This window comes from Lepidochelys olivacea (assembly GCF_965140295.1).
Source record: "Lepidochelys olivacea isolate rLepOli2 genome assembly, chromosome: 20".
NCBI classification, from domain to species: Eukaryota; Metazoa; Chordata; order Testudines; family Cheloniidae; genus Lepidochelys; species Lepidochelys olivacea.
In genome coordinates, this window is record NC_140430.1 from 20,905,939 (window position 1) to 21,181,155 (window position 275,217).

General features: G+C 60.4%; 7 protein-coding genes and 1 long non-coding RNA gene across 22 annotated transcripts; 6 read left to right on the forward strand and 2 right to left on the reverse strand.

Moving 5' to 3' along the window:
- The first annotated feature begins 4,483 nt into the window (after positions 1 to 4,483).
- On the forward strand, positions 4,484 to 13,624 carry KEAP1 (kelch like ECH associated protein 1). The gene is made up of 6 exons (XM_084609827.1): positions 4,484 to 4,571; positions 7,761 to 8,411; positions 10,730 to 11,415; positions 11,864 to 12,069; positions 12,373 to 12,549; positions 12,811 to 13,624. Exons 2-6 carry the CDS (start codon positions 7,869 to 7,871, stop codon positions 13,173 to 13,175), a joined length of 1,977 nt encoding a protein of 658 aa, XP_084465953.1. The 5' UTR covers positions 4,484 to 4,571; positions 7,761 to 7,868; the 3' UTR covers positions 13,176 to 13,624.
- SPC24 (SPC24 component of NDC80 kinetochore complex) lies at positions 13,559 to 19,223 on the reverse strand. 2 transcript variants are annotated; one of them, XM_084609828.1, is made up of 6 exons: positions 19,066 to 19,223; positions 15,434 to 15,633; positions 14,744 to 14,888; positions 14,331 to 14,423; positions 13,955 to 14,031; positions 13,559 to 13,836 (listed from the first exon to the last, which is right to left on the reverse strand). In XM_084609828.1, the coding sequence occupies exons 2-6, from the start codon at positions 15,597 to 15,599 to the stop codon at positions 13,730 to 13,732; spliced, it is 588 nt and encodes a 195-aa protein (XP_084465954.1). In that variant the 5' UTR covers positions 15,600 to 15,633; positions 19,066 to 19,223; the 3' UTR covers positions 13,559 to 13,729. The 2 variants fall into 2 exon arrangements, with proteins under 2 accessions (XP_084465954.1, XP_084465955.1); XM_084609829.1 differs by lacking the exon at positions 13,955 to 14,031.
- A 3,717-nt stretch (positions 19,224 to 22,940) lies between these two features.
- On the reverse strand, positions 22,941 to 176,775 carry PDE4A (phosphodiesterase 4A). 9 transcript variants are annotated; one of them, XM_084609946.1, is made up of 19 exons: positions 175,350 to 176,775; positions 174,587 to 174,705; positions 173,727 to 173,932; positions 151,185 to 151,339; positions 141,063 to 141,295; positions 42,934 to 43,119; positions 42,263 to 42,299; positions 39,984 to 40,057; positions 39,222 to 39,271; positions 38,698 to 38,810; positions 30,596 to 30,689; positions 27,387 to 27,565; positions 27,087 to 27,185; positions 26,540 to 26,704; positions 25,778 to 25,877; positions 24,696 to 24,850; positions 24,248 to 24,370; positions 23,779 to 23,961; positions 22,941 to 23,442 (listed from the first exon to the last, which is right to left on the reverse strand). In XM_084609946.1, the coding sequence occupies exons 4-19, from the start codon at positions 151,224 to 151,226 to the stop codon at positions 23,071 to 23,073; spliced, it is 2,205 nt and encodes a 734-aa protein (XP_084466072.1). In that variant the 5' UTR covers positions 151,227 to 151,339; positions 173,727 to 173,932; positions 174,587 to 174,705; positions 175,350 to 176,775; the 3' UTR covers positions 22,941 to 23,070. The 9 variants fall into 9 exon arrangements, with proteins under 9 accessions (XP_084466072.1, XP_084466075.1, XP_084466076.1 ...); XM_084609949.1 differs by lacking the exons at positions 151,185 to 151,339; positions 173,727 to 173,932; positions 174,587 to 174,705; positions 175,350 to 176,775 and adding an exon at positions 165,084 to 165,150; XM_084609950.1 differs by lacking the exons at positions 141,063 to 141,295; positions 151,185 to 151,339; positions 173,727 to 173,932; positions 174,587 to 174,705; positions 175,350 to 176,775 and adding exons at positions 43,597 to 43,614; positions 54,229 to 54,449.
- On the forward strand, positions 103,273 to 113,654 carry LOC311510351. The gene is made up of 4 exons (XR_014709077.1): positions 103,273 to 103,929; positions 111,159 to 111,290; positions 112,224 to 112,443; positions 113,198 to 113,654. It is a non-coding gene; the product is annotated as an uncharacterized lncRNA (long non-coding RNA).
- Positions 176,776 to 178,010: 1,235 nt separating the features above from the next.
- Positions 178,011 to 187,868, forward strand: CDC37 (cell division cycle 37, HSP90 cochaperone). Its single transcript, XM_084610302.1, has 8 exons — positions 178,011 to 178,179; positions 182,209 to 182,490; positions 182,641 to 182,746; positions 184,229 to 184,344; positions 184,976 to 185,098; positions 186,201 to 186,383; positions 186,943 to 187,014; positions 187,343 to 187,868. The coding sequence occupies exons 1-8, from the start codon at positions 178,078 to 178,080 to the stop codon at positions 187,496 to 187,498; spliced, it is 1,140 nt and encodes a 379-aa protein (XP_084466428.1). The 5' UTR covers positions 178,011 to 178,077; the 3' UTR covers positions 187,499 to 187,868.
- A 5,485-nt stretch (positions 187,869 to 193,353) lies between these two features.
- On the forward strand, positions 193,354 to 221,679 carry TYK2 (tyrosine kinase 2). Of its 3 annotated transcripts, none has more exons than XM_084609954.1 (24): positions 193,354 to 193,449; positions 199,412 to 199,606; positions 201,550 to 201,673; positions 205,644 to 205,788; positions 206,529 to 206,692; positions 207,154 to 207,538; positions 208,588 to 208,782; positions 209,518 to 209,675; positions 209,756 to 209,876; positions 212,328 to 212,520; positions 212,704 to 212,810; positions 213,084 to 213,260; positions 213,649 to 213,736; positions 214,042 to 214,169; positions 214,960 to 215,095; positions 216,234 to 216,385; positions 216,804 to 216,954; positions 217,395 to 217,492; positions 218,095 to 218,287; positions 218,827 to 218,945; positions 219,317 to 219,489; positions 220,205 to 220,322; positions 220,434 to 220,544; positions 221,410 to 221,679. In XM_084609954.1, the coding sequence occupies exons 2-24, from the start codon at positions 199,423 to 199,425 to the stop codon at positions 221,542 to 221,544; spliced, it is 3,555 nt and encodes a 1,184-aa protein (XP_084466080.1). In that variant the 5' UTR covers positions 193,354 to 193,449; positions 199,412 to 199,422; the 3' UTR covers positions 221,545 to 221,679. The 3 variants fall into 3 exon arrangements, 2 of the variants coding, with proteins under 2 accessions (XP_084466080.1, XP_084466081.1); XM_084609955.1 differs by lacking the exon at positions 193,354 to 193,449 and adding an exon at positions 200,496 to 200,558 and having other exon boundaries at positions 199,534 to 199,606; XR_014709078.1 differs by lacking the exons at positions 218,827 to 218,945; positions 220,434 to 220,544; positions 221,410 to 221,679.
- Positions 221,680 to 228,734: 7,055 nt separating this feature from the next.
- RAVER1 (ribonucleoprotein, PTB binding 1) lies at positions 228,735 to 249,391 on the forward strand (the record flags this gene model as incomplete). Of its 3 annotated transcripts, none has more annotated exons than XM_084610229.1 (15): positions 228,735 to 229,049; positions 233,676 to 233,742; positions 234,961 to 235,430; positions 236,734 to 236,925; positions 238,430 to 238,559; positions 239,336 to 239,436; positions 240,290 to 240,373; positions 242,501 to 242,612; positions 243,197 to 243,441; positions 243,693 to 243,786; positions 244,730 to 244,872; positions 245,092 to 245,172; positions 246,517 to 246,645; positions 247,431 to 247,514; positions 247,629 to 249,391. In XM_084610229.1, the coding sequence occupies 15 exons, from the start codon at positions 228,735 to 228,737 to the stop codon at positions 247,773 to 247,775; spliced, it is 2,394 nt and encodes a 797-aa protein (XP_084466355.1). In that variant the 3' UTR covers positions 247,776 to 249,391. The 3 variants fall into 3 exon arrangements, with proteins under 3 accessions (XP_084466355.1, XP_084466357.1, XP_084466356.1); XM_084610230.1 differs by having other exon boundaries at positions 228,818 to 229,049; positions 234,961 to 235,451; XM_084610231.1 differs by lacking the exon at positions 240,290 to 240,373.
- A 3,738-nt stretch (positions 249,392 to 253,129) lies between these two features.
- On the forward strand, positions 253,130 to 257,198 carry FDX2 (ferredoxin 2). 2 transcript variants are annotated; one of them, XM_084610304.1, is made up of 5 exons: positions 253,130 to 253,258; positions 254,250 to 254,301; positions 255,138 to 255,244; positions 255,852 to 255,939; positions 256,422 to 257,198. In XM_084610304.1, the coding sequence occupies exons 1-5, from the start codon at positions 253,156 to 253,158 to the stop codon at positions 256,576 to 256,578; spliced, it is 507 nt and encodes a 168-aa protein (XP_084466430.1). In that variant the 5' UTR covers positions 253,130 to 253,155; the 3' UTR covers positions 256,579 to 257,198. The 2 variants fall into 2 exon arrangements, with proteins under 2 accessions (XP_084466430.1, XP_084466429.1); XM_084610303.1 differs by lacking the exon at positions 253,130 to 253,258 and adding an exon at positions 253,641 to 254,036.
- Positions 257,199 to 275,217: the final 18,019 nt, after the last annotated feature.

Below are 275,217 nucleotides of genomic sequence, written 5' to 3' on the forward strand. Positions count from 1 at the left end.
CACGTTTCCCCACAGTCTGGGGCTTTTTGCCCATCCCATCCCACCCCACCTGCAACAAAGAACATGCTTCCTGCTTCCGCTATTATGGCGGTGCGTCCTTCGGGATCCCAGTCCTGCTGGGGGCTGTGCCCTGGCATTGGCAGAGTTACCAGCAGGCACCCACGGGGCAAGCACGGGCACCTGGGCTGGCGACGGCTGGGTCGCTCCTGAGAGCCGGCAGGGAGGCAGCGGCTGGAACCCCATTATTCCTGGGCCTCCAGGCCCGAGGGGAGCAGCTGCTGTGGCCCAACTGGGGGCCAGGTCAGGTGGTCGCGGAGTGCTGCCACCCTCGGTGTCCCTGGGGATTAGCTGAGGTGGGGTGACCTGGAAGGGGGGGGCTGGGGTGGTTTTGAGGCCCCTGGTGATTTCTAGCACATCACTCAGAACCCCTGCTCTAACCACTAGCCCCCACTCCCCTCCCAGAGCCAGGGTAGAACCCAGGCGTCCTGGCTCCCAGCCCCCCCACTGTAACCATTAGACCCTACTCCCTTCCCAGAGCTGGGAAGAGAACCCAGGAGTCCTGGCTCCCAGCCCCCTGCTCTAACCACTAGCCCCCACTCCCCTCCCAGAGCCAGGGTAGAACCCAGGCGTCCTGGCTCCCAGCCCCCCCCTACCCCCCTCCCCGAGCTCGGATAGAACCCAGGAGTCCCGGCTCCCTTTCTACCCACGAGGCCCCGCTCCCTGGGCAGAGCCAGGGCGCAGCTGGAGTCTGCGGAGCCCAGCCGCGGGTGCTGCCTGCAGTGCAGGCTCCTGGCGCCAGGTGGCGCGCTCCGGCATTGATTCCCGTGTCGACCGCCGGGCCGAGCAGAAGCTAAAATGACATTTTGGGGGGCGAGGGGGGCCCGAGCTCCCTATCGGCTGCGCCAGGAACAACCGGCTGCGGCCTCCAGCCCCGGCCCAGCCCTGAACCTGCCCCCAGCCCTGAGCGCGGCTCCTTAACTTCCAGCCCTTCCAGCACATGGAAGTGGGGGGTAAATCCCGGGGACTCCCCCATCACCCTTCGCTTCCCACATCCTTGCCCAGCTCCCCACTGTGGGATCACAGGGCACTGACCCTGTCCAGACAGGGAGAGAGCGGGGCGGCCTCGCCCACCCTGCTCCAACCACTAGATCCCACTCCTCTCCCAGAGCTGGGGAGAGAACCCAGGAGTCCAGGCCCCCAGCCCCCCCCCCACTCTAACCATTAGACCCTACTCCCTTCCCAGAGCTGGGGAGAGAACCCAGGAGTCCAAGCCCCCAGCCCCCCCCACTCTAACCATTAGACCCTACTCCCTTCCCAGAGCTGGGGAGAGAACCCAGGAGTCCAGGCCCCCAGCCCCCTCCCCCCCACTCTAACCATTAGACCCTACTCCCTTCCCAGAGCTGGGGAGAGAACCCAGGAGTCCAGGCCCCCAGCCCCCTCCCCCCCACTCTAACCATTAGACCCTACTCCCTTCCCAGAGCTGGGGAGAGAACACAGGAGTCCAAGCCCCCAGCCCCCCCCACTCTAACCATTAGACCCTACTCCCTTCCCAGAGCTGGGGAGAGAACCCAGGAGTCCAGGCCCCCAGCCCCCCCCCCACTCTAACCATTAGACCCTACTCCCTTCCCAGAGCTGGGGAGAGAACCCAGGAGTCCAGGCCCCCAGCCCCCCCCCCACTCTAACCATTAGACCCTACTCCCTTCCCAGAGCTGGGGAGAGAACCCAGGAGTCCAGGCCCCCAGCCCCCTCCCCCCCACTCTAACCATTAGACCCTACTCCCTTCCCAGAGCTGGGGAGAGAACCCAGGAGTCCAGGCCCCCAGCCCCCTCCCCCCCACTCTAACCATTAGACCCTACTCCCTTCCCAGAGCTGGGGAGAGAACCCAGGAGTCCAGGCCCCCAGCCCCCCCCCACTCTAACCATTAGACCCTACTCCCTTCCCAGAGCTGGGGAGAGAACCCAGGAGTCCAGGCCCCCAGCCCCCCCCACTCTAACCATTAGACCCTACTCCCTTCCCAGAGCTGGGGAGAGAACCCAGGAGTCCAGGCCCCCAGCCCCCCCCCCACTCTAACCATTAGACCCTACTCCCTTCCCAGAGCTGGGGAGAGAACCCAGGAGTCCAGGCCCCCAGCCCCCTCCCCCCCACTCTAACCATTAGACCCTACTCCCTTCCCAGAGCTGGGGAGAGAACCCAGGAGTCCAGGCCCCCAGCCCCCCCCCACTCTAACCATTAGACCCTACTCCCTTCCCAGAGCTGGGGAGAGAACCCAGGAGTCCAGGCCCCCAGCCCCCCCCCACTCTAACCATTAGACCCTACTCCCTTCCCAGAGCTGGGGAGAGAACCCAGGAGTCCTGGCTCCCAGGCCTCTCCTCCCCCTTTAACCACTAGACCCCATTCCCCTTCCAGAGTTGGGGGGGGGAGTGGGGTCGAATGGGTTAGAACAGGGGGAGGGGGGTTGGAGCCAGGACTCCTGGGTTCTCTCCCCAGCTCTGGGAGGAGAATGGGGTCCAATGGGTTAGAACATGGGGAGGGGGTTGGGAGCCAAGACTCCTGGGTTCTATCCCCAGTGCTGTGACCTCGAAGCATCACGTCCTCTTGAGTGAAAATCCACCTGTTTCAAATGCCCCAGGGTTCAGTCCTGATTCCCAAGTTGCTGCCCCCCAAGTGTGGGGCACTAGGCTTAGCAGGGAAAACGCGGCCCAGAGCAGCGCCTGTCACACGAACTGTGGTAGAGCCCTGCACGGACACAAGATTTGTATCTGCAGCCGATCTGTGATCCGCAAACATGGTCGGAGGAGATTGGCGGCTTGCGGGGCTCTGAACCAGGGCACCAGGTATCTAGGCAGGGAGTGTGGGAAGTGTCTGGCACCAGCAATCCCCTGCTAGCCTCAGCCAATCGTGGCTGGACATGGCTCCTGCTGCCACTGCACCTGGGTCACCAGGAGGGGGTCGCGGTCACACCGGAGCTCTGTCTACACTGCAGCTGCCAGTGAGATGCAGCCACCTCTGGGGTGGGGCGTGGAGACTGTTTATACAGGGATCCCTCGCCGTCGGTGCACTGAGGGCCTGACCTGGGGCCCCGACCTCTCTCCAAAGAGGGCCAGGCGAGCCCAGCAGGAAGCAGGGAAATGAGTCGCGGTGCAGAAGGGGGCTGGTCTTGTCCCAGTGACCCGGGAGTTGCTCCCCTGTAGCACAGGACAGGGCCCAAGGCTGGAAGAAGGGGCCCAGTGGGGTGGGTGGCTCACGGCACCCACAGCCCTGGCACCGCAGGTAACGAGTCAGGCCCGTCTGCACTACAAAGGGCTTTTAGACCCTCCATGGCAGGGTTGGTGCGGGGGGATCCTGGCTGCTCCCCCTTTGCTCCCCCCGACTTTCACGTTCAGAGTCACATGACCACCAGCGCTCGGGGGCAGGGCAGGTTCCATGAAGTCCATCCGCCTCCATTCTGCGGGCCCATTAAAATCCTCCTGCTCTGCACTGAGGGGAGGGGGCTGTAAAACAGACCCTCCATTGCAGGCCGGGGCACCCCCAGATTACCCCCCATGGGATCTCAGGCTCTGTGGCCCATTTGGCCCTCAGCGGAGCGAACTGGTGCCCACTGTGCTGGATGTGCCACGAACAGGACTGAGACCCTGCAAACTCCTTTCACGTGGGCTCCAGACAGGAGCAAAGGCCAGTCGCTGCTCCCCAGGGCAAGAGCTGAACCAGCAACCTAAGGGGAAAGGCCCCATCCTCCCGCCCTGGGGACAGGCCCCATGGCCCATTCCCTGCCCCAGCCAGTCCCTGCTCTGGGGCTGGATGGGAGCCGGCGCCCCCTAGAGGGGACGGGCCCCATGCCCCATTGCCCGTTAATTTGAGCCCCTCCAGTGAAAGGGCCTAGAGGGGGGTAGAGCAGGGGATCTTGGGAGCGCTTGGCTGCAGGGCCACATTCCCTGTCCGGGTACAAAGTCCCCCTTCCAGGTGCATCTCCCCAGGAGGGCAAAGGGCAGCGACATCCGCACCCAGTCGTCTTCCTATTTCATAGCAACCGGAGCTGCGTAGGCCCTGCCCCGGACAGCTCTGGGGGGCCCTGCTAATGGGGATACAAGCGACACCCGCCCCCCAAAACGGAGGGGGGAAGGGACGTGCGGGAAAGGCAGAGAGAGGGGGACCCATACCCCGGCCCTTTACTGCTCCCAACCTCCCCTCCCCAGCCTGCCCCCCGCCCTGTGCTCCTAATCTTCACCTCAGTACCCCCCGCCCCACAGCCCCCCAATTCAGCCCCTCTCTCCGCCCGTGCTCAGCGTCCCCCCGGCCCCCCAGCTCCTGAGCTCAGCGCGCCTCGGAGCGGATGCGCCGCTTCCCCGCCGCGTTCTCGAACCCGAAGGCCGGGGCCGCCGCGTTCCATCCGGCCGGGGGGAAACCGGGGACTCTTATTCTGACAGCGGCCGGGCTCTGCTTAGTCATGGTGACTCCCCCCCCCCCGCCACTCCTCCCCCCCCCAGCCCCAGCCTGCGCCATGGAGGAGCTGAGCCGGGACCGGCCGGGACGAACGGGCGGACCAGGAGGGCAGTGGCCGGGGCCATGGCTGGGTTAGTGGACCCCCCCGCCTGGCGAGAGGGGATCCCCTCTTCCCCGCTCCCCCCGGGCTCATGGGGATCCCCCCAGCCGGGCTCCGGGGCAGGGGATCAGCTTCCCCCCCAGTCTGGAGAGGGGGAATCCCCCCCAGGCTGCACAAGGATCGCCCAGACCTCCCCCCACTAGCCTGGGCTCCCCCCGGAAATCCCAGGGACCCCCGTGAACTGTGGGGAGAAGACCCCTAAATCCTGAGAAGGGGAGCGGGGGCCTGAGGTGCATTTTGGGGGGTCCATTGAGTTGGGAGCGGGGGAAGGAGAAACGTGGGGGGGTCGCGACCGAGCCCCCCCTCCCGGGGGACCAGGTGGCGCTTTGTCTCGGTAGCTTTAACCAGCTGTTTGTCTGGGGGGGGTTGGGGTGTAATGGACCGGCGGGGGAGGGGCTGAATGTGTAGCTCTCACGGGGTGGTGGCGAATGAAGGTCCCTAGATTGGGGGGGTCCCCCAGGCTACGTCGTCCCGTCCCGCCCCCCCCCCCCCCGCACTGCAGCCTTTCTCGTTACCGCTCCACGGGCCCCCAAGAGCCTTCGGGTTCCCAGCGAGGGGGGAGGGTCTGGATGCGGGGGGATTATTCCTGTATTTGGGGTTAACCCCCCCCCAGATCCGGTTGGGGAAGGTGGCCGAAATAGCTGCGTGTGAGCCGAGCTCGGGGAAGGGCCCGATTCGGTGGCTCAGCCCTGCCCCCGGTGCAGGGACCTTGTTTACAGCCCCCATGCCCAGCTCCCTAGGCAGGGACGGGGGGGACGGGGGGGGCTGTCCACGCGGGGAGGGGGGTGGCGCCGTGGCCTGGTTAATATTTTCCATTTCTGGCTGCATCAGTGAAATTGCAACACGTTGCCTTGGTGGCTGGGGCTCCACGCCTCACACGCTGCTCCCCCCCCCCGAATTTCCCAGGCCTTGGTGGGTGCAGGCTGCATAATGCACCGGGGGGGTTGGGGGGTTTGTCCTGGGAGCACGTTGCGGGGCACAGTCTAGCAGGGAGGGGGATAAGGAGTCAGGATTTCTGGGGGATGGGAGCCAGGGCTCCTGGGTTCCAACTATGGCCCTGGCAAGGGGCTGGGGCCTAGTGAGTTAGAGGATGGGGGACTGGGATTCAGGACTCCTGGGAGAGCTGGGGCCTAGTGGGATATGCAGGGGACTGGGATTCAGGACTCCTGGGTTCCAGCCCTGGCCCAGGGAGGGAGCTGGGGCCTAGTGGGTTAGAGCAGGGGGTGCTGGGAGTCAGAACTCTCGAGTTTTATTCCTGGCTCTGCCCCTGACTTGTAACTTTGGGCAAACTCCTGTCTCGCTCTGTGCCTCAGTTTCCCCATCTATAAAATGGGGGTCATGGTACTGTGCGAGTTAGTGTGTGACTGGGGAACAGGGCCCTGCACTGCTGGCATCCGAATGGCTCTGCTGTGTCATGGGCCCCACACTGCTACCACCTAATGGAGATTTATCTTTGCTGAAGCAGGAGAGGCCTGGTCTCTCCCTGCTGCCCCCCAGCTGTGCCAAGCGCCTGTGCTGGATGCTCCCCTGATTTGTGAGCCATGCTGGGCCTCCAGGACAGCAGAGGCTGAGTGGGGTGGACGGGATCCACTTTCCTATCAGAACTCTGACGCGGGTTTTCTTATTGCTCACTTCCCTCCCCCGTGGGGAGCCACACACAAATCAGAATCTAATTGACACCAGGAGCCCGGGGTGACCTAGTGGTTAGGACACTGGACTGGGACTCAGGACACCTGGGTTCCATCCCCAGATCTGCCATTGGCCTGCTGGATGAACTTGGGAAGTCACGTCCCCTCTCTGTGTCTCAGTTTACCCTCTCACCTGGTGTCTGTCAATACTGTGAGCTCTTTGGGGCAGGGACTGTCACTCGCTTGCGGCCTGGGCAGCGCCTGGCACAATGGGGCCCTGGTCTCAGCTGGGGTCTCCAGGTGCTACCATGATGCACAGACTAACAAAGGTTAGCTGAGATGGGGAAATTCTGCCTTCTGGCCTGGGCTCCAAACCCAAGCGCGCTGCCAATGGGCACTGGACAGATCTGGTGCCGGGGGATGCGACAGAGAGAGACCTTGCAAGCAGAAATGATCCTTGTGAGTCAGTGAGGGGGATGCTCAGCCTGTTTGGAGGTGGGCATCATTTATTAGGTGTATTATGGTAGCTCCCAGGTGCCCCCCCAGCCATGGCCCAGGCCCCATGGCATTAGGCGCTGTACGTTATTAGGTGTATTACGGTAGCTCCCAGGCCCCATGGTGCTAGGCGCTGTATGTTATTAGGTGTATTACGGTAGCTCCCAGTCCCTCCCAGGCCCCATGGGGCTAGGCACGGCCCACCCGATCTGAGTCTAAGCCAAGCAATAGGGGGGCTGGCGTGTGAGTGGGGGGGGGGTTGGTCTGTCTGTCTGCAGTTACCTGTATTAACTGCAGCCTCCCCACCTCCGATCCAGCCCCAAACAACCCCCTGTGTTAGCGCTCGGGGCAGGTCCCCTCTAGGCAGTGACTGCTTCAGTGTGAACACACACACCCCTGCTGGGGGGGCCAATCAGCGGGGCTGGCTTTGGGGTCCAGCATCTGTGTTTATAGCCCGGCTAGTGGAGAATGAGCCGGGTTTGCTTCCAGTCAGTTACAGCTGCACAGAGCTGTGGGGGGCGGGGGCGGTGGGGGGGATGCTGCTGCTAACAGTGGGACTGCATGGGGCTGTATGGGGAGGGGGTGGTCTCCAGGGCTGCATGGGGGGCTTGCTGGGGGCAGGGGGGCTGCATAGGGGGCTGCTGGGGGTGAGCTTTGGCCCTGCAGACCCTTTTCTTAACCCTGCTGAATTGTTGCCCGGCTGTGCCAGGCGCCCGTGGCCCAGACCTCGCCCTGCGACTGAGCTGGGCCCTCGTTAGCGGTGATTCCTCCTCGTTCATGCTCAGACCCACCACCACCAAACCAGCTCCCAAGAGGGAGCTTGGGGGCCCCCTCTGGCCTGGCCCGCTGGGGGCTGCGGCTGGCCATGCAGGGGGCTCCCTAGAACCATTGGGGATCAGGCTTCTGCTTGCCGGGGGTGGAGAGAGCCCCTTGGTCCAAGCCGGGGTGGAAGGTGGGGCAAGGCCTGGCTGCAGTCCCTGGGCGGAGGGGTGGGGGCTGGTGGCCCCGTCTAACCCGGTGTCTCCCTTCCCCTGCAGGTGTGGCGTTGCTGTACTGCCCCAGGGCTCAGTAAGGCTCCAGACAGTGTAGCCCCCCCCGCCCCCAGCTCAGTTGCCCCCTGCGATGTGCCCCCGCCGGCCTCGGTGATGTACGCGCCGGAGTGCAAGGCGGAGGTGACGCCGTCTCACCACGGGCATCGCTCGTTCAGCTACACCCTGGAGGAACACACCAAGCAGGCCTTCGGCATCATGAACCAGCTACGGCTGAGCCAGCAGCTGTGTGACGTCACCCTGCGGGTGCGCTACCAGGACGCCCCCCCGGCCGACTTCCAGGCCCACAAGGTGGTGCTGGCCTCCTCCAGCCCCGTCTTCAAGGCCATGTTCACCACGGGGCTGCGGGAGCAGGCCATGGAGGTGGTGCCCATCGAGGGCATCCACCCCAAGGTGATGGAGCGGCTCATCGAGTTCGCCTACACGGCCTCCATCTCGGTGGGCGAGAAGTGCGTGGTGCACGTCATGAACGGCGCCGTCATGTACCAGATCGACAGCGTGGTCAAGGCCTGCTGCGACTTCCTGGTGCAGCAGCTGGACCCCAGCAACGCCATCGGCATCGCCAACTTCGCTGAGCAGATCGGCTGCACCGAGCTGCACCAGCGGGCCCGCGAGTACATCTACATGAACTTTGGGGAGGTGAGCGGGGCGGGGCCACGAGGGGCTGTGGGATGGGGGGCGTCATAGATCGACAGCTCAGAGCTACGCCCCGGCTTCCAGCCGTCCCAGGGGACCCGCTCTTCCTGCAGGCCTGGCCACGCGGCCCCACAGCCTCCGAGGCTGAGCCTCTGGGCCCCAGCCCTCCTGCTGCCCGCCGTGAGCTCTGCCCGGTGGGTCTGGCTGAGCCAGATGCCTGGGCACAGACCTGGCCCCTCTGTCGGGACCAGCGCGGCTCAGCCAGGGCTGGCAGCGAACCCCGGCCGCGGCCCCCAAGCAGCAACGGGCTCGTTAGCCCCCGACCTGGGAAGGCCCCAGGTTGGCGCAGAGCAGCGAAGGATCAGACACATGGTCCGTGCGGCCGAGCCAGGGCTCCGCCCGGCCAAGCCACCGTGGGGTTCGTCTGGGCTGGATCTCCGACTCTGTCAGTCCTGGTGAGAGCTGCTGAGCCCCTCTGCGGCCCGTCCCCACGACACCTCCCGGGCCATCGTCCTGGCTCCGCGGAGCCCGGCCCAGGGATTCAGCCCAGTCCTCCAGACTGGGCGCCTGGAGCGGCGATTTAACCCCTCGGTAACCCGTGTCCCAAGCCGAGTCCCTGCCCGGCCTATCAGAATAGCAGACAATTCCCACTTGGCCTCCTCCTCTCTTCCCCTTGGAGGCAGCACGGAGCCGGGTCCCAACCAGGCAAGTTCTGCATTTCCCATCGCCCGGCCTGCCCCGCCCACCTGGGTCTGTAGCCCCAGCGTCAGGTCCTCTCTGGGGCCTGGGCCCGTAGGTGACACCAGCAGGGTGTGCGGGGAGTTCTCCTGCAGCCTGCTCTTGCCGCCCCAAAACCTTTGGATTTGAAACTGGGCTGGGCTCCTGCCAACCCCCTACCTTCCGTCAGCCCCCTCGGCTGCAGCCCAGGGCCCCTGACCAAGCCTCTCTCGCCGTAAAGCAGCCTCCCAGCTGCTTTACGCTTCCCTTGGCGCCGGGCAGGGCAAAGCTGCCTGGCCTTCCCCCTGCCCTGCTTGGGTCTCGGCCATCCCGGGCTCAGCTCGGCCCCTGCTGGCCCAGGGCGGGCAGGCCGGGTACTGGCTGCCTTGGTCCCAGTACCCAGCATCAGGGAGGGTTCGCCAGAGCGGGCGTGACTCATCTCCCCGCGGAGCTGGGTGGGGGCCACCCCTCATCCCGCCCCACTGCACGTAGCTGCTTGCTGAACGGCCTTTCCCTCGCTCCCCCACCCTGCCAGCCAAGCTATTTGTATTTTGGCTGGCACCTCCCGTCTGAGCTTCTCGCTCCCTGGCAGGGCTTGGCCCGGCCTTCGGCTCTGCCAGGGAGAGCGACTCCGTGGCGCTGAGATGGTGGGGAACCCCCCCACCCAACCCCCCAGCTCTGCCCGGTGTCTGCCCAGCAAGCGGAGCCGGAGCAAATGGCTTCAGGTGCGAATCCTGCCCCGGGTCTCAGCCCTTCGGCCTCCGACGGGCTTTGCAAGGGATCTCTCTGTCCCAGAATCTACCCTCCCCCCACTGCTCCAGAAGAGTCGAGCCCAGGAGCGTTCAGCAAGACTGAGCCCCAGTGCCCAGGCTGGGAGCCCGTCGGCCAGCACCCCTGGTGCCCTGTGGTGCCGGCTGTGTGGCCACTTTGCTCCAAACGCTCGGTTCCTGGGGGTGCCGGACACACCCGTTCTCATGCCTTGGGCCCCCTGCCCACGTACCCTCCATTGTCCTACAAGTGCTGTCCTGTGGGTCAGGGGTGCTGCTCCCCCTGTTGGGTTTATCTGAATCTCACTGCTGGGGCGCTTCCCCTGGCTCAGGCCCCAGGCTTAGGCCAGTGCCCTCGGGGGCTCTTCATCCCTGGACCTACGCCCGCCTCCCCTGTGGAGCTCCGTTGGCAGAGGGTTGGGGGGCACTCGGAATGTCCCCTCGCCCTCAGGATCCGGCCCTAGCTGAGCGAGGGGGGGGGGCTGCAGTGGGGCCTGGGCCTGCCGGGGCGGGGGGTGCAGGGGTGGAGCTGAGTCGGGGCGGGCCTGCCCCCCACCGCTGCCAAGGGGCCCATGTGGAGGCAGAGCAGACGCCCCAGCTGACCCCTTGACTTGGGTCCTTGGCACCAGCTGCCTCCATGAGCCCCCCAGCCCTGTTATTGCAGGGTCCCTCTGAGCTGGGCTCGGTCTTGACCCTGCTCCCGTGCGCGTGACGGCAGCACCCTCGAGTGGCTGCAGCCTGCAATAGCAGTTGTGGCTCACAGCCAACCCCCAGGCTCACCCCGTGCCCCCCCAGATCCCCACACTCACCCCCTCTCACGGCCTCTCCCCCCTGCAGGTGGTCAAGCAGGAGGAGTTCTTCAACCTCTCGCACTGCCAGCTGGTGACGCTGATCAGCCGGGACGAGCTGAACGTGCGCTGTGAGTCCGAGGTCTTCCACGCCTGCATCAACTGGGTGAAGTACGACTGCGCCGGGCGGCGGCTCTACGTGCAGGCCCTGCTGCAGGCCGTGCGGTGCCACTCACTCACCCCCCACTTCCTGCAGACCCAGCTGCAGAAGTGCGAGATCCTGCAGTCGGACGCACGCTGCAAGGACTACCTGGCCCAGATCTTCCAGGAGCTCACCCTGCACAAGCCCACCAAGGGCATGGCCACGCGCGCCCCCAAGGTGGGCCAGCTGATCTACACGGCCGGCGGCTACTTCCGCCAGTCGCTCAGCTACCTGGAGGCCTACAACCCCTGCGACGGCTCCTGGCTCCGGCTGGCGGACCTGCAGGTGCCCCGCAGCGGGCTGGCCGGCTGCGTGGTCGGGGGGCTCCTCTACGCCGTGGGGGGGCGGAACAACTCGCCCGATGGCAACATGGACTCCAACGCCATCGACTGCTACAACCCCATGACCAACCAGTGGTCGCCCTGCGCCCCCATGAGCGTGCCCCGCAACCGCATCGGCGTGGGCGTGATCGACGGCATGATCTACGCTGTGGGCGGCTCTCATGGCTGCATCCACCACAACAGTGTGGAGAGGTGAGGCGGCCCCCGCCTGCCCTGTGGAGACGGAAGCAGGCCCTGGGATGGGCCCCAGCAGTCCCGGGCCCCCCACAAGCCAGTGACACAGCCCAGGATTGGGGCCCAGGAGTGGGACCCAGGAGTCCTGGCTCTGGATTTCACGCTGCTGCAGTTAGAGGGCGGTTGGGCCCAAGGTGCCTCGTGAGAGTTCCTGCCCCGCCACGCTCACAGCCAGCCTAGCCAAAGGCTGGCTGAGGACCAGAGGCACCGAGAGGGGAAGGGACTTGCCCAGGGTTCCCCCACTCCCTGGGTGCCACTCCAGCACCCTGTGCTGCCTCGCCTGTCCCCTTGGCTTGGGCTCGGGAGCAGGGAGCTCTGCCCGGTGCCCCTGGTTCCGTGCCGCTCCCCGTGCACCCCCTCCGGCCGGTTGCCCCCCCGGTGTCCGACGTTGCCCTCTGGCCCCCAGGTATGAGCCGGAACGGGACGAGTGGCAGCTAGTGGCACCCATGCTGACACGGAGGATCGGCGTGGGGGTGGCCGTGCTGAACCGCCTCCTCTACGCCGTGGGCGGCTTTGACGGCACCAGCCGGCTCAGCTCGGCCGAGTGCTACTACCCGGAGCGGGACGAGTGGCGCATGATCGCCCCCATGCAGACCATCCGGAGCGGAGCGGGTAAGCGAGGGGCCAGGGCCTTCCTGCTGGCCGTGTGGGGATGAGCAGGGTGTGCGCTGCCTCTGCCCCAGGCAGGCCTTGGCGCTGGGGGGCTGGGCTGCAGCCAGCTGGGGAAGGGCTCTCCCTGGGCCTGGCAGCCCTGCAGGGGGTGGGGAGGCATCGCAGGGACCCAGAGCCGGGCCTAACTCAGCTGCTGCTGCCCGTGCAGATTAAGGGGGATTGCCGGTCCCTGTGCCCCCCGCCGCGTTGGCTGGGATGGGTGCACGCTCCCCCCGCCCACCCTGCTGCTCCATGTTCCCACAGGTGTCTGTGCTCTCAACAACTGCATCTACGCCATGGGGGGCTATGACGGCACGGACCAGCTCAACAGCGTGGAGCGCTACGATGTGGAGACAGACAGCTGGGCCTTTGCCGCCCCCATGGGGCACCGGCGCAGTGCGCTGGGCGTCACCGTGCACCAGGGCAAGATCTACGTGCTGGGTGAGTGCTGGGGGGCTGGCCAGCTTCCTCCCACTGCAGGGCAGGAGCGGGGCAGAGACCTGGGCTGGTCCTGCCTCCAGCGCCCACAAGCGTGCACGGCCCACGCCGGCTCCTGGCTCCTGCTGGTGCAGTGGCAGGGCTCGGCTCAGCCCACAGACCCAGTTTAAGCTGTTCGTAGCTGACGGGGGGGCAGGGCCCAAGCCCTCCCCAGCGGGGCAGCAGGCAGCCGAGTGCTGGTAACAGCCACTCTCTCCTCTGCAGGCGGCTACGACGGGCACACCTTCCTGGACAGCGTGGAGTGCTACGACCCCACCAGCGACACGTGGACGGAGGTGACGTGCATGACGTCCGGGCGCAGCGGGGTGGGGGTGGCCATCACCATGGAGCCGTGCCGCAAGCAGGTGGACCAGCTTGACTGCTGCTGGGATGGCCCCCCTCCAGCACAGGGGTCAGTGTTAACCAGCTGGGCCAGGGAGCCCCCTGCTGCTGCTGCTCCCATTCTGCAGGGGGGAGTGTTTTTCCAAGTGCCAAGGGGGGTGGGGGCAGGGAAGTCCTGCCCCCCTCCCAGCAACAACCCCTCCCTCCCCACGCAGCCCCGTGGACCTGGCTCCCCACCTGCCCTTTAGTTGGGAGATGGGAACGTGGGGTCTTCCCAGCTGCCTCTCGTCTCCCTGATTCCTTCCCCTCCCTCCTCGGGAGGAGCCTCTGTGCGGGGGGCCAAGACGCAGGAGTTGCCCTCTGCACCGTGCCGGGGATCTGCCTCCTGGGCTCGGCCACTCAGCTCTCCTGGCCACAGCGGCTGTACCAGGCCCAGACGTTTTCTGGTGGCTGGAGAGAAACATTCCCCTGTGGGACATGGGGCAGTTCTTCCCCAGGGCTCTGGGGCAGCCAGGCTGCAGCTGGAGGAAACGGACGAGCAGCCCCAGCTGCAGTTACCGACTAGCCGAGTGACGTTACCATGCCTGACTTGCCTGGTGTCTCGTCTCACCAGTCACGCTCCAGCCCAAGCTGGGAGATTGGTTTTAATAATTTCAAACGCTGATTGTTACATTAATAAAAAATCCCTTTGTGATTCGCCCCTGGGTCCGTCCTTACTCGTGCTGGTCGAGGCACGAGCCAGCTTTTAGTCGCTCCCGCCATCCAGTGTCCATCCGATCAGTGAGGCTGGCCTGGGGCAGGGTCACCAGGCCGTGTCCACCAGGCTCCACAGGTAGTCACTGACGAAGCACTTGGAGTGCTGGCTGCTGTCGATGTTGATGGGCTGAGCAATGGCTGGGCCATGATGGACTGGGGGGAGGCGGTAAAGGAAACTGACACACTGGTGCTAGCCAGGCAGGTGTCCCCTCCCCCCCTGAAAGGACACTGCCTTTGATCTGGGGGTGTCTGTCCCCCCCTGAAAGGATACTGCCTTTGATCTGGGGGTGCTGACACTCGTAGTCCCAGTCCAGCCGGCTGATCTTGTAATAAAGCTGTGCGATGTACCTGGGGGATGCCGCTGTTAGACCTGGCCCTGCCTGCACGACCCCAGCCAGGTCGCGCAGAGCAAACTCACAGGCTGGATCCCCTTTGTTGGGGCTCAGACCCCTCTAGCAACATGGTGGGGGAGCCAGGCCCCTGAAGGGAGGCTCCATGTGGCTTTTAAGGGACCCCGCAGAGCCCGAGCGTGGTGTTCCAGCCCTTTAGCCCCCGTCCCAGCAGCTGGGAGCCAGCAGCGTGGATCAGAGCGCAGGCTGGGCCGGGCGGCACGTGCAGGGCACCAGCATTCCCCTCCCCGCACTCACATTGCAGAATTGACCATGCCAGTGTCGTCCTCCATGTCGTCCTGCAGTCGCCCGAGCTCGGCCCTCAGCTCTTCCAGCTCCCTCCGCAAGGCAGTATGGCAGGTGGTGAAGGAACCGTGGCTCTGACTGGTTCCCTCCCTGCCCTCCAAACCAGCTGGCATTCCACGCACCAGGCTAGTCCCAGCCCCCCACCCCACCCCCCGACGCTGTCCCAGCCCCCCACCCCACCCCCCGACGCTGTCCCAGCCCATGACCTGCTGCTGCCCGCCCACCCACCCTGGGAGATGCACGGGCCTAGGTCTGAGCCTCAGGGTTCACCCAGGGGTGTACTGGACCTGCAAAGCACTGGGCAGTTAGCTACAGGCAACAGCCAAGCGAGCCGGTGCTCTAGGCTCCCGGGCAGGGAAGGATATCTGCTGTCAGCCCTCAGGCTGGTGTCCTCCTCACTGGCTCTCTGCAGCGCCTCTTCCATCGCCAGCACCTTCTGCAGGCTGGTCTGCATCTCCTCTTCCCCCGCCAGGAGTTTCTGAGCCACTTTCTCCTCCGTAGCTAGGAGATCTGCAGTGGGGGAGAGGCAGCCTTTGCCATCAACCCCTAGTCATCTGCTAGGGGCGCTACACACCCTTCTCTGGACCAGCGGGGAGGGGGCCCGACTGGGGGCTGCTGAGCCAGCAGGACCCTTGCACAGAGTGACCCTGATCGACCCCAGCCAATCCACACTGCTCCCTCCACCCGCTGAGGGAGGCGCTTCCATGCAGGTAATGGGTCACAGGGTCCAGCCTGGCGCTACGCTCCCGCATTGGGATTTCTGGTGACCACCCCATGGTTCTTAGCGCTGTAGGGAGCTGAGCCGCTCTCTGATTTGTTCCCACTGAACAGGGAGAGCAAGTCTGTCCCTCTAGGCGTGCAGGCCTCATGGGCTGGGTTTCAGCCCGAGGGATAGCAGCAGCCAAGCTCTAACCGTGCCCCAGGGAGCCGCCTGGCCTGGCAGCACCCCCAACTCAGGTGAGAGGGCTGTGTGTGTGGGGCGAGGGAAGAGCCTGAGTTAACTGCAGTGAGGCCAGACCCTACAAACCACTGGGCTCCCAGGGAACAGCACTTACCTTTAACCAGCTGCGCCGCCGTCAGCTGCGTATCCAGGAGCTTGTCAAACATCTTCTCCTGTTTGTCCAGGCTTCTCTTCAGCAGGTTCCCAGCCCCACCTGCTGCCAGCAACTTCAGCAGCTCCTTGCTCACCTCCTCCATCTCCTGCATTTGTTCATTCATCATGGCTGTCAGCGGCCACTCCCCAGACTCAGAGGCACTGAGGCAAAAGAGCAGGGTATGAGAGAGACACTGTACTTCTTCCAGTACCGTCCCGCCCCTCACACACCTCCTGTTCCTTTACCCACAGTTCCCTCTGGCCCCATCAGGCCTGAGCCACCTCCCCCCATGGTCCTGAACTCATTTAAATGGCTCCTTTTCATGACCCCTGGCCCAACTGTGTCGTTCTGAGGGCTTGTCTCCCCTGGCATTTTACAGCGCTGCAACTTTCTCGCTCAGGTGTGTGAAAAAACACCCCCGAGTGCAGCAAGTTTCAGCGCTGTAAAGCGCCAGTGTAAACAGTGCCCCAGCGCTGGGAGCCATGCCCCACGTGGAAGTCGGTTTTTTTAGAGTGCTGGGAGAGCTCTCTCCCTCCGCTCTGCTGTGACTACACAAGCCACGGTAAAGCGCTGCCGCGGCCAGTGTAGACTAGCCCACCCACTGGCTAGTGCGAGGCAGCTCTGGTTAGGGCCCCACAGAGGGCAGAGGTGGAAAAGGCCTCCCTGGCTTAGTTAAGGTGGGACGCAGCATCTCCCTACCAAGGGTCTCTCTAGCTCCATGGTGAATCACTGCAGAGGGGGCTTCACTCCCCAGTTGTTAACTGTCCACAGCTGCTCGCTGCCCTGCTGTCTCCCAGGGCTTGGCTCCATTGCCATGTCAATGCAAGTTAGCGCTTAAGATCATAAGAACGGCCAGACCAGGTCAGGCTAATAGTCCAGCTAACCCAACATCAGGTCCCAGCTTCTGGCAGGCAGAGGTTTAGGGACACTCAGAGCGTGGAGCTGCGTCCCTGCCCATCCTGGCTAACTGCCACTGAGGGATCCATCCTCCGGGAACTCAGCTAATACTGTCTGGAACCCAGTTATACTTTGGCCTTCACACCATCCCCTGGCAGTGAGTTCCACGGGTTGACTGTGTGTTGTGGGAAGTGGAACTTCCTTATGCTTGCTGCCTATTGGTTCCGCTGGGTGACCCCTAGTTCTTGACGGGGTAAACAACACTTCCTTGCTCACCTTCCCTGCCCCACCTGTGACTTTACAGGCCTCTCGCACCCCCCCAAGCCCTCCCCCCCCCGCTAATCTCGCCTCCCACCCCCCCGCCTTTCTGCTGCTCTTCCCTGCATCTTTTCCAGTGCTAGCTCCTCCTTCTGGAGACGGGGCCGGGCGCGCCCCGCGATTCCTCCAGAGACAAGGGGACAGTTTCCGTCCTAGCCCGGATCCCAACGGCTCCTAACGGCCGGCTCGGTTTTCACTGCTGCGGCTGCGGGGGGGGGCGCGGGGGTGTCGGGGCACGGGGGGGCCCCGGGAGGGTTGGCGGGCCAGAAGGGCGCGGGGGCTGGGCTAGGGGGGTGTCGGGCCACGGGGATGGGGGGTCGCGCGGGGGTGTCGGGCCGGGGGTGGGTCACGGGGGTCGCGCGAGGGGGACGGTAGGGGCGCGGGGGTGTCGGGTCGGGGGGGTTTGGCGGGCCGGGCGCAGGGCGGTTGGTGGGCCTGGGGGGGCGCGGGGGGGCTGGCGGGCTGGGGGGGTTGGCGGGAGTGTCGGGCCGGGGGGGGAAACGGGGGGGTCGGCGGGCCGGGGGGAACGCGAGGGGCCCGGGGGGGGACACAGGGGGGGTTGGCGGGAGTGTCGGGCCGAGGGGGGGACGGGGGGGGTGGCGGGCCGGGGGGGTCACGCGGGAGTGTCGGGCCGGGGGGGGTTGGCGGGATGGGGGGAACACGAGGGGCCCGGGGGGGGGTTGGCGGGCCGGGGGGAACGCGCGGGAGTGTCGGGTCGGGGGGGTTGGCGGGCCGGGGGGAACGCGAGGGGCCCGGGGGGGTTGGCGGGAGTGTCGGGGCGGGGGGGGACACGGGGGGGGGTTGGCGGGAGTGTCGGGCCGGGGGGAACACGAGGGGCCCGGGGGGGTTGGCGGGAGTGTCGGGCCGGGGGGGGGGCCCGGGGGGGTTGGCGGGAGTGTCGGGCCGGGGCCCAGGGGGGTTGGCGGGAGTGTGGGGGCGGGGGGGGACACGGGGGGGGTTGGCGGGAGTGTCGGGCCGGGGGGGGACACGGGGGGGGGTTGGCGGGAGTGTCGGGCCGGGGGGGGACACGGGGGGGGTTGGCGGGCCGGGGGGAACGCGAGGGGCCCGGGGGGGGACACGGGGGGGGTTGGCGGGAGTGTCGGGCCGGGGGGGGGGCCCGGGGGGGGGTTGGCGGGAGTGTCGGGCCGGGGGGGGACACGGGGGGGGGGTTGGCGGGAGTGTCGGGCCGGGGGGGGACACGGGGGGGGGTTGGCGGGAGTGTCGGGCCGGGGGGGGACACGGGGGGGGGGTTGGCGGGCCGGGGGGAACGCGAGGGGCCCGGGGGGGGACACGGGGGGGTTGGCGGGAGTGTCGGGCCGGGGGGGGCCCGGGGGGGGTTGGCGGGAGTGTCGGGCCGGGGGGGGCCCGGGGGGGGGGTTGGCAGGCCGGGGGGAACGCGAGGGGCCCGGGGGGGGACACGGGGGGGTTGGCGGGAGTGTCGGGCGGAGGGGGACACGGGGGGGGGGCGCGCGGGAGTGTCGGGCCCGGGGGGGGGACACGGGGGGGGGGCGCGCGGGAGTGTCGGGCCCGGGGGGGGACACGGGGGGGGGGCGCGCGCGGGAGTGTCGGGCCCGGGGGGGGACACGGGGGGGGGGCGCGCGCGGGAGTGTCGGGCCCGGGGGGGGACACGGGGGGGGGGCGCGCGCGGGAGTGTCGGGCCCGGGGGGGGACACGGGGGGGGGGCGCGCGCGGGAGTGTCGGGCCCGGGGGGGGACACGGGGGGGGGGGCGCGCGCGGGAGTGTCGGGCCCGGGGGGGGACACGGGGGGGGGGCGCGCGCGGGAGTGTCGGGCCCGGGGGGGGACACGGGGGGGGGGCGCGCGCGGGAGTGTCGGGCCCGGGGGGGGACACGGGGGGGGGGCGCGCGCGGGAGTGTCGGGCCCGGGGGGGGGACACGGGGGGGGGGGCGCGCGCGGGAGTGTCGGGCCCGGGGGGGGGGCGCGCGCGGGAGTGTCGGGCCCGGGGGGGGGGCGCGCGCGGGAGTGTCGGGCCCGGGGGGGGGGGCGCGCGCGGGAGTGTCGGGCCCGGGGGGGGACACGGGGGGGGGGGGGCGCGCGCGGGAGTGTCGGGCCCGGGGGGGGACACGGGGGGGGGCGCGCGCGGGAGTGTCGGGCCCGGGGGGGGACACGGGGGGGGGGGCGCGCGCGGGAGTGTCGGGCCCGGGGGGGGACACGGGGGGGGGGGCGCGCGCGGGAGTGTCGGGCCCGGGGGGGCGCGCGGGAGTGTCGGGCCGGGGGGGGGCCCGGGGGGGTTGGCGGGAGTGTCGGGCCGGGGGGGGGCCCGGGGGGGGGCGCGCGGGAGTGTCGGGCCGGGGGGGGCCCGGGGGGGTTGGCGGGAGTGTCGGGCCGGGGGGGGGTGGTGTCAGGGCCCGCCGCTCACCTCAAGCCGCTCGTCCGGGCGCTCTGGTGAGGAGGCGGGACCTAGCCACCTCCGTCCCGCCCCCACCTCCTGGCCATTGGCCTGGGCGGCCGGCGCTCTCGCCACGGATTGGCCGTCCCGCCCCGCCTCGCCCAATCGGACCCCACCCGCCTGGCTCGCGCCGCTTTTGAAAAAAAGACTGGTGGTTGTTGACTTTACGCGCGCGCAGTACAGGGGGGCTCATTCGCCCCGCCCCTGCCCCGTGCGCATGCGCTCCTCCCTGTTTTCCCCGCTCAGACTGGTTCTTAGCCCGAGCTGCCACCAGGGGGCGGCAGAGAACGCGGCCCAGCGCGGGGGCAGGCCCCATGGGAGAGCCACGTGGCCAGGCCCTGCAAGGGGCGGGGCGGGGTCAACACGGGACCACGTGGCTCGCACGGGGCGGCTGGGACTTGGGGGGTCGGGGGGCCCCCCCAAGCCAGGATCCCCCAAGGGCTGGTGTGAGGCCCAGTGAGAGCTGTAACCCCCCCGCCCCAGCCTGGGCCTTGGCCCCTGGGGGGCAGAGTCCTGGGGACCCTCGAAGGGACGTGGCCCCCCAGCCGCCCGTGTGGGCACCGGCGACAGCTGCCCCCCAACCTCCCCGTCCCGGAGCTGCCCCCCGAACCCCTGGCTGGGGCCTGGCGGCTCGTGCGGCCGGGCCTGGGGGGGCACAGCCGGGCTGGTCACGGGGATCTGGGGCGCGGCCCCGTTGGCGACGCGCCGGGCTCTGTCGAGGCCCTCGCGGCTCCTGTCCCTGAAACCCCGGCTCCGGCTGCCCCGCGGGCCCGGGAGGGTTTGGGGCGTCCAGGAACGAGGCCGGCGTGGGCCTCGGGGCTGAGAAGCGTCCGGCTCTGGCCCCAGGGCCCGGAAAGGCTCCAAAAGCCGGCGGCTGATAAGAAGCCCCCCCACAGCCGTTTTACAGAAACTCCCGATTCAATCTCTCGCGTTTGGTGAGCCTGACGCAGGAGTTTTGAACAGTTGGGGTTGGCCATACGGCAAGGCAGACCGGGGGGGGAAGGGTCTGCAGGCCCCCCTCCCACAGAACTGCCCCTACACCTCCCCCAGGCCTGAGCCGGGAGCCCGCAGCCCCCAGGGCGGGGAATGGGGCCACCAGCAGCTAGCCAAGCCGCCGGCTTTGTAACTCCCCAGCCCGTGCCAGGTTTGTGTGGCAGGGTGGGTGCTGCACAGAACCTGGGGGGGGTGCGGGGTTGGGGACTTTGTAAGAAAAGTGACCCCACCCCCCCCATGGATGCACAGGCTGGCCTGGAGACCAACCCCCCCGAGCTGCCCATGGCGCACCCCCCCCTTCACGTACCCAGGTGCACACCCTACCCCAGCCACCTCCCCCTCAGGCAGACGCTCAGCGGTACCCCACCCCCAGACGTGCCCAGACACCCCAACCCCCGTGGGGAAGCCAGAGGCCAGAGGCAAGGTCCCTTCCTCCTGGTTTTATTGTGAGCTCCGCAGCTCCGAGAGGGAGACCGCAAGGAGAAGGGGAAGGAGGAGCTGTTACACCAGATACAGACGCGGGGGGAGAGGGAGCTCAGATCCTGGGGAGGGGGCTCAGCCCCCCCCCCCGGCCCACGCTGGGGGACGGGCTGTCTTGTTTGAGTGGGGGGTCATTTACAGCTGCTATTCACAGTATGTACAGAACAAAACCGACCCGACCGACGCACCGAACCAAACCGCGTACAAAAATAAAGGCTCTACGGGGCGGGTGCCACCCGACCCCCGCTCCGGCCACACCCCGGCTGGCGGAAAATCAAAATCCATCGCTACAGTACAGTGTTCAGACATGGCACCGCTCCCCCCAGTCGGCCACGGGCCCCACCCGGGCACTAGCTGGGGCCGCCCGCATGGCTTGCGCCTGCCCCGGACCCATGCCCAGGGGCACATCGCTTGGGTGGGCCCTGCCCCTGTTCCTCATCCCCCCAGCCCCACTCTTGTCCCAGGCACCCTCACAGGGCAGCCTCCGGCCTGAGGACCCCGAGGTGCTGGCCCCAGGGGACGAGCCCCAGGAGACGCTGCACCCAAGGGCTTTTGTTCGAAAGCTCATGGTAGGGGCACCAGCCCCAGCCTGCTCCCATTCCCCTGCCCTCTCGCCCCCGGAGGACATTTGCCATGCGACTGCCCCCTCCCAACTCAATGGAGAGAAACTCTGATTTCCTGCGGGGCGGGCGGGGGGATCACCCTGACGTAACCCCAGAGATCAGCCCCGCAGAACGAGCCCCGCGTGTCTTGCAGACAGAACCGGGCAGGTGCAGACGTGGCTAGTGGGACTGGGGGGGGAGCTGCTCCCCCCCCATTTAGCACAGGGACACTCTGAGGAAATGGTTCTAAAGCCCCAGCTCCACCTGCCCCCACCAGATGCTGGACATTCGGGGCGGGGGGGGAGCCAGGGAAGGCAGAAGCCAGGGGGCCCAGTTCCCATTTGCCGGGGGTGGTGTCCCGCGTCTGCACTAGCCCAGTTGGCTCCTGCTGAGGCCTGGTTGGTGCAGAGCCCCAGAGAGCCAGGCTGCAGCGCTGCCCGCCAGGGTCTACGAGGCCATGGCCAGAGGGGGGCGCTTGTTCCGCTCTCCCCCCACACCGTCGGCCCCGTGTTCCCACCAGCGCAGGGAGAGGTCCGGGGGCTTCGGAGCTCGAGGGGGTCAGTTAAAGCCCTCGGGAGCCGGGCGCTCTGGCTTCCCGCTGGCCCCGGATCCTCTCGCAGGGCCAGAGTCCCGAGGGTGCACAGGGGTCGGGTGCCTAAGGGCACCAAGCAGGAGCCCCAAAAGACAGTCCGGAGCCCAGCACCCACTGAATCCGGCTTTGGCACCTTCGACTATCCCCGGGGCGCCTCCCTGCAGCGGTGGTACCCGTAGCCCGTCAGCTGCCAGCTGGGGGGGTGGGGGGGGGTTGGCAAGTCAACTCAAAGGGAAGCGAAGCTGCTTCCCAGCTGCTCAGGGGGTGGGGGGGCAGGGGAGCAGGTGGCTGATACATTCAGTCCATGCGGCCGGAGCGCTGTATTTGTGCAAATGGATGAAGAGAGGAAGACTTGGCTGGCTGGGCACTCGAGAGCTTCGAGGGCGGGGGTTGGAGCTTCGCCGTTTAGTTCCCCCTTTTCAAAAGTTAACCCCCCTCTCATCCTCCTGGGAAAGGGGGGGCTATGGCCTCAGTGGGGGAGGGGAAAGAGGGGGACGAAATGAACCCCCGAGCAATGGGAGAAAAAAATCTGATTACAGAAAAATAAAACAACTTTTCTCCCCTCCCCTCCCCAACTTTCCAAAAATAATAATTAATTTACAATAAATTACCAGGTGCGTTAAAAATAACCCAGACCCCACAACCATCCCCTCCCTTCGTAGTAATAAATTAAAATAATAATAGCCACCCTTGTGCGGCCTGGAGCAGCCCGCAGCGTTGGCACAAAGACCCCGGCCAGAACTAGCCTGGCAGAGGGGTCACAGCTAGGACAGTGTGCAGGGCTGGGGGGGGCCGCAGAGTCAGCTGCCCCCCCGTGCGCCGATTCTGCTCTGTGTTCATTCCTGATTGTTTAAAAAAATATATCTCTGAAGGCCGCGGGGTGAGGGGGACCCAAATGGAAAGCGAAAAGCACCCGCTGCCCCGGCCCCCCCGGCTGCTCCAAATCAAAAATCATCCGAACGAATCCGTAAAAAAACCAGCAAACCCCGAAGACAAGAAATGGAAGAGTCCAGAGGGCTTGGAGCTCCGCTGTGGCGGGGCCATGCCCGGGGGCCGACCCACCTCTACAGTAGCTGTGTGTGTTCCCTTTTTTTGTGGTTTGGTTTTTTAGAAGTTTTTCTTTTTTTTTCCTTTTTCTTTTTTTTGTTGTTGTAAAAAATACAATAAAAATCCTCCCAACTAAAACCAAAATTAAATTAAATGGAGTTTTTTTGTTGGTTCCCCCCCCCCAAAAGAGTCCATGGCGGGGGGTGCAGGTGTGTGGCTTTCGTTTCGTTTTCCGCCGGGCGGCTGAGCTGAAGCCCAGAGTCACGGTGCCCCCGGGGCTGTGTCGTGTGTCAGTCCGTTCTGCCCGCCCCGCTCCTCCGGGGACAGGCAGGGGGGCTCCTCCTCCGCAGTGGAGAAGCTGTTGTCCTCGTGGTCCGGGCTGCTCCGGTCCGGGTCCGACTGATCCGACTCCTCGCCCTCCTCCTCCAGCGTCAGTTCGAACTGGAATTTCTCCAGGCAGGCCTCCTCGTCCTTGTCCTGGTCGTCGGGGGGCGGGGAGGGGCTCTGCGGGATCATGCTGTGGTACCAGTCCCGGTTGTCCTCCAGGGTGTCGAGGATTTCCTGGGCGTCGGGGTGCACCAGGTCCGCCCACGTCTCCCACAGCGGGTGAACGATGTAGTCGATGAAGCCCACCTGAAAGGCAGACCCAGGGAGGTGAGAATCAGAGCAGCTGGGATCTGGGCAGCGCCCGGCACAACGGGGCCTGAATCTCAGCCAGGGCCCTGGTCCCAGCTGGGGTCTGGACAGCACCTGGCCCGACAGGGCCCTGATCTTGGCTGGGGTCTGGGCAGCGCCCAGCGCGACGGGGCCCTGATCTCAGGTGGGGTCTGGGCAGGTGCATTCAGGGGCTGGGCACTGGGACCCCCGGCATGCTGCGCCATTGCAGAGCCCTGCCCCGCCACCGGCAGCTAGACGGGCCCGCGGGGCCCTCCCGACAGCCCCTTGCCCCGCACTCAGCTCTCCCCGCACCTGGGACTTCTCCACGGAGGCCGTGTGCTTGTCGCACATGGGGCTGATCTCCATGCCCCGCTCCCGCTCCTTGTCGCCCTGCCGGAAGAACTCCTCCATGATGCGGTCGGTCCACTGGCGGTACAGCTCCAGCGGCTTGGTGGGGTTGCTGAGGTCGGCGCAGTGAACCATGTTACGCAGGACCTGGGATGGGGAGAACGAACACCGTGGGGACTGGGCCAGCCCCCCACGCGCTGCCCCCCCACGCTCTGGGCACACCCCGCCCCTAGTGCAGCGAGCCCAGCCAGCCCCCCGTGCCCTGCCCCCCCCCAGGGGAACCGTCGCCTCTGGTGCAACGAGCCTGGACAGCCCCCCAGCTAACCCGGGTCAGGATGGATGGCTCGTTCACCTGGCTGATCTGGGGGCCTCCATCTCCCTCCCCCAAACCCAGTGTCCCATGGGCTGGGGGCCCTCCCCACCCACCACCCACCTGCATCCGGTCCGTGTAGTTGTCAAGCAGCAGCACCCCGGAGCTCGTCACTTTCTTGGTCTCCACCATGGTCTTGAGGTCGGCCAAGAGGGTCATGTGCTTGGACATGTCGGTGGCCAGGACCTGGGGAGGCCGGGGGGGGGGAAAGACTGTCACGGGAGGGAGGGGAGGAGCCGCCCAGAACCCAGGAGTCCTAGCGCAGCGCCCCTTGCTCCAGCCCCCTTGGCCTGGCCGGCAGTCCAGGAGTCCTGATTGCCAGCTCCCTCCCGGAGTCTGCGACAGCCCAGACCCTGCCCCGGCACGACCCTCCTTCCTCCCTCCTGCCCACTGGCAGGGCTGGGAAAAGGGCACAGGACACCCCCTGGCCCCCGCCACCAGGTGTGGGGATCGGCTCCCGGGGGGCTGGCCAGGGACGGGCGGCAGGGGCTGGGCCGCGGCCCCAGCTCACCATGTCGATGACCATCTTGCGCAGCGTCTGGCGTTGACGCTTGCCGAGGCTCTGGAAAATGTCGCAGTTCTCCTCCTGCAGCAGCTTGAAGCCCACGGCCAGGTGGTGGTTCTCCAGGACCGACTCGTCGTTGTACATCAGGGCCAGCTCCGAGTCTGCGGGGCGAGGTGGGTTAGGGGGCGCCGGCTCCTGCCTCCCTTGCTCCGTGGCGTGTGCTCCCGGGAAGGGGGGTCGCTGCATGGCAGGGAGCAGCGTGCACAGGCCAGGCCCGCCAAGGACCCAGCCAGCTGCACGGGGGGGGACAGAGCAGCTCTGACAGCAAAGGCGCTCTCGGCAGGGCACGGGGTTTGTGCACACGTGTCGGAATGCACATGGGTGTGCCTGTATCCCAGTGCACAGCTGTGCGCACAGGAGGGCTGGCGTGTGCGTCCCGGTGCAGGGCGTGTGTCCATGTCCCGGTGCCGGGCGTGTGTGCAGGAGGGCTGGCGTGTGCGTCCCGGTGCAGGGCGTGTGTGCAGGAGGGCTGGCGTGTGCGTAGAGGTGTGTGTCCATGTCCTGGTGCAGGGCGTGTGTGCAGGAGGGCTGGCGTGTGCGTCCCGGTGCAGGGCGTGTGCGCAGGAGGGCTGGCGTGTGCGTCCCGGTGCCGGGCGTGTGCGCAGGAGGGCTGGCGTGTGCGTCCCGGTGCCGGGCGTGTGCGCAGGAGGGCTGGCGTGTGCGTCCCGGTGCCGGGCGTGTGCGCAGGAGGGCTGGCGTGTGCATCCCGGTGCAGGGCGTGTGCGCAGGAGGGCTGGCGTGTGCGTCCCAGTGCCGGGCGTGTGTGCAGGAGGGCTGGCGTGTGTGTCCCGGTGCCGGGCATGTGCGCAGGAGGGCTGGCGTGTGAGTAGAGGTGTGTGTCCATGTCCCGGTGCCGGGCGTGTGTGCAGGAGGGCTGGCCTGTGTGTCCTGGTGCCGGGCGTGTGTGCCGGAACTGGAGAGATTAGGAAACACACACGTATGCCCCCCCAAGGCTGCTGCGGGTCTCTGGGAAGCGCGCTGGGACCCCCAGGATCTCGCCCCCGGGTGCGGGATCGTGGGGCACTCACTGGTGTTGATCAGGAACTGGTTGGAGACGCCCGGGTGATCCACGTCATGGATGGCGGCTGCGAACAGAGCGGCCAGGATCTCCAGGTCGGTGAAGACAGCCTGCCAAGGGCACATGCAGGGGGCTGAGGCCGGGGCCGACTGGTTAGCAAACGAGGGCAGGGACTGGGACTGTCCCGGCGCGACAGGCGGGGCCCTGCTCCACACATAGGCACGTCATAGTGCTAGGGACCCAGGAGTCCTGGCTGCCCCCCTGGGACCAGTCCCTCAGGCCCGTGCCCAGCCAAGCCATCAGCACAGCCAGGAGTCGCTCTGGCTTGGCTCTTAGGGGAAGCTGCAGAGACTGTGCTGGAATTGCCAAGGGGGGCTTAGACCGAGGACCCATCACCCTGGTATCCTGCCTCAGAGTGGGCCCGATGCCAGCTGCTGCCAAGGAGGCTGTGAACCCCGCAGGAGGCAGCGATGGCAGAGATGGGCCCAGGGCGGGCAGACAGACAGACGGCTGGGGGTGGACGGACAGACGGCTTTCCAGCCCACCCAAATGCGTTTCAGTCCCGTTTCCGTCCCTATTCTGGCCACTCCCCCCCGACAGCCGGCCGGACTGGGCCGTGTCCCGGACGCCGTGCGTTACCCGCCTGCTGTTACAGGGGGTCGAGAGCTGGCCCCGGGGCACCCCACTCTGCTGCCCGCCGGCACCAGGCCCAGCTGGCTGAGAGAGCCCCCGGCGGTGGTTCTGTCCCGGGCACGCTCAGCCCCCCACTCACGTCCAGGGCGGGCGTGGCCAGCAGGATGTGCGTGGACTGCACCACGTCGGCCGCATGCAGGCTGTTGTGGTAGGCCACGTCGGCATGGTAGTGCTCCTCCAGGGTCAGCACGTACGTCAGCAGCATCTCCGCCGGGATCTTGAAGGTTTTCAGCAGCTCTCTCTCCTGCAGGGGGCGAGGGGGGCATTCGCGGCCAGGCAGAGTCACGCCAGAGGGGCCACCGCCAGGCACGCCTGTGGGCTGAGCGCACCCCCCCAGTTCCAGCCCCTGCCAAAGCCCTTGGCAAAAGCCCCCGGGGGAATCGCCCCCATCCCACAGAGCTGGGAAGGGACTCCTGGTACCCAGCCCCCTGCCCCCCGTTCTAACCCCACTAGACCCCACTCCCCTCCCAGAGCCAGGAACAGAACCCAGGAGTCCTGGCTCCCCGGCCAGCGCCGAGGATCCCGGGTCAGGTGGGCATGAGGGATTCCGCGTGCTGCACGGAGGGGCGGGCGCCGGCGGCCCCCATGAGCAGACCCCACCCACCGCGCCAGGCACGGGGCCCTACCTGGAATATCGTGTACATGATGCAGCTGAGCGAGCAGCTGTTGGAATATTCAGAGACGTGGAAAATGTTCAGGCCCCACTTGTTGAGATTCTCCAGCTCCTGGAAGGCAGGACAGGGGGTGGTGAGAAAGGGGGCGGGGGGGAGGACAGGGACCCCGCAGAGAGGCCTGGTAGAGCACGTCTGCAGGAGTCCAGAGGTGGTGGTGCCCAGCTGGTCCCACGGCCCCCACATAGCCCTGCTGGTGCCCCTCACTCCCGACACGCAGCCCCCTGCTAGCCCAGCCCAGCCCTGCCCCCCCACCTTGCTCAGCAGCTCCTCCTGGTCGGTTTTGACCCCGAAGCGGGGGATGCTGGAGTTGGTCAGGCTGGAGGTAGGCATGAGTTTCTTCACCCCGCTGATCTGGCACATGGGCTGCTGCTTCTTCTTCTTCTCCCGCTCCTTCTGCGTGGGGGACGGGATCTCCACCTCGTTCTGCTTGTCTGGGGGGTGGGGGGAAAGCGGTCGGTCAGAGGGGGAGGGGCTGTCCCACTGGGGCACCGAGGGGGGGGAGAGACCCTGACGTGGACGTGCAAGAGGCTGCACGAGCAAGAGTGAGCATGCAGCAGTCAGTGTGAGCGCACGGCTCCGAGTGTGACTGTGCGTAGGCAAGAGACGGGGCCAATGTGCACGGGGGGAGACGCGTGCAAACCACCCCTCCCCCAGCCGCCCTCAGGGGTGTGTCCCCTCCCGACAGTCCTGTCCCAGGGAGGCCTGGTGCCCACGCTTGCGCCGGGGGGGGGGGCGGAATGGGAGCAGAGGAGACCCGGGTCGGGCTGGGCCCAGCAGCGAGACAGGCGCCCCCCCTCAGTGGTGGCAGTGCGGGGCGCGGGGGGGAGCTCACTCCTTCCTTGGGGATGGCGCAGGGGGCAGGAAACGGGGGGCTGCGGGGACCAGGGTGCAACCCGCCCCCCTCAGCACCTGCAGAGAAGAGGGCGGAACGAGGCATCATGGCAGCGTAGAGGGTGGGGGGGGCCCCCCAAGACATGGGCTCCTGGAGGGGACTCAGGCAATGGGGGGGGGCCGAGGGAGAGGGCAGCTTTGTGACATCACAGGGCACCCAGCCAATCCGTACGCAGAGGACTCCACATGATGCATGTGGCAACAGTGACCCAGAGCGGCTCTCATCACTAGACCCCGCTCCCCTCCCAAAGCCAGGGACAGAACCCAGGAGTCCTGGCTCCCAGCCCCCCTGCTCTCATCACTAGACCCCGCTCCCCTCCCAAAGCCAGGGACAGAACCCAGGAGTCCTGGCTCCCAGCCCCCCTGCTCTCATCACTAGACCCCGCTCCCCTCCCAAAGCCAGGGACAGAACCCAGGAGTCCTGGCTCCCAGCCCCCCTGCTCTCATCACTGGGCCCCGCTCCCCTCCCAAAGCCAGGGACAGAACCCAGGAGTCCTGGCTCCCAGCCCCCCTGCTCTCATCACTAGACCCCGCTCCCCTCCCAAAGCCAGGGAGAGAACCCAGGAGTCCTGGCTCCCAGCCCCCCTGCTCTCATCACTAGACTCCGCTCCCCTCCCAAAGCCAGGGACAGAACCCAGGAGTCCTGGCTCCCAGCCCCTCTGCTCTCATCACTGGGCCCTGTTCCCCTCCCAGAGCCAGGGAGAGAACCCAGGAGTCCTGGCTCCCAGCCCCCCTGCTCTCATCACTAGACCCCGCTCCCCTCCCAAAGCCAGGGAGAGAACCCAGGAGTCCTGGCTCCCAGCCCCCCTGCTCTCATCACTAGACCCCACTCCCCTCCCAAAGCCAGGGAGAGAACCCAGGAGTCCTGGCTCCCAGCCCCCCTGCTCTCATCACTGGGCCCTGTTCCCCTCCCAGAGCCAGGAAGAGAACCCAGGAGTCCTGGCTCCCAGCCCCCCTGCTCTCATCACTAGACCCCGCTCCCCTCCCAAAGCCAGGGACAGAACCCAGGAGTCCAGGCTCCCAGCCCCCCCCGCTCTCATCACTGGGCCCTGCTCCCCTCCCAGAGCCAGGGAGAGAACCCAGGAGTCCTGGCTCCCAGCTCCCCTGCTCTCATCACTGGGCCCCACTCCCCTCCCAAAGCCAGGGAGAGAACCCAGGAGTCCTGGCTCCCAGCCCCCCTGCTCTCATCACTAGACCCCGCTCCCCTCCCAAAGCCAGGGAGAGAACCCAGGAGTCCTGGCTCCCCAACACCCACCCCCCTGCTCTTACCACTAGACCCCACTCCCCTCCCAGAGCCAGGGAGAGAACCCAGGAGTCCTGGCTCCCAGCCCCCCTGCTCTTATCACTAGACCCTGCTCCCCTCCCAGAGCCAGGGAGGGAACCCAGGAGTCCTGGCTCCCCAACACCCCCCACTGCTCTAACCACTAGACCCCCTCCCAGAGCTGGGGACAGAACCCAGGAGTCCAGGATCCCAGCCCCCTGTTCTAACCACTAGACCACCCTCTCCTCCCCTTCCCAGAGCCAGGAGAGAACCCAGGAGTCCTGGATCCCAGCCCCGTGCTTGCGCCCAGCACTGGGACACAACACAAACTGCTTTCCTTTCTTGCTTCACTTAACTCCCTCGTAGCCGTGTCACTGATGCCCCCCATTCCTGAACAGCCCCTACCCCCCAGGCGTGAGTCCCCTTGGAGGGGAAAGGAGCTCCCCCGATCTGAACTGCCCCCTGAGCCTGGCCCGGGCAGGGTTAATAGCCCCGGGCTGCAGCGGTGCCCAGGGCAGCAGGGGTGAGGCCTGGCCCTGGCCAGAGCCAGCACAGACCTCCCATTGACGGGCCCTTTGCATCAACATTTGCTTAAGGCCGGAAGTTTGTGTCCTTTGACGTCAATGGGGCTCCGGGGACCAGTCTTCCTCCGGGGGAAGCTGCTCCGGACGCAGCCAGAGAATGGCCTTCCTGGCGCGGGGTGGCGGCGTGTGGGGGGGGGGCAGAGGGGTGTGAGCGTGTTGGTGAGGCAGGGCTGGGCGGGGCTAGGCAGGCCTGTGTCTGCACAGCATCTCCAACCCCAGGAAGTGACTCACCCAGAGTCACACAGGGAGCTGGGGCAGGGAAAGAACCCCGGAGTCCTGGCTCCCAGCCCCCCTGCTCTAACCACTAGCCCCCACTCCCCTCCCAGGGCTGGGATAGAACCCCGGAGTCCTGGCTCCCAGCCCCCCTGCTCTAACCACTAGCCCCCACTCCCCTCCCAGGGCTGGGACCGAACCCCGGAGTCCTGGCTCCCAGCCCCCCTGCTCTAACCACTAGCCCCCACTCCCCTCCCAGGGCTGGGATAGAACCCCGGAGTCCTGGCTCCCAGCCCCCCTGCTCTAACCACTAGCCCCCACTCCCCTCCCAGGGCTGGGATAGAACCCCGGAGTCCTGGCTCCCAGCCCCCCTGCTCTAACCATTGGACCCCCCTGTGGCACACACGGACAGGCAGCTCCATCCCTGGGGCACCTCTCACCACTCTCCAGGTCTGACCCAAAGACTCGGAGTCAGGCCCCAGCAGGGACCCCCGGCCCAGCTTGGTGCTCACCGAGGAACGTGTTGGAAATGTACTCGGAGACCTGGTTTCCGGAGCGGCTCATCTCAGACAGGTGGGTGAGCTCACGGGTCAGCATCCTCTTGAACTGCCAACGAGAAGGAGAAAGGGGCTCAGTAGGGCTGCCTGGGAGCAAGTGTGCATGGGTGTGCAGGTCACCGTGCAAGCTGAGCTGCACACTTCCTCGCACGCGCGTGTGTGCACGCTCCACCATGCAAGCCAGGGGGCAAGCCAGCTCGCACGCTTTCCGCACAAGCTGGCAGGCCCGCCTTGCTGCATGGGCGAGACTCACAGGTGTGCCCGCTTCCCCACGGAAGCGAGTGTGAACTTCACTGTGTCCACGTGTACACCAGGATGCCTTGCTGTGCCTGTACGCTGGCCTGTTGCACGTGTGGGAGCCCAGTGCCGGCATTTGCACACCTGCCCCACTATGCTCGTGAGCCGCTGCTGTGCGAGCACGTGGGCTGCGCTGTGCAATGGCCTCGCCCGTGAGCTCCAGCCACCAGCGCAGACACCCGCGTGGAACTGCAGGTCTAAGGGGCACACGGGTCAGTCCCCAGAGCCCCCCACGATCGGCGCCCCGAGGCCCCAGCCCCGCCTTCCTCCTGGCTACTCTACACAGACAACTGCCCAACTTCCCAGCATGGGGGAGAGGCCAGAGCCCGCCCTGCCCCCGTCTCTTAGCCCCCCACTCAGAGAACAATCTTATTGTTTGAATAAACTCAGGGGATTTTTTGATCTAGGTTTGAATTTGCGGCACAGGGCAGCACTTCCGAGCCCAGCTCTGCCGGTGCCCCTGACCCCCGACCCGCAGCCCCCTGCTAGCCCAGACCTGCCCCCCAGCTCCACCAGTGCCCCTCACTCCTGACCCGCAGCCCCCTGCTAGCCCAGACCTGCCCCCCAGCTCCACCAGTGCCCCTCACTCCTGACCCGCAGCCCCCTGCTAGCCCAGACCTGCCCCCCAGCTCCACCAGTGCCCCTCACTCCCGACCCGCAGCCCCCTGCTAGCCCAGACCTGCCCCCCCAGCTCCGCCAGTGCCCCTCACTCCTGACCCACAGCCCCTGCTACCCCAGCCCTGGGGTCCCCCCAGTCCTGCTGATGTCCCTCAACCCTGACCAGCCGGACTCTGCTCGAGGTGTTAATTCACCCCCCTGCTGATCCCCTCCCGGGCCAAGACCCCCTCTAGAGAGGCAGGTCTTACCTGGACGGGCAGAAGGTGTTTAAGGTCTGGCATGGTGGCCAGCTCCAGTGCTCCCTCCTCCAGCCCTTTGCCCCAGCCCGCAGGACGCTGCCAGGGGCTGGGGACTCCAGCCCAGCCGCTCCAGACACCCCGACCCAAGCGGAGAGCAGCCAGGGATGGCAGCCCTGGCCCGGCATCAGCCACGAGCCGGCTGCTCGGGGCACTGGGAAGCAGCCGCTGGCTCAGGGTTTCCGGGCAGAGTGAGTCCAAGGGAGGGTGGGTCACACTCCTGGCACAGAGCCCTCCCCGGAGAGGCTGTGGCTCAGGACAGGAGCCCCACGGCTGGAACCGGCCAACTAGGAACCAGCAATGCATCCCTCCCTCCAGGGAGCTCCCCTGAGATCAACAGGAGACAGGGATAGAACACAGGAGTCCTGGCCAGTCCCCCTGCCCCCGCCTTGGGCCGCTCTAACCACTAGACCCCACTCTCCTCCCAGAGCCGCGGACAGAACCCAGGAGTCCTGAGGGGCTGACGCTGGCGTTAGGCTCAGAATCAAGCAGGTGGGTCGGGGGCTGGGGGCTGCTTCTGCAGTTTGTCGCCCGCCCCCACTTTAAAGCCCTCTTTGTCCTTCAGCGGCTCTGGGCAGCTGCTCCTGCCTGGAGCTGGCCAGCGGCTGGGGACTCATCCCGGAGCCGGCTGCACTCACAGCCAGAGGCCTCTTCTTGCGGGGGTCTCCCTGGCTTTCCCTGCCCCTGGCCCACCTCTGCCTGCCCCCCAGGCCAGGCAATGGTGGCAGGGGGCCCAGCTGGGGCAGGGCCTGGACAGGGGGAGAGGGGGATCTGCAGGGCCCTCCTCAGGTCCCAGTGGGAAGGGTGGGGGGGCAGCTCTCCCTGCAGTACTGCCTATGGGCTCCCCCAGGCAGGGGGAGGGGTCACTGCACTGCTCCCCACAGTGCAGAACCCGCAGGCCCCATGGGGAGCTGAGGGGAGACACAAAGAGGCCAGCAATGGCAGGACACCCCCCCATCACACAGCGCGGCGGGGGGGGTCCCCATTCCTGAGGCACAGAGTGGGGAAGTGACTTGCCTGAGGTTACACAGGGAGTCTGGGGCAGAGCTGCAGAGAGAACCCAGGAGTCCTGGCTCCCAGCCCCCCTGCACTAAGCCCACGCCACAGGGTGAGCCGGGGGGCAGCGTGCTCCTTACCCCTGCCTGGGGGAGGCCCCCGGCCAGGACACAGGGTCTGGGGGTCACAGGGAGTCTCCCTCGTCTGGGTCTCCCCAAAGTGGGGTCCCAAAGGCCCCTCCCCAGCTTGGGGACACCCCCAAACTCTGCCCCCCCCTGCTCAGGCCACGTGCCCAGGGCATGGTTCATACCCAGCTCCCCTCCCCCATCGCCTCCTCCCCCTGCCCCCCTTCACGTCACACAGAAAAAACCCACAAAGGCAGAAATAAAAGCGGGGCAGTGGGACGTGCGAGCCCCCCCAGCCAATCAGGGCGCCGCAGCCCAGTCTCCATAGCGACAGGAGTCTCCTTAGCAACTGCCCCATCGCCAGCCTGGACACAGACGCTGGGTCTCCCAAGGGGGGGGGGTGTTAACCCCTTCCATCCCAGCCCCCGTCCCGGTGCCCCCGCTAGCCCAGCCCTGGGCTCCCCCGAAGGGTGCTAGGTGATTGGGTGCAGGGGGAGACAGGATGAGGGGGGGTGTTAAGCAGCTGGGGACATCGGCTCCAATCCCCGCCCCCCGCTCAGCAACCCACACGTGAGACGAGTTTGTCGGGTCTCAGCACACCGGCCTCCCCCTCCCAACAGGCCCCACTGCTCTCCTGGAGTGTGTGGCCGGGGCAGAGGACCTGGCTTTAGCCCCCCAGCTCCCCGGCCAGGGCAGGCACGGAAATCTCAACCTACGGGCACGAGCCGCACGCAGCAAATTAGGTCAAAACTGACACCCAAAAGCAGCACTCGTCCTGACCCACAGGGGGGAGGGGCACAGGAGCACAGCTGGGGAGGCCATGGCCTGGGGGCAGCAACAGACGCAGCAGTCGCTGTCCTTGGGGGGACGTGGCTGGGGAATGGGCCGCTTCCCCACAGCTGGGAGAGGAGGACGGAGGGGGCTCAGATGGGAATGCCCCCCCCAGCCCCACATCGGGAAGGAGAACCCCCAGGGGAAGAACCTGGGACCCAGGGCAAGGGGGAGACACAGAAGGAAGGGCCTGGGAGGGGTGGGGGTCAGGGCTGGACCACAGGGGGAGAAGGGTGGGGGAGGGGAGCAGGGCTGGATAACCTGGCGGATGGGGGTGGAGTTTTAAGGGCCAAATATAAAACCAAACTAAAGGCCCGATTCCCCGTCCCCCTCTCCCCATGGGGCCTGGCCTGGCAGGAGTCACTGGAACCAGTGGGTCAGAGCAGGGGGCTGGGAGCTAGGATTCCTGGGTTCTCTCCCTGGCTCTGGGAGGGTGACCGGAGCTGGGTTTAAAGGCTGAGTGGGGGTGGGGGGTGTTGGGAGGCCCCAGGGGTTCAGACCCCTCCCTGGAGCCTCCGGGGCTGCCTGCGGGCTCCAGGGCCGGCCCTGGTTCCCAGCCCGGAGGGCCCTGCCTTCTGAGGTGGGGGACGCACGGTGAGCAGCCATGGAGGTGCAGGGCAGGTGGCCTGCAGCCCCTGGCGCACAGGGGGGCCCAGTTTGGGCAGGTGAGCCCTTCCCCAGCCCTGTGCGGGGCACTGTGCCCAGCAGCTGCAATCAGGAAGGACCAAGCCTAGTGGCTGGGGGGGACTGGCACCCCAACTCTGCAGGCTCCCAGGGTGCAGGGTGTTACCCCCAGACTCCAAGCTGTGTGCAGAACCCCCTGCCCCGAACACGGCTCCAGCACCGGCCTTAGGCGCCCGAGGGGAGAAGGGGCTGTGGGCAGGGGTCTGAGCCTTGTGCTGATGGCTGGAACTGACCCCCCCAGCTGGTGCCTGAAGGGGCCGGGTGGTCTCCGTACGAGAGGGATGGGGTAGGCTACAGGGGCACACAGCTCCACGACACCCCCCAACCCAGCTCACAACACCTGCCCCAACACCCAGACATAACCACACACCCCGTGAGGGGGCATTCAGGACACGCACATGGAGATTTCACACACACACAGACACAGAAGGGGTGTTCAGGACACACGGGGGGGTCTCTCTCTCACGCACACACACCAGGTGTTCAGGACATGGGGTGGGGGGGGTCTCTCTCTCTCTCTCTCTCACACACACGCACACACACACAGGGGTTGTTCAGGACCTGGGGTGGGTTTTTTTCTCTCTCTCACACACGGGGGTGTTCAGGATACACAGAGGGGGGCGTTTCTCTCTCTGACACACACACACACAGGGGGTTGTTCAGGACACGGGGTGGGGGGTGTCTCTCTCTCTCTCTCAGGCGTGCGAGGGGCACCAGGGCCGGGAGACAGTGGTGCTGCCCATGGGGCACTCGTGCGCGGAGCAGTGGCCGCACCAATGTGACATTGTCGATAAGGCAGAAGGGCAAAATCACCCCCTCCCCTGTCACACGTACCCCGGCTCCCTGCTGGCCCAGCCGGCCCCCCCCGGCCATGCCCCACCCCCCCGACGGGTCCATGCAGCCCCCGGAGCTGCACATCTGCTGCCCCGGGAGAGGCCCCCTGCAGCCTGCTCCCCCGAACTGGGAACCCCCTCGATACCAGGCCAGGGGGAGCTGCGGGCCCTGTCCCCCAGCCTCCCGGTGGGCCGGGGCAGAGCCAGGGCGCCCCCACTCCCGCCCCTGTCCCCGTTACCTGGTCCCACCAGCCGACCAGCCATGGCTTCGCGCACGTCTCACAGAAAAAATCCACTAAGGGCATCTTCCAGCCTGCCCGGTGGCAGCCGCGGGCGGCTCCCCGGCTCAGGGGTGCCCGTCCACCCGCTGCCCGTCTCTGCTGCAGACGGGGTGCCGACCGGGGCCCCCTCCCCTGGCAAAGGGGTTAATATCCCGGGGCCCTCTCTGCCCCTGGCATGACGAGAGGGGGAGAGCGCCCCCGGGCTTCCCCTCACATCGCCGCGGGCCCCCCGCCTGGGGTGGGCACGGGGGGCACAGACGGCCCGGGGAGGAGCAGGCCGAGGGCTGAGCCGAGGCACTGCCAGCCGGCGTTGCCCGTACTGCAGAGGAGCAGGGAGCTACCCACAGTGCACCGCTGCCCGGCTCCCCGTGCCCTCCCCGCCAGCCGCGGGGGGGGAGGGGGGGCGGACGCTGGACGCCGCTCACTGGGGGAGGAGGAGGAGCCAGAGTCTCCCGCCAGCAGCAGGCCCGAGCGCGCCGGCCATCCCTGGGTACCAGGGCACTTCACTCCCCCGCCTCCCGTCTCCCGGGGCAGCGGTCACCGGGGCGACGGCACCTCCTCCCGCAGCCGCATCCCTGCCTGGCGTGCGGCTGTCACTGCAGCGCATGGCAGGGCTGAGACGGGGGCGGGGAGACGCCGGGGGGGGGGCAGGGACCCTGCTGCTCGGAGCTAGGGGCCCCACGAGATGGGGGGAGGGGGTTAACCGGCTAACCCAGAGCTCCCAGCCCCACGGCTCTAACCACTGGCACCTGACTCCTCTTCCAGAGCCAAAACAGAACCCAGGAGTCCTGATTTTGGACTATGTTTCTCTCCTTCCAAGATGATGGTCTAGTGGGTTAGAGCAGGGGGGGCTGAGAGCCAGGACACCTGGGTCCTATTCCCAGTTTGGGGAGGGGAAGTGGGGTCTAGTGGCTAGAGGACAGGCCTAGGCCCTAGGGCCCCGTGATGGGACTGGAACCCAGGAGTCCTGAAGACATGGGCAGAAATGCTGCCAAGTAAAGCAGCCCCCTCCCCCTTCCCGTTACCCCTCCCTCTGCCAGCCCCTCCTCGCCCCTGGGCTCCCAGCTCCCCAGCTGGCTCCAACCTCTTTTATCGCAGCTCCCAAAACCAAGCCAACTTTGTGGGACAAGCAGCTGCGCTCCCCAACCCCGTGAGCCAGCCCAGCCCCCTGCCCCCCCACTACCACATGGACCCTTCCACATCCTGGATCCTCCTCTGAAGGGGAGTCCCCGTTTCCATGCCAACGCCACTCCCGGGGTGCACAGTGGGAGGATCCCTGAGGTGAGATTGGAGGGGAGCAGCCAGAGCCGGAGACACGACACGTGTGTCATTGCAACGGGCTCGCACCCCTGCCCAAGGGGCCACACGCCCGCCCGGACACGGGGCCACACGCCCGCCCGGACACGGGGCCACACGCCCGCCCGCACACGGGGCCACACGCCCGCCCGGACACGGGGCCACACGCCCGCCCGCACACGGGGCCACACGCCCGCCCGGACACGGGGCCACACGCCCGCCCGGACACGGGGTCACACGCCCGCCCGGACACGGGGCCACACGCCCGTCCGCACACGGGGTCACACGCCCGCCCGCACACGGGGCCACACACCTGCCTGCACCTGCCCAGACACAGGGCTACACACCCACCCGGACACAGGGTCGCACGCCTACCCGCGCCCACCCAGACACAGGGAGACAGGGCCTTGAACCCACATGCATCCACCTGGACATGGGGCCATGCCCCCACCCACGGCCCACCACACGCACCAGCCCAGAGACGGAGACACTCACACTCAAGCCCGGACACACACAGGCATGCACACTTGTGCCTCTGCATACCAGGACGTGGCGATGTACAAGCAGGGCACACGCCCATACAGATGCCATCTCTGTTCCAGGAACTCACCCATCTCCCTCCCACCCTGCCCAGAGCTCGCCCAGCCCCTGGCATCACCCCCAGGTCCCCCAGTCTTCCACGCCTTGCCACAGCAGGTCCCTCTATTGCTGCGTCTCGACGGGTATCCCACCCTGCATGCCAGCTCTCACTGCCAAAGCAAAATCTACCCAGAAGGCACCTGGCCCACGCTGTACACAGGAGATCCGGCCCCTGGACCCCAGCACAAACGCTGTGACCGCACAACCTCACACAAACTCTCCTGAGCCACTGGGCACAGTCCTGCAGCAGGGAGTCCCACTGCTCCCCAGAACAGGGCTGGTGCCAAGATGACCACCCCACCCACTGAGATCCTGCCAGGCACAAGTCCCGCCTATCCCTGCTCATTTGCATATGACCTTGTGGGAATCCAGAGCCAACCCAGAAACCACCACACACCCGACGCCGGTTCCTAGCCAGGTAGCCACGGTGAGGGGCGTCTTAGAAACGGGGGATGGGCAGGCGTGGGGGGGGGGGTGAATACATATGGGGAAGGACTTGGATAGGTGGGGATGGAGGAGATTGGATGGATGGACAGGCAGACGGGGGGAATGGATGGAGGGATGGACAGGCAGACAGGGGTGTTGGATGGATGGATGGATGGATGGACAGGCTGATGGAGGTTGTGGATGGATGGAGGGATGGACAGACAGGCTGACCGGGGATGGTGGATGGATGGATGATGGACAGGCTGACGGGGGTGGTGGATGGAGGGATGGATGGCCAGGCAGACGGGTTTGCGTGGGGATGGATGGAGGGATGGACGGCCAGGCAGACGGGGGTGGTGGATGGATGGAGGGATGGACAGGGGTGGTGGATGGAGGGATGGACAGGCAGATGGGTTTGCGCAGGGATGACGGAGGATGGACAGGCAGACGGGGGGGTGGATGGACGGATGGACTGACAGACAGGGTGGTGGATGGATGAATGGCCAGGGAGACGGGGAGGGGGATGGATGGACGGATAGGCAGACCCGGGGGGAGGGGGGTGTGTGTGGATGGACGGATAGGCAGACGGGGGTGGGGGATGGATGGACGGCCAGGCAGACAGGTTTTCATGGGGACGATGGACGGCAGGGGCAGGACACACCCAGCGACAGGCACAGGGACCAGCCCCCGCCCTCACCCTGGGGCGCCCGGCCTGGGGCTGGGGGGCAGCCCTACCTTGTTGGAGGCCATCTCGCTGACGGAGCGGTAGGTCTGGATCGTCTCTAGCTGGTCCAGGCACCAGTCCAGCTCCTCCAGGGTCTCCTTGGCCAGCTGCTGGTAGGTCTCCTCTGGGGGCCAGAACGGCTGCCGTGAGCACCGACCCAGTGAGGGCCCCATGGGGTCAGAGGGGGTCTGGGGGAGCTCCCCCAGCTGAGTCCAACAGCGCCCACCTGCATGTGGGAGGAGGCTGGGAGTGGGGTCTAGTGGTTAGAGCAGGGTGGGGGGAGGGGTGGGAGCCAGGACTCCTGGGTTCTCTCCCAGCTCTGATGCTAACTCCTCACACAACCATGGTAGAGCCAGGCCTCCCGCTGCTGCAGTTTCCCCCCTGTAACCAATCCCCCCAACCCCCTAGGTGAGCCACCAGAGTAGGGGTGAGCCACCAGATCCCAAAGACGTGGTGCCCTCCCACATCGGGATTCCCAGGCAGGGCCGGGGGGTCCCCATTCACGGCCCCTCCCCCAGCGCGAGGCAACGCTTACCTGACAGCATGGCCTTGCAGAAGGTCGGCTGGCTGCCCACAGGGGACCTCCTGGGGGGCAAGAATAAACACCCGCTCAGCCACCCCTCCACAGCGCAGGGCGCCCCGGCCACGCCCCCCATCGACACCCTACAGGGTTGGGGGGCAGGAACAGCCCCAGCGCAGGGTGCCCTAGCCACGACCCCCATCCACCCCCTACGGGCCTGGGGGGCAGGAACTGCACAGGGGTGGGCCAGGAGCAGTCAGGTGCAGGGCCTTTGCCAGCCCCACGCTGCCCAGGGAGGCATCCCCCTCCTGCCCCCTTTCTCTGTGGCTGCGAATCAGGCCGCTAGAGGACACTCAGTGGGGCTCACGGTGCCTGGGGGGGATCGGCAAACGGGGCCCCTGGGATCCCCGCAGCAGGGCTGGGTGCAGATGGGGGGGGCTGGGGCCAGCCCCCGAAAAGGGGTGGGGGGGTCCCTGTGCAGCTCACCCCAACCGCATTTCCTGGGGTGGGGCCGTCGCATGGCCCAGGTGTGATCGTGGGGGGCCACATGGGGGGGTGCTGGGCTACAGGCAGCGGGGGAGGGCTCATGAGGGGGGGCTCCCCCCTCCGTCAGTGCTGGCAACCCTGAGGCTATTGGAGCTGTTCCGCCATTTCTGCTGGGGGGGCCGACTCCCTAAATCCCCGGACAACCCCCACTGCCCCCAGCCAGGGTGAGAGAAGGGGAGCTGGGACCCCGGGGGGCAGGGAAGGGGGCTGGGGTCCCGGGGGGTCACTCACTTGTTGGACGCTGGGGTCGGGATGTTGGCCAGGATGGAGAAGTTGTTCCTTACGCTGCGCAGACTGGCCAGCACCTGCAGGGAGAGGAGGGTCAGGGCTGGAGCTAGAAGGCTGGTCGGGGGGCACCCCCTCCTTGCCAGGGGCCCACAAGCAGCCATGGGGCCTGCAACCCTGGGGCCCTTCTGGGCTGGAGCTTCCTGCATTCAGCTCAGCACCAGAGCTGGCTGTATTTTAAAAAATCCTTATTGAGGTCCCAGGGGCAAACCATCCCGATGTGTCGAAAGAACAGTAAATATGGCAGGCGACCAGCTTGGCTTCACGGTGAAATCTTTGCTGATCTTGAACACAAAAAAGAAGCTTACAAGAATAAAAATATGGCTCGGGCTTGCAGGAGTGAAATCAGGAGGGCCAAGTCACACGTGGAGTTGCAGCTAGCCAGAGATGTTACGAGTAACAAGAAGGGTTTCTTCAGGTATGTTGGCAACAAGAAGAAAGCCAAGGAAAGTGCGGGCCCCTTACTGAATGAGGGAGGCAACCTAGTGACAGAGGATGTGGAAAAAGCTAATGTACTCAATGCTTTTTTTGCCTCTGTTTTCACAAACAAGGTCAGCTCCCAGACTGCTGCACTGGGCAGCACAGCCTGGGGAGGAGGTGACCAGCCCTCTGTGGAGAAAGAGGTGGTTTGGGACTATTTAGAAAAGCTGGACGAGCACAAGTCCATGGGGCCGGATGCGCTGCATCCGAGAGAGCTAAAGGAGTTGGTGGATGTGATTGCAGGGCCATTGGCCATTATCTTTGAAAACTCATGGCGATCGGGGGAGGTCCCAGACGACTGGAAAAAGGCTAATGTAGTGCCCATCTTTAAAAAAGGGAAGAAGGAGGATCCTGCGAACTACAGGCCAGTCAGCCTCACCTCAGTCCCTGGAAAAATCATGGAGCAGGTCCTCAAGGAATCAATTTTGAAGCGCTTGGAGGAGAGGAAAGTGATCAGGAACAGTCAGCATGGATTCACCAAGGGCAAGTCAGGCCTGACTAATCTAATTGCCTTCTATGATGAGATAACTGGCTCTGTGGATGAGGGAAAAGCAGTGGGCGTGTTGTTCCTTGACTTTAGCAAAGCTTTTGACACGGTCTCCCACAGTATTCTTGCCAGCAAGTTAAAGAAGTATGGGCTGGATGAATGGACGATAAGGATAATGGACGAAAATTGGCTCAACGGGTAGTGATCAATGGCTCCATGTCTAGTTGGCAGCCGGTGTCAAGTGGAGTGCCCCAGGGGTCGGTCCTGGGGCCGGTTTTGTTCAATGTCTTCATTAATGATCTGGAGGATGGTGTGGATTGCACTCTCAGCAAGTTTGCAGATGACACTAAACTGGGAGGAGAAGTAGATATGCTGGAGGGCAGGGATAGGATACAGAGGGCCCTAGACAAATTGGAGGATTGGGCCAAAAGAAATCTGATGAGGTTCAATAAGGATAAGTGCAGGGTCCTGCACGTAGGACGGAAGAATCCCATGCACCGCAACAGACTAGGGACCGAATGGCTCAGCAGCAGTTCTTCAGAAAAGGACCTGGGGGTTACAGTGGACGAGAAGCTGGATACGAGTCAGCAGTGTGCCCTTGTTGCCAAGAAGGTCAATGGCATTTTGGGATGTATAAGTAGGGGCATTGCCAGCAGATCGAGGGACGTGATTGTTCCCCTCTATTCGACATTGGTGAGGCCTCATCTGGAGTACTGTGTCCAGCTTTGGGCCCCACACTACAAGAAGGATGTAGAAAAATTGGAGAGAGTCCAGCGAAGGGCAACAAAAATGATTAGGGGACTGGAACACATGACTTACGAGGAGAGGCTGAGGGAACTGGGATTGTTTAGTCTGGAGAAGAGAAGAATGAGGGGGGATTTGATAGCTGCTTTCAACTACCTGAAAGGGGGTTCCAAAGAGGATGGATCTAGACTGTTCTCAGTGGTGGCAGATGACAGAACAAGGAGTAATGGTCTCAAGTTGCAGTGGGGGAGGTCTAGGTTGGATATTAGGAAAAACTTTTTCACTAGGAGGGTGGTGAAGCACTAGAATGCGTTTCCTAAAGATGTGGAATCTCCTTCTAGAGGTTTTTGAAGGCCTGGCTTGAAAAAGCCGTGACTGGGATGATTTATTTGGGGATTGGTCCTGCTTTGAGCAGGGGGTTGGACTAGATACCTCCTGAGGTCCCTTCCAACCCTGATATTCTGTGATTCTATGACTAACACCCCCCCACCCCCGTGTGGGGGCCAGCACTCACCTGGGCGAAGGGTGTCACGATCAGGTCCTCCGTGTGGCTGCGGGGCAGAGAAACCAGACAGGGTGAGCGACGAGGCCCCCCGCAAAATCCCCCCCCCGCCAGTCCTGGGGCTAGTTCCAGCAGGGGGGCTGCGCTGTGGGGGAGGGTGCTGCGCCAGGTCTGCACCGGGGTGCTCTATGCCTGGGCGGGGGGGCGGTCTGGGCTGGGCGGGCCCTGCAATGGGGGCTGCACAAGGGATGCTGTGCCCGGGGGGCCCTCTGTGCCATGGGGGCTGTGCCAGGGAGCTCGATGCCGGGGTGGGGCTCTGTGCTGGGGGGGCTTGCCAGGGAGCTCAGTGCTGTGGGGGCCTCTGTGCCAGGATTGTACCAACTGTGCCGGGCTGGGCACCATGTGGCTGTGCTGGGGGCTGGGGACCATCTTTGGGGTCTGTGCTGGGGGTGCACAAGGGTTGTTGCCTCATTCACAAACTGAGGGGGGGCTTCCTGCCACTGCACAGCTGTAGGGGAGGGGAAGAGCTGGGAGGCAGGGCTCCAGTGGGGGCTGTGGGGCAAGGCTCGGGGGGGCAGTAGGGGAGGGCTCGGGGGGCAGGACTCCAGGGTGGCAGGACTCAGGGGGGCAGCGGGGCAGGGCTGGGGGGGCAGGACTCTGAGGGCAGGGCTCGGGGCACTCACGACTCGCTGGCGACAGAGGAGTTGCGGGACATGGTTTTGGGCGACAGGTCGTAGTCACTGTCCGAGCGGTATAGGAAGGACTCGCGCCGCTGGCCCGGTGGGAAGCTGGGGTGCAGGACGAGGCCGGGGCTGGCCTGGGGGTCCAGGGGGCTCCTGGCCGGGGAGGGGCCATTCTCCACCTCGAAGCTGCAGGAGGAGACAGAAGACAGGTGAGCAGGGGGTCCCAGGCCTGCACCCCGGCTCCGGTGCCCCCGTCCCCTGCTATAAACACTCAGTGGTTCCCTCTGGTTCCCACGGCCCCCTGCCGTCTCAGCCCTGCCCCCCGACTCTGCCGGTGCCCCTCACTCCCGACCCGCAGCCCCCTACTGTCCCAGCCCTGCCCCCCCCCACTCTACCGGTGCCCCTCACTCCCGACCTGCAGCCCCCTGCCGTCTCAGCCCTGCCCCCCCCACTCTACCGGTGCCCCTCACTCCCGACCTGCAGCCCCCTGCCGTCCCAGCCCTGCCCCCGTCAGGCTCGTTTCATGGCTACCCAGCTCAGCCCCCTTCCTGCCCCCCAGCCAATCTGGGGGGTTCAGGGTGGGGTCTCTTCCCACCAGCAGATCCTCTCCCGGACTGAGCCCCCAGTCCCGCGGCCCCTCCAGCCCAGCTCAGCCCCACTCACCTACGGGGGTGCAGAGAGCTGCAGGGCAGAGCCATGTTAGAGCGGCATGGTCCGGGGAGCGGCCGGCCTGGGGGCTGCCCCACGGGGTCACTGCTCGCCAGGGCCGTGGGGGCCACAGGGCTCAGAGCTGCCCACCCCAGAGCCCTGCGGGAGCCGGGCCGCCCACCCCCACGCCGCATGGGGCCCGCGCAGGGCGGAAGTTGCCGCAATCGGGTTGGGAAAGGCTGGCTTTGGGGGAGGCCTGGTCCCAGCGGCTCCCCCAGCTGGGGGCTGACTCACAGCCCCGGGGGGGCCCTGCTCCCGCTGAGCCGCACCGGCTTCCTGCCCCCGCGGGAGGAAAGGTGCAGGAGGGGCGGGGGAGAGCCCCAGGCCCTAAGTGCCAGGCCAGGCTGGGGGCCCCCCCGGAAGTACCAGCCTCTGGGCTTCCTCCCTCCCCTTGGTGCCTTTCGCTTTCAGTTATCCCAGCAGGAAGGCGGCTGCCGACCCAGCTCCCCCCCTCCCCGACCCCAGGCCTCCCCCATCACGCCCCACTCCCCTCCCCCACCACGCCCAGTCCCCCTGCCCCTCCCCCACCACGCCCCGCTCCCCTCCCCCACCACGGCCAGTGTCCCCCAGCCCTCCCCGTCACGCCCCGCTCCCCTCCCCCACCACGCCCAGTCCCCTCCCCCTCCCCCACTCCGCCCAGTGCTGCCCTGCCCTCCCCCACCACGCCCTGCTCCCCTCCCCCACCACACCCCGCTTCCCTGCCCCTCCCCCAACATGCCCAGTCCCCTGCCCCTCCCCCACCACGCCCAGCTCCCCCCAGCCCTCCCCGTCACGCCCCGCTCCCCTCCCCCACCACGCCCAGTCCCCTCCCCCACTCCGCCCAGCGCTGCCCCGCCCTCCCCCACCACGCCCTGCTCCCCTCCCCACCACACCCCGCTTCCCTGCCCCTCCCCCATCATGCCCTGCTCCCCTCCCCCAACATGCCCAGTCTCCTGCCCCTCCCCCACCACGCCCAGCGCCCCCTCAGCCCTTCCCCATCACGCCCCGCTCCCCTCCTCACCATGCCCAGTCCCCCTGCCCCTCCCCCACCACGCCCAGCGCCCCAGCCCTCCCCCGTCACGCCCCGCTCCCCTCCCCACCATGCCCAGTCCCCCTGTCCCTCCCCCACCACGCCCAGTGCCCCCAGCCCTCCCCATGACGCGCTGCTCCCCTCCCCACCATGCCCAGTCCCCCTGCCCCTCCCCCACCACGCCCAGCGCCTCCCAGCCCTCCCCCGTCACGCCCCGCTCCCCTCCCCACCATGCCCAGTCCCCCTGCCCCTCCCCCACCACGGCCAGTGTCCCCCAGCCCTCCCCGTCACCCCCGCTCCCCTCCCCCACCACGCCCAGCTCCCCCCAGCCCTCCCCGTCACGCCCCGCTCCCCTCCCCCACCACGCCCAGGCCCCTCCCCCTCCCCCACTCCGCCCAGTGCTGCCCTGCCCTCCCCCACCACGCCCTGCTCCCCTCCCCCACCACACCCCGCTTCCCTGCCCCTCCCCCAACATGCCCAGTCCCCTGCCCCTCCCCCACCACGCCCTGCTCCCCTCCCCCACCACACCCCGCTTCCCTGCCCCTCCCCCATCATGCCCTGCTCCCCTCCCCCAACATGCCCAGTCTCCTGCCCCTCCCCCACCACGCCCAGCGCCCCCTCAGCCCTTCCCCATCACGCCCCGCTCCCCTCCTCACCATGCCCAGTCCCCCCGCCCCTCCCCCACCACGCCCAGCGCCCCAGCCCTCCCCCGTCACGCCCCGCTCCCCTCCCTCACCATGCCCAGTCCCCCTGTCCCTCCCCCACCACGCCCAGTGCCCCCAGCCCTCCCCCGCTCCCCTCCCTCACCATGCCCAGTCCCCCTGTCCCTCCCCCACCACGCCCAGTGCCCCCCAGCCCTCCCCATGACGCGCTGCTCCCCTCCCCACCATGCCCAGTCCCCCTGCCCCTCCCCCACCACGCCCAGCGCTTCCCAGCTCTCCCCCGTCACGCCCCGCTCCCCTCCCCACCATGCCCAGTCCCCCTGCCCCTCCCCCACCACGCCCAGTGCCCCCCAGCCCTCCCCATGACGCGCTGCTCCCCTCCCCACCATGCCCAGTCCCCCTGCCCCTCCCCCACCACGCCCAGCGCTTCCCAGCTCTCCCCCGTCACGCCCCGCTCCCCTCCCCACCATGCCCAGTCCCCCTGCCCCTCCCCCACCACGCCCAGCGCCTCCCAGCCCTCCCCCGTCACGCCCCGCTCCCCTCCCCCACCACGCCCAGCTCCCCCCAGCCCTCCCCGTCACGCCCCGCTCCCCTCCCCACCATGCCATGCAGCCCCCGCTAGCCCAGCCGGAGCTGAAAAGCGATGACCCCCGCTCACTAGTAAATCCCCCTCCTGTGGCCTTTCTCCAGCTCCCCAGAGGAGTCTGCCCAGGGGACATGAGCTGCTGCGACACAGTGTGTCCAGCAGAGGGCAGTGGTGCACGCACCCCCATTGCACACGCATTCCCATGTGAGCTTGCACACTTCGTTTGCCCCCCCCCCGATTTGTGTGTCCCGGGGGGAAGGGGATGGATCTCAGGTCAGGCCCCCTCAGCCCCTGGCCCGATTCCCCCCCAGCTACAGCCCTGCTGCTGCCCGAGGAACCATGGGGGGAGGGGCTGGCTGCTCTCATCTAAGTGCCGCCCCTCCCCTCCCCCGGGTCTCTGGCACCCATGGGGCTTGGGGAGTTTGGCAGCACAGGGATTGGCAGGGGGAGTGGGGGGCCTGGGGGCAGCAGGGCTGCAGGCGTGGGAGGGGGCTTCCCGATGAGCCCAGCCAGGCAAGGAGCTGGGGTACTGGGGGAGGGGAGGGGTTCCAGGTGCAGTGCCCCCAGGGAGGGCCACTCTGTGCCCCAGAGACACGCGTGTGCCCGGGCAAAGGTTCCCCCACTCTCCCTGGGGGCCCAGCCCCCCTCACCACGGGGCTGCTGAACCTGGTGGGCAGGGGCCTGGCCTGGGGATCTCCAGCTGGGCTTCTCCCCCTGGAGGGAGCGGCCCGAGCACGGGCCTGGGGCTCAGGACACCTGGGTTCTGTCCCCAACTCTGACCTGCTGGGTGACCTGGGGCAAGCCCCTCCCACCCTGCGGAGACTCAGCTCTGTGGAGCGCCTGGTGTCTAGCTGCCCCCTAGCAGAGAGCTCACCCCGAATCCCGCCGCAGGTCCCCTTGGCAGAAAGTCTGCCGGGACCCATCCCGCCCCCAGGGGTGGGCAGCTATTAACCTAGCCAGCTGCTACAACGGGCAGCGAGGGGCACCCGCAGAGCTGGGGGGGCAGGGCTGGGCTAGCAGGGGGCTGCGGGTCGGGAGTGAGGGGCACCCGCAGAGCTGGGGGGGCAGGGCTGGGCTAGCAGGGGCCTGCGGGTCGGGAGTGAGGGGCACCCGCAGAGCTGGGGGGGGGCAGGGCTGGGCTAGCAGGGGGCTGCGGGTCGGGAGTGAGGGGCACCCGCAGAGCTGGGGGGGGGCAGGGCTGGGCTAGCAGGGGGCTGCGGGTCAGGAGTGAGGGGCACCCGCAGAGCTGGGGGGGCAGGGCTGGGCTAGCAGGGGCCTGCGGGTCGGGAGTGAGGGGCACCCGCAGAACTGGGGGGGGGCAGGGCTGGGCTAGCAGGGGCCTGCGGGTCGGGAGTGAGGGGCACCCGCAGAGCTGGGGGGGGGCAGGGCTGGGCTAGCAGGGGGCTGCGGGTCGGGAGTGAGGGGCACCCGCAGAGCTGGGGGGGGGGCAGGGCTGGGCTAGCAGGGGGCTGCGGGTCAGGAGTGAGGGGCACCCGCAGAGCTGGGGGGGCAGGGCTGGGCTAGCAGGGGCCTGCGGGTCGGGAGTGAGGGGCACCCGCAGAACTGGGGGGGCAGGGCTGGGCTAGCAGGGGCCTGCGGGTCGGGAGTGAGGGGCACCCGCAGAGCTGGGGGGGCAGGGCTGGGCTAGCAGGGGCCTGCGGGTCGGGAGTGAGGGGCACCCGCAGAGCTGGGGGGGCAGGGCTGGGCTAGCAGGGGGCTGCGGGTCGGGAGTGAGGGGCACCCGCAGAGCTGGGGGGGCAGGGCTGGGCTAGCAGGGGGCTGCGGGTCGGGAGTGAGGGGCACCCGCAGAGCTGGGGGGGCAGGGCTGGGCTAGCAGGGGGCTGCGGGTCAGGAGTGAGGGGCACCGGCAGGGCTAGGGGGTGTCTATCATGGTGCTGAGGGGTGGCAGGGTGGCAAGGGGGGGCCTCTTTTGCCTACCAGCATCCTGGCAATGCTATTTACAAACACACAGAGTGGGGGGAGGGGCCAGCTTTGTGCTCAGACCCCCCCATCCCCCCCTCCGAGCCTGTCTTGCCGGTTCTTCTGTGAGCTGAGGGGGCGGGGGGCGGGGGAGGCCTGCCCCTCTCCCCAGTTGCTGCCAGGGGCAGGGGCGTCCCGGGGCGAGGGGAGCGGTGCCAGGTGATGCCAGCAGCTGCTCCGGGGCTCCAGGTGTTTGTGTGACTCAGCCCCAGAGTTTAGCCCTTTGGCGGCTGCTGATGGCGCTAGGAGGAGGGTGGGAGGCTGGGGGGGCACGAGCACGGCTCTCCCCTCCCCGCCAGCCCCCTCCCCGCCCTGGGAGGGGCAGGTTCCACTGCAGCGTCCCCACAAGCCGCAGTGAGCCCCCGGCTGCCGGGCCGGTGGGGGGCCGTGGTGGGGTGGGGCTGCGGGAGGGGCAGGGAGCGAGCAGCGGAGACACCCCCAAGTGCTCATGCGGCAGAGCGGGGACGGAGCCGCCCGGCCCTGGGGGCCCGAGCTCAGCCGGGGCCGTGTCAGAGCTGGAGTCTGGCTGCTCCCGGGCCTGAGAGCTCAGCCCCGACCGCTGCTGCTGCTGGTCCCGCTGGCACCCCCATGTGTGTGCACAACCGCACCCCCCCGGGCACCACCGCACCCCCGGGCACCCCCGCACCTACCCGCACCCCCCCCCCGGGCACCCCCGCACACACACCCCCGGGCACCCCCGCACCTACCCGCACACACCCCCCCGGGCAGCCCCGCACACACCCCTGGGCACCCCCGCACCTACCCGCACACACCCCCCCGGGCACCCCCGCACACACACCCCCGGGCACCCCCGCACCTACCCGCACACACTCCCCCGGGCAGCCCCGCACACACACCCCCAGGCACCCCCGCACACACCCCCGGGCACCCCCGCACCTACCCGCACACACCCCCCCGGGCACCCCCGCACACACACCCCCGGGCACCCCCGCACCTACCCGCACACACCCCCCCGGGCAGCCCCGCACACACCCCTGGGCACCCCCGCACCTACCCGCACACACCCCCCCAGGCACCCCCGCACCTACCCGCACACACTCCCCCGGGCAGCCCCGCACACACACCCCCAGGCACCCCCGCACACACCCCCGGGCACCCCCGCACCTACCCGCACACACACCCCCGGGCACCCCCATGTGCCCTCACACACACATCTGTGCACACCTGCACACTTTGCAGTCTCACACACCTGTGCACACCCACTGCGGGCACACACAGAATAAGCCCCATGCATCTCCCTGGCCAGCTCTGCTGGGGGGAGTGGGGGAGAGGCCGACACACACAGGACCCCCCCCCACGCCCTCTCTTGACCTGCCTCAGCCTCCCCCGCCCCCCCCACCCCAATCCGGCTACACAAGGGCTTGCACGTGCCTGTCCCAGCTCAGACCCACCCCGCCCCGGCCTTTCCAGCTGTGACGTTGACCCCCCACTTTAGTAACCCACACTCCTTAGCCATCAGCAGCAGCCACCCAGTCCCCTCCCCAGCCCTCTCAGCCTTCCACAGGGCACGGGGAGGCCCAGGCTAGGGGTGGGCCTGAGGCCAGCACTGGAGCTCCCTTTGTCCCCTGTGGGGCAGGGGGTCACGGGGTCAGAGCCCTAAGCCAGCCTTGCCAGGAACACACCCCAATGGGGAGCCTGGGGCAGCCCTGGATCCACCCAACCTGCCCCGTCAGCAACTGAGCTGCCGTGTGCCCAGCCCCCAGTGGGCAGGTGCTGGCAGAAGGGACCCCCGGCCCCGGAGCAGCTCCGTGCTGGGCCCAGCTGGCTATGGAGACGGGGTCAGGGCTGCCCCCGGAGTGATGGAGAGTACAGCTGGGGAAACTGAGGCACAGGAAGAAGATGGGACCTGATCAGGGTCACACAGTAGGAGCGTGGCAGAGCCAGGGAGAGACCCCAGGAGGCCTGGCTCCCTGGGTGAATTGCACACACACATCAGTGCATTGTTCACACGGCACACACATCGCGCTGCGGGCCGGGCGGGCAGGTCACAGCACTGCCTGGGGCTGCCTCCCAGCTGACGCGGGGCAGGAGCTGACGTCATCCCGGGGAGGCCAGCGAGCAGGGGTACACAGGAAGCGATAAGATTACGGAGCCCTGGGGTGACGCAAGGCAAGGCGTTATCAGCCCCAGGAGAAGCAGGGAGGAGCCTGGGGACAAGGGCGCGACTGATCAGGGCCGTAGGCCTCCAGCCGCCCTGCACCCCTGGGCTAGCCAGAGCCAGCTGGGGCCACTGCAACCGAGAGAGGAGAGCCGCCTGGACTAGCGGATGGAGCACAGGGCTGGGGCTCAGGACACATGCTCTGCCGCCTCCTTGCTGGGTGCCTCGGGCAAGTCCCCGCCCTGCTCCACGCCTCAGTTTCCCCATTTGTAAAATGGCTAAATCCCTTGATGACTGGGGGGCCTGGATAGCCCAGTGAGGGGTGCCAGGTAGATATAAATGTGGGGGGGGGGGCGGGTATGGGAAACACTGGCTGACATGGCTCCAGGGGTGGGCTGGCTGGGAAGAAAGGGGGAGGGACCTACCCAACCAGCTGCCCCCCCCCCGGAGTTGGAAGGGAGGGTTCTGGCTGCTCCAGCTGTTTGCAATTAGGGCTGGGTGGGGTTGGGTTTCTTGGAGCGGGAGGGACTCTTCTGCTGGAGTTCATGCCAAGTCAGCGCCTGGGGCCAGCCGCAGCTGTATGGGGGGGAGGGAGGAGGGGCAGCTGTGAGCTCCTGACAGGCAGAGGAAACATAGGGGGGGGCATTCCCCACCCCAATCCCCAGGGCTGACAGGACAGGAGGGAGCCATGGATGGGGCCCTCTGTGCCCACAATCTGCAGAGCCCCATGGCAACCCCCCCGTCTGCCCCCAGTGGACGGATGCTGAGGGGCAGCCAATGCGCAAGGCACCAGCTGGCCCTGAGTGGGCCCCCATAAGGCCCGACGCCCCCTCACTCAGCCCAGCCCAGCTCCCCAGCTCAGAGCAGCTGGCGAGGGGGCGAGGGGGGTACCAGACGGGATGAGCTGGGAGGGCTGCAAAACACAGATAGGAGCTAAAGCAACAGGATACAGAGAAGTAAGCGCTGGTCTTGGGAACAGACCAACGGGTGTCTCTGGGAGCGCAGGGGGGTCTGGTGGTCAGAGCAGGGGTCTAGGAGCCAGGACTCCTGGGTTCTAACCCCACCTCGGGGAGGAGAGGGGAAGGGAGGGGGGCTATAGTGGTGAGAGGAGGGGGGCTGATGGTAAGAGTACCTGGCTCCTTTTCTACTCCACTTACTATCTGTGACCTTGACCAAGTCCCTTCCCCTCCCTGTGCCTCAGTTTCCCCACCCGTGGAACAAGCTTGGCTCCTGTGCAAGCTGCTCTGTGAAGCTGAACAGGTGGATATTTGCACAGGGCTTTGGACTGAGGCTGCTGGAGAAAGGTGAAGCCAGAATAAACAAGGCTTTGGCTCAGCACATTCTGCTCTCCCCCCGCCCCCCACAAGCCAGCCCCACCTGGGCCCTGCCACTGACCCCTGTCCCTGGGGCCTCCGGGGGACAGGTCCGGGTCTGGCTTTGGACTCAGTCCAGGCTCCTGGAAGCTGGCTGCAGGCAGGGCTATGAGAGAGAGACCCGCAGGAACAGTCCAGGCAAAGCCCGTAAGAACCCCGGCGTCCGGGCAGGGCAGACCGGGTCCAGTCAGAGGGGATTTGGCGCAAGCCTACAGAGAGACACCCGCCGAATGGGGGACCAGGCCCCCCAAGGCACAACCAGCACTCGCGAAGGGAGGTGGGGGACCCTGACGGACTATGGGCTTGGAGCTCCCACAGGACGGCTGAGAACTAACTTTATGCGCCCCCTTCCCCAGCCGTGCTTCCAGCTCCCCCCCGACCCCCGGCCGGTCGCACAAACCAAGCGCAGCCCCCCCTGCGTGGACAGCGCCGGGGAGCAGGGTGGGAAACGCAGCCGGCCTTGGCTAGACCAGGAGCCTTCACAGCCACGGCAAACCCCTCGTGCAGACGCTGCCCCAGCTGCACGAGCCGGGGCCCCGGCCGCAGCACGGCAAACGCTCTCCTGCCCTGCTGGAAGCAGGTCTCTGCCCAAGGTCCCAGGGCCGCCGGGCCCAGGCCGAGCTGGCAGGGGCCGAACCCCGGGCACGGCCCCCCTCACGTCAATGCCAGCAACAGCGAGGCCGCTTTGGGGCGGAAAGATGAGAATCCAGCTGGGCCCTCAATGCCGGAGCTGCTTGAGACAGAAACCAGATCATACGACAACGGCTCCTAGAGACCCCTAACACAGACCAGGGGCCAGGCGTTGCCCAGACCCCGGCTGAGACCATGCCCCGTCGGGCCGGGCGTTGCCCAGACCCCGGCCAAGACCAGGCCCCGTCGGGCCGGGCGTTGCCCAGACCCCGGCCGAGACCAGGCCCTGTCGGGCCGGGCGTTGCCCAGACCCCGGCCGAGACCAGGCCCTGTCGGGCCGGGCGTTGCCCAGACCCCAACCGAGATCAGGGCCTGTTGAGCCGAGCATTGTCCAGACATGGAGTGAGAAACAGCTCCTGTCCCATCTAAACAGAGGTGGGAAACTGAGGCACTGAGCAGCGGACTGATTTGTCCAAGATCGGCGGCACAGCTGGGAATAGAACCCAGGCGTCTCGGGGGGCAGCCCAGTGCTTGCCCCCCGCCCCCCCCCGACCACTAACCCCAAGGCCCTGCTTTATGTGAAGCGTCCTGTGAAACGCACCCCTGCTCTCTATGCCAGCCTAGGGCCTGTCCCATCAGCCCCTGCTCCAGGGCTGCAAAGGGGGACTCCCACCTGCCACCAACAGCCAGTGGGGAGGGGGCACACGGCCGCTCCAGGGCACCCTCCCCCGGCTCAGTCACCGGGTGCAATGGGGAGCCGGCGACGAAGGAAGTGCCAGCCCTGAGCACCCAAAAGCCACCCGTCCCCGCTGCTCTGCCCCCAGGGTGGTCGCTGGGACCTAGTGCCCATCGCTGGAGCCTCTGGCCCCTGGAGTGGCACAAGGGGTAAACGAGGCGTTGGAGGAACCCAAGCCCCTGGGGGTGAGGGAAAGTGGAGCCAGGCCAGGTGTAAATATAGCTCCTGGCTCCAGTTTCCTGCTTGACATTTCACTGCCGGCACCAGCTGCCTCCTGGCTCGGGGAAGGGACAAGCCGAGGGCCCTGCTCAAGGATCTAGCCCCTCAGGCCCCCTGTTCCTCACCTGCATTGGGCCATCCCATGGGACGCGGGGGGGCACCGCAGAACCACCCAGCCCAGAGTCAGCGCCAGGGGCTCAGCACACAACACCCACCCCCTGAGCCCCCAGCACCCCCCAGGGAAAGGCCCAGCGGCTCGGCCCGTGCAGACCTCAGCTGTCAATCAAGAGGCTCATTGACTTGCAGCTGAGACCTGGCAAACTCAGGTCACTGAGTGGCCTCGGAAGGCGAAGGACCAAAGCAGATTCAAACTGGCGCCCTAGAGGCTCGGGCTCCGGCCCCTCGGACCCCAGCGGGGGGCGGCTGGAACCGAGGATGAGCTCCAAGGAGCCAGCCAGCCAGAGCCCCCTTCCCGCCCCCCACCCCAAGGTCAGGGTTTAACCAGGCCGCACACCGCCAGGGGCAGGACAGGGTCACGGGTACCGATCTGGGCAGCATTGTCCTAAAGGCCCCCGCCAGGGGCATCAGTGCACACGCACACACTCGCCCCCCGAATGGGCCCCCGAGAGTGCACACACACGCACACACTCGCCCCCCGAATGGGCTCACAAACACACACGCACACTCGCCCCCGAGAGTGCACACCCCCGAATGGTCTCACAAACACACACTCACTCGCCCCTGAGAGTGCACACACACGCACACACTCGCCCCCCGAATGGGCTCACAAACACACACGCACACTCGCCCCCGAGAGTGCACACCCCCGAATGGGCGCACAAACACACACTCACTCGCCCCCGAGAGTGCACACACACACACACACTCGCCCCCCGAATGGGCTCACAAACACACACGCACACTCGCCCCCGAGAGTGCACACCCCCGAATGGTCTCACAAACACACACTCACTCGCCCCCGAGAGTGCACACACACGCACAAACTCGCCCCCCGAATGGGCTCACAAACACACACGCACACTCGCCCCCGAGAGTGCACACCCCCGAATGGGCGCACAAACACACACTCACTCGCCCCCGAGACTCCACAACTCCCCCCCGAATGGGCGCACAAACGCACACACTCACCGGGTGGACACGTGGGGACACGCACGTTCATTATCAATGCACACAAATGCACACTCACCGCCAGCACGGCCCCCGCCGACACACACGCAAATGCCCCCCGGGGACCCCCCCCGCGCTCACCGACCTCCCCGCCTTGCCCAGCCGGTGCCGCCCCACGTCCGCCTCGCTGAAGGAGAAGTGCATGGCCCGGGGGGGACCCAGGAGTCCGGGGGAGCCCCGGGCTGGCATGGGGGGCCGGCGGCTCCGGGCGGGACAGACCCGCAGCCGGTCCCGGTAGCGCTCGGCTCGGCTCGGCTCGGCCCCGGGCGCCCAGCTGGCCGGGGAGGGGCCGCGGTCGGCTGCAAAGCCCGGCGGCGGATTTCGGGGCCAGGGCCCGGGGCTGGGACCCCCGGGGGAGCCGGGGGCTGGGCTCCCAAGGGTGGGCTGAGCTCTCCGGGCGGCCCGAGGGGGTCACGGCTCCGCAGAGCCCCCGCAAAGCCCCCGCCCCGGAGCCAGCCCGGGCCCCCCATGGGCCTTTCCGCCTGGCCTGGCCCCAGGGGGGACACTCGGGGGGCTACAAGCCAAAGACTCCGAGTTCACAGGCGCTCGCTCGCTCGCACAGCCCCCGCTTGTGCCCGAGGGGAGCAAAGTGCCTTAGAGACATCCCGGCTCGCACACGCGTGTGCGCTCACACCAGCACCCCGCAGCCAGGCCAGTCGCCTCCTTTCACGCGGGGCAAAGTGATGGACAAAGCAGGGAAGAGACTTGTGCCAGGGACACGGACTGTCAGAAGTGGAACCCAGGAGTCCGGGCTCCCACCCCGCACCCCCTGCTCTAACCACCAGCTCCCACTCGCCTCCCAAAGCTAGGGATAGACACCAGGAGTCCTGGCTCCCAGCCCCCTGCTCTAACCACCAGCCCCCACTCCCCTTCCAAAGTGCAATGCTGTTCAGCAGCTATGGGTTTATTATTGTCGGGTGGGGGGGGAGCAGTGGATGGGAGGGTTTGTCATTGTAGGGTTGCGGGGGGGGCAGTGGATGATAGGGTTTATTATTGTAGGGTTGGGGGGGCAGTGGGCGGGAGGGTTTGTTATTGTAGGGTTGGGGGGAAGTCGGCAGCAGGGTTTGTTATTGTAGGGTTGGGGGGGCGGTGGGCGGGAGGGTTTGTTATTGTAGGGTTGCGGGGGGGGGGAGTGGATGATAGGGTTTATTATTGTAGGGTTGGGGGGGCAGTCGGCAGCAGGGTTTGTTATTGTAGGGTTGCGGGGGGGCGGTGGGTGGGAGGGTTTGTTATTGTAGGGTTGGGGGGAAGTCGGCAGCAGGGTTTGTTATTGTAGGGTTGCGGGGGGGTGGGTGGGAGGGTTTGTTATTGTAGGGTTGGGGGGGCAGTGGGCGGGAGGGTTTGTTATTGTAGGGTTGAGGGGGGCGGTGGGCGGGAGGGTTTGTTATTGTAGGGTTGCGGGGGGGGCGGTGGGTGGGTTTGTTATTGTAGGGCTGCGGGGGGCAGTGGGCGGGAGGGTTTGTTATTGTAGGGTTGGGGGGGCGGTGGGCGGGAGGGTTTGTTATTGTAGGGTTGGGGGGCAGTCGGCAGGAGGGTTTGTTATTGTAGGGTTGCGGGAGTGTTTGTTATTGTAGGGTTGCGGTGGGGCGGTGGGTGGGAGGGTTTGTTATTGTAGGGTTGGGGGGGCAGTCGGCAGGAGGGTTTGTTATTGTAGGGTTGCGGTGGGTGGGAGGGTTTGTTATTGTAGGGTTGCGGGAGGGTTTGTTATTGTAGGGTTGCGGGGGGCAGTGGGTGGGAGGGTTTGTTATTGTAGGGTTGCGGGGGGCAGTGGGTGGGAGGGTTTGTTATTGTAGGGTTGCGGGGGGCAGTGGGCGGGAGGGTTTGTTATTGTCGGGTCTCACACACGCTGAGCCTTGACTTTAAGAGAATCTCTGGTTTAAAGGGCAGGAATTCTGCGAGCAGGGAAAGGGCGGGCGGGTCCCTCTAGGCCCATGTGCGGGGGCAGCCCAGGAAGAGCCCAGCCACCCCACAGGGTCCCCATGGCCCCCCTGGGTCCCAGCCCTGCCGGCTCCAGATCCCAACGGCCGGCTCCGGCTCTTACCAGCTGCCCTGGTTCTGGGGTGGGAACGGGTCAGCCCCGCCTCCTCATTTACTGACCCCTGAGGACCTGTCCCCACAGCTTGGGGGGAACCAGTCCCTGGGTGGCGCTGTGGGCACCTGGCCTGGCCCCAGGGGGAACCCAGGAGTCCGGGCTCCCAGCCCGCTAACCCCTAGACCCCACCCCCCTCCCAGAGCTGTTCTGGGGGCACCGGGGTGCCCAAGGGGGTGCTGCTCTCTCTGCTGGCTGGTTAAACCCACTCCCTGGGTGGGCAGTCGGGTCCAGGTCTCGCTCAGGTGGGCAGGAAGGGGGGGGGGTGTCGGTCCCAGACTGGGCATAACGCCCCCAGGGGCTGGGGCCCTCCCCACCTCTCTGTCCATGCTCTGGTGCAGGCCTGGAGGGGTCAGACGAGAGGATCATGAAGGGCCCCCCTGGCCCTAGAGCCTGTGGATGTCAGGGCCCGGAGCATTTCCCCCCCCTTCCCTTTGCTAACACACACAACTCCCCCTACACACACACACAGAGCTACACACAGAGCTCTGTACACACACAGCTAATACAAAGAGAGCTACACACATACACACAGAGCTCCCTTTACACATACACACTCACACACACACACCCACACACCTCCCCCCCAGCCACACACCCAGCTACACACACACAGCGCTCCTACAAACACACACCCAGCGCCACCCACCCAGAGCTCACACACACACACACACGCGTCATTAAATTATTACAGCAAGAACTCAGACAAGCCCCACCCAGAGAACACCCCACAGGCTGGGTGCAGGGGTGGGCCGGGCTGTCAGTCCCTCCCTGGGACGATGAGCGTGGCGGGACGGATCCAGGGCACAGCAGAAAGACACACACCCTGCTCTCTGCAGAGATTTATTACACCCCGTGCTCAGTGCCAGGGCCCCGACCTGCCTCCAAAAACACCAACCCCTTCAGCCAGCGGGAGTCAGAGACTAGGTGGGGGATTATATGCGTCCACTCCACCCCCGAAGCTCACACAAAGAGTTGGTGTGACGAAGCGGGACTGTTCTTAATGTTTCCTCTGAATAGTGTGGGGGTGCCTCAGTTTCCCCTAGGCAGTTCTTAAGTCTCTAGGGGGTGGGGTAAGGGTGTATGATCATTGCAGAGCCCTAGAGGGCAGGTGTGTGCAGGGGTCTGGACGCAGACAATGGCCAACACCGTTTCCTGGGAGCTGATGACCTGGGCCCTTCCCCCCTGCAAGGTGAGAGCTAAAGGGTTGGAGAACAAAGAAATCCGGTGACCTCCTGGCCCCGGAAAGGGACAAAGTCCAGGGGAGGAGGGGCTGGAGGGAGTTTCAGTTTGGGGCTGGCTGGAGACACGGAGTGAAGGGAGACCGTGGTTGTCTGGCTCACTGCCCCCCAGAATGGACCCGGCTGAGGGGTCTGGTTCTCTGCACCTACAAGCTCTGTGTTAGACCATGTTCCTGTGGTCTAATAAACCTCTGTGTTACTGGCTGGCTGAGAGTCCCGTTTGACTGCGGAGTTGGGGGGCCAGACCCTCTGGCCCCCCCCAGGACCCCGCCTGGGCGGACTTGCTGGGGGAAGCGCACAGAGGGGCAGAGGAGGCTGAATGCTCCGAGGTCAGACCCAGGAAGGTGGAAGCCGGGTGAGTTGTGTGTCCTGCAGACAGGCTGCTCCCAGAGAGGAGACTTCCCCAGGGTCCTGCCTGGCTTCACGGGGAGCTGTTCCAGAGCATCGCCCAGGGACGCCATGTCAGTTGGGCATAAGCTTTCATGGGTAAAAAACACTACAGTGCAAATAAGCGATGGTCCCATAAACACCACCCTATACCGTAAACCTACTGACCGCTATTCCTACCTACATGCCTCCAGCTTCCATCCAGGACACACCACAGGATCCACTGTCTACAGCCAAGCTCTACGATACAACCGCATTTGCTCCAACCCCTCAGACAGAGACAAACACCGACAAGATCTCTGTCAAGCGTTCTTAAAACTACAATACCCACCTGAGGAAGTGAAGAAACAGATTGACAGAGCGAGATGGGTACCCAGAAGTCACCTAGTACAGGAAAGGCCCAACAAAGAAAATAACAGAATGCCACTAGCCTTCACCTTCAGCTGCCAACTAAAACCTCTCCAGCGCATCATCAAGGATCTACAACCTATCCTGAAGGACGACCCATCACTCTCACACCTTGCGGGACAGGCCAGTCCCTGCTTACAGACAGCCCCCAACCTGAAGCAAATACTCACCAGCAACCACACAACAGAACCACTAACCCAGGAACCAATCCCTGCAACAAACCCCCTTGCCAACTCTGTCCACATGTCTATTCAAGGGACACCTTCATAGGACCCAGCCACACCATCAGAGGCTCGTTCACCTGCACATCTACCAATGTGATATATTCCATCATGTGCCAGCAATGCCCCTCTGCCATGTACCTTGGCCAAACCAGACAGTCTCTAGGTAAAAGGATAAATGGACACAAATTGGATATGAGGAATGGTAACGTACAAAAGCCAGCCGGAGAACACTTCAACCTCCCTGGGCGTTCCACAACAGATTTACAAGTAGCCAGCCTGCCACAGAAAACCTTCAGAAGCAGACTTCAAAGAGAAACTGCAGAGCTGCGATTCATTTGCAAACTTAACACCGTCAATTTGGGCTTGAATAGGGCCTGGGAGTGGCTGGCTCATTACAAAAGCAACTTTCCCTCCCTTAGAGACTAACCAATTTATTTGAGCATAAGCTTTCATGAGCTACAGCTCACTTCATCGGATGCTACTGTATGCATCCGATGGTTAGTCTCTAAGGTGCCACAAGTCCTCCTTTTCTTTTTACTAACCATTGGGAGTGGCCCACGTCCACCCTGACTGAACTGGCCTTGTCAGCCCTGGTTCTCCACGGTAAAGTAACTCCCTCCTCTTCGTGTGTCAGTGTATCGATGCCTGTATCTGTCATTTGCACTCCCTGCGTCTGAAGAAGGGGGTTTTACCCATAAAAGCTTATGCCCAAATAAATCTGTTAGTCTTTAAGGTGGGAATGTTCTTAATGGTTTCTCTGAATACTGTGGGGGTGCCTCAGTTTCCCTTAGGCAGTTCTTAAGTATCTAGGTGGTGGGATAAGGGGGTGTATGATCATTGCAGAGCCCTAGAGGGCAGGGGTCTGCACAGAGAATGGCCAACACCCTGTCTCCTGGCAGCTGATGGCCTGGGCCCTTCCTCTGCAAAGGTGCCAGTTACCTGGGAGATCTAGCAGGCCACTAGGCCAAACTCAGGGAACACCTCGGTGCAGCCGGCTGGACAGAGATCAGCGCCCTGCCTCACCCCCGACCAGCCCCCACCACTTCGTCCACCTAGTGCCAAGGACTCTGATAGAAACAGCCCCAGGGCTCTTCGCCTCGGGCCTGGGGAAGAGTCTGTACTTATCTGGAAGAGAGACAGAGGGGAGCACTGGATCAGTTACAGGCCATGCGGCCCGCAGCCAGGGTGCCTGCCTGCCTCCCTCCCAGGGTCCATCCCCCAGGCCCAAAGCTGGAGCAATCAGCAGCTTTGGCAGGGCAAGACAGGTCCCTCCACACCTCTGAAGCATTGGGACTGACTGGGGAGTGAGGTCTAGTGGTTAGAGCAGGGGCCTGGGAGCCAGACTCCTGGGTTCTCTCCCGGCTTGGCCACTGAGGCCCCGAATGATGCAGGGGGCGGGACACGAGGCTGGCGGTTTGTTGCATACAGAGACGGCCATTTGCTTGCAGCCAAAACAGCTGCCCCTTATAATGACCCTGTAGCAGACTGCGGGGTGGGGTGGGGGGCTGCTCTGAGATCCCCCGCAGAGATGCCAGGGGTGCAAGGGTCACACTGCCCTCTTGTGGGCCAGCTCAGCACTGCAGTGTGTTCGGGTCAGGAAAGGGGACACCGACAGACCCTGGGCAAGGCAGGCGGGCTCGAACCTGGGGCTTCTGGAGCTTCGTGCATGAGCCTCTGTGGCATGAGCTAAAAGCCACGTGGCCCTTAGCTCAGGCTGTAGCAGACTCAGTAATCTCTAAATGGCCTAGATGGGACAGAGCCCCACCCCCCAGAGGTGTGGGGGTTACGCTGGGATCAGGCTCTGCACATCCAGCCTGGGATGCCTTCCAACTCCACCCCCCAGCTTCCCCCTCCCAGAGCTGGGGACAGAACCCAGGAGTCCTGGCTCCCAGCCCCTCCTGCTCTAACCACGAGATCCAACCCCTGCCTCCCTCTACCGCCCCAGCCCACGTTCCTGTCAGTGTGGTGGGGAGAAGTGGGGCTGGAACAACCCCACCCTGCAAACCCCTTTCTCTCCCCCCCAAAACCAGGGGAGCTGCACCAGGAAACCCCAGACTGAGACTATCTCAGCTATTAGAGGGTTAATGCCAAGCCCTTGGGCTGCCTGGCGGGGATTTTTACCTGCTGTCTTGAGTGGAAGGCGTAGCTCCCTCAGCTGCCAGTAGCAGTAAGTTGTTATACGGCTTGGCCCCCACAGGGCTCTCCCCCTTCCCACACTGACTGTGAGAAGAGCCTGGCTGAGCAGCCCAGGGCCTGTGCTCAGCCCTGTCAATGACCCCCCGACGCCCTCCCCCATCTATATAACTGAGACGAATCAGGTCATGATTCGGGTTTTCGGCCCAGGGCCGTGACGGGGTCTCAGGCTGGGTTAACCGAGAGTCCAACCTCCCTGCTCCAACAATGCAATGTAAGCTGTGCCCATGGGGCGACCCCCCAGCAGGGGGTCACTGAAACCGGCTCAAGAAATGGTTGGAAAAATGAAAACCAGGTCTTGCCTCCCTCCTACACCCCGCACTCCCCAGCAGGCCCTGTCCGGAGCCCCCCAGAGAGCACCAGTGCATCAGACCCCACAGCTCTCCTGGCAGCCCTGAGGCTGCAGAAAACCTGGGGCAGGAATTGCCAGCGGCAGGGCAAGGTGGGTTTGCTTCTAACCCTTTCCAGGCCCCGCGGGACACCCAGCCCAGGGGTCTGAGGGCAACCAGGCTTCTTCTGCCCCTGGCAGCTGGCTCTGCGATGCAACCGGGCTGCAGAGCGCCCCCTGCAGGGCTGCCTGGCCCAGCCCAGCTTCCCCCTGCTCCTTATCAGCCTCAATCAGCCTGTGCGAGAGTTTCCTGTGCCTGCCAGTGGCCCAGGACATGGTGTTCCCAGGAGGCAGGGGAGGGGCCTGCGGCAGCCAGGACCCAAAGCCGTGCCCAGCTGGGGGGCTGGGCAGCAGGAGCGGTGCCAGGGCCAAGCCCGGTCCCCAACCCCCTGCAGCAGGGGAGCCGAGCGTGGGAATCCAGCCGGGGCCGATACCGAGAAACCCACAGTGGGTGATTCAGCGCAGCGGCCTCAAACCACAGTCAGAGGGGGCAGAGGGCAGGGGGCGCACAGGCCAGGCCTTGGCACAGGCAGCCCCATGAGAGCTGGGCAGGATCGGGGCCTGCCAGCCTCTCACGAGGAGCCAGCAGCAGTGCTGGGTTCCCAGCAGTGGGAAGCAGGAGCCGTGCTCCGAAGCTGTCACGGCACTCTCAGTTCCCCTGCCTGGGCGGGCGCAGGAAGATATTTATAGAGGGGCCAGACGCAGACACAGCAGGGACTGATCCCACAGAGCCGCCGTCCTGGGATGCAAGGAGCTGGGACTGGGCCAGAGCCGTGGGCCTGGAACCACCCTCGCCCGCCCTGGGCCAGACCAATGGGCTTGGAACCCCGTCTGCCCCAGGCCAGACCAATGGGCCTGGAACCACACACCCCCCCTGCCCGCCCACCCCGGGCCAGACCAATGGGCCTGGAACCACCCTGGGCCAGACCAATGGGCCTGAAACCCCCTCCCCACCCCGGGCCAGACCAATGGGCCTGGAACCGCCCGCCCACCCCGGGCCAGACCAATGGGCTTGGAACCCCGCCTGCCCCAGGCCAGACCAATGGGCCTGGAACCACCACCCCGCCCGCCCAATGGGCCTGGAACCCCCTCCCCATCCCGGGCCAGACCAATGGGCCTGGAACCACCACCCTGCCCGCCCACCCCGGGCCAGACCAGTGGGCCTGAAACCCTGCCCTAGCCGGGCCAGACCAATGGGCCTGGAACCACCGCTCCCGCCCCCCGCCCCGGGCCAGACCAATGGGCCCATCTAACTTGGTATCTAGCCCTTCCCTGCAGAGAATCTCCTCCTGTTTCCGGCGGGGTTGTTCTCGGGCCACCTGACCGTCAGGCTGGGGCTGGAGGATTTAGTGGTTAGTTGTTATCGTTGGAGTCTCATCTTTAGAGAAGCACAAAAGGGGCTTTAGAGCAACTAGCATCCGGAGGCACAACCCTCCCTCTCTCCCCCACACACTGTGGGGTACAATTGGCCCTGTTGCACCAGGTGCTGCGTAGGCCCCGCCCCCTGAGATCAGGGTCCCCCTCGCGCCAGGCGCTGCACATACCCAGGGGCAGCCCCTGCTCCAAAACGCTCACAATCTAAATAAGGAGGGAGGGGAAAGTGAGGCGCACAGCAGACAGGGACAGAACCTAGGAGTCCGAATGGCAGCCCTGGCCCACCCTGTTCATTACGAACGAGAGCTCCCACTGCCCCGGTCTCTCTGTGCTCCCCGGGGCGGGGGGCTGCAGCCAGAATCCCAATTTTTCTCGGCCCATTGTCCCGGGCCCAGCGCAGGGCCTTGGACCCACTCAGCTGGGGGGAGGGTGCTTAGCCCAGCTCAGGACCCGATGGAAGGGGGCCAGGCCTCCCACGGCGCAGCCGCCCCGTTTTCCCTTGTTTACATGTTGCTCAACAGCTCCGAGCTGATGCTGTCTCTCCAGCAGCCCTTTTACGGCGCAAGACCCACCCAACGAGCCCCCGAGTCGTGTTTTCCTCCTCCGCTGCCCCCCACACCCTTGCCCAGACTGGTCGCGGGCGCTGCTGACCTGAGCCGGCGGGTCAGCCCTAGAGCCGGCGGGGCCGTGAGAGGTCCAAGCAGGCCGCTACGGCACAGGAGGGACACCAGCAAGGGCAGTGCCAACTGAGAGCAATGCCAGGGGCTGCACGACGAGGCAGCCCCTACCCCTGAGAGCTCGCTGTCTCAGGCAGGAGGGGAAACTGAGGTGCAGAACAGGGCAGCCCAGCAGGTCGTGGCAGAGAAGGGGGCAGAGTGCCCGTCTCCAGGTTCTCACCAGACCACACTGTCTCTCCAGGTCCCTGGGCTGTTCCTCTGCCCCCAAAGCTCTTCCAGCCGGACCTTCCACCAGCTCCCCCAGCTCCAGGTGCTGGTGATGTTCTGGCCACTGACTCTGTGCCATGAGGGGGCAGGCAAAGGAGCATGAGCAGCTCCCGGGAGCAGCGGAGCGGAGAGAGAGGTCCCAGGCCAGATGCTTCCTGCACGGAGCAGGGCCTGTCTGCACCCAGAGCCACGGGAGCAGGGCTCAGCAGTGCCAGACATGGGGCAAACGCAGTGCCCACACTCAGGCAATGTCTTAGTGGGAGATGAATGGATGCTAGTGGTTAGAGCTGGGGGCAAGGAGGATGCACGCCAGGACTCCTGGGTTCTTTCCCCAGCTCTGGGAGGCAAGTGAGGTCTACTGGGTTATAGCGAGAAGCTGGGAGCCAGGACTCCTGGGTTCTAGCCTGGCTCTGGGAGGGGAGGAGGTCTAGTAGTTAGAATGGGGGCTGGGAGCCTGGACTCCTGGAATTGGCAAGACAAGTGGAGTGGAGTGATTAGAGTGGGGGGACCAGCAGTCAGGATTCCTGGGGTCCATCTCTGTTCTATCACTTACTGTATGATCTGGAGCGAGTGCCTCAGTTTCCCCACAGTCTGGGAATGGGGGATGATGCCCTGCCCCTCTAGACATAGAGGCTTCATGGAAGTTAGCAAAGTGCTGGGAGCGGCTGACAGGGGACGACAAACCCCTAAACCCCGTCCTAGCTGCCCTGCAGACCCACCGGGGGTGCTGCACTCACTCTGCCAGACGCCACAGGGGCCTTCGGCTAATGCCGTCACAGAGCGCTTCCTTGTTATGGCCAGGGCAAGAACCCAGGAGTCCTGGCTCCCAGCCCCTCCATCCCAGCCTAACTACTAGACCGGGGGGGATGCTGCAGCGGTCCAGAGACAGCAGCTCTTGGGGGACCCCCCCAGCCGCTCTGGGTGCAGATCCATGCCCTACAGCAGGGCGGGGGCTGCCGTGCATTCGGTCCAGCCGCACCAACCACCCAGCCTGCCAGCCTTGGCAGAGGGGCACTGGAGACCCAGCCCTAGGTGTCCCTCGCGGGCAGGGCTGGGTGTTGTATGGGGGGCTCTCCCTGCCAGAGCCCAGGATGCCCCACGCTGCTCTCCCGGGCCTGGGAGGCACGCTGGCAGTGCCGCTGGGGGTGTGATGTGCCCAGGCCTGGGGGTGTGAAGGCAGGAGGGCGTGCTGGGACACGGACCCCCGGGCTAGCAGGGGAGGGTTCACAGCCAGGTGCCCGCCGCTTACCAGCCTTTCAACTTGCGGTGATGCTCCTGAATGCTCCTGTTCACCCGCAGCCTCGTCAGGAAGGTGGGCGAGTTGTTGGGGAAGAAGATGGGGGAGTGGGGGGGCCTGAAGGCCGAGCCTGACTTGGGCCGGGACTGGGGGCCGCTGGAGGCACCAGGGGAGCTGGGCAGAAACGTCTCGTCGTCCTGTCTGCTCAGCAGCTCCAGCTCGGGGATCCGGGGCAAGCTTCTCCTCTTCCTCTCCTGCGCCATGGCCGTGGTGCCCAACCCCCGGGGGGACCCCAAGTCACACCCTGCTGTGTCTGCCAAGCTCCGGGTCTCGCAGGGCACAGGCTGGGCAGAGGAGGGCAGCGGTGCCAAAGCGGTTCTGGCAGAGACGCTGGCAGGTCAGAGACACCCGGGCGGCGCAATCGGGCTGGCAACACGGTTCAGCTGTCAGCGTGCCCTTGGCAGTGCCCTCCTGGTGCCACGCTGGCCCGGGGCAGCTACCGCTCTGGGAAGCAAATGGCTGACAAAGTTTCTAGCCACTCGGCTGCTCCTGGGCTCTGGAAGTGTCTTGCAGGGGGGGTCTTGGCGCAGTGGGTGCCCCCGGATCTGGGGTTGTGAGGTGCCCCCGAAAGGCCGCCCCCCGTCAGTCGCCCTTCCTCGCCAGCGGGGAGGGCAGGTTCCTCCAGCCCTGCCCAGCTCGTGGCTTTACCCTCCTTCCGCTCTCTCTGAGTGCAGCAGGAACAGGAAAGCCCGGCCCGGGCTCCGCCAAGCCCCAGTGCTGAGCGCCCGGCCGCCGGCTCCGGACCCTCAGCCGGGGAGAGGGGGCCGGCCCCTGCCCGACTTCCCTCCCCTCCCAGCACAAACGCCCCAGCCACTCAGGGGCAGGCATCCGGGCTGCTTCCCAACCCCCTGCCGGAGGGCTGGGATTGTGGGTAAGGGGCAGGGCTAGGAGCCGAGGGATCCAGCTTCCCTTCCCAGCTCAGCCACTGATTCCCTCCCGCCCTAGGGAGAGCCCTTTGCCGCTCCGTGCCTCAGTTTCCCCAGGGGCGGGGTAAGAGCCCTCCCCTTGGTTAGAGCACAGCCTGCTTTGGGGCAGGAGCCCCAGCCCCTGCTGACGGGGGACACCTGGCTTCCAGTCCCAGCTCCTCAGGATGGCCTTGGCCAAGTCCTTGTCCCAATTAGTGCCTCAGTTTCTCCTTGCACCCCTTGTCTGTTTTGACTGTGAGCTTTTGGGGGCAGGGGCTGTGTCCAGACTGTACTCGGTGCAATGTCTGCTCTCCGCTGCTTTGTTTACCCCTCTGTTTACCCTGGGACCCCAGCCCCTGCTCTCCCACAGTACAGACCCACTCCAGTCCCGGCCCCCCCAGCCCCACTGGCCTCTCCACCTCCTGCCCTGTCTCATCTGCCTCACACCTCCCAGCCCACTGGATGGGCTGGTCACAGGCACTGCCAGCCCAGCCCCCCCCAGCGCCAGCCCAGCCCCCCCCAGCGCCAGCCCAGCCCCCCCCAGCGCCAGCCCAGCCCCCCCAGCGCCAGCCCAGCCCCCCCCAGCGCCAGCCCAGCCCCCCCCAGTGCCAGCCCAGCCCCCCCCAGCGCCAGCCCAGCCCCCCCAGCGCCAGCCCAGCCCCCCCCAGCGCCAGCCCAGCCCCCCCAGTGCCAGCCCAGCCCCCCCCAGCGCCAGCCCAGCCCCCCTCCAGTGCCAGCCCAGCCCCCCCAGTGCCAGCTCAGCCCCCCCTCCAGCGCCAGCCCAGCCCCCCCAGTGCCAGCCCAGCCCCCCCAGCGCCAGCCCAGCCCCCCCCCGCGCCAGCCCAGCCCCCCCCAGTGCCAGCCCAGCCCCCCCAGCGCCAGCCCAGCCCCCCCCAGTGCCAGCCCAGCCCCCCTCCAGTGCCAGCCCAGCCCCCCTCCAGTGCCAGCCCAGCCCCCCCAGCGCCAGCCCAGCCCCCCCAGCGCCAGCCCAGCCCCCCTCCAGTGCCAGCCCAGCCCCCCCCAGCGCCAGCCCAGCCCCCCCAGTGCCAGCCCAGCCCCCCTCCAGTGCCAGCCCAGCCCCCCCCAGCGCCAGCCCAGCCCCCCCAGCGCCAGCCCAGCCCCCCCAGTGCCAGCCCAGCCCCCCCAGCGCCAGCCCAGCCCCATGCATGCCACAGACACTGCTCTGCCCATCTCTGCCAACCTCTTCCAGCTACAGCTCAGAGCCAGTCTGGCAGCCTCCCCCCGGCCCACCAGCCACGCTCCTCTGGAAACCCCGAGACCACATTCCTCACTCAGGCCGTGCGTCCTTTGGGGGGTCCAGCTCAGGCCCTCCAGCGGCCTGGGGCCTGCACCCCCTGCTCTTCTCCCTCTGCACCGGGTCTCCAGGCAAGCACACCCACAACCCAATTCACCCACCAGCTCTCTGCTGACGCCCCACAGCTGACTGTCACCAATGCGTGGGGCTGCGAGGGACCGAGGGGTCGCCTAGTCCAGCCCCCAGCGCTGACCCCGGGCCAAGCAAACACCGACTACCCCTGACAGGGGTTTGGCCACCTGCTCTTAACCCCCGCAGTGACGGGGATCCCACAACCGCCCCGGGGAGCCTGGCCCACAGCGTCACCGCCCTGAGCGTTGGATCGTTTCCCCGGATCTCTAACGAACCCTCCCCGGCTGCAGACAGAGCCCCGGACTCCTTGTCCTGCCCCAGTGGCCCTGGAGAACAGACCCTCTCCCTGCCCCAGCCCTGCGCGTGTGAGGCCAGTTCTCAGGGCCCCCCCAGGCTTCTCCTCTCCGGACCAAACAGGCCCGGGGTTTGTAACGTTCCTCGCACGCGGGCTGGCCGAACCTTCGCTCAGTCCGGCCGCTCTCCTCTGGGCGCTCTCCAGCGTGTGTTAGAATCACAACACATTGAGATAGAAGGCCAGAGCCAACAGCCGTAACGTCACCTACCCAAACGACACACACACACAGACAGCATCCTCATACCCAGCAACTCACAACCGCTTCATAGACCCCGCCCTGGACTCCTTTGTACAAGATTTGGTGCAACTACAGGACCTTGGTTGCAACAATGATCTATACGGTCCCAGTTCATGTCAATAACGTCACACCCTTCCCACGTGCAGGACTCTGCACTGGTCTTTATTGAATTTCAGCTTGTTGATCTCAGACCAATTCTCCAGTTTGTCACGGTCGTTTTGAATCCCAAACCTGCCTCCCGAGTGCTCCCAGCCCCTCCCACCCGGGTGTCATCCGCCCATTTCTAAGCGCGCTCTGCACTCCACGATCCACGTCGTTAATGAACATATTGGACAGTCCCAGACCTGACCCCTGTGGGATCCCCTGGAAATGCCCCCCCCCAGTCTGACAGTGCCCCATTGAGCACTACACTGGGTGTTCGCTCTCTCAGCCCGTTGTCCCCCATGTTACAGTCACTGCCCCAGTCCCCGTTCCCCTGGTTTGCTCATGGGAAGTCAGGTGGGCCTGTCACAAGCCCGTGGGAAGGGCAGATCTATCCGCTGCTCCCCACAGGCCAGGAGCCCTGTCGAAGGAGGTGGTCTGGCAGGGTTGGCTCTTGACCAAGCCGTGCTGGCTGTTCCTCCTAACCCCACTATCCTCCTGGTGTCGGCAGTCCCATTGTTTAGTCATTTGGTCCAGGATCGTTCCAGCTCTCGGAGTCAGGCCGACCGGTCTGCCGTGCCCGGGTCCTGCGCTAAGTGCTCTGTTTGCCCTTCTCCCGTCCCGGGAGTCTCGCAGAGCAGCGCGAAGGGCTCCAAGACGGCTTCAGCCAGTTCCCGACGTGTCCTGTGACTTTCCACAGGCCCTGCCAACTCAGACGCAGCCAACTAATTGAAATCTGCTGCGGCCAGTTCCTTCCCGGCTGGCTCCCCATCTCCTCGGACCTGGCCCACGGCCAAAGGCAAAGCTCAGCCCCTCCCTCCGGCATCCCTCCTGGATGTCTAGCCACCAGCTCCAAGCCGCCTCTCCCAAGACCACCCTGCTCTGCCCTTTCTCAGACCCTGGGACAATGCCAGCACCTGCCTGTCACCTGGGCGTCACCTTCGACTCGCCCCTCCCAGCCAGGCTCCAGCTCTTACCCGTTCTGTCCTGGTGACCGGGCGACGATCTGGCCTCCCCCCCCACCCCCGGGGCAGAGCAATGGTCCCTCTAGCCCAGGGTCCTGTCTGAACGGACCAGGGCAGTTACTGAGCGATCCATCCTGGTGGCCGCTCCCAACTTGCAGCAGAGAAGGTAAAACTCTGGCCCAGGCTCTGATCAGCTCAGTTCTGCAGCAGCCTTCGCTGCGGCCTGGCCAGACGCAGTCCTGCCCCGCTCAGCTCCATGCCGAACGCAGCTGCAGAGACCATTCTCCCAGCCGCTCCCCTCCTCTGCATCCCTCCACCGGCCCCCTTCTCTGCATCCCTCCATCACCTCCCTTCTCTCTGCATCCCTCCATCGCCTCCCTTCTCTCTGCATCCCTCCACTGGCCCCCTTCTCTCTGCATCCCTCCACCGGCCCCCTTCTCTCTGCATCCCTCCACCGGCCCCCTTCTCTCTGCATCCCTCCACCAGCCCCATTCTCTCTGCATCCCTCCACCGGCCCCCTTCTCTGCATCCCTCCATCACCTCCCTTCTCTCTGCATCCCTCCACCGGCCCCCTTCTCTCTGCATCCCTCCACCAGCCCCATTCTCTCTGCATCCCTCCACCGGCCCCCTTCTCTGCATCCCTCCATCACCTCCCTTCTCTCTGCATCCCTCCATCACCTCCCTTCTCTCTGCATCCCTCCACCGGCCCCCTCCTCTGCATCCCTCCACTGGCCCCCTTCTCTCTGCATCCCTCCACCGGCCCCCTCCTCTGCATCCCTCCATCACCTCCCTTCTCTCTGCATCCCTCCATCACCTCCCTTCTCTCTGCATCCCTCCACCAGCCCCCTCCTCTGCATCCCTCCACCGGCCCCCTCCTCTGCATCCCTCCATCACCTCCCTTCTCTCTGCATCCCTCCACCGGCCCCCTCCTCTGCATCCCTCCATCACCTCCCTTCTCTCTGCATCCCTCCACCGGCCCCCTCCTCTGCATCCCTCCACCAGCCCCATTCTCTCTGCATCCCTCCATCACCTCCCTTCTCTCTGCATCCCTCCACCGGCCCCCTCCTCTGCATCCCTCCACCGGCCCCCTCCTCTGCATCCCTCCACCGGCCCCCTCCTCTGCATCCCTCCACCAGCCCCCTTCTCTCTGCATCCCTCCACCGGCCCCCTCCTCTGCATCCCTCCACCGGCCCCCTCCTCTGCATCCCTCCACCGGCCCCCTCCTCTGCATCCCTCCATCGCCTCCCTTCTCTCTGCATCCCTCCACCAGCCCCCTTCTCTCTGCATCCCTCCACCGGCCCCCTCCTCTGCATCCCTCCACCGGCCCCCTTCTCAGAGGCAGAGCTGGGGGCTGAGCAGTGACCCCCCCGACACATTAGAAAGTTGGCACCCGGAGTCGGTGCCTCGACAAGGAGCCGCGTGTTAACGTCTGAAGAGCCGCACGTGGCCCCGGAGCCCCAGGCTGGCCCCCCCGGGCTAGCACATCAAACACCAGCTGCTGGGCTTCGCTGTAAGGCCATGGATGCCCTAACCCCACCCTGCCGAGCATCTCTCACTCCCCACTGCGACCTCAGCTCCCGGCTCCAGTCGGTCCCTGATCCCAGCCTCCAGCCCCCACTGGGGACGTTTCCAAACTGGCCCCTTGGCACTTCCCCTCCCCCGGCCCCGCACAGAGCCCCCTGGAAACAGCCCCCCTGCTCCTGCAAATCCCTCCTGAGAACCCAGCTCTGCCAGGAGGCTGAGAAAACCCCTGAGAAGGGTCCGGCTGCTGGGGGGCTGGGCCCACGGCCCGTCACGCTGGGCGGGGCTGCCCACTGTCCCCTTGGGCTGCCTGCCTGCCTGTGTCCAGCTGCTGTCTCCTGTCTGATACCAGGACTGGCAGCTCTGTGGGACAGTGCCCAGCTTTTTGGTCTGTGTCTGTGGCTATGAGAAAACCGGTGACGTCAGTGAGCTCACACCCGGAGCTGGGCAGCAGCTTCTTGGGGAGGAGCCTGGGAAAGGGGCAGTGGTGAGGAAGGGACCCGCCATGCAGCCACGGGCGAGGGGCCCTCGGCCTGGAGGAAACACAGGTGCCTGGCAGCGCAAATCCAGAATGGGAGCTTGAGCTGGGAGGCAAGCAGGGCTCTGGTTATAGCCAGGGGCTGGAGGCCAGGACTCCTGGGTTCTATCCCCAGCTCTGGGAGGGAAGTGGGGTCTAGCAGTTAGAGCAGGGGAGGCTGGGAGCCAGGACTCCTGGGTTCTATTTCTGCCTCTGGATGGGAGCGATGACATCTGCCCAGGATCGTCCCTTTTTTGAGGTAACTGTCCCAGATGAAATGGTTCGGACGTCCCAGTTACTTGCCTCCGAGGTGGCCTCCCGAATGACACTGTAGGTGCTCTCTGCGCAATGCTGGCCCTGCTGCCGTACCAACCCTGGGGACAGGGGGGACTGGGGGTCCCCCCACATCCCGGTCCCGGCACCCAAATCCGCAGACATGGAAGAAAGGGAACAAAACTCACCAGTGTTTCACTGAGCCGATGCTGCCATCTACTGGCCGCTGCCTGGCTCTGTGCTGACGGTCAGACAGCGGCCAAGGCGGGGGCACCTGCTCCTGCCCCCCTGCCCTGCCCTGCCTCTGCCTGGCACCCGGCGGAAGGGCAGGACCCAGAGAGCATCAGCCCCGCACTAACCATGGTGGGGGGACGTGCGACGTGCATTACTCCCGTGGCTGGAGCGTCAGGGCCCCCCTGTGCTGCTGGGGAACAGTGAGTTAGAGCAAATGGGGCAGGGAGTCAGGACTCCAGTGGGTCCCGCCCCGGGCTCATCAGGCAGAGGGGGAACTGAACTGGGGTCTCCCGCACCCTGGGAGTGCCCCAACCACTGGGCTAGCGGTTAGGCCGCCACCGTCCTGGCCCTGGGCGTTTTGGGTGGAGTTAGGTGCGCGGTGCCCCAAGTGAGACAGCCACCCCCCCGGCCCATCTTCACCGCTTGCAGGGGGGCTGGGCGGCCGGCACCTCGCGGGAGGCAGCCGTCCGCATGCCCGGAGGCTGAAACCTCGGTGCCCAGGGAGCGGTTATTGCAAACACTGAGGTGCTGACGGGGGTTTGTGGATCGCAGTGGGGCCTAACCCGGGGATTCAGGCATGAAGTCTCTTTGTGGCCCGAGCACCTGCAGGGGAATAGGGAGCCCTGGCTCTTCCGTGGAGCCGGGAAAGGTCTTACAGGAGCCAACGGCAGGAAGACGGAGCGAGGCAAACTCAGGCTGGGCACAGGTGCCAGTTTTCAAGAGGCAGGTGACTAACAACTGGGACACATTACAAGGGTGGAGCAGGATTCTCCATCACTAGCCAGTCTCTAAATCCAGGCTGGGACCTCCGCTCTAGTTCAATCGGGGACGAATCTGGGGCCGTGGGGTCAGACAAGGGGGTCCCCGGGGTCCCCTCTGGCCTGACACCCTAGGAACCGCACTGCCGACGTCTCTCAGACGCTCCCCTCCTCTCAGTACGGTGCCGGTCACAGCTTCAGTCATGAGCCGCCCATGGGGCTCGGGCGTGACCAGCGCAAACGGAGGGAGCAAAGCGCCGGATCACTCCTCGCACCAAGGCCACAGCACAGGGTCGGGGGCTAATAAGGCGCTGGGGGAAGACGGAGAGGCCCCTGCTGTAAGCACTGCAGCAAGCTCAGGGAAGGGGGTTCTAGGAACACAGAAAATCAATGGCCTCCCTGCCCGTGCCTTACTCCAATCATCGGCGACTAATCTGCGCTCGTTACCACTGTCTCTCTGAGTTACTGTCGGGGGGGGCTCCGAGGGATGGGGAAAGGAAGCAAGGACCCAGCGGTGTGAGTTAAGCCATGAGGAGACAGAGGTCAAGGGCTCCAGGGCCAGTTTTGCACAAGGGTCTGTGCGTGCTGACGGCATGTGTGGGATTGCACGGGCCGCGAGTGAAAACGCAGGCCCGGTAGTGCATGCTCAGAGATCTAGGGGAGGGGACCGCCTGGGAGCTGTGGAGCTGCTGTAATGACCAGCTGGGAGCAGCCAGGGGCAAGGCACATGGCCCTACAGAGCCTGGGGATTCTGCCCCATATTCCTGGGCACCTTCTCTGGGTGCCTGGTCTGCTAATGAGCTGTGGGCCCAGCTGGTCTCGAGCACTCCTGGGACAGCAAGCGCTGCTGCAAGCCAGCCCCTGTATTCGAGCCCCTCCCTGTATTCGAGCCCCCGGGAGCTGAGCTCTCTGCTGGTCAATTGGGCAGGGTCAGAGAAGCGCCCCGAGACCGCTCCAGGATCCGACACTGGCCCTGGAGCGACGGGCTCCTGGGGAACAGAACTTGGTCGCAGGGTGCGCACACCACCCAAGGGCTGCAAGCTGAAGCCAGCCAAACGCCGACTGAGAGAAGGGAGGGTCGCGAACTGGGCTGTGGTGGAGTCAGCAGCCCTGGCCAAGGAGCGCAGGGCAGCCCCAGGGCCTGCTCTGCAGCGGGGCAGGATTCCTGAGCAGCACCGCGTGGGACTAACGCCCGGGAATCTGCTGCCCAAAGCAGAGCTTTCAGCCCCGGAGCAGCCTGGTCACCCGGCTGCCTGCCCTCCGCTCAGCCCTGGCCACGTAACTCCACCCAGCTCCACAGCCGGGGCCTCCCTTTTCACATTCCCCGCAGTGCCCGGTCGATACTGGGGAACGCGCTGTTCTCTGCCTGCCGGGAGGGGAAGCAGGTCTGGGGCATGCAGCAGAGCGAGGGCCAATTTCACTGGCAAGGCTGCACTGTGCCGTACTTGGCAATTAATGCTCTAAGCTCTAACTACCATTGTTCTGGCTGCTCATGGGGAACAGCTGCTGCCTTTGGTCCCCCTTATCCAGCCGGGGGGGGTCCCTTGGGAGCTAACCCCACTGTTTGTAAGGCTGTATGGCTGCAAGGAAGGCAGCCCGGGAGCTCCGACCCTCGTCCCTCCCATCCCAGGGGCTCACAGCGCTCCCCATGGGCCCAGAGACATCATCAACTCCACTTGACGGGGAAACTGAGGGGCAGGGAAAGGTTAAGTGATTCAGCCAAGGTCAGGGCTGGGAAGAGAACCCAGGAGTTCTGATTCCTGTTTGCACTAGCGAGTACTCCTCCTCAGAGCCAGGGAGAGAACCCAGGAGTCCTGACCCTTAGCCCCTCCCTTCTCTAAGTCACTGGACCCCACTCCCAGCTCATTGCCCCTCGTTCTTTGGGTCCCGTCCAGCCCCTTTGCCAGATGATCGGCTTGGCCTGGTCAGGAAGAGCACACCAGTTTGTGCTGCTGCGGGCTGCAGAGCCAGCTTTCATGCCCCCGGCAGGAGGGGGCTGCGGGGGGTGCCTGGTCCTGCCTCCCGAAACTAGAGGGGGGCGCAGAGCCAGACAGCCTGCACTGACTGCTGCTGGCATATCCCTTTGGCACGGGACGGCCTCGCTTGCCAAGAAAAGTGGGGGTGGGGCTGGTCAGTGCCTGGCACGGAGACTTTCCCTGCCAGCCCCAGGGCTGCGGCGGGCGTGATGCCAGCGGCTCAGCAGCGGTGCTCTTCGCCTCGATCTCGCCGGCTGGGCTGCCTTTCGAACGAGGCTTCAAACCAAGCCGATTTTTCCTTCCCAGGCCAGCTGCCCTGGGCCTTTCTGCTGGGGAGCCCCTGAAATCTCAGCTCTGGCCACCCACTGCCCTGCCTGGCACCTGGCACGTGGGGCTGGGATCCCACAGCTGGCTTCTTTCTTGGCACTAGCTGGAGGTGCCCACGCCCCTGAGGTGGCAGGGCCGGGCCGGGACCAACCGACCCTTTGCCCTGCCTCAGCCTGTTCTTCATTGCAGGTTTTGGGACGTCTCTCAGGGCCATTCCCTGGCGCTGGCCCCAGTGGGAAGCAGGGGAAGGGGTCGGCGCACGTCCTATGAGACACTTCTTCCCAGCCCCTGCAGGGCTCCCTGCACCGCCCCCGCCCCCACCCCCACACAACTAGACCGCTCCCCACCATTGCGTGTGAAGACACGTTCCAGCTTCTCTCCACACGTGGCTTGTGGCATGGATCTGAGCAGCTAAACCCCACCGGCAAGCCGCAGGAAAAGAGCCTGTCAAAGGCCCCAGCTGACATCAGGGCCCCATCCTGCCAGGTGCTGCACGGATCCCCACCGAGATCACAGCCCCGCCCAGACCTTGCCTGTAATGCTTCTAACACAAAGGCCCCTTGTGAGGCAGCAGGGAGGGGGGAGTGTTGACCTGGGAATGTGCCCTGGGGAGGGGAGACCTGAGAGCCTGTCACCTGAGCCAGGAGGGAGAGGTGACACCTCTGCCCGGGAATGTGGACAGAGGCTGCAGGAGGGAGCCTGCTGGGGGGGTTCAGTTTCAGTTTGGGGCTGAGGGGAGGAACGCAGGGAACTCCAGGGCTGGGGTCTAGGTTCCCTGCTCCCCCAGAAGAACTTGACTGAGGGGTCCTGGGGGTCCCCACAAGCTCTGTTTGGGACTGTGTTCCTGTGGTGCAATGAACCTTCCGTGTTGCTGGCTGGCTGAGCGTCTCAGTGGATCCCAGGAAGAGGGGGGCAGGCCCTGGACTCCCCCCCACGCCGTGACACCCCCGCACTAGCACCGATTCCTTGCCTTGTGAAAGTTCCCACAGGGCCTATCTCGGGGGGGAATCCGCAGCCGGCTGGTCCCAATGGGGCTGCTGCCGACGTGCTTTTCCCCGGTCCCCACACCCCGTCCCCTGCGGCGCCCTCCCGGGGCTCTGTTCCAGCAGCTCCCAGGCGTCACGTGTCCTGGGGACATCCTGCACGGGTCACGCCTGCCCCCCGCTGATTGCCCCTTCCAGCCCTGGTGAGAGACGGATGCAGCGAGACCTGGCGCACCCCTGTGGTCCACTGCTCCGCGGCAGCTGGCTGTGCTGGGGACCCAACTGGGGCCTGATTCTCCGTCACCCCGTCCCTGGGCTTCATGCCCCCTTTGCCCTGGGGTCAATGAGAGTCGCCTCAGGGCTGCTGTACCTCATGCTGCGTGCCCCACAGGGAGCCGTGAACAGCCTCAGTGCCCACGCTCCCAGCCCCTGGCCATGCCGCAATCCACCCTCCCCCTGCCAGGGGCTGGGAGCAGGACCCTCGTACCAGCTCCACACCTGCCAGGGAGGCCCCTGCTCGGAGGGGAACGCCAGGGCTGTCCCCAGCCACGTTCAGGCCCCTTTACGCCACCCCAGAGACGCCCAAAGGGGCCTGAGGGTCACTGAGAACCAGCCCCACCGACTGCACTAGTCTCCTCACAGCTGGCAGCTGTACCAGAGCTCCCCTCTCCCGCCCGCCGGTGCAAACCCAAACCCCTGCGATGGGATGAACGAGAGCGTCCAGCCAGCGGGACCCGCGCGCCCCATTCTGCTGCTGCTCATGGCCTGGCTGGCCATCAGCCGACCCGGGGGAGACTGGCTGTAGCTGAGACAAAAAGAAGGGGGCAAATCTTTTCAAGGGAGATATATTACTAGTGATCTGGTAGCACATAAGGAACCCAACTTAGACTGGGCCCTTGTTGTGTGGGGCGCTGCGCAGACAGGGCTGGGATCTGGGCAGCGCCCGGCACGAGGGGGCCCTGATCTCGGCCGGGGTCTGTATGTGTTACCCTACTACATGTAATCATGAGCACGTCGATTCGAGAGAGAAACTGAGCGTGAGGGCGATTCAAGGGGAAGGAGAAACCAGCCCCATGACGTGCTGTCCTCGCAGCAGCCAGCCGGGTGCCCTGGGCTCCAGCTCCCCGCCAGGTGCTGCGGACAAGCCCCTGGGAACTTGCCCAGAGCACTGGCCCAGCTCTGCGTCCCTAGAGGCAGCTGCTGGCATTTGACCCACGCTGCTGAGACCCTGTGCCCCAGCCCAGGAGCTGAACCCGCCCGCGGTCCCAGCCTCTGCCCCAGTGTTTGCCGGGCCCTGGGGGGCGGGGAGGGCGGGGGGCTGCTGGCCCAGGGAGGAGGAAAAGCCACAGCCAGGAATTGAGCCGATACATGAAGTAAAACCCACAGCCCAGCAGCGCCCGAAGGGTGGGAGGTGGGGAATAAACTGGGGCTTCCACCAGGCTCTGGGGCCTCTCCCATCGCCACCTGCATGGGTGGGGAAACCAAGGCACGGAGGGGAGGGCCCCTGGCGAGAGGGCGCAGGGCATCTGCAAGGGGATTAGCTGCACTGTGCCCACCCCTCGTCATTCGCTCCACCTGGACTGAGCGTGCCGCCGGCTGCGGGATCCGGCCGCAGTGGGGCGGGTGTGGACGTGACCGCCTGGAAGGGCAAAGGGGATCCAGGCCCTTTGGGGGGCAGTGACACCCGTGCAAAGGCAGCCTGCGATACACGGCACCGTGCTTGGCATGCGGCTCCCGCTGCCGGCTGCCAGGGGGCGCTCTGAGCAAGGCAGGTGCCGGCTGCTGGGCCCCGATCCAGGCGAGGGGGGTCAGGGCCATGCCGCAATGATACTGCGAGGAAACGGGCCAGAACCGGCGCCAGATCCCACCCCCCGCCCCGCCCCGCCCCACCCCGCCCCGCCCGCTGGTGGAGCTCCCGATCCCCAGCCAGCCCCTTCTGGCTGCACCTCTCCCAGCCTGTGCAGCGGGGACCCCTCTGGGTGCCAGAGCGCTGCTGGCGAGCTGGAAGTGCTAGAAACAGAAGCCGGCACTGGATCTCGGTGGGGTTGAGGGGGGGCGTGTGCACGAGCAGAGTCTCTCTCTAGCCAGACGCCCTGGGAGTCCCTCCCATGTGGGGGTGGCAGGGCCCGCACCGCAGCTCCTAACGGCCTTGTGACGCAGCCCCCGAGGCCCCTGCCCTGGCCCCGCTCTCAGAGCACCCCAGCTGCCGGCTCCCCCACCCCCCCGGTGCCTGCTAAACCAGCCTGGCCCACGCACACCTCTGTTGTGAACTGGGTGGGGCTCAGCACGCGCTGGGGAAGGGGCGGGAACGGGACCCACTGGTTTGCTGGAGGCTTGGAGGTGCCAGGGTTGCTGACGGGCACTGGGTTACTGCAGGGCTCGCATGGGCTCCGCATCTGAGGGTGTCCACGTAAGCTGCACATCGGCCTTCTACACGGGGGTGGATCTCTCCCTGGGATGAACCTACCCCACTGCTGCCCCACTCCGGCCACCTCCCCGGGTATCTCAGAGAGCTCCCGGGAGGAAGCTGAGCAACCAGCTAGTTTATCCGGACGAGTGGGTCAAGTCCATTGTGCCCCACGCTACCTGAAGCCAGCGTGGGCTGGCAGGTGGGGTCCTGGCTGTGACCCAGGGGACAGGGGTCTAGCCCCACTGTGCCTTGGACAAATCTCTGCCCCCATTCCCTGTTGCTGGCCCCCCTCTCCACACCTGAGCACCGTATCCCTGCGACAGGTGGAGTGCACACAGCTCTGGGAAAGTCCCTGGTGTTACACTGCGGGGCAATGCTGGCAGGCACGGCCGCACCCCGGGCTATCGCGTCCCAGCTCCCAGCTTTGCAGAGGTGATCCTGGGCAGCCCCGTGACCATTGCCCCTGGCGGTGACTTGCGCCTGGCAGGGCCCCAATGCCCGGGCTGTGTCCGCCCTGCAAAGGAGGGTGTTTGTACCCAGTCCCGAGAGAAGACAAGGCACTTCCATGGAGCTAGCCAGGGTCGCCCCTGGGCTTGGCCACCACCAGCTCCATGCAGACAGAGATGCCACACGCAGGCAATAAACAGTCTGCCAAAACCAGCACAAGGCCAGCTGCCAGGAAGAGCAATCAGACGCATTCCAGGCTCCGGTGACGGGGCCCAGCCGGGCACATGGCTAGAAGCAGTAGGTTAGCTGCTCGGGGGGTGGAAATTGTCCCTTCTTGGAAACTGCCAATTAGCAAAATGCTTTATCGCAGCATCGTCCAATGGCAGGTTGAATTTATGGCCTGCTATAACCTCAGCTCATGCCAGGAGGGGCGAGTAGAACCCGGGGGCCCAGGTGCTGTTAAGGGGTTTGCCTTGAAAACATCTTTCCCGAAAAAAATCAGTCTCTAAATAACTGCGGTGCTAAAGCATTCCTGACCCCCAGGGACCGCTCTGCCTGGCTTTGCAAAATACCATCTCATTAGAGCCAGCTTTACAGAACAGCTAATTGTTATTAATTACAGTAGAACCAAGAGAGCTCCACTGAGACCTGACTGTGCTTAGCTCTGCACAAACATATAGTATGACACAGATCCTGCTCCAAGGAGCTCGAAGTCTGTACAGATAGGGGAAACTGAGGCACAAAGCCTTGCCCAAGGTCACAGGTAGAGCTGGGAATAGAACCCAAGTCTCCTGAGTCCCAAACTGGTGCGCTACCCACTGGACATCACAGCCTGCTAGCTGTAGGCCACACCCACTTGGCATTAGACCCTTTGCTGTATCCATTCTGCAGGTATTTTGTCCAGCGCCCACACTTTCCGGAACAGCTGATGCAGCCCAATGCTCTCTGGTTCCAAGCACCTTTAAACAGCTCAAGTGGGACACCATCAGGTCCCATGTCCACTCAGAAATGTTTGGGTGGCCTTTCGTACTTCCTCGAGCGACGCCGGATCAGCCTTCGCCCCTGGACCAGCAGCCGTGCGGTTTGCCAGGCCACGTGGCTCTGGCCAGGCGTCAGCAGGAGCGTGGTTTAGTGTGCTTTCCTAACGCGTCCTCCACCTGTCAGGACCTGCTCCGTGGACAGGCAGGAAGAGCTGTCTGGTTTCACGCTGGGGATGTGAGAAGGCAGCTGTGGCTGCCAGCCAGGTGCATGGCAGCTCTGTGGGCAGGACACACGTTGCTGTGCCCTGCTTCATCGGCCAGGGCGTTGGGTCGCACGGTCACACTTTGCCCGGGCTTGGGAAATGCCTCTCAGTCACTGATGCTCTCGGACACCCCCTGCTTGCGTGCCCCTGCCTTTGTGCTAATATATTGACAGCCTCTTCAGAAAGCCGAGGTTTCTCGTACGATTGTCTGAAGCCGGCTGTCCCAGCGGTGGCGTAACACAGCGGGACATACACAGCTCCAGGCGGTCTCCAGGGTGTGCGACGGGGAGCCGCGGTTACAGCATGCATCTCACGGCTTCAGCAGGCTCCTGGGACAGACGCAGGACTCTGCACTGTGGGTGGCTGCCCAGCTTGTGAGAAGCTGGGAAACGCACAGAGCTGAGTGACGACCAGGCCATGGTCTGTTTGCTGATGCATCTCCGCTGTGAGAGTTCACGACGGAGCGATTTCTGGGGAGGAGGTGGCCGATTTCACGATTTAAAATCCAGGCCCGGTGAGGGTTCCTGGGGCCCCGGAACCAGGAGCCCAGGACAGACAAGCCCTCAGCAGCACAGCGTCAAAAGCCAGGAGACGGGCTCACCCGGGGAGCCCCAGCCAAAGGCACCTCGCACGGTTTCACGCCCAGCGCGATCAGAGCCGAGTCTTCCGCTAGGGGCTGTGGGCTCCTGCGGGCGTGGTGCCCGCTACCAAGATCAAACTTTTCTGCTGCCCTCCATGGCCCCGGCATCCAGCCATGGCTCATACACCTTTGCCACCACTGGGGAACTTGGCTCTTGTCCATGTGGTCTGTTACCCTGAGCCCGAGCCTTCCTCAGACGCTGCCGATGGGGTCAGACGGCCCCAAGGCTTGTGTGGGCAGGGATGACCGAACCCTGAAGTCCAGCAGCTGTCACTGCCACTACCCGCTACCACCAGGGGTTGGCACGCTGGGGGCCCTGATCCTGGCTGGGTTCTGTGCCACACCTGCCGCACAAGGGCTCTGTTCTCAGTCGGGGTGTCCCTGTGCTTCCCTAATACTCCTAATAAACCAACAGACCTCTGTAGGGTGCAACTCAGCCCCATAAAGAGGGGCCAGCACAAGTCCTGGCACCCCTTCACCATGAGAGCCTCCATGCCCGGCGTCAGGAAAGGGAACTACAGGCCTCGGAAATCCAGAATCTAAGTGTCACAGAGTCCCTGGGCGATGCTCTGGAACTGCTCCCCGCGAAGCCAGGCAGGACTCTGGGGAAGTCTCCTCTCGGGGAGCAGCCTGTCTGCAGGACACACAGCTCACCCAGCTCCCACCTTCCTCGGTCTGACCTCGGATCATTCAGCCTCCTCTGCCCCCTGTGTGTTTCCCCCAGCAAGTCCGCCCAGGCGGGATCCTGGGGAAGCCAGAGGGTCCTGCCCCCCAACTCCGCAGTCAGACGGGACTCTCAGCCAGCCAGTAAAACAGAAGGTTTATTAGACGACAGGAACATGGTCTAAAACAGAGCTTGTAGGTGCAGAGAACCGGGTCCATTTTGGGGGGCAGTGAGCCAGACAACCCTATCTTCCCTTCACTCCATGTCTCCAGCCAGCCCCAAACTGAAACTCTCTCCAGCCCCTCCTCCTCTGGGCTTTGTTCCTTTCCCGGGCCAGGAGGTCACCGGATTCCTTTGTTCTCCCACCCTTTAGCTCTCACCTTGCAGGGGGAAGGGCCCAGGCCATCAGTGGCCAGGAGACAGAGTGTCACCATTTATGTACCCTGGCCCTTTGATCTGCAACAGTTACACCCCTGCCTTATCCCACCACCTAGAGACTTAAGAAATGCCTAGGGGAAACTGAGGCACCCCTACAGTATTCAGAGGAAACATTAAGAACAGCCCCACTTCATCACACTTTGCCTTGCCTTCTACACAGGGGTGAATCACCCCTAAGTCTGCCCCTTTGCAGAGCCACAAAGCCCTGTCTGCAGGCCGAGCACCAACCCAACGGTCCCCACAGCCCCTGTCTGCAGGCCGGGTACTGACCCTCTGGGCCCCTCAAAGCCCCTGTCTGCAGCCTGGGCACCGATCCCTTTTGCAGCCTGTTTTGCCTCTCGCTGTTTGGAGAAAGCCTGGAAGCTTCCACAACCCCCCTCCCCTCCCCTCGCCTGAGCAGACGTGAACTCCTGACCCCGCGTCGGCTGGCATTTGGGGGCCTGGGCAGGCAGCATTATTGCTCCGGCACAGTCGGCTCTGCCAGCGGCCACGGGAATCGGCCACGTGCTTCTCCCATCTGCTGCCCTACCCTACTCCGTGCCTGGCCAGCCGCGTGGAAGACGCAGTGGGATGCCCAGAGGAAATGACCGAGCGAAGCCAGCCCCCCCGCAGCCCACAGGCTTCCCGGGGAAAGCGCTGACCCTCTCCTCCGCCATCCCTGTGGCTGCCTGGGTTCTGGGCAGGCCCCTGGAGTCAGAGCAGCCTTGGGGCTGCTCTGACTCACGTTTCACCCCGCCAGGGCGGCGCGAAGCAGGGACGAGCCAGAGCCCCTGGGCTGCCCGGTGGGAGCAGGGCAGATGCAGAGCCATGAGGCCAGCGCCGCAGCAGCTGGGGAAGGTCCTTCATTGGGGGTCTCCTGGGGCTGCTTCCATCCGCCCTCAGGCCCCTGGGAAGATAAACGGTCTGCCTTGCGGGCAGGGGGAGCCTCTCGGCCAGCGATGCCAGGGCTCCTCGGGGCAGGACCACCTCTCTGTTCTGTCTGTGCAACGCCCATGGCTGGGGCACCTGGCACTACCGTAATACACCTAACAAACAGCATACAGCGCCTGGCCCAATGGGGCCAGGGTCTCGGCCCTGGCCTGACCGTACTTCTGTCGTAGTCTTGCACGAGCAGCCTGGGAGGAGGGATAGGTCCTGGGGGGCCCCAGCTGCGTCAGAGGAAGCCAGAGGGTGACTCACCAGCCTTTAAATTTAGAAGCAAGACATTTCAGGAAGGTTTTTATTTCCTGCCTTTGAAGCAGCAGCCCCTGCCGCTCTCCGCACCAGAGAAACCCTCCACCAGCCAGGCCCAGTCCAGCCAGAGGCTCAGGAAGGGCAGCTACCCACAGCCATGTCTGGATCACCGCACAGTGGGCTCAGGGCTCCAGCTCCCAGCCCCAACATTTACACCCACGGGTGCCAGGCAACACCAAGCCAGGAGGGAAGCATTTAACCACACTGAGCTGGGGGCTAAGCACAGAGCGACCCGGTGGGGTGGGCCCTGGGCTGGGAGTCCGGACTCCTGGGTTCTATTCCTCGCTCTGGCGCGGCCCCGCTGGGTGATCTCGGGCGAATCCCCACCCATCTGGGTGCCTCCCCTTCCCCCTTCTCCTCCGCAGGCCTAGGCGAGGTTTGCAAGATGCACCTAGCAGGTGTGGAACCTGTCTACACCTGCATGGGTTAATGTGCGTTAAAGGCACCCGCATGGCCTTGTCTGCACTACAACTCTGGGAGGGAAATGGGGGGCTGGGGCAGGGAGCCATCAGGACTCCTGGTTCTATTCCCATCTCTGGGGACAGGAGGAGGGGCTAGTGGTTAGAGCACGGGGGGCTTTGCAGAGAACGAAGCGCTCAGAGTTATTCAGCCCAGGGCGACGTCGCAGCTGCAGGCAGGAGTCGTGCTTTCCCGTCACGGCCATGAGCGAAGGCACATCTGCTGTCTTAGCGAGCGAGCGAGCGGCCGGCGCGATTAAAGCCATCAGTCACACCCACTCGCTGGCTCCGTTAATAACGGCCGGGGAGCAGGAACAGTTTGTCTAGATTCTGGGGCCCAGCAGCGCAGACACATAAATATCCCCGGCCCCCGTCCTCCGGACATCCCCCTGCGTCTTCCACGCTGCTGGCCAGGCACAGTGTGCCGGCGGTCGAGGGCCGGACTGGGGATGTGAGTGCTGCAGGCCCAGGGTAGGGCAGCAGATGGGAGAAGCACGTGGCCTTTGCTCAGTGCCTGGATCCTTCGGGCATGGCGGGTGAGCTCAGCCCCCGGCCAGCTCCATCCTGGCAGGAATTGGCGTGCCGTGGAGCTGTCTCAAGCTGGCACACTACACACTGTCACGGAGTCCCTGGGCGATGCTCTGGAACTGCTCCCTACGAAGCCAGGCAGGACTCTGGGGAGTCTCCTCTCTGGGAGCAGCCTGTCTGCAGGACACACAGCTCCCCCGGCTTCCACCTTCCTGCGTCTGACCTCGGAGCATTCAGCCTCCTCTGCCCCTCCGTGCGCTTCCCACAGCGAGTCCGCCCAGGCGGGGTCCTGGGGGGGCCAGAGGGTCCTGCCCCCCGACTCCGCAGTCAGACGGGACTCAGTCAGCCCATAAAATAGAAGGTTTATTAGACGACAGGGACATGGTCTAACACAGAGCTTGTAGGTGCTGAGAACAGGACCCCTCAGCCAGGTCCATTTTGGGGGGGGAGAAAGGGAACAGTGAGCCAGACAACGCCGTCTGCCCTTCACTCCATGTCCTAGCCAGCCCCAAACTGAAACTCCCTCCAGCCCCTCCTCCCCTGGGCGTTGTCCCTTTCCTGGGACAGGAGGTCACCGGATTCCTTTGTTCTCCAACCCTTTAGCTCTCACCTCCCAGCGGGGAAGGGCCAGGCCATCAGTGGCCAGGAAACAGGGTGTCGGCCATTGTCTGTGTCCAGACCCCTGCACACCCCTGCCCTCTAGGGCTCTGCAAGGAGCATACACCCTTATCCCACCACCTAGAGACTTAAGAACTGCACAGGGGAAACTGAGGCACCCCCACACTGTTCAGAGGAAACATTAAGAACAGTCCCACTTCGTCACACACATCTCGCTAGCTGTTCCGAACCCAGGCGTCCCACCTGCCAACACATCAGCCTGGCAGCTGCCACTCAGGGCTGGAGTCTCCGTTCAGGTCACAGCCGCTGCCCGGAACAATTCCCCTGCCAGGGCCTGAGTCTGCCCGCGCTCACCCCCTTGCCCTGCTGGTTCAGAGACAGACCCACCCTGCCACGCTGCCCACGCAACCTCCCCGGCAACAACCCCCAGCCCCTCCGCCAGTTTCAGCCCCAGCGCAGCCGGAAACCCGAGTTTGCCCTTGGTTGGAGACAAGGGACTACAATTGATGGGAGGCAGCTGTGCTGTAGAGGCGCGGCACAGGGGGGCAGGGAGCCAGGACTCCTGGGTTCTGGGAGGGGAGTGGGGTCCAGTGGTCAGTGCAAGGTGGGCTGGGAACCCGGACTCCAGGGTTCTATCCATGGCTCTGGGAGGGGAGTGGGGTCGAGTGGTCAGTGCAAAGTGGGGTGGGAGCCCGGACTCCGCAGCACAGGGGGGCAGGGAGCCAGGACTCCTGGGTTCTGGGAGGGGAGTGGGGTCCAGTGGTCAGTGCAAGGTGGGCTAGGAACCTGGACTCCAGGGTTCTATCCATGGCTCTGGGAGGGGAGTGGGGTCGAGTGGTCAGTGCAAAGTGGGGTGGGAGCCCGGACTCCGCGGCACAGGGGGGCAGGGAGCCAGGACTCCTGGGTTCTGGGAGGGGAGTGGGGTCCAGTGGTCAGTGCAAGGTGGGCTGGGAGCCCGGACTCCTGGGTTCTGTTCCCAGTTCTACCACTGACCTCAGGCAACTCCCTTCCCCTTTGAGTGCCTCAGATTCCCAGTGTGAAAGGGGAACCCGGGGCTTGGACTCCTTTGTGACGTGCTTTGAGATCGACAGGCCAGGCGTCTCCCACGGGAGCAGGCTGCGCGCCAGGCTGCGTCCCTCTTTATTTGTTTACTTTTGCATCTATTTATCCTGAGCCCTCAAAAGCAGCAGATTGAGAACCAAAATGGCGAAACTCCTAACAAAACAGTGCAACCCCCAGCCTGCTGCACGCAGAGACCCCCGCGGGGACTGGGCTCGCTCAGCACCCATCCGCTCCCGCTTCGCTGCTGATTGCAGAGCCGCATTTCACATGGCCTGGTGATCACCGCTTCCAAACTCCTCCCGACCATCTGCTCCGAGGAGCTGCCAGCCAGCCCCACGCACAGTGCCCCTGGCCGGCCGGCCCTGAAGTCACACACCATCCCCCGTGCGTCCTCCCCCACGCATCCCTCCCCACCGCCCATCCCCCGTCTGCTCCTTCCCTCCCTCCCCACCGCCCATCCCCCATCTGCACCCTCCCACCGCACTGCCCACAGGCCCCCTCCTCCACAGCCTCATTCCGATATTCCCCGAGGTCACTCGAGTCTGCACAGCACCCAGCACCATGGGACACTGACCCTGGCTGGGTCTGGGCAAGCCCTGGCACAAAGGGGGCCCTGATCTCCGCAGAGAGGACCATTCCCTACGGTGACATCACCAAATCCTGTAGAATCCTGTGGGACGAAGTGGGACTGTTCTTAATGTTTCCTCTGAATAGTGTGGGGGTGCCTCAGTTTCCCCATGCAGTTCTTAAGTATCTAGGGGGTGGGGTAAGGGTGTATGGTCCTTGCAGAGCCCTGGAGGGCAGGTGTGTGCAGGGGTCTGGACACAGAGAATGGCCGACACCCTCTTTCCTGGCCACTGATGGCCTGGGCCTTCCCCCCTGCGAGGTGAGAGCTAAAGGGTTGGAGAACAAAGGAATCCGGTGACCTCCTGGCCCGGGAAAGGGACAAAGCCCAGAGGAGGAGGGGCTGGAGGGAGTTTCAGTTTGGGGCTGGCTGGGGACATGGAGTGAAGGGCAGACGGGGTTGTCTGGCTCCCTGCCCCCCAAAATGGACCCGGCTGAGGGGTCCTGTTCTCTGCACCTGCAAACTCTGTTTTAGACCATGTTCCTGTCGTCTAATAAACCTTCTGTTTTACTGGCTGGCTGAGAGTCCCGTCTGACTGCGGAGTTGAGGGGCAGGACCCCGCCTGGGTGGACTCGCTGTGGGAAGCGCACAGAGGGGCAGAGGAGGCTGAATGCTCCAAGGTCAGACCCAGGAAGGTGGAAGCCGGGGGAGCTGTGTGTCCTGCAGACAGGCTGCTCCCAGAGAGGAGACTTCCCCAGGGTCCCGCCTGGCTTCATGGGGAGCAGTTCCAGAGCATCGCCTGGGGACCCCGTGACATCCTGGGATCCTTTTTCACTCCTGCCATTGCCGCCAGTGGAACTCACTGCCACATGATGTCACCAAAGCCAAGAACTGAGCTAGCGACAAAGAGGAGCCGGGCGTCTCCATGGATGGCAAGACTCTCTGGAGCTCTAGCAGTTAACACAGAAACAGTTGATGGCAGGGCGCCAGAACCTCCTGCTTCAGGGCTTCAATCAATTTCTAATGATTAAGGGTCAGAATGAGACCTGCCTGGGGAGTGGATTACCCCACACCTGCTACTGTGGGGTTCTAACGCCTTCCTCTGACCACCCGGAGACAGGGTGAGATTCTTATCCTCGGCTTAGCTGAGGTGCTCACCAGCCACGACGACACCTGGGGAGCTTCCCCGCTGCCCAGGGAAACCACGGTTCTTGAGCAAATGGCTGCTTTGCAGAAAAAAACACCCACGAACATAATAGCCTCTTATCAGACACATCGTACGCTGATGATCCACTGAGCAGCACATCCCGCGCCTCTCATCCCATCCCCTCCATAGGATCCTGCACAAAAGGCAGCTGTCAGTCACCACGCGGCCGCTCTCTGGAAATGCCAATTAGAACGGGGAGCCATTAGCGGGCCGTGCAGCAGACTGAGCTGCCTGATGTGGTCCCCTGACCGTCATTACAGCAAGGAGCCCTAGCTTGACTTCCACACCCGCAATCCCTGGAAACTCACTTTCTTCTTTCAAGAAGCAGACCTGGAATCTTCCCCTCCCCCCCCAGCATCTCCAGACGGCCCCATGCGTCACTGCAGATGGAGGAGAAGGGAAAAGAGCCAGGATCCAGTGATACAAACCTGCATGCTTCAGGTACTGAGCGACCTCTAAGTAATGGGGGTCAGGAAGGAACGTTGGCAAGTGTGACATTCCTAACATGCTTGTGGTAAAGGATCCAGAGACCAAGGGGAAACCCAGCGGGCTGGAATCTCCATGGCCCTGCACGGCTATTAACACCAGTGCAAAGTAGCCATTCACTTTCACTCTTATGCACGGGTGGAAACGACAGCATGAGGTGCAGAGAAATCACCAGCCAGGATCAGTCCAGTGGGCCCATCTAGCCCGGTTTCCTGTCTCCAACAGGGGCCAGGCCGCCCCCTGCAAGAGGTAGGGATGTGATAACCTGCCCCCGGGACAGTTCCTTCCTGACCCGTGTTAGTAGGTTGGTTTATGCCCTGAAGCAAAAGGCAGAGGGGGGACGCTCATGCTCTGGGAACCAGTTCTGCATGCAGGGAGCAGGACAGGAGGGGAAGCAGGGTTCATTAGCACAAAGCCAGCTCCTGTCACCAGTGCAAAGTCTGCACTGGTGCAAGGCACAGGGCTGCGGGGGAGCCCCAAATGGTCCTAACTGGCAAACAGAGAAAGCAGCTGGTTCCTGTGCACAGAGCCCACGCACTGAGCAGGGAGCTACAGATGCATCCCAGCGTCTGTGCGAAGCCAGCTGCTCACAATCACTTCCTCTTCCAGACATCCCTAGGAAAGGTCACCTGGCAATGGGGCCCGGAAACGCAGGCAGGTGGGAACATTTCTAAGTGCCAATTAAAAGCAGGGGATTCCCCTCCTCCCCCGCCCCCCCAAAAGGAGGTTTCCCCGGCTGGTGGTGGTTGTGTTTTGCTTTTAACTCCAAATCATCACTGGGAATGTCCGATTCGATCTGCCCCGTTCTCTCTGGAGGGCTCTGCAAAGGAGCTGGCTCTCTCTCAGGCCTTGTCTACACAGGGAAACCGCACCATTTAACCTGCTCGCTCTTTTGCTTTAGGCCTGGTCTACGCTCTGCTGGCCTGGCTCCGCCGGCCGGGCGCTCTCGGGCAGATGCAGCCGGCACGTTCACGCCGCCCCCTCGTCTCTCGGCAGACCTGCGTTTGCTCTGGCATCGACTGCACGGGAGTGCCAGATGGGGGCGGGGGGTTCTCCACCCCCTGGCCAATGTAGCTCCGTCACCAGAACTTTGCAGCATTGATCTGGCCCTCGTTTGGCTGGTGCACTCGTTCTGGAGACAGCTGGGACCTCAGGACACCTGGGTCCTCGCTCCGTCCCCACCTCCCTGAGAGCCCCTAGCCACATCTCAGAGCTCTCTGTGTCCCAGGCTGTGCAATGGGGAAGAATCCTCTGTCGACCGAGCGCTCGGACAGGCTTCAGCTGTCCCTGCGCTGGGGGTCGTGTGCCTTCCCGGGAGAGGGGAACAGCCCCTTGAAATAAAAGCCACCTGCCCCCTTTAAACACTTCATGCAAACGGGTGAATTTCTTGAGGATCCCTTCCCAGCACCCCGGGCAGGGAACCAATGTGGAGATCCATCCCAGCCCCGCTTGCTCGTCCCCTGTTCCTCTGGGAGTTTATCTATCTCCAGGGACGTTGCAGCCTTTGCTTCAGCAAATCCTGTTTCCTCGCCGCAAGGGAAAACTCATGCCGGCAGCTGCTCTTTCTGCAAACACCTCTCGTTCCCAGCAGACAGGGCCAACCGGCAGCCCGAGGGACCAGAATCGGATCCGGGGAACTGACACTTATAAAACGGGTGCAACAATTACATTCAAGAGGCTTGGAAGACGCAGGGTTCTGGGTTTGTACTGCGCCTTGCACTGCGGGGCCTGGTCCAGGACGAGAGCTCCCAGGTGCCTCCGTAAGGCACAGAAGTAATATCCCCATCCCCCAGATACCCTTCATCATGGAGACAGGAGCCACTCCAAAAGCAATGGGGCATTTGACTAACACAAAACCAGAGGGGTCTCAGCTGCACACAGCGGGGAGCAGGAGTCGTTTCTCCAGTCCCCAGCCCCGTTTTCATCCCAGTACAGGTTTGGGGGTGGGGGGTGGGAATTGGTTTCAAAGACGGTTGTTTCCAAGAGTGCAGTTAACATGGTTGGTCTGAGAGGTAACTCAGAGCAGATGGCCTCATAGCAAAGGCACCCACCTGTAGATCCAGCTCTGCCGCCGACTTCTTGAGTGACCTTGGGCACGTCCCTCAGGCTTGTTCTCCATGCGGAAGTTGCAACTGTGTAAGTGCAGATGCTGAACTGCTGCAGCCGTGGGTGCGGCCCACCCGCAAACCAGCTCAGCTTCCCCTGTTAAAGAGCAGATCTGAACCGACGCCAGCCGTCCGTGCACAACCTGCCCGGGTTTAACGTCACACCGCCGGCGGAGCTGCTCCAGCCCGGTGTGCAGATCCAGGCGCTCAGGTGCCATTTGCAGAGGCGACGGGCACTCGGGAGCAGAAATCTCACTGAAAGCCAACAGAGGCTCCTAAATCACCTAGGTGCTTATGAATGTTTTACCCCAGGCCTTGATCTCTCTGGGCCTCAGTTTCCCAGCTGTAACATGGAAATAAAGAACCCTTCCTTTTGCCATCTAGACTTCAGGGCGGGGACTGACTCTCCCCACGTGCCTGTGCCGTGCTGGGCCCTGGGGGCCGGTGATCTCAGTTAGGGCCTGCCAGGCTCCGGGTGCAAGGGGCCCACGATCTCAGAGTCTTTAAGGCCAGAATGGACCCTCATGATCATCTGGTCTGATCTCTCGCATGGCACAGGCCACAGAACCTCGTCCACCCCACCTGCAGCAGGCCCAGAATCTCTTGCTGAGTCACTGGGGCCCTCCAATCGTGATTTAAAGACTTCAAGGGACAGAGAATCCACCACTTCCTCTAGGTCAAACCAGCAAGTGACCCATCAGAGGGAGACCCACGGGGAGGCGGGGGAGCATATTTAAGCTGAGCGCCAGAGTTGTGCAAGAACTTAGGGTTACAATCTGGCCATCAACACATCTAGGCTTCAAATGAGACAAAGATTTCTAACCATCAGAGGGAAGTTCTGGACCAGCCTAGTCAGTCAGGGTCAGTGCAGCTCCTGGCACAACGGGGCCCTGATTTTGGATGGGGTCTGGGCAGCACCCAGCTTAACAGGGCCCTGAACTTGGTCAGCATCTGGACAGCGCCTGGCATGAGAGGGCCCTGATCTCGGCCGGGGTCTGTGCAGCGCCTGGCACGACGGGGCCCTGATCTCGGCCGGGGTCTGGGCAGCGCCTGGCACGACAGGGCCCTGATCTCGGCCGGGGTCTGGGCAGCGCCCAGCGCAGTGGGGACCCAGATCTCAGTCAGGGTCTGTAGGTGCTACCTGGCACAATGCACAAAGCAACAAGAATCTTTCCTGTCCTCTGCCTAGATCAGGTCGACAGACAGAAGCTTCACTTCCGGGGAGCTTTGGGAGGTTCTGGGCACGCTGCCTTGGCTTTCAGCAACCCTGTTCCTCTCCCACTGCTCCCTCCCCACCCACTACACCGCCCTCTGCTGACAACATGCGCATGGGACCGATTGCAAGCCTGTGCCAAAATGTCAGAGCATGTCAGGGAGAGAGAAACCCAGAAGCCTGCAGCTGCCAACCAAGCAGGGCCTGGAAAGAAGCCACTGACTGGGAGGGCACCTGGAGGGAAATAAATCCAAGCCCAGCAGGACTTTGACTGTGAACAGTTCAAAGCTGCTCAAGTCCACTGCAAGTGCCAAGTGTGTATCCCAGGAAAGCAGAGATGAGAAAGGAACGAGGTGTGGCAGCTCATTTCCTGGGCACGCAGACAGCAGCAGGGGCTGCCCCTGGCTTCTTACCCCTGGGCCTCTAGCATGGGAACTGATGAACAAGCCTCAGTATTAAAGAGCCCCAGGTCTTTCCACAGTGTCACCACTGGGGCAGGGGCTGCCTCTCACTCTGTGCCCAGGCAGCACACCGGGGCCCTGGTCTCAGTCGGGGTCTGGGCAGCGCCCGGCACGACGGGGCCCTGGTCTCGGTCGGGGTCTGGGCAGCGCCTGGCACGACGGGGCCCTGGTCTTGGTTGGGGTCTGGGCAGCGCCCGGCGCGACGGGGCCCTGGTCTCGGTTGGGGTCTGGGCAGCGCCCGGCGCAATGGGGCCCTGATCTCAGTCGGAGCCTCTTGTGCTATTGTAATGCACAGAAGAATAAATCCCTCCAGCGATCGTGTCTATTGGACCAGAAGTGGGGCACAGCAGCAAGGAGAAGGGGCAGGCTGTCTGGAGAAGTTTGTTCTGCCAGTCCCCATATGTGGGAACAAAGTGAATCCTTTGGGCCAATGTTTGCCAGCCCAGGGGGTCCTAATCCACAGCTAAACACCACATAAAACTGCCTCGACTCTGCAAACCTGCTGAGTGCCCCCCTCCCCTCCCCCCCCGGACTGGGTGCAACTCTGCCCCCAGTGAAGTCAATGGCAAAACTCCCATTGATTCCAGAGTGGCCCAGGGCCTGCCCCTACCTCAATGGGCCACAGTCCCCACACATCTCTCACTAGGGTTGCAGGCGTGGAGCCCAAATCAAGCTGATTATATTTAAGGCTGGAATTTGCAAAGGATCTAATGGAAGCAGATGCCCAGTTCCCACTGGAACAAAACGGGCTCTGTGTCTCTAAATCCCAGAGGCTGCTTTGAAAAACGCACCCTCGGGGCTTCACTTGAGGCTAGCAGGTTTGGCAAACGCTGCCCCTCGGATCTGCAGAGCTGCCAATCCAGCAAAGGCCCCTTGTACAGAGCTGGAGGGAGAAGAGGGGACCGGCACGCCTGGCTGCACTGCTTCTAACTCCTTTTGTTGGCAGGAGCGTGGGGCATGGGGAAGTTTATAAAGCCAGGGCTGGTGTTATCAGACAAGGAGGAAATATGCAAATGGAACCCATTCACTGGGCTGCCCCCGCGGGCCGACGGCTGGGAAATCGCTGCACACGTCTCAGCACTTTACATGACAATGGGGCCCAGTGGAGCCCACGAACAGAGATAAGGGCTGCAGAAGAGGCTGTTTTGAAATAACCTTCTGATGCTACTTAGCTGCCGGCTCCCCCCCCCCCGCTCAGTCCCGTGCGTCACGCCGCTGCGCACCACCGCGGTGAGGCAGCTTCGAGTCCCCTGACAGCTCTTTTTAGTGGCTGCTAAGGAGCCACTTAACAATCCACGTGGGAGTCGGGTAACCGGAGCCGCGTCCTCGCTCGCGGACGCTTCCATCTGCGGCGTTCGGAGGGGAAGGGGGCTCACTCGATGGTCACCTGGTCTGTTCATTCCCTCGGAAGCACCTGGCACTGGCCGCTGTCAGAGACAGGCCCCGGGCTGGGGGGCCCATCGCTCTGACCCAGCGCGGCGCGGCGGAACCACGGCACAGACAGACAGAGGCGGCTCTCCAGACACTGCTCAGAAACGGACAAGAACAACACGAACCAGAAGATGGGGCAGGAGGCACATTTTGTCCAAGCTGCTCTTCCTGTGCCCGGTAGAACAATCGCTGTGACACACAGCCCAGGCCGCGTACTAAGGCCTGCTCCTAGCAGGGCCAGACTGGAAGGAGGCAGGGGGAGTGGAATTATCAGGCAGAATGAATTTCCCGGTGAAAATCAAACACTGAGTCAGGAGCCCCCGCACTGGGGGGGGTTCGCTTGTTTTCCGGGTGGTTAGTTTCTTAGGGAGAGGAGGCTGAGCATAAGCCAGACCAGTGGTTTTCGAGAACAAAGTGAGCGGGGAAAAGAAAGAAACTCAAGGTGATTGGTGTGACATTCTATACCATGGGGGAGCATCCTGGAACCCCCGTATTCCTCGTTTGTATAGCATTGTGATCCTACATATAAAGCGTGCCTTGTAAGGTATCAGGGAAAGGTCATGACCTGCTGAAAGTCATTTCGCTATCCATTGATGTGGATCATTGATGCACATGAAGTTATGAGAATTGTGTTGTATGGTTGTGACTAAAAGATGCTGTAAGTTGGGGAATAGCCAGATATTAGCTCCCCAGAGGCAACAGCAAGGAAAGTGACCAACGCACAGGCAGGGTCAAACAACCCATCACCAGCCATTGTCCAGCAAGGGAGCTACAATGCGATGACTCGCCTGCCTGAGGCCACACCAGGGGAACTGCTCAACCTTGCCTGAAGACTCAGCAAAGCCCCCAGACATGCCTGGACTTGTGCTCCCCAAGCACATGGGACTGAGGGTATAAAACCGAACACAGGGGCCCATGCTGGGCCTTTCTCCTTCCCCCACCTATGCTGCAAGCAACAAGGACACTCTAAAGACTCCAACTGAGGGGACTGGCCCAGATGTCAAGGGTGAAATCTGTCCTATGAACTGCAATAACCAGTGGGGTGAGAAAAACTGCTTCGTCTCGTTGTTGCCCCGTCTAATAGAGTTGAGAGTTTACACTGTGAGCTTATGGTTTATTTCTATTGCTAATTAACTCGGACTTTTTGCCTATCACTTATAGTCACTTAAAATCTATCTTTTGTAGTCAGTAAATTTGTTTTACCATTTATTTTTACCAGTGAGTTTGTATGACGTGTGTGGCAAATCTGCTTAGGGTACGAAGGCTGGTGTATGTTCACTTTCCATTGATGAAGTGGGGACCCAATTACCAAATTAAGACAGTACATCCCTGAGGTACAGTGCTGGGAGCTGGGGGGATCTGGCTGGTGCCTCCTGCAATCTCGCTGGGTGGGGGGTTCCACGTGTGGCTGTGCTGAGTGATGATAGCGCCTGGAGGGGTTTGCTGCTGGTCACTAGCCAGGCCTTGTGAGAGAGTCCCGGCTGAAGAGAGTTCAGGGGCACAGCGGTCCCACCGCCCCAGGCTGCACCCCGGGGAACCCATCACAACTGGAATGACACAGTGTGTTTGCACCAGCTCCTGCGTCTCAGCAGGGACCAAGCGCAGTTCCATGCAGTGGGCTACTGTGAGAGTTTAGGACAGGAAGTGAAAAGTAACAGCAGACGCAAGGGAGTTGGGAACAGATATAACAAGGGATTACACAGAGGTGCTGGAACTAGGGCTGCGGGGGAGCTGCCGCGCCCCCTGGCTTGAAGGCTTTGTTCTGAAAGACAGAACCCATAGCAGCACCCCGGGATGTCCCCCTTCAGCACCAGTCTCAACAGACCCGGAGGGGTGAGCGCCCCCACCCCGCTCTCTGCAGCACAGCGCCCCCTAGCACCACATCGGGGCATTAGGGTCAGCACTGACTCGGCGGGGGCAGAGACCCCCTACTGAGCCACCCACAGTGCTCTCTGGGGTTTTCCCTGGGGCTGGGGGGGCCCAGCCATGCTTCACAGGTGCATTCAGCGGGCTGGCAGCCCAAGCCATTTGGCTGCAGCTCAGGAGGGGGGAGCTGTTCCCCCTCCCCCCACATCCAGCCTGTCCCCATTCACTGCAGGGCCCGGCGAGGACACGGGATGGAAAGTCCCTGAGGAGCTGTCAGGCCGCACGGGGGCAGGAGCTGCTGCTCCGGGGCCAAAGGTCCCTTTTCTCTATCCCACGTTTCCGTTGCTCCGGCACCGTGGCTGAGCTCCAAGCGGACTCCTCCCCACAGCAGCTTGGCGGGCCGCTCGCCTACCAGCCCTGGCACTGCCCCCCACCGGCTAGTAACGGTCCATTCGCCATGCCCCAAGGAAAGCAGGGGCAGGGTGGCCCATGGGGCAATGGGACTCAGCACACCTCTACCCTCCTGGGTGGCCTTCGACACGTGTCTTTTCCTCTCTGGGCCTCAGTTTCCCCTCCCACCCTTTTGTCTAGTCGTTCAGTGAGCTCTCTGAGGCGGGGAGGGTCTCACTCTGTGTCTGTGCAGCAGCTGGCCCCAGTCCTGGGGCTCTCTCCCCTTCCTGCCTCCTCCACGTGCTCCTCCAGCAGGGCCCCTCTGACTGCCAGATGGACACGTGGGGGAGGCTACATGCTGCTGGCCATGCAGCCCTGCACGCTAGCCCATGCTGTGGCTTGGGTGGGGTGGGGGTTGGGTGGGAGAGAGAGGGGAATTCCCAGGCTGCTTTGCAGCCTCTTGAGCAGTTAAGCCATTCATCCATCACAAACCGCCTAACGATCCGGCTGTTAATTATCTCCCAGCAGCAGGACGGGGAACAGAACAGCGCCTTTGGTTAAACTTCTGGTAACTTTAATTAAAATCACTGAAGGAACAATGAGCCACAAACTGAAAAATTAATGCAAGAGCCCAGTGGGGCTGGAACAATGTGTATAGTGGGGGGCTGAGAGCCAGTGAACCGAACTGTAAATCCCGTCTAGAATGGAAATCACTGCAAGCCAGGGGGTGCGGCAGCTCCCCCGCACCCCCAGTTCCAGCACCTATGCAAGAGCCAAGATTTTGCAGAGAAGCCCACAGAGCTGCGGCTGGCCGGCTCGTGCCCGGAGTGTGGATCCTCGCACCCGCTTGGTATCCCAGGGAAAGGAGAGATTCGAGACTGCAGGGAGTCATGGACGTCTAATCTCGGCCAACAGCCAGGACTCCTGGGTTCTCTCCCCAGCTCTGGGACGGGGGTGGCGCCCAATGTTTAGAGTGGGGGGCTGGGAGCCAGGACTCCTGGGTTCTTTCCCAGCTCTGGAAGGGGAGTGGGGTCTAGTGGTTAGAGCGGGGGGTGGGGGTTGGTTCTATACCCCACTCCAGAGAGTGCCATGTCTGCTCTCTGTGGTGTTCCCATGTCGCGGGGACCTGCACCGTGCCCCCCCAGTCTCTGGAGTCCAGGCAGGGCTGCCAGGCTCCTGGGGGTGCCAGATCAGGCTGGACAATGTGGGATTGGAGCAGTTAAACTGCAGTCCCTTTGTGCCTTTTTGCCACCCCCTTAAGGGCGGGCTACACGAATGCGCTTCCAGAGCTGGGGGCACCCGGCCGCTCTGACTGGCTGCAGCTGGGGGGGAGCTGCCTGTGCCTCCCCCAAGGGAATAGTGAGCAGCCATGCTAGGCCAGCCCTCAGTGCCAGGTGCTGCATGGGCCCCCTTGTGCCAGACACTGCGCAGCCCCCCAATCACCTGTCTCCTCCCCCTGGGATGAGCCCATCTCAGAGAAGAGTCCGTGTTTGCACCGACCCATCTGCCCTGGCACCTGCATGGTGAGGTGTGTATCGGGCCTGGCCCTGCCGGCTCAGCCAGCCGCGGGGACGGGCAGTGACTCACTGGTAGGAGGATGGGACCAATTTCCCAGCACGTGGGCATCGCCTCCCCCCGCTCTCCAGTTCCCAGCGAGGTGCGGGGCCGGTGGTTCACCTTCCAGGAGCTCCGGGCCCCGCCACTCCCCAGCGCTGCGGCTCACGGATCACAGGGACGGGGGCAGCGCCCGGCGCCGCAGGGCTGCAGAGTCGGTCAGGGAGCAGGGAACTCGCTGCTCCGGCCCAGCGTCCCTGCCCGCCCCGGGATGATGAATGTTGCTGGGAGCCGGTTTCGCCCACCAGTGCTGGGCGCCTGCTGCCTATAAATAGGGGCTGGCTCCTCTCTGGGGCTGGGAGCTCGTTCAGAGCAACCTCCCGGCTGGGAGGGTGCACGATGCTCAGCTCCTGTGCCCAGCGCTGGGGCCCTGAACTGCCAGGCCCGGAGGTGCCCAGGGCTCAGCCCTGGCAAAAATCAAGCCCTGCCCCCAGCCACCGAGACACCAGCACAGGCCAAAGCCCAGTAGGGAGGGTCAAGAGAGGCAAGGGGCCTGGAATGAGATGGGTGGAGCTTCCTGCCAGGCCTGGCCAGGGCCCTTCTGAGGCTACTGCGTGCCTGAGCAGATGGCCCCAGAATGGCCCCTCTGCCCCCGTGCCAGGGGGCAAGAAGAGAGCTCAAGAAACTGCTGGGGCTCAGGAGACCTGGGCTGCTCAGTGCCTCAGTTTCCCCTCCCGCTTTGTCCAGGGCCTGGGTCTGAGCTGCACTTTGCACAGCAGGGGAAACAGAAATGTGGTGGAGCCCAGGGGAGAGCTGCAGGGCCCGCACAGGTCTCGGTAGGTCTCGCAGCTCCCTGGGGCTGGCAGGGCTATAGAACCAGAGAGCCATGCCCAGCGGGGGCAGAGTCCCCAGCCAGCAGCGCACGGCGCGATTCGCTGCTGCTCCCGCCTCCCACTCTCCTCTGGCCGCTGCCGGTGGGACCCGTCTGGGGCGGGGGGAGCTGTCATTTCCCAGGCTGGGTCTTCCACGCAGGGGCGGGAACGAACGTCCTGTGGAGAAGGGACCTCGCACGCTTGTCTGCCCTGTTCTTGTTGCTTTCCACGCCCGGACAGATCGCCATCTCAGGGTCCTACACACCTGTCCCCAGCACCGGCCTGCACAAGCCTCCCCCCGCCATCGTTAAGCTCAGCCCCACCGCGCCAGCGGGAGGATTATTAGCAGGTGGAGAAACTGAGGCACAGCGAGTTCTAGGCCAAGTTTTGCCCAAGAGCGACTCTGGGCACACCCAATTTTGGAGAGTTACCAGAGAGCAGATGCCTTTGAGGGGGTCCGGCCTCCCAAATCACTAGTCACCTTGGGAAACCTGGTCTCTAGGTCACACAGGGGGTCTGTGGCGGCCCTGGGAAATGAACACAAGCATCCTGTGTCCCAGCCCGGAGCCTCCAACACCAGCTCAGCCATCCTAAATCCAGAGCGATTCCACTGATTTAAACAGGCCTGACTCTGGATTCACATCAGATCCAACCACACCTCACTAAAGATGCCAAGTAGGAAAAGCGGGAGATTTTTCTCCTCATTATGAAATTAGCTTCCACAGCTTAGCGCCCCTGCCAGCTCCGGACAACGGCTACTGAGGCCCCCGCTCCGTGTAGAGCACTGGGAGGAGATAAATCCCTGGATGGCAGGAGCTGCGCTGTCATGTTTGCAAGGCCGGGGGTGCCGTACAGCCTCCGGGAATTGCCCCTCCCTCCCTGGGGTCCTGAGGCCAGTCTGGCCTGCAGTGAGGCCCCAGAATTGCTAGGGCTCCCCCTGGACCAGAGCCTGCTGGGCGGGCCCAGGGATTCAGATTGACGGGGAAAGGCACCAGCTAGTAGCTCAGAGCGTCAGTGACCGGGGAGGTTAGTCAAGCCAAACATTAGTCAATTAATCTAATTAACAGGTCCTGAGTTCAGGCTAATTACACCTTGCTACAGGATCAGAGCTGCAGCTTCCCTGCCCCTGAAGAACTGTCCATCATGCTCCTCCCACGAGCTATGTCCCTCCCCACCCAATGTATTACTCCAGGCATTGCTGTGGGGGAAACCAAGTCCAGGCCCCCTTGGGCCAAGTGCTGCACAGCTGCAGAATGACAAGCAGTCCCTGCCCCAAAGGGCTCACGGCCTAATGAGATGAGAGGTGGGAGGGGAAACTGAGGCACCGAGAGGATCAATGGCAGAGCTTGGAATATAACCCAGGTCCCCTGAGCCTGTGTCCAGCACCTCACCCACTAGCCCCTGCTGGCTCTTATCTGCACAGCCAGACACAGGTTTCATCCACAATCTCAGTTTTTGGTGGTGCTGTGACTCAAGTCAACTAATTGCCAATTAACTGAAATTAACGAGATTGGGCAAACCCTGTTTGGGAAATCAGGAGCTGAGGGCTTGGTTGAGCAGCTGGGGAGAGAAACAACCTCTCTCTCCAGGTTCGATCTCCTCCTTCCCCAGCTCCATTCTAATTCCCTTTTGTTCCGGCAGCTCCCAAAACCATGAAACCAGGGCATTTCTCCTCCAGCCAGGAAGCTGCAGTTTTTCACACCCCCACTCCCCATTCTCTCCTGCTGAAGGGGGGCCTCTCGGGCTGCACTGCAGAGTTAAGAGTCCCGTCCACACTCAACAGCCCTGCCTTCAGAAGACTGCAATGGGCAGGAGGGGAAACTGAGGCAGAGAGAGATGACTTGCCCAAGGTCAGTGACAGAGACGGGTCTAGAACACAGGTCTCCTGCACCTCCGTCTGGTGTCCCATGCACTGTACCACACAGCTACCGCACGGAAAAGACTCTGATTTCCAGAATACAATTGTCTTTCTGCTACCTTGTGCTGCTGTGTCAAGCTCCTGTCTCTCGAGTCTTACTCCGTCTTTGGACGAGGGGCCCTTGCCAGGTGTCTGTACAGCGCCTAGCGCACCAGGGCTGGGGCCTCGAAGTGCTCCTGCATTAGAAAGGCTAAACAATAGTACCAACATTGACTACCAAATCTAATCCTGCCCCAAGGCGAGTCCCATCTCCCAGGGTTCGAGTTGGGGGGCTGTTAGCCAGAATCGCTTGCTTGCACCAGAGCCTCAAATGTCATCGCAATACCTAGTGTCCATCCAGCGCTTCTCAGCAGCAGGTCTCAAAGAGCACTCTGCAAAGCAGGTCAGCGTCATCACCCCATATTACAGGTGGGGAAACTGAGGCACAGAGCGGGGGCGGGGACAGGTTTCAAAGGGCCTGTGATGAACACACTGATTTCACTCTGCGGGCCCCCCCCCGACAATCCATTTCCGCACACTCTGCAGCTTCCTGACAGGAACGTTACAAGACTCCCACCGCACAGGGGAGCATCCGGCACTGTTACCGCGCAGCAGGGAATCGTGGGGGTGAGGGGGAAAATATCACTGCTTGCCTTCCTCTTTGGCTGCTATTTCTGGCAGGCAGCTAGTGTGCGTTACGCCTGCTGGCGTGGGATTGTCTAGTAAACTGAATATTATCCAGGAGCTTAAGACAAATGTGAATCACTTTTAATGGACGCAGGTGACTCATCAGGGCTGGGGAAAGATTAAGGCAAAATGTGATAAGTGTGAAGGGGCTTTTTATCTACTCATCTCCACCAAGAGCTCGGTCCATGACAGAGTCTGATGGGGCTCAACGCACCTGCGCATCGGGATGGGTGAGCGGGGGCGAGGGAGGGCTTGATACCAGAAACATTTTCTAGCCACAATTAACAAGTTGGGGTAACTGCAGCCGAGCACAGAGCCAGAACATCACCGAGCGGGTCAGCTCCAGAGAACAGGAACCGGCCGCACGAGGGTTCCTCAGGAGGGGAATGGGGTCTAGTGGTTAGAGCACGGGGGGATGGGGAGGGGGAGGGCTGGGAGCCAGAACTCCTGGTTTCATTCCTGGCTATGCCACCGACTCCTGGCGTGACCTCGGGCAAGGCCCAAGCCCTGCCCTGCTCCCCCAGCTCAGCCCCGCAGCATTCCGGCTTCTAGCTCCTTGGTGTGGCCTAGTCCGGGAGGGCCCCCGCATCGCCCTCCAACGCGTTCCCAAGTTCCCAGCTCAGCCACCGTAGGACCCGTCTTGCTTTCCTCAGCCACCTTTCAGCATCGCTCCCAACCAAACGACGCCCCTGCCCAAGGTGGGGGGAGCCCCTCAGCCCCTGGCACCTCCGAGGGGGGCGCGTAACAGGAGCCGCGAGCAGGCGGAGTTCCTGGCACGCGGCAGAACTTATTAGCAGCTGGAAACTGCTGCTGAAGCAGCAAAGGAGCTCGCAGGAAACCCAGTAAGTCTAATTCCATCTGGGCAGGTGAGTTATTTACACTCGCACCCAAGGGCCAGGGGTGGGGGCTGGGCCGGGCCGGCGTCGCCTTCACATGGTGTGGCGGTCGCTCGCCCGACTTCCTTCCGCCGGCCGCAGGACGGGAGCCACGAATGGCCCAGGAGTAGGACATGAGGGGCTGTCTCTCGTTTCGGGCTTGTGCACCGCCCGCACAATGGGGCCCTAGCTTCAGCTGGGTCCCTAGGCGCGGCGCTAACCAATGGGAGATAAAGGGGTTTGTTTGTAGCTGAGCGGGGGGGGGGGGGGGGGCCTCACACAGGTAAGGCCAGGGCCTGGGATCCGAGTTCAATTCCCGGCTCCCACACAGAACCTCCCGTGTGACCCTGGGCAAGTCCCTGCTTCTCTCCACGGTTCCGCTCCCCGTCCCTAAAAGGCAGATAATCCTTCGGCTGTCTGGCTTGTCGTGCTAGATTGGCAGAGGGACTGCCTCTGCATCGGGGCAGCACCTGGCCTCAGGGACCCCGATCTTGGTGGGGGTCTGGGCAGCACCCAGCCCAAGGGGACCCCCAATCTCAGTGCCGGGGGCGGGGGTTCTATAGCTATTAACAAGGTCACCCAAGCAGTTCGTGGCAGAGCTGGGAACGGAACCCAGGAGTCCGGCGTCTCCGCCGCAAGCCCAGCTCTGTAGAAAGCCCACATCAGACTGAGCCAGGCCCCTGTGAGGAGGGTACGAAATGATCTACTCAGTGGGGCTGCCCTGGGCCACGTCTCAGCTGGGTATTCCAGCGATGGAGTTTAATAAACAGCACATCCATCTGTCATGTTCAGCTCTAGCACTGTCTGGCACCTGCCCCCGAGGCTGCTGCAGGCGGAGGCCAGATAGCGGGAGGTTTCCGCAGGGCATGTCCTGTGCAGCGAGCCCAGGGACTGGTTCTGTACAGGCCCGACTCTCCCTCTCCATCCCCTGGCCTCCACCCCACAGAACGGCCAACGCTCCTGCCACATCCCACAAGGGGATGGCAGGACGACTCTCCAGCTGTTTTGTGGGGCAAAAACGCAACGCCCAGGAGAGAGCGGGCTGGGCCGGCATCTTCGATCCATGATGGACTGAAACTCCAGCTCCTCCCGGCTACACTGGACTCGCGGCATGACTTAAGCAGGAAAATTCTTTCCATTTCATAACTACAAAGGCGAGCAGGGTTTTCGTTATTATAATTTCCCCTGGAGCACACACATCGTTCCATTGGCGAATAAATTAGCCCGGCACCTCTTCCCAACAACGCTGGGTGTCAGCAGATCCCAGCCTCTGCTAGTTACCCTGCTCTTAAATAACAGCATCGCCTCCCGACTCTTCTGCCCAATTGAACCAACTGCTCAAATTAACTACTCAGCAGCTCCCCTCCCTGGCCCCGGTGCAGGCTGCAGACCCACAGAACCTGGTGATGTAACAAGCCAGACCCTCATTCACAGCCAGGCCCCGGGTCTGTGAGTGAATCTGGCCGCAGGGCCAACACCAAACGCAGCTTGTTACCTCCACCCACCTAACAGCCGCGTTCTTGCTCCGCTTAACATCAGCCTCTGGTGTGAGCACCTGGCCAGGGCCCATCGCACACTCAGGACAAAGGTAGAGTCCAGACCTCCTGCGTAGCACAGGCCAGAGAGCATCCCCCAGCAGTCCCTAGGCTGGGCCTGATCACAGCTGCTAGACGATGCCTCATCTGGATTTCAAAGGGGCAGGACCCATTGCATCTCTCTCAACCGGGAGTTCTGTGCCACCAGGGCCTCCATCTCCAGCTGTCCCTCCCGCTTCACTCTGAGATTTCAGAGTTTTGTGGGGACGTGAGGGGAGGGATTCAGCATCACTTCAACGGAAGCCACCTAACCCTTCAAATTCTGCCCCGTCGTTCTGTGCCTCCATTTCCCACCTTTAAAATGGGGATAATAATCCTTCCTTTCCACCCAACCCTTGATCTATCTTGTTATTCAGACTACAAGCTCTTCAGCGCAGGGACAGTCTCTCACTTGTTGTCTGTGCAGCGCCCAGTGCGACGGGGCCCCGATCTCGGCTGGGGTCTGGGCAGCACCCGGCGCGATGGGGCCCTGATCTCGGCTGAGGTCTCTCACCTAAGAATACAGGAACTGTCACAGAAATCAGGAGGGAGGAAGGAGATGCAGGGTCTGTGGTGGCTGCTCCCAGGAGATTTAATCCAGCACAGCCACAAGCTGTGGGCTGGATGCGAGTTACTGGATGGATCCCTTGGCCTGCCTCACAGTTCCTAGACTCTAGGGCCAGGAGGGCCCGCGGTGATCATCTGGTCTGCCCATGTCACACAAGCCATGGGACTGCCCCGAGGTGCCCAGAAGGGCCTGTGACGACGTGGGGCTGTGTGTCCTCATGTGTCCTCTGAATACTGTCGGGGTGCCTCAGTTTCCCCTAGGCATTTCTTAAGTCTCCAGGGGGTGGGATAAGGCAGGGGGTGTAATGGTTGCAGAGCAAAGGGCCAGTGAACATAAACGGCCGACACTCTGTCTCCTGGCAACCGATGGCCTGGGCCCTTCCCCCCTGCAAGGTGAGAGCTAAAGGGTTGGAGAACAAAGGAATCCGGTGACCTCCTGGCCCAGGAAAGGGACAAAGCCCAGGGGAGGAGGGGCTGGCGGGAGTTTCAGTTTGGGGCTGGCCGGGACATGGAGTGAAGGGCAGACGGGGTTATCTGGCTCACTGCCCCCCAAAATGGACCCAGCTGAGGAGTCCTGTTCTCTGCACCTACAAGCTCTGGTTTAGACCATGTTCCTGTCGTCTAATAAACCTCTGTGTTACTGGCTGGCTGAGAGTCCCGTCTGACTGCGGAGTTGGGGGGCAGGACCCTCTGGCTTCCCCAGGACCCTGCCTGAGTGGACTCGCTGTGGGAAGCGCAGGGAGGGGCAGAGGAGGCTGAATACTCTGGGGTCAGACCCAGGAAGGTGGAAGCCGGATGAGCTGTGAGTCCTGCAGACAGGCTGCTCCCGGAGAGGAGACTTCCCCAGAGTCCTGCCTGGCTTCATGGGGAGCAGTTCCAGAGCATCGCGTGACAGAAGGACATTGTAACCCTGTGCAGGAAGAGAGGGTTGAGCATTGGAAAGTTCACCACAGCACAGTTCATCCTGCAGCTGGAGGAGGATGACCGCTCTAAGGAACAGATTCCTGACCCCAAATGGGGCTATAGCAGGATCTGGGAGCAGCTGGAGTGGGAGCCAGGCATCCCCAAGACTCCTGTCCCCGACCAGACGGGGGTCTTCACGATCGGGTTCCCCATCCGGGGATCGGAGACGGACGGGATTGGAGCTGAGTCCGAGAGAGCAAGAGAACGGTGAGAGACAGCGAGAGCCCGAGAAAGAGCTTCAGAAGCAGCAGCAGCATGAACTGGCGGTGGGGAAGCGGAGAGGCCTAGGGGACCTCCCCGGGATAGTGGGGATAGACCCCGGGGGGCCAGTTCCGCAGGGAACCTCGAGAGTAAATTGCTGCCCCTGGTTAAGGAGGGGGGATGTGGATGCCACCTCACTGCCTTTGAGCAGGCTGGTGATTTGAACCAGGGGGACCCTGCGGAAAAGCCCCGGTGTCTAGCTCCCTTGCTGGGTCCCTGCCTGCCTGTAACCAGACCCCTGGGGCTGCGTGGGACAGAGGGATGCTCCCCGCCCCCTTTCACACCGGAGAGGGGGCTCAGGGTGCTCAGGCTGGCTCTGACGCAGTGAGGAAAGCAGCGTGCTCGCTGCCTACCCCCACTGGGACAGCAAGGGCAGCGGGGAGCAAGGGGGGAGATAAGACCCCATCTGAGTGGCGGAGGGGGCCCACAGGCAGGGCAGGTCGGCTGCCAGCCAGGTTTGCCTGGTCCAGAGGCGCTGCTGGGAAGATTCCATGGCACGGCAGGGAAGGGGGCTCTGGACATAGTGGGGCTCCTCAGCAAGGCGATCCGGTTGGGGAAGAAATGCATCCTGGTGGTGATGGATTTCGCCAACCGCTACCCAGGGGTGGGGGATCTGCCCTCTGCCGAGGCAGACGTGCTGCTGACCATCTTCAGCAAAGACGGGGTCCCCTGCGAGGTCCTTACAGACCAGGGGTCAAATGTCATGTCAGCCCCGCTCCGAGGCTGGTGGGAGAAATGCGGGGTCTGGCCCACCTGGGCCCCTGCATGTCACCCTCCGTCCAATGGGCTGGTGAAGAGGATCAGAGATTGGCTGGTTCTCCAGACCAAGAAACAGGTCCAGGCCTTTAGCGGGATGGCGGGGTACGGAGCATCCGATCCCTGAAGCCAGGAGACCGGAAGGGGCCAGAGAGATGTTACTGCGGTGACAGGCTGCGCCTGACCGTACTGCAGACGCTGAGGTGAACACAGCTCTGAAACGCATCGCTGCTGCTATTCGCGCAGCAAGCCGGGCCAGGACCACAAGCCTGCTTTGCACTTTCCTCCTTTTGCCCGAGATCTCGTTCGGCAACACTTTCCACCAGCCAAGCGCTTTGCAGATATTCACCAATGAAGCCGCCCAGCCCAGGTGCGAGGGAGGTGTTAGCTCCAGTTCCCTTCACCAGCGACAGCTACTAATTACTCCCCGTTTGCAGGGCCCTTGGTCACTGCGAAGAAGGGATCATGAATTAACTTCCCCACAAGAGATGCAGCAGGCAGGAGTCAGGGGCAAAGCTAGAGCCTGCCATCTCCAGTGTGGGCAGACGTACCCACGCTCACCGCACCACCGGACTGGAATTAGCAATGGCACTGTGGTGCCGTGGGAGAGGTGAGCCACCCCAATACGTGGCACTGTGGGTTTCAGAGGGGCTCTTCTCCGGGGCAGCTGCTCCCTCCACAGCGAGTAGGCCGAGCGCGTTCTCAGCAGCCTGAACTGGACATTACACCTCCCACTCCCTGACGAGACAGAGATTGGACATGTCCTGCCCAGGGTCACATGCATAGCCAAGACCAGAGCCCAGCAGCCCGGACTCCCCAGCCCCTGCTCTAACCACTAGCCCACACTCCCCTCCCAGAGCTGGGACTAGAAGTGAGAGATCCTGCCTCTCACGCCCTTCCTCTAACCACTACACTCTCCTCCCCTTCCGGAGCCGGGAGAGAACCCAGGAGTCTGGGCTCCCAGCCCCCTGCTCTAACCACTACACTCTCCTCCCCTTCCGGAGCCGGGAGAGAACCCAGGAGTCTGGGCTCCCAGCCCCCTGCTCTAACCACTACACTCTCCTCCCCTTCCGGAGCCGGGAACAGAACCCAGGAGTCTGGGCTCCCAGCCCCCTGCTCTAACCACTACACTCTCCTCCCCTTCCGGAGCCGGGAACAGAACCCAGGAGTCTGGGCTCCCAGCCCCCTGCTCTAACCACTAGCACCCACTTCCCTCCCAGAGCCGGGAGAGAACCCAGGAGTCTGGGCTCCCAGCCCCCTGCTCTAACCACTACACTCTCCTCCCCTTCCGGAGCCGGGAACAGAACCCAGGAGTCTGGGCTCCCAGCCCCCTGCTCTAACCACTACACTCTCCTCCCCTTCCGGAGCCGGGAACAGAACCCAGGAGTCTGGGCTCCCAGCCCCCTGCTCTAACCACTACACTCTCCTCCCCTCCCAGAGCCGGGAGAGAACCCAGGAGTCTGGGCTCCCAGCCCCCTGCTCTAACCACTAGCACCCACTTCCCTCCCAGAGCCGGGAGAGAACCCAGGAGTCTTCGCTCCCTCCCAGCCCCCTGCTCTAACCACTACACTCTCCTCCCCTTCCGGAGCCGGGAACAGAACCCAGGAGTCTGGGCTCCCAGCCCCCTGCTCTAACCACTACACTCTCCTCCCCTTCCGGAGCCGGGAACAGAACCCAGGAGTCTGGGCTCCCAGCCCCCTGCTCTAACCACTACACTCTCCTCCCCTCCCAGAGCCGGGAGAGAACCCAGGAGTCTGGGCTCCCAGCCCCCTGCTCTAACCACTAGCACCCACTTCCCTCCCAGAGCCGGGAGAGAACCCAGGAGTCTTCGCTCCCTCCCAGCCCCCTGCTCTAACCACTACACTCTCCTCCCCTTCCGGAGCCGGGAACAGAACCCAGGAGTCTGGGCTCCCAGCCCCCTGCTCTAACCACTACACTCTCCTCCCCTTCCGGAGCCGGGAACAGAACCCAGGAGTCTGGGCTCCCAGCCCCCTGCTCTAACCACTACACTCTCCTCCCCTCCCAGAGCCGGGAGAGAACCCAGGAGTCTGGGCTCCCAGCCCCCTGCTCTAACCACTAGCACCCACTTCCCTCCCAGAGCCGGGAGAGAACCCAGGAGTCTGGGCTCCCAGCCCCCTGCTCTAACCACTAGCACCCACTTCCCTCCCAGAGCCGGGAGAGAACCCAGGAGTCTTCGCTCCCTCCCAGCATGCCTTTGCCATTTCTCTGCTCTCTTCCCAGCAGCCCATGGCAAAGCAGCAGCAAAGGAGGGCTGGCTCCAAAGGGTGAATGAGACAGTCCTGCCTGGTGCCTGGGAGCCACGGCCCGGCCGCCACGGGCTCGGAGCTCTCTAGGTTTGGATTTTGTTCCACAGCCCCAGTGCTGCAGCCTGCGAAGGCTCCCCTCTGCCCACTCAGTGGGATGCCTGGCACTGGGCAGCTCTCCGCAGAGAATCCCGCCAGCCCTTTAGCCACGCTGGAAGTGTTGGGAGGGCACACGGAGTCACGGGCACTTCACAGAGTGGCAAAGAAGAATTTGAACATTAAATAGAATCCTGCCGCCAGATGCCAGGGAGCTCTGAAAACCTCAGCACCTGCACTGGGGGGCTCACGACACCTGGGTTCTATTCCTGGCTCTGACACTGCCCTGCTGGCTGACCTTGGGCGAGTCCCTTCCCTGCCCTGCGTCTCTCCCCCCTCCCACCCTCTGTCTATTCAGACTACGAGCGCTTTGGGGACCTGCTCTGGGTCGAGGCCTGGGCAGCACTGGGGCACTGGGCCAGCAGTGACAGTGCGGGAACGCTCCCCCTACTGAGCCCCCTGTCCCACTCCCTGCACCACACTCCTCCTTGCTTGGAAGACTGAGGTTCAGCGTTGGCTTAGGGGGAAGACTGCACACCAGAGGAACGTCGGGCTTCTCCACAGAAGTGGGTGCCTGTCAGTTCAGCCAGAGATGCAGAACTAGGTGGTGCTGGGCTGCAGGGAGCAGGGTGGGGTCTCATCCTAGGCCCCTGGACTCAATGCCCAGCACAGCATAGTCTGGGAGCACAGAACACACGAAAGAGGAGTCAGGACTCCTGGGTTCTTTTCCAGCTCTGCCACCCACTCACTTGGACAAGTCACATCGCCCCATGCCTCAGTTTCCCCATCCACAAAACAGGCATAAAAACAAAGTTTGGAAAGCATTATTAACTGCTCTGATCCCTACAACTAAAAGCACTAATTAAAGTTCCTAATAATGAGCAGCCAGGCTAACAAACACAAACAGGGAATATTTGGAAGTTGGGAAATCTATTTTTGGATCCATCCCTTCTTTCTGCCCCACAAGCTCACTAATGAGGCAGTGCACATTAAAGCAGAGGACTCCATTAATCTGCAGAAAGCACAAGCCTTGTGTTTATCTCCCTCCCCGTCCCGTTCAAGGAAAAGTTGCGACTGGAAGCCCTGTTCTGTGCTGGGCACAGAGGAATCCCTGGGATTCTTAACATTCTCAACCCCTCCATTAGCGAGGGATCAGGTATTTAATAGGTCTCGAGCTGCTCTGAGAGAATCAGCGCTCCCACAAGGGGGTATGAAATTACAGGCTGAATTAATGCCTCCAGCCTTCACCTTTCCAGCCAAAAGCAAACGCCTCAGGAAGAAGAGCTCGGGCCCGTTAGGAGCTCTTTCCGAGCGTCATGCGCTGTCAGGCCTTTGCTCAGGTGCAAAGAGCGAGAGGCCACAGAAGAAGGGGGAGCCTGTCAGTTCAGCCAGAGATGCCGCCATGGTGCAATTAAGACGTCAGAGGCAAAGGGATGGAGCGGATGCCAGCACCACAGAGCTTCTTGCCTCTAACCTTCGCAACAGCCTTCCAGCCTCCAGAGCTCAACCGCTGCATCTCTAGCCACTAGACCCCACTGCCCTTCCTGAGGTGGGGAGAGAACCCAGGAGTCCTGTCTTCCCAGCCACCCTGCTCTAAGCCACTAGACTCCACTGCCCTTCCTGAGGTGGGGAGAGAACCCAGGAGTCCTGTTTTCCCAGCCACCCTGCTGTAACCTAGATTGTCAGGCTCAACGGGTAGTGATCAATGGCTCCATGTCTATTTGGCAGCCAGTATCAAGCGGAGTGCCCCAAGGGTCGGTCCTGGGGCCGGTTTGTTCAATATCTTCATTAATGATCTGGAGGATGGTGTGGATTGCACTCTCAGCGAGTTCACAGATGACACTAAACTGGAAGGAGAGATAGATACGCTGGAGGGCAGGGATAGGATACAGAGGGCCCTAGACAAATCGGAGGATTGGGCCAAAAGAAATCTGAGGAGGTTCAACAAGGACAAGTGCAGAGTCCTGCACTTAGGACAGAAGAATCCCATGCACCGCTACAGACTAGGGACCGAATGGCTCGGCAGCAGTTCTGCAGAAAAGGACCTAGGGATTACAGTGGACAAGAAGCTGGATATGAGCCAGTGTGCCCTTGTTGCCAAGAAGGCCAATGGCATTTTGGGATGTATAAGTAGGGGCATTGCCAGCAGATCGAGGGACGTGATTGTTCCCCTCTATTCGACATTGGTGAGGCCTCATCTGGAGTACTGTGTCCAGTTTTGGGCCCCACACTACAAGAAGGATGTGGAAAAATTGGAGAGAGTCCAGCGGAGGGCAACAAAAATGATTAGGGGTCTGGAACACATGACTTACAAGGAGAGGCTGAGGGAACTGGGGATGTTTAATCGGCAGAAGAGAAGAATGAGGAGGGATTTGATAGCTGCTTTCAACTACCTGAAGGGGGGTTCCAAAGAGGATGGATCTAGACTGTTCTCAGTGGTAGCAGATGACAGAATGAGGAGTAATGGTCTCAAGTTGCAGTGGGGGAGGTTTAGGTTGGATATTAGGAAAAACTTTTTCACTAGGAGGGTGGTGAAACACTGGAATGCATTACCTAGGGAGGTGGTGGAATCTCCTTCCTTTGAGGTTTTTAAGACCAAGCTTGACAAAGCCCTGGCTGGGATGATTTAGTTGGGGATTGGTCCTGCTTTGAACAGGGGGTTGGACTAGATATCTCCTGAGGTCCCTTCCAACCCTGATATTCTATGATTCTATGAACCCACTAGCCCCCACTGCCCTCCCCGAGCTGTGGAGAGAAACCAGGAGTCCTGTCTTCCCAGCCACCCTGCTCTAACCCACTAGACCCCACTCCACTCCCCAAGCTGGATATTTCGGACTCCTGGGTCCTATCTCAATCAGCTTGTTGGAAAGTTACAATTTAAGGCCCCGCGGAAGTGGTTTCCTGGTGGGCTCTCTCTCGGAGACGTTATTTCAGTCAATGCAAATCTTCATTTAACCAGAACCCCCCCAGCCCAGCACGCAATCTCCTTGCTAACACGGGCAGGATGACTCACCCGCTCTGCAGCACATCACTGCTAATAGACAGAGACGATGCTGGTGCAGGGTATTTACTTGCGTGCACACAGCACTCGCGACCAGGATCCCATCAGTTCATTTGTGTATGGGCAGCCCCCAGATTCCTCCGGGCCCAATCAAAGGACATAAATATGAAATTCCAGAAATAATTGCACCTTTCATCCCAGCCCCTCCAACCTCTTTACAAACGTTATCTATCTGGGGAGGTAGGCAGCCGCTTCACACACCTCCGAAATGCAGCTGGCTCTGGGGTAGGACCCGTCAGCAGGGCACAGCAACAGTCAGCACAGGAAGCGAAGAGCCTCCGATGGAGCTGACGCTGGTGGGGGGATTCAGAGAGGTGGGATGTAATCACCCAAGGTGGAACATGACCTCGCTGTCTCTGCTATTTCCCTGTTAGCGCGATCGCTGGGCACCGCCTGCCGGGACCTGCTATACAGAGGGGCCAGGAGCACCGAGCGGCTGAGTGACTTGCCCATGGTCACAGGGAGCACGTGGTGGAGCTGAGGTCACAAACTCACACCCCAGCCAGTCGTCCTGTCCAGGCCACTTCCCCTCACCCCGTTTCTCCCAGAAGAATACAGCACTGCTCACGCTAACCCAGCCAGGTCGCTACAAACTACCAGACCAGTTAACTCACCAATTCTCTTCTCAAAGAAAGAGCCTGTGACTTTCTCGGGCCACTGGCATGTCAAATCCAAAAGGCCCAGCTTGGGGCAAACGCAGGGTTTCCATGATACAGCCGCCTGGCACTAGCTACTTACCAGGGTGTTTTAGTTCTTTATTAGTTATCTTTAAGTGGGCTTGGGGGGTTATTTTACAGATTAATGCAGTGTTTGGGGTGCGCTCCCCGCAAAGGATTAAAGGAGGGTGGGGGTTGCAGACAGATTTCCCAATGGTTCTGGAGAGTCTCAGCTTTAGCTGTCCCAAAACCTTCTAAGCATGACCAATGACGGCCTCAGTTTGCAGAGAGCTCCCACTCATCTTAACAGGGGCTAACTCAGATGCCTGCCTTGCCTTGCAGGGCTGCACGTGGATATATCTGTGAACTAGGAGATGTTCCAAAAAGTACCTGGAGAGATCAGATCTGCCCTTTGCAGCAGAGACAGCTGTAGATTTATTACAGTGGTCAGAACTCTTCTCATGTTCCATAGAGGTAAGTCACGCCCTGTGCAGAGTTCAGCGCAAGGCCCAGCTACTCACGCCCCCGCTCAGGGACTTTCAGAGACTCATGGAGTTTAAGGGCAGAAGGGGCCGTTAGATCATGTGATCTGACCCCCTTTATAGCACAGGCCATGGAATTCCTGCCCGGTACCCCTGCCCTGACCCCAATCACAGCATCTTCCAGACATGCTCCAGACGGGGTCTGAAGACATCCCTGGATGGCGCATCCACCCTCGCTGGGGAGCTGGTCCCAGTGATTAATCAGTTTTTCATTGGAATTTGTCTGGCTTCAGCTTCCAGCCCCTGCTGCTCGGTCTGCCCTCACTCGGCTGGGTTATGGAGCCTCCCATGTCACCCTCACTTCTCCATCTTTCGGAGAAGCTAAACCACTCGAGGTCTCACTACCAGGGGGTTTCTCCAGCCCTCGACTCATTTCTGTGGTGCTCGTCTGCAGCCTTAGCTATTGTTCAACATCCTTGTTAAAATGAGAACCCCAGAACTGGCTGCAATGTCCAGTGCTGGTCTCACTGATGGCGAACACAGCACTCCAATGACCTCCCTTCGCTTAGTCCCCTGTCCATACGTCCAAGGTTCACGTTAGGTGGCTCCAAGGAGGAGGAAGAAAAATTGTCCTCTGTAACCCCTGTGGATAGGACAAGAAGCAAAAGGCTGAAATTACAGCAAGGGAGGTCTAGGTTGGACATTAGGAAAAACTTCCTGTCCGGGTGGTTAAACACTGGAATAAATTGCCCAGGGAGGTTGTGGAATCTCCGTTATTGGAGATTTTTAAGAGCAGGTTAGACAAAAACCTGTCAGGGCTGGTCTAGATAATCCTTAGCCCTGCCTTGAGTGCAGGGAGCTGGACTAGATGCGTCTCGCGGTACCTTCCAGTCCGACAATTCTGTAATTAGCCCATTCTCCACAGTGCGGCACTGGGAGCTGGTGCTAAGTCGCTTGTCCACGACGACCCCTAGATCCTTTTCAAGGTCACCGCTTTCCAGGATGCAGTTCCCCATTCTGCAGGGAAGGCTGCGTTCCTCCTTCCTAGAGGCAGAACTCTGCATCAGGCTGTCTGCAAATGCACTGTGTTTGAGTGGCCAGGCCCAGCTTCCCAGCGATCCAGACCGCTCCGTTACCATCATTAGGTAACCAATCTGTGTTGTCAGCAATGAGCTGCGGGGGGGTCCAGCCCTTGTGCTCTTCAACAGCAATGGCAAACACTGGGCAGAGGAGCCCCAGACCCACTGCGGCCAGCACTAGCTGCTTCAGAGGGAGGGTGAAGATACCTGGCAGGAGGCAGACGATGGGAAACCTGCCCCTGGGTTACATTCCTTCCCAGCCCCACCTTTACTGGTTGGGGGGTCATGCCCTGCAGCTGGGCATTTACAGATCTTCCAAGGCTCTGGGCTGGTTTTTGATAAGTCCCTAATTCTGGGTGATTCTCGTTAGCCATGTAAATGTCCAGCCCGTTCTGAGACCCTGGAAGCGCCGCACTGATATCTTGTGGCAATGAATCCCACAGGCTAATGGGCAGCTTGCACAGGGAAAACATATTTCCTGGGCTCTGATTTAAATTTCTTCCCATTACGTGTCCCCTTGTTCCCACATCATGAGGCAGGGTGAATGGAAGCTCCCAATCGGCCTTCTCGCTCCTGTCTCCTTCTGTCCGTGTATTACAGTAGCATCAGCCAAGACCAGGCAGCATTGCGTCGGGTGTGCAAAGACACAGCCCCTGCCCCAAAGAGGGGAGGGAAAACACAAGCTCAAAGTGGGGAAGGGACTTGCCCAAGGTCAGCGGGTGGGTCAGTGGCAGGGCCGGGACTGAAGCCCAGGTCTCCTGCTCCCCAGCACAGCACTCTATCCGCTTGGCCCCGCTTCCTGACTTCTCTCCTTTCTAAGGCAAACCGTCCTGATCTCGCCCAGCCCTCTTCAAAGCAGGCTCCCGCCAGGCCTCCAGCTGCGCCTGACGCCTGCTCGTCCAGATCCCACGTGCAGAGATGGCGAACAATTAGAACAAAGCAGCCTCGTCTTCCCGACGAGCGACCGGCGCGCGTTCACGTCTCATTACCCCCAGAGAAAGACACCCTGGACAAAATGTTAATTTCCTTATTACCAAGAAGCCAGGCCCGTGTATCGCGGCATGAGAGCCCGGCTGCTCGTTAGGCTGCTAGAAACCCAAGATTAAATGACTCTGCATGTACATCTGCAATAACCAACGGGTGGGGCTAGGGAAGGTAGCTGGGTCCCCACCAGGGAGTGAGGCTCTGAAATGCCTCGTGTCAAATTAAAGGCAGCTTTGGAACTCCACAAAGCCTGGGCGCAGCCTATAAATAGGAGGGCTGCTGCTTTTATTTTTAATTAGACAGCAATTGATGGATCTGAAATGAAATTACAGTGTTACATCACAGAAATCATTTTGCAGTTAACTGTGGTGGTGACAGCCAGGGAAGAGCTTCCCAGACACAAATGGCTGGCTTTGTACAGCACCTGGCGCAGCACGGCCCTGCTCTGCGGCTGCTGGGCACTACCATCATATGCCAATTGCATCATCATTGCTGCGGATCCAAGGAACACTCAGGGTCCCATTGATCGGCTTTCTGCTTGCGCTCTCAGCTTCCCATCCAGGGCCAGAGACCTGCTGGGCAGCGTCCCATGGCCAAGGGGAGCGTGCGCTGAGCGGGGGAAGATCTCAGAGAAATCTGAAGGCGGCAGGCACGCCGGTGGGAATGGAGTGGCTGACACAAGACAGGCTCTCGAACTCGGCATCATGCGGACGGCAAGGGGGAGCCGCGTCCGCACCGGACCCAGCTCTTATTTTCCATCTTGCTCCTGAGCAGAGGTTGTGTGCGTGCATGGGGACCCGTGCCGAGCCCGGAGACACCTTCTCACTCACTTGCAAGGAGGGCAGGCCTGGCTGGCTGGGGGGAGGGAGGGAGGGGGAGAGCTGGCTGCCGAAAGTGAGGCTCGGTAAACAGGGAAGACAAGGAGTGAGTCAGAATCATTGTCTCCTGCCTTTGGCTGCCAGAGCGTTGGGGTGGGGGGGAGCTGCCGGGTCTAGGAGCAGGCTGGTGTAAATCAGAGTCCCTCCAGGATCCGGCTCATTGGGCCTGATTCACGGTTTCCCAGGTCTCTGGGAGTGAGGGCAGCTTGGAGCTCTGTTCTGGGCCCCTCCCCAGCCAGACCAGCCTCCGGACTGCACTCAAGCCCACTGCGCAGGGAACAGCCACCCTGCGTCTTGCTCCAGCCACGCCCCGGGGGCGGGGGAGGACGGAATAGCCACAGTGCAGCTCCCCAGCCACGCTCCAGATCCGCCCCCACCAACCGGGGCTGGGGCAGGGCCCTTATGCCAGCTCTGCACCCGCAGGGAAGCCCTCCGCACGGGGCAAATTCCAGCCACATTAATCCATCAGAGGGGCCTGAGCCTCACTGGGAGTCAGGCCCGGTGCAGGGCACGTGTCTGTGTGTTGCATCCCTGACCAGCTGTGTGGGAGGCTGGAAATGTTGTAGGTTGCCTGCCCCCACGCCCAGAAGGAAGCTGCCAAGGGCTAACTGGTTGCAGTTCAGCCTGACCCCCACGTCTCCCGCTGGCCGGGGGTTTCCCTGGGCTCCTGCTCAGCAGCCCCAGTGGGACACCCGGGAGCGAGTTCTCTTGGCGCTGGGGAAGGCAGGCACCTGCGCTGGGCAGCACCGTGTGCGGCTGGATGGGAAGAGCATCAGCAGGGCCCTGGCAGAGCCAGGGTGGAAGGATCTTAAAATCCAGCCCAGTGCAGTGAGGCTCAGAGGAGGCCTCGGTGCCGCTTCACTTTGTGGATTAAAATGCTCTGAATTAAGGCCACTTTCACTCTGAACAAGAGCAACCGACCAAGGGTTTCATATGGTTTTAACTAATCCACTTTAAAAATTAATCTGGATTAATTTTCCTGAGTGTCCCTATGTAGACAAGCCCTTAGCCTAGCATGACCCCCCTGGCTGTTCTTTTCTGGTTTAGCTTAAACTTGTTCCCAGTCGACATAAAAGGAACTAAGGCCTCGTCTCCACACACAAATTTGAGTTAAATCAGTTCAATGAGATTGATTTAATTCTTGTGGTGGGTTGAACCCGGGACTTGCGAGTAGGGAGGTCCTGTTCCCTCTGTATTTGACCCCAAGACCTGTCCCACCCAGTAGCACCCCTGTTCACATGCAGCCAGGAGCTCTGGGAACTCATATCTGGGTTTAAGGACTGCAGCCGCCACATGGAGAGCGGAGAGAGTTCTCGTGACCCACACCTGCGATGCAAGCTAAACTAATCTGAGCGAGGGTGAAACCCCTGAACGCGCTGGTTAAATCCGTCCGTTGAAGCTGGTGCCAATTGCCTAGTTTCAGTGGTTCGCACAATGCCCGATTCTCTGCTGTTCGCACACGATGCTCCCAGATCAGGGGGAGAGTGCTGGGGCGAGCAGCAGCATGCAGGCCAGGGCGAAGGAGACGTGCGGCCCTGGTTTTTGTCTAGGAAACGGGGACTGTCTGAGCAGGAAGCGGGACTGGCCGGAACCGAGTGAAGACTGCTGGGCAGGTCACCACATAGCGCTCTGGAGATGAGAAGTGCTGTGTCACTGCTACGGAGCAGGAGTGTTCTCGCCAGGGCAAGCGAACGGCCGTGTCGGCAGCAGAACGAGACCACGCACCAATTTGAAGGAACCAAAAGGATGGAAACAGAATCAGAGCAGGCAAAAGCAAACACAGGAACTGCCAGCTCTCCAGGTAGCGCGGCCAGCCACAGCAGTTGCAGAGACAGGTGCAAGATGCCGGGCCTGAGGCAGCGCTGGGGTAACCTGCCCCCTAGGGACTGCTCCCAAATCCTTGTCCTACTGCACATACAAAATATCTGATCTTTTCAGCAGCTTGCGACACCCTCAGCCCCACTCACGTGTGGCAGCAGAGCCTTCCATCGGCTCATAGTACGTCTCCGAGCACACAGGGACTGGGGGGCAGAGGGCTTCAGGGCACAGGAGCAGTCTGACCCTCACACAGAGCTGGGGCTACCAGACCTTGGCTCAGAAGGTGGCATCACAAGCCAGGGCGGGTGCTTGTTACGATTACTGAGCCAGGATGCAGATCACAGCTGGGCAGCGGGCGGGGAGGGGAGGGGGGGATAGGTAAATCTTTTGCTGCCGCTCAAGCCCCAATAAGAAAAGGAGGACCTGTGGCACCTTAGATGAAGCATCCGATGAAGTGAGCTGGAGCTCACGAAAGCTTCTGCTCAAATGAATTGGTTAGTCTCTAAGGTGCCACAAGGCCTCCTGTTCTTTTTGCAAATACAGACTCACAGGGCAGCTGCTCTGAAACCTATCAAGCCCCAAGTTAAATGCAACTGGCCAAGGCAGGGGAGAGGAAGGTCTCTGGAGCCCACGCTGAGGTGGGGCGTTAACGAGCTATAAGCGGCTGCTGATGGCTCAAACAGCCAAACCTCGCTCGGGCAGCTCCCTGCACACGCAGACCCCTCTGGCTGGGCCCTCGATCGCGCGGGCAAAGCCAGCAGGTTCCAGGAGGGTCCAAAGCAATTCTTGTTCTCTGGCTGTCGTGGGGTGGTACAGACACAGACACCAGCTTGTAAAGAACTGGGATCAGCAGACAAGGTCGTGGAGAGTCAGTGTTAGTGCATAATGTGAGTCTAGTGGGTTAGAGCAGGGGGGGCTGGGAGCCAGGACTCCTGGGTTCTCTCCGCAGCTTGGGGAGGGGAGTGGGGTCTGGTGGGTCAGAGCCGGGGGGGCCGGGAGCCAGGACTCCTGGGTTCTCTCCGCAGCTTGGGGAGGGGAGTGGGGTCTGGTGGGTCAGAGCAGGGGGGGCCGGGAGCCAGGACTCCTGGGTTCTCTCCCCAGCTTGGGGAGGGGTGTGGGGTCTGGTGGGTTAAAGTCAAGGTGGTCTTGTAGTCAGGGTTCCTGTGTCCTCTTCCTGATTCTTCCACTAACTGTGGGACACTGGGACAAGTTACTTCCCCTCTCTGCATCTGTTCTCATGGCCATGAAACCAGTGGGCAGTAAGAACAACTCCCTGGTTAATTAATTATCCGTAAAGCATTATCCTGGTGGTGAAGACACTGGAGAAACAGAGATTAACATAGATAAGAGCCTGGGAACGGAAGTGCAGGACAGAAGCTGTGATGGATCTGGAGCTGATGAATACTGCGTGTTGGCCGGGTGATTGGGATATTTACCGTACATGTATATTGGTTCTGTTTAACAGGGGGCTGTCAGGAAAATCAGCAGAAAGAAGGAGGAACAGCTGGAGATCAGGCTCCGAGGCTGTTACCAGGCAGGGTGTGACGAAGTGGGACTGTTCTTAATGTTTCCTCTGAATAGTGTGGGGGTGCCTCAGTTTCCCCTATGCAGTTCGTAAGTATCTAGGTGGTGGGATAAGGGTGTATGATCATTGCAGAGCCCTAGAGGGCAGGTGTGTGCAGGGGTCTGGACACAGAGAATGGCCAACACCCTGTTTCCTGGCAACTGATGGCCTGGGCCCTTCCCCCCTGCAAGGTGAGAGCTAAAGGGTTGAAGAACAAAGGAATCAGGTGACCTCCTGGCCCAGGAAAGGGACAAAGCCCAGAGGAGGAGGGGCTGGAGAGAGTTTCAGTTTGGGGCTAGCTGGGACATGGAGTGAAGGGCAGATGGGGTTGTCTGGCTCACTGCCCCCCAAAATGGACCCAGCTGAGGGGTCCTGTTCTCTGCACCTACAAGCTCTGTGTTAGACCATGTTCCTGTCACCTTCTGTTTTACTGGCTGGCTGAGAGTCCCGTCTGACTGCGGAGTCGGGGGGCAGGACCCTCTGGCTTCCCCAGGACCCCACCTGAGTGGACTCGCTGGGGGAAGCGCATGGAGGGGCAGAGGAGGCTGAATGCGCCGAGGTCAGACCCAGGAAGGTGGAAGCCGGGTGAGCTGTGTGTCCTGCAGACAGGCTGCTCCCAGAGAGGAGACTCCCCAGAGTCCTGCCTGGCTTCGTAGGGAGCAGCTCCAGAGCGTCGCCCAGGGACGCCGTGACACAGGGGCAGGGCAGGAAGAGGCCTGGGAACTGGCAGAGCAAAGAACTGAGGCAGGTGTAACAAGGAGAAGGGAGAGCTGTTTGGGGGAACCTGTCTGACCCCCAGGACCTGCTGGGGTGTCTGAAGAAGCTAGGCTGGCCCAGGCTGCCCTCAGGGGATGGGGAGCCTTAGCTAAGAAGTGCAGATAGGCTGTTGGTTTGAAAACCCTGTTTCTCTAGGGGCTTTGTTCCTACTGCTAACTAAACAGTGCTTTGGCTTCAAGCCAGCAGTCTGATCCCTTCATTCCCCGCTGGGCACCGAACCACCGCAGGGCACCAGGTCCCACGCCCACTGGTTACGCAGGGTCTGGGCTGGGCCTGGCAGAGCCGCCGGCCCAGGAGAGGTAAAGGCTCAAAGCTGACACTGGAGAGCCCAGAAAGTGGACAGACAGGTGGGGAAGCTGTACTCCTGACTGGAGCTCTCCCGGGGCGGGTGGCAGACCTGCTCTGAGGGAGCCAGTCCCAGCTCCACCCTCCAGCCGTGGCCGTCCCCTCAGCGGGGTGAGGAGCCAGCGTGGGTCTTCCTTTACAACTAGCTTGGAGGGGGAGCCTCAACCCTTTATTCTGGTGAATTACTCGAATGATGGATGCACCTGGGGGCCAAGTGCCGAAGGCACTGTACAGACACAGAACAGACAGAAATTCTCTGCCCCAAAAGCTGATGATCTTTCTGCTGGCTGACGGGATTGTGGGCTGGGGGAGGCTCAGAGGCCCTGATTCGGTGCCTTCAGAGATTCCCCATCCTATCTCAGTGTCGGAGCACTAGGTTTAAAACAACAGCAGACAGGTTGGCTTGGTGATGGTCCACCCTTCTCCGGCAGGTTCAGGCATTGGGCTGAGCAGGGCTGGAAGGGGGGCCAGAGCACATCCAGCTGGCAGAAGGGTAAAGTGACCCAGGAAAGGTCACCCAGCAGGGCAGAGCACGGAACCCAGGGGTCCTGGGGCTGAGCGCGGGCCCTAGCCAAGCTATGGGGCTCTGATATCAGCTGGTGCCACCATAATACACCAAGTAATAGGAATAGCCTGGCTGCTGGGAGACATGGCCCAGCTCTTCCTCCTCCCAGGCACTCCCTAGTTCCTGAGGCTCCGAGGAGACAATCAGAGCCCAGCCAGCGGATGCAGCCCCCGCCGTGACCGTAAGCCAGGCCCCAGGGATGCAGCCACAGTCCCGCCCGCTCACGCAGCGCATTCCACTCCATTCACCCCATCTCTGCTCAGCTGGGAACTGCACTTTGCATAACAAAATCCGCTGCCCGAAGGGCCCCGCAGTGCCAATGGATACAGGACATGTGGCATCGGTGCCTGCAAAGGTGCCCAAGCCACAGGAGCGATACGTGGCTTCCAGCACCTATTAATCCCCAGGCTTCATGGCCACTTAGCACCAGCGAACAAGAGGGGGAGGTGCCGAGCGGCACAGCTTTACGGCTCCAACCGGGGAGGCGGAGGCAGTCAATCACCCAGACACAGCGTGCTCCACAGAGAGGTAGGGGATTAGCTTGGATTAGAAACCCCTGTGCCAGCTCCCACCAAAGCCAGCTGCTGTACACTCAGGCCTCGGGTCAGGATCTAACAGCTGTTTGGTTCCCCCGCACACCCCCCAGCTGCAGATCTTGGGAATATATCCCCTGCCCCATGGTCCTTGGACAGACATCCCCTCCCACAGTGCCGAGCAGGGGCTCACTGATGCAATCCTCACATTAGCCTCGGCACACTTAAATCTACCCATCACCTCCATCGAGAGAGCGAGGACTGTCTGAGTAATGAGTGACGCGGCTCGAAAACCTCCCTGGTGCCTGAGGGATTCGCGGGGAAGGGGTGGGAATTCCTCTTTGGGGCTGACCCAGCCCACCCGGTTTGTCCAGCGATCCCTGCCCAGACCTCCTTTCAGAAGGCACCGACCAACTGGTCTTATTACTGACGTGTATTATGGTAGCTCCCAGCAGAGATCCGGGCCCTGTGCCATCGCACGCCAAGACACAGGCCTTGCCCTAAGAGCCAACTGCACAAGAACTGGGAGGGGAAAGGACCTGCCTAAGATCGCAAAGGAGGGCATGGCCAGGACTAGACCCCGGGTCCTCGTACAGTGCCCCTAGCCACTACACCACACAGCCCCAGAACACCCCTGAGCTTGGGAAAGCATGCTCCCTCCCCATGTGCAGCCCCAAGAAGGGAAGTGATTTGCCCCAGGTCCCACCCGCAGCAGAGCGGAGATCTGAGCCCAGGGCTCCTCAGTTCCATTCTATGGGTTTTAAAGCCAGAAGTCACCGCTGGATCATCCAGTCCGACCTTCCACACAAGAGGCAGGCGGGCCTTTGGGTTTCATGCATGGGGGAAAAGAAAATGCAGCCTAAGTCAAACCCCCAGAAATAGAGCTGACGAGGCAGCCAGTCAGCGAGGAATTAATCACAGGGAACAGCGTTAATAACGGCCCTTGGAGGGAACGTTCTAATACCCACGTCCTATTTCCATGACGCTTTGATTTGTGGCTGCAGTGCTGGGCGAACTTTCATTCAAAAGCAGGACTTGAAAAGAAACTTAGAGGCCTTTTAATTTCCATTTGCTCTGAGGAATTGGCACATTTTAAATGCCACCGGCATTCTCCCATGGATAATGACTGTCCGCGGGTAGTAAATTTCTCAGATTAGCCAACCCGGGGCAGGAGATTTCAAAGGGTTCTTTTTTAAACACCACTCGTTGCTCCAGGTGACAAGAGCCCTCAGCCCCTGTGAGAAACCAGGAGAAAGATGCAGCAAAGGGCTAAGACACAGCCTGGAAAATCAAAATCAGCCTCCTACAGCGACCATGGCAGGCTTTGCTTGTCCAGGCTCACAGAGGCCAGCCAGTGGCCTAAACAGCACCACACAAACAGTGAAGTCAGAGCCAGAAGGCCCCTGCCAGCCCACACCTCCAGGGTGCTTCCATATCAGAGAGCTCAAGTCCCTGGAAGACTTGCAAATCTGTAGGACAGGCTGGTTCAGGGGGTGGGGACTAGGCAATGGGCCTTTTCCCCCTAGGGGGCACAAGGTCTGATCTACTGTTTCCGATCCAGCCCTAGAGCAGGGGGACTGGCTGGCTCAGGGGGTGGAAGATGAGATACAGGGCCTTTCCCGTGGGGGGAGCGGCTCCAATCTGATCCCAAGACAGGGGTGCAGCGCTGTGTGGCTCAGAGGGGTGTGGGGACCAGGCCACAAACCCTTTCCCCCTTCAGAGGGGGATGGCTCCTCTCTGGCCCCAGAGCCGGAAGACTGGCTGGCTCAGGGGAAATGAGATATGGGGCCTTTCTGTGGGAAATGCCACACCAGGTGCTTCTCCAGCACACACCAAGCACGCCGGGCACTGACCACCCCACTTATGGGTGGAGATGCCCACGGCCCCCTGGCTGTGCCACACAGATGCAGCCCTGGGCCCCCGCCCCACAGGACAGCTGCACCAGGCCGAACTGAAACCAGTTTTCAAACGGGTTCAGTTAAACTGACGCAATCCCCTGCACAGAGGCACCGATTTAACAGCGGCTTATTTCGGGTTAGCTTAAACCCCCGGCGAAGCCACTGACATTGCACTGAAACAAGCTGCTCTTAACCCAAAACAGCTGCACCCTGCCAGGGCTTTGCAACTATCGCACCTTTACTTCCGATGCTGCGCCCCGTCCCGCAGCAAGGCCCCGGCGAAGGAGAGTCTCCCCAACCCAGCAGAGTCACACGACAAACGGGACAAGGAGCCAGAAACCCCCGGAGCCAGCAACAGCCCGACGACAGCTGCCAGGGCAAGCTCCAGGGCAATCGGACACGGGCGCAGACTGGGGACTGGGAGAGAACGCTTTAAAACAACAAACCCACCAACAGCTTATTGCCTCTCGCAGAGCAGGGGTCAATTTCCGCTTCTGCCCCTCCCGGTCTATTACAACCCAGCACTCTGTGGGTTCAAAGCCTGCTCCCCGGGACGGGGAGTCCTGCAGCGCTTCCTTCGGGAACAGCAGCAAGTTTCTCCTCCTTCCAACAGGGAGAAGAAAGGGCAAAACCAACCAGACCCGAGGGCTCATTTGGCCCCTGAGCCAAACCTCCCCCAGGAACACAGACCTACAGGGCGTGGGGTGGGTGAGAGGCCACGCTATGGGTCACAGGCCCAGCAACAAACATCTCATGGTTTGGTTTGGCTTTGAGTTGAGCCAGCCCACGGCGGGGCACACTTCCAGCACAGACGGACCAAACATGCAGCTCCCAGATGACGACAGACAACCCCCCCCCCCCACACACACACTTTTCAGACCACGTCAAGCGCTGGACTTAGCAGTGGGGCGGACGCACACACGCCCGTGCACCCAGGGGTTTGAGGGCCGTGTGTCAAGGCAGGCACTGCTCAGCGGTGGCTGTAATGCTGGGCTCTCTTCCCTCCCCAGGATCCCAGGGCTTGCCTGAAGAGTTTGGCTCCCTGGCCATCCCCAGCTCTCCAGGCAGATTCATTCCCAGGACTTGGCGGTTTGTTTTTTAATCGGAACGTTTAGCCCCCATCCGCCCTGGCAGTGGTGTAAATCCAGGGAGTGACGCAGGGCTGCCGTGGGTCTACTGCACACGAAGGCGAGATCAGGACCAGACTCTGGACAATTTCACCCCTTGGTCTGCCGGTCCTGTGGCCTCCCCCGGGGGCAGCTGCATCAGACCCCCCCCACACACATGGGGAGTGAGATTAAGCAGCTTAATCTTGTCTAACACCAGTCCCAGCCGCTGGGACCATTTTGCAAGTCTCAGACCCGCCTTCCCTTCAGCTTCCCGTCTGAGGGCTCAGCTTTAGTTAGCAAAAAGTAGCTCTACCAAAGACTGCAGGGCCAGCAGCAGCGGGGGGTGGCTCTGAGCCACCCTCAATCCCTTGCTGTCCCAGTCCACACGCACAGCGCTTTGCTCGGAGGAGAGGGACATCCTGGAAGTGGGGGCTGCTGGCTAAACCAAGCCCCCCAGACTGTCACACCGACCACTTGGCCAAGGCAGGGCTGGACGCTTACCCAAGGGGTGGAGGATGTCCGAGATTTTCACAGCAATGCCCTGCAATCCTGGTTCTTACTCCCCATGCCTGTGTCTGTGGGGGGTCTGATACAGCTGCACTGGGGGGGAGGCCACCTGGACGCCCCGCTGACCCCCCCACCCCCAGCGCTCCGCTCCCCACACGGTGGGGGCCCCCGGCACCTACCGCTTGCTCGTGCCGTGGCTGGGGGTCCCGTGGAAGGAGGAGGGCCAGGACATGCGGGATTTCTTCAACCCCGGCCGGTCGCTGGTGTCCATGGCGTCTGCCCGCTCGATGTGCCGGGGCGGGTGCCGGTCCGTATCCGAGTAGCCCCGGTGCTTGATCCTGATGGGGGTCCGGGGCTGCCTCCACAGGTGCTGGGGAGGCTTGAGGGTGGCCTGGCCCTCCCGGGGTACGGGCAAGGAGAGGGACAGGCTCTTCTTGGGGCAAGGCGGCGGCTCCATCACGGCGCGGGGCGCGCGGGGCCCCCCGGAGCCGGGCGGGTGGCCGGGCCGGGCGCCAGGCAGGCGGCTCCGGAGGGAGCTCGGGGCGCCCGGGGGCTGCGGAAAGCGGGAGCCCGGCGCGCCCCGGGGCCGGGAGCTGCGGAGCGACGGCGGAGCGCACGGCGCGCCCCGGGGCCGGGCTCTGTGGGCGCGGCGGATCCCGGTGACAAGCGGCAGCTGGGGCGAGTCTCTAGCTCCCCGCCCCCGAGGCTGGGTCAGAGGCGAGCTCGGCCCCGAGCCCCCGGCTCGCCGGCTCCAGGCGCCCTCTCCATGGCGGGCGGCGAGGGCTGGGACGGGTCCGCGCCGCCGAGGCGGCTCCGCTCCGCGGGCAGCGGGGCCGGCGCTGGGCGCTGCTGGGCGGGCGGCCGCCGGGTGGCTCTGGCTGGGGGCGGCGGCAGCTCGGAGCCGGGTCTCGCCGCCGCCGCATGTCACGGGGCGGCGCAGCGGGGGGCCGGGAGCCCCCCCCCGGGATGGCTCTGCCCCGCGCCGGGCTCCGCACCGCCGGCGCCGCTGCCCCCGCCCCGGGCGCTGCCGCTGCGCTACGGGACAGACCGGCTGGGGCGGCTCCGAGCGCGGACCCCGAGCTCCCGCCGCCGCCGCCTGACGGCTCTGCCGCCTGCCCCGCCTTGCGCGCCCGGCCCGGCCCCGATCCCCGCGCCCGGCCCCCCATCGCCTCCCCCCGCCTTGCGCGCCCGGCCCGGCCCCGATCCCCGCGCCCGGCCCCCCATCGCCTCCCCCCGCCTTGCGCGCCCGGCCCGGCCCCGATCCCCGCGCCCGGCCCCCCATCGCCTCCCCCCGCCTTGCGCGCCCGGCCCGGCCCCGATCCCCGCGCCCGGCCCCCCATCGCCTCCCCCCGCCTTGCGCGCCCGGCCCGGCCCCGATCCCCGCGCCCGGCCCCCCAACCCCTCCCCCAGCCTTGCGCGCCCAGCCCGGCCCCCCATGCCCGTCCCCGGCCCCCCATCCCCTCCCCCCGCCCCGCGCCTAGCCCGGCCACCCGTCCCCGCGCCCAGCCCCCCAGCCCCTTCCCCCGACTTACGCGCCCAGCCCGGCCCCCCCATCCCCGCGCACGGGCCCCCCATCCCCTCCCCCCATCCCCGCGCCCGGCCCCCCATCCCCTCCCCCATCCCCGCGCCCAGCCCCCCATCCTTTCCCCCCATCCCCGCGCCCAGCCCGACCCCCCATCCCCGCGTACAGCCCCCCCATCCCCTCCCCCCGCGCACAGTCCCGCATCTCCTCCCCCCATCCCCGCGCACAGCCCGGCCCCCCATCCCCTCCCCCCGCCGCGCGCACAGCCCGGCCCCCCCCATCCCCGCGCACAGCCCCCCATCCGCTCCCCCCATCCCCGCGCAAAGCCCCCTATCCCCGCGCCCAGCCCGGCCCCCCATCCCCGCGCACAGCCCCCTATCCCCGCCCGGCGCCCAGCCCGGCCCCCCATCCCCGCGCACAGCCCCCCATCCCCTACCCCCGCGCACAGCCCCGCATCTCCTCCCCCCATCCCCGCGAACAGCCCCCATCTCCTCCCCCCATACCAGCGCACAGCCCGGCCCCCGCGAACAGCCCCCATCTCCTCCACCGACACCCGCGCACAGCCGGGCCCCCATCTCCGCGCACAGCCCGGTCCCCCATCCCCGGGCACAGCCCCCCACCTCCTCCCCGCCCACAGCCTGGCGCTCTCCCCGTGCAGAGCCCCCCATCCCGCCGCGCAGCCCGGTCCCCATCTCCTTGCCCCACCCCATGCAGAGCCCCGGGTCCCCCCATCCCGCTCACAGCCCCGCACATCACCCCCCTCCAGGCGCCGGGCTCACCCTGCCCCACCCCGCAACACACACAGTCTGCAGCCCCGCCGCCCCCATCACAGTCTGGGGGCCCCTTCCCCTGAGCAAAGCAGGCGCGCCCCGCCCGCCGCCGCCACGAGAGGGCGTCAGGCGCCCCCCCCCCCGCTTGCGCTGCGCGGCCCCCCCGGGCTTGCGCTGCACCCTTGTGCCAGGGCCCGGCCCTGGCATCCCAGCAAAGGCCCCGCTGCTCTGCGCAGCAGGAGCCGCCCGCAGTGCCGGGCCCCTGGGGCAGCCAAGTACAGCCTGCCCGCTGCCAGGCTGCTGCCAGCCCCAGGAGCCGCCTGGCCTGGTGCCCGCTGCTGAGGGTGGAACAGGAGCAGACACCTGTGAGAGGCCCGAACACGCCATGCTGCTGGCACCGGGCAGGGGGCATGGACCCTGGGCTTCTTACTTGTGTATAACACCTAGAGACCCACCCGAGCCCAGGCCCCCCGCCGGGCCGGGCGCTGCCCAGAACCCCCAGAGACCAGGGCCCCCGCCGGGCCGGGCGCTGCCCAGAACCCCCAGAGACCAGGGCCCCCGCCGGGCCGGGCGCTGCCCAGAACCCCCAGAGACCAGGGCCCCCGCCGGGCCGGGCGCTGCCCAGAGCCCCCCGCAGACCAGGGCCCCCGCCGGGCCGGGCGCTGCCCAGAGCCCCCCGCAGACCAGGGCCCCCGCCGGGCCGGGCACTGCCCAGAGCCGCCTGGAAACCAGGCCCCCCACCGGGCCAGGTGTTGCCCAGAGCGCCCCAGAGACCAGGGCCCCCACTGGGCCGGGCTCTGCCCGGAGCCCCCCACAGACCAGGGCTCCCGCCGAGCCGGGCGCTGCCCAGAATCCCCGGAGACCAGGCCCCCTGCAGGGCCGGGCACTGCCCAGAGGCCCCCGGAGACCAGGGCCTCCGCCGGGCCGGGCACTGCCCAAGCCCCCCGGAAACCAGGGCCCCCGCCGGCCAAGATCAGGGTCCTTACCAGCATGGGCAGTGGGTATCATAGGCTGGGGGAGGCTGCAGTCAGGGAAGGGGGAGTACAGAAGGGGTGGGGCCTCAAGCACAATGGGCAGGGTTGGGGGCTAGCCTCCCCCAGCTGGTGGTTCACACACCATCCATGCCCACCGGGCCAGGTGCTGCACAGACCCCAGCGAGATCAGGGTCCCCACTGTGCCTGGTACTGCCCAGAGCCCCAGCGAGATCAGGGTCCCCACTGTGCCTGGCACTGCTCAGAGCCCCAGCGAGATCAGGGTCCCCACTGTGCCTGGCACTGCTCAGAGCCCCAGCGAGATCAGGGTCCCCACTGTGCCTGGCACTGCCCAGAGCCCCAGCGAGATCAGGGTCCCCACTGTGCCTGGCACTGCCCAGAGCCCCAGCGAGATCAGGGTCCCTACTGTGCCTGGCACTGCCCAGAGCCCCAGCGAGATCAGGGTCCCCACTGTGCCTGGTACTGCCCAGAGCCCCAGCGAGATCAGGGTCCCCGCCGGGCCGGCGCTGCACAGTCCCTGCCCCCAGGGATCTGCAATCCACACCAACGCTAGGGCCTACCCTGGCTCATGGGAGTCCCAGGCAAGCTGCCTCCGCACCAGCCCATGCTCAAATGGGGGCTACGGGCCTGTACTTGGACCCCTCCAAGACTTGTCCATGCAAGGCTGGGAGGGCAGGGGCAGTGCTGAATTTTCCCCCGGGTTACAGGGGCACATTGCGACAGGCCTCGCTCGAGGCGGGTGCTGGGAACGGCTGGGGAGCCCCCGCTCTAACTTCACCGCCAGGCCTTGCAAAGACTGCCAGCCCCACACCCTTCTCTGTGCAGCCCTGCCGCTGCCTGTGAGATGCCCAGCCCAGGCACCACGCCCTGCGGGCCCCCCACTCCTGGCCGCCCCCTCGCATGGCCCTGCGGCAGAGCTGGGGGGAGGTGTTTTCCGGAAGGAGACGGCTGCGCAGGAGGGAGCTTTCTGCCACCTTCCCCAAACGATGGCGTCGGAGTAAACAAGTCAAAAGCCTCGTCTGGCTCCCGGCTGCCTCCCCTGCCCCCCTTCGTGGGAGCCTAATTTGGGTTCCTCCATGAGTCACCGGCGGTGGCTGCCTCACGCAGCACAATGCCCTCGTTCAGAGCCAGGACTGGGGCTGCAAAGCTCAAAGCCATGGCCGTGGGTCCTGCCACCCTGGGGCTGGCACCAGGCACAGCGCCGGAGCCCCAGCTCAGCGCACCGGCCCTTTGCCAGGGGTCAGGTCAAACCAGCCCTTCGTGCTCATGCTGCAACCGGGCCCAGGACCCTGCGGGCCAGGCCCGGGCACTGCTCTGCTGGGTCTCGGGAGAGCGCTCATGGCAGTGAAGAAACCCCCTACAATCATGCGCTTCCTGAACACGTTTCAATCCCATTGTGCTGGAAACCAAGCGAGTTCCCCACCACACACCCGCCAGCCTTCCTCCCTGGCAGAGCTCGCTGCTGTTGTCAGAGAAGGCGCCTGGAGAGGTGAAGGCGGAATTAAAGCAAGGGGGGAAGCCAGCAACGCTCTGTAGCGGGCAGGCTCTACGTGAACATGCAGAGCTGGGGCCGGAGCGAGAGAGCCGCTGGACTCTGCCCAGTGGCAGGTGTGCGTTTCGGCCGGCCTGGCTCTCATCTGCACAGCAGCGTCAGCTCAGCAGAGCCCCTCCGGGAGCAATCTGCCAGGGACACTTGTAATCTCAGCTGCCTTGCAGCAGCGCCAAGGACCAGGCTCTGCCTCACCCCAGATCTGCCCTCCCATTCCCAGTTCGAGGGGGAAAGACTCCTGCGGGAACCTGGCCATGGCGCTCTGAAAGCCACGACCGGCTGCCCGTGGAGCTGCGCGGGTGCTGAGGGCTGGACTAGGGCATCTGACCCAGCCCCGCACACAGGGGTTGGTGGAACTCAGAGACAGGGGAGACCAGCGATTTGCTACAATTACCCCAGCTCCTCCCAGGCTCCATCCTGCAAGGAAAAGGGGGAAGGCCACTCCCGCACCTGCTCCAGGGCGTATCCCCAGCCACCCTGTCGCCTGCAGGGGGGAGACGAAGGGGGAGCCTTCCCCTGTTACCTGCGGGGGCTCCAGGCCTCATCTGGCCCCTAGCAATTAATCCCATGATCCTGCCTACAGCTGGTGAATGTTCGCCCCATTTTGTGGGGAGGGGGCAGAGCTGTCCAAAGCCAGAGAGCCAAGAACAGCTGGCCTAGGAAGGAAGGGGCGGGCCAGGTGAGGTGGGTTCGGTGCTCCAGCACTGCCGGGTGCCCTCTCTAGCCCTGGGCATGTCACCCTGCCCTCGACTCCCCAGCTGTGAAATGGGAATGATCTTTCCCTGCCTGCTGGAGGATCTCCGGTCCTATGGATAGTCAGGCAGGGGCAGAACCCAGGAGTCCTGGCTCTGGCTCCCACTCCCTGTCCAAAGCTAGCAACAGACCGCAGGAGTCCTGGCTCCCCATCACCCCACCCTGCGTTAAGCTCTGGCTCCCACTCCCCTCCCAGAGCAGACCCCAGGAGTCCTGGCTCCCAGCCTGGTGTTAGGCCACTAAGGAGACTTGCCTCTAAGGGCTTTTAAAAAAAAGCAAAACTCTTCATTCCAATCAGGTTTCGCTAATTTCCTCCCCCTCACAGCATCACTGAGAGCGACGCCCATCCAAGAGCGGGCGCATGCCACTCAAGATAGCACCAGCCACGTAAGAGCCCGGAGTGGCTCCCGTCCCAGCCCCTGCAGTCTGCCCTGGCCGCGTTGCCCCTGGGCGCGAGGGGGTGTTTAAATGCGCAAGCCCCGGCAGCACCTCAGCGCGGGGGAAAGGCCCCGGCAAGGCTGGGCTGGTGATTCATTGCAGCCAACGACGGCTGCACCATGGCCCAGGCTCCTGGGGCAAGCTGGCACTGCGTGGGCCCGGGGCCCATTCGGCTCCATAAACCCGGCTCTCCAGAAGCCGGGTCAGAAATCACCTCTGAGGGAGGGACACCCGCAGGGCCTTAGCTCTCCCACAGGCTGCCTGGCCCGGGGCAGGACACATCCGCCAGGCCATGCGTCCCAGGGGGCCGGGCACTGCATGAGGACACCTGGGTTCTGTTCCTGGCTCTGCCTGGGATCTGGCTCAGTCTCTGCCCACTCTGGGCCTCTGCTTCTTCTCCCACCCTTTGTCCATGGGGCATGGAAGCTGCTTGGCTGAGTCATCGCAGCCCTGCTCAGCAAAGTGCTGACTGATCTCAACAGGCCGCTGAAACCAGCCCCGCAAGCTCTGTGCCTCAGTCTCCCCAGGTGCAAAATGGAGCTGATCATCTGGGCAGTGGAAGCGTGTGGCCCACAAGTGAATGCGTGTGTGACGCATCCCTCTCTGCGGGGTGGGGGGTGGGGCGAGTTTGTGCTCGCCCCAGCTACGGAGCTTGGCTCCTTAGCTCCAGCTGTTGTGACTCAAGCTTTTAGCTCTGGCCTTTGACAAGTTCGACACCCCCAGCGTGTTGGCCAGTTGTGCTGGCTGTCACATCAGTATAGCGCCTGGCTGGCCCAAGGGGCCCTGATCTCGGTCGGGATCTGGGCAGTGCCTGGCTGGCCCAAGGGGCCCTGATCTCGGTCGGGGTCTGGGCAGCGCCTGGCACGACGGGGCCCTGATCTTGGTCGGGGTCTGGGCAGTGCTCGGCACGACAGGGGCCCTGATCTCAGTCGGGGTCTGGGCAGCGCCCGGCACGACAGGGGCCCTAATCTTGGTTGGGGTCTGGGCAGCACCCAGCGCAATTAGGCCATTCATCCGTAGGTGCTGGAACTAGGGGGCTGCTGCACCCCCTGGCTTGAAGTGGTTTCCATCATTTACAGGTTTTACAGTTCGGTTCAATGGCTCTTAGCACCTCCACTATAAAAACTGTTCCAGCCCCCCTGCATTCATCCGGTTTTAAACCGGACCGTCCTGCTTTTCTAATGTGCACCCTCCATCCAGTACTGAGGTTTGTTCGGTATCAAATGGGAGACACCATAACAAAGAGGGCGCCGCTCCACCCCCAGGGGGGTGACCTCGCCCCCCCCCATGCAAGGACACGCACGCAGGGGCGGGGGGGCGCACTCTTCAAAGTGGCACACACACACGGGCAAGGTCATGCTGAGAGGGACAGGTAATGCAGCTCCCCAGAAGGGCTGGCCTGTCCCATGTGCCGGGAATCGTGAGTGGCCAACCTAGGCAGAAGTGTGGCCCTGAACTCCCAGGCATCTCGAGGTGCTCCTGTCATCTCATTACTGTATCTACTCCGCCACCCCATCTCCAGACATCTCTCACCTTCCCTTCTTCCACCTGCCTGGCAGGACCCCCCCGGCTACTCCAGCCTCCAGAGCGCAGCCCTGACAGGGGGAAAACAAGGAATCCTCCGATCCTGCCAATGCCTCGAGCCTGCCTGAGCCAGCATCTCATTAGCACAAACTCTTTCCCCTGAGCTGGGACACCAAATCCTCTTTCCTCTGCACGCACCATCTGTGCCCGAGGACCTGTCCATGGAACGAATCAAATCGATACCTTAGGAGGAAGCGACGGGCTGGAGCCATGGAAAAGCCCCGGGTCCCCGACACTGTACAAATACACCTAGGGGGTAGGTGCCTGCTCAGTGCTGGGTTTGCATTGCTGGCGAGGCAGTGCCATGGCGATCCTGGGGCATGGGACTTGCTCGCTTCTGCTTAAAAACAATCCCACATCCTTTCAGTCTGGAAGCCCCCAAGGGGCTCGCTGCTGGGTAATCGGCACCAGCTCCCTTGCATCAGCTGGCAGGCGCCAACCCGGATGGTCTTATGGAGTTGTTGAAACACGCTCCCTCCCCCCACTCCCAAGGCATCCAGCATGCCCTCATCGCTCAGGAAGTCTCTGCCGTGACACACACACTAGGAAACACCTGCTACCCCAGGTTTACAGACCCCCGAGCCAGACAGGTCCAGGAGAGTCATCAGCTTTCACCCAGCTGCCCGTATTCCATACCCAGTCGCTTGTATTAACATGGGGAAAGAGAGGTCCAGAGCAATGCAGGGATGTGCCCAAGGTCCCCCAGGGCATCTGTGGCAGAGCCAGGATTTGAACCCAGATTTGAATCCAGCCCTTTGCCCTATTCACACCGCCACCCTGCCTCACCCCGAGCATGCTGCTGGAGTCATCACAGCCCTGTGTGGGCAGAATCACAGGTGCCAGCCACTGTGGGAGGCTGGGCTGGGTGGCCCATGGTTCTGATCCGGCCGGGCCATTCCAAAGGACAACTAGGTCTCTGTCCCTCCCTTTCCTCTCCTCAAACCACTAATTGGGACTTAATTGCCTAGACATGGCAGAGGGGGTGTTCACTCCAGCCTGCCTGGGAGGGAACTGCGCTCCTGCCATAATTATTCAATGAGCCCTGCTGTAAAAATAACAACCATGCGGAGGGCACCATGCGGCCTGCACCTAGAGAGGGGACAAGCCACAGACCCAGGCCTGGTTGAGCCTCAGGGAGGGGCACGGGAGAGCGCGGAGCCAGCGCCAGGGAAGCTGCTTGGCAAATGGGAATCTCTCCCACACACGAAGCCCAGTTCACCATTGCCCAGCTCCTCAGTCCCTTGGTGCAAAGTGAGCAGCAAATGCCAGCGGATCCAAAGAGCAGCACTCAGCAGGGGTGCAAGTGAGGGCACTTGGAGCAGAGCAATGGGGAACTGGGCCTGTGGCAGACTGGGCACTGGGACCAGAGCTGGCTCTCCGCTCCAGTCACAATCACAGACAGAGCCAGGTGGTCAGGGCTCCCCCAAGTCCAGGCTCCCAATCAGGGACTTGAACCTGCATCTCCCTGGCCCAGGGGAGTGACGTGAGCACCAGCCTCGCTGCGGGGCGGGGGGAGGGGGCGTGGGGCTCGCATGCGCCTGTTTCATTAAACATTTCACAAGGTCTCCATTTCCTTCCAGTACAGAAGAAAACCGAACTTCAGAGAATCACAGAAATGTGGGGCTGAGAGAGACCTCGAGAGGTCACCGAGCCTGGTGCCGAGGCCGGGGGCAGTAAACCCAGACCAGCCCTTACAGGGGATTGTCCGACCTGGCCTTAAAACCCTCCAACGCTGGAGATGCCATAGCCGCCCCTGGGAGCCTGGTCCAGAGCTTCACTGCCCTGAGAGCTGGAAAGTTTTTCCTAATATCTCACCTACATCTCCCTGGCTGCAGATTAAGCCCATTGCTTCTTCTCCTACCTCCAGGGACACGGAGAACAACTAGTCACTGTCCTCTCGGTACCAGCCCTTAACGTATTTGAAGACTTATCAGCTCCCCCTTCAGTCTTCTTTTCTCCAGACTAAACATGTCCAGGTTTTCTAACCAGTCCTCAGAGCTCTGGTTTTCAGCACCTGGGATCATTCTGGCTGCTCTCCTCCGGACTCGCCGGTTTGTCCCCATCTTTCCTAAAGGGCGACGACCAGGACTGGACACCGGCCTGAGCCCTCCTCAGTGCTGCGCGGAGCAGGGAAATGACCTCCCATGTCTTACCCCCCCACACACACATACACACCTGTCGTAACACCTGGACCCAGAACGAGACTCGTCTTTTTGGCAACTGCCTCACATTGTTGACTCATTTTCAACTTGTGACCCCCGGATCCTTTTCAGCCAGTTAGTCTCCACTCGGCGGTTGTGCATTTGACTTTTCCTTCCCAAGTGCAGGACTTTGCACTTGTTTCTTTATTGAATTTCAGCTTGTTGATTTCAGACCAATTCTCGAATTTGCCAGGGTCACCCTGCCTCCCAAGTGCTCCCAGCCCCTCCCACCCAGGTGTCATCTGCCCATTTTATAAGCACACTCCCATCGTTAATGAAAATGCTGAATGGTCCCGGCCCCAGGAGTGACCCCTACAGGACCCCACTAGACACCCTCCCTGCTCAACCGTGAGCCATTGAGAACTACGCGGGGACTGCCCCTTTCAGCCGGCTGTGCCCTGCCTCATCGTCATTTCATCTAGACCAGCTTTCCCTAGTTTGCTCATGAGACTGTGTCAAAAGCCTGACGAAAACTCCGATTGATCACATCCATCCGCTGGGCCTGTCGAAGGAGGTGGTTTGGCAGGTTTTGCTCTTGACCAAGCTGTACTGGCTGTCCCTTCTAACCCTGGTATCCCCCCGGTGCCGGCAGACTGATTGTTTAATCATTTGGTCCAGGATCTTTCCAGCTCTCGGAGTCAAGCTGCCTGGTCTATTGCCCCTGGTTCCTCTGTGCTAGGGGCTCTGTTTGCCCTTCTCCCCTCCCCCGGGAGTCTCAAATATGCCTGCTAACGGTTCCAAGATTGCTTCAGCCAGTTCCTTAGGTACCTTAGGTGAATTTCCTCAGGTCCTGCTGACTTTAACACATCTAACGCACCTGAATAGTCTTTAACCTGACCTTTGGCTTGTGTTCCTTCCCCCCCGGGTGTTAACCTTTGGAACCTTTGGCCAAATGGAATTCTTGTTTCCCAGCCAGCCCTAACTGCAGGCTCACTGTGTGCCAGGTTTCTGTCGCTGTCTCAGAGCCAAACGCCTCCTCAGCTGCTAGTGACGGGGCCGATCTCACATCCTCTCCAGCTGCACCACTGAAGCCCCAAAAGACCTGCTTCCCAGCTCTAGAGCACTATCCGGAGGGGAGGTGCCTGGAGGGAAAGTAGACAGAGCAGAGATCCGCACAAGCTCCACCAGCAGGGCCAGGCCTAGGACCGCTCTGCGCCCTACACTGCACCACTGCTGCCTCCCTAGGAACATCGCTACTCTCCAGGCTTTCTAACCTGCGCACAGCAAAGGCACCCCGCTTGCAGCAGAGACGTACCAGCACGCTGCCCGCTCACTAGGGCCTCAGTAATTTTTACAAAATCCACGAGGGAACACTCCGCTAGGCCCGTTCCAAAGTGTTCTCCTCAATAATTGAACTCTGCTGGAATTGCCGAAGGAAATGAGCAGGGGCAGAATGTGTCGCACCAGCCCCGCCGTTTGGGTGTTCTTATCCCGGCCTGCACCCCGCCGTCAGCAAGGAGGAGCCGCACGGTGCAGGACCCAGCCCTGATGGGTAATTCCTAGGACTCAGGAAACGGAGAAGCCTCTCCCATAGGTAGTGGGAGCTGGCTGCATCCAGACGGCGCGCGAGAGGTCGGGTGACGTGGGAGCTAGTTGAAGTTATTATGACAAAGGACAAAGGAAATACAAAGGAAAGAGCCCAGCAATGAAACAGCAGCTGGCGAGCCGCAGATGCAGCCAGGGCCACGTGAATTTCGCAGCCATGAGGTCTGGCTCCTGACCTCCCCTGGGCTGCAGAGCTAGGTTCAGAGCCTCAGCTCTCCTTTCAAATCCCTCACAGCTGCAAAGAAAACCTCCATGATGGGACCTGAGAGCAGCCAATGCTGCAGTGTCTGAAGAGGGATTTGAGCCCTGGCCCGGCAAAGACCCAAGCACACGCCTAGCTCTATGACTGCAGTGGAACTAGAGGGCCCCGGGCTGATGCGGGGAAAGGGGGGAAGAGGGGGCAGGACGTGTCTCCCCATCTGATCCAGTCTGGCAGTGGCTTCATTCCCAGACGCTAATGGGAGTAAGGGACTGGTGTGGGGCTTGCCTGCCCTGCTCTGGTGCTGAGTGGCACCCAGTGCTCCGGGACAGCCTGCTGCCCTGGGCCCTCGGCCCACATAGCCGTCTGGGCACAGCGCTGGCTGGGGAATAAAGGGCATCATAATTACAGCAAATTATCTCCGGGACAAGCTGAAGAATGAAGCTGACGCCAGAGGCGGCAACCCCCTGACTCCTTCCTCTGACCGCTCGCCAAGCCCTCCCGGAACGGCTCAGGGCAGAGCTGCAGCCACCGGGTGCGGGGCGGTACCGGCCCCACACAGCCACAGCTCATGTCTGGGAGCACCTACCGAGCGGGAGCCCTGCCCCAGGCGGTCGGAGGCTCAGGAGATGCAGGCAGCATTGTGAGCCCCCCGTTACAGGCAGGGAGGGAAGGAAGAGAAAGATGCAGGGAGTCACCCCAGGCAGTGACCGGCAGAGCCGGTATTTGAACCCAGAGCTCCTGCCCCAGCTTGTTCCACTGCCCCAGGGAGCCCTTTCTCCTGGCCCTGGATGACAAGGCCTGTCAGCACGAGGCACAAGGAGGCGGCTCCCCCCATCCCTCCCTCGGCTTCCCTTGCCCTGGGCGGACACGGAAAGGTCACTGCATCCTCTTGCAGCCCCGCTGCTGCTCGTGCGTCTGCTTCAGACACTTCACTCCCAGGGGGGGCCAATCCACGGAAAGCTGCTTCCCTCGCCCACCAAGGCGCTATGAGCCCTGGCAACTGGGCAAGGCAGGAATCCCCCCTTTCCACCAAGCCAGGGGATTTTCCAGCCAGCTGCTCCCCTGGGGGCTCCGAAGAGAAAAGGAAAGCTCTGGGCTTTGCACAGCATTCCCAGGGGACTGCAGAGACTTCGAGCTTACACAGGGACAGAGGGTCTAAGTCCAGGGTTCGGGAGCCGTGTAGCTGAGTGGCATGAACCCGCACACACGCACGCACACCCCGCCACGCCGTGTGAAACTCACTCAGTGTGAGGTCACCAACTCCGGCCCCGCAGCAACAAACGCTCCCTGACCCTTTCGAGGGGAAACAGGGCAGTGGGGGTGTGAAATTCAGCCCCAAACCAGGTGACCCTCCAAACGCATCCAGCCAGAAGAAGCCAAACTAGGAAAAAAATCATGGAGCCCTTAAGAGGCAACACTGCTGGGGTTTCCCACAGCTTTCATGATTCCGTTTTGTTTCCTGGCCCTATTATTACGGTAGCACCTAGAGGCTCTAACCAGAGATCAAAGCCCTGCTGTGCCAGGCGCTGCCCAGACACAGAATGAGACACAGGCCCTGCCTGAGAGAGACCATGTCCTAACCAGACAATTATTAGGGTTACGGTAGGGCCTAGAGGTCCCGGCCCAGATCGGGGCTCTGGTGGGCTTGGTGCTGCACACAGCAAGAGATTAACCCTGCCCTGACGAGCTCACGGTTTAAATGGGCAGGACAAAGGGTGTGAGGGGAAACCGAGGCACAGACCAGGGAAGTGGCTGATTCAGGTCTCCCAGCAGGTCAGTCACAGAGGCAGGAACAGAACCCAGCTTACCCGGGCCCCAGTCCAGGCCCCAGCCCACTAGAGCACATCTTACCCCTTGCTTGCCTGGCTCTTCCCCCAGCCTGTGCAAAGCAGGATTCTCCCAGCCCACCCTTCCCACGGCAGTGCCCAGGATGTAGGACACAGACACACATCAGCAGAACATGAAAGCGCCACTCCAGCTCCCCAGCCCGTCCTGGCCCTCGCCCCCACACCGGAGCGGCAGGGAAGATCTACAGCCGGCTGTGGGGGGTGATTAATACCCATGAACCTGAGGCTCGTGCTCCAAGAAGCTCCCCCGAGAGATCCTGCCAGAGGTGCCCTTTATCACCTTCCAGGCGCTTGGCAGAGTTTATTGCAAGGAAAGACGGAAACTGACCTGCTTGGGCCTGGGTCTGATTCACACTGCCCGTCTCCAGGGCAGCACTAGGTGTTAGACCACACTTGCCCCATCGGGCCAGGCACTGCGTGGAGCAAGAGCCAGCCCCAGCCCTGGGAAGCTTTCAGGCTACACAAACACAGGGTGGGAGGGGAAACTGAGGCAGCGAGTGAGGAAGGGACGTGCCTAAGGTCACTCAGCAGGGAATAGAACCCAAGGGTCCTGCCTACACGGCCAGCCCCTGAGCACCAGTGCACCCGCAGTGAGGCCGGGCTAGTATTCCCAGCTCCCAGACGGGGAACTGCAGCACAGCGCCACCCGGCGGCTGCCGAGAGAGCTTGTCACGGAGCAAGGTCTTGATCCCAAGGGCCCATAATCACTAGACCACCCGTCTCCTCTCCTGCTGTCTCCTCTCCAGGACAAGGAGGACTGTGCCAGGCCCCCCCAGACAGCCTCATTCCCCCGCCAGCCTGCGTGCCCTGGCTCCCAGCGCCACCAGCCACCTGCGTATGAACCTGCCCAACGCCCGGAGCTGCTGCAGCCACCCCGCGAGCAGGCAGGTGGGAGGCAGCTGCAGCGGGGCCAAGCCCAGGGGCTGCAGGCATCACAGAGCTTTGCTGTCTCCGCGGCCAAGCCCGGCGTGGGCAGGTTGTTATCTCCAGGGAAAGGAGCTGCTGAGAACCAAGCGGGCACTGATCCCACGGGGCTCCAAAATTAGCAGCCAGGTCTCCCTCTGGAAGGGCCTAGCAGGTAGCCAGCTGGCTTGGAAGTCTGTGTGGAGCTGCAGCCCGTGGCGAATCCAGCCCCTGCTGTGGATACTAAACCCTGGAAACCTGCCTTAACTTCCTGGCCCAAGGTCACACTGAGTCTGTAGCCAAACCTGGAATTAAACCCGCGCCTCCTGCGGCCTAGCCCGCCACCTCAGCCCCCGGCCCAGCCTTCCGCCGGGTGCGTCCCGTGGCGGGGCTGCCGCCCGAGGGAGGCTGGGGTTACATGCCAGCCACTGAATACGACCTGTCACGCAGAACTCAGAGCACTGAGGAATGGCTGCTCTGATGACTCCTTCCAGTGGCATTTTGCTGCTGAGATCTTGCCTATAATTCCTGAGCAGCACCTTGGGTCCAATTACCCCGCTCACGCTTAGCATAATGTTAACTTGGCTTAATTAGCCTGAGACTTAACATGACAACGAACAGGGGTGCAGCTTCGATAGGCACCTCCCAGGTTGGCAGCTGTCCCTCTAGCAAACAGACACACATCGCCATGGTCCAGCCAGCCCCAAGGCAAATCAGGCACATCCGCGCTGGCAGCTCTTGTGAGCTTGAGACCCTGGGGGCTTTGCTTAAAGCCCCAGCTCCTGGAGTCATGTGAATGGGGAAGACTCTCAGCTTGCACTGCAAAAAGCTAAGTCAGTTTCTGGCCCTTTTGGCTGCAGAGAAAAGCTTGGAACAGGGCCCTCATTAGAGCAATTGAATAACAGATGTTGTGGTTCGCGAGCGATTCCAAACCCTTTTGTTAAACTCTCGCTGCAGGGTGAACCGAAAAGGACATTTTTCAAAATTTTCAGTGAAGTAAAACATTGAAAACAGTTTTTTCAGGCTGAAGTAAACCCTTTGTTTCCATTCAGACCCTGTGAAACGTTTGTGATTTATTTTTAACGAACGGGAAAAAATGCTGAACCGTCATTTCAAACCAAGATTTCACTTTTGCTGGCTTCCCAATGGGGCTGAGCCCCAGGGAAATCCAGCTCCGAGGCTGGGGGCTGGGCCCCAGGGAAATCCAGCTCCGAGGTCAGGCGCTGGGCCCCAGGGAAATCCAGCTCCGAGACCGGGGGCTGGGCATCAGGGAAATCCAGCTCCGAGACCGGGGGCTGGGCATCAGGGAAATCCAGCTCCGAGACCGGGGGCTGGGCATCAGGGAAATCCAGCTCCGAGACCGGGGGCTGGGCATCAGGGAAATCCAGCTCCGAGGCTGGGGGCTGAACCCCAGGGAAATCTAGCTCCGAGGCTGGGGGCTGGGCCCCAGAGAAATCCAGCTCCGAGGCTGGGGGCTGGGCCCCAGGGAAATCCAGCTCCGAGGTCAGGCGCTGGGCCCCAGGGAAATCCAGCTCCGAGACCGGGGGCTGGGCCCCAGGGAAATCTAGCTCCGAGGCTGGGGGCTGGGCCCCAGAGAAATCCAGCTCCGAGGCTGGGGGCTGAACCCCAGGGAAATCCAGCTCCAAGGCTGGGGGCTGGGCCCCAGGGAAATCCAGCTCCGAGGTCAGGCGCTGGGCCCCAGGGAAATCCAGCTCCGAGACCGGGGGCTGGGCATCAGGGAAATCCAGCTCCGAGACCGGGGGCTGGGCATCAGGGAAATCCAGCTCCGAGGCTGGGGGCTGAACCCCAGGGAAATCCAGCTCCGAGGCTGGGGGCTGGGCCCCAGAGAAATCCAGCTCCGAGGCTGGGGGCTGGGCCCCAGGGAAATCCAGCTCCGGGGCCGGGAGCTGAGCCCCGGGGAAATGTTGTTCAGGGTCACGCCAGCAGTCAGGGGCAGAGCTGGGAGTCCAGGGCCTTAACCACCCGAGCGCCCCTAGTTCCAAACTCTGGCATCACTTCCCACGAACTAGGCCCCAACCCCCTTCTTTGTGGATAATCAGAAAGCTCCTGCGTTTGGCATTATCCCCCCATTTCCTTCCTCCAGCGCCCACCTCCCCACATTGTCACAGGCTGGTCAAAAGGGATTTAAACCAGGATCGACTCTTCTTTTGGTCTTCTGCGGCAGAATCGGTGCTGAAGCCCTGGCCAGGGGCCCCGGGCTCGGAGAGGAACAGGCAGGGGATGCAACCAGCCTGTCGGAGCTAATGACAAAAGCCCAGAGGTAACCAGCATGAACCGCGGCTCCCCCAGCGCGGGGAAGCGACTGGAACAAACAGGGAACCTTGAAGAAACAAGGACTTTGCTTCTCTGGTGTCAAAAGACAATTGATTCCCAGCTGACGAGTGGGGGGGTCCACTGTTCTTCCGCCGCCCATGGTTCAGACAAATCTCCACAGGGCACCCAAAGCTAACCGGGCTCCCTGGGGCTGTGAGAGCTATCTGTGGGACTCCCCCCAAACCCCGCTAAAAATAAACAGGCTGTGGCCCAGCCCCTCCTGCCTGTGCCCTCCAGGAAGCAGCATTACAGCATCCGCTGCGGTCCTTCAGTGCCCGGCACAATCAAGGGAGCGGATCTGCTAGGAGGTGACGGGTTTGCCCAGCCCCAGGGAAGGAGAGAAGCAGCCAGACCCCTGCTGGTCTCTGTATGGCCCCCCCCCGACTGGTCTTGGGGGCCCCCCCACTAAGGGTGTTGCTGTGGAGCCCCGAGATGCAGCCTGCATGGCCATGCAGGGTGTAACTGTCTCCCAGCCCGGGGGTGAGACCAACCCTGCCACAGGGCACTGAGCCACAGGAGAAGCTGCGGCACGGCCAGGATTATAGGCCGGGATCCCCTGCGGGCAGGGGGCAGTAAGAAGCTGATGGTTTTAGGGAGATTTCCACCGTGCCCAATAAATCTCTATCAGAGCCAGATTAAATCACAACTCGCCCTGGATCAGAGCCCTGAGGGATCCTCCCCTTCACCCCAGCGCTGGCCCGGTCTGCAGGGCCCATCCTTGGCGGGCCACAAGCACTGCTGAGACCCGACTGCAGGGGGTGCTGTCGGGAGCTGGCCAGGGAACGCTGGCACCCCCCCGGCTGCATCACCTGCTGGCAGAGTGCGGGGCGCTGCCCCCGACATGACTAGCCCTTCCCCCGGGTGTTTGCACGCTCAAGGCACGATAACCAGCCCTTCCCCCGGGTGTTTGCACGCTCAAGGCACGATAACCAGCCCTTCCCCCGGGTGTTTGCACGCTCAGGGCACGATAACCAGCCCTTCCCCCGGGTGTTTGCACACTCAGGGCACAATAACCAGCCCTTCCCCCGGGTATCTGTCGCACACACTGTGACCCCTCCGTGCCCTACCTGTCCGGCTCAGCGTGGGTGATGGCGATGCGGGGCGGGATGCGCAGGGGCAGGGTGGTCGGCCTCTGGACGCTGTCGGGCTCCGGTGATCGCGCCCGATCCAGGGGTTTCCACGGCGGCACCTGCAGGCTGGAGGAGAGCCGGCGCCGGCCACGCCGCAGCTCCGCACCCAGCATGCCGCCCGCGGTGTAGGACCGGCTGCAGAGCCCGGGGTCCAGCAGGTCCTTGGGCTTCTGCCAACGAGAGCAGAGGGCGAGCGTCAGGCCAAGGGCCCAGAGCAACACCAGCCTGGGGGGAGGGTGACCCACAACCTTTCCTCACCCTCCATCTCCTAGAGGGGACAGGCCCCATGTCCCATTCCCTGCCCCACGAACCAGCCAGTCCCCGCCCTGGAGCCAGATCGGAGCCAGCGCCCCCCAAAGGGGACAGGCCCCGTGTCTCATTCTCCCCCCCGGAGACAGCCAGTCCCTGCCCTGAGGCTGGAGGGAGCTGGCGCCCCCAGAGGGGACAGGCCCCATGTCCCATTCCCCCACCCCCGAGACAACCAGTCCCTGCCCTGGGGCTGGGTGGGAGCCGGCACCCCCCAGAAGGGACAGGCCCTATGTCCCATTCCCCCGCCCCGAGACAGCCAGTCCCCGCCCTGGGGCCAGATCGGAGCCAGCGCCCCCCAAAGGGGACAGGCCCCGTGTCTCATTCTCCCCCCCGGAGACAGCCAGTCCCCGCCCTGAGGCTGGAGGGAGCCGGCGCCCCCAGAAGGGACAGGCCCCATGTCCCATTCCCTGCCCCCGAAACCAGCCAGTCCCTGCCCTGGGGCCAGACCGGACCCAGCGCCCCCGAAAGGGGACAGGCCCCATGTCCCATTCCCCCACCCCAAGACAGCCAGTCCCCGCCCTGGGGCTGGAGGGAGCCGGCGCCCCCCAGAGGGGACAGGCCCCATGTCCCATTCCCCGCCCCCGAAACCAGCCAATCCCTGCCCTGGGGCCAGACTGGAGCCAGCGCCCCCGAAAGAGGACAGGCCCCGTGTCCCATTCCCCCACCCCAAGACAGCCAGTCCCCGCCCTGAGGCTGGAGGGAGCCGGCGCCCCCAGAGGGGACAGGACCCGTGTCCCATCCCCCGCCCCCCCCCGAGACAGCCAGTCCCCGCCCTGGGGCCAGACCAGAGCCAGCGCCCCCCAAAGGGGACAGGCCCCGTGTCCCATTCCCCCGCCCCCCCGAGACAGCCAGTCCCCGCCCTGGGGCCAGATCAGAGCCAGCGCCCCCCAAAGGGGACAGGCCCCGTGTCCCATTCCCCCCACCCCGAGACAGCCAGTCCCCGCCCTGGGGCCAGATCGGAGCCAGCGCCCCCCAAAGGGGACAGGCCCCGTGTCCCATTCCCCCGCCCCCCCGAGACAGCCAGTCCCCGCCCTGGGGCCAGATCAGAGCCAGCGCCCCCCAAAGGGGACAGGCCCCGTGTCCCATTCCCCCCACCCCGAGACAGCCAGTCCCTGCCCTGGGGCCAGATCAGAGCCGGCGCCCCCCAGAGGGGACAGGCCCCGTGTCCCATTCCCCCGCCCCCGAGACAGCCAGTCCCCCCCGGGGCTGGAGGGAGCTGGCGCCCCCCAGAGGGGACAGGCCCCGTGTCCCATTCCCCCGCCCCCGAGGCAGCCAGTCCCCCCCGGGGCTGGAGGGAGCTGGCGCCCCCCAGAGGGGACAGGGCCTTGCTCGCTACCTTTGTGCTGTTGTCACCAGCCCATCCTGGAGGCCCGGGGTGGGGGGGCGGTGTTTGAAAGAGATGTTTATTCTCAGCATCCTCAGGCTGCGCTAATCAGCCCCCGCCCGTCTCAGCTGCGGGGGGGAGCTAAGGACGGAGCCCGGTGCTCGTCTGCGGCTGCTCACAGCAGCTGGAGGCGCCAGCCTCTGCTCGGCACCGGAGAGGGGCTCGGCCTCTGTGCACCCCGGGCCGCGGAGTCAGCGACGAGAGGCAAACCGGCTGGCTGAGGGGACAGGGAATGGGGGGGCCTGTTCCCTCTAGGGGGCGCTGGCTCCCACCTGGTCCCAGCTCAGCAGGGTGGGCAATGGGGCGCGGGGCCTGTCCCCTCTGAAAGGCAGCACTTGCTCCCATGGGTGGACCATGCTGGGTCACAGGAAAGGTGGTTGGCTCCAGCCCCCAGGCCACCCCAAAGCCCGGCACCCGAGCCGGTCAGTGAGACAGCCCTCAGCAGCAGCCTCCGCGCAGAGGCCGAGGGCTGAGCCGGGCTCCTGGCGCCCGTTGGGGTGGGGAACGGGCAGGGCTGGGGTATGTGGAGGAAGGGGGAACCACTCTGGGCAGGGCCCTCCCAGCATCGGATGGCTGCTGAGAACTGAACCAGCCGCGGTTCCAAGCAACAGAGCCAGCCGGGCCGGTCAGTCATTCCCTCTGGCCTGGTGCGGCTGACAGCGCCTGGCGCGTTGCAGGGGCAGGAAGTTGGGACCCACATGGGAATGTGGCACCCAGGGCTGCTCTGGCTTCTTCCAGCACCAGGCTTGGAGCCAGGAGAGCCGGGTCCAGATCCTGCCTCTGCCACTGACCCCCTGCGGGACCTTGGGGGAGGCACTTAGCACCATGCTCCTCTCCCGTGGAGACCCCCATGTCCCGCAGGGAAGGTGCCGCTGACACTGGCCTGCTCGGTTCAGCCCATCGCATAATGGACGAAACCCCCAGCTTCTGGCAGACTCCGCAAACCCGGATGGTTTGCTCATCGCCAAGGGGAAGGTGAAATCTGGGGTGTGCATGTCCCAGCAGCAGCCGCCAGAGAAGCATGGGCAGAAGGACGTCATTTCACACCCCAGGGCAGGGAGCTGTGCCCTGAGGCCGGCGAGGTATTCGGAGATCAGCCCTGAGTGCAAACCAGGCCCCGCTGCCCTTTCCGGAGCAGCCCTGGAAATCCACTGCAGCGGCTGCTCCGAAGTCAGCGCATTCCCCAGCCAATGGAAGAGTTGCAGAATCCCTGGGGAAGAGCTGAGCCCAGGCCGGAACCGCGAAGGAGAGCAAAGCAACTAGCGCATCCCACGGGCGGGCCAAGGAGGAGACGGCAGATCTGGTGGCGACATGGACCCCAGCTGGAGAGAGAGGAAAAGGGCGACCGAGGGGAGCGCTGCACAGAACACGCGAGAAGCTACGCCCATGAGCATGGCACCGGGGCGGGGGCTGACCAGCGCAGCACAAGCCTGACGTGAAGGGTGGAGGCTGGTGGATCCCCGGGGCACCCCAGAGCACGGGAGGATAAAGGAGAAGAAAGAACGTGGTGGGCAGCAGGGCCCCTGGCCTCTGATGGGCCACGAGCCGAGTTCAGCAACAGCCCAGGCGTTTGACTGAGCTCAGCGCCATGCTCGGAGGGCGTTTCACCAGCCTCCTTGCCAAACGCCCAGACCATCAAGGAAACCCAGCCCGTCCATCAGCAGAGTCCTGGCTGCATGTGGGTTGCGGGAGCCCAGGGCTGGGCTAGCAGGGGCTGCAAGTTGGGAGGGGCACTGGCAGAGCTGTGGGGGGACCCCAGGCCTGGGATAGCAGGGGGCTGCGGGTTGGGACTGTGGAATTACCAATTCACCCCAGATTCGCTTGTCACTAATGGGAAGGAAAGTCCCAGGCCAGAAGCATGGGGGCTGGGAAGAAGCATTTCAAATAGTTTTCAAACCATCTTGCTGACGGGTCCTTTTTCCAGAACTAAACCAGGCTCCGCGGAGAGCCAGGTCCCAGCCCCCCGCCCCCACGCCCCAGGGGTGTGCTCAGAGTCCCTCCTGCCCCCCACCCTAAGCGGCTCTAGTCAGAAGCTGAGATCCCAAGCCCAAGGTGCTGGCATGCGTGATTGCTATTCCCGCCAATCCCCCAGTCCCTGGCTCCAGGCATCAGCTGAGGGGGCTGTGAGCGCCCGACAAGCTGCTCTGTTATTTGCTGGGGCTTTGCTCCACTTCCGCTGTTCCCGACGCTCTGGAACTAGGCAGATCTGTCACAGAAACGTCCTGCTCTCGCTGAGCCGCCTTGGCGCTCTGACGGTGGCGGCTGGCAGGCGTCTCTGCTTCCGCAGGGAATTTGGTGCCGGGAAGGTTTGCAAAGAGCAGGCTGGGGGCAGCAGGAAGCAGGCAGTGGTGTAGCCAGCGCATGCCAGCCCTAGTGGGGAAAGGCCCCGGGACCCACTCAGCCCAGGGGCAGATGATGCTGAGACTCGGTGACTGGTCACAGCTGTGTTTAACAGGCGCTACGGGGTTAACCAGGTCCTAAGCCACCTGCACTCGAGGCTAGGCTGGCGGCCGCGCCGTGCACTGCCCGGGGCCCGCAGCGAGGGCACATTGTTGCAACCTGTGTTCCAGCCAGCACCCGTGTCCAAGCACAGAGCAGAAGCTGCCATGGGCTGGGATCCCCCTTCGGTGACGCACCAGAGTCACGCTCTTCATTAAGAGTCCAAACGGGCACGAAACTCCCCGTCCAGGGTGTGGCCAGCGTCGCTAGGGCAATGGCCAGACTCTGACCTTGCGAGGACCCGAGTCCCCTCCCCGAGAGACACTAGACACGCCAGCGGGTGAGGGCAGGGAGGGAAGGTGGGCAAGGGGAAGGCTGTTTGCCCATTTGGCTGGGATTCACAAACCCGTGTCTTGGGCAGAAAGAAACAGCCAGGGGCTCCAGATCGCCTGGAAGGGGCACGCCTGCCCTTTACACCCCCACCCCGCAGCACAGGGCCCCCTGGGGTCAGCACTGTGAGGGGTGAGCGCCCCAAACGCCCCCCACCCCGCTCCTTGTGACACAGCGCCCCCTGGTGCCACAAGGGGTCAACACTGGTTCAGAGGGCCCCCACATTCCCATAAACCATAACCACCCCCCCCACCCCGGCCCTGGGGAGGTCTATCAGCGCCCTGCCAGAGCGGGGCAGGGCAGGGCAGGGAGGGGAAGTCCCAGGCCCAGGGGCCCATCCCTTGCTGACCCACACAGAGCAAAGAAACAGGCCGGGCCAGGGTAGAACGGCCTCATGGGGCACCGGGATCAACAGCCACACCCGGGGGGACCTGTCTGCTGAGCGGGGCTGGCCAGAGGGTGGGAGACGCTGCCAGGACACACCGGGTCCTTCCCCACCTCATCGGCTAGCACATAGCTATGGGGCCACCGCCACAGGACCCCAAACAGCCCGCTGCCTCCCTCTGGACGCCGGCTGCCCCTCAGCCCCACAGGACCCCAAACAGCCCGCTGCCTCCCTCTGGACGCCGGCTGCCCCTCAGCCCCACAGGACCCCAAGCAGCCCGCTGCCTCCCTCTGGACGCCGGCTGCCCCTCAGCCCCACAGGACCCCAAACAGCCCACTGCCTCCCTCTGGACGCCGGCTGCCCCTCAGCCCCACAGGACCCCAAACAGCCCGCTGCCTCCCTCTGGACGCCGGCTGCCCCTCAGCCCCACAGGCTCTCGGGACGATGGAGACAAGGCAGCTGGGAGCTCCCAGGGTGGGGCGGAGAAGGCGGCAGACCCAGCACGGAGCAAGGTGACTGGGGTTCCCTCTGAGCTGCCCCAGATATGGGGGCACCAGCAGCGCCCCCAGTCTAGTCCCAGTTCAGGGAGGGGCGCAGGGTCCAGTGGCTGGAGGGCCTGGGGGGTCAGGACTCCTGGGTTCTATCCCAGCTCTGGGAGGGGAGTGGGGATCTAGTGGGTTAGAGCAGGGGGTCAGGACTCCTGGGTTCCCCTCCTGGCCCTCACAGGGGAACCCAGGCTAGCTACGAAGAACTAACACTGGTTATTATCACTCCGCCCTCCGAACACGCCTAGCCAAGCTCCCTGTCCAGCCCGATCTGAATGCTCGGTTTCTTAATTAGAAAATGTAATTAAATGGCAGAGAGACCCGGGGCGGGGGACGGGAGGGGGGAATCAGTGGAAAGAACTCATTCAACTGGGCCCTGAGCAGCGTGGACGGGCAGCGCTGCCCTCTAGTGGGCAGAACGGGAATCACAGCTCTCGGGTATCCCCAGCCGCCCACATCTCCACAGCAGGGAACAGCTGTGTGTCCTAGTCCTTCCACTGCCAGCAGGGATTCCCCAGCAGTTCAGGCAGGGGGCGAGGCTCTGTCCCCCGTCTCCCAGGAGAACCCAGCCAAGACGTTGATGATTTCACCAGATCCCAAGGCCTCAAACCATCTGAGCTCCGTGACGGACCCACATGGCCCAAATCCGCAGCCAGAGCAACACAAACACTCCAAGGACAGAAACTGGGGAATCCCGCAGGCAAAGGGGGGCTCCCCAGTTCCCACAGAAGGGGGAGGGAAAAGAGCCAAAAGCTGTCTTTTATCATTGCTACTATTACAATAGCTCTTTGACACCACAGCCGAGATCAGGGCCCCATCACGCCGGGCACTTCCCAGACCCCAGCCGAGATCAGGGCCCCATCGTGCCAGGCGCTGCCCAGACCCCAGCCGAGATCAGGGCCCTGTCGTCCCGGGCACTTCCCAGACCCCAGCCAAGATCAGGGCCCCGTCGTGCCGGACACTGTGCAGATCATAAGCTTCGTTTCGCCAGGAGCTGCCCACATCTCTGCCTCACAGATCATCCTAAAGGCAGCTCCTTCTCTGTGCAGAGACCCCCCCAGGAGGAGCTGGAAGCTCTGGGGCCTTGGGCGCAGTGATCTTAGGAGCCTGTGGGCTGGAATCCCTGCTCTCTGGCCTCTGCCCAGCTCAGGTGTACAGAGGCCCGGGGTGGGGAGCGTGTGCCTGAGGGGGGGATATAACCCCAAGCCCACCATGTCTGCCCATTTGCCTGGAACCAGCCCAGGTTCCCTAGGGGTATTTTCTTAAGAAACTGATGAACGTAATTGGTGTGAGTATTGGTGTGCCAGCTCTTGGATAACAACAGACACCGGCCACCTGCGAGACGCTTGGCAGGAACAGCCGGGACACAGCACCACCATCAGAGCCGGCTGGGGTTAATCTAACGAGCAGGGCCTGGCCAGCAAACACGTTGTCAGGGCATGGACCAGAGACACTGAGCTGAGCCTGAGATACAAACACGCTGCAGCCACCACACAGATCAGCTGGGGGGGCAGGGCGATGGGGAAGCCGGGGGGGACCCTGTGATGCTGCAGGGCCCGGGGAGCCACGAAGCGGGGTGCAGGGCACTAGGCGGGCAGGGGGCGCAGGATGGGGGGCAGTGCTCTGGCGATGACTCTGGGCGGTGTACTCAAGGAGGCTGCTGTCTGTAAGGCGACCCTGGCTAGCTAGCTGCAGAAATCAGAACATGGAGGGCTGGAACTGCGCAGACCTCGGCGACTTGAGCGAACGGAGGAACTGGTAGCAGTAGTAGGTTGTCATCTCTATGCGAACTAGCACTATGTGAGCCGAGGGAGTGAAGCAGTTGCCCCAGGGGCTAGTGTCAGTCCGGGGCGTATTAACAGGCGTGTCGGATGTAAGACACGGGAGGTGACTGTCCCGCCCGGCGAGGCCCCAGCAGGAGCCGGTGTCCAGGTCTGGGCGCTGCACTGCAGGAAAGATGGGGACACGCTGGAGAGCGCCCGGAGGAGAGCAGCCGGACTGAGCGAAGGTTCAGCCAACCCGCGTGCGAGGAACGTTACAAACCCTGGGCCTGTTTGGTCCGGAGAGGAGAAGCCTGGGGGGGCCCTGAGAACTGGCCTCACACGCGCAGGGCTGGGGGAGGGGCTGTTCTCCAGGGCCACTGGGGCAGGACAAGGAGTCCAAGGCTCCATCTGCAGCCGGGGAGGGTTAGGTCTGATACCAGGGAAAACGGTCTAACTCCCGGGGTAGCTGAGCTCTGCAGTTGGCTCCCCAGGGCGGCTGGGGAATCCCTGTCACGGAGGGTTTAAGGGCAGCTGGACAAACCCCTCTCAGGGCTGCTCTGGGTTGACAGGATCCTGCCACGGCGGCGGGGGCTGCACTTGGTGGGCTCCGGAGGCCCCTCCCAACCGGAGGCGTCTATGATTCTATAGAAGGGGGAGTCCTGACTCCCGGCCCCTCCTGCTCTAGCCACTAGATCACACTCCCCTCGCTGGGGCTAGAACCCAGGAGTCTGGGCTCCCACATCCTTCCTCTCCCAGCAATACAGCATGGGCCAAGGTAATGCAAAGCAACCTGCCTCCACCCTAGTCCGGCAAACGTTAGTGGGGGTCACGTAGCGTGATCAGCACAGGCTGGGTTCCCGTGCCTGGCAGAGATGTCAGTGAGCTCTGGGTTGGCTTGGGAGTGATCACCCTCAGCACAACCCAAACACAAACACAGCCAGCTACACACCCCAATGCACCCTAAACACAGCCAGCTATGCACCCTGAGTGCAGCCAGCTACGTGCCCCAGTGCACCCCGAACACAACCAGCTACACACCCCAATGCACCCCAAACACAGCCAGCTACGCACCCCAATGTACCCCAAACACAGCCAGCTACGCACCCCACTGCACCCCAAACACAGCCAGCTACGTGCCCCAATGCACCCCGAACACAGCCAGCTACGTGCCCCAATGTACCCCAAACACAGCCAGCTACGCACCCTGAGTCCAGCCAGCTACACACCCAAATGCACCTCAAACACAGCCAGCTACGTGCCCCAATGCACCCTGAAGCAGCCAGCTACACACCGCAATGCACCCCAAACACAGCCAGCTACGTGCCCCAATGCACCCCAAACACAGCCAGCTACACACCCCGAGTGCAGCCAGCTACACACCCCAAAGTACCCCAAACACAGCCAGCTACGCACCCCAAACACAGCCAGCTACGTGCCCCAATGTACCCCAAACACAGCCAGCTACGCACCCTGAGTCCAGCCAGCTACGCACCCAAATGCACCTCAAACACAGCCAGCTACGTGCCCCAATGCACCCCGAAGCAGCCAGCTACACACCCCAATGTACCCCGAGTGCAGCCAGCTACGTGCCCATGTGCACCCCAAACACAGCCAGCTACGCACCCCGATGCACCCCGTACGCAGCCAGCTACACTCCCGAATTCTCCATGAGCCCCACCCCCAGCGGCAGGTGTCCCCGCGCTGCCGGGGTCCCCAAGAGCCTGGACTGACAGGTGCAGCAGCTGCAGACTCCAGCCTGCCCAGCTACTGGCGTCTTTCTGCTCTCGGGGCAGCAGAGGGCGCCCCCGCACCGTGCGCCCTCCCTCCGCTGTTTCCAAGGCCAGCACCTGCAAAGGGAACCTGCCAAACCACACGTGTGTGCCAATGTGCAAGGCTGTGCATGGCCGTGCACGCTCCCCAGTGCTTGTGCATGGCCATGCACGCTCCCCAGTGCTCAGGCAAGGCCACGCATGCTTCCCGGTGCTAGTGCATGGCCGTGCACGCTCCCCAGTACTTGTGCATGGCCGTGCACGCTCCCCACTACTCGTGCATGGCCGTGCACGCTCCCCAGTGCTCAGGCAAGGCCACGCACGCTTCCCGGTGCTCGTGCATGGCCGTGCACGCTTCCCAGTACTCGTGCATGGCCGTGCACGCTCCCCAGTGCTCAGGCAAGGCCACGCACGCTTCCCGGTGCTAGTGCATGGCCGTGCCTGCTTCCTGGCACCAGTGCAAGCTCACAGCTGAACACCAACCACTAAGCACCCCCCTTTGGCGTAGAGGTGGCAGGGAGAGAGAATGGTGCCCTGGGGCCCCCCAGAGCAGCAACCCTGGGGCTGCCTCGTGGGGGGATAAGAGACCCCATGCCCAGCCGGTTTCAGCACTGGCTCGTGCCTGGGAGCCCTGGCTGCCCCAGGGGTGCTGGGAGACCCTCCCAGTGGGGGTGACACAAAGAGCCCTGCCCACCAGTCTAGGGCCTTAACTACATTCTCCCCCCACCCAGCTAGGGGTCCCTCGGAGACGGCAGCTGGCGGTATTTATCTCCCCGCCGACACCCAGCCTGGGGGAGCCGACGGACGTGCCCGCGGCCCCAGCCCTTGCCCTGATGGGTGTTGTCCGCTCCCCTGTCAAGGGGACTGGCTGGCTGGGATGGGGCCTTTCCCCACCTTCTCACCCATTCGGTGCCCCTCCCCATGCCATGAGCTCATGGGGTCTCACCCCCCATTGTAGGGGGCAGCTCCTGGCCAGGCCACACCACCCCAACAGGGATGCCGAAGCCTTGACAGGCCCCAAAGCCGACCCCCTCTCCCCTGGATGGAGGGGACAACCCCCCGGTGCTGCTTTCACCTCGTCCACTGTCACGGCCAGGACACTCCGGCTCTTCTTCATGTCCCTGTCCAGCCTGGGGTCTCCTCTGCTCTCAGCCACCCACCAGCCGCGCGGCCCCAGGACACGGGGCAAGGGCCGGAGTTAAACGCTGCTCTCTCCTGCCTGTCGGGAGCCTGAAAGACAGTGACGGGGGGGTGGCGGCATTAGATCCTGGCTGCTCCATCCCCCACCCCCCCTCACAATTCCCCAGCAACAGGGGCCCCCTGCTGACAAGTCCCTTAGGACAGCGTCCTGTCCCATCCCTTCCAAATCCCCAGCCTCATCTAGATCCCACTCCCCTCCCAGAGCTGGGAACAGAACCCAGGAATCCTGGCTCCCAGCCCCCAGCGGTGAGGGGAGCGGGGCCAGATCCAGGACGGGCAGGGGCTGTGCACGTCACAGGAACCAGCCCAGCGGCCCTCAGCCTGGTGTGTGCCCAACTCAGACCAGCCCCCAACGTCTCTTTCCACTCCCCAGTGGGCGATTTCATGAGCTAATGACCCTGGCTCATGCGAAATGGGGAGGCAGGTTCACAACAGAGAGGGAGGGGAAGGGTTAATTCACCCCGACCCTGCCGCAGAGGATCCTGGGGAAGGGCTGGCAGGACAGGTGTGGCTCTGCAACCCACCTACGTGTGAACGCTTGCCCAGCCCCCCATACGGACACACACACGGACGTGCCATGCCCCCCCCCGGGGAAACGGAACTGCCTGCCCCATGCACCCACATGTGCACAGCGTGTGTCCCTGAACTGCCCCCACACCCCAGCAGCCCTGAGGCCCAACGCACTTCCTGCAGCCGTGTTCAGAGTCTCGGGGGGGACAGATGCTGCAGGTGCCCCCGCGAGTCCTGGCTTCCTCTGTGCAGCCCAGGGCAATCCACCACCTCCACTCCCCGCGAGGAGGGGGCACCGCGAGCAGCAAGGGAGCCCTGGGCCCTTGGACGGGCAGGGGGGCCCAGCCCGACGGGAATGGGGAACCCAGGGCTGAAAGTCACCAGCCTCGGCTCAGCCCACCCCAGCTGGAGCCATCGGTCTCTGTTGCCATTGGCGACTCGGGCCGGGTTTGGTACCGAGAGCAGGAAAGATGGAAGGAGGCAGAGCCGGAGCCCAGGCCAGGTACCCCGGGCAGGTCCTCTGGGGACCTGAGAATAGCTGCCCTGCTCAGAGTGCTCAGGCCAGCGCGCGGGGCTGGCTCAGGACAGGTCGCTCCCTCAACACACTCAAGCAAAGAGCTTGGCCGGCTCCTGGGAGGGAGCCTCTGCATTTGCATCCTGCCACCGCACCTGTGAAACGGCACCAGCTGCCAGGTCAGAACAGCCACAGCATCCACAGGCACCCGGCAAGGAGCCGGGGATGGCACGGTGGTGAGTACCCAACGGGGCCCTGATCTTGGTCGGGGTCTGCGCAGCACCCAGCACGACGGGGTGTGACGAAGCGGGACCGTTCTTAATGTTTCCTCTGAATAGTGTGGGGGTGCCTCAGTTTCCCCTGTGCAGTTGTTAAGTATCTAGGGGGTGGGGTAAGGGTGTAGGATCCTTGCAGAGCCCTAGAGGGCAGGTGTGTGCAGGGGTCTGGACACAGAGAATGGCCGACACCCTCTTTCCTGGCCACTGATGGCCTGGGCCCTTCCCCCCTGCGAGGTGAGAGCTAAAGGGATGGAGAACAAAGGAATCCGGTGACCTCCTGGCCCGGGAAAGGGATAAAGCCCGGGGGGGGGGGCTGGAGGGGGAGTCAGTTTGGGGCTGGCTGGGACGTGGAGTGAAGGGCAGACATGGTTGTCTGGCTCATTGCCCCCCCAAAATGGACCCGGCTGAGGGATCCTGTTCTCTGCACCTACAAGCTCTGTGTTAGACCATGTTCCTGTCGTCTAATAAACCTCTGTTTTACTGGCTGGCTGAGAGTCCCATCTGACTGCAGAGTTGGGGGGCAGGACCCTCTGGCTTCCCCAGGACCCTGCCTGGGCGGACTGGCTGTGGGAAGTGCAGGGAGGGGCAGAGGAGGCTGAATCCTCCGAGGTCAGACCCAGGAAGGTGGAAGCCGGGTGAGCTGTGTGTCCTGCAGACAGGCTGCGCCCAGAGAGGAGACTGCCCCAGAGTCCTGACTGGCTTCATGGGGAGCAGCTCCAGAGCATCGCCCAGGGACCCCGTGACATGGGGCCAATGATCTTGGTCGGGGTCTGGGCAGCTCTACCGCAGTATCAATAATTAAGACCACACGGCTCCCAAGAGGGGCTGAGATGGGACTTCGGGGAATTCTTGCCCCAGTCCCAAACCAGGACCAGCGGGGTTCTGGGGGTGGAGGAAGGCAAGGGAAGGATCCGTGCATGGATGAGCTGTCACTCTCAGCAGTGACAGTGCCAAGTGGGTCTCACCCGGCACTCGTTCATTCTTTACCGTTCTCACCTGCCTGGGGCTGTATTTAACCAGGACGCTGCTGCTGGGAAGCGTCTGTCTCTGAATCGCCCTCCAGCCAGGGGACAGCTGGGGAAAGCAGCAGGGGTGAGGCCAGCCAGCAGCCTCTGAGCTGCCCTTCCAAGACGGGTGCAACTCTGCTGCAAGCTGGAGGTCCCCCAAACCCTACCATGGAGCCCCCGGAGCACCAGGGGCTTTCGCAACAGACACCCACCCTCAGCTGGCAGCTCGTGGACCTTGGAGGCAGGGGCATCCACCCCCAAGACAAGGGGTACCAGGGCAGGGGTGTCCCCCTGGGAGTAGCAGGGCAGGGCCCAGTGAGTGGCACAGGATGGACCCTGGGAGAGCATCGGTGCAGTCGCCCGCCTCCTGCAGCTCCCGCACTTGTTTCTAACCCCCAGCAGCCCAGGACAGGCCTGCACAGGGGCCTGGGGCTAACAGGGCAAGCCTAGCAGGGCGCCGCACGAGCCCTGCGCTGAGCTGAGTGGGGGGAACTGCGTCAGCATGGACTTCGGAGAGCCCTGCGGCTCGCCAGCCAGGGCCAGGGACTCCTCAAGGGACGGATGCGCTGGAGCGAGAGGCGCTGGGTGGGGGGCAGGCAGCAGGGGGCTCTGGGGCAGGCTAGGCTGCTGTCAACCAGAGGGTGACGAGGCCAAAGGAGGATGGGCTCAGGCTCTAGCTGCCCCTCTGGCCCCAACCCCAGCAGAGATCAGCAGATCTGGGCTCTGTCAGACCAACCCCCCAGGATTCCTCCCTCTCCCCCAGCCCCGGAAACTCTGGTCGCAGCAGAACCTATAGGCTGCAGATCAGAGCCCTGAGCGCTGCACGGCCCCGGCCCTGGCCCCAGAGACAGTCCAGGGATGGGAAGAGAAACAGGAGAAGGGACTGGCCTCAGTCACGCAGCGGGTCAGCGACAGAGCCAGGAATAGAACCCCGGAGTCCTGAGTCCCCACCCATTACCCCACCGTGCCTGCCTCTCTGCCGGCCCATTCTGTTGCCCCTTGGTCACTGCTGGCTACAAGACTCACACCGAGAAGATTCTTCCCTCCCAGTTCCCTCCCGCCCAGGGGCTGTTTCGTGGGGCCAGGGGGGCGCAGGGGGAGGCAGGTCCCAGAGAACAAACTTTGCACCCCGCTGCACTGCCCACAGGGAGGTGGGGGGCACGGAACCCAAACACCGTCTCTCCCGCTCTCCCTTATGACACTATAAATATTTCAGCACTGCAGCTCCCAGCTGCCATGATCGCGCTGCAAAACCAGCCCCCGGCCCAGGGTAGCTCCGAGCAGGGCAGGAGCCTTCGCGGAATCAACCCCCTGCATTAAGCAGCAGCTTGGGGGAGCTCTTCTCTGAATAATTAATTGTTTAAGGCCACTGCAGGCACGCGGGAGGGGAAACAGCAGCGGGAGCACTGCGGGACGCTGCTCAGCGGAGAGGTCCGGCTTTCAAAGGACGGACCGACGGAGCAGCCAGTGGGGGGCAAGAAAACACCGTCCGGGTCTGAGCTCACCAGGGGGCATAACCGGGGTTTGCATGCAGAACCCGCGGCCCCGGCCCAGACCCCGGGCGCTAAGGAGTACCTCAGCTGGCAGCAGCAGGAGGCTGTTACCCTGCAGTGGCTCAGGAATGCTCTCACACACACACACACTCACACTCACGCTCTCTCTAGTACACTGTTATGCACACACAGTCGTGGAGCCAGGTGCTGGGTTGACACTGCAGAGCAGCCGGGCCGGGCTGGGCCAGGCAGCCCATCCGAGAGCCTGGGGGAGCGTGTGGAACGCAGGCCATGCTCGCGAAGCAGCCTTCTGTTGCCCCCTGAGTAGCCATTTTACAACTTAACTGCTCTGCTCCACTCCCCAGGGCCGCAGCCCGCAGCTGGATCGGAGTCGGTGCCCCACGGCCCATTCCCTGCCCCCCGCTCCCCCACACCCAGTCAGTCCCTGCCCTGGGGCCAGATCGGAGCCAGTCCCCCTGGAGGGAAAGGCCCCGGATCCCATTCCCCGCCCCCCTGAGCCAGCCAGTTCTCGCCCTGGGGCCGGATGGAAGACAGCGCCCCCTAAAGGGGAAAGGCCCCGTGTCCCATTTTCTGCCCCCCTCCTGGGCCACCCAGTCCATGTGAAAGCTGTGGCCCCTCGCTCCTGGGAGTCTCCACTGTGGTTCCGTGCCTGGGGCCCATTCATGCCATGCTGAGTTTGGAGGATGTCACCCCCCCACACTCGATGGGAAGCGGGCGGAGACCCTTGCGCCTGGGGGTCCCCACAGGGCTGTCAGCCTGGATCGGCTCCCATCACTCCTGACCTGGGCAGGCTACGTGCATGGTGGCTCGCTAGGGGGTCCATCTCCACCCACACCCCCAGCCCTGACCCAGCAGGTCCCCCCCAGCTGAGTCCCCTGCTCGCTCTGGCTCTACCCACCCCCAGCCAGCTCCCCATAAATCTGCTGATGCCTAAATATTTATGCTGCACCAGGGACAGCAGACGTCACACCCACGGCAGGGAGCCAGGCTGGTGGGAGGTTCAGACCCAGGGGCCTCTGAGACCCAGGGTGCAGGGCCCCTTCCTCTGCAGGAGACATGGCCATATCTCTCACCAGGGGTGGGCACCAGGTCAGCCCCCTCCAGCCCCAGGCAACGAGATCCAAGGGCACCAGCTCGACTGGCCCCTTGCTGCCAGTCCTAAATGCCGGACTGCACAGGGCAGCTGAGAGGCCCAGGGCTGGTTGGCCAAGATTCCACCCGCCCTGCCCCCCAGAACATGAGTCCACCCTGCCCCCCCCACCCGCAGAACATGGGTCCACCCGGCTGCCCCCTACTATCTCTGCCCCTCCCACTCCCAGCACAGGTCTGTCCCTGCCCACCCCCACCCATCTCCCACTCTTGCAGCATGGGTCCACCCCCCACCCCCAATCCTGCAACACGGGTCCATCCCCGCCCATCCCGACGCATCTCCACCTCCCAGCGCATGGGTCCTTCCCCTCCAGGATCCATCCCTGCCCCCACCCCAGGAGGTAACTGAGCAGCCAGCAGAGACCCCACGGCCAAGGTGAATGAGTGATTCATTCTCTCCCACCAGGCCTGGTCCACCTGGCCATATGCTGGACTGGCCTGCGGCGGCCTACGGGGACCACACAGAGATCTGCAATCGCGCGTAAGGGGCCAGCACTCCCCCCACGAGCCCCTAGAGGGCCCTGCGTTCACGCAGGGAAGGGGCTGGCGCCCAGAACACGAGCCCCGGAGGAGTGTCGAACTGTGATGGGGCTGGAGCTGCGGGCAGAGACGGGGGCTCCCCATTTCCTACCACCGGGCCAGATCCGCAGCTGGTGCAATGACCTTCTCCACCCCAGCTACTGCGGAGAGGAAGGGCAGGCCGGTGGCTCGGGTGCCAGCTGAGGTGGGGGCGATGCGAGTTCAACTCCTGGGACTGCCACAGCGTCCCTCTGCACCTTTGGGTACGGCCCTGAGGGTACGTCCCCGTCCTTGCCAGCTCAAGGAGCCAGAGCCGCGCTAGCTCCGACCCAGCCCACACGCTGTCAGTCGGGAGTGTAGCTGCAGCAGGAGGAGCCAGCTGCCCTGAGCGTGATCCCGTGGGAGACACTCGACGTGGACTCGGGGCAGCTGGCTCCTCCTGCAGGTACACTGCTGCTGTTAGCATGCTGGCTGGATCAGACCTCACGTGGCTGCATCCCCTCGAGCTGGGAATTACAGCACAGGTGCACCCTTATGCTCTCTGGCCCAGGCCCTCAAAGATATTTAGGCTCCACTGAAATCAATGGAAGTGAGGAGCCTAAGCACTTTAGAGGATCTGTGCCTCAGTTTGCTCATCTCTACAATGGGAGTAATTGCAGTGCCTGGCCTCCCAGGGGCACTGCGAGGTTCAGTGTGTCGGAGCAGTGCCCAGATCCTACGGTGATAGGAGCCAGCTAAGTACTAAGATAGAGATACTCAGGCAAATTAATCTGAATAAATGAGAATTTAAAGTGGATTAGTTAAACCACGTTAAATCGCTGCATGGACACTCTCATTCAGAATTAATGTGGCCTTAATTTGCTTTAGCTTCCAAAGTGAATTACGCTAAACCAAAATCAGACCACTTTCATTCTGAATGAGAGTGTCCATGCAGGGGTTTAATGCAGTTTAACTAATCCACTTTAAAAATTCATTTGGATTAATTTGCCTGAGTGACCCTGTGTAGACAAACCCTAAAACAGAGAGGAGAGACAATAGAGGGATACAGAATAAGCGAAGGTCAACAGTTTCAATCTGTCCTCGTCTACTTTCCCTGTCCCCAACATTAAGAATTCCTACCCAATGCTGAGGAGGAGGGAACAGATTGGGGGGGCAGGAATCCTGCACTGATGGACTAGAGAGTTTCTATGCTGTATATTGACTGAGATGGAAAGGAATCAACAAACTCTCCTGGGTGCTGGTACTAGCTATGCATGGCTGGCATTATTAGGGAAACACATCTGATCATTTTACATAGCACTGGTTTATCCCCCCCCCGCCTTAGTGCGAACACAGAGGGCGGGGGGAATAATAATTGCCATATAAAGACCTTTGCAGCTTCTCCTTTCGGGCTGCTTGCGCAGAGCTGGCTGGCTGCAGGAATGCAGTTTCTGGGGGCTTTTTTCTTGGCTCCAGTGTCCCATGTGCCAACAGGAAACGTGGCCCGATTGCTCTGCGTGGGTGGCAGTGGGGTTGAAAGCCAGGCTCCTTCCGAGCGTGGGTGGGGGGCTTGGCTGCTCTCTCTGGACAACCCAGCCAGGGTGATACTGTTGGTAGGAAATGCACCCTTGCCCCTGATGCAGAGACGGACTCTGAAATTCAGCCTGCTGCCGAGGAAGCCACACAAGATCTAGGTGTCCTTCAAGTCTTGCCTAAAGGCACGAAGCAAGACTTAAAGGGTGTCTCGGCCCTGTGGGGTGAATTTAACCCTTACACAGAACAAATTGCACTAACGCAACTGAACCTTTCCAAGCATGCATCTGATGGGGGGGGGGGGATCTAGACCTGCCCGCGCTGGCAATCTACAAACACGGATACTTTGAGAGAGCGAGCCAAGAGCTGGAAAACCTGCCTAGCTGTCAGAGACTTACAAAGCACCATCTCATTAGCGCCAAGAGAAGGAGGAGCGGGGACGCGGTTAAGGTCTATAAGTACCTACCGGGAAGCAGGGGGAGATTTCCGATAAGAGCTGATAAGAGACAGAATGAGACCCAATGGCCAGACACTGAAGCGAGACACATTTGGACTGGAAACAAGAGGTGCATTTTTCATGGTATGAACCCAGGAACTGCCAGGCTGGATCGGACCAGAGGTCCGGCTAAGGTCTGATCTACGCTACAGCATTAGGTTGCTGTACATCGATGTGCGTCACCCTATTTGGGCGTCTCTACACTCACGTTCAGCTCCCGTCAGCATAAGCGGTGCAGTAAAACTGTCTCCCTGAAAGGCGTGGAGCCGGGGCTGACCTGCTGTGGTTGACGCAGTGCAAATGTAGACACGGCATGACCCGTGTCAACCCTGAGAGTCCTCCAGCAGCTGTCCCACAATGCCCCATTCCCTGCGACAGCGACCGCCCTGCTCACAATTTTAAACTCCACCGTCCAGGGGTCAGAGTCAAAACGGGAAGGACACGCCCCACACACACCCCCTTTAAAGCCACGTTTGTGGTTTTGAAATGTCTTTTCCTGATGACCCACCTTGGTGAGCACACCTGGCAGCTCTCCCTCATTGCGTGCAGCTGCCCTGCCGACCATGCCGGCTCCAAGCACTAGACACGCTCCTGTCGGGAGCAGACAGGATGTGTTGGATCCCCTGGGATCCAGGCACAGTTATGGGCCCGCCGTAGAAACGTGGGCACCTATGAGGAGATTGCCCAGGGGATGTGGGCAAAGGGGCACGACAGCGATCAGCTGCTATGCTGTGTGCAGGTGAAGGAACTTAGGCCAGGGAGGGCAACAATAGATCAGGGGCAGGCTCACAGACCTGCTGCTTTTACAATGAACTGCTTGCCAGACCTGGTGGAGCCCTCACCAGCGCCCCGCAGAGCACCCTGGGCCCCTTGAAGGAGCCCGAGGCAGAGACCCAGACCTGTCATGAACAGCGAGGAGGAAGAAAAGGAGGGGGCCTGGCAAGAGGCAGAGGTGGGGTCCAGCCACGTCGTGAGCCCTCAGCACCTGCTTGAGACTCCACGGGTCTAGCCAGTACCGCCAGGCGAGCGCGTATGAGCCTGGGGTCGGAGAAGGGACCTCGGATAAGCGTGTCCATACATTTTTCCTTGGAATTATTACATTTAACGATGGCCCATCCCCACCCTAACAAGACAAACGTCTCCGTGTTTGACTCCTACGAGAAGAGGTACAACCGTTGTCATCTGCTTTTTATCGCTCTGTAGGGCTTGGCGGGGTGGCCATGCGGAACCCTTTGTTTAGGTGCTTAGGGAGCTCCCCTTTCACCTCCTGAGAGATCTCTGGGACGCTTTCAGGGAGATACTCTGCAACCCAACAGTTTCCAGGAAGGGCTGCCTTATTGCTTCCTCTGCCATAGGACACTTCCCCACATCGCTCTGGGACGATTCTAGCTGGCCCCCTTGCAGCAACCAGGCTAGCAGCAGGCAGGCCTGGGCGGCTTCTGGACACCAGCACCAGCTGAGCTCTCTGTGCCTTTGTCAGCCTCAGGAGTGAGAAGCCAGCTAAACCCACCACCACTGGAGACAACAGTGCCAACGTTCAGTGCCAGGGATAGGGAAATTTAAGAGCTTCACCAACAGAAAAAACAACAAGGGGTCCTTGTGGCACCTTAGAGACTAAGAAATTTATTTGGGCATAAGCTTTCATGGGCTAAACCCACTTCATCAGATGCATGGAGTGGAAAATACAGTAGGGAGGTATAAATACACAGCACATGAAAAGATGGGAGTTGCCTTACCAAGTGGGGCATCAGTGCTAATGAGCCAATTCAATTAAGGTGGAAGTGAGCTATTCTCTACAGTTGACAAGAAGGGGTGAATACCAAGGGAGGAAAAAATCACTTTTGTGGTGCTAATGAGGCCAATGTAATCAAGGTGGCCCATTTCAAACAGTTGACAAGAAGGTGTGCCACAAGGACTCCTCTTTGTTTTTGCTGATACAGACTAACACGGCTACAACTCTGAAACCCTTCACAGACAGAAAATCCTTCCCCCCACCCCTTGACCCTGGCAGGCCAGACTCACGTGGCTGGTGCTGGCGAGCGGACCTGTGTCAAGAAGCGTGTCTTATTAAAAGTGTTTATGGAACTAAGGGAAGAGAGTTTTGAAACTTCTTGTTCCCTTTCCATTGAGACTGTCAATACAATAGCACACTGGTCTGCTTTCACCAGCAGCTTTTGCCATTGCGGCCTTGACGGGTGCACCCTCCGTGCCCATGGAACACCTGACCCTGATGAGCAGGAGAAAGAAGAGGACGAGGGAGAACATGCTCAATGAGATCCTGCAAGCCCGTGCTGCCTCGGACCGTGAACAAAGGATCTGGAGTGTCAATATGACCAGCAGCCTGGAGAAGGAAAGAGTGGACAAGAGAAATGCCCAGGACTGCCAGCAGGATAAGGAGAGGGAGATGGATCAGGACATATTGGGTCTTCTCAAGCAGCAAACTCAAATGCTGCAGACCCTGGTTGAAGTACAGGTCCAAAAATCCCAGACTCCCCACCCTTTGCACTCCTAGAAGAACTCCGTGATCACTGCTCTCTACGCCTGGAATCATTCCACGTGGCATTAGTCCTGCCATGAGTACAGGGGACTGGACTAGATGACCTCTCAAGGTCCCGTCCAGTCCTATGGTTCTATCATGGGCCATATCCCTACCCGACCACTCCACCCTGGGGGCCAGCAAGGAAAGCCATAGCTTTGGTTCTCACAGGTCAGTGTACGTGTAGCCACAATGGACGACATTTGTGCAGTCAAATGGACATAAACATTTACTCCCTTTCTTATTTTAAAGTTTCACTACATTAATTTATGTTAAAATGTATATAAACTTTGCCTGGGTGGTTTTTTGCCCATTGATTTTCTGCACTGGTTTTTCCCGGCTGAATCAAGTTCTATTTTTGGAGAATCAAACTGTCTTTCTTAGTTCACAACAAATATTGCAGAATGCAGAGCCATAGTCAAAGCAAACAGTGCTTGTAAATGTACAGCAAGTGCCACAGAATTCATGGCTTCAGGAAAACTCCCAGCCACCTCTGTAAACGTACAGCTGGCACTGCACAATTCTTAGCAACTCCCAGTGTTCAAGGTCCAAAGACCAGTCTGGCTCAGAATGCTGCTGCGGCTGACAGTTAAACTGTTCTTTCCAAGCCTCCTTCTATAGCCTAGCTCCCCGGTGGGCTCTCATGCTAGCCCTTCTATCTGGCTGTTCAAACTCAGCTGACAGCTGCTCCACCTCCGCCCTGGTGCCAGCTTTTCCCCCTTTGCCTCGCAGACACTTCGCAGGACGCAGCAGGCAGCTGTAACCATGGGGATATATTTCTCACTGAGATCCAATCCAGTAAGTAAACACCGCCAGCGCCCTTTCAGGCTACCAAAAGCACAGTCAACTGCCTTTCTGCCCTGCTGAGCCAGAAGTTGGATCAATCTGTGGTGCTGTCAAGGTGGCCAGTGTAAGGCTGCATGAGCTGGGGGAGCAAGGAGTAGGATGGGATCTGGGGCAAAAATTGGGGATTGGTCCTGCTTTGAGCAGGGGGTTGGACTAGATGACCTCCTGAGGTCCCTTCCAATCCTGATATTCTATGATTCTATGATGGGTCCCCCAGGACCATTACCAGCATTTAAATGGTAATATACTGGCTGAGAAAGTATGTCTCCGCTTGCAGCTCTCTGAACAGTCCTGTGTTCTTAAAGATGTGAGCGTCCTGCACATGCCCTGACCAGCCCACATGGACACTGGTGAAACATGCCCAGTGATCCACCAACACTCACATAACCATAGGAAAGTGGCCTTTTCTGTATGCAGATGCCAAAACAGGGATATCTGTGCCATCGATTGCCTCACCGCAGTTCAGAAACCCCATTGCTGCAAATCCATCCGCTCTGTCCTGCACATTGCCAAGAGCCACAGTCCTGCAGAGCAGGAGACGATAAATGGCCCCACACTCTCGCATGGCAACAGTGGATTTTCCCACTCCAGAATGATTTCCCGCTGACCAGGAGCCACCCGGCACTGCAAGTTTTCACAGCGCAATCACCACTCGCTTCTCCACTGTCAGTGCAGCTCTTATTCTCGTGTTCCTGCGCTGGAGGCCTGGGGCAAGCTTGGCATCCCGCTCCAGGAATGTGGCCTTTCGCATCCAAAAGTTCTGTAGCTACTGCGCATCCTCCTTGCACCACAACGCGATCCCACCAGCCCGTGCTCCTTTCTTGGGCCCAGAAGCAGGACTCCACCATTTGCAGCTGCTCTGTGAATGCCACCAGCACCTTTGAATTGTTTTTTGCTATGTCCATCAGCAAACTGCCCTCAAAGAAATGGTCATGTCCCCTGGTACTCCCTGCGGGTCTACAAATACAGGAGAATTGTGCATCCTGTATTTGCAATGTTCATGAGAACAGCGTAGAGCTCTCTGAGCTCCATGCTTCCGTCAGAGGAGGCGGAGTCAGAAAAGTCCCACGCAGGTTTGTGGGATTTTTAATAAAAGGCGCAAAAATTATGGTTTATGGGCGGCATTATGAGATGGAGCAAGTTGCATGCTGGGAACTTGACCCCTAGCTCCCAGAGATCACTGGGCAACTCAAGTCATTAACCCCTGCATACTGGGAGGAACTTAATTTGTGCTGAATGGAGAGGAGAGCAAAATATGCTCTGTGCAGTGGTTTAGTGCTTTGTGCCAGAAACCAGAGGCTGCAGGCCCCAGCTCCCAACTAGAACATGGCTTTACTTCATGCTATAATGAGGGATTCCTAACCCACCAGCTGAAACTACCAGGAGGGCCAGATTCTGGTGTCAGAAATGCTGGTGTCTATCAGGATCCTTCAGTAGAATTACTCTAGATTTGCATCAGGGCTTCTGCTCCTCCTTAATCTCCTGGTCCTTTTTTGCTTTGGCACGGCCGTTGCGGTTCACGTTTGCTATGCAGCGCACGGTCTGCTTGCCCTGTGGGAGGCAGGATGCCGTGCCTTGCAGGGGAGACTCCACCGAGCTGCTGGAGGAGGGAAAATATGGGCTTTTCCAGCACCGCACCAACACCGCCACGGCTGCTGGGCAGGTGGGGAGCTGCGCAGGCCCCAGATCTAGGGGGAAAGCCTGAGACTTTAATGGGGATTGACAGCCACGGGGTGATTGGATGGATTTAATGAGGACTGATAGCCATGGGGTGATTCATCAATCCAGCGAGCCGGTCTCTGTGGCAGCGTTACGGAGAGGGTGGAATCCACCATGAATGCAAAGTAAAAACAAACAACCACAACTCTGGGCACATGCAGGGATATGGCTCCCCCCTTCCCCCACTGAGAAATGGAGCAGTACCACGGCCGTGGTGAAAACAACCAAGGGAGAGGTTTGCAATGTGCACATCCAGCCCGAAACCCCAGGGTGGGGAGGGGAGAGAGACGAAGGGCCATGCTGCAGACCCTAAAGGGAGTGCCCGGTGCAGAGCCTCTGTGCTCAGAAAAGGAGCAGCCCACAGGGCAAAAGACGGTGCCGAGGCCCTGCAACCCCTCTAGCTAACTGTGCCCACGTATTGCAGCCTTGCACGCACACCCCCCAGCTGACTCCCTATGGATTTCACACACGTGCACACACACACAGGACTGTCCCTATGGATTACAAACACACACACCCCTGACTGTCCCTATGAATTACACACACACAACCCAGTTGAGTGTCCCTATAGATTTCTCACACACACACACACACACACACACACACCAGCTGACTGTCCCTATAGATTTCACACACACACCAGCTGACTGTCCCTATAGATTTCACACACACACACACAGGACTGTCCCTATGGATTACAAACACACACACCCCTGACTGTCCCTATGAATTACACACACACAACCCAGTTGAGTGTCCCTATAGATTTCTCACACACACACACACACACACACCAGCTGACTGTCCCTATAGATTTCACACACACACCAGCTGACTGTCCCTATGGATTTCTCTTTCTCTCTCTCACACACAGCTGATTGTCGGTATGGATTTCACACACACACACCCCCCAGCTGACTCTCACACACGCTCCGGCAAGCTGCGGGCCTGGCGGCGGAGCGCTGCCCGCATCTCCCCTCCGGGACCCGCCGTGCACCCCCGGCCGGCAGCGCCCACACCCGGGGGGCCCGGCCCGGCCCGGCCCGGCGGGGATGCGAAGGCTGCGCCCCAGGACGCTGCAGCCGCCGCCGGCGGATAACGGGGCGTCGAGCGGCTCCGGGGAGGGGCTGCCCGGGGGAGGGCAGGGGCCCGCGGCATCCCGCGGCGCGCTTACCTCGCTGGGCCGGCTAGGAGCGGCTCCCCGGCTGCGCGTCCCCACGGCGCGGCTGCGCCCCAGCCCGGCGGAGCAGCCGCTCGCCCTTTGTTGACGGCCGGGGGCCGAGCCGGCGACAGGAGCGGGGCTGGGCAGCTGGCCGCCGGCCGGGGTGGCGGGGGGCTGGCGGAGGGGAGGGCTGGGGCAGGTCCCTCCCGCCCCAGCGCGGCGCATGAATGGAGACGGGCGCGCAGATTCCGGCGAGGGGGGAGCGCAGCGAGCGCGGGCGGCTGCTCCCCCTCTGCAGGCGGCGGCGAGGGAGCCCCGGGCAGCGGGGGTTGCCCCGAGAGCGAGCAACCGGCGGGGCGCGGCGCCGGGGGTGGCGGGGGCTCGGACCCCCAGCAGGGCGCAGCGAGGGCGAGCGCCGCGGAGGAACCCCCCAGCCAGGCGGGCCCCCCCAGCCCCGCAAGCAGCCGGGGGGTGCGGTGGGGACAAGTCTGCAAGGCAGGGATAAAAGGGGCCCCCGACTCTCCCATCGCACCAGCTGCAGGGGGGAAGGGGCCATGGCTCCTCCAGCTCGCCTTCGCCTCAGGGCAAGGTGGGAGCCAAGCCCCACGCTTGGGGGTGCAAGCGCAGGGCAGTGGTGAATTAAGGGGCGCATTCGCCCCCCCCGCGCGCCCTCACTAGCCCCAGGAGTAGGGATGGTCCCGAGCTCTCCTACAGCGCTTTCCCTCGGGAGAGCTCAGCATCACTGCCCTCCTTTTACTGCTGGGGAAAAAGAGGCAGGGGAGTGGGGAAGTGACTTGCCCAAGGTTGCTCGATTGGCCAGTGGCCAAGCCAGGACGAGGAGACAGGTCTGCCGAGTTGCAGGTCGGTGCCCTGCCCACAGGGATGTACTGCTGCTCTCTGCAGCTGTCCCCTGCCTCAGCTAGCCTCACGGAGGCACAGACAGGTCACACACACAGGTAAATCTCCGTGACAGCTGCCAACTCAATGAGGAAGACCCCTGTCCCATCTTCCCCAAAGGAAGGGGATATTAGATGTCCAGAGTCCCCTGGTGCTAAGCCTGTTAGTCTAACCGCCCAGAACAAAACAATTCCTCTAAGCACTTAAAGAAAAGGAGGACTTGTGGCTCCTTAGAGACTAACCAATTTATGCTCAAATAGATTGGTTAGTCTCTAAGGTGCCATAAGTCCTCCTTTTCTTTTTGCGAATACAGACTAACACGGCTGTTACTCTGAAATCTAAACACTTAGTGGCCCCGCCTCAGTTTCCCCATCTGAAAACAGAGAACTATCAAACTTCCTCGACTTTGTCTATTTCATTTGTTCCTAAGATCTTCTGTCTCTTGTGGGTGGAAAACACCTGGCTCAAGGACCACCCTTGCTGCCCTAGCACAAAGAAAGATTAAGGGGGGATATGATAGATCAGTGGTTCTCAACCAGGGTCCGAGGCCCCCTGGGGGGCCATGAGCAGGCTTCAGGGGGTCCCCAAGCATTAGACTCACTGGGGCCCAGGGCCGAAAGCTGAAATCCCACCGCATGGGGCTGAAGCCTGGGGCCCTGAGTCCCGTCACCGGGGGCTGAAGTCAAAGTCTGAGCAACTGAGCTGCCTGGGGGTCCCCAGCCCATCGCCCAGCTTGCTACCCCCGAATGCCAGTCCTGGATTTTGTATACAGAAAACTAGTTGTGGCACAGGTGGGCTGTGGATTTTTTTATAGCGGGGGGGGGGGGGCTCAGAAAGAAAAAGTTGAGAACCCCTGTGATAGAGGTCTCCAAAACCATGGCCGGTGTGGGGAAAGTGAAGTCTTATTGACCCCTTCCCATAATACAAAATCCAGCGGGCCACCCAATTAAATAGGCCACGGGCTAATACAAACGAGAGGAAATACTTTTTCACACAATGCACAATTAACCTGGGGGGAGGGACAGCTCGGTGGTTTGGCCTGTTAAACCCAGGGTAGTGAGTTCAATGCTCGAGGGGGCCTTTTAGGGATCTGAGGCAAAAATTGGGGATTGGCCCTGCTTTGAGCAGGGGGTTGGACTAGATACCTCATGAGGTCCCTTCCAACCCTGCTAGTCTATATAATGGCCAAAACTATAATGGGGTTAAAAAAAGAACTAGATAAGCTCCTGGAGGGCAGGTCCATCAATGGCTATTAGCCAAGCTGGCCAGGGATATAGCCCCATCTCCCTTAGGGTGATCCTAAACCTCTGACTGACAGACACCAAGAAGAGGGGTGGGGCTCTCTGAAATTGCCCTGTTCTGTATATTCCCCATGAAGCTCTGGTACTGATCACGGTCAAGACAAGATAGCAGGCCAGAGAGGCTGTCGGGCTGACCCCTTAGGGCAGCCACGACATGGGTAATTTTCCCCACAGAAAATGGGAAATGGCCAGGAAATGCAGAGTGGCCGTGGCACCTGGCTCGCATTCATCGCCTGTCACTGCCACTCAAAAGAAGCATCTCCGACTTTCCTAAACGCCCTGACAGCGTTTTTCACCCCAACTCAAAAGTTCCTGATTTTTTTCCCAAAGAAAACCAGCCCCGAAAATCCGGATAATTTTCAGTTTACAAAAGTTAAAATGATTTTTCCCTGTTGTTTGTTTTTCACCTGCCCCCTGTTTTCCTGCTGGAAAAGGTGGCCAGGGTGTAATAACTGGAAAAAGGAAAACAAACAACCCCCATCTTTTCTTCACTTCTCAAAACAGAAGTAGCTCAGGTCTGGACAGCTCTCTCATCAACAATGGGAAAAGTTACAAATAAAAATGGTTGGTTTGGGGAGAAACAAGCCATTTTCAAACCAAAAAGTGTCACCGGGCTCCGCTATCTGTCGCTTACTCCGAACACGGCTCATCTCACACAGGCTGGGGTGGTGCAAGCTTTGGGCACGCTTACACAGCTGCAGGTCGGCCCCCTCGGTCTGTACTCTTTAAGCTCAGGGACTGGAATCCATGGCTCCACAGCAGGGAATTCATTGCAGCATGAGGCTTAATGAGCCCACAAGGCAATTGGATTATGCAAATTGGCCGAGGGGAGAGAGTGGTTCCCGCCTGCCCTGCAAATCCCGTGCTGGGGGCAGTGGTGAGCTGTCTCTGGGATTTTCCTGGCAGACCCCAGAGGGAAAGACGTTTCTGCAATTCAACTGCTATCCCAGCCTCCAGCTCAGACTCACTGCTTAGTGGATATCGCTGCCTCAATGGCAGCAGCCCTCTCCCCCTACCTGTGGTGCCCCCCATGAGGCAGTTAGAGCAGTCCCAGGGCTGCTCTAACTCTTGCTCTGATTCCCATGCTCGCCCCGCCCCGCCCCCCCCCGAAGCAGTGTATTGCAGGAATGCCCCATATCCATCCCTGTACTGGGGGCTGGAAGCAGGGCCCTTCCTGCATCTCCTTGCTGACCAGGAGGCTCCAATTGAGCGAGGGGCATTTTTGGCCCCTTTTTAAGGGCTGAAGGGGCCTTGGCCTATGTCCTCCCAGCTCCAGCCAAGCTCAGAGCAACAGACAGAGGCTTTGCCTTTCAGCTCAGGGGGCAGGATCCTGTGGCTGCCGTTCTCCATCCCCATTACAAATGGTGAAGCAGAGAATCGGCGCTGAAGTTGAAATGCTGCTGGGAGGGCTTCACCAGGGGCTGGAAGAGGGGAGGCAATTAGGAGCCCAGTTCTCCTCTGCTCACACCTGAAGTCACTCCTGATTCACACCCACGCCCATTGGGTCGATGGGACAGCCCTGTAACTGGCAGCAGGGACCATGCCCCAGCTGGTGGCCAGTTCCCTTGGCAGCACCAGCCCCCTGCCCCCCACCCCCAAGGGACAACAGCATACGGGGGAGCTTGCAGCAGATCCAGGGCTTGAACCCAGGGCCCTGAAAGCCCTGCTCCTCAGGAGCCCAGCTGGGGGGCCGAGCTAGGACAGTAGGGGGGTCTGTAAGCCCCGCCCAGAGGCCAAACCTTTTCACAGGGACACTCTGGCAGGGGTAGCATGGGGGGGACCCCTCCCTGCACAGCCCAGCTGTCCCTGCTCTGGGGCTCCGCCCTAGGCCTTTCACAAAAGGGGCTCAGGCCAGCGCGTGGCTAGCTGCTGCAGGGAGCTGTGACAGTGACTAGCAGCCCCAGACGGAATTCCCCACAGCTGTCGCAGCCTTTGATCAGCCAGACTCTGCAGCTGGGGAATTAATTCACAAGCAAGGAAAAGGAGTACGCAGAATCCTACCAGGCCCAGCGCTGACGCCAGGGATGACACACACGAATGCCAAGTTGGCAGTCACTGGGGGCTCTACGCAGGAATATCACACCCCCCCCAAAACAGGCAAGCTCTTATAATAAAAAGCAAACAGGGGGCCTCCTTGAGCTGCTCGGAGCCCTAAGCAATTGCTTGGTCTGCCTATGCCTTGCATGGGCTCTGCAGGTTGGCCACAGGGGAGGGTGAGTAACTGGAGAGTCCTTTGGTGCTTCCCTCTCATCCCACTAAGACTGGCAACACCCTGCAGCCACTTTGTCTGGGGCTTATGCCCTCCGAGATCCCCCTGGAGCACAACAGCCAGTCTTGCCTGGACAGTCCGGTGTGGAGGGCTGGCACGAGACCTTCCACCAGCCAGGAACGTCCCTGAAATCCAGCTGCTGCTCCAGGTGCTAGATGCACTGGGCGCTGCATCGGATGCGTCGTGACATTGGCTTGGGACGCGGCAGACCTCTGGTGTGACCATGGGGAAGTCACTTAGTGTCCATGGGAGTTAAATACCTTTCCAAAGCTGAGGCTTACCGCTCCATGCCCCCCTTCTCCAGCTGCCAAATGAGGGTCAGAACCCTGGTGACGTGTGTTCAGATTTCTGTAGCAGGGACTGTCCCTGCAGGGCGCAATGGGGCCACGCTCTCAGCTGGGGCCTCTCTTAGGTACTGCCTTGTATCTAAGCACATCACAGCCTTTAGGGCATTAATCCTTCCAACCCCCCCGGGAGGCCAGGCAGGTCTAGTATCCCCAGTGTACCGCAAGAGGAAATTGAGGCACAGAGCTGCAGTAACCTGCCCAATATCGCACGGGGAGTCTGTGGCAGAGCAGGGACATGACCCCAGGTCTCCCATGTGTCTGGCTAGTGCCTAATCACTGGGCCGTCCTTCCTCACAGTTGCTACCCTAATGCAAATAATAGAGAGAGCTCCTGGCCTTGGTTACTGGAGGCTGATGGTACTGCAGGACTCCATCCGGCTCCAGGCTCAGCCAGAGGGCATTCCCCATCCGGCAATCCTCAGCCCTAGGTGGGCGACTCACGGGGAAGGTGCTGTGCGTTTGGGGTCTCCTCACTCGCACAATGCTCTGTGACTCTGTTTCCCTCTTGGAACAGAATCTATTCCAAGCCCCACAGGCAGAACCACAGGTAAGTTCAGCATGGGGAGAAGCAATCTCATAAGCAGGAAGGGAGGGCGAAGCAAAGCAGGAGTTGCTAAGCGGCCAAGGAATCCTCAAATGAGTCCAGGGAGATGAAAAAGCTCGCAGAGTTCACGCCCCTCAGAGCTGGGGTAAGCGAGTGGTGAGCGAGGCGCGCAGCTTTGGTGACTGAGCCAGAGGCCCGCCCCGCCACCAACCCCGGCTCCAGCTCACTGGGGGGCTTGAATGACTTCACGGCCCTAGGAAGACTGGACTGATGACTTGGGGGCTGGCTTGGGACCCAGGAAAGCTGGGTCCAATTTCTGGCTCTGCCACTGACTCCCCTGAGCGACTCTGAGCAAGTCACTTAGTCTCTCTGTGCCCCAGACCCTACCCGCACAGGTGCTGCTGTCCTACACAGCTGCAGCCAGGGCTGTTTGTGCCAGGCCCTGACCCAGAGGGAAGCATGCAATTGATCAGGAGACAAGACAATCCAGGCTGCTTTTACTGGGAGAGAGTCCTTCTGACAAACAGCTTAAGGCTTAACCTGGATCAATAATACAATTAAGCGGTTACTCTGCAGCATTATGGAGGTCTTGGGGAAAAGGACCACTTCTCTGGCCCCTGCCTCTTCATGCTAGCTGTCACGTGAACAACTTACAGCCACAACAGACACTTAATAGTACATCAGTTACTGTAACCCCCTAGAGGCCGCAACGGAGATGAGAGCCCCACTGCACCAGGCACTGCAGACCCCTACGGGCCCCTCGCTGTGCAGGGCGCTGCACAGACCCCAACCTAGAACAGTGCCCCCACTGTGCCTGTCACTACATGACCCCCAACTGACACCCACCTTGGGCCGGGCACTGGACAGACCCTGACAAAGACCCACACTGTGCAGGGCGCTGCACAGACCCCTACCAAGACTGGCTCCCGCACTGTGCCGGGCGCTGCACAGACAAAGCAAGAGACAGCGTTACCCTAAAGAGCTTTTGTGACAGACACCATCTAGGTGAGCACTGGGGATAGGACCAGAGACCTACACACGTCTCTGTAGCTTGTGCTGAAGAGCCAGACTCCCTAGCTGGAGGCTGTCGCAGACTCACGTCACCCGGAGCCGTGAGTTACGCTTCTAGGCTAAACGGAAGCACCGAGAGCAGGAGGGACTTGCCCCAGCTCATCCAGCCAGGCAGTGACAGAGGAAGGACTAAAACCACCTTCTGCCTCCTGGTTCAGCGCCCTACCCACGAACCCTGCTGCATCCATTGCACCCCACCAGGGCACTGCGCTCGTTCCCCTCATTTCCCCTTCCTTATAAGCATCAGCTGCATGCGGAGAGAACTCCACGGGAGGCTCGGCCTTCTGTTGCGCTAACCAAGCTCCTCAGCAGCTTGTGGCACTGCCTGCTCCCCGGCCACCTCCTCATTCCCCACAAGGTCTAGGCCTAGACGTGCTCGACTTGCGTGAAGTCCGCAACCTGCAGATCTTTGCGGGGCTCGAAACGACGCCCCTCCTGTTGGCTGTTACCATCAGCGGGTGTGCCTCGCTCGCCTGGCTGACATTTACAGAGCCTTAGGTGAACCGGCGAGAAAGCAGCGCTCTGCAAATGGCAAGGTGACGGGAGGGCCAGGGTGGGTCACTCGGAGGCGAGGAGCCCTGTGACCGAGGCATCGCTCAGCGAGCTCAGTGAAGGTTTTCGCAGGCCGAGAATAGCTCATGGCACTAAGGGGGGGGGGGAATGCAAAATAGCCTGACTTATCAGATCTCTTGTTAACAGTGAGAGAGAATCTGCCCCTTGCTCTGGGGGTGTGCAGGGGCAAATGGGACATAAACTCAACACAATGGACTGGAGAGAATCTCATCACCCAAGAACAGCGTGCGGCTGCTGTGGGCAGATCGGGGGCAGGCCTGGATAACCTGGTGCTTCACGGATTCTGCTCTGTGCCACTGATAGGCACCTGTTTGCTCTGTCTTACGCCAGGAGCCATTTTTGCCCCACAGCAGCCCAGAATCCAGAGTAAAGGGGTTGTAAAGCCAGCCTTGCCCTCCCCAGCTCAGTATGGACTTGATCCCCTAAATGTGGGGCAGCAGGCTTCAGGATAGTGCAGGTGTCCTCTGAGCATGGAGCTTCTGCATCGCAACCTATCCGTTCTGACCCCTGCAGATCCACCTGGGGCCTGACTCTCAGCTGCTCTGCGCTTACACCAGGGCAGCATGGTGGGAAACACTTCTAGATCAGAACAGGTCCATCCTGCTCTGGTGTAAATGATAGCACATGATGCAGGGCATAATTCAGACTCGGAGCCCTGGGCTGTCCCAGCCACCCACCTGCCATCTGAGTAGCAGTACAGATGTGTCGCAGAGCAGAGCAGAGCAGAGCAGGAGGAGTTTGTTTTGCCGTCCCACTTGTCTACATCCAGAACTGAGTCAGTTCAGTTAAACTGGTGGGAAACAGCCAAATAGACGCTCTTAATCCAGTTTACAAGTGGCTCTTTGTGGTGTAGTTGGAGTTAATGGGGGACTGAAGCTAAGCCGCTCTTATGCGGAAATAAGAGCGACCTCACAGCACATTTGCAGCAGTTTAGCTAAATCCAGTTGAAATTAAACTGGTGAACGTTCCCAAGGCCTTAAACCACAAGAAAAAGGGGGCCCACACAAGGGCTTCCAGCACTTTAACTAAACCGGGTTAATACCCAGTACTTTCCGTCCATGGCTATCAAGGGATAAATATCATTATCCCCACTTGACAGCTAGGGAAACTGAGGCACAGGCAGGCAATGTGACTTGCTCCGAGGTGATCCAGCAACAAAACAACCAACCTGGCAATAGTTGGTTCCTGGTATGCAGAGACCACTCCCCGCCATGCTGACCAGTATTCACTCATTGCACTCCCCCGTCTGTACCGATCTGTCATCTCTTGTCTTATACGTAGACTGGAAGCTCTCTGGGGCAGGGACTGTCTTTTTGTTCTGTCTGTACAGCGGCTAGCACAATGGATCCTGATTCTATCAATAATGCTACTAGTGTAAGAGCCAGGAATAGAACCCAGGTCTCCCAAGTCTCAGCGCTCTACCCTCTAGGTCACACTGCCTTTAATCCTAGCAATAACTAGCCCCGTACAAGGGAGTGCAGGGTTCTAGGAAGCTTGCTAGAGAGCAAACCCAGGCTCAGACCCCAAGCTGCTGTCTCCCAGAGCATAGCTGTTTGTTCGAACTCCTGACCCCGAGGGTTTAGCCTGATCATTTCTAACTAGAAAAGAGTGGTGAAGGCTCCTTGTCATCTCTGTCATAGTGGGGATTACTCACCTCCTCAGCCCTGGTGTGCATGTGTCTCATCTCCTCAGAAATGACAGATTATTTGCAGATAACCAGAGCACAAAACTTTCCCCCCCTCCTCCCAGGGATAGTTTCTAAAGGCGTCTCAGTGGCAAGATGAAGTTTCCGTTTTTTGGTCATTCCAGAGCTGTGGTCTGGTCTCCTCTGAGCCGCTTTCTCTCTGGTCACATTGCTCCCTGCAAGAGGGAAAGAATTGAAAGCCCGGTGAGAGACTGTGCTCAGGAACCAACTGCAGTCGTCGCTTTAAAGATTGGCGGCTGTCAGTTTAGCGGCAAGACTTGTGGGAAACGGGGGCACAGCCCTGCATGTATGACATCACATCTTGTTGCCATGGAGACAGTGATGAGGTCACGCACCTGGGCGCCAATCTGGCAAAGACTTACGCATCTGTTTGACTTGGGAGAGATAGGATTGCTGCTGTGTGTGAAACCTCACTTACACTCTGGCTCCTTCAGGCCAGTTCGGCTACATAAAGGGGCCTTAAAGTGGGGGGAAATGCACCCCCTTAAGAATCCTCCCCCATGCAGGGGCCTCACCAGCTAGTACAGAGGCTCTGCAAGTACACCCTGCCTGCTCCCCGAGTAAGGGAAGGTCAGAGGTGAAGGCGGAGGGTCACTGCACTACGGCTCATCTCCTTTTCCCCTGGTTGCTGGGAGGCAGAGTGCTAGAGCAGCCCTTCAGCCACTCTAACTTACACAGGGACCATGGAGGCCCAGGAATACAAGGCGCACACAGGGATGCTTAAAGCCATCTTCTCCACCCCATCCATGCCTGCCCCAGGTACAGAGTACCTCAGAATCAGACCCACTGAGCTCAAAGGGGCTACTCACCTGCTTCTAATGTAACATGCATAATCACTGTGGGGTCAGGGCCTCAGAGGGCGACGCTGCCACCCCAGGGCAATAAGACGAATTGGAAGAGTGGAGAAGAGGCTCTCTGGGATCAGCCCCTGACGGGAAAGGAAAGAGGTGTCATCACAGGGTCAGTGCTGGGATTTTGAAGCAGAGGGTGTAAGTGATTAAAGGGTAAAAGTAAAAAACCCAAAACAAAGCAAAAAGTCAGCAGGATAACACCACCCTGAGCTTCTCTAGCAGCTTCCAGAGGAGATGCTCAGAGCATTAGTTACCCCTCCGAGGGGGTCCATAACAATAATACCTCGCTTTTACATAGCTCCAAAAGTGCATTACCAAGCAGATCACTGTCATTATACCCATTTTACCGATGGGGAAACTGAGGCACAGAGGGAAGAAGTGACTTGTCCAAGGTTACCCAGCAGGCCATTACCAGAGCCAGGAATAGAAGCCAGGGCTATTCTGGCCCAGTCCAGCACCCTGTCTGCTAGACCACACAAGGATCATTTTACCCTCCACTTAAAAGCAGCCACCTCTGGAACAGCATACAGCATCTGTTTATTGGCCACACAGTTTGGGGGCTGGAGAATGGCCCATCCCTCCTGTTTGACTTCCAACACTCTCAAAACCCCAAAGCACCAGTAAATTCCATCCTCCATAAATCCTCCTTCCTAACTGCAATTAGACCAGCTGAGCCCAGCCACAATCCATCCCCCACAATCCCTGCAACAAGTGCTGACACCTGGGAGGCAGATTCTTGGCTCAGGAAGTCATCTCCCTGTCAAGCATGGAGCACAGTCTCGACACCCAGCTGAAGGCTAGAATATCAAGTAGTGGCTCCTTCCATGCAGAGCTGATGAGGTTGTGACAGCTCTTCACAGAGTTGCTTAGTCAAGGCTGTCTGCGTTCAGTGCTGTGTTTGATTGGCATTGTTGTTACCAGGGGTGTTAAGAGAGCGGATAAGGAAAGGAGACAGGCAGCGTGAGGCTGAGACTCTGGGGCCAGAGCCTGCACTGAAAATGAGAGGTATTTTCGATTGCGCAAGGACAGCAGTGTTTGGATCCCAGATGCTCAGGAGGAAAATATTCTCCTCTGGTTCTATTCCAGGGTCATCAGTCAGGACGTGCTGTCAAGTGGCCGAGGCAGCATGCCAGGGTCTCCATTTCCCTGCACTTTGTGCGGTCATTCGCACTTGTGCAAAGTGGATATAAAAATCCTGCACCATTCTCATTGGGTAGCAACTGGCCCTGGTGGAAATAGCCCCATGACACGTAAGGGAGACTGGGAACTGAGCCCTCACTGCAGAGCTGGGTAGCTCTCTTCGCTTCAGTGACATGACAAGCCGTACAACGTGCTGCCAACGTGTCAGGAAAAGCCAGCTCCCTTGGGTCGTTGTCAGAGGTGGGATAAACCCACCAGGAGAGGGCTTCATGCTGTATTTGGGGTTTGCTCCCCCATGTCCATTGGTCATTGCTGTCCATTTCTGACTTGGAGGGAGGCTGCTACCTAGCACAATGCCGCTTGAGGTCAGACACAGCTTTTCCTCATTGCTTTCCAATGGGATGCCCCTTACGGGATTGCAGGGGTGCAAACTGGGAAGCCTCCTCTGCCTCTTGAGAGTAAAGGAGTCAATTCTCACCCTTCCCAGCTCCGGAGACTGCAGAGTGCCAGGGACATTGAGGAATACCCTGTGGGCCATGTCCCAACCCTGCACCCTAGGGTTAGGAAGGGATCTGATGGCCATTCTGCCAAGAAGAATATTTGCACCCATACTTCTGTGGCAGGGAGACCCCCAGTGGCTGCAGGGTTAAGTGCAGTTCTCTGTTCATATTGCAGCACGCTGTCGTTCTCAACCAGATGTCCGGGACCTCCTGGGGGGCTGTGAGCAGGTTTCAAGGGGTCCGCCAAGCAGGGCCAGCACTAGACTTGCTGGGGCCGAGAGCAGAAAGCCAAAGTCCCATGGTATGGGGCTGAAGCCCGGGGCTCTGAGCCCCACCACTCATGGTGGAAGCAGAATTCTGAGCAACTTAGCTTCGCAGGGCCCCTGTGGCGTGCAGCCCTGGGCCATTGCCCTGTTTGTTACCCTCCTAATGCTGGCCCTGGCTTTTATGTGCAGAAAAACAGTTCTTGGGGCACAAGTGAGCTGTGGAGTTTTTATAGCACAGGGAGGGGCTCAGAAAGAAAAAGTTTGAGAACCCCTGCTGTAGGGTAGCAGAGTGGACTGATCCTGCTCCTGGCGAGAGTCCATTCCAAATCTGGCTCCAGTTCCCAAGGGGGGATGACAAATCTTATATCCTCTGTGGATCGGGTGCAGCTGCCATGCCGGTGCCCAGATCCTCAGCTGACAGAAATGGGTGCATCCTCCCTTAAAACAACGAGGCTTTGCCTATATACACCACTTAGCCCCACGTGGCAGGTTAAGCCTCAAAGGGAAACTTGGCTCAAAGGCACCCTGGGTCAGAACAGCCCAAACCCAGCAGTTCTGAGGGAGCTTCAGTACAAACGCAGGTGCTGTCCCTGTGGGAGCGAAGTTCACAGCTTTGCTGTCCTCAGGGAACCCATTGCCAGACTGGGCTGACCTCAGAGGTCTAATGGGCGACTTGGGCTTTGCAAGAACAAGGGTCCAGACCTCATGCGCTGAGGTGAGAGAATCGTGCTGCCGATTCTCAGGATTTTCCTCGAGGGTCTCACGATATTTGGGATTTTCCTCAAAGCTCCGGCTCCCGGCGTTCTCAGGCTACAGGAGACTTTCTCCGAAGGTCTAGGCGAAGGTCTGGCCCTCGGGTGCGGGGAGAAGCTGGCACACGCGACCCCGCCGGGGCAAAGGAGCCCAGCGGCCCGGTACAGCCACCCCCCTTTTCGGAGACGTCCCGAGCTGGGCATGCTGCCCCGCTCCCGGGCCTGGCTCTGCCTTGGCGCGCGTAGGCCTGGCGGGGCAGGGGGCAGGGGGCCGCGCTGTGGGGGGCAGCCCCTGGCACGGCGGGCGCCCCGCTCTCTGTGGGGGTGCTGGGGCTTCCACAGCCCCCCCAGCAAAGGGCCGTCATCACCGGGGGGGGGCCCTCCCCCACGCTGCCTGTGGCTTTGGGAGGTTGCTCCCCCCTCCCTGCAGCGTGCACACAGCTGGGCGGGAGCCTTCCGCCCCCTGACCCCTCAGGCCCTATGTGCGGCGCGTCGCCCTTTAAGGCCTACGCCAGGTGGGGCGCGGGAGGGGGGGACGCATGCGCACTGAGCGGCCGCGGAATCCCGTGCGGCGGCCGAAGTCCTCCTACGCACGCGCAGTAGCAGCTGCGGAGGGCCGCCGGCCTCTTCTGCGCATGCGTATCCGGCTGGGGCGCGGGCGCGCCCGGCCTCGGCCCGCGCACGCGCGGTGGCGCGGGCGAAGCCCTTCCCCCCCCCGGAAGTGAGTCAGGGCGAGGGCGGAAGCTGCGGAGGCTTCCAGAAGGGCCTGGCCGGCGCGGCCCGGCGGCACCATGGTGGATTACAGCGTCTGGGACCACATCGAGGTGTCCGACGACGAGGATGAGACTCACCCCAACATCGACACGGCCAGCCTCTTCCGCTGGCGGCACCAGGTGCGGCCCGGCCCGGCCCGGCCCCCCCCCCGGCCCCAGCCCCTGCCCCTCTGCCCCCCCCAGCCCCTGCCCCTCTGCCCCCCCGCGGCCAGCCCCTCTCCCCCCCCCGGCCCCAGCCCCTGCCCCTCTGCCCCCCCCGGCCCCAGCCCCTGCCCCTCTGCCCCCCCCGGCCCCAGCCCCTGCCCCTCTGCCCCCCCCGGCCCCAGCCCCTGCCCCTCTGCCCCCCCGCGGCCAGCCCCTCTCCCCCCCCCGGCCCCAGCCCCTGCCCCTCTGCCCCCCCGCGGCCAGCCCCTCTCCCCCCCCCGGCCCCAGCCCCTGCCCCTCTCCCCCCCCCCCGGCCCGCCCCTCTCCCCCCCCCCCGGCCCCAGCCCCTGCCCCTCTGCCCCCCCGCGGCCAGCCCCTCTCCCCCCCCCCGGCCCCAGCCCCTGCCCCTCTGCCCCCCGGGAGCGCCCCGCGCCTGCGGAGACCCGGCCCAGTGCCACTGGGCTCCCAACCCGGGGCCCCGGCCCCTCTGCGCCCCCGGCCCCTCTGCCCCCCTGGCCAGCCCCAGCCCCCTCCCATCTGCCCCCCCTGCCCCAGCCCCTCTCCCCAAAACCCCTGCCCCAGCCCCTCTCCCCAAAACCCCTGCCCCAGCCCCTCTCCCCAAAACCCCTGCCCCAGCCCCTCTCCCCAAAACCCCTGCCCCAGCCCCTCTGCCCCCCCAGCCGGCCCCTCTGCCCCCCCGGCCCCAGCCCCTCTGCCCCCCCGGCCAGCCCCTCTCCCCATAACCCCTGCCCCGCCCCTCTCCCCATAACCCCTGCCCCAGCCCCTCTGCCCCCCGGCCAGCCCCTCCCCAAAACCCCTGCCCCAGCCCCTCTGCCCCCCCCGACCAGCCCCTGCCCCTCTGCCCCCCCGCGGCCAGGCCCTGCCCCTCTGCCCTGCCCCAGCCCCTCTCCCCATAACCCCAGCCCCTCTGCCCCCCGGCCAGCCCCTCTCCCCAAAACCCCAGCCCCAGCCCCTCTCCCCAAAACCCCAGCCCCAGCCCCTCTCCCCATAACCCCTGCCCCAGCCCCTCCCCCCCCGGCCAGCCCCTGCCCCTCTGCCCTGCCCCAGCCCCTCTGCCCCCCCGGCCTGGCCCTCCCCAAAACCCCTGCCCCAGCCCCTCTTCCCTCTGCCCCCCCCGGCCAGCCCCTCCCCAAAACCCCTGCCCCAGCCCCTCTCCTTCCCCCCCCGGCCAGCCCCCCCCCCCCGGCTAGCCCCTGCCCCAGCGCGCCCGGTGCCAAGATCCCCCGCCCGCCCCAGTGCCACTGTGCTCCCAACCCGGGGCCCCAGCCCCCGGCCCCACACACACACACACAAAAAGAAAAGGAGGACTTGTGGCACCTTAGAGACTAGCCAATTTATTTGAGCATGAGCTTTCGTGAGCTACAGCTCACACACACACACACCCCGGGCTCAGCCCATTGCAGAGACCGGCCTCTGCCGGGGCGCTGTTGAGAGAGGAGAGCACTGACCTATTCCCCTTGCCCTAGCCCCAGCCCCTCCCCGATAGCCCTGTCCCCCAGCCAGCCCCCCTGCCCCAGCCCCAAGGAAAAACTTGCTAGCTCTGGAACAGGCTTCCCAAGGGAGTTTGTGGATTCCACATCATTGGAGGGTTTTAAGAACAGATGGACAAACACCAGTCAGGGATGGTCTAGGGTTACTTGGTCTTGCCTCAGCACAGGGGGCTGGACTTGGCGACCTCTTAAGGTCCCTTCCAACCTGATATTTCTATGATTTTGTTTTATCAGGAGATCTGTGGCCCTCCAGTGGAGGGCTGATTTATATTCCTTTAGTACAGAAAGAGAAACGGAGGCACAAAGCAGGGAGGGGAATCACCTGCAATGGTGCAGCAAAGCAGGAGTAGTGTCTGGGCTACAACTCAGGAGTCCTGACTGCGAGTCCAAGAGGAAACCCTGGGGCTTACTGTCTCCATATGCTCGCTTGTGAAACCCCAGGAAGCTGTCTGGGCAGAAATCCATTCCCCAGTCTTCCAGTAACTTTCTCCACCACAGCCAGTCTGCACTTGGGAGCCAACAGAAAGGAAAACCAATGTCATGGCCTTAACTGACTCTGATACCAGTAACAGCAGTGTTCAGGTGCTGTAGTGGATACTACCCAACAGACTAAAGCCTCAGACAGGCAGGTGTGGTAAGACGCTCTACTAAGTCCCCATGTATTTGTAACTGGTTCCAGTTTAACAGATGAGGCATTGAGTCAGCCTTACCTGCCTTCTTTAGGGAATAAATGAGCTCTGGATGCAGTGTGTGTGAATGCAAAGGCTTAGTTTCTAATGCATCACCTGTCAGTCACCTTTTATTGGGGCTGGGAACCCACCCTGTTGGCTTAGGGAGTTCTGATCTTGTTTGAGTGGCAAGCGCTGGGGAAAATCCAGTTTTATTCTGGGTAAGATGGGGGCTTTTCACCTCTGCTGTATATGTGGTATAGATACCAAGATCGACCGGTCTCTCAAAGGTCCTAGAATGTTGGCAGTGCACTTTGCCTTTTCTCCTTCCCTTGGGAATTCCAGGGCTTTGAGAAGGGAATGCGATGCTGAGGTCCAATAATGATTCTGCCAGTCACTCGTGCTGAGCAACTCATTTCATTCCCCTGCCTCAGTTTCCCTATCTGTAAAATGGGGATAATACCTGTTAGAGAGAGCTGCGATGGGGGAAGCTGAAGTTTTGGTGGCTAATTGAGGAGTGTTTTGGTAATCTAAAGCACTATGTAAGTACTAAGTACTGGGAGACAATGGAGAAATAAACTGTGATCTTTTTCAAACCCTCCTTCCCTGAGTGTTGTGCATCCCTACTTTGAGAGCGCATGTGCAGTGTGAGTAACTGTATTTCGGCTAGGGTGTTCTTCCTCCAGACTAGCATGTTATGCCCAGGAAGGATCTCTGCTCCATGTGGAGAAATAAATGTTTTTCTCCACATGGAGAAGAAAATGGGAATTCAGCTTTTGTTTTCCAGGCTCAGAGGGGGAAGAAATTGTTCTCCAACAGCCACAGCAAGAGCTATGTCCAATCAACAGCAAACAAAATCCTAAGGATCTTAGAACCCTCTTGAAAACATAACATAGCAAACGTGTTCAGTAGTTAACTGTTGGGTCTCTGGAAGGAAGGCAGCATTAGAATGCCTATAGCTAGGACACACAGACTGAAACAGAACAGGGGGCAAATTTGAGTTGAATATCAAGGGAATCTCCAATGCTATCAGCCTAAGGGAGGTGGTAGAAACTCCATTGCTTGAGGCAGTTGCACCTAGATTAGACTAAAGATTGTACAGTAGTGAACAGCCCTGCCCTGGCCTGTGAGGGTGGATGATGTGGGGATCAATAGGACTCTTCCACCTCTTAATTTTCAGCTAGAACAAATTGATACTGGAGAGGAGAGGAACGTTCATTCTCCTGCTTCTGGGTTAACACTGATTTCCTGCATCGCGTGCTCTGTCGAGCATAATTGGAGTCTCTGCAGACATGCCAAGCCCTCGGGAAACTCTAACTACTAAGTGGCACTGAGCTCTCATTTAGCAGCACAGGGTGGCTGTGTGTGTGAGACTGTCAGTGCAGCACAGAAGAGAGATGGCTAAAAAGTCTGATTAAACCATAAGGCTCCTACAGGCTAGTTGCAATGAGTGTGAGGTTGAAGGTTCAGTTCTCTACAGAGGCAAGAAATTAGCCCCACGCTCTGTGATACTGGGATTAAGCGAAAAGTCGATGAGTTGGGAAGCATGACAGTGCAGGTAGGCTAACCCTTCTCTGGCACAGAAGATACTGTCCTGTTGGTGTAATGTAATTCAGCATGTCAATTGCTGTTCTGTTAGATCCTATCAGGGTTCGAATCAGCCCAACCATCATCTCCTGTGTGTGGTGCATGAGGCAAGGAGAGGGTTCCCAGTGTTACTCAAACTGTCTGTACTCTCCTCTTTGCCAGTGAATCAGTTGGCTCTTCTATTCCAAGAGCAAGTGATGAAGAGTACTTTAAAAAAAGCTGTAAATTGATATCTGCAGGCCCGAGTGGAGAGGATGGAACAGTTCCAGAAGGAGAAAGAAGAGCTGGATAAAGGGTGCAGGGAATGCAAACGGAAACTAGCCGAGTGCCAGAAGAAAATGAAGGAGCTGGAGGTGGCAGACGCGGTGAGCGGGAAAGGGGAGCTGCAGAGACTTCAGGCCGAAGCGCAGCAGCTGAGAAAAGAAGAGAAAAGCTGGGAAAAGAAGATCGAGGAGCTGAGGAAGAAGGAGAAGAACATGCCTTGGAACGTGGACACCCTGAGCAAAGACGGCTTCAGCAAGGTTGGTCTGAAGGGTGCCTGGTGAGGGGAAGGAGCTGCATGGGTGTCCGGCTGGGGAACCTGCCTTGCAAACATGGCATCAGACTTGTTGTGCTGGAAGCACAGCTGGCGATGCAGCAGCACCATGAACCAGCCTCCTCTCTCTCTGCAGAGTGTTTTCAATGTCAAACCTGAAGAGGACGATGAATCGGAGGAACAGAAAGAGAAGAAACACAAGACGTTTGTGGAGAAGTACGAGAAGCAGATCAAACACTTTGGTAAGTTAGCCAGCTGCAAGTGTAGTGCTCCCTGGCAGTCGAGGCAATGAAAGCGTCAGAAGTCCCTCTTGACTTAGAAAAGGGCTCTGGGTTAGCGAGGCTGTGAGAGACTCTTCCAGCAGGGTGAGGGAAGCGATCGCAACGCAGTTGGACTCCCGGCTACCTGGGTCATGTCCACCATACCTGTCTTCTCCCATGCTGCAGACTTAGAAAGGAAAGCACATGCAGTTGGAGAGACCCATGTTCGGTGTGGGGTAGCAGAGTGTTCTCAGCGGGGGGTCCCTGCCTCCTTTCAGAACCATATGTAAAAGGCACCAATAAGCCAGAGGTCTACTAACACAGCCCACTCCTGGGGCTTGTTTTTACCCTTAACTTCACTTACAAAGCCCTACTGCAGGACTGTACGAACCAACATCTGGCTGTAGCATGTAGGCTTTCTCCTGAACGGCTCTTCTCTTGAGTCCCACCCCCGACTTTGCTGGACCTTCTCTGCCTCCTCCTAACTCTTCACTACTTTAATCATTCTGAATTGGAGCTTTGCTCAGGTGCCCTTCACCAGAACTCTGGAGCTGCTCACTTACTAGTGCATCTATCCGCCCCACAGTCCTGGGGTAGGGAAGGGTTATCCCCATTTTACAGAGGTGGATATCGAGTACAAAGGGATGAAGTGACTTAGCCAGGGTCACATGGAGAGTCTGGCGGAGCCAAGAAATGACCCCAGATTTCTTGAGTCCCAATCTAGTGCCTTCCCACAGGCCTGTCTTTTCTTATGGGACCCCCTTGGTCTGATTGGTCAGGCGAGTCAGCAGGTTAGCTCTATGTTGCCACATCATTGGGTCCTGTACTGGATTCTGCCTTCATAATCCTGCTGCTTGGATACCAAAGTCATAGGCCTCTAATAAATATGCTTGGTAAATTCAGCTGGGTGTTCTTCGGTTAAATTCCTACAATGCTTCTGTCCCACCCACCCCATCTAAAGACAGCACACCCTGCCTTCATTTGGGCTGTTCCTGTGAAATGCAGCCAGGAGGAGAAGTTAATCCTCTGTCCCGTGTTTGATCTGTCCTAGGTACTTAGGTGGCCCCTTGACCTTGTAGATGGTGAGGTGCTCAGATACCAAAAGAGCCTCTCATGAGGGATCCTAGTGCTGCTGGCTCAGCTGCACAGATAGAGAGCTGAGGCACAAAGGCCCAGATCCTCCGGGGTGTTTACCTAAATACCTAATACTAAGTGACTTGGCCAAGGTCACAAACACAACCTGGAGCAGAAGAGGGAATTGAACCCAGGTCTCCCAATCACAGGCGAGTGCCCTGACCACACCACCATCTTTCCCCTCCAGCAGGTGGAATCCTGCCTCCTAAAGTACTGCTGATCCTCTCTAGCCCTGTCCAGGCTCCGCAACGGCTTTGTGGGTGGGCTCTTCTCTCTGACCATGTGGCAAGGTGACTGTCTGCTGTTAACTGGGGCTCTCCTGCTTTGAAGGGATGCTGCGGCGCTGGGACGACAGCCAGAAGTATCTATCTGATAACCCACATCTGGTGTGTGAGGAGACCGCCAATTACCTGGTCATCTGGTGCATTGATCTGGAAGTGGAAGAGGTGAGGCTGCTGTGTTTCCCCAGGAGTTGTGACTGCAGCTGATAGCAGCGAGGAATAAATCCCAGGGACCCTGTTGAGTTCTGACCCATTCACGTTTGTGGTAGGCCAAACTCTTTCCCATTAGAATCCCTTCCCTAATGGACGCCTCATGGCATAGTGAACCCGTGCTGGGGGAACGAGACCCGGAAAGTGTGTACCCAAGTGGCTCCATGGCTCGTGCATTAGTTTCCCTGTCAGTACTCTTGTTCCAGCAGCTGTTCATCTGATCCACTAGCTGCTCATTCTCTTCCCGAGTCAGCCTTGGTTGTCTTGTGACCAGCTGCCCCCCGGGGAGCCAGTGTCTCTTTCAAAGACGGCCTCCGTTTGCTTTAAAGATGGCGCTGACATCTGAGAAATCCTGGCAGCTGAGTCTGGAAGGGAATGGGCCACGGGCTCAGACTGCAGCGGACTCGCTTGTCATGGCTCTCTGCCAGCCAGTGTCTTCTTCCCACTGCCTCCCTGAGTAACGAGGGGCAAGGCTGTGGTGGCTGGCATCTCGGGGTCTGTCAGAATTTGAGCACGCCCTCAGCTGGCAGTGCACCGCACAGCACAGTCCTTAGAGCCATAGGTGCCTTTCTCTTCCGCCTCCTAGAAACACGCCCTGATGGAGCAGGTCGCCCATCAGACCATCGTGATGCAGTTCATCCTAGAGCTGGCCAAGAGCCTGAAGGTGGACCCCAGAGCTTGTTTTAGACAGTTCTTCACCAAAATCAAGGTGAGTTCCAAGTCCCCTTCAGCTGTGCTGTTTTCTCCCCATTTCCCCCTCTCACAGGTGGCCTGAAGTCAGGAGGAATGCGGTGGACAGTGTGGAACTCCCTGCTGTGGAGTGTTGGTTAGGTCAGGAATTTAGCAAGATTCCAAGAGGGAGTGGACACACGGATTCCCAGAATATCCCGAATTCGAACAGTTACTGCTAAGGATACAAACCTGCTTCAGGGTTTGAGACAGCCTCTATTAGAAGTTAAGAAGAGATCTTCATGAGGCAAATTACCCCATGTCTACATCCTGTGTGGTTTCTCGCACTGTCCTCTGCAGCTTCTGATTCTGGCCACTGTCAGAGACAAGCTACTGCGCTATGTGGACCTTAGATCTGAGCCAGTCTGGCAATTCCGATACCACGTGGTGACATCCTTCTTCGTTCTCAGTCTGCCCTCTCTGGAGAGAGGGGGCCCAAGGCCCACTCAGGAGTGAGGTTTAAATACAGTCTGACTTTTGCCCAGCTTCCCATGGCCAGCTCTCTGGCTCAGTAGTGTGAGGTGTGGCTGGGGTCACCACTGTGGCTAATAGCTAAAGCTGAAGATCCTTCTCCTTTGTTACTGGGCCATCTGAAAGACACTTGGGGAGCTGCCTCCTGAGAGCTCTGTGCCCAGAGGGCCCCAAGCTCGGAGAACATACTGGACTGTAAGTTTTATCCCTCCTACTTGCTGGACTTTTTCCTGCCACCTGTTGCTTGTGCCCTACCATCGCCTGCCTGTGTGTTTGTGGCGCTGTGCTTGCTCCCACGGCAGTGGGTTGTCAGGACGCCGCAGGAGGAGAGTGTGTCAGTCTGTCACAAATGCTTCTGAGCCGTCCATCCTCCTGCAGCAGGTGGCTTTTGATGAAGGAAGCACGTGGGCTAATAGGCAGCACTTCCCCTCCCCCCAGCCCTGCAATGAGCCTGATTGAATGGGAGCGTGGCTACTCTAGCCTGAGCATGGGGTGTGTCATCTGGGGTCGGCCACGGCTCTCATGCCTGGCTGGATCCTGTGCCATCTTGGCTCCTTCGTTAATGTTCTGGCCTCTGACTCTGCTACCCTGCTTCTCCCTGCTCGTTGCAGACGGCCGATCAGCAGTACATGGAGGGGTTCACCGACGAGCTGGAGGCCTTCAAGGAGCGGGTGAGAGGCCGCGCCAAGGTGCGCATCGAGAAAGCCATGAAAGAGTATGAAGAGGAGGAGCGGCAGAAACGGCTGGGCCCAGGCGGGCTGGATCCCGTGGAGGTGTACGAATCCCTCCCGGCTGTGAGTAGCCTGATCGCTGAGCAGCAGGTGTCTTGTGCTCTAATCAAGAGCAGCTGGTGTCGATCTCGCATCCTGGCTCCCACTTAAAAGGGTTTCCTTCCCACTCCCTATCCTGTCTAGAGTACTTATCTGGCCCCATTCTCTGAGCAGCTCAGACGCTCTGATGGGTTTATTCTCCCCACCCCCCAGGTCAGAAAGCCCTATCCCCATTTTACAGGTGGGGCACTGAGGCATAGCGAGACTGACTTACCCAAGTCTGACAGAGCAGGGAAGTGAACCCAGGTCTTCCAAGCCCTCAGGCTAGTGTCCTGGCTGCTGCACCACCCTCCCAGGGAAGTGGGCAAGGTGGCATTCCTCCGTGCCCCGGGGCATGGGTGGGTCACTGCGGAGTGCCTCCAGGTGCCAGAGCCAGGTGCACAGTCTCCACTGCCTTCCTAGGCCTTGTGCTCCCGCTCAGCTAAGAGACAAGACGTGAGCTCCTGGGCACTATCTATTGCACGGGGCTGTGGAAGGGGCCATGTCCCCGACCAGCTCACCATGCTGCCCTCTCCTCCCCCAGGAGCTGCAAAAGTGTTTCGATTCGAAAGACGTTCAGATGCTGCAGGATGCAATCAGCAAAATGGAGCCGGCGGTGAGTATGCCTTGGGTGGGGAGACACGGGGCCTAGGTGAAAGCCAAGAGTGCCCAGCTCTTGAGGCACAGGGGGAGAGCCATCAGCTTTCTGTTGCTGTGAATTGGGGTCCATTCCCAGGCACGTTATCGCATCTTCCTACGTAGCTATTGGCTTCTTCCCAAGTCACTGATCTCCAGCCAACCAAGTGGCAATGGGCCCTTGGCTGAAGGCTGCAATGCAGTGTCTGGCAGGGGATGGAGGTGGGCTTTGGGAGCTCTGGGAGGAAGCAGAGACCCGTGGGGTGAGTGCTGGGCTAAAATCCCTTAGCCCATGCTCTGTGTTCCAGGAAGCCAAGTACCACATGCAGCGTTGCATCGATTCTGGGCTCTGGGTGCCAAATGCCAAGACGGCGGAGGGAGCGGAGAAGGGAGGTGAGGAGGCGGAGGCTGTCTACGAGGAGGTCACGAAGGAGAGCAGCGAGGAGGAGAAAGGAAACCCATGAACTACCGCTGGAAATGCGTAAAGCAGACTGTCCCCTCACCTCTCCCCCACTGCCACCACCCTACCCCCTCTCGCCTTCCTCTCTCACCCAATTATCCCTCAGGATGACACATGCTTTACACACGTAGACACTTTGTGAATGTGTGAGCTGCTTGCTGGCTCTTTGTATCCAACTCCAAGCCCTGGGCTGCCTTGGGGGAGCAGCCGGAAGCCCCTGTATTTGCACTGGGGCCGTCCCAGTCAGTTACTCTAGGGACTTGGCATGGCCGTTTAGGTTCTAGGCCTCCCGCTGGTCAGAGTTACAGATGTGCTGTTGTATCTTTTCTGTTGGTAGCCAGTACGGCTATTACACGAATAAAGAGATTGAAGGAGCTGAGCGTGGCACGCACTTGCTGGGGGCAGAGTCGTGGAAGCAGCTGTGCTTTTGTTGTGGCTTCTGAAAAGAGAGAAATTGACCTAAAAAGTTGTCCCCAGTGCTGGGAGTTACGTTGCAGGCCAGCCTGAAGGCATTGGCCTTCCCTAGTCTGCAGGAGCCCTTGGTGGCCAAAACAAACTGTATGGGCTGCCATGGCACCTGGCAGGGCCTGCAGGCCAACACACCAGCCAACCTGCACCTGGGGTAGCTCCTGGGCCCTCTCCCGGTGTGCGCTCCGGGGCCTGGTGGAGCGGGCTGTGCTGTGAACGTGCCCGAGGCTTCGGCCCAGCTCTGCTGATCGGCACAGTGCGTGAGCAGTCTCTCACTTTCCTTACCAGCTGCCTGTCTCTGTCCAGCCCTGTCCCGTGCTGAGGGTGACGGCTTCACCCGTAGGGCCGTGGAGTGCACAGGGCATGGAGCCTACGCCAAGTGACACCCTACATTGATGGGGACGCACAGCTGAGCCCATGCGACTGTCTGCTCCCTGGGTAGCCATGAGAGCGGGGCTTGGCCACGCTGTGCCCAGTGGCTCTGTTGTTTCTGATGCTGCTGTGAACTTCTCCAGTGCCAAGCTCTGTTTCTTCTGCAGGTGGCTCAGTGCCCCAGCACTCAGAAGGGCAGTGGGTAACCGGCCTGCTTTGCCGCATTCAAAGGGGGAGCAGCCCTAGGGAGTGCCATGGTAGAATAGCACAAGGCAAAATCCACCTGAATTTTTAACAGGCAAATCCCGTGCCCAGGTGTAGCAAAGCAGGGAGTTGGCAGTAGAATATCAATGGGCTTAGGGGTGCCAGTTTGACTCTGGTCCAGCTGGGATCACGCTGTGCTGACTCCACACCAAAACTTCCTTATGCAATTCCTTGGCCTTGGGCCAGGCCTGCCCAGTGGGTGGGAAGGGCTTGGGTGTTAGGCCCAGGTTCTGCTGCTTCCGCCCGATACTAACTGCCCAAGGAGGTGGGCTGCAGATGGGGGGACCCTGGGTCTTCTAGCTGGAATGCTTCATTTCCTCCATTTTCAGAAGCTGTCAGGGAGGGAGACAACTCTGACTGAATAAAGGCATTTATTATCCGATTCCCTAGCTTTGGCTGGGACTCCATGTACTATGGAATGCAGTCGCTGTTGTGTACCCAGAGCTAGGGCCGTGCGGGTGCAGGGAGGAAGGTTGAGAGGGAAATATATGTATAAAGAATTTGGGGCACACGCACGTTTCTGAGCGAAATGCTGGACAAGTGACCAGCTTGTTAAGTGGTGTGTCCCCTGGCTTGGGTGTGGTAGGTCGGTACTAGCAATGCCTGTGGGGACAGATCCCTGGACAAGTGTTTTCCCTTCTCTGCTTCCGTTTCCCCATCTGTAAAATGGAGATGCAATGTTCTCTGCCCTGCCTTAACTTCCTGGCATGAAGGCCCTGTGGAAAGCATGACTGGTCCCAGTGTGAGATTGGAAAACATGCAGTGCTACAAATCAACACCCTACGAGCCACATGGCAAGGGCTGTGCCCAGAGACCTAAAACCTGCTTTTAAAAGTTCTCAGCCCCTTCTTGGAGCCAGAGGGGGGGTCTGCTTGGTGATAGCATGAGCCTTGGCATGAAGAGTGACATACCAGCACGGTCTGGGAGACGCGATCCAAATCTGCCTTCACACATCGCTCCTGTGGGGGTTCAGGCTGGAGGATCCAGCAGGGGTGAGTGAGCAGGACAGCGGCCCAGCCAGTGTGACTCAGACCAGAGCTTGCCTTTGTGCCTGCCGGGTCGGAAAGGGCATTGACAGGCATGTGCAGTGGTGGCGGTAGACAGACGCAGACTAAGCAATTGCTGGGGGCCCCAATTTGGTAGTACTCCCGAAATACCATTCATCTTATTTAATTTGGGCTTTTTAACATGTATTTAGTAGATGTTGATGTGGGGTTTTTTTGTTTGTGGAAATAATAGAATGGGAATTTAGAGTGGGTGGGTGAGGTGTAAGGGGGGGACCCTAAAAACATTGCTGCTTAGGCCCCCAGTGGGCTAGCACAGCCTCTGGGTGTGCACTTGTGAGTGTGCGTGTGGCAATAAGGACAATGAAACTGCCTCTCTCTTGGAAGTGAATTTAGTTCTGGTGCAAAGTGCCCAGGTTGACAGTTCTGCTTGTGCCCAGTATAGGTATAACCTGGGCATCAACATGCTGCTGATAAGCGGGGGCATTGGCATAGGAGAGTGAAGCTCTCCGTTAGGAATTGGACTGAATCTCTAGCCACCAAAGGGGGCTGTAAAGCGAGGGACTGGCTGGTGGAGTAGCAGGGACAGCCTCTCTCCAGGCAGGGAGGGGTGTGGATGGAGTGCCTGTGTGACATTCAGGCATGTAGCATTGGGCTGGGGGCTGTACGTCATTCAGTGTTCATCACCTTTGTCTCTGAGTATCTCTGATGAAATGTAGAGTCACAATAGGCAAGTCCAGAGTCTGGCTGTGAGTTCTAGGAAGCTCTTCATGGAGCAGGCTGTTTTGGATGGGAGCTGGGGAGAAGGATGTGAACATCTGTCTGATGATGCCAGAAAAGCTTGATCATAAGGAAGAGAAAGGTTTTGCTGTGTTTCCGAGCAGGCGGTCAGATTCTGGATTCATCTAGTCCCTCTGGAACCTGGTTCCATGGCTGGACCCGCTCAACTGAGTACTGTCTCCTCCACTCTTTGTTCTGTACATTGTTATTTGCATCTTCCCAGTGGAGGGCAGCGGTCTCTAGTGTAGCTGGAACTGGAGCCACTCTCTTCCTTAGTTTTCCCCTCTACGACAGTTGCCTACTCTGCAAGGCCTCTTGTGATTTTTCCGTCAGGGTTTGAGGGGAGCCGGAGCCAAGACCTTGGTTCTGTGTCATCTCCGTGTTGAGAGATGATGATTCTCTACAGCAGGCTCCTAGCCAGCTTCGGAGAGTCACAAGCAGCTTCAAGCCCTACTCTTCAGTTTTCATCACGGTTTCGCTCTCTACACAAGTGCCTCCCCTTTCAGCCTTTCCCTTGATGATATTCCTCATGGTTTTATAACCTCTCTTATACCAATGGCCTCCATCCCTCCCCGCCCCTGGGGCCTCTTTCTAGATGTGAAAGTGAAGGCAGCTCCTTGCCAGCAGGGTGGGCGGATGTGTGGGTGGCTGTGAACCGTCCTTTGCTCTGTTTGGAATGATTCATGGCCCAATTCCAAACTCAAGAGAAGTTGGTCTCTGGGAGGCGGGGGAAGAATCACTGAACTGGCAGGAATGTGAAAACTCCCCGAGGCTCTTTCAGAGCCCAAGGCCCCTCTGTCACTTGCTAGGGCTAGTGCTTAGCTACACGTCTGCTCCTCTCATCCAGCCTTTGGCATGACTCTAGCCTGTCTTTTGTATTGGGAACGTGGTTCTGAAGAGCATGAATAAACGTATGAACCTGAATTAGTGGGCTTGAGCCTTTACAATATACCTGCCTAGCTTATTGTTCCTTATTTCTATTATTGTAGTATCTGGGAGCGCCCCCGCCCCCCCCCCCCATGGAGCAGGACCCTGCTGTACAAACACAGAACCAAAGGGGGGGCCCTTTCCCCCAAAAGCGGATGCTCTCAGCATAAGACGAGCCATCAGGTGAGGATAGAGAGGGGTGTACAAGGAAGCACGGAGCCGTTGCTGGTCAGCATGACAGGCAGTGCTCTCAACGCACCAGCACAAGACTGATTTATTTTTTTGTCCTCATGCCTACAAACAAAAGCCAGCTCTTAAGGAGGGCTGTGAGGGAGGCCAAGGACCTAGTCTGAGGTTGTTCTGCGAGAACCCGTCCTGCGTAGGAGGGATGGTATGGAAGAAAGCATAAAGGAATTTATTTGCTGCTTGTTCCAGCCTGTCAGTGAACTGTCCCTCTGGCCAGGATGGGCACGTGGGTTGGTGGGGTCTAAGTCCGAGTTACTTTGGTCTCCATCGCTTAAATTATGCACCCCTTCAGTGCAGGAAGGGATGAATAACCCTGTATTCAGCTGCTACACTGTGGAGGCCGGGGAGAAAAGGAAGAACATTGCTGTCTTAGCCAAACTGCAATACTCGTAGTTCTAACATCCTGCCTCTGCTGAGGCTCGGCCTCTGCAGGCCTTGCTGATGAACCATGAGCAGTTGCTGTCGGACAGTCCAGCTGCAGGTGGAGCTGCTGACAGCCAAGATCTGAGGAACGAGTGGCTGCTAATAGATGATGTCCTTCGTCCGAAGCTCGGTGGGAGTTCTGAGAGCTGAGACATTTACACTTCTCTTGCTCGGACTGAACTTTCCTGCTACTGTGTATAATAGTTGGGTTCACATCTAAGCAGAGCTTCATTGTGGGCAAATTAATAAAATCCATCACCTCTTAAGGTCAAGTAGCAGGGGGGAGCCACCCATCTAGAGTGCTTGAAACCCTGACCCTAGAAATGATAGCTGCACCTTAACAGCTGATCTCTGGTTGCACTAACTCACTGAGTCAGAACAAAGTGTCTTCTCTCGTGCGGTCTGTGGGCCCAAGTGGTTGTTTGCACTGCTATAGTCTCTCTATTGTCAATATGGTAATGGACGGGGGCAGGCCGGGCATAAACTCCTTTCTACTTTCTCCGAGAAACTGCAGAACTGGGATTAATTTGCAAACTGGACACCATCAAATTAGGCCTGAATAAAGACTGGGAGTGGATGGGTCACTACAAAAAGTAATTTTCCCCCTGGTGCTACTCACACCTTCTTGTCAACGGTTGGAAATGAGCTACCTGGATTGCATTGGCCTCGTTAGCACTACAAAAGTAATTCACCCCTTCTTGTCTACGGTGGAGGCTAGGCCACTTCCACCTTAACTGAATTGGCTCCTTAGCACTGACCGCCCCCACCTGGTAAGGCAACGCCCATCTTTTCAGGTGCTATAATATGTCCGCTGCTCACGGTATTTTTCACTCCCTGCATCCCATGCAGCGGGCTGTAGCCCCCGGAAGCTTATGCCCCAATAAATGCCTTGGTCTCTGAGGTGCCACGAGGTCTCATGGCGGCTGCCTCGGTGTTCCAGCCTGTAAAATGGGGACGCTGGAGGGCCCCTGCGCATGGGTTTGCTGACCGGGGAGGCTGGTAAAGTGCTGGGGGGGGGGCCCCTTCCTAAGGGCCTGGGCATGGGTCAGCGGGTGTCATGGTCACTGGAACCTCTGCAGCGGGCAGCCCGGGCCCCGTAGGGCGCCGCGCTCACCGGAGGGGGAGGGGCCCCGCAAGGGCCCCGCCCACGCCAGGGACCCCGCTCCAGCCAGGGGCCCCGCCCCCTCCAGCTGGGGCCGGGGGCGGGGCCGGCTGCGGCCGCCAATGAGCGTCGGCCCCGCGCCCCTTGTGGGCGGGGCGCGCCCGTTGCTCCCGCCCCGCCCGGCCCGGGCCGCTGGGGCGGGCGCCGCCAATGGGAAGGCCGGACGTGGGAGCGGCCAATGGGAGCGGGCGGCTCATGGGCCCAATGGGAGGCGGCCTCACGGCGGTGCTGAGCTGAGCTGAGCTGAAGGCGCTGGCGCGGCGGCCGGGCTCGGGCCGCCTGGGGCGGGGAGCGCGACCCGCAGCGGGGGTAGGTGGGGGCGGGGCAGGAGCGGGCGGGGGGGCTGTCTGTAGGGAAGTTGGGGGGGCCGTGGGATGTGGGGGGGGCTGGCTGGCCCTGGGAAGAGGGGTGGGGTGGGGGCAGGGGGTATGGGCAGGAGGGGGCTGGCCCTGGGAAGAGGGGTGGGGTGGGGGGCAGGAGGGGGCTGGGCCTGGGAAGAGGGGCTGTCTGTAGGGAAGTTGGGGGGGGGCATGGGAGGTGGGTAGGGAGTGGGGGGGGCTGGCTGGCCCTGGGAAGAGGGAGGATGGGCTGTGGGGAGGTGGGTAACGGGTGGGGGGGGCAGGAGGGGGCTGGGCCTGGGAAGAGGGGCTGTCTGTAGGGAAGTTGGGGGGGGGGCATGGGGGGTGGGTAGGGAGTGGGGGGGGCTGGCTGGCCCTGGGAAGAGGGAGGATGGGCTGTGGGGAGGTGGGTAACGGGCAGTGGGTGGGGGGGGGCAGGAGGGGGCTGGCCCTGGGAAGAGGGGCTGTCTGTAGGGAAGGGGGAGGGTATGGGGATGGCAGGGATCTGTGGGAGGACTGGGGTGGCGGGAAGCGGGGGGGGGGGATGCCAGGAGGTGGATGAGGGGTCAGAGAGGAAGGGCTGATCGGGAGGGGTACGGGGGGGGCCAGGAGGTGGATGAGGGGTGTCAGGGAGTGGGGGAAAGCGGGCGTAGGTGGCTCTGCTGCTGGAAAGAGTGGGGGAGTCATGGAGATGGGAACGCCTCGTCTATCTCCTTCCTCTGTCAAGTCTAACCCCTCTGGCCCTGGCGAGGCTGTCCGCTGCTCTGGGACGGGAGAGGGGCCAGGAGGCTGCGGCGCAGAAGCTGGGAGAAGGGGTGTCCGGCATGAGGAGGAGTCAGGCTGGCTGCAGCAGAAATGGGGTGTTGTGGGGGCAGTGGGGTGTCAGTTGCGGGAAGATGCCAGCTCCCCTCCTGTGCTAGTGGGGAGGGGCACAAGAAGTGTGAACCTCCGACAGCTGATTTGCTTGTTGAATGCAAAACAGCTGCCCTCCCAGGGGCCAGGGCGCTGCCAGCATGCCCTCTGACGCCACCTTTCCCATGGACTTCTTTGAGTTGGGGTGCTCTCTGTCTGACCGTGGGCCCCCCGCTCCACCCTTCCTGGAGGTGCAGGATTTTCTTGATATCCCGGCTGGTGTGCGTCTTCCCTTTAATTTTTCCCGGGTGAAGCTCTTGGCTTGTGGGAGCATGTGGCTCATCTTGGATCTGTTTTTATTCTTTCCTTAGCCGAGCAGAGAACATGAGCAGCAGTTTCAAACGGTTCCTTGCCCTGAAGCCCTTGTGGGCTTAACCTTTGGGGGGGCTCCTCTAATTTCCAAGGCAAGGGAGAGTACAGAAGGCTGATCCTCTAGGCCTTGTAGTAGGTCCTTGCCTCAGGGAGTAGATAGTCTCCAGGGTAGACTCAGGTGAGACTAGCTGGTCCCAATGGCCCCTTCTGGGGTGAGAATCTATTGAGCTGACTTGACAGGCAAGAGCAAAGTAGACCAGATTCACCGGTTCAAAGCCTGGAAGGGACCATTCCCGCTCTCTGGTCTAACCTCCTGCAGAACATGGGCCATGTTACTTCCCCAGATTAATTCCTCGGTTGAACTAGAGCAAAATCCAATGTTGATTTTAAAATTGCCCATGATGGAGAACCCATCCCAGGCCTTAGTAAGTTGTTCCCATGGCTAATGACCTCCGTGGTTAAAACTTTGCCCCTTGTTTCCAGTCTAAATCTATGTAGTTTCAACTTCCAGCCATGGGCTCTTGTAACCTACGCCAGGAAGAGCCAAAGGGACTTTGTGGTTATTCGGTGTAGGCAATTGTATGTCCAGGAGGTTCCAAGTGTATTAATATAAAGATTAAAGTGTAAGCGCTGGGGGCCGGAACCTCAGCGGGTGTCAGTGGGCCTAGCTTCACTGAAGACAGTGGAGCGGCTGTGTCTGTTTACACCAGGTGAGGCTTTGGCCCTCCTTTGGCAGGGTGGTGCTGCAGAGGTGATCTCTTAGGGGTGGTTAGGTCGAAGCCAGAGTGAAGGTTTGGTGAATAGAGGCTCGCCTGCCTGCCCCAACTGCATTTGTTTGACTTCAACTGGTTTTAACCAATTGATTAAATCGGTGCAAAAGGCTGAATGGACACTGATCTGTTGGTTTAAGCTGGGCTCATTTTGATTTATCTTAAGTCCATCAGGAATCTGTTTAACTCAAGCCCAGATGAGCCACTCTTAAACCAAAATAAGAATGTCCACACTGGTAGGCACTGGCTTAACTAAATTGGTTTCAAAAACAGTTTAAGGTAAACCAGCGCAATTTGTGTGTGTAGACAAAGTCTAGGTTCCTGAAGGGGTGCTGCTATGAAGAAGGGAAGTGCCTCCGCTTTGGCTTTGGTGATCTGCTCTTTAGTTGGTGTCCAGTTCTTCTCCCCTGAGCCTTGAGTTTATGGTTGCTTAGGATCTGTCTGCACTGGAGACATGCCCAGTTGCAGCCATTGGTGTAGATTTACCACTGCAGATCTCTAGCGTAGATGGACAAAGCCGCCGTAGGCCATGATTTGCAGACGTGCAGCTGTACTCCAGTTGCAAGCAGGGGGGGACTCACCACATTGCAAAGTGTGGTGAACAGCAGTTTTGCCTGTCTGCTCTAGGGGCTTTCTCTGGTGACAGGTCCCCAGGCCTTCATGTGGGTGAAAATAAACCACAGACATTGACGATGTGTGTTTCTGACATCTTGCCAGCTTCGCTCTTGCCCTAAGGTCCGGAGGCCTGAATCAACAGGATTCCTGCTCTCCAGGAACAGCAAATATTTTGGAGCACTTGTCCCTGTTACAAGGGACAGGAGAGAGGCCACCGGTGAAAATGGGGGAAGCCAAAGGAAAACATTTAGGGCAGTGGCTGTCAATAGCTTCCATTCTGAGACCCCTCCACACTTCTATTTAGCAATATGGGAGGGGCAGTGTGGTCACAACCCTGGGACACCCCCAGGATCCTTAAATCAAGAACCCGCAACTTTGCAGACCAGTTTGGGTTTCCCCAGTTCCTGTGCCTCCATACTGTTATGGAACTTAATGAATACGAAATAAACCCCAGACTCCTGTAATTGTCAACGTTTTTCCTGTGTTTTGCTTTGTCAAACTGTTGACGTTGCAACTTGAAAGCTGGAAAAACCCTTTGAGCTCTTCCCCAGAATAATGGACTGCTGAAAACCACCATCTCCGTTGCTGCCAGCGGGTAGCCTGCCTGCAGGGCTGATAAAGGTTCTGATTTTCCAAAGGTGCAGTGCACATGCCCTGTTGGCTTCTGTGGGAGCATGGGGTGCTGGTGCCGAGTGTCTGCAGCTCCTTAGAGTTGGAGGCATTGAGCCCTCCCACCAACTGAATGCAGGGGCAAAGCCAACACGGGGGAAGCAAATCTTCACGTTGCCTGGTTTATAGAAATGAGGAAGCAAGGCTTTTTGAGAGGAGGAAGAGCTGTCTGTTTTGGATTCCATTCTGGTCATTGGCAGGGGTGGGGAACTGTGCCAAGGTTTAGCGTGAGGATGTGTCTGAGGGATCCTGTTAAGCACTGAGGTTTGAGAGGCTTTGTCCTCTGAGCAGCAGGACAGAACCCAAAGGAACCCGTCTTTCCTCCACTAGGTCCCCTGTCTGGAACCGGGTATGGATGAGGAATCCCTAGAAAACTGCTTCTCACTGTCGTTTTATCCTCTCTTCTCCCCCTTTCCTCTTCCCCAGCAAGAGTAAATCAAACCCGGCAGCCCACGCTCCAGAAAGTGACACTGGTCTATGCTGTGCAGCGTTCCTCTGCTGAGTCAATAGGAGGAACATGACCTGGCAATAATTTAACCTTCCTGCTCCCTGGAGTAACCAGCCATGCAGTAGCATGCAGGGAATGAGGGGGATGGACATATCTGATGAGCTCCCCCAGGAGTGAGTGGTGGCTTGAGATAAGCCTACTCACTCGAGCACAACACCCACCCTCCCCCCACAATCTAGCTCCTGTGGCAAGCCACTGAAATGCACAGAGCACTCACAGGGAGCAGACACCTAGTAAGGTCTCTGGTGTATTTGCTTAAAAACCTAAACAGCTGCATTTTCTTCAGCTGTTTTGCTGACAGCCGCCTCCTTCCCCAAACAGAAAAGGATCAGCCAGGCTTTATCCTGGGAACTAGTACTGCGCGGGGCTGTTTGGCCTTCTGGAGTGGCTTAATCCACTCTGGAATGGGGGTGTGTGTTTTACTGTGTGGCTCTGTCTGCTCCCATCTCCAGCACAGGGCGTGTGCGTGCGGATGTCTAGTTTCTGCACATCCAGGCCCTATTGTGGCTCCATGGCAGCATGGCATATGCAGTCTCTGTTGTCACTGGGACTAGCCCGTTTTTCTGAGCTCCCCAGGCGTGTCTGAGGTCAAAGCGAGCCCGGTGCTTATATCCTGTTCTGTGGTCGCACGTGCTTAATGCTCATTGTGGTATCGCCTGCCAGAGATGCAAAACTACAGACCCAAGAGGTTCGCCTTTCTCCCCCTCCTGAGTTACTCTGGAGACGAGCCCCATAAATCTTGCGGCAAGCTGCTGTTGCACTGGGCGTCTGTGTGATCCGTTGTGTCTCCGGGGAGCAGGATTTTTATCTCTGCAGTTCTTCAGTCTGCTTACGGGCTGCATGGTAGGCAGGACCTCCTTTGTCCCCTCCGGCCCTGTGGCGTTGGCTCTGGTGGGGAATGAATACCGGGGAATGGTAGGATACTGCCTTTCCTATGTGGGAGTTCCCCACTGAACGATGTGTCTAGAGCTGGCAGAGGAAGACAATAGCTGTATGCTAAGATCTGTCTTTAGTCAGCAAAAGGCACCTGGCTGCATGTTTGGCCGGGTATCGAGGCCAAGGCCTGCCTTGTTACAAAGGCACAGCTCCCACTGGCTTCTCTAGGGGGAAGCACCCATGTAACTGTGGGCAGAACTGGGCCCTGGCTTAGAGTGTTGCTTGTGATTAGAACAGGAGAGAAGGGAGTTGGGACTCCTGGGTTCTCCCCAACTCTGGGAGGGGACTGGGATCTAGTGGGTTAGAATGCGGGGGAGGGCTGGGAGCCAGGATTCCTGGGTTCTGTTCCCATTTCTGTCACTGACTTGCTGCACCCCCTTATCTAAGTCCTTCCCTCTCTTGGCTCAGTCGAGAAATGTCTTTGGTCTGTATCTTACGCTGGGTCACGTGTGTGTTCTGCTGGGCAAAGTGCTGTTAGACTTGGATCCAGCTGTGTTTTGTCTGCTGGGGTTGTGGGGGGCCCTACCTGCAAGGCTGATGGATCCTTTGTTGTGTGAGCAGAGCGGTGGAGCCTGGCCCACTGTCTCATCACCCATGAGAGAGAGCCCCACCAGAGAGTGAGGGGCAGGTGGGGAGCAGGGGGAGGACATCTTTGCTTTCAGGGTTCCGGGCGCTGACCCCTTGCTTCCCCCAGTCGTTTAGGTGGGGTGCGGCAAGCTCAGCTATTGCAGAGTAATTGGGTGGTGGAGTGAGGGCCAGAGTATGTCCCTGTTGTTGTAAGGCTTAAGGGAGGGTGACTGTGCTTTGTGGGGCTGGTGTTCCTCCACCCTGGGGGAGGGGGTGTCGTAGGGACCCCATCACTCAGAGGCAAATGTTGGGAGCTGGCCCAGGGCATTTGTGGTTCTGCATTGAAGCTTCACTCCTCACTGGACGGCTAGTTCTTCTTTCTTCTCCCTGCTGGACTTGCTGCCTTTCTGGGGCCCTCCCCTACTGAATGCAGCCATGGCAGGCTTCTTCCAGCTGGCTGGTCCCTGACTGGACCCAGAAGGAATCTGGGACACAAGCACCCGCAGCCACACGTCTCACCAGTGAGCCAGAGCAGCAGCGTTCCTTTGATGCCGTCACGCCCAGAGACACTTGCAACACTGCCCTGAGTCCTACCAGAGATCGCCCCACCCTTTTCTTACAAACGCTTCCCTCTCTCCTCTCAGGCATCGGCGAGATGTCTCTGTGCCAGTGTGCGGTGAAGCACAGTGAGTCAGACGTGGAGGGCTGCTGCTTCTCGGTGGGCGGGGGCCTGAAGGTGTACCTGCACTGGAATGGCGAGGAGGAGGAGCGGTGCCAGACCTACACGCAGGGGGTGCTGAGCGCAGAGGAGATCTGCATCAACATTGCCCAGAAAATCGGTGAGCGCTGGCAGCCTGGAGTGTCTCTGGGCTACCGCCTCTCCAGACAAGCCTATGTGAGCCTGCTCCTGCCCCAAAGACAGGGCTCTGAGCAATCGCTTGGGCTTAACGCTGCTGGGCCTGCCAGGGAGGGTCACTGCCCAGCGCTGCATTGGGGTGAGAGGTCGTGTGGGCTGATCCCTCGCTTCAGACTCAAAGACAAAGGATTCCTCTGCTGCCCTATGATGCTGGTAGCCCGCTGGGCCAGCGAGCAGCGCAGGTGTTACGGCAGAGCCAGTGTCGTTATAACGTTTTCTTCCTGCCCGCCCTGTCTGTTGCTGCCCTGTGGGGTACGATCCAAAGCTGGTCCTTTCCTTTAGCTTCAAGGGGCGGTTGGGGCCAGTGTCCTCCTAAGATGCCAAGAACTGTGAACTCGTGTGACCCCGGGTTGCTAGTGTGCAGCCACTCTGCAAGCCACCCTCTGCCCTGTCTATGAAGGCAGCCGCACGGCCAGCCCGGCCCTGGCACCCTCTGCATGTGCCCACTGCGTATGCAAGGAACCTTGTTCTGTGTCACCCAGAGCTCTCGCTGGCCAGTGCTGTCTGCGATGATGTTGCTCTGTCCACTGGGGATTATGAATCACGTCATTAGGACGATACCAGCCATGGGCTGGTGCTGTGGAGCTGAAAGGGCTGTTACTCCATCCCCTGACCACCTCCCCGCTCTGAGCCAGCCAGTCCCTGACCAGAGGCAAAAGGCTCTAATTCCTACCTTCCCCTGTCACCACCGAGTCCCCCTGGCTATGTGTTGAGAGTTCACGTTGCCCATAGAAGCTCTGTGTCCATTAGAGCTGTAGCTCTTACTAATCAGGACCATGGGCTCTAGCCTCCTGTGTCTCTGGCATTCCTAGGCATTGGGATGAATCTCCCTCTTCCCCTGTGCTCTGGCTGTCGGGCTTTACTGGAAGGCTGAGGTACGGAGCATGACTAGCTCGAGTGTGGTGACATGGCCTCTGACTTGTTGGCATCCTCGCACGATAAACGGTCTGCCGCTCTCCGGGGACTTTCCCTGGTGAGCCACAGGAGCTGTAGATGTCATCGGGGCCTGGTTCTTAGGCCCCGTCAGAGCCGAGCTGCCAGGGCTGCCCTGACTGTCTGTGCAGGGGTATTTCCCTGTCCACTGGGAGGAGGAGGGAGCGGCTGAAGTGCCTGTTAACCCCGGGTTTGCTGCAAACCCCCTTTCCTCCTGCATGAGGCCAGCTGACAAACCATCGTGGTGTTTTCTGCTTGGTGAAGTTTAAAAAAACCCCAAAAAACCCGTCACACTGCTGAGAGGCTTGTCAGGCCAACTGGCTGCCTCTAAGCAACCAGCCTGGGGTGTGACGATGTCTCTGGAGGATGCAGTGTGGCCTGATGCAGAGAGCACTGGACTGGGACTCAGGAGACCTGGATTCTAATCTTGGTTCCACCACTGACCTGCTGCTGGGTGACCTTGGGCAAGTCACTGTCCCTCCGTGTGTTTGTTTCCCCATCTGCAAAACAGAGTTAATGATACTGACCTGCTTTGTAAAGCCCTTAGAGATCTGCGGCCGAAGTGCTATTTAAAAGCGAGCTATGAGGATTATTGTTAAAAGCAGGCTAGTTTTAATAAGTACCTTTAAATTCATGAGCTGTCGCGTGATGTCTGCATGGCTCAGAAAAAGCTAATTCCGTGCTCGCACTGTGGGACTTGGGCCTAGATCTTGAGTCTCAGAGCATCAGGCACTATGCCTGCTGTTGGCACTCAGTGAAGGAGTCTGTTACCAGTAAAATCCTGTAATGGGGAGGAGAGAACTGGGAACAGCTTTCAGGTCAAGACAATGAGAGAAGCAGCTTTGCAGCAGCTATAAAACCATGCAGTTTAAAGCAGGGGCAGAGGGGAAATGAGCCCCTGCCATCACACAGGAATTCTCTTGTCTCCTGCAGGGATCACGCCGCTCTGCTACAGCCTCTTCGCGCTCTGTGATGTGCAGACCAGAGTCTGGCTCCCTCCCAACCATGTGTTTGAAATCAGCAAAGACACCAACCTGAATCTGTTCTTCCGCATGAGGTGAGAATTGCTCCCTGGGGGGTCACAGGTGGCTCCCCACACACTCTCTGCTTTTGCCAGCTGCAGTTCAGGGGTGAGGGGCCCCTTAGCCAGATGCTATGGGGTAATGTGGCAGGCATTTGAATAGGAACGCTCGTGCTAAGGAGAGGCATCCCTTGGTGGTTTGCCTGGTTACCTGGGAAGGGAGGCAACAGAAGCAATTAAGAAACCTGGATGAAGGTTGGCGTCAGGTCAAATAGCGACCGGGCAGCATCTCTGGGGAGGTGAGAGGCTGTGCACGCCTTTCTGGGTCTCACTTGGGCTGACTGCATGGCTGAGAGCTGGACGGTGCAGTGGAAATCTGTTCACAAGGTTCTTTGTGCCCCTCAATCCCAACCCACATCCCCTGCTGTTCAAGTCTGTGCTCCCCACAGTCAGCTCTGCTTCTGCTCTTCCAGACTTGGGCTTCTCCTGAGCAGAATCTACCAGTCACGTTATTACGTGGTGCTGGCGACGTGGACAAAGGCCCAAAGGGAAATAGGCTAAGACCCACTGAACTCATTCTACCTGTGACTGGGGGGCAGCGTGTTGATCTAGGTCTCCAGGTATGAAGAGAGTAGTGTGTGGGCTCTGCTTATTGATATCCTCTCGGTGAGGCTCTAACATATCGTGGGAATCCGGCTGCGTGACCCAGCATATCCTCCTAGAATGCAGTCACCATCGGATCAGCAGGGCTTTCAGGCTCATTTTTATAGCGTCTGAGTCCTAATAAAGGCAAAAGTGACCAGTGATTACAGGTCTGGGATTTTATTAGGTCCTGTGAAGCTCCCCTCTGGCAACTTTCCTCCTTGGCACCAGTGCGCTGCTCATTAGAAGGTGGAATGTTTGCTTGTAGGCCTCTCGGATGTCACTGTCCGGTATGCAGGTGCCGAGGACTGTGCTGACCAGTCAGAGACCATCTGACTGGCACTGCGATGCCGGCCTGTAAATCAGCAGTGGCCAAAGGGTCTGTGTGGGAGGGCTTTGGCCGTGTGCATTGCCATGGTACTGGAGTGTGGATCTTGGGCTTCTAAGAAGCAGCCTGTTGCCAACCTCCTCTTCAGCGCAGACCACATATCCCAGCATGCTTAGCTGCTCAGCTCAAGGTGGGCAAAGCATGCTGGGATATGTAGTTTTTTTGTTGCTCTAAACAACATCGCTATAGGCCACAGTCTCTGTACCAAAGGTGAGGACACATGCAGTCTGAGTGCAGATAGAGCATAGGTTTCTGGCAGCTGAGCCCTTGGGTTGGACAGAGCATAGGTCACATTGACAACGGACAGCCTGATGCAACGGCCCCATCCAGCCCCGAGATTACAAATGGCTCGTGTTGGATGCTACGATCTCCCGGCAGCTGCGCTCTGTTTCCTTCCCCTCCGAGGCTCAGCTAGGTGCAGCTCTGTTGCTACTCTGTCCTCAGTCCGGATGGGTGGCTAAGCCATCCACGGTGGAGCGCGGCTGCAGGAAATTGCGTCTCCGTGTGTGTGAGCGTCAGAATACCTTCGTGCTCGCTACCGCAGACTGAGCTGTGGCTTTGAGGGTTCTGGGGAGGACGCGGGCAGTGGAAACAACAAACTCGCTTTGGCTGCAGTTTGTGCCTCTGCCCCATTTCCATAGCGACTCTCCCATATGGGTGTAAGGGGCCCAGCGCAGCAGGGTCCTGCTCCGGGCTAGCCCCTCTGGATACAGTCCAAAGAGCAACACGTCAGAGGTGGTCTTTAATAGCGGAGCAGGGTGCTGGGGAGAGGTGCCGAGCAGGGAGACTAGAGGCCTCTAGCCACAGTGCAGACGCAAGACAGCTGGTGAGCTGACAGTGCTCTGGCTACCAGTTGTGTGGCCTGCCAGTCTTTGTACAATGTGCCTTTGTTGCTGTTACCTCCTCCCTCCCCGGCCGCCGCCTCTTGCCTTTCAGACCGTGAGCATTCTGGGCAGGCACTGTTGCTGTGTCTTCAGCAGCCAGCATGAGGGGCCTCTGGGATGCAAGCGGCCGTGCTGCAAGCTTCCCTCTCCTAACTCATCCAGCTTGGATCAGAGCTTTGCTGTGTGAGATGCTGGACAGTCCATGTGAGACGGTGCAATCTATGCTTCAAGGAGCCCCTGATTCTACCCACACCTGTGTCCGGAGAGGCCTTTGGCAGGCTTAGGGCCTGTGACGGTAGCTTGCTTGCCGCACTGGTCGTCGTTTGAATCCGTTGCTGTTTAATGGCTCAGGAGCCTTGCTGTCCGTACAAGTCTTGCTGCTGAGCATCCCTGTGTTGATTTCTGCTTGACGGGCTCGGGGACCACTTGCGCTGCACATAAGTGACTCCTGTCCTCAGCTGCTCTGGTGCTGCAGTGCCCACTGGAGCAGGCTTGCCCTGGGGAAGCACTCTTGTTTTGAAGTGCTCGATGGAGAGCCATGTTCTTGCCACTTTATAGGCAGGGAAACTGAGGCCCAGAGGAGCAGCATAGCCTGCCCCAAGGTGACTGAGTCAGTGGCAGCACTGGGCGTAGAACCCAAAAGTCCTTTGCTCTGAGGTATCTCTGCTCTGGCTGAGACCTCTGATCCCAGGAGCCTTTGTAACCCCGTCTCCTCTCTGCGCCCTGAGAACAATTTGAGTTGGGTGAATGTGGAGCTGGGCACTGAAAGAAGAGGGCACTCTCAGCCAAGTGAGCACAAGGCAGGTGAACTGCATTCCTTTGGAAGAAGCTAGCTGCACCCCAGAGGGGTGTGTAGTCTGGCGCGTTTCCCTGGCCATAAGACCTGGCCCCTGGAAACACAAGCTGGAGATGTGTGTGGGAGGGTCCCTGGATCGGGGTGATGGGCAAAGAGGGTGCAGGGCTGTGATGTGCGGAGAGCCATTCCTGTTCAGTGGCCTGGATGGGGTCTTGGTCCCCGTGGCCAGTGCAACACTGCCCCCCTCGCTTGCAGCCCGAGTCTGTCTTGTCCCTGCTGAATGGGCCTTGAGGTCTGAACTCCTCCGGCGGGGCCTTGCTGGCAGAATTGGGGAAAACGTCCCGGGACGCTCGCCCTGCTGTTGCTCCGGCTGAATCTCTGCTGTAATAGAGGCTTTTGGTCCCCAGCTCACTGCATTGGCATGGGTGCTGTCTGCCAGATTTAAACCGCCGGCACCTTGGGCGAGCGCTGGCTCGTGCCCTTCCTCGCTGGAGCATGGGCAGGCGTTTCTCTGGCCAAGCCCCAGCCCTCGTTCATCTGTACGGAGCGGCCGGTAGTGTGCCGCGGCTCGGGCAGCAGCTGTGGGGTACCAGTGCAAGGGGTGGAGACCTCAGCCCCGACCAGGAAAGCACTTGCCTGGCTAGGCTGCGCCAAGGTGCGCCTGGAGGGTCCGTGTTCCTTTCTACGCTCTCCCTGCAGCAGTGGGGAGGCTGGTGGGGTCAGGTCCTTGCTGGTATAAACCCCTGAAACTGTACTAGTTTGTACCAGCTGTGGAGCTGGCCCTTAACTCTAGCAGGGTGTAGGTCTGCTTGGCTGTATTGCCAGTCCCAGAGGGATGGCAGTGTGGTTTAGTGGAGAGAGCACTGGACTGGGACCCAGGAGACCTGGGTTCTATTCCCAGCTCTGCCACTGACCTGCTGGGTGACCTTGGGCAAGTCACTCCACCTTTATGTGCCTCAGTTTCCCCAGTTGTAAACGGTAGTAATGATACTGGCCTCCCTTGGAGATGCACTAGTGAAAAGCTGGCTGCATGACCGTCAGAGCTGAGCCTCACAGCTGTGGCTTTCCATGCTGCTGCTGCTGTGGAGACCAGGCTCCTGCCTGCTGCACGGGGCAGCTTTGCGGGGACTGACTCGGACAGGAGTGCCAGAAGGAGAAGAGGGAGGATTTTGTAGCCAGGGTCTGGCAGCTGCTGAACCACTGGCTCTGCGTTGATTCCAGCAGGTGCCTGATGGGCTCAGTGGTGCTGTGGCCTTTCCCGCCTCTCACAGGCTTGTCCGTGTCTGTCTCCCACAGGTACTACTTCCGGAACTGGCATGGGATGAGCGACAAAGAGCCGGCCGTTTATCGCAACGTTCCCCGGCAGAGCGACGTCCCTGAGGACAAGCTGCAGGGCGGTGCGCTTCTGGACAAGTCGTCCTTCGAGTATCTCTTTGAGCAGGTGGGGGCGCTGCTCTACGCGAACCCGTGACTGGGACGTTCGCCTCTGAGAAGGGCCGGCAGCCCAGAGGGTTAGATAGAGACCCTTGACTCCCGAGGGATGAGGGCCACTTTCACCAGCGCTTCTCGCTGGACGCCGCTGATGCTCGGCTATGACCGTGCCGAGTGCAGGACGAGAACCTGTGCAGAATGGAACAGACAAGGATCTGCCACCTGCCGCAGCGGGGACTTGGGCGCGGCTTCCCAAGTGTGCTGGCACAATGTTTTCTCAGCTTCCCCGTCACCCGAGCCGGCGCTCCGATCTGCTGGGCATCCATTTCCGAATTCAGTGGTAGGAGGCCACCTGGCCTCCAAGCTGGATCAGAGCAGGGGCCCATGTCCCTCTAGTCTGGTATCCTGTCTCCGACAGGGGCTGCACCAGCTGCCTCAGAGGAAGGTGCGGAATATCCTGCCCCTGAGGGAAATTTCCTCCTGAGCCCTGATAACTTGAGGTCAGGGCGCCTGCCCTGAAGCAGGAGGGTCTGCAGCCCTTCCAACACAGAAGAGAGTCTTTAAGGTTTTGCCTCATTTGATTTAAAGATATTCCAAATATGCTACAGGCCGTAGGAGCTGATCAAAGGGCTCCCTCTGTGAGGCTGAGAAGGAAGACAGCTAAATCTGAGTGGATGCTTTGCGTCGTCTTTTCTCTTTGTATAACGCTTTTTTTTTTTTTTTTTTTTTAAATTTTGGTTCCCTTTGCAGGGGAAATATGAGTTCATTAATGACGTTGTGTCTCTGAAAGACCTTCAGAGCGAACAGGAGATCCACCGGTTTAAGAACGAGAGCTTAGGCATGGCTGTCCTTCACCTCTCTCACATGGCTCTCAAACGAGGCGTCTCTCTCGAAGAAGTGGCCAAAAAAACCAGGTGATTTGCGGGGTGGATGGGCACTGGGGCTGTGCTGTCCACCTCCTTCCCAGGCCCTGCAGTGTAGCTGATGTGTGGCCACTGAATGGCAGCCTCTTCTGGGGTGGAGCTTGCCTCACGCCAGTGCTGAAAATAACACGGCTTTCGTGGAGCTTGTTTCTGGAGCCCATCATGGTACTCGCCCTGGCAGCCGGTGTTGGAATTGAGTTGACCCCAGAGCACACTTTCACATTGCACTGCTTCTCCTTGACAGTGCAAAGGCTGTGCCCTCATCCAGCAGGCCCCCTGCGATCCAGGGGGCGGTAGGGCCTAAGACGCATCGCACTGCGACGGGTACTAGGGTTCATGGTGGAACAGCGTTGCGTGACTGCAGCTTCCTTTCTGCATGCTCTGATTTGCCATTTGCTCTCCCTCCTGTGTGATGCCCCTGCTGTGCTAACCTTCCCCTCTCTCTCTCGCAGCTTCAAGGGTTGCATCCCGCGCTCCTTCTGCCGGCAGATCCAGCAGAACAACTACCTGACCAGGTTCCGCATGAGGAACGTCTTCAGGAAGTTCGTGCAGCGCTTCCAGCGGCACACGGTCAGTGCTGGGAAGCTGACGGAGCAGGACGTCATGTACAAGTACCTGGCCACCTTGGAGAACCTGGCCCCCCGCTTCGGGAGCGAGCTCTTCCCGGTCCTTTCCTTGGAGACGGCCTCTGAGGGCGAGAAGGTGCTGCTCTATGTCAATGGAGGGCACACGCAGCTGGAGGGCGGCTGCGTGTCATCTCCCAGGGACAGGCCCGCCACCCACGAAGTCTTGGTCACTGGCACGGACGGCATTCAGTGGCGGACCGTCCCTGTTGAGGTAGGCTTGTATCCGGCTCCCCTGCCATGGGGGGCCGCTGGCTCCTACAAGAACCTGCCCGGCACAATGCAGATAGCACTGGCCCCTCTGCATTGGGGGTCGCAATGGGTGGTGCTGGCCCTGTTCTAGCTAGGGCTGACCCCCTCTCGTTCAAAGGCACTGTGGCCTAGTGGATAGAGCCCAGGGCTTGGGCTCAGGAGATCTGGGTTCTATTCCTGGCTCTGCTGCTGGCCTGCTGGGTGAGTCATGGCTCCGCTCTGTGCCTCAGTTTCCCCATCAGTAAAATGAGGGTGATGGTCAGTGTTCGGTCCGGGCCTGGGTAGGAGCGCCCCAGCCGTGACAGGTCTGGGCCAGGGGAGGGGTACCCCTCTCCCCTGGCAGGTCCCTGGGCAGGCTCTTCCGCACCGTGCAGGCACTCACATAGGTGATGGTTCTGACCTCCTGAGAGAGCCGCTGCTGAAAAGTGCTAGGCAAGAGCCAGGGAGCGGCTGCTAATGGTATGCGCCTGGGGAAACCCCCCCTCTCCGAAGGCACAGAATAGCCTGGCCCAATGAAGGAGGGTGGCATCGGGCCAGTGTGTTCAGTGCCACACAAGTGCTGCTAGCCCCAGGGACTCGCTCCGCTCTGCAAAGCATGTTTCTAGCCCTGGCAAGTGCTGAGAGTTCGCCCTGGAAATGGCACGCTCAGTCTTGCCTCAGCGCTGGCACGAGCCGTGCCTGCTGCTGGAGTTGAAAAGGCTGCCTCTGGAAGAAGGGGCAAGCCCAGCTTCCTGGGGCGTGCGGCATCTGAAACCTCGAGGGACGGCACCTGCTCAGGCCGAGTCAGAACTGATGTGGGACAAAGCGGTGGGACGGGAGGTGCATGTGGCGGGGTGAAGGGCTAGATGCTCGCTGGCGGGAGCTGACGCCGTGAAGCCTGGAGGAACACTCGCCTGTACTCGTGCTGTGGGAGAATGCAGGCCAGGTCTGGCCACCGCTTCGCCTGCTCTGTGGATACTGCCCAGCCGCCTGGAAAGCCGGAGCTGTGACCCTGCTTTCTGTCTTCCGCAGAGTGCAGAAAGCCACCCCCACCGGAGTTATTTTGGGAGGAAGACTAGGGCCAAAGAGCTGGACCCCAAAGGGCTGCCTCAGCCAGTGGAGAGGAGCGAGGCCAAGTGGGTGCGCTTCTGTGACTTCCAGGAGATCACGCACATTGTCCTCAAGGACTGCAAAGTCAGCATCAACCGCCAAGACAACAAGTGCCTGGTGAGGGCTCTCCCTGCGTGATGGGTCTCTGGAGCGGGGACTATCTTCCTCTTGCCGTGGGGGCTAGTGGGTTAGAGCAGGGGGGCTGGGAGCCAGGACTCCCGAGTTCTCTCCCCAGCTCTGGATGGGGTGTGGGGTCTAGTGGTTAGAGCAGGGAAATCCTGGTTTCATCCCCAGCTCCACCTTGTGTGGGCTTGGCCAAGTCAATCCTGCATGGGTCTATTCCCTGGTAACTGGGGGATGTTACCACTGAATGTCTGTCCCATGCCTTGAGACCTGTGGCTCCGAGACAGTGCGAGTTAGGGGAGTATTTCTCCTTTCCCATCCCCCTGCCCCTTGGCAGCAGGGTCAGTCCGTTGGAGATGGGAGGGGCTGGCATTAGAGGGCAGACCAAGGAACAGCTACTGGCTCCCGCCCATCTCCAGGATGGGGGGTGCCGGGGAGGGGACCTAAGGGAGCTGTGGGTTGTGTGCAGAGGGGGTGAGGGTCAATACCAGAATCTTGGGGCTTTCCCATAGTGCATCAGGATTCCACAGGTGTTGCTGTTCCTGTTCCTGACCTGCCCAGTGGGGGGGAGTTCCCGCCCATGTGTTGAGTGCTCGGGGCTTGATCCTTGAACCACTGGTTGGCTCAGAAAGCGGAGCTTGGACGGTGAAGGGGGGGATGAGGCCTGGGTAGCCTCTCAGCCAGCCAATGGTGACACCCTGTGACTGTTCTCCCCCCCCCCCCCCCCAGGAGCTGGTTCTCCCGTCCTACGAAACGGCCCTGTCCCTGGTGTCGCTGGTGGATGGCTACTTCAGGCTCACGGCCGACTCCAGCCACTACCTGTGCCATGAGGTGGCCCCGCCACGGCTGGTGATGAGCGTCCTGAATGGCATCCATGGGCCAATGCAGTAAGTGGCGCTTGCTGCCGAGCGGGAGACCTGGGGGCTCTGCAGGGCCTGGGCCTGTCTGACGCCTTTCCCGCCCCCAGGGAGGAGTTCGTCTTCGCCAAGCTGAAGCGGGAGGAGCAGGATGGTCTGTACATCATCCGCTGGAGCGTCCTCAACTTCAACAGGCTGATCCTGTCGGTGGTGAAGAGGGACCCTGGCCAGGTAAGGCAGGCGTGGGGTGAGCAACATCCATCCGAGATGGACTCGAATGAGCAAAGGCCCCGTGCGCGTGACCGCTGCTGCGTTGGCTGTACATTCTTGCGCTGTGCTCAGAGCTCCTGCCAGCACGTGTGGGTTGCGCACTCATCCTCTGCAGAGGGAGGACTGTGCGGGCGGAGGAGTGTGTTGTTTCGGTAGGGTTTGCTGGCGGGGGGAGGAGGCAGGTTAGAGCAGTGCCCTGGCACTTGGAGTGGTGTCGGGGGAGGGTTGGGATGGTCCTTGGTGTCACGGCGTCCCCGGGCAATGCTCTGGAACTGCTCCCTACGAAGCCAGGCAGGACTCTGGGGAGTCTCCTCTCTGGGAGCAGCCTGTCTGCAGGACACACAGCTCCCCCGGCTCCACCTTCCTGGGTCTGACCTCGGAGCATTCAGCCTCCTCTGCCCCTCCGTGCACTTCCCACAGTGAGTCCACCCAGGTGGGGTCCTGGGGAAGCCAGAGGGTCCTGCCCCCCAACTCCGCAGTCAGACGGGACTCTCAGCCAGCCAGTAAAACAGAAGGTTTATTAGACGACAGGAACATGGCCTAACACAGAGCTTGTAGGTGCAGAGAACAGAACCCCCTCAGCCGAGTCCATTTTGGGGGGCAGTGAGCCAGACAACCCCATCTGCCCTTCACTCCATGTCCCCAGCCAGCCCCAAAACGGAAACTCTCTCCAGCCCCTCCTCCTCCTCTGGGCTTTGTCCCTTTCCCCGGGCCAGGAGGTCACCGGATTCCTTTGTTCTCCAACCCTTTAGCTCTCACCTTGCAGGGGGGACGGGTCCAGGCCATCAGTGGCCAGGAAACAGGGTGTCAGCCATTCTCTGTGTCCAGACCCCTGCACACACCTGCCCTCTAGGGCTCTGCAACGGCCATACACCCTTATCCTACCCCCTAGATACTTAAGAACTGCCTAGGGGAAACTGAGGCACCCCTACAGTATTCAGAGGAAACATTAAGAACAGTCCCGCTTCGTCACACTTGGTTCCCTGTAGAAGTTTGTTCTCCAGTCCAGTCCCGGCCCAGCCCTGTCTCCCACCCAGAGACTTGGTCTCGTTCCTGGGACGCCCTGCCAACTGCATGTCGGAGACCTAGTTTTCTGCTCATGAGACCCACTTGTCTTGAACCGTGTCTGGGCTGGGAGCCAGCCAGTGGCTCCGGGTGCAACAGGGGTTTGGGAGTGATGTGCTCCAGTTGGGCGCAGTCTGCAGACCCAGTGCTGAATGTGGACTCCACGCGTTGGCGTGGCACGCAGCAGAGCTGGTCTCGCTCTGGCTGGTTTTTACTGCTCCCCCTGCGTTTGGAGGGGTTGGGCCAACCTGTGTCTGATCCGGGCAGCTCCAGGCATGCCAAAAATATGTGCAGCCACCTCTGGCGTGGAAAGTGTGGCGACTAATGGACACAGAACACAAGAGTGGGGCAAAGGGAGACTTAGAGCAAAGACACTGGGGTGAGCCAAGGGATTTTCCCAGGACCCCGAGGGGCCCAAACAGGCACAGCAGACGGCATCTTGTCTGAAAGTCTCATTAGTCTCGCTCAAGTACACGCGTGTCCCAGCATGCAGCTGCCATGAACGCAGGGCTGCTTGGGCATGTGCCCTGCACACTCCCTTTCCCTGGCGCCTCCAAGCCTTGCATGGCAGGTCCCTAGCGCAACCCTCCACATGATCGCCCTGGGGAACGCAGGCCACGATGCCAGCAGACACAGGGAGCCTGGGGGCGGCCGGTGCCAGAAGGAGCCTTGGGAGGAAGGCTGCAGCTGGTGCAGAATCTGGGCGTGCCGTGTATCCGGACGGGAACGTAGGGGCTGCCCTGGCGGCTCGCTTGCAGTAAGAGTGAGTGCGTTCTCCTGAGCCGACCCAGTTACTGCAGGAAATGCTGGAGCCGAGCAACAATTTCCTTCCCAGTCTTGGGCTTGCTGGAATGGCCGGCGTAGGGCAGTGGCAGCAGACAGGCTTAATTGAGAGGCAGAGACCTTGCCCGGCCACTGTCTGAAATGGCAGCACTGCCCGGAACCCTGCTGCAGTCTCCTTGGTGAGCCTGGGGTGTGGCCAGCTGGCTGCAGCTGACATGGGAGAGATGCTGCTGGGCTGACTGCTTGGAGAGAGGAGCTGGAAGGAATGCAATGAAATCTAGGCAGCCCGTGGTAGTGAGATGCTGGTTAGCCAAGCGCAGGGGCCTGACCCCAGACCCTGCTGGAGCACGGCACTCTGAACCATCAAGTGACTAGGGAGAAGCTGCAGGCCCCTGCTGCCCACTGATGGGTTTTCGTGGCATGGGTGGGTGACAGCAGGGTCCGCGTGCTCAGGCGTAAGACCGTCAATGGGGCATGAGCGTGCTGAGCAGGGGTTCCTGGAGCCATGGACGTTGGGTTGCCCTGTCACAACAGTCTCTCTTCCCCTTCCTCCCCCTGCCCCAGGGCTCCGGGACACAGACCACCCCCACGTATAGGCAGTTCCGGATCCAAAAGAGAGGCGTCTCCTTCGTGCTGGAGGGCTGGGAGCGGGAGTTCTCCACCGTGCGGGAGCTGATGGACGTTCTCAAAGGCTGCACGCTCAAGTCGGGAGAAGAGAGCTTTGCTGTGAGGAGGTGCTGCCCGCCGAAGCCGGGAGGTACGAGCCCCGTCCCAAGCCCTTGGGGAGTGAGATTCTCCCCAGGAGCCTTTGGCAGCAGCTGGGGCTCTGCCCCAGCCCAGAGCTCCCATGTGCAGAGAGCCAGAGCAGAGTCTCCGAAATGGCTTGTGTCAAGGCTGATGGGGTCTCTGACCTCCTCTTCCTGTGGGCCTCTCCACACAGAGATTTCAGATCTGATCATCGCCCGGAAGGTGAAGGACAGCACCCGGCAGATCCTGAACCTGACCCAGCTCAGCTTCCACCAGATCCGGAAAAATGAGATCACCCAGGTTGGCCTCCCTGACAAGTGCTCGGGGGGAGGCTCCAGGGAGACGGGTCGGTGTCCTGGAGGAGAATCAATGCGCAAGGGAAGCTGAAAGCTGGTGCAATGGGGAGGACGGGGGAGCAGGTGCTGGGCCAGGCCCAGCAACTCCATCAGGAGTGGGGGCTCAGCAAAGGCAGCACCTTCAGCCTAGGGCCAATCTCCCTCTGGACATGGTGGGGGGCAAGCAGGGTTCTCCCTGTGGCACCGAGTGACCCCCTTATTGCTGTCTCCCATGCAGAGAGCTCACCTGGGCCAGGGCACCCGCACCAACATCTACGAGGGCGTGCTGCATGTTTGCGGGGGCGCTGGCGGGGACGACGAGGCTGAGTACTTCTCCACCGAGCAGAACAACAACAGTCGCGAGATGCACGTGGTGCTCAAGGTGCTGGACCCCAGCCACCGGGACATCGCCCTGGTGAGCAGAGCCCTGGGGATGGCGGAAGGGAGTGCCGGGCACGCGGAGGTGCAGAACCCAGCCTGCTGGCAGCTCAGGGCCGGAGCTCTGCAGTGTGTGCGGGACCCTGCCTGGGAGCCTCCCGATGGTGCCGTAGCCCAGGGGACCGTGGGGCGAGGAGGAGGGTACTCTGAATGTGGGGAGACAGCCCTGGATCTGGATAGGAGCCTGCGGGAGGAGGGGTGAAATCGCCACACATTGGTCCTGCTAGCAAAAGCCCCACCCCAAGCCTGCTGGCTGCAACTGCTGAGCTACCGCCTCTTCCCCACGCTTCGGTTAGCTGGCCCAAGGTGGCTGGCTATCCCAGGGACCGCGCGCCAGTACCTGACTTCCCCGCTTCTCTCTGCAGGCGTTCTTCGAGACGGCCAGCCTCATGAGCCAGGTCTCGCACATCCACCTGGCCTTCGTGCACGGCGTCTGCGTGCGGGGCTCCGAGAGTGAGTAACGGCTCCCCAGCGCGTGGCCCTCCCCTGCACCGTCCCTCCCTAACAGCCTGCCTGGCCCTTTGCCCCTGCTGAGGGGCTCAGGGACCCTCTGAGAGGGCAGAAGTCTCCCTGAATGCCTCCCCGCCCCATCCGGCCTGTGCAGGGGGGGGGTCTCATCCTAGCAACAGTTGATCAGGGTGCAACTTGCCAGCACGTCTGCCCTGAGTGTCCTCAGCTGGGCCCCAGCCTGCGGCCCTGCCTTGCCCTCCAGTGCCAAAGAGCTGGGCTGGTAAGGAACGGCCTCTTCTGCCTCTCAGATATCATGGTGGAGGAGTACGTCGAGCACGGCCCCCTGGATGTCTTGCTGCGGAAGGAGAAAGGCCGGGTGACCGTCGGCTGGAAGGTCACTGTCGCGAAGCAGCTCGCCAGCGCCCTGAGCTACTTGGTGAGAAGCTGTGCTTTGGAACTGGGCTCTTTCCCTGGGGCGCGCCCTGGTGCGTTCATGTGAGGCTGCTCTGGAGAGCCCCGGGCTTCTTTAGGCACCTTTTGCCCCTGCTCCAGTCCCCGGGGAGCACCATCTGCCAGCATGCAGCTGGGTGTCCACTTCAGCAATGCAGATAGATCTGGGTAGGTCCTCAAACCCTCTCCCTCGCTGCAGTGTCCCAGCACCTCCCCACCCCTGGGAAGCACCAAGCAGAGGAGCGACTCACCCGAGGTTGCCCAGCGGGACGCTGGCAGAGCTGGGGCTTGAACCAAGGCCTGGCCCAGCCCCGTCGCCAAGGTGCACCGCTCGGTCTGAAACCTCATGACTCCTCTGGTTACACATGAACCGCGCGCCCTGGTCCGAGTGAGGCCTGGAGGCTGGAGAGAGCCGGGAGTGGACTGCTGCTGCCTCCCTTCCTTGCTAGGAGTGTGGCCAGCGGCTGAGGAGTGCTCCCACGCTCGGCAGCCGCTTGGAAAGGCTGTGGGTGGCGGGACGTAGCCCTGTGCAGAGCTGCACAAAGGCCGGTTCGGCCTGCTCCTGTTCTGCCCCCACGCCTGTTTCGCAGAGGGGGACAGAGGCAGGAAGCGAGTGCCTGCGTGCCAGAGCTGTGGCGAGGACCCAGGAGTTTGGTGCCCTGCTCCTGGCTTGGGGCCAACTTCCCAGCCTGGTCTTCAGACCCTGCGGAGCACCTGGGAGTACCTAAAGGGTCGGGGCTCCTCAGCTCTCACTGTTTCCTGATTTATTTTTAAAGGAGGACAAAAACCTGGTGCATGGCAATGTGTGTGCCAAGAACATCCTGCTGGCCAGGAAGGGGTTGGAGGACGGGTTGCTGCCTTTTGTGAAGCTCAGCGACCCTGGGGTCAGCTTCACGGTGCTCTCCCGAGAAGGTACCTTCTCCTCCTGCCTAGTTCCCTCACTAGTTCCTAGTTCAGAGTGCGGTCACCTCCCCGCGGCAGCCTGTGCTTTCTTGCCAGGCTCTGCAGCGGGGATTCCTGTGAATTATGCATCAGCTGGGCTGAGTGCAATCATCCCAGGTTTCATTGGGAGCACTAGCCAGGCTTGGCTCATGTGCTCCTTTCTGACCCTGAGCGGAGCTGCGTGAGTCGCCCGCTCTGGCATGGATCCCATAAGCAAACAAAAGGCCTTTCTCCGGCACCTTCCCACCCAGGGGGTCCTCGATCAGTTGCGAAGCTACTCAAGGATTCGCTGCATCTGCCCCGATGTGCAGCCACCTCTGGGGTCTGCTGTCACAGCTCTTGGAACAGCACACAGCAACGCTATGTACCAGCTGAGGACAGGAAGTGGAGGGATAGTTTTCGGTAGAAACAGTCAGGAGAATTGGATGCAGCACGTAATCATCTATGCTAGAATTTGGCCAGGGCCCTGGGGCCAAAAGAGGTGTGGGATTGGCTGTGACCAGGATGTTGCATCTCCACCATCCCCTGAGCACCATGCTGGAGTCCTGAGATCTGAGCCCCACTCCCTGCAGTGCAGGCCCCCCAGCCACACTGGGGTGAGCAATGACGCTGGGGGGAGAGCGCCTCCTACTGAGCCACCCATTCCATTTCCTGTCCCCTACCCCTGTCTCTGAGGGGCTCGCCCTCTGCCTATAGCCCAGCTCGCCTTTGTGAGATGTGACAGGATTGGCGCACATGGTGGTGTGGGTTACATGCCCGTGGGTGACTCCGGCCACCAAGCCCTGCTCGTGGGACTTCTGTTTGGTCGGTGTTTGCTTTGTCCTCTCCTAGCCAGGAGCCCGGACCCTCCTGCTCCCCCAAGCAGGGCTGGGGACTCGGCAGCTCTTCCTGCCAGAGCTGCACATGTGACTGGGCTTGAAACTGCCCTTGAAATGTGACCGGGGCCGACTCCTTTGGCGTCTCTGAAATTCCCAGCCTCTGCTTCTGCCCCATTTCTGAGGTCCCGCTGCAAGGGGCTCTCCCCAAACCCGAGTTCTTAGTGGTGTGCATGGTCACTCAGGCAGTGTCCCTGCAGCAGCTATGAACCCCTCTTGCCTCTTCCCCAAAGAGCGAGTGGACCGGATCCCCTGGATCGCCCCCGAGTGCGTCCAGGATGTCAGCAGCCTCAGCACCGCGGCTGACAAGTGGAGCTTCGGCACCACCCTGCTGGAGATCTGCTTTGATGCGGACGTCCCACTGAAGGAGCGCACCCCCTCCGAGGTAACGCCTGTACCCCCCAGCCTGGAACGCACCTGTCCCATAACCTCAGCTATGCTCACGAGCTGCCCTCCAGCTAGTGACAAGGGTAGCTGTAGCGGCTGGAAACGATCAGACTCTAGGCTAGCATCTCTTCTGAGGCTGGCGTGGCAGTGGGAATGGGACATGTTGAGTGGGGTGAATATCTGGGGCTCTAAACCCCACTGGGAAGAGGCTGGTCTGTTCTGTGGCAGGCCAGTGCTCCTCTGGGCCCCGGGGGGCTGCAGAGGAAACATTCACCGAGTGTCTTGAGAGACAGCAGGAGTGGGGGCCGTGTGCACTGGAGGGCTTGGGGGGGGGGGGGGGCTGTGTGGCTTGCCATAGCTGGGGTGCGGCTTGCTCAGCCCTGGGAGAGCTCAGTGGGACCCTCCTTTCCCCGTAGAAAGAGCGCTTCTATGAGAAGAAACACCGCCTGCCCGAGCCATCCTGCAAGGAGCTGGCCGCCTTGATCAGCCAGTGTCTGACATACGCCCCTAGCGAGCGGCCCTCTTTCCGGACCATCCTGCGGGACCTCACTCAGCTGCAGCCACACAGTAAGCCCTCCTGCCCCCCGCCAGCTGGCAGAGCCCATGCGGGGGCTGGAAACAGACTGAGGGAGACTTCCTGACTCCTGGGTGGCTGCTCTGCTCTGTTTCAGGCCAGGCAGGGAGGGTGAGGGGCCCTCAGCAGGGATTGCAGCTCTGCTGGCATCTGCCGTGCGTCAATACGTGACTCTCCCTCCTGGCCCTCAGTAGAAGGGAGGACCCAGACAAAACAAACCTGCCACCCCTGGAGCCTAGCCAGGCACGTGCAGCTACCCTCAGCCTAGCCCATGCCTCACACCTGGTGCCCCGCATCCTTCTGGCCATGAGGGAGCTCCCTTTGCTGCTCCTCGGCTGGCCGGAGGAGGTCGTCACTGAGCGAAGTGTCGCACTGGTGTCGTGTGGCTTGTGCCAGTCCTGTCAGCCACATGGCTCTTCTCCTTGTGTTCCAGACCTCGTCGATATCACCTCTGTGAGCCCTGACTTTCCTGTCTCGGACCCCACGGTCTTTCAGAAACGCTACCTGAAGAAGATCCGAGAACTGGGGGAGGTAAATTGCATCCAGAGCAACCCTTGGCCCTGGTTCAGTGGCACCATGTTGATGCACCGACAGAGGGGGGTAGAAGTGGCTGCGTTTCCCGAGAGCTTGGCGGGTTCCACAAAAGGATCCGGGATTTTCGCCCCGTCGCTTTAGCGAGGATAGGCTGTATGTCAGGGAAGTGAGAGCAAAGCCGCTGGCTGAGGCCCTGCAGCAGGAGGATGCTTGCCCTACCGGCAGGTTAGGGCGTGACTGCTGGCTGAGAGTGCTTGGACAGATGAGCCTCTCGTCTGCTCCGGCCTGTGTTTTTAGGTCCGCTCTGTGCGGCCCTGCCCCTGGGAAGCTGGGATTCCCTGGCTGTTACTGTTCATTTCCAGCCCAGCGTGGGGCCTCCACCCATCCCTGTCTAGCAGTGCTCTGTGGGCACTGCTCCCAACCTGCCACGAGCAGTCCTTGAGCTGGCTTCTGGCAGAGGACGTTTCCACTGGAGACCTTTCTGTCTGAGGAGCTTTTCTGCCCCAGCTAGTGCGTCCCACTGGGGCCTCTCCCCGCATCAGACAGCTGGAGCCCTGCTCCATGGCGGGATCTCAAAGCCCCGTTTCTGTCTCTCCCAGGGTCACTTCGGCAAAGTGAGCCTGTACTGCTATGACCCCACCAACGACGGCACCGGGGAGATGGTGGCCGTGAAGTCGCTGAAGTCTGGCTGCAGCCAGCAGCTTCTCACCAGCTGGAAGAGGGAGATTGAGATCCTCAAGACGCTCTACCATGAGAACATTGTCAAGTACAAGGGCTGCTGCAGTGAGCAAGGTACAGCCCAGCCTCCCCTGCGGTGTGGGGCTCCTGGGGAAGGATCGCGGCAGAGCGTTGTCTCCCCTAGTCCTGTGTGTGCTGCGCTGTACATGGCTCCCTCCCTAACAGCCCAGGGCACGTGCTCTATGGATACCCCTCCCTCCGTAGGCTGAGTGTGCTGTGGGGCTCCTATGCTTCCCCCAAGGCAGGGTTAACTATGCATGTGCCCCCCGAGGCTGTGGCTTGGTGCCAGAGAGGTTACGTCTCGAGTGCGAATCCCCAGGCCAGAGCAGAACAGTTGCACCTCTCAGTCAGCTGGCAGAAGGGAGCCCTAGGCACTCCCTGCAGAGGCTGCCCAGCTGCCCAGGGGTCACTCTCCAGGAGCGTGGGACGTAAGGCGTGAAGCTGCAGCATTGCAGGAGGGGGCTTAGCCTCTGGTAGGACAGTGGTGGGGATTCGGGCCATGGCTGCGTCCCCCTCGGATATGCCTCTCTGCTCTGCTGCCTGCCGCAGCCCATCCCACCGAGTGCATCGCTCACATCTGGCTCCTCTTCCAGGGGAGAAGATCGTGCAGCTCATCATGGAGTACGTGCCCCTGGGCAGCCTGCGGGATTACCTGCCCAAACACAACGTCAGCCTGGCCCACATCCTCCTCTTTGCCCAGCAAATCTGTGAGGTAACGACAGGGCCCAAGCCAGGCAGCGCGTGGGGGACTGTGCTGATGCTGCCCCTGCCCAGGCGAGAAGGGGCTACACTGTGTGTCTGCCGCTCCAGAGCTGGGGTGGGGGCTGGGGAAACCAATGATTGTGCAGTGCAATGTCCAGGGGAAGGAGTGGGGTCCAGTGGCTAGAGTAAGGGGTCTGAGTGCTGGGACTCCTGGGGTTCTGCTGCCAGCTGTGGGAGGGGAATCTGGGCGTTGGGACTCCTGGGTCCTTTCCTCAGTTCTGTCACAGACTCTCCATGTGACCTTGGGCCAGTCCCCATCTCTCTGGATGCTTCATGTTCCTGGCTGCAGAATGGGGATAATCCGGTGTTTGCTCTCCACAGGGCATGGCTTACCTGCACTCCCTGCACTACATCCACAGGGACCTGGCTGCCAGGAACGTGCTGCTGGAGAATGAGAACGTGGTGAAGATCGGTGATTTTGGACTGGCCAAAGCCATCCCCGAAGGGCACGAATATTACCGCGTCTGCGAGGACGGAGACAGCCCCGTCTTCTGGTAAGCGTCGTGGTGTCCCAAGAGAGCCCTCCCAGGGGTCCCCATCTTTTCCCTCTGAGGGCAACACCGGTAGCTTGCTAGCCATCCCAATGCCCTGGTGAATCTGCATTGTGTGGAGCTGACTAGCTGGCCGCCTCTTGTAAATAGAGAGGGTTGGCCTGATGAAAATATAGGTCCCAGCACAGCTCGGGTTGGAGCATTGCATGCTGGGACCTGTAGTCTTTGTGAGCCACACACAAGTATGTGCCTGTACACTCCATTGTACATGCCGCGTGTGAGCTGTGGTGGAAACGCAACCTGCAGGCTCAGTGCACGCGGGAACACCCGCAGGCTGTGTGCTCTGAGGGTTGGTCTGAAGCGCAGCCATGGCAAGGACGATGACTGGGTATCCAGTGTCTTCGGCGACTGCCAGAGCAAGTCTGCCCAGAGACTGCGTCAGAACGTGACAGCTTCCTTCTGTCCGCTCTCTGCCATGCCAGAGATGTGCCTAGGAGGCCCTGAGGAATGGGAAACTGCTGTCCGTGCAGGGTCTGGCCTGGGACTCTCTGGGAAGCTGTGCAGGGCCATGGTGCAGACTCTCTGTTGTGAGCCCCTTGGAGCTCAAGTGCCATTTGGAGGGATTCTTGCCACGCTCTGGCTGTGGGTCCCTTGTGCTGATGCCCTGTGGTTGCAGCTATAGCTTGATGGTGCCTGTCTCCCCTGCCCCACCCCGCAGGTACGCCATGGAGTGCCTGAAGGAGTGCAAGTTCTATTACGCCTCCGATGTCTGGTCCTTCGGGGTCACTCTCTACGAGCTCCTGACACGCTGTGACTCCAGCCAGAGCCCCCCGGTGGTGAGTGGAGAGGGACTGATGGGGGTTTCCTGCTCCTGGGGTTCAGTTTGCTGAACAAGTAACCAGCAGGACCCACCCCCACCAACCAGCTTTGTTCTCCCTCCCTCTTAGAAATTCATTGAGATGATCGGAGCGACTCAGGGTCAGATGACAGTGCTGAGGCTGATCGAGCTGCTGGACAGGGGGAAGAGGCTCCCAAGCCCGAAGGACTGTCCTTGTGAGGTGAGGCTGTTGCGGTGTAGTCAGCGCTGAGTGGCGCTTGTTAATAACTTCACGCGGTGCTACAGCCCATTCCATCCCAACGGAACCCCAAGTGCTTCACAGACTGTACAGGGATCGCTTCTTCAGCCCCTGGAATGCAGCCACCTCTCATGTGGGACCTGAGGGCTACTTCCCGCTGCCCAGCAGCCTAGGACAGGAAGTGAAGAATCCACTGACGCAGCAGGGGGACGCAGGGAAGCAAAACTGACTCCCTTTCCCCCATGACGCCAGGGAGAGGACCACAACTGTACAGGTGCTGGGCTCGGGCAGGCCCTCGATGCGCGGAAATACTCGGTATGTCACAGACTGACATACTGAGGCAGTCTCTCTGCCTGCCCAACGGGGGCTTTGCCTCCAGAGGGCCTGGCTAAGGATTAATTGCTTTCACTCTGATTAGGAATGGAAGCAGTAGGCTGGCCTTTCTCCTACATGCTGCTAAAAGAATGCAGGGTGAAATCCGGCCCTTGCTGAAGTCTAGTGAGAGCTCTCCCTGGGATTCCACTCAGACTGGGCAAGCTTGAAGTCTTGCCCGCCAGCCGCCCTGCCCTGCCCTCGGCAGGGGCTCTGTCCTCCAACGCCCATGGCCACAGGCAGAGAGAACCCTCAGCTAGCGCAGTAAGGGAGCAGTGGTGGCTTCTGTTACTTGGGTTTGGTTTTGACAGGCTTTGGAGCAGGGGAAGGTGCATGTCGGCCAGAGGGCCGTTCCACGGCTGCCTGCTCACAGGCCTGTTCCCAACTGCCTTCCGGCTCGGGGTGGGGGCGGCTGCGTTGCGACGTGGGTTTGAGATGTGCTCCGCCTGCCTTCACCTGCTCTTTCCTTCCTCAGATCTACTGCTTAATGAGAAACTGCTGGGAATCCAAAGCATCCTTCCGCCCAGCGTTCAAAAACCTCGTCCCCATCCTGAAGAGCTTCCACGAGAAATACAAGGCTCAGGCTCCTTCGGTCTTCAGCGTGTGCTGAGTGGGATGCTTGAGAACTTGCTCGGGGAAGGACCACGGCTGCCTTCAGCTGGAATCCCTCAGATGGAAAGGCCACTTCAAAGTGCTGGGGAGGGTTGGGACTTCACCACTTGCTGCCTCGGTGCTTGCTGCTGCATGGAACCGTCCTACGCGATCCGGTTTTCCACCTTGTGCCTTGGAGTCCCGGGAACCCTGTGTAAACAGAGATGGCTGGTGAAGCTTCTGTTGCCACTTCTGAAGTACGGACCTGCTGCTTTGGCCTGGATGCGTAGGCTCTCCAGGCAGGTGGATTTTAATCCCGGAAAGTGGTTTCCTTCTAGGCAATGCAGCCAGAGGAAGCTGTGGGGCTGTCTAGCAAAAAGGGCAAACTGCCTTCCTGGCGCATCTCATCCAACCTCTTGGCTGGTGTTGGAGCTGTGCAGCCAGAGCATTGCGTGTCTTGAAAGGGGCGGACGTGTGCAAAAGCCTCCTTGGAGCCTAATGCGCCGCACCCCAGGCCGCTGTCAGGAGCTCCTGAAGCCGTTGCAGGGAGCTGTGGGGGAAGAGGCTGGAGCTTGAGGGGTGGGTACAGGCCTGAGTTTAGCCCTGTAATGCCGCATCTGGTGCAAGGGGAGGAGGAGGGTGTATGGTTAAGATGGCTGCTGAGTGAGGGCTCGAAGCATCGTTAAAAAAGATACACTGGGCCGGTGCCTGCTCCCTCCTCCAGCCGGACGGGCTCCCAGCCTGCCCTGCTCTGTGGTGCGTTTGCAGCTTGGGAACGGGCCTGTGCCCTGCCCGCTCTTCACTGATGCTTTGGTCTTTTGAGCTGGGGAAACCTCTGGCCCATCCCCCAGCTGCTTGGGCTCTTGCCTGGTTTGTACCATAAAGCACCACAGTGCCTGCTTCCGCCGGCAACCCCTGAGCCCTGGCAGAGGTGCTCTGCCCCCTGGCCTGTAACCCCCTGTGCAGCTGCCTGTGCCCCCTTCTGCTCCCATCTCTCCTTGGGCGGAAAGACGTTTCCCCATCGAAAGACCCCAGGGGCAGGTGCAGGCAGACTGACGGGGGCTGCCCTCTCCGCATTGCCTGCGGGGCCTGGCTTTCTCCAGGGCCGTCCCCTCTTGCCGTACAGCAGCTGACCATGGCCTCTGCTGGCCCTTCAGTCAGAGGCCTTTCTTTGCTCCGGGGTAGCCCTTTGATGCACTCCTGCAGCCTTGGCTGCCACCCAGCGAGCAATGAGGGGAGCTCCTGTGCCCCCCGTAAGGGCTGCTTGGGGTCCACATCTTGGCCACTACCCCCATTCACGGGGAAACCTCCCTGTACAGGTAGCAGCTGTCCCAGCCTGTCCGTCCATGTCTCTCGAACGCCTTGGTGAGCGACGCCCTCCTGTGCCCCCCAGGGCTGCGTGCTCCAAAGGGACGTACCAAGGCCATTCGCTCGGCTGCCGCTGTCCACATGCCAACCAAAGGTTTTTCCCGCCTCTCCCAGGGGCCAAGCACTGTGAATTAGATCATGTGGTCGGGGAGGGGGCTGGAGTCTGCTGGCCTTAAACCAAATTCAGATCACAAGACACGAACTGCCTTTATCTGCCCACCAAATCACAGCCCCGTCCTGTCCTCTGGCTACCTAACGCCAGCGTTAGCCGAACTGGTCCTGAAAAAGCCAGTACGCCCTGGTTGTGGGGCTGTGTCTAGAGAAGCAGGGCAAACACCATCCAGTCGAATGCCCTCTTGAACAACAGGGACTGCTGGGGTCGCGTGTGTACTCGTCTTGATGTCTCAGATTCATTCTCCATGCACTGCAGAGACTGCTGCGTTGCCATCTTCGGTTATGTTGCAAAACCCAGTGGAGGGACGGCTCAAGCCTTGAATGAACAAGGCCTTAGCTCCATGCACTGCCAACATCCACTCAACCAGCATGCATGTAGCCTTTAGTGTTAGTTGCTCACTCTCTCACCTAAATGCCTGGAATGTATTTTCCTAAGGAAATGGGTGTGGGCTATACCCAGTCCATCTGACTCTGCAGAACATTTGGGGTCTGTTGGTTCTCTCTCCTCACCAGGGATGATCACCAGCTTTGAGCAAGTGAACCTTTGTGGCACTTTATTACTAAAGAAATGTTAGCAGTTGGGTGTCTCAGTTGGTTGGTCTTTCAAATGTGATTTCTGGAGTTCCCTATCCCTCAATCTCTTGTAGCCACAGGCTCGAGAGCAGGTGATATGGCCTGGTGCCCAGCCTCAGAGCCAAACAGATTTCAATGAGGTCAAGGAGCCAAAGTCAATATGGTGCCTGCACCAAGGGAAATAGTCACTCAAGCGCCCATCCCACTGGCCCTGAGGTGTTTGCAGTCCAGGAAGGACTCTGGCATTGGAGCAGCCAGAGCTGCTCCCACTTCCTTCCCTCCCTCCCTCAGCAGCTCCAAGGGCACGTGGCTGTATGTCAGAGCTGCTCCCACAGTCTCCCATTGTAATGGGGCCAATGCTTCAGTTTAAAAATCACAAGACACGGTCAGGGAATGCACTTCCGGTTTCATAATCAAAGATGCATTTTCTTAACTTAGTGACCCTTGAGGGCTACAGATTGGACACCACTGGCCAGCCACTGCATTGGACAGCTGTGGTCACCTGACCTCTCCTCCTCTTCTCGGAGGCTGCTACATGAGAAAATCTTCCTTTAGTATTTGTAACATACCTCTAGTCTTGCCTTTGTATCTTGCCACTGTATTTCCACATACACAGCTCTTCCCTGACCAGTCTCTCGGTCTCCAAAGGCTCGTTATCTCCTGGCCTGGACAATTAGTGAGGAATCTTCTAATGCAACCAGTTTGTTGGTTTGGTTCAAAGTAAATAAAAGGCTTGGGAAGAGACTTGTGTGTATAAAAAGTGCAATGTTTTTGTAAAGGATGGAGGGTCATTTTGCCTGAGTTAGCAAAGGTCATTCTTTCTAGAGGGAGGCCTTGGACTTATTCCTAAAATGATGGTTAAACTGTATAATGGTTGATTTCCCCACCCCTTATTTATTGTTGTCCGCTATGTAAACGCCATTGAAATAACCTCTGCAGTGAGCCATGTGCCTGGAGTGTGGAGCAATGCTGCCTGCCTCATGGGTCCATCCTGCGCCATGGTCTGCGTGTCAACCTTTACGCAAAAACAGCCTGCAGCAATGTGCCTTGCGTCTTGCCGTTGTGCTGGAGCTATGACTCCCTCTCTCACCAGGGAAGCATGGGTGATTGAACAAGCTGCAGCTTCCTTGCTTCTGGCCAAAGCACCTGTGTGTAGAGACCTTTTTTCTATTGGACAGCGGGAGATGATTATCTAATGTGAATGTCACTGGTCTCAGTGCTAATCTACTACTGGCTAGTGTAACCTGTAGCTGGTAACATCCCTGAACTTTTCTTCAAATAAATTACTCTGTAAAGTACGGTCTCTTTTTTGCTGCTGCTCTGCGCGCCCGGGCTCCTCTGATGGATCTGCTTCCAGAACAGATTGCAGAAGGAGGGCAGGCTCTCGCTGGTGTTATTTAACATTTGTAGTCCCTAACTATGGATCTGGGTCCCTTTGTGCTACGTGCTGTGCAGGAACAAAATGAAGGGACAGTCTTTTTAGGGTGATACAAATCCAGGGCTGCTGTTTCACTGCATCCCCTCTTAGCGCGGAGTGCCACGCAGCACGTCCTGCTGTGTCCTGCATCGCACAGAGCAGAATAAAGCAGAACATTTAGGCAGCCCCTGCAAGAAGCTCTGAGCACTAGTGTGTGAGTCTCGCTTTCTTTGCAACTTTCAGCGGCTAGAGAAGTAATCTGACGGCAAACTGGTGTTGTAAGGCCCATACATCCCTATAAACGCTCCGTGCTGCCTCACCAGCTAAGAGCAGCTCAAGCCTCTCAGACCTCAGGAATGTCTTTTGCAAGGGTCCTTAACCCCACAGAACCTGTCCGGGGCGGAAGGAAGCAGGTTGAGAGGAAATTCGTAGATTCCAAAGCTGGAAGCAACCATTGTGATCATCTAGTCTGACCTCCTGTATAACACAGGCCCGAGATCTTCCCCCAAATAATTCCTAGAGCAGCTCTCTTAGAACAACATCTCATCTTGATTTTAAAAATTCAGTAGTGGAGAATCTACCATGACCCCAGTAAAGTGTTCCAATGGTTAATTACTCACCATTAAAAGAAAAGGAGGACTTGTGGCACCTTAGAGACTAACCAATTTATTAGAGCATAAGCTTTCGTGAGCTACAGCTCACTTCATCGGATGCATGCCGTGGAAACTGCAGCAGGCTTTATATATACACAGAGAATATGAAACAATACCTATTCCCACCCCACTGTCCTGCTGGTAATAGCTTATCTAAAGTGATCATCAGGTGGGCCATTTCCAGCACAAATCCAGGTTTTCTCACCCTCCACCCCCCCACACAAATTCACTCTCCTGCTGGTGATAGCCCATCCAAAGTGACAACTCTTTACACAATGTGCATGACAATCAAGTTGGGCTATTTCCTGCACAAATCCAGGTTTTCTCACATCCCCCCCACCCCCATACACACACAAACTCACTCTCCTGCTGGTAATAGCTCATCCAAACTGACCACTCTTCAAGTTTAAATCCAAGTTAAACCAGAACATCTGGGGGGGGGGGTAGGAAAAAACAAGAGGAAACAGGCTACCTTGCATAACGACTTAGCCACTCCCAGTCTCTATTTAAGCCTAAATTAATAGTATCCAATTTGCAAATGAATTCCAATTCAGCAGTTTCTCGCTGGAGTCTGGATTTGAAGTTTTTTTGTTTTAAGATAGCGACCTTCATGTCTGTGATTGCGTGACCAGAGAGATTGAAGTGTTCTCCGACTGGTTTATGAATGTTATAATTCTTGACATCTGATGTGTCCATTTATTCTTTTACGTAGAGACTGTCCAGTTTGACCAATGTACATGGCAGAGGGGCATTGCTGGCACATGATGGCATATATCACATTGGTGGATGTGCAGGTATACGAGCCTCTGATAGTGTGGCTGATGTTATTAGGCCCTGTGATGGTGTCCCCTGAATAGATATGTGGGCACAATTGGCAATGGGCTTTGTTGCAAGGATAAGTTCCTGGGTTAGTGGTTCTGTTGTGTGGTATGTGGTTGTTGGTGAGTATTTGCTTCAGGTTGGGGGGCTGTCTGTAGGCAAGGACTGGCCTGTCTCCCAAGATTTGTGAGAGTGTTGGGTCATCCTTTAGGATAGGTTGTAGATCCTTAATAATGCGTTGGAGGGGTTTTAGTTGGGGGCTGAAGGTGACGGCTAGCGGCGTTCTGTTATTTTCTTTGTTAGGCCTGTCCTGTAGTAGGTAACTTCTGGGAACTCTTCTGGCTCTATCAATCTGTTTCTTTACTTCTGCAGGTGGGTATTGTAGTTGTAAGAAAGCTTGATAGAGATCTTGTAGGTGTTTGTCTCTGTCTGAGGGGTTGGAGCAAATGCGGTTGTATCGCATTCCTACCGCTATTCCTACCTGCATGCCTCCAGCTTTCACCCTGACCACACCACACGATCCATCGTCTACAGCCAAGCTCTGCGATACAACCGCATTTGCTGAGATGCTTGAGAGTGATGTCTGGCTGAAGGCCTATAATTACCCAGGTCACCCTATTTACCTTTTCTAAAAACCAGCACACCACTTGCTTTCTTCCAGTTTTCTGGAACTTCTTCAGTGCTCCCAGACTTATTAGATATCAACACGGACATTCCACCGAACTACTCAGCCAGCAGTTTTAAAACTTGTAGGTGCAAGTTCTTTGAACCTGATGGTTTAAAAATGTCTGCCTGCAGTAGCTTGTCTTTAATATTCTCCACAGGTACCAGTAGACAGGGTAGAGCTACCACCATATGATGACTTTCTAATTATTTTTCTCCAACGACAGAATAGAAATATTGAACACTTCTGCCTTTTCTGAATTATTATTGAAAATTCTACAATTTCTGTCTAGTAATAGACCAATATCATGGTCAAGATTCTTTTTGTTCCTGATCGATTTTAAAATGACTCAGCTCGGTAATGTCATCTGCTGCTTTAAGTGATGGGTTACAGACCACAGTTAGCAGTTCTGCAATTTCATACAAGTTCTTTCTGCATTCTTGGACGAATACACTCTGGTCCTGCTGACTTATTACTGTTTAATTTATCAGTTTATTCCAAAACCGCCTCTAATGATACTCAACCTGGGCCAGTTCCTCAGATTTGACACCGAAAAAGAACAGCCCAGGCGTGGGGATTTCCCCCATGTCCTCGGGGGTGAAGACCAATGCAAAGAATTCACTTAGCTTTTCCACACCTGCCTTATCTTTATTATGTGCTCCTTTAGCTCGGCCATCAGCTCCTGCCCTCCCTTCCTTCTTGGCAGGCTCCTGGGCCACTTCACTTTATTTCCTGTTAGTTTTTGTGCCCTTGGCTTGTTGCTCTTCAAGTTCATTCTGGGCCTCCCTAAACTTTGATGCTCCATGCGCCGGTTGGTGCCTGTGCTCTCCGTGCTGGGGTCTGACTGCCCCTCGTTAAAGGGTCCTGGTTTTTGTCTGTCTCTGGTAGACTTGGGGGGGTTTTGGGGTGGGGGTGGCTCTCACAGGTTTCTGAGTTGGGGGTTGCCGGGCTTTTGAACACTCTGCGGTTTGCAGCCGTTGCAGCCTCCAGTTGCGTTTAGCTCAGTGGAAGGCCCCTGGAGTCAGCCCGGGGGGGGGGGGGGGAGAGAAGAGGGAGGGCAGAAGGGGGGCTGGCTGTGGGGGAGGGGGAGAGAGGGGGGGCTGGCTGTGGGGGAGGGGGAGAGAGGGGGCGGAAGAGGGGGGAGAAGGAGGGGGGGCTGGCTGGGGGGGAGGGGGAGGGGGGGGCGGAAGAGCGGGGAGAGGGAGGGGGGCTGGCTGTGGGGGAGGGGGAGAGGGGGCGGAAGAGGGAGGGGGGCTGGCTGGGGCGGGGGGGTCAGTGGGGGAGGGGTGGACGTGCAGTACTCGAGTCGTGCGGGGGGGGCTTAGTGACGCAATGGGGGACGAGGTCACTGGGGGGCCGGCGGGGCGGATGGCAGCTGCAGCGACTGAAGGCTCTTCCTATCCTAGCCAATCAATCGGCCCGATGCTAGTGCGGGTGGGCTCTCTCGACCAATGGGAAGCGCGGATGCTAGTGGGTGGGTTGTGTCGCTAGCCAATGCGCAGACGGGATATTGGGCCTGTGGGCGGGCAGGATGCGGGTGGATGGGCGGGGTTACGATGGCCCAATCGGGAGGCGGGATATTGGCGCCGCTCCTTTCTGACCGTCTCCCGCTCTATGGTCTCAGGAGGCGGAGGGCTCCCAAGATGGCGGTGGTGTCCGTGTCAGGCGCCGCGTCGGTCCCCAGCCCGGAGCCCCCCGGGCTGGAGCCGGGGCCTGGCCCGGCCCGAGTCCCCGAAGAGGAGCTGCCCTCGCTGGACCCGGCCGAGGTGCGGAGCCGCCTGGAGCGGAGCTCGCACCAGTTCCGCAACCGCCGCAAGGTCCTGATCCGGGGGCTGCCCGGGGACGTGACCAACCAGGTACCGCGGGGCGGGGCGGGGGGCCGCGACTCGCCAGGTGCCGCGGGGGGGGGGGCGCGACTCGCCAGGTGCCGCGGGGCGGGGCGGGGGGGGCCGCGACTCGCCAGGTGCCGCGGGGCGGGGCGGGGGCCGCGACTCGCCGGGTACCGCGGGGGGGGGCGGGGGGGGGGGCGACTCGCCGGGTGCCGCGGGGCGGGGCGGGGGGGGGGCCGCGACTCGCCGGGTGCCGCGGGGCGGGGCGGGGGGGGGGCCGCGACTCGCCGGGTGCCGCGGGGCGGGGCGGGGGGGGGGCCGCGACTCGCCGGGTACCGCGGGGGGGGGCGACTCGCCGGGTGCCGGGGGCGGGGAACAGCTGCCGCGCGAGGAGAGATTAATAAGACGGGGACTTTTCAACTTGGAAAAGAGGCGACTAAGGGGGGACGTGACAGAGGTCTGTAAAATCGCGAGTGAGTAAGGACGTGGTATTTACTCCTTCTCATAACACAAGAACGAGGGACCACCCAATGAAATGAATAGGCAGCAGGTTTAAAACAAACACAAGAAAGTATTTTGTCACACAACGCACAGTCAACCTGTGGAACTCCTTGCCGGAGGGTGTTGTGAAGGCCAAGACTACAACGGCGTTCAAAAGGGAGCTAGATAGATTCATGGAAGATAGCCATTGAGGGACGTATTAGCCAGGATGGGCAGGGACGGTGTCCCTAGCCTCTGTTTGCCAGAAGCTGGGAATGGGCGACGGACGGATCACTGGGCGATTCCCTGTTCTCTTTATTCCCTCTGGGGCACCTGCCATTTGCCATTGTCGGTAGACCGGATACTGGGCTGGATGGACCTTTGGTCTGACCCAGTCTGGCTGTTCTTATGTTCTTATCACTACCCTGGTCCTGGGAGGGGGGAGGCTGAACCACACTCTGTTGAGTTTGGGGGCCTGGTATTCAGCTGGACTGGGCTAGGAATGTGATTGAGCAGAGGATGGGTGAGGATGTGACTCCCCAGGTAGATGGGGTGGGGGTAGGGGGAGAAAGAGCTGTTAGGTCCCAGGGGTGTGTCAATCTGGGTGAATGTGGGGGGTGGGCTGCAAGTGTGACCACTGAGGGAAAATTAGGGATGTGGGGGAGACTGATCGTGGGCTGTGATCATGCAGATGTGGAGGGGAGAGTTGGATTCAAGAAGCAGGGTAGTAACAGCATGAAATTGGTGAAGCTTTATCTTATCTGTAGCTCATGGAACAGCCCCTCAGCTGTAACGGGAGGTCAGCTACTTTCTGAAGTTGAGGGGTGTGACGAGTGTCTCCCTTCCCCAGCCCTTCTGGTGTCTGGCTCTGATCCCTGACTCCTCACCAGGGTCACCTGGGTGTTCAGGTGGCTGTCACCTGCTTCCTTGTTGATTTAACTTCTCAAACTTCAGCTGATGTCTCAGGCAGTGATTAGAATCTTTCCTCTAAACAGCTCCTGGATGACGCAACGGTAGAGTTGAACAGGCCATTTATGCTATTTGCTAGTCTCGTGCTGGTTGGTTTGTGTCTTTGTAATCTTTGGTCCCTGGCTGAGACATGAGCTGACGTCGTCCTCCCTCCACACCCACAAAGTTGGACTTTCCAGCATCAAAGCACTTTACAAACATCAACTAACCCTCTCGATCCCCGAATTCGCCGCAGGCTGTTTTCCTGTTTTGCAGATGGGATGCAGAGAGGGGAAGTGACTTGCCCAGTGCTCCTGGGAAAGTTAGCCAGCCTGCATTTTGAGTCTTCAAGTGTCTCAGGGTAGCTAAAGGGTTACAATTGTTGCTAAAGTTAAATAGTTTGGGAGGAGGCACCACAATAGAAATGGATTTTTATACTGTGTACACAAGTCTGTTTGCTTCTGATCTGGTGGCAGGTTTCTTTTCTGTAGTTCACTCTTGTCTCCCCAAATTATACTCTCCTTATTTTCCTCACTTTATTGGACAAGAAATTAAATCTATATTGCAGGCTATGCTTGTGAGGCACAAAGTATTTCTTTTTAGACAAGTGTGTTTCTCGTAATTTAGTTGCTGCATAGTTTTGATTTGTTAAACTGACTCCCAAAAACTCTGGAGGAGGAGCAGGTCTCCTCTAATAAGACTGATTTTTTTTTCTCAAATCCTGCTTAGGGAGTAGGACATCTGATTTTTGCTTCTCAGAGGTTTGTGCAAACAACTAGAGTTCCTGAGATCTCATCACCTGAGTGTCTGGTTCAAGTGAACCCTCAAACACCAAGAGAAACATAATCAATAGCACCTCGTTTCATCGTGAAGCTGGAAATGTTGCATTACTCAAGGTGCAAAACAGTAAATTTCCACAATCTTCAATCTTTTACTGGAATTGGTCTGTTTCAAGTTGATACAAAACCCAGAACTCGGTGAATTTTTACATTTGCTCCAAAATCTAATGCAGCTTTAGTCTTTGGTCTTCGGTAGACCATCTCCTGCATAAGAAGCAACACAGGGCCCTGTGCATAAAAGCACCTGGCTTTCTTGTCCTCTCTTCAGCATGGCTAAGGTTTCTATTCAGCTCTCTGTATGGGAGCTTGGATGAGGTGACCTGGCTGTTAGAAAGGACAATGGGACTTTGCAGGAAATCCTTGTGAACACATTTCTATTGTTGTTCCACAGAATCAGCTCATCAGGCCAGCAGGTAATGGTGTGATCCCATGACCTACTGTCATTTGTTCAGCTGGATCACAGGACTTCCTAATGCTGTCCATTGCCTCCAGAGTGTGGCAGCCTGGCTTTCCAGAAGCACATGTAATCTGTATCACAAGAGACTGAACAAGGAGCAGTCCATCTCGGAGGGCAGCAGGCTCGCATTGGAAGGGCAGTGTAGGGCTTTTTCTGGAATGTCTCCGGCAGCTTAGGTCTCCTTTGTCATTGCACACAGAATCACGCCCATCCACTTTGGCGGGTGGGTTTTCTTAAAGGTAGTCACGTTCCTGGATGAAGCAGGGAGCCAGGGTCAGGATTTCTGGGCTTTGTTTCTAACTCTACCTTGGACTTGTGATGTTGTCAAGAGCAAGTTATGTCATCTCTCTCTGTACATCCATCTCTTAATCTGTAGAACACAGAGAACCACCTGCTGGTGGGGAATGAAAGGTTCAAAGTTTATAAGTCACTTGCGCTGCTTAGCTGAGAGCTGCTAGAGAAGGGCAAAGTCTTGCGTAAAGCATTACATGAAATTACTGCCGGGGGCAGCTGTAACATGGAGATGTTAACTCACTGGTTTGAAGATCCTTATCTGAAAGGAGAAGTGTGTAACTTCAGGGTAGAGCTCTGGCAAAACACCCAACATTCTTGTTGGGAAATAGGCTGCCTCTTGCTTGGGTTGATGGGATTGTGCCACTCGGATGATACACACGCTATATAGTTGGAATGGGATGTTTCTTTGAGGCAGACAAAACAGCAACATTGAGTGCTCACTACACATCAGCCACCCTCAAAACCCTGTGGCTGTTAAAAGGATTGGCATCAGTAGCAGGATGTCCCACAGTTTGTGCATCTTGTTTTCATTTGATGGGTCAGATTGTTTTTTCTTTTGTCCCTCTAAGTGACTTAGGTCCACTGTAGCAACTTGCTGTACAGACATCCTACAGCCTAATGCCAGCCACTCCTTCCACAACAAAACCCAGCTCCCTTGCTCTCACAGCTGGAGAATTCCACTGCACTCCTACCCATTTCATAACCCTGCCCTTGATGTGACATGGGGTGTGAGTGTTCAATCAGGGGAGGGCATCTAAATACTACAGCAGAGGCATGGATTGCACGCCCCATGAGCATGCAGCAGTGTCGAACCTGCCTTCCGATGCTATGAAGATGGCGAAAAGCCTCCTTGGTTTGCAAGGCCAGTCATTGCTGTGATGGAAGCTAGTCATGTCTGAGGGTTAACCCTGGGAACCAGGTAGTGCATGGGAGCAGCTGAACTCCGAACGAGTGTAATCACTTTTCTGCGGGCTCTAAGCTGGTTGGGACTCAAAGCGATGTCTCACGAGGTAAAAATAAATCTAATACGCAGAGTGGGCGATTTCTTGTGTCCAGACTGAACTCTGTGACTTTTAAACTCAAGGACTGAAGTAGCAGCAGCTTTGTGGCATTCTGTGGAACTCCCAATTCAAACTGCCAGCCACAGGTCTTGCCTTAGCCTCAGTCGTCCCATGAAACCAGAGGGACCTGTTAAAAACTAGCTCTGAGAAAAGCTGTCTAGCTGGAGCAGTTTGAGGTATGCTCTGTTGGGCCTTGTTTATTCAGGCATGTACCCCAGACCTGCCCAAGTGCAGGTAAGTACTTCTGAGGCAGGAAATGCCCAAGACCTTCAGCTCTGCTGAAGTGTGGCGGTGAGAACCAGCCCTGCTTGTTTTTGTGGTCAGCCCTGCTGCTGATGGACTCTTCTCCCTAGCTGTGCAGGGGGGTGGGGACGACATGCTGCCCTTTCCCACTAGCTAATTAGGGTCCTGGAGAATTCTGCCATGAGGAGCACAGTCCTGACTGGCTCCAGATACTCTGCTTGGGAGCCTGGGAATGGAGGGCAGGTAATGCTCTTCTCTGGGGCTGTTAAATGCAAGAGGTAATGTCACTCTCTCCTCGGGAGCTGATTTCTCTTTGACTTTGTTTATGTAGGAAGTTCATGATCTGCTGAACGACTATGAACTGAAGTACTGCTTTGTGGACAAATACAAAGGGACTGGTGAGTAAGCGTCTGTTGCAGAGAGCAAGTCTCCCACAAAGGGGACATTCTGTTTAAATGTTGAATCTTCTCAGATTCAGGCTAATCTATGCCAGGATGCAGCTATCGGGCAGCCCACTCACAGGGTGCTGTGTGAGTGAATGGGTCCTTTTCCCAACTCCAAGACCTCAGGACAGCGTCTCTGGTGCCTGGTGCCCTGGAAGGGGGTGTGGTGCCTGCACTTTGTTAAAATGCGGTTTTGCTTTATCCGAGTGCTAATCTACCTCAGTGTAAACACAGCTTGCCGGGTTGTTCTCTGGCAGGGCTGGGAACTGTTTTTCTTACTGTTCTTTGGGTAGGTCTTCCGTCAGTTGTACACATCGGACCCTATTAGCAAGGGGGCTAGTAGCATCTGTCAGGAAACTTGGGGCTTACGGCCCCAGCAGATGATGTGGAGCTGTAATGTGCCTGCAATGTGGGGTTGCATTACTTTATGGAACCCACAGGACTGCTTCTCCTGTGCGGTGTTGACCTGAGGGATTTTCAGTCAAGCCAGCCCCTGACTCTCCTTGCAGATTTTTCACGGCAGCACTTTGCTCTGCCTCTCTAACACTCGTACAATCTGTGTGGCTAAAGGTTCCTGTGGATGTGAAAAGCTTGTGGGGTTGCATGAGGTTACTGTGATGCTAGGCCATTCACTGTCCGTCTGAGTGCCAAGGTGGAGGTTGGGACGCGAATGGTTTGAGCCTCTAGCTGCCATTATGTCTTGGGCATTGCTAGCAATCACTGGATGCTCCCAGTCTCCTCCCTGTTGGGCCATTAGCCCAGAGAGTTAGGAGCATGGTGTGCTAGTGTCTGGGACCGTAGGACACCTGCGGACTGATCGTCTGTTAATATTGATTACAATGTTCCAGTGCTTAGACCAAGGCTTCTGCCTTGTCCTGAAGGCTGCTAGAAAGCATGAGTGCATGATACGTTTTCTAAGCAAGATGTCTATTGTGCCAGCACACGCTGTTAGCCGACAGTCGAAGTGACTGCCTCATGGGGACTTGAGCCCTTTCTTGTAATCTAGAGCCGCTAACACTGCAGTTTATCCCTCTCCTCTCAGTGGCTCTGTGACTTTGGATGTGTGGGTATGGACAATGTGGTGTGACTCTGGAGTTGGTGAAGGTGTGATGTGCTAGCTAAGTGCTTGCTGCTGGGTTGCAGGGTTTCTTGTCATAACTTCTCTGCTTGCAGCGTTTGTCACCTTGCTGAATGGGGAACAGGCCGAGTCGGCCATCAAGAAATTCCACCTGAGCAAGCTCCGGGACAAGGAGATCTCTGTGCAGCTGCAGCCCACGGATGCCCTCTTGTGCATTGCCAACCTCCCCCAGCTCTATACGCAACAGCAGTTTGAGGAGCTGGTTCGACCTTTTGGAAACCTGGAGCGCTGCTTCTTGGTGTATAGTGAGAAGACGGGCCACTCTAAAGGCTACGGTTTCGTCGAGTACATGAAAAAGGACTCGGCAGCCAGGGCAAAGTCCGAGCTGCTGGGCAAGCAGCTGGGGACGCGGACTCTGTATGTTCACTGGACCGACGTCAACCAGCTGACCGTAGACCTGGTTCATTCCAGGTGCTTGAGTGTGGGCAAATTACCCCCAAACTACCATGACCTGGAGGAGCTGAGGCAGGTCTTCTCAGCAATTTCTGCCCCGACCTTCTGCCAGGTGCGGAGCTCAGCCCCAGGGGTGGGTTTCCTGTGTGTCCGCGATGCTATGTCTGTCTGGTGTTGTAGAGACCTGGCCCCATACACCATGTAGGGTGCGCTGATGCCTAGTCTGCACTAGAAAAGCTTTGCCAGAGTGGTTATCTAGACACAGCTTATGCCAGCAATGGAGCGCTGGCTGGTCCAGCTTATGCTGGTTTGCCGGTATAGCTGACTTCACTCGGGGAGTGCCCTTTTTCTGGTGTAACTGCATCTGTGCTAGGGCTTTTGCTGGAATAAAAAAATCATAAAACAATCCCACCCCAATGGACGTTAGTGAGCCAGCCAGAGCTTTTCAGTGCAGGCCTGGCCTATATGGAAGACGCGGTCTGTACCCCAAATGCCTTAGTGCTGCCTCTGAAAGGCTTCCCCTAGGCTGGCGGGGCCAGTGTCAATGGGAGAGGTTGGATCTTGCCCTGGGGCAGTTCCTGGCTGGGTAAGCTAGCCAAGGTTAAGGAAGGCAGTGAGGTTAGGGGATTCCCTCCCTAGCTAGGATCTTTCAGTGATGTAAAGGTTCAGGCCCTTGCCTTTCACTAGGAAAATGACAAGTGTAAATTTGCATCTCTGGGTAGGTCCTGGAAGTGACCTGTGGGCTGTCCCACTGGAAAGTGCCATCTGGCTCCAAGACCCCCGTGTGGAAATGACTTGTCCTTGTGCCATCAGTCTAGTGTCTGTTCAGTCATCTTGAATGTACCTGCTCCCATGTGCTGGGATGCTACCATCCGGCTCACAGCCTCTAGCTCCCTCCTTCGAAGAAAGGGAGGGGAAATGATCTGAGGCTTCCTGCGTTAAGGAACAAAAAGATCGTGAAGCTAAATGCTTTGCAGTTAAACAGTCTGGCGAAGCACAGCTCTGTGAGGCAGGCATGGCCTTTAAAGCAGGGATTTCCAAAGCATCCTAAAGCAGTTGGGTACCCAAATTCCTTTGACTATCCCACCCTAAACCACTGAGTTCCTGGATGATGTGGCGTCTCCTCCTGCCTGCGGATGGTGGTGACATGTTGGCACGCTCCCCTGCTCAGCCCAGGGCTTTGAGCTCCATTAGAGCCCATTGTAAGGTTTCAATGCCCAGGCCTGAGATCCAGGCATGTTACATTTCCAGTTGTGCGGATGTGGATTGGAAAAGTTCATCGCCTGAAGGGTCTGAAAGCCCCTGGTCCTGTTAGCACCGGCCAGCACACGGCTCCTCTGGCCTTCATGCGCTAGCAGCCAGTGTCCTCTCCCTATTGTGCTAAACCTCCTTTTCACTGCCTTGTTTTTGTGTAGCTGGCGTACGGTCAGGATGGCCAGCTGAAAGGCTTTGCAGTCCTGGAGTATGAGTCAGCAGAGATAGCAGAACTGGTCCAGCAGGCCACAGATGGCCTGCCACTCGCTGGGAACCACATCCGCGTCTCCTTCTGTGCCCCGGGCCCTCCTGGGCGCAGCATGCTGGCTGCGCTTACAGCTGCACAGGTGACGGTAAGGCTCACTTATACAAATCTGCTCAGGCACCCTGTGGTGTTACCTCCCCCTTCCCCCGCATTTTCCCTGCAGTCTGTTCACAGCTCTGTCCAGAGACCCCAGGGGCTTCTCCTTGCACCTTTCCAAGGCCAGATCTCCAGCCTAGAACAGGCTGTCTTAGTTCAGACTACTGGCACGGTGCCTGTTCCAACAGCCCTCTGCCCGCAGAGCTTCCTTCTGTAGCTATTGCTTGTGGGCATCCAGTGTTTGTTACAAGGTCAGTTTGTGTGCAAAGCCCGTGCAGATACTGCTAGCACTCAGCTGGACTGAAGGGAACGGGAGGTGAATTAACTTACTGCTAAAGTGGGAGTTATTGTTCACAGTAGCAAAATCTAATGTGGCAGTGTTGTCACGACAGAAACCGACAGGCTGTTCTGCATGAAGAGCCTTGATGCTCACGTTCCATGCTCAGAGGGGACGGGGCATCTGCCCTGTCTCTCTGCACCTAAGACGTGGACTGTAAAATGTACCGAGCTCTGGAATTTCAGTTCCTTTCTAGCAATCAGAATGTCCCACCTTCCCTGCAGGCCAGTGTCCTGCAGCTTCCATGTTATAAATACTCACTTCCTGTGCAAGTTAAGATACTGAAAGACCCATGAGGTTTTGCAGAGAGGGGAGGCTGGGTAGTGAAAGCTGTTAGCTCTGTGTTACTGCTCCTGTACCGCAGGGTTTCTGTCTGCGCTAACAATGTTAGCAACCTGGCTCCATGCTGGGGTTGTTAACCCTCTCCCGGTGCTCCCCCAAACACCAGGATGAAATGCTCCTGCTGAATGCACTGCTTCAGCTCCCAGGTGATCGGGAGTGGCCAGGGATGTCAGGTTGGTGGTCGTGATGGAATAGTTCAGTGCTGGAGTCGTAAAGCAAATATATGCTGCTCTTTTTGAGAGCTGGATCCAGGCTTTAGATTGAGGAAGAAATTGGGCTAGTAATGATTGTGACGGAACTGGATCACTGGGACAGCAGAGGGTCTGGTTTTTGGGATGTGCTGCCTGTATTCAGAGCATAGAGTGGCCCTCGATTTGTCGCAGATGCTGGCTTGCCCAGTCACCACCAGGTATCCGTTTCATTGTGAAGTACAACTGTGTAATTCAGACTGCTCTTAGCGTCAGCTGAAGTTCTCAGTTAGTCAGTACCTCCCCCCCACCCCGGCTCCTTCAAATCCAGAACAAATGTCAAACCCTCATGAGCTAGGCTGACAAAGGTATTTAGGCCCCTGGAGCTGCGGGGGGCTTTGGCAGGGCACGACTCTGGATTTCCAGTGGAAAGTCAATAGGCTCAGGTGCATAACTCACTCAGGTGTACTGTAATCCCATTCGGCACCTGTCTGCATCTTTAGGTGCCTAAATATCTGTGTCAGTCTGGCACTGTGTGTACAGCCCTTGGCATGACCCTGCCTGGGCTCTCTGGACTGCCGTAATGAAATAGAGAAATTCAGACTCTGACATCTGCAATGTTTTTTAAGGCACTTAATCGTGGGAAAGGGCTCCTTCCAGAGCCAAATATCCTCCAGATTCTGAACAGCCTGGGGAACCCCGCTTCGATCCAGCTCTTACTCAACCCCCTACTTCACGGAGCCGTCAGTGGAAAACAGGGTAAGAATGAGTAACGGGTTTTCTTACGTGGTGCTACGGCCCTGGTGTAGCTGTTGTAGGGAACAGGACCCCGGCAGGCCCTGTGCCCGTGAGGTACTGTGGGAGCTGCCCAAAGCTCCCCAGACAGGTAGATTTGCTGACTCTTCTCTAGCAGCAGGAGCAGATGGTGTCTTGTACCCATGGTCACAGTTGCTCTTTAGCTGGATGATCACGCTACTCCTTCATAATAAGGAAAATGACCAACCCTGGCTGGGAGCAGAGAACGGGATCGAGGCTGAGCCTGTTCAGCTAGTCCTTAGCAAGCCCAGGCTTGTAGTCCTCTGTGGAGCTCCAGAGAGGCTGGCCAGCAGCCAGCCACAGAGCCCAGCGTTCTCCTACTGAGCTAAGCGTACGCTGCGTAGGAACCCAGGTGCCTGACACTTCCAGGCTTGTTCCCGTTTTGTCAGCGTATCGGCCCCAGTCCGACCTGCTCCAGTTCTCTGCTCTGCTGGCAGTGCTGACATGGGGCACGGATGACTTCCTGTTTGTATTTGCATGGTGCTAGCCCAGGGTCTCGCGTCACTGCGGGGAGCCATGCACACCAAGGCAGAGGTCTGAGCGCACACAGGCAGAGGTGCCGAGTGGTGGGACAGAGCCTGGTTAACCAGGTATTCTGTTCCACTGAGAACAATGCCTAGTTGCTAGAGGGCCTGTGCCATGCCGCCTCCATGCGAGAGTCTGCACTGTCCGTGTGTTGGCAGCCAGTATCAAAATGGTCTTGCCCTTTTCCTTTGCAGGAATCCTGGGCGCTCCCCCGTCCATGCCACTCATGACCAATCCAGCCCTCTCCACGGCGCTGCTTCAGCTAGCTCTGCAGAACCAAACTCAAGCACAGCAGGTACTCGCCCAAGACGCTCCTGGAACGTCCTAGAAGCTGCTCTGCTTCAGCGTTAAGAACGTCCTGTGCTTGTCTCTGTATTGATATTGCTCCCGTCGCTGGAGCAATTGGGCACCTCAGGAACCCGAGTGAATCTGACCTCGCGGCACCCCGGGAGGTGGTAGGCTGGGGGATGCAGACAGAAACTGTCTTCCTTAGCACCGCCCACCGAGTCTGCTGCCGCCAGGAGTAGAACCAAGCTCTTCTGCAGCGAGCAGTGCTCTAACCGTGAGGCTGCCCCTCCTCTTCTAGCTACATCCCACTTCAGGGGGAGTGGGGTGAGCCCCCCCAGCCCCAGTTATAAACAGGCCCCTCTGTCAGGGTGGAAGCTGAATAACAACCAGACTTTCAGAAGTGGCCACTGAATCCATGTGCCTCACTTCTTGCGTGCCCAGCTTGAGATGCCCTGGGCCTGGCTCTTCCCGTAGCTCTGATCGGGAACACAAATCACACACGGAGACATGTTCAGTGACCTCTTCCGGAGTGGTTGGCCTTGAGCCCTTGCCCACCAAACCTACAGCTGGAGGACTGAATCTGAACTCTTTGCCATCTCAGTCAGTGGCGCTCTGCATTGCACCTGTTACACTTTGCTGTCTCTGTTTGCCTCGCTCTCTCTTTCTCCCTGATGTAACTGGGTTTGCTCCTAACGGAGTTCCCCACCTCCCCAGAGCGGTTGGTGTAAATCTGAGCATTTGGAGGCTGGCTTAATGCTGACTCTAGCTGTTGTTAGCTAACATCTGCTCCTTTAGCCTCCCCTGGTTCATGAAGTGATCTGTCTTTCTGGTCTGTCTTGCTTTGCTTTCTGCCCCAGAAGGCATTGCTTGGGAACTCCCTGTTACTGCAGAACCAAGTCTGGACGCAGCTGCTGCAGAACAAGGAGAACCAAGCCATATTCCATGTGAGTGGTAGGGGGCTTCCTGTGTGTGTGGTGTGGAGACGCAGCGCCAGATGTTCCCTCAGGCCTTGTCCGAATTCCACTTGTGCGCTGCCCTTCGGGGCTGGATTGTGACACGCGGTGCAAGGAGCAGAGTGTACGCTGCACTGTCCTGGGGGGGTGATGCCGCCACCTGTGACAGTTTCTACTGTCACCTCCTTGCTCCTGGGCGGTCACAACTTACTGCTGGTCTAGGGGCTTGACCCTGCTGCCATGGAAGTCAATGGCAGTCTGCACTTCCACAGGAGCAGGATCCAGCCTGTATCAGCAGTGGATTGCTTCAGCCCTGCCGGTGGCTTTAGGGGGCAGTAAGGTCTCCAGCCATCCCCTCCCTCCCACTTGCAGGGGTGTGGCCCCTGGATCCAGGGAACTGTGTAGGGCTGTAAGGGGGTTCTGGGGTGGGCATGTCGCAGGTCACAGCCTAGCCCCTAATGAACTGAGCATCTCTTTTGAGCTTGGTAGTACCCCCAGAGAGCCTGTCTGAGTGGAGCTGCCCCCCGCCTCCCGCATCATGGGTAAGGCTCAGTTAGCTGGATTTCAGGCAGATGTGCTGGGCTTCTGCCAGTGGAAGAGCATGTGCTGACCAGGCCCATGGCCGCGTTCAGCTGCGGCCTTATGAGCTCCGTGCTGTGGAATAAGTGGCACAAGCGGATCCTGTGGCTGGCGGGTTTGGGCCTCTCTGCGCTGGGTCTGTTGGACTGTGTTAACATCTCCATTTGTTAGTGACCCAGGACCCGGGGTGGGCTGAGCTGGTCCCTTGATTCTAGTGAAGCAAGTGGTCTGGACAGAGGGGAGGGCGCTGTGTGGGAGTAGCCCGGTTTCTGTTTTCAGTGGTTTGTCTGTTTAAAGAGCCATGAAATTGCTGCAGCCCCCCCTCCCCCCCAGAGAGCTTTGAAATGCAAATTATGCTCTAGAAAGACAAGCTGCGGCTGTGGTGTGGCCCTCTTGCTGTGTTTAGATCACTCCAGTGCCAGCCGAGCTTCCAAACCCGTTTCCTTGGGAAGCGCTGGCTAGACCTGCTCTCTGCAACAGCAAGTTGGGTCCTTGAGCACGCAAAGATCGCCAGCTCTTCTGTCTTCTCTTCCCTTCCTGGGAAGCTCCAACCTCCCCTCCCCATCTGAAAATGTGCACAGCCGCCTCCCTCCTGTGTCTGACCCTTCCTTATCTGGGAGGGGCGTGCTTGGACAGCCATAGCAGCAGTTCCTTAGCACAAAGTCACCCGGGTGCAACAGGACATCAAGTATTTGGCCCGGCCTCCCCACCTGTTGCTCTTCTGGAATGGCCACCTCTGCTGGTGAGGATGACAGGCCAACGTCCTGCCCATGATAGCACAGAACCCAATTATTTCAATGCACATCAAGGGGATTTTTTTTTAGATGAACAGAGAGTGTGTCGCAAGCTGGGGCATAACTGCGGGGCACTACCTGTCCGTGTGGTACAGTGCTCTTGGATTGACTCTGTTTTGAAACCGTATGCCAAAGGGCTCTAGGCCAGCGGCTCTCAACCTTTCCAGACGACCATGCCCCTTTCAGGAGTCTGATTTGTCTTGTGTACCCCCAAGTTTCACCTCACTTTAACACTACTTGCTTACAAAATCAGACCTAAAAATACCAGTGTCACAGCCCACTATGACTGAAAAATGGCTGTCTTCCTCATTTTTACCATGTAATTATCAAATAAATTAGTTGGAATACAAGTATTGACCTTTCAGTGTATAGCACACAGAGCAGTATAAACAAGTCATTGTATGAAATTTTCGTGTGTACTGACTGGGCTGGTGCTTTTTATGTCACCTACTGTAGAACTAGGCAAATCTCTAGATGAGTTGCTGTACCCCCTACGTGTGCTCCTGGTTGAGAACCACTGCTCTAGGGAACTCTTCATGTGCACAGGGCTAGTTAGCACAGGGCAGGCTAGTACGCTACAGGTTCCGCCCCTGCACGCCGTGCACGAACTGCTCATGTAGGCGCTGATTTGCTTGGGCTGGCTTCTTGCAGCGCTCTCACCGCTTGGCTGCACCGCTGGCATTGCATACTAACCGAGTTTCCTGCTGTGCCTTCTGCCTGGCCTTAACCTGCCTCTTGTTTGCAGAAACCCGGGATCTTGGGGGACTCTCCTCTCAGTTCTCTACAGCACGGCACCTTGGGGTTGGCGACTGCCCCGGCTCAGCCTGGAAGCTCGCTGCTGGGAGAACTCGCCTCAGGTAACGCTGTGGGTTTGTGGCACGAGGCGATTGCTCAGGAGTCGTGATTCCTGCAGCATGTGCTGGATGCTGGGCAGAGCTGCAGCAGCTCACGTGAGTGCAGCTTCTGTTCTCTGTGCAGTGCCCCATCCCAGACGCTGGGGTTTGCATTTCCACCGCAGGCGTCCGCCTGCCACCCTGGGCGCTGCCAGTTCACCATGCCACCTCGCGCATAGAGAAATAGCTGCCACGCGCGTCCCTGGAGATTACTGTGCTGGCATTGACTTTGGGGGCCCGGGAAGCACTTGGGGGTCTAAAGCACGGGCATGTTGGTCTGCAGATAACCCTGGAGGAGGGCAGAGCCCTTTAGGGAACCTTGGGGCATGTTCAGATGTCTTGGGTTTTTGTGTTAGAGCCCTCTGCCCTCTCTGGAGTAGAACCGTTGGCGTGGGCCTGCAGAGGAGGATGACCCAACCCTAGCAGCAGGTGTCTGGGTGCCGACCTAGCTGTTCTCGGGCTCAGTTGCAGGCCTGTGTGGGTGAAGGGGAGGGTGGAAGATGTTGCTGAGTGACTGTCTGTAAAGTGGTGGCATCTCCTCTCCCCAGGGGGGCCTCTGCCTGCTGACATGACGCAGGGGCACGTGAAGTCACCAATCTTGCCTTCGGGGGGCATGCCCCTGGCATCCTTTCTGGGACCAGTGGGGACAGATAGGGAGAACTCGGCAATTGGGACGCAGGTGTCCCAGCTGACCCCATCTCCTGGGACCCCATCAACCCTGCCGGGCCTCACCACCTCCATCCTGGGATCAGTGATCAGTGGACTTCAGAAACCAAAGCAGGTGGAGAATGGGGTAAGAAGAGCAGCTGTGTTCAAAGTTTACCTAGAACAAGCGCTTCACACTCTCCATATGCTGCCTACTCTCCAGTCTGTTCGGTGCATCCTTGAAAGTCTGTAACGCTTCCAGCCTCTTGTCCCCTGGCAAAGCAGCGTAGGAGTCTGAGCGGCTTGTGCGTTTTCCTGTCCTCCTGACGCTCCTCTGTGTGGCCTGCCTCGGGGCATACCCTCCAGCAGCACTAATCCCCGGGACTCCTTCTCTCCTAGGCCTCGCTGCTGGGAGAACCGCCCAAAGACTTCAAGATTCCTCTCAACCCTTATTTAAACCTGCACAGCCTTCTTCCTGCAAATCACCTGGGAGGTGAGCTGGTGGGGGGTGCCCCATAAACCGACAGTAGGAAAGGTTGGACGTCGGCATGGCTCCTCAACGAACTATGCCCTGAAAGGCGCAAACAAGGCCAGAACTGAACCTGAGCCGGGCAGGGATCTGTCCATGCTGGGACCAGAGCTGGGCTGCAGACTGGACTGTGTCTCTGCCTGCAAACCTGGGGGAGTAGGGCTAGACTCCTCCTGCTTCAGCTCAGTGCCTTGTGTGCACAGTGGAGAGGGATTGTCACTCCAGCGGGGTGACGTTTGGAGTCTGCCAACAAGCGCCCGGGAGTGCATCTCCAGTGCTACCACCAGGTCAGCCTGGGACCTAGCACTTGGCTTGTTCAGGCGCAGGCCTGCCGGGAGACTCCGTTTGAATGGGAGTGGGGAGGGAAGACTTCACTTACTGACCTCCTGCCACGGGGTTGGGGATCCCCACTTGAGAAGCGAAGTCACTTGCCATGGGGCAGTTGGTGTCAGAACCAAGAGCAGGAGCAGCTGTCAGTTCACCATGCTGCCCTGACTCGGGTAGCGCAGAGATCCAGCTGTGTTCCCACCATGGGGGACTCCTGAGCTGAGGGATTAAACTCAATGGATGGCAGGGCAGAGGGACAAATGACTTTAGTTTTGCCTCGCGTGCATTACCAAAGCAAGGCCAGGCTCTATCTCCAGCGCAGTGCTAATCCCCCACAGGGCGACAGTACTCTCTGGGACTGTCCCTCTAGCAGGCATGGGGTGTCCGGAGAAAGGGAATCCCTAGGGCTGCGAGTTTCCAAGGAGAGCTGCCTCTCCCTGGGGGCAAAGGGCCAGGCTGAATGGTGCAGTTGGGTAATGGGACAGCCTGCAGTAATTACCCTTGAAAGGGAGCCAGTGCAGCTGGGCCCTTGGCTATCTGCCCAGCTGCTGTGGTGCTAATGAGTAATGCTCTTCTGCAGGTGGGGCCAATAAAGCATTTAATCTGAAGACTGGAGTGCTCGGCAATGTTTCCAATCCCAGAATCCCACAGCCTGCCATGGCTGACCCGCCACTGCCCTCTTCTGGGCTGGCAGGAGATAACTATGCTTTTGACTATCAGCCGGTAAGTACCTTGGGTCAAGACAGAGCATTAGCCCAGACAAGTGGAGTCCTCTGAGTATTAAAGCAGCAGAGCTGGGAACAGAACCCAGGGTCCTGCCTGCTATTGTCCTGTTTTCTCGCTCCCTGGTCAGACACACTCTCGAGTCACCTGATCTTGTGTTGTGGCCTCTGGAAATGCCTATGTAAGAGTCTTGTTTACTCTTTTTTTTTCTCCTGGAAGGACTTGGGATCCCGAATGTATGCCCAGTCGAGAGACCATGCTGGGCCCATCCTGGGCGGATTTGGACACAGCAGGCATAAGGTAACTTCTGCTGGTATTCAGCTAGGAAGGAGCTAAGCCATGGGGCTGTTCTGAACGTGACCAGCTGGGTTCTGATCCTCCCTCTTTATAGGCTACAATGCACTGGACTGGCAGCTCTCTGAGACTCTGCTCTCCCCCGGCCCCCCCATGTGCTCCTTCTGTCTCTGCCTTCCCAGTTCTCCCATTCTTCACCCCTGTGGCTTACGGGGTTAACGTCTGCTATCTGGGAGTGTGGCCTGCAGCTGTTGGGGCTCCCTGGTTTGGCTGGTTTTGGGGTGTGGGAGGAGCATTCCACCCTAAGCGCCTCCCTGGGTCACTAGTGGCATGCATCAGGTTATGTGGAGTTGTGCCCTGCGTGAGCCCTGCAGCTCTGTACAGCTTTCTGGCTTCTCCTCCCAGCACCATTGCCACAGGTGCGTCCCAGGTGTCCATGGCTGCTCATGAGGGTATCGATAACAAGGACCTGATTTGTGGATCTCCTCAGGGCAAGCTGCCAAGTGGAGAAACAATTCCCAGGCTGGCTAGAAAATCTGTGATGTGTCTGGTCGCTGCTCAGAGAACCGTTGTTCGCCTTGCCCAGAGCAGGATCGGGAGGGAAGTGGGAGGGCTGTTAGGTTGTGTTGGCCAGTGTCTTCCAGCTAACATGCTGGGAAGTCCAGTGCAGACGGGACATACTGTCTCTGTAGCGGGGTCTAGTTAGAGCTGGGGTGGTGGGGTGTTAACTTCACTATCTTCATGGTTAAAGTACCGTCTACCTTGTCTACATTCGATTTCCAGTGTGTTAGACCACACTAGCCAATCCCTAGCCTCACGCCTTTCTATACTCAGCTAGCCCAGGTCTTCGGGGTCCACGGTGACGTGGTCTCACTTTTCCACAAGTCCTGTGGGCCTGCTTCAAGGGGGATCCCACCCAGCAGCCCCCTTTCCCTGAGCAAGAGGGGGTATTGTGTCCTCTGTGCCAAAGAGAATTTGGTCTCATTGGGTGCGTCTACACTGCAATGAAACCCGTGGCACCAAGCCTGGGTCCGGGTCAATTGACTCCGGCTGCGGGGTGAAAATTGCGGTGTAGACATTTGGGCTCGAGCTGGGGCCCCGGCTCTGAGACCCTCCCCACAGCGGGGTTTCGGATTCCCAGCCCAAATGCCTACGCTGCAATTTTCAGTCCTGCAGCCCCAGCCCAAGTCAGCTGACCCAGGCCTGCCGTGGGTCTTTGATCGCGACGTAGACATGCCCATTGATCTATTTCCATGCTGCAGAGCACGGAGGCACAGCCTGCAGTTCTGCCTCTGGGGGGCTGAACCGAGCCTTGATCCAGCTTGTGATGTGGAGCCGCTTCTCTTCCAGATGTCTTCATCTCCTGGATTTGAGCGGAGCAGCTTGGGGCCACCCCTGCCGCCCTTCTACTCAGGATCCCCAACCTCCTACTTCACCAGTGGCCTTCAAGCTGGGCTTAAACAAAGCCACTTGAACAAAGTGAGACGTCACTTGTGTGTGTGCCAGGAAGGGAGCGTCTGTGCTTCTGGCTGCTAAGGGTGCAGATGGGCGTGGGTCAGCTCGCTCCCACTAGTCAAAGATCCAGCCAGGCGGGCTCGGTGATTCCTGGCAGGGACTGTGGGCTGGGAGGCCAGCCTAGGTCCCAGCCTGTGGTGGCTCCTGCACAACCTGGGTTTTACAATGGCTGTGGGGTCTCCGCTTTTAATCGAAAAGTCCAGGCCTCCGCCTTGCTCTTGTGCTGTCGTGAAATGGAACCGCCTGGCAGCTGAGCAAGCCGGCCAGTTGTAGGCTCTCGAGGCAGCAGGGTGGCTCTGAGAGACGCACACTCAGCTAAGGCAGAGGCAGAACGCTGAGATGTGACCTGGGGGCCGGTACCTTCCCTCTGGGGTCAGCCAATAGTGATTTAGAAATGGCCTGATATTTGAAGCCCAACCCTTCCTGTAAGAGTCACTGGGCCGGCTCCCAAAGGGAGCTGCTCTCCCTGGAGGAGAATGGGCGCATTTCCTGCTGTCTCGATGTGCCATTCAGTGCCATAAAATCTGTCACTGGGGTCGCAGGCCAGGAGATGCAGCTGCAGCCCTGTTCCCGAGAGGTGGGGGGAGAGGTGTTTGCGCAGGATGCTAGCCCACTTGAGGTGGGAAAGGGCCTTTGATGGGTCCCTTGAATGGAAGGTAGCTGTGTTGGGACAGTGGGACTGCAGGGCGCTTGCGGGCTGCACACAGTGCTGTTAAACAGGGACATCCGTGGTGACTCCTCTCTTCCAGGCAGTTGGGATGCCACCTGTGGGCAGTGGGGACAATATCCTGGGCGTGGGACCAAACAGCCATTCCCACAGCTCCCACTCCAAGGTGAGTAGCTCTGGGGACAAGGGCAGAGCTTTGCTACTGACCTGCAAACCCCCACCCCCCACCCCGGGTGCTTTGCCAGTCCCTTGATGCTCAACGCCCCGCTCTCTCTTCCAGACTCCGATCGGGGGCCAGAAACGGGCCTTCTCCCACCTGCTGCCATCCCCGGAGCCCAGCCCGGAGGGCGGCTACGTCGGACAGCATTCTCAGGGCCTGGGAGGGCACTATGCAGACTCCTACCTGAAGCGGAAGAGGATATTTTAACCCCTTCCCTGCTGAAGCACTATCGTCCCCTCCACGTGTAAATCTGTACAAACTTTTTTTAACGTTAGTCTTGATTTTGAGGTTTTTACGTGTGTGTGAAAGACTTGGCTTCTCTGAGTGGGGAGGGAAGCCCCATGGGCTTCCTGCTGGAGTATGGGCCCTTCCAGTTACCCCCTGCTCCAGAACCAGCACCTCTCTGCAGCACAGGCAGCCAGAGCAGAGGCAAGCGCTCGGAAAACATACTGTATGGGGTAAGGACAAAGCTCACCCCTGTGGCCCCTGTCACTGCTGCCCTCGGGGCCTCCCTGTGTTTCGGGGCCCACAAGGCAGAACCTGTTGGAGTCATGCTGTAATCTGATTGCAGTAACTGGGAATCGACACACAGTCCTGAGTGAGGACAGTAAGTCCTAGGGAGATGCATGTTCCCTGCCTTAAACTGCTGCTTCAGAGACAGGAATGGAACCGACTCCAGCAGGTGCCCTCTGCTCACCGTAACGTGAGCATGGAAGTTCTGGTAGCGCAGAGGTGGCGATCTAGGGGGTGGCGATTTGGATACACGTACAGAGTTCTAGTTACGCCGTGGGACTCAGGATCTGCCTGGTTCCTGGTCCCACCCTGCTCAAAGCCTTCGGAGCTGCATCTGGGATGCAGCGCTCCCTGGAGGCTCACGCTGAGCTTGAGGTCTCCGGCCCTGCCTGCCTCTCCAAATTCCTGTTCTGTTTTGTTTTTTTTAAACCCTTCAGATGCTGACATTTTACACTTTTCTTTGGTAATGAGATTTGTAAGTTGCCTTTTTAATTCATGCTTTGGTTTTTATTTCCTTTTTTAACTAGCTAGGAGCAGGAATCTTGGTCCATTGTAAAGTTGCTGAGCCTGGTCATTCCTTTTTTTAGTTTCTCCCTCCTGGGCATGAACTTTTGTTCTAGAAGTTTCTTTTGGGGTGCGGGGAGTCAAACGTTTTCCTTGATTTCTGTTTTGCTGAGCCTTTCAATAGGAGCCAGCTGCAGCGTGGCAAACAGACCTGCTTTCCCTGCAGCCAGGCAGCCTCCGGACACTGCTTCTCAGGAAGCTGATCTGCCTTTCCCCTTCTGTTGACCAAGCTTGGAGGGTGATTGTGATTTCGCAATGTCCAACACAAGGCCGCCCTTGTGCTCTGTGTGGAACGAGACGCTCAGTCCTTTGCACCCTTTCTCCAGCTCCATTTGTAATATCATATTAAATGCCGCTGAGCCAATGTAGTAGGATGCTGGCAGCTTTGGGTATCAAGCCCTTAACAGTGTGTGCTGCTGAGAACGGGACTGTTTAATGCCTTGGGACTGAGCCACTAGCCAGCTGAGATAGTCGCGCAGGACGTAGAGTTGCAAAGCAAGCCGGTGTCCAGTGATTGAGAACGGTGCCCTGCTGGCCTCTGTTGAGGGGAGGGTGAGAAGCTGCTTTCTCTGGGGAGGATTTGCAGGTCTTTTTATGTAGTCTCCCCACACTCTTTTGATTTGAGGTTTATAAAATTGCTACCATGTTTCTACTATAGATGCTGTCTGGCTTGCTGTATTTGTGGGGCTTCCAAGCCCTCGAGAGCTGGACATTGCCTTCCCAAAGTAAAGAGAGATTTATATCGAGCCTTGTCTCCTTTCTCTACTTGCTGTAAAAATGTGTCATTTTCTGAACACTTAACACTTCCCCTGGAGCCGGGAGCCATTGGCCAGAGGGTGGTCTGGGAGCCAGGCAGACTGGATTTAATCATGTTTCTCTTGGCCATGGCTAAGTCCATGGACACCAGTGCCTAGTCCTACAGACACTGGTATGTGTCCATCCAGCTACAGGTTGGACCCTTCAACTTTCTGTCCCTGGGGAGACCTCACTAAACTAACAGTCCTGGTGATTCACAAGCCCCATCACTCCAATACTGCACCCTACAACCTCATGGCAGCTTTCAGCATCCAGACACCCCCTTTGCTACACTGAGCTGCATCCCCTCTTGCTTACACATGAAGGCCTGGGGTAAGCATAGCTCATGTCCAGGGTGCTCTATATTGGTAAGTGCAGCTGTGCTGAGCTTCTGTCAGACCCAGTTCCCTTCCTGCCACTCGGCTTGGGATTTGGAATCTGCTCCTGGTGCAGCTGCTGCACCCGAGCTTTCACATCTCTGCTGTTGTGTTTGCTGGGGATTTTGTTCTCATTTTTACTTCATCCCTGCCTTGACTCTGTTTCCCATCTCTGCCCTTTTCTGCTCATTGCTTGCTGCTGTTGAGAGGCGGGAATGCTGCGGGTAGCACCTCTCGTGCTCTGGCCTGAGTCTGGGTTGAGCTGGGAACGCAGCTCCATGTGAGCCTTCTGGTTGCTGAATTGAAAAAAGGAAAAAAAACATGTAATGAACTCCCTGTGGCTGACTTTATCCTGATTAATGTTTAGTAGGGTGGGGCATAGGCCCACCCCATGCGGTCTCCTGGGCGACTAGCCACTGCCTGGAGAGTGAGCTTGTGCTCTGCATTGACAAGCCCCGGGGGAGGGGGAGAGAAAGGGTGTAACCCCCAAGGGGAGGGAGTACCCGGCAGTGGGGGTGGATTTAATTAGAAGGGGAGCAGTGGCCCAAGAAGACAAGGTGAGGGTGGCAGACACCAGGGGAGAAGCGGGAGGGGATCTCCCGCACTGGAATAGGGGGAACTTCTTAGTGGATTCCGTCAGCTGCTCCCTGCCCTGTGGGTTCTTCGGGGACCCCAGGACTAGGACTGCAGGGAAGTCTGTCCCTTGCAGCTTGCACATACAGAGCCCCTGGGATGGCCGTGGTGGGAAGTAGCAGCAAGACCCATCTCACCTTAACTGCTACATGCTGAGGGGGCTGATGAGGCTTGTCCCTGCTTTCAGCTAATGGAGACAACTGGCTGAGGAGGATCTGTCAGCTGGTTACATGGCTGCTGTTGGCGCATTTCCACTGAGCTCATCTCCACCTTGTGCTACCCTGCAGGCACAGGGCTGGTGCACCTTCAGCCTAGGCCATGACGTCCTCACACAGGGACAGCGCCATGTCAGCGCAATGAATGCAAAACAGACTTGAACCTGTGCAAACTGCAGCACTAAGCTGGGGGCGAGCAGGGGTGAGGGCCCTGAGCCCTTCTCCCACTTCCCAGCTGAGTTCCCAGCTCTGCTGCAGCCTCCTTGGCCCAGTTCCTCATCTGTCAAAGGGAGAGGGCACGTCCCAGCTCTTGGCAGGTGCCTTTCGGGGGCAGATCTCAAAGCGCATTACGCAGCAGGTTGGTAACATTCAGCTTTCGCCTCTGGAAATGAGGGTAGAGCAGGGATGTGCTGTGCCCAAGCTGTGCCACCAAAACCCAGCTCTGCTGCGTGCCATGCTAGCGTGTGATCCGCTGGGGCTCCTGGCCCAGGCGCCCGATCGCTCAGGTGCTCAGCTCCTGGGGTGCTGGTGAGACCCACGTGCCTTCTGGGTGTGGGGTTCTGTCTCGGCTAGTGGCCGAGACCACTTAGAGAGAGAGAACGAGTCTCTGCAGCCTCAGCTAGCAGCCCGTTGGGTTTTAGCTCATGCTGTAGAGCAGTGGTTCTTAACCTGGGGTGCACTCCCCCCTGAGGCGGCGAGATGCCCTTTCCGGGGGCGTGAGACAGGCCAGATTTTTTTAGAAGGTAAATCATCGAAAACACAAATTAAGCACAGGCACGTAAGTACAAATACTTTGTTTCATCAAACGTGTGTGTGTATTAACATGAGAGCTTTTTTAACGATTACTGTAACATACAAACAAAAAACAGGTTTAAAGAACTGACCTACTTCAGCGATTTTTGATAAGGGGGGGTGAGAACACAGCTGGTGAACCAAAGGGGTGCAGGTAAAGGTTAAGGATCCTTGCTGTAGAGGTTCATGCACGAAGCTCCAGAGATCCCAGGTCCGATCCCGCCCGAAGAGGAGCGGGGTCTATGGGTGTTACGCTGGGGCAGAGGGACCCAGGGAGGCTTGGTCTGATTCCACTGAAACGGGAACAAGGCAGGTCCCTTTGGCCCCATCGGTGGTGCCCCCGCAGCAGGGGGCAGGGCCGGGGGGGGGGGAGCAGAACGAGATTCTCGGCTCTGCTGTGGCTGCTGCCCCCACAGCATGGCTGGCACCAGCCCGAGATCCTGCATCTGCCTCCCTGGGCCTCGGCTGGGCTAGGGCACAGCTGTGCCAAAGAGCTGCGCCTCAGCATGGCCCCAGCCCCCCTGGGTCCCAGCCCCTTGCCCCCCAGCAGGGCCCTGCCCCTCACCACCTCCCTCCTGGTCCTGGGCCTTGCCCCCCACCCCTCCCTCGTGGTCCCAGCCGCTCACCCCCCAGCAGGGCCCTGCCCCCCACCACCTCCCTCCTGGTCCCAGCCCCTCACCTCCCAGCAGGGCCCTGCCTCCCAGCCCCCCTGCACCCCTCTGGGTCCCAGTCGCTCACCCCCCAGCAGGGCCCTGCCCCCCCCCACCTCCCTCCTGGTCCCAGCCCCTCACCCCCCAGCAGGGCCCTGCCCCCCCACACCTCCCTCCTGGTCCCAGCCCCTTGCCTCCCAGCAGGGCCCTGCCCCCCCCACCTCCCTCCCGGTCCCAGCCCCTCACCCCCCCAGCAGGGCCCTGCCTCCCAGCCCCCCTGCACCCCTCTGGGTCCCAGTCGCTCACCCCCCAGCAGGGCCCTGCCCCCCCTCCCTCCCCCCCAGCAGGGCCCTGCCCCCCCCACCTCCCCCCCGGTCCCAGCCCCTCGCCCCCCAGCAGGGCCCTGCCTCCCAGCCCCCCTGCACCCCTCTGGGTCCCAGTCGCTCACCCCCCAGCAGGGCCCTGCCCCCCCCACCTCCCTCCTGGTCCCAGCCCCTCACCCCCCAGCAGGGCCCTGCCTCCCAGCCCCCCTGCACCCCTCTGGGTCCCAGTCGCTCACCCCCCAGCAGGGCCCTGCCCCCCCCCCCACCTCCCTCCTGGTCCCAGCCCCTCACCCCCCAGCAGGGCCCTGCCCCCCCCACACCTCCCTCCTGGTCCCAGCCCCTCGCCTCCCAGCAGGGCCCTGCCCCCCCCACCTCCCTCCCGGTCCCAGCCCCTCACCCCCCCAGCAGGGCCCTGCCTCCCAGCCCCCCTGCACCCCTCTGGGTCCCAGTCGCTCACCCCCCAGCAGGGCCCTGCCCCCCCCACCTCCCCCCCGGTCCCAGCCCCTCGCCCCCCAGCAGGGCCCTGCCTCCCAGCCCCCCTGCACCCCTCTGGGTCCCAGTCGCTCACCCCCCAGCAGGGCCCTGCCCCCCCCCCCACCTCCCCCCCGGTCCCAGCCCCTCGCCCCCCAGCAGGGCCCTCCCCCCCCCCGGTCCCAGCCCCTCCCCCGGGCTCAGCAGCCACGCCCGTGACCTCTGACTCCGGCCTGGATCACGTGACGTGTGTCATGGCGGCCCCCGTGGCCGGCGGTGGCGGGTCGGTGACTCGCCTGATGCTGGGGGCGGCCGGGGGGCTCCGGCTCCGCCTGGGGCGGGGCTTCCGCACGGCAGGTGGGGCCGGGCCGGGGGGCGAGCCCGGGGGGGGGCTGGGAACCGGGGGGCCGGGCCGGGAGGCCAGGGCGGGGGGGCTGGGAACCGGGGGGCGAGCCCGGGGGGGGGCTGGGAACCGGGGGGCCGGGCCGGGAGGCCAGGGCGGGGGGGCTGGGAACCGGGAGGCCGGGCCGGGTGGGTGAGGGCGGGGGGGGCTGGGAACCGGGAGGCCGGGCCGGGAGGGTGAGGGCGGGGGGGGCTGGGAACCGGGGGGCCGGGCCGGGGGGGTGAGGGCGGGGGGGGCTGGGAACCGGGGGGCTGCCCAGCTCCCCCCGGTCTCTATGGGGTGGTGGCGTTGGGGGCCCAGGCAGTAGAAGAGGGGGGCGGCCCCCCCGAGCGGGATCCCCCCCGTTGGTGGTTCCCAGCCGCGGGCGGGCGGAGGCCTGGGGGGAAGCAGGCTCAGCCTCTGGTCGGCCCCGCCTTGGGCCTCCCTGCTGAAGCTGCCATGGGGCCGGGGGGGGGCTTGGACCCCTGTGAACTGGGCTGAGACCCACCAGACTCATGTCACCTGGGGAGCCACCAAAGGGACCCAAATTCTCATCTTCACCCTGGTGGGGCGTGATTGCAACCCGGCCTGACCCTCCTCCGTGCCAGTCGCACAGTGCTGGAGCCAATGGGGCGTGCACGGGGGCCGATCCCGGCTGGGGACAAGGCTGCGGTTTCCAGCTGGACTTGTTCTGCGGGAGCCTGCGTGAAATGCGTTGGGTGCCTACAGGACGCAACCCCCTCCCCGCTCCCGGTCAGTGTGAATCCGGCTTCTAATGCCCTTAGGTCTCAGTCCAGCTGGGATTAATGGTCCCGATGTATATATGGGCTTGAGACTGACGCTCATTCCGTCCATTGCCTATTTGAACTGGGCCCCGTGTGCTTTCAAGCTCCTGCCCTGCTCAGGTGGGGCTGAAAGGCCCCGGGGGGGAGTGATGCGACCTGGGCTGCAATGTGTTTTCCCCAGGGGTGTTCCAGGCGGAAGATGAGAGCTGCACAGCAGAGCCCGCGGGCGACGTGTGAGTACCAGGAGCCGCGGATGGGACTAAGCTCAGGCCCTCTTCACAGCCATTGCGTTGGAGGATTTACGTTGCTTCCTCAACCAGGATGGTCTCTGTTTTCAGAGGCTGCCAGACATGGTCCAGAAGGATGTGGGATAGTAGTGGGCTGAGCACAGCACTGGGGTGCAGGATGCCTGGGTCCTAGTCACCAGCTCCCTGTGTGACCTCTGGCAACTCACTTCCCCTCTTTGTCCCTGGTCAGTAAAACGAGGATCATATCTGCCTCCCTCACCAGGTGGATGTGAACACTGATGTATCCAAATGATATTTCCAGATCCTGCCCCTGACCCTCTGTAGGGGTGCTCAGTGAATGGGGTCCTGGGGGACTCTATAGCCCTACAAGAGTGGCAGCATGGCCATGTGGGTGCAGTGCTGGACTGGGATTCGGGAGACCAGGGTTCCGTTCCCAGCTCTGCTGCTGATCTTGGCCGAGTCTCTGGCTTGCTCTGTGCCTCAGTTTCCCCACCTGTCACATGACTAGGATGACCCTGACCTTGCTCTGTAATGCACTGTGCAATCTGTGGCTGGGAGGTGCGTGGCTAATGCTTGTCAATCGCCCTGGTGGAAGGGAGAAGCACCAGGATTGCCTTGTGGTGCCATTCCAGCTGGCTCGCAGGCTTCCCTGACGTTTGCTATGTGTGCCCCGAGAACTGATCCCCACCCACCCCAGTCAGCAGCCCTGGATCCAGTCACTCTGTATAATCCTGCTAGCCCCCATCTTCCAGTGGCTGCAGGTTCCAGGAGGTCGCTGGATCTCATTGTGTTTCCCCAACACCCCCCTTTCCCTCCTCTAGAGTGAACGTGGTTTTCATTGACCGTTCCGGGCGCCGGATCCCCGTGCAGGGGCGTGTGGGGGAGGATGTGCTCCGCCTGGCCCAGAGGCACAACATTGAACTGGAAGGTCTGTGCCGCTCTGCCCTCCCCTCCCCCATGCTGGGTGGCAGATAATAGGGGACGCAGACAGCTCTGTGGGTCCGCTATGGGCACGGGAGCACTGGAATCTCTTCATTGCCGCTCCCTGCATTTCAGGGGATTTGCCAAGTCCCCAGAGGGTGGCATGGTGCAGGGAGGTGGGAAGGGGCAGGGCAGGGTCAAGGCTGTAGCTTCTATCTCACCTCCTCCCATGGCTCTTCCAGCTCATTGTCCTCGCACATCCCTCCCTGTAGCCGGACTCCTCTTCCCCATAGGAGCCGGCAGGAGCTGAGGCCGAGGAAGAGAGGGAGGCCCAAGAATCCAGAGTGGGTCCGTTTGGAGCAGGGGCCCTGAGACAGGCAGGCTGCTGGAGGGTGTCCCTGAGCTGGGCCCAGGGACAGGAGGGGGGAGTTGCCAGCGGGAGGGGTCAGAGGTGAGAGACTCAAGTAGAATCCTGTTTGTTCCATGGGGAAGTCGGCCCTCACTGTACAGACACACAGCTGGGCTCCCCCTACTCCCAGGGGGCAGCTCAGGCCCCCCCCTTTCCACTGCAGGGGCCTTGTCTTCACCCTGACCTTCCACTCTTATGTTCCCAGGCGCCTGCGAAGCCTCCCTGGCTTGCTCCACCTGCCACGTCTACGTGAGCCAGGAGTTGGTGGACAAGCTGCCTGCCCCTGACGAAAGGTAACAGCCTCTGGGTGCCTGGGCCCTGGTGCCCCTCCCCCCGCCCCCATCAGGAGGGCAGGGTTCTGCAAGAGCCAAACACTGTATTCCTCCCCCAGGAGTGCCAAGTGAGCGAGAGCGGCCCCCCTGTGTGCTGGGTGCAGCAGTGGCGTCCCTGCCCCTCATAGTCTGAACAGACCAATGAAGAATTATCTCCATTTTACAAGTGGGGGAAACTGAGGCACAGAGCCAGTCAGTGCCTCCCCCAGGTCACCGCAGGCATTGCCGAAGCTGTGACTCGAACCCAGGGCTCCTGGGGCCCAATGTTTTAGCCCCAAGCCTGTTCTTTCCCTTTGCAATACTGCAGGGCGGCTGCCCTCCCCCACAGCAGCAGCTGCTGCATTTCAGGGAAACAGGCCCTTGCAGTCAGCCTGGAGAATGCTGCCAGCCAGCGAACGCCCCCCTGCCCTGCAGGCTCACCCTTGTCTCTTTGGCTTTCCTAGGGAGGAAGACATGCTGGACCTGGCCCCACAGCTCCAGGAGAACTCCCGGCTCGGCTGTCAGATCATCCTCACCAAAGAGCTGGAGGGGGTGGAGTTCACCCTGCCCAAAATCACCAGGAACTTCTATGTGGATGGCCATGTTCCCAAGCCCCACTGAAGGCTGGAGGAGTCTCTGGGCTGCCCGCGGCTCTGGGGCTGGGCCTTATAGAGCCCAAAGCAAGGGGGGCTGGTTGGAGAAGGCTCCCCCTGGGGGCCTGCAGCACTGCTGGTGACACGGAGAGGTGCAGGGAGGGGTTAGTTTTATAGGCCCAGAGTGAAGCCCTGAGCTTCCTACAGGCCGAGGTGGGGAGGGGATGTCAGAAGCAAAGATGCTAGAATAGCCCCCCACTCAGCACCTTTGCTCACAGCCCCAGAGGTGACGTGGGGCCATACAACAGCCCTATCTTTTCTGTTCAGGGAATCTGCATTTTTTGGTGTTGGTTACCAAATCCTGCAGCCCGTCCCAGGGAGCAGAAGGAGGGCAGGATGTGGGGGGCTAGCAGGGGGTGCTCTGCATTCTTCCTGTCTGGAGGTCACCGTTTCTCATGGCGTGCTTTAATATGCATTAGGAGCTTTGGTGCGTTCTCTGTGCCATTTGACGTGGGACAGCAGGGACCAAAGCAGCACATTCTCTGGGCTGGTCGCTGTGGATCACCCAGTGTCACGCTGTAACCTCGGGATCAGGGCCAACGCCCCTCCCGCAGCCACATTTTATTATTAAAGCTCACGTTTGTATGACGCGCTGCCTGCTCTCTTCCCCAGCCCACAGGCCTGGGACTGGCCACAGGGGCGCAGTAGGGAGCAGAGAGCCCCGCGCTTTCCAGCAGGAGCCAAGCAATAGCTACAGCTGCCCTGAGGGTCAGTGGCACAAGATTTACCCCTTGTTGGTGCCACTACTGAGGGGCTTCAGCGGTTCACAGGCAGCTGCAGAACCCAGACCCTTCCGCAGCCCCCCATGGAGCACAGGGAGGTGGGCGAACATCAGCCAGGGAAGACGAGGGGGTTGCCAGATTGCGCACACACTGCCAGCAGGTGTCTTACTGGGACATGCAGGCGCTGGCTGGGCTGGGGGGAGCCCCAGGACAGCTGGCGGCTGCTGCTGCGCTCCTCCCTTGGAATCGGTGCTTAAGGGGAGCTGAGCTGCCAGACGCCCCAGATCCCATTGAAAGCCAGGAACCAGCTTTGCAAGCCGGACGCCCATCCAGGTGCTGACTATTTTAGGTTCCTGCAAAGAGAGGATACTGCATCTGCCCCCAGCTGCACCCCCACTCTGCTAAACTGTTGCTGTCTGGTTGACAAAACAGCTGTTGTGTCCCGCCCCAGAGGTGGCTCCATTGTAGTGATGGGGGCAGTGCCCCTGCCCTTTGGAACGGCCTCCACCCTCCCATGAGATGTGCACAACTGGTAGAGTTGGTTTCTGCTGCACCATCTCGCCACCCAGCCCCCACTGTGGGGAAGAACTGGGAAGCTGGTTGGTCTAGGGGGCTGTGAACAGCCACAGCAGCTTAGCAAGTCATCGGGGGGTCTGACCTGAAGCCTTTTAGCTTTGGTGGCATTTGCAGGGTCACTTTGTCTCCTGCCTGGGGCAGCGGGAATGTTCCAGCCCCCGGGTAGCTCTGTGTCCTGACGGGGCAGTGAGCACCCTGCATGGTTTGGCACTGGTAGGGCAGCTGGTCTGAGACCCGACAGACTCAGTCCATGGACAGTCTGGATTCCTGAGCCCAAGGTCATTCACCCAGCAGGAACCAAGCTGAGTCCCCAGGAGCTGCTCAGCCTCCTAGGGCTCCCCGGCATGGGGTGGGATGCCAGAGCCAGCCCTGTGTGATTCATCTTGCCCAGCTCTGCCAAGCCAGGCACCCGGAGCCTGCAGGAGACCTGAAACCCAGGCACCTGCCCGTAGGGACGGGAATTCAGATCAGCCCCACGCACTTGCCCCAGGGCAGCTCTTCCCCTGTTCACTGCGTGTATTATGGTAGGTCTGATGGGCCCCATCGTGCTGGGTACAGCACAGACCCAGTCCCAGAGAGCTCACCCCGAGCCAGGACAGAGGGAATGGGGACCCAGACACACCGGGACTCGCCAGAGCCACCCAGGGCAGCAATGGCACAGCCAGGGATTGAACCAAGCCCCAGCTCCCTTGCTGTGGCCTCGGGCCCATCCAGCCACTCTGCCACATGCAGCACCAAGCGCCCGAGGGGCTCCCAGGCCCAGCGGGGCCCTGGCTGTATGCACAGACCCCCAGGCCAGAAGGGACCCTTGGGAGCACCTAGTTGGACCCCCTGCAAAGCACAGGCCAGAGTGGTGGTGGGGGGGAGCAAATTCACCCTTGGCATTACTACAGCAGTACCCAGGGGGAGTCCCCACCACCACCCCATCCAGTGCTCACAGCTGGGGGGGTCACACACAGCACTCACCTGCCAGGTTGCATCTGGGGCTGCCCCACTGACTGGGGGGCAGGGAACAGCAGAGGCAGGGGCTGTGTTGTTAGGCGGGTGGCGCTCACCATCCACAGCCAAGGCAAGGGGGAGACCAGGTCTGGACACCGGGGGCAGGGGGGGTCTGGGTCTCCCCCAGCTAGATGGGGCTGAGAGCACCTGCCCCTAGTATTGGGGGAGCAGCTCTGGGCTCCTCAGCAGGTTCAGGGTTTGGCAGAGCTAGACAAGCCCAGGCCCCTGCCCAGCTGCAAACCCACTGCAGCCCCTAGGGGGGCAGGTGGACATTAACCCCCGCCGCGGCAGCACCCCTGGTACCAGCACAAATAGACATAAGAGCCCCTCCTGTCCCTATACACCGGCCAGACCCCTTCCACCTCCCCCCCAGTCCTCCTGCTGCAGCCAGCCTAGGCCCCCCGGCCCTCCCGGCTCTTATAGGGCGAGGGCCCCGCTGCCCAGGTGTGTCCGGTTAAGTCCCCGCAGCTGGGGCTGCTCCTTGCACCGGCCGCTCCCCGCAGCGAGGCTCCCGGCCCGCGTATGGAGGGGGAGCTGTTCCTGGACGGGCACCCCCCCGACTTCTCCCTCCTGCAGCAGCTGCTCTCCCCGCCCTGCCTGGAGCCAGAGCCCGGCAGCCCGGCCCGGGGCCCGGCCAGCCCGGGACGGGGAGCCAGGTCAGCCCTGGGCGCCCACCCCTCCCCTCGCGCGGGGGGAATCCGGATCAGCCCCATGGACCCGTCCCCTGGGGGAGTGGGGGAAGAGACGAGGAATCGGGATAAGTTCCATGGACATGCCTCCCAGGAGGGAGGGGAGATCCGATTCCTCCCCAGGCACCTGCCCGTAGGGACGGGAATTCGGATCGGCCTCACGCGCTTGCCCCGGAGGAGTGTGGGATCCGGATCGGCCCCACTCACTTGCCCCGGGGGAGGGGAGGGTCCAGATTGGCCCCACGCACTTGCCCCGGGGGGAGGGGAGGGTCCGGATCGGCCCCGGGGGAGGGGGGATCCGGATCGGCCCCACGCACTTGCCCCGCGGGAGGGGAGGATCCGGATCGGCCCCACGCACTTGCCCCGCGGGAGGGGAGGATCCGGATCGGCCCCACGCACTTGCCCCGCGGGAGGGAAGGATCCGGATCGGCCCCACGCCCTTGCCCCGGGGGGAGGGGGGGATCCGGATCGGCCCCACGCCCTTGCCCCGGGGGGAGGGGGGGATCCGGATCGGCCCCACGCCCTTGCCCCGGGGGGAGGGGGGGATCCGGATCGGCCCCACGCCCTTGCCCCGGGGGGAGGGGGGGATCCGGATCGGCCCCACGCCCTTGCCCCGGGGGGAGGGGGGGATCCGGATCGGCCCCACGCCCTTGCCCCGGGGGGAGGGGGGGATCCGGATCGGCCCCACGCCCTTGCCCCGGGGGGAGGGGGGGATCCGGATCGGCCCCACGCCCTTGCCCCGGGGGGAGGGGAGGATCCGGATCGGCCCCACGCGCTTGCCCCGTGGGGAGGGGAGGATCCGGATCGGCCCCACGCGCTTGCCCCGTGGGGAGGGGGGGATCCGGATCGGCCCCACGCGCTTGCCCCGTGGGGAGGGGGGGATCCGGATCGGCCCCACGCGCTTGCCCCGTGGGGAGGGGGGGATCCGGATCGGCCCCACGCGCTTGCCCCGTGGGGAGGGGGGGATCCGGATCGGCCCCACGCGCTTGCCCCGTGGGGAGGGGGGGATCCGGATCGGCCCCACGCGCTTGCCCCGTGGGGAGGGGGGGATCCGGATCGGCCCCACGCGCTTGCCCCGTGGGGAGGGGGGGATCCGGATGGGCCCCACGCGCTTGCCCCGTGGGGAGGGGGGGATCCGGATCGGCCCCACGCGCTTGCCCCGTGGGGAGGGGAGGATCCGGATCGGCCCCACGCGCTTGCCCCGTGGGGAGGGGGGAATCCGGATCGGCCCCACGCGCTTGCCCCGTGGGGAGGGGAGGATCCGGATCGGCCCCACGCGCTTGCCCCGTGGGGAGGGGGGGATCCGGATCGGCCCCACGCGCTTGCCCCGTGGGGAGGGGGGATCCGGATCGGCCCCACGCGCTTGCCCCGTGGGGAGGGGGGGATCCGGATCGGCCCCACGCGCTTGCCCCGTGGGGAGGGGGGGATCCGGATCGGCCCCACGCGCTTGCCCCGTGGGGAGGGGGGGATCCGGATCGGCCCCACGCGCTTGCCCCGTGGGGAGGGGGGGATCCGGATCGGCCCCACGCGCTTGCCCCGTGGGGAGGGGGGGATCCGGATCGGCCCCACGCGCTTGCCCCGCGGGAGGGGAGGATCCGGATCGGCCCCACGCGCTTGCTCTCGAGCTGGGCGCGAGCTCCGGGGCTGTTTTGGGCGGGCAGCTCTCGAGCCGCAGCCTCCAGCTGCCATTGGCCGGGGCTGCGGGCGGGATCCCGAGGCCGGCAGCGCCCAGGCCGGGGAGGGGGCAGGTCGATGGGGACCTGAGCCTGGGGGCTGGGAGGGGCCAGTGGGGGGCTGAGGGGGGGCCACCCCTGGGGAGGGGGGCTGCCGGGGGGAGAAGGAGGAGGAGCTGCCCCGGGGGAGGGGGAGGGTGATCAGACCCCGGGGGGGGAGCTGCCCACGGGGGGGTGAGTGGGGACCTGCCCGGGGGGGCTGAGTGGGGAGCTGCCGAGGGGGAGGGTGATCAGACCCCGGGGGGAGGGGGAGGGTGATCAGGCTTCGGTGGGGGGGAGCTGACCCTGGGGGGGCTGAGTGGGGAGCTGCCCCGGGGGAGGGGGGAGTGATCAGACCCCAGGGGGACGGGGTGGGGGGAAGCTGACCCGGGGGGGGCTGAGTGGGGAGCTGCCCCGGGGGAGGGGGGAGTGATCAGACCCCAGGGGGACGGGGTGGGGGGAAGCTGACCCGGGGGGGGCTGAGTGGGGAGCTGCCCCGGGGGAGGGGGGAGTGATCAGACCCCAGGGGGACGGGGTGGGGGGAAGCTGACCCTGGGGGAGCTGAGTGGGGAGCTGCCCCGGGGGAGGGGGGAGTGATCAGACCCCAGGGGGACGGGGTGGGGGGAAGCTGACCCTGGGGGGGCTGAGTGGGGAGCTGCCCCGGGGGAGGGGGGAGTGATCAGACCCCAGGGGGACGGGGTGGGGGGAAGCTGACCCGGGGGGGGCTGAGTGGGGAGCTGCCCCGGGGGAGGGGGGAGTGATCAGACCCCAGGGGGACGGGGTGGGGGGAAGCTGACCCTGGGGGGGCTGAGTGGGGAGCTGCCCCGGGGGAGGGGGGAGTGATCAGACCCCAGGGGGACGGGGTGGGGGGAAGCTGACCCGGGGGGGGCTGAGTGGGGAGCTGCCCCGGGGGAGGGGGGAGTGATCAGACCCCAGGGGGACGGGGTGGGGGGAAGCTGACCCGGGGGGGGCTGAGTGGGGAGCTGCCCCTGACCCCTGTCCCCCCTCCCGCGGGCCCCTGGGTGCCCCGCCCCCCTAACGCCCTTGTTCTCTCCCCCAGACCCGCGGGGCGCCCCCGCCCGGAGCCCCTGCCCACCATGGCCTGTTGCCTGCAGGTCCCCGACAGCAGCGCCCTGAGCTTCCTGCAGGAGTCCGCCCAGCGGCTGCCCCAGGCGCCGGGGGGCCAGGAGGAGCCGAGCCGTGCGCCCAGGGCGCAGCCGCCGCCGGGGCCAGCCGTGCGCCCAGGGCGCAGCGCCCCGCAGCCCCAGGCCGGCGCCAGCCCCCTCGCTTCCCTGGGCACCTGCAGCCCCATGGACACCCTGAGTCTCATCAGCCTGCATTGTTCTCATCTGGTGTCCGGCGCGGCGGCCCCCGCCAGCCGCCCGGAGACGAGGGCAGGGCCCCAAACGATGTCCCCCTGCCTCCTCCCCATAGACTGCAATGGCAACCCCTCCAGAGAGGCCGGGGCGGCCGGGCAGGAGGGGCGGAGCTGGGAGCCAGGGGCCGGCAGCCCCAGCCAGCCTGAGCCAGGCTGCAGGAGGAGAAATCCCCGCAAGCAGCCCGCACCCAGCCGGAGCGCTGAGGCCCGAGACCCCTCTTTCCAGGGGGTGACCCTCTGCATGCGCCTGTGTCTTTGCCAAGGCAGCTCCGATGAGTACCAGCTCCTCATCCGCCCACAGTACAGCAGGTACAGGGCTCCTGCCACGGCGCGGGCACTGATCACTGGCTCTCTGCTAAGGGAGACATGGCTTTTCTGTCTGTCTAAAGGACCCACATAGGCACCCAGAGCTAGCTTGCTAGCTACCCCTGTACACACCCAGGATTTATCCATCCATCCACTTGCCAAACAGGCCCATGATCTATCGATCGATCGATCTATCTCCATCATCCCCCTCTATCTATCTATCTATCTATCTATCTATCTATCTATCTATCTATCTATCTATCTATCTATCTATCTATCTATCTATCCATCCCCATCCACCCCCCATCCCCATTCACCCCATCTACCTAATCTATCTATCCCCATCCACCACCTCTATCCCCATCCACCCTATCTATCTATCTATCTATCTATCTATCTATCTATCTATCTATCTATCTATCTATCTATCTATCTATCCCTCCCCATACACACCCACTATTTAGCCATCCCTCCCCATGCACACACCCTCTCTCTAGGGAGCTCTCTCCTATCACGTGTTGTGGCGAGCCAGTCACTGTGGTATCTAGGTACTGAAAGCAATAGGAAGGGTGTCACACCAAAGAGGGCAGGTTCCTTGATTTATGGTTGTTTATTGTGTATGTGTCTGTGTCTTCTCCAGGTGCTCGAGGAACTCCAGCCCCAACTCCTGCCACCTCTCCTCCAAGCTTCCCCCCCCCCAGCCTTTGGATACTGGGGACCTGTCCAGCTCTGTGTAGGGATCCCCTTTCTGCGGCGGGAGGGGGTCAGAGATACTGAGCTGGGATTTGTCCTGACACTCTGACAGTGTGTAATCATAACACAAATGATGTCATTTCCCCATCCCAGCAGAGGAAAGGCTCCATTGTCTCTCCTCTAGTGCTTTCCGCTTACATAGTGATCTGATTTTTGGGGTTGGGAAATCGTCTGTTCTCTGGCACTTTAAACTGCAGCCAGTAGAAACTGACTTAGGACCAGAGGCATTGCCAGACCTGCTCAGCCCCAACACCCATCTAGTCCAGGATCCAGTCTCTGCCAGTGGCCACCACCAGCTGTCTCAAGGGCAGGTGTAAGAGCCCTGCAGTAGTAGCTGTGGGATAATCTGCTCCCCACTTTAAGTCTCTATCAGAGAGAGGTGGTTTAAGCCCTGGAGCATGAGCTTTACTGTCTCTTCCAGTAATATCTCCTACGACAGTCTGGTCTTCTCCCACTTCCTAAAGTGTCTGTCAAAATACAACCACCAAACTCCTTTTAAAGTTTTTTGAAGCAGAAGAAAAGAGACTTCACTCTGGTTCTGTTTTCAGCCTCCTTTAGCCTGTAGAGATACAGGGAAATGTTGAAAATCCACATTCGGACAGGTATTGAGGGAGAGGTGTTTTTTAGCCACCCAAGTGTTTTAGGAGCACAAGTTCCATTGACTTTTGAAAGGGACTTTTGTGCCTAAATCCTTTCAGGTATTTTTGAACAGCTCCCCCTCAGTCCTTAGATAGCTGGGGCCTGATTTGCCATTGCCACATTCAAGGAAAACAGAAACTGGCAAATTCAAACAGAGAATAGGAAATACTTTTTCAAATGCAATATGTAACTAGGCCATGGAACACATTGCCATGGGAGGTCACAGAGGCCAAGAATTTAGCAAGATTCCAAGAGGGATTGGACACTATATTGATAATAAGGATCTCCGGAGTACTAACCGCTAGTGCTAATAACCATTTTGGAAGAGACATTAAACTTCCTGCCTTAGGTCCTATATCAATCCCTAATTACTAGGGGTTAGGATGAGACCACATAGGGGGCAGATTACCCCACATCTGCCATAATCTATGACTCTATTGTGCTGTCCCCTTACTAGGCAGCCTGTAGGTCAGATCCATCATGGCAGTTCCTCTGTCCTGCACCTTGTACTGTCATTGACACCAGTGGAAAGAGGCTGTAAAACACAACAGGCTGATCTGGGGGCATTCTGTGCCACTTTGCTGGGTATCCGTGATTGCCCAACAAGCAGATGGAAAATCTGACCCTCGGTAGCTAATTTTTGTTGGTTTGGGAGGAAGATTTTTTTTTAATGATGTTCCACTGGTTTTTGCTCTTTGGTTTGTTTGTTTGAAAGTAATGTCACAACCTGGTAAAATTGGTCTCATCTAATCTGTCCGCAGTGCAATGTATGGGAAAAGAAGCCGTAACCCAAATCCAAGGCAAATCTCTTTAACAAGAGAATTCTGCAGAGCCAGCAGTTCTGAGGAGGATCAAGGCTCCCTCTCTGTCCAGAGTATGTTGCTTTTCAGAAACAGAAACCTTTACTATCAAATGGTAACACTCTAAAATGATTGGGGCAGCTATAAATACTGATACTGGGTCTGATTCTCCTATTGCAGGGAGAAATTCAGTCCTGTGCAGAGCCCAGCTTAAGATGTATACTCCACTTAAATCCCTGTCTAGCCAGATCCTAGCTGGTGGAAGTCAGACATAACTCCAAGGAGCAGCCATAGACTCACAGAACCACAGGGTTAGAAGGGACCACAAGGGTCACCTAATCTAACTCCCTGCCAAGATGCAGGATTTGGTCTCAAGTTGCAGTGGGGGAGGTTTAGGTTGGATATTAGGAAAAACTTTTTCACTAGGAGGGTGGTGAAACACTGGAATGCGTTACCTAGGGAGGTGGTAGAATCTCCTTCCTTAGAAGTTTTTAAGGGCAGGCTTGACAAAGCCCTGGCTGGGATGATTTAGTTGGGGATTGGTCCTGCTTTGAGCAGGGAGTTGGACTAGATGACCTCCTGAGGTCCCTTCCAACCCTGATATTCTATGATTCTATGATTTGTTGTGTCTAAACCATCCGAGATGGCTATCCAGCCTCCTTTTGAAAACCTTCAGTGAAGGCACTTCCACAACCTTCTGAGGTGTCTGCTGCTGATTTACGCCAACGGAGGATCTGGGCTTTTATAACTGAAGTGCCTCCTCTCATATGTACTTACTACCAGGTGTAGAACTTACTGCTGTGAGCAGTCCCCTTAATTTTCAACAGGCAATACTCTATGGTTGTAAGCACAATAGTACTTGTATGACTGGACACTGGTTTTGTAGCTGTGTTATTTAATTATAGGGTTAGTTCTGGAGATACAGTTGATAGGAAAAGCTATGACAAAATGAAGTCGCAACGGTACTGTACCTATTGTGACTTTATTTTCCTTTTCTTCTGCCACACCACAAACTAAAATCATGTTTATCCACCAGAAAATAAATAGATCTCTAAGCCCTTTCACTTGTTTTCCAGTTCCTGGGGATTGTGGTTTTAATACACCCAGAGCTGTTGCTTTGTCTTGCTGTGACATAAGGCACATCAGAAATTAGGCACAAATTCTTAACAGGGAGGGTGACTCACCATTGGAAAAACACTACCAAGGGAAGTGGTGGGTTCTTCATCTCATGAGGTCTTTATATCCAGACTGGGGAGGTGTTTTAGCAAAACACAAGTTATTGGGCTCAATATAGGGGTAAATAAACGGGTGAAATGTAATGGCCTGTGGCAGGTAGGAGGTCAGGCTAGATGATCTAATCATAGAAGGGTAGGGCCGGAAGGGGTGTCAATAGGTCATAGTGAAGTCCCTGCACTCAATGCATGATGCCTTCTGGCCTTAAACTCCATGAAACTACGCCATAAAGCCACAACGCAGCCCACGTCTGAAGCTTTGTCTGTTCCTTAGGTAGTAAGTGTTGCGCGTCCTGCCAGACGAGGAAAACTCCCCTGTGGAGGATTGCTGAGGACGGCACCCCACTCTGCAATGCTTGTGGCATCAGGTACCTGTGACATCGTGCTGCTGATGTTGCTTTCTGAAACTGTGCACAAAAGGGCCAGGCCAAGGTCTGTGCAAAATTAACTATGTGGGTAAGTGTTTGCAGGACTGAGGTTAGATTCCTGTATTCAGGCACCTAAACGAGCAGCTTGTTTCCACGTTCTGAGCACCCAGCAGTTCCCACTGATGCAGCAGTTTAGGTTAAAACTGGGTAGGTGCCTGGCGTAAGATGGCAGTGACGCCAGGCTCTTATTTAGGTGCCTAAATCAATATTGCCGGCTCCCATGATCTTATTGGGAATCTTGCCATAACTGGTATTTTGCTGGAAGCTCCATCTCCCAGAGTCATGTGATTACCCAAAACACTAAGCTTTAATTTTTGAAAAACGGTTCAGAAAAAAAGCTTTAAACTTTGAAAAATGACAGAGCTGAAAACATGACCCTAGTCTACCATATAAAGGCTCTGAAGCCTGACAGCAATTACAAAAAAAATCAACATTTTATTTTTTGTTTGTTTGATTTTTAAGCTAACCCCTTGATTTTTTTGAGGGTCTGCTGACTCGTAGGTTTTGGACACTTGGGGCTGGCAAGGCCCCTAAATATGGATTTAAGACCTGAACCCAGGCCCAGATTCTCAAAAGTTGCCTAACTCCTCTTGATTTCAAGGCACCTAAAGACCTTTGAGAATCTGGGCCCCATTTCCAAAAAACTTGGCCCAAGGCATTTTCCTAAATAAATTCCACCCTAAGTATTCCCCTTCTAAGCAGAGGGAACATTTCAAAAGACTAAGGGGAAATAAAATGATTATTCCACTTTTGGCTAAAAATGTAATTATCTGAACCAAGTGATTCCCCCCCCCCGTTCCCCCCCAGGTACAAAAAGTACAGGATACGATGTTTCCGCTGCTGGAATATCCCGAAGAAAAGTGGAAAACCTTACTCCCGTTGCTCTAACTGTGGAGACAGACTGCGCGTGGCCGTGGCCCAGCAGAGAACCGTGAAAAGGTCATTCCCATTTTATTTATTTATGTTTAAAAAAGGAACAGCTTTGGCTGAATTGCAACATCCTTATTTTAAAATTAACCCCTGCTCCCCTTCCAGAGCCTTTGATCAGACAAGTTGGGGTGTGGAAGCCACAGATCTGATCCAGTGAAATTGTTTACCCTAGTGAAGGGGAATGGAAGGTGTGAATGGTTTAAATGTGTCCATGGAGGCAGCTCTTGGTTACAGTGAAGTTAGTTTGTGCTTTGAAGGTGAAATTTACCCTTTTGCAGGGAGTCAGAACAAAATCTAGGGACTTTTGTTCCATTTAAGCAGGGAGCCTTGTACTGGCTCTTCCCACATGTTAAGTTTCACTTATTGGAGATATTTTTCCCCTGGAAAATAGATATTATTTTGCTACAAGAAGTTATTTTGCAGTAGAAACATTCTCATCCTCTCTGTACTTTGGGAGTGTGTGCACGCGTGTGTGTGTCCCTCCTTCCCTGGCCCTGCTGGAAGAGATGAGTCCTGCCCTCTATGTGTGTTGTGAGGCAGGAAGGAATTGCCTCCAAGTAGAAACAACGCACACCTGACACAGCTGGACACGTCTGCAGCCAGAGGTTGCCTTATGCACCAGGTATTTAAACATGTTACCAGCCTCCTTCCTTTGTCACATGTCTTTCGCTGGCTTTTCTCTCTGTTGTGTTGCATTTGTTTTCTGCTGCAGCGTTTGCCTGCATTCGTTTAGCAAAGTGACAGAGTTGAAAAGAGCCGGGGCAGGCTGGGGGCTCAGATTAGCAAGAGGGAAGTGGCTGATTGTAGTTAAGTGCAACAAGCTCTCCCAGTAGCACTGGTTCTAGAGTGGTTTGTCATCCCTCCCTCTCCCAGCTCCCTACTCTGGCCTGGTCTCAAGTATTTTGGAGGTTGAACACTCTGAAATGTGTCCATCCTGCACCTCTGTCTCTCTCTGCACTCTCAGTGCATCTTTAACAAGAGTCAGCTGGGTGCTGGATGGTCCAGTGGCCAGCGAGTCAGGAGCTCTGGGTTCCAGGCCTGGCTCTGTACTGACCTCCGCTGAGTTGCCTCTCAAGGCCTCTGTTTCCTGCTCTTTGGGGCTGGGAGTGTCTCTTGCACTACGTTTGTACAGCACCCGGCCCAACAGGGCCCCAGTCTCACTTGGGGTCTTCTCATGCCGCTATAATGCACACACTTCCCCATGACGATGGATGCCTGCCTCAGATCCAGCCCTTTTCATCCCTAGAGCTCGAACGGGGAACAGTCATAGTAACTGTAGGGTTAAAGGACATAATTGAATTAGGCTCCTTTTGTTTCAATTTCTAGAAAATGCGACGACTTCCTTAAATCTCAAGCAAGGACTCTTTGCTATTAGCCGGACAGCGGGCTGCGTAACAGAGGGCGCTGGTATCTGCTGGAGTGAGCAGTAGGCCAACGCTGCCCTGCAGTCTGAACGGAGGTTTGCAAGAAGCGTTGGCTCAGTCCAGTTGCCTTTAAGACCAGTTGTTGCTTTTTTCCCTTCCTCTCATGCTGTTGTTTTCTGTAAAAGGAATGTTCGATCCTGCCTTTGGTTTGCGTGAGCAACTTGGGAAGTGGACGAGAAAATGAACCCATATTTTTGCAGAGGTGAAGTTGTTAGAGATTGAATAAGGGGTGGGAAAATAAGAGTTTGAATCTTAAGCTTGCTCCTGGCTAGCCGTGTTTGTGAGTGTGGGTGGCTGCTTGTTCGGACCCCAGGGTACCCTGGCCAGCAGTGATACGGCCTGGGTCTAACCTGCCTTGACAGTAGAATAGATCACTGCAGCGTGGCTCTTTCTGTCAGGCCTTTTTATGGGGCAAATGTAGAATCCAGAAAAAATTGAGATCACTCTGGATGTTAAAGAAAAAACAAAAGACGTTAAGGAGAATAAAATATTAGCTCCCTTCAGATAGTAATGTGCACCTGTGCCAGCAACCATGTAGATTCTGGCAATGCTTAAAAAAACCCGCTCAAAATGAAATGAAGCCTTGTTAAGGGTTTAAGAATGTTTTAGATCAATATTCATTCACAGACCCCAATGAAGAGCTTTCCTGTTAACGTGCTGATGTCTTTCCAAGGAGAGACACTAAGACTTGCAAACTTAGTGAATTCAGGGCTCAGACTTCAAAGCTTTTATATTTGCTAATTTAAAAAACTAAACAACAAGAAGTTAGTTGGGGATAATTAATATGAACCTCATTTGTTTTGTTGCACTAAACTTAGTAAGGGTTGCACTTTTTGAATAGCTATTATCTCCTTCATTAGCTTGTTATGTATTTCAGAAATGTATGTCAATTCTCAATTAGTTTGTTACGTAAAATAGTTCCTATGGGGCATTCTTGTACAAAATGATTATCTAGATATATTTATATGTGTAAATAATATATTTATTTTTGCAGTGTGACATTGTTCACACACACACACACACACACACACACTTTATGTGCCAAGTTGTAAATATGGATGAAAATTGCCATGTTTTCTCCTTTCTGGTACAAATGTTCAAGCACTTCAATGTGGTGACAATGCGGGGAAGAGATCTGGTGTAAGGTGATCAAGTGTTGTTGGGTTTTTGGCTTTCGTTCAGAAGTCTAATGGTTGCACTTTAGAATAAAACTGGTTTCTTGTAGCTGTGTATGGAAAGACTCTACTCCCTGCGTCCCTTTTGAATTTTGATGTGACATGTTGGTTTCTCACGGGAGATATAAAGCCAGGCCTCCCCTATTCACAGCTGGTTCAATCCAATCAAGGTGCTGTCTCAGTGGTTTACAAGCGGCAAAAAGAGTCTTGAAATCAATGGGTGTTAGATGCCTAAACACCTTAAAGGAGCTAGGCCTAAGTGACTTAGAGGCTTAGCTGCTTCTGAGAACATTACCCATGAGCAATCCCATCCCTATTCAACACAGCACTTAAGCATGTGCTTAAAGTCAAGGTCTTTGCCATGTCAGGGCCTTAATAGGAAGCCAAGAGGCAGTGAATTCCGATGTTCCTTGGCTGGATGCATTAGCTATTACTAGAGAAACCCATCTCAGGGGCATTATCTTCCTGTCTCTGGACAGTGACTATGGGCTTGATTTATTCTGCCAATGAACTTCTCAAAACAATGACAGGTTTCAGAGTAGCAGCCGTGTTAGTCTGTATTCGCAGAAAGAAAAGGAGGACTTGTGGCACCTTAGAGACTAACCAATTTATTAGAGCATAAGCTTTCGTGAGCTACAGCTCACTTCCTCAGATGCATATCGTGGAAACTGCCACGATATGCATCTGAGGAAGTGAGCTGTAGCTCACGAAAGCTTATGCTCTAATAAATTGGTTAGTCTCTAAGGTGCCACAAGTCCTCCTTTTCTTTTTTCTCAAAACAATGAAAACCCTGAGAACGGACTGGTCCCTGCTTTGGCATGGAAAAGACCCGCTATGAAAAGAGAGTGGAAAGCTTAGAAGTGTTGACCTCAGAAAGGCGATGAAGTGAGGTTGGTACATAAAATAAAGAGTGGGGCAGAGAAAGGAGAGCGGGAGTTTCTGCTCTCCCATGTCTTATCACGCAAGGGCCAGGGGGATGTTCAGTTAAAAGAAGCCCACTTCAAAACAGATGAAAGCAAATGCTTTTTCAAACTGTGTGATTAGTCTGTGGAACTCACTGCCACTGGAAGTCACAGAAGGCAAAAAAATTAGCAAGATTCAAAGGGGAATTGGAAATTTATATGGATAGCAAGAGTACCCAAAGTTCTCCTAATTAGCTACACAGATTTTGAGAGGGATTTTGAACCTTGTGCTTCAGGGTTTAAGCCAATCGAACTAGTAGACACCAGGAGCAGCTTATCTCACATCTGCTACTGTGGGAGGGGGTGGGGGGGCGGTTCTTATAGCTTCCTATACAGCATCTGGACTGGGCACTCTAGGAAATGAGACAGTGGTCAAGAGGGACCTTGGATCTGATCCAGCCTTGGGATTCCTGTTTACGCTGTTTCTTGCTTAAGCTGCTTGGTGGTGCTGCTCCTGCTCGCTATTAAGGCTCTGGTTCAGCGAAGCGTTTGGGCGTGTGGCTGACTTTACTGATGGGTTTAACTCCACTGAGGTCAAAATTAAAACCGAATGAATGCCCAAGTGCTGGGCTGAATTGACTGAAAAGCTTCTGACGTGCAGAGCACGAGACCAATGCGGGATTCAGAGTCCGGGGTTTCAGGATTTATTATGGGATGAGTTGTGATGTTGTATAATAAACACAGTGTAACCCCCGGGCAAATGCGTGTCACGGGTCAGGCCCCCTTGCTCCCAAGCCGTAGGGGATAGGGGAGCCCTGATTCCTTAGGTCAAGCTCTAGTAGCTGATGCTTTTGGTCCTGCAGGTCCCTGGGTCAGTGCCCGGTGGGTTGGCCTGTCCGTTACCATATTGTAGGGCAGTTGTCATGGTATGGGAGCACACCTTGTTAGCAGCCAACTAGTAAATAATAATAATCCTGGTCGGCTAGTCTGTGCTTGAGGACCAAAGTTTGCAGAGCTCAGGACCAGATTGACAAGGGCCCAGCACCCACCATTATCGGTGAAGCTCTGGAATAAATTGCCCAGGGAGGCTGTGGAATCTCCGCCATTGGGGATTTTTAAGAGCAGGTTCTCTTTAAAAGAGAATCAGCCTGCAAAAGGATGAACGCAAACGGCCCGATTAGCCGTGGAACCAAACTCCCAGTGCAGCCGTTGGGTTCGATTCCCTGTTGTGCCATGACCTGGGCCAAGTCAGAGGGACAAGGCAGGGGAGGGAATATCTTGCATTGGCCCGACTTTGGTGCTGACACAGAGTGCTTCGCCTTGGCCAGCCTCTCTGTGCCTGTTTCCCATCTCTACAGTGGGGTTTACATTTCTTGGGGCATTGTGAGGTTAAACACAGTGAAGGCTGCAGGGCTCGGAGACGGTGGGGCGGGAGACAGGGTCCTGGAGTCAGGGCATTCCAGCTTTCTAGCCCAGGCTGTGGGGAATCGATTTGGTGCATTGCTGGCTTGGGTGCAGGCCCTGCCGGGCCAGGAGCCGGCACTTGTTAAAATGCAACCGTTTTTTATTTGGCTCTCCCCAGAGCAAAACACAGGAATGTTTCCCGGGCCAACAGTCAGAAGGATCACATGGTCCCGGAAGCAGGAGGCTGCGAGCTCCGAGGCGAGTGGGAGCGACTGGAGGCGGGGGGCCGGACGAGGGGGTGTAGCGGACAGGCTCGAGCAGCCCCTGAGATGGATCCAGCCGGGGGGGGGGGGCAGGTGGGATTCTCTGGCCCGCTGTCCAGTGCGGGAGGGGCAGGAGCCTGTGTCCACCACCAGGATGGGGCGGGGGGTCAGCAGTGCCCAGGGCACCTGCTACTGCCAGTGGGGGGAGAGCAGGGCTCTGGGCACCACCCGTAGAGGAACCGACACAGGAGCAGCTTTAGGAGCAACTGGAAAGCTCCTTCCCAGCCCTGGGCTGCTGGCCCCCTGGCCAGTCTCAGTAGCTCCCCCTCCTATTTGCAGGGAGCTTCCACTCCCCGTGCCGCCCCCCGCCGCGCCCTGCCCCGTACTTAACAGTCAGCACACGAGGAGGCCGACAGATGCCACTCGTGCCGGTGATGCAGCAAAACGCAATTAGCACGTCTCCTCCCCAGAGCACTTTGCACAGGGGGGCAACGGCATTAGCCTCATTTTACAGGTGGGGAAACCGAGGCCCAGCAAGGGCACCCTGCAGGCCAGCGTCAGAGCCCAGGAACCCCGACTCCCAGGCCCCTGCTCCATCCATTAGGCAATGCTGCTGCCCTCGTGTATGCACGTCCCTTTGACTACGTACTGAAAATTTAAGCACGTGCTTTGTGGGTCATTGCCCGGGTCCAGCTCTCCCCGCGGGTGGAGCTGGACTCGTCCCGGGGCCCTAGGGGCCCAGGCCGACGTGCGCGCCCACGAGACGTGCGCTCCTACGGGCTGCTCCGTGCAGTTTCCGTAGCAACAGAACTGTCTCAGCGGGGTGGCGCGTGTGATTTTTGGCCAACATTAGATCTCTCAATGAGCGTGGCCCTGTTCTACCAGTCGGGCTTGGTCCCCGTCCTCGGCAGAGCTGTCCTGGTATAAACGCCTTTACGCTGGTGTAAGCCACTCCCCAGGCCGGGCGGCGCGGGCTGCTTTAAGGAGACAGGTACTGTTAAAGTGCGACAGCGGCTGGGGGGTAGCCAAGCCCTCAGGCACTGAGGCCTGGTTGACGCTGACCTCGACCTCGCTGCACGGCCGAGGGCTGGGAAAAACGTTGTGTTTTGAGACCAGCTAAACCCCCCCACACACACATACACACCCCCACACACGCACGCACGCACCCTGTAACTGCAGCTGGGGCGATGGAAGAATCGTTCCCTCGCCCCAGCTCCAGCCCCTCAGCGAGGTGGATGAACCACGGTGCTGGAAACCCCTCTCCGGGGGGGTAGGAAATGCCCACGCTACGGCACAATAGCGGCGGCCCCAGAGCCGTGGCCCACGAGCGGAGACTTGCCCAGAACTACGGCGGTTGGGGTGTGAAGAAAGCCATGGAGCTCTGCCCCCTGACGCTTGGTGTAGACAGAACTCCGGGGGTGGCCGAAGGCTTCCGCCGGCCTCACTACCCGTGCGTGGGGACGGGGTGTTCCTGTGCCGGGGGCCAAACCCCTTTCGTTGGTATAGGCTGCATCTCCACCAGCCCAGCTGCCCTCGGGGCGAGAGCCGGCCTCAGGCGCTCAGGCAAGTCTGATGCTCCAAAATTTCACCCGTTACCCAGCTGCCGATTCTGGAGAGGCAGGACGACTTGCTGGCCGTGCCCTCAGCAATAAAACCCTGACATCAGCATGGCGGCTGGGGCCAGGGGGAAGAGGCCCATGTTCCGTCTGCTCGATAACTGGCACGGAAACTCGCCCCAGGGAGAGCACTGGGCCTCCACGGCTTCTTAACGCTGCCCCAAAACCCACGCTCGCACGTGCAGAGGCGCCTAGCGAAGACAAGGGCAAGTCCACATCCAACCTCTCAAACAGAAACTACCGTCGCTCTCGCCCCCCTGCTCTGACGCCCACGGAGCTCCTGGTTTCCTGTCGTTTATGTGCCATTTTAGTTCATAAAATTAAACACGCTGCAACCTTAGCTAACAGAATGAATATCTGAGCACGTGGCTATTGATATTTACCTTGTAGCAAAGTCTGTACAGCCCTCGGGTATGACAGCCACCGTGGAGTGCCACCGGGGGAGTTCACTGGGGCTTTTGATCCATAGTGGAGGAGCGCCGAACGACTCATTTCTGCCACGCTGTGAGCACTCGGGCACAGCAGGGGGGGCATTATGGAACTATTATCAACCCGTTTTTTGCCCTTTTTTTTTAAACCCAGCTTTACAGCCTTGCCCTTTCTTATCCCTCGGGGAAACACGTTTTAAAACCATTCCCAAGCTGAGGCCAGCACCGCAG

Bases quoted from the DNA above. Each gene is read 5' to 3' on its own strand.
- FDX2 (XM_084610303.1), top strand. From the start codon at position 253,799: ATGTCACCTGGGGAGCCACCAAAGGGACCCAAATTCTCATCTTCACCC. The intron at 254,037-254,249 runs GTCAGTGTGAAT...TGTTTTCCCCAG, and splicing joins CAACCCCCTCCCCGCTCCCG to GGGTGTTCCAGGCGGAAGAT. The intron at 255,940-256,421 runs GTAACAGCCTCT...TGGCTTTCCTAG, and splicing joins CTGCCTGCCCCTGACGAAAG to GGAGGAAGACATGCTGGACC.
- KEAP1 (XM_084609827.1), top strand. From the start codon at position 7,869: ATGTACGCGCCGGAGTGCAAGGCGGAGGTGACGCCGTCTCACCACGGG. The intron at 11,416-11,863 runs GTGAGGCGGCCC...TCTGGCCCCCAG, and splicing joins CACCACAACAGTGTGGAGAG to GTATGAGCCGGAACGGGACG. The intron at 12,070-12,372 runs GTAAGCGAGGGG...ATGTTCCCACAG, and splicing joins GACCATCCGGAGCGGAGCGG to GTGTCTGTGCTCTCAACAAC.
- PDE4A (XM_084609945.1), bottom strand. From the start codon at position 123,812: ATGGAGCCGCCGCCTTGCCCCAAGAAGAGCCTGTCCCTCTCCTTGCCC. The intron at 27,186-27,386 runs GTGGGGGGGCAG...CCTGCCTTCCAG, and splicing joins AGGAGGAGCTGCTGAGCAAG to GAGCTGGAGAATCTCAACAA. The intron at 24,851-25,777 runs GTGAGTGCCCCA...CTCGCCCCGCAG, and splicing joins CCAGTTCCTGATCAACACCA to ACTCGGAGCTGGCCCTGATG.
- CDC37 (XM_084610302.1), top strand. From the start codon at position 178,078: ATGGTGGATTACAGCGTCTGGGACCACATCGAGGTGTCCGACGACGAG. The intron at 182,491-182,640 runs GTTGGTCTGAAG...CTCTCTCTGCAG, and splicing joins GCAAAGACGGCTTCAGCAAG to AGTGTTTTCAATGTCAAACC. The intron at 186,384-186,942 runs GTGAGTAGCCTG...CTCCTCCCCCAG, and splicing joins TGTACGAATCCCTCCCGGCT to GAGCTGCAAAAGTGTTTCGA.
- SPC24 (XM_084609828.1), bottom strand. From the start codon at position 15,599: ATGATGAATGAACAAATGCAGGAGATGGAGGAGGTGAGCAAGGAGCTG. The intron at 14,889-15,433 runs GTAAGTGCTGTT...CCCCCACTGCAG, and splicing joins GGCGGCGCAGCTGGTTAAAG to ATCTCCTAGCTACGGAGGAG. The intron at 14,032-14,330 runs GTGAGTGCGGGG...GGCATCCCCCAG, and splicing joins GGCATGGTCAATTCTGCAAT to GTACATCGCACAGCTTTATT.
- TYK2 (XM_084609954.1), top strand. From the start codon at position 199,423: ATGTCTCTGTGCCAGTGTGCGGTGAAGCACAGTGAGTCAGACGTGGAG. The intron at 201,674-205,643 runs GTGAGAATTGCT...TGTCTCCCACAG, and splicing joins AATCTGTTCTTCCGCATGAG to GTACTACTTCCGGAACTGGC. The intron at 213,261-213,648 runs GTGAGCAGAGCC...TTCTCTCTGCAG, and splicing joins GCCACCGGGACATCGCCCTG to GCGTTCTTCGAGACGGCCAG.